Source organism: Misgurnus anguillicaudatus, chromosome 22, assembly GCF_027580225.2.
Source record: "Misgurnus anguillicaudatus chromosome 22, ASM2758022v2, whole genome shotgun sequence".
Taxonomy (NCBI): domain Eukaryota; kingdom Metazoa; phylum Chordata; class Actinopteri; order Cypriniformes; family Cobitidae; genus Misgurnus; species Misgurnus anguillicaudatus.
In genome coordinates this window covers 30,699,173-30,943,750 of record NC_073358.2, presented here as the reverse complement: position 1 = coordinate 30,943,750, position 244,578 = coordinate 30,699,173, and the positions used below count along the sequence as shown (strand labels likewise).

The 244,578-nt window shown below is 37.3% G+C and overlaps 3 protein-coding genes across 7 annotated transcripts; 1 reads left to right on the top strand and 2 right to left on the bottom strand.

The window, feature by feature from the left end:
• Positions 1-26,572: 26,572 nt before the first annotated feature.
• Positions 26,573-62,716, bottom strand: LOC129440325 (carboxyl-terminal PDZ ligand of neuronal nitric oxide synthase protein). The gene is made up of 11 exons (XM_055199599.2): positions 62,218-62,716; positions 60,410-60,481; positions 46,031-46,123; positions 45,364-45,422; positions 44,988-45,096; positions 44,457-44,610; positions 44,187-44,320; positions 40,587-40,742; positions 37,811-37,976; positions 36,659-36,950; positions 26,573-30,166 (listed from the first exon to the last, which is right to left on the bottom strand). Exons 1-11 carry the CDS (start codon positions 62,326-62,328, stop codon positions 29,653-29,655), a joined length of 1,860 nt encoding a protein of 619 aa, XP_055055574.2. The 5' UTR covers positions 62,329-62,716; the 3' UTR covers positions 26,573-29,652.
• A 1,683-nt stretch (positions 62,717-64,399) lies between these two features.
• Positions 64,400-102,852, top strand: ttll11 (tubulin tyrosine ligase-like family, member 11). The gene is made up of 9 exons (XM_055199601.2): positions 64,400-65,692; positions 70,260-70,359; positions 72,147-72,280; positions 76,161-76,736; positions 79,401-79,496; positions 79,718-79,833; positions 88,790-89,026; positions 90,058-90,164; positions 101,419-102,852. The coding sequence occupies exons 1-9, from the start codon at positions 65,192-65,194 to the stop codon at positions 101,718-101,720; spliced, it is 2,169 nt and encodes a 722-aa protein (XP_055055576.2). The 5' UTR covers positions 64,400-65,191; the 3' UTR covers positions 101,721-102,852.
• A 1,361-nt stretch (positions 102,853-104,213) lies between these two features.
• dab2ipb (DAB2 interacting protein b) lies at positions 104,214-223,018 on the bottom strand. Of its 5 annotated transcripts, none has more exons than XM_055199608.2 (16): positions 222,836-223,018; positions 190,239-190,348; positions 184,888-185,006; positions 154,987-155,140; positions 153,141-153,239; positions 149,010-149,564; positions 133,066-133,210; positions 128,856-129,000; positions 126,752-126,988; positions 126,226-126,427; positions 123,359-123,537; positions 120,554-121,430; positions 116,605-116,727; positions 113,761-113,963; positions 112,527-112,614; positions 104,214-108,359 (listed from the first exon to the last, which is right to left on the bottom strand). In XM_055199608.2, exons 2-16 carry the CDS (start codon positions 190,311-190,313, stop codon positions 108,192-108,194), a joined length of 3,369 nt encoding a protein of 1,122 aa, XP_055055583.2. In that variant the 5' UTR covers positions 190,314-190,348; positions 222,836-223,018; the 3' UTR covers positions 104,214-108,191. The 5 variants fall into 5 exon arrangements, with proteins under 5 accessions (XP_055055583.2, XP_055055580.2, XP_055055584.2 ...); XM_055199605.2 differs by lacking the exon at positions 222,836-223,018 and adding an exon at positions 204,449-204,918; XM_055199609.2 differs by lacking the exons at positions 184,888-185,006; positions 190,239-190,348; positions 222,836-223,018 and adding an exon at positions 176,801-176,999.
• Positions 223,019-244,578: the final 21,560 nt, after the last annotated feature.

Below are 244,578 nucleotides of genomic sequence, written 5' to 3'. Positions count from 1 at the left end.
ATGGCACAGCTGCGTGAGCGACGTGGCGAATGAGGATTGGACGAGCCACGCTAAAGAGAGGGATATAAACGGAGAGAGTAGGAGTTACTTGGTGAAGTTTGATCGTGTTGGATATATGTGTCACACGGTGATGATCTTTTCGGGGGCGGAACCAAAAATAGGAGAGGTTGGTTCCGCCCGGAAGTGTTCCCGCTGGACGGAAGAGTAGAAACACCGGAACTTCCGGTAAACACCGCAGGACAAAATCAAGCTGATTAAACGCAGGTGTGTCTTATTAAACACAGCGGTTGGGGATTGAAGGATACGAAGAAAGAGAGGAGTATAAAGGATCGTCTAAAACACAGAGTGTTGTTGTTGCTGGTTTGACTCGTTCGCTGTTGTCATTTGGGCTGAGCTGGCGTGGCTGTGTGGGGACAAGCAAGCCGTAGCAGTGTTGAAGACGACAGATCCGGACACAGAAATAGCTGGGAAACGGCAGGCAAATTGCTGGGACTGAAACGAAGCAGAAGGAGAAGCAGAGTTAGAGTGAATGGTCACCTCATATGAAGAATTTAGGAACTAACGGACCTATTGTGTAATACTGTTATCAGGAAGGAAAATTGCGTCGTTGTATTACTGGAATTACTTACCTGTAGCGGACAGAATTGTACAGTGACTGTGAGTATGCAGTATTTTATGTGCCATACTGTGTGTTAACTCGTTCTGACTGTGTTGCAAGACTCCAGAAAAAGGAGCGGCGGCCCTGCCACGGAGCAGAGTGGTGGGAGAGCCGGAGGAAGACGAGTTTGGGCTGTTACAGCAACATGGAAGCCACTGGCCCGCACTTGACAACGCCTAGCGGGCTCCGGTGGAGTTGAGGAAGACGGGGGCGACCTAAGTGTTCACATCGAGTGCTGTGGGTGAGTCTGTGTTTTGCTGTGGAAATACACTTTGAAGTGGTGCAGTGTGGTGCTGTGTTTGTATTGTCAGTAACCCTGCCTCTACCAGTGGAGAGAGAAATCTGAATACTGTACCTGAGAGTTCACAGCCTGTATGGAAAGAGAGAGAGAACCTGAATACCTTGCCTGAACAGTACTTACTGTACGACATCCAAAGCTGGAGAGGTGAGAGTAAACGCCAGTGGTTTGTTAACCGATCTTCTGTGTCCTAGCCAGCCGCCTGTGGAGAGAGAAACTCGAAACACTGTGCCTGAGAGTCAACAGCCTGCAAAGAGAGAGAAAACCTGAATACCTTACCGAACAGTACTCACTGTACGACATCCAAAGCTGGAGAGGTGAGAGTAAACGCCAGTGGTTATTAACCAACCTTCTGTATCCTTGTCAGCAGCCTGTGGAGAGAGAGAAACCCGGAAACCTTACCTGAGAGTCAACAGTCTGTAAGGAGAAGGAACCTGGATCCTTACCTGAACAGTACTTATCTCAGTAGCCTGTAAGGAGAGAGAAAACCGAGTGTCTTACCTGAGAGCTAACAGCATCTAGCAGTCTGTAAGGAGAGGAAATACGGTACAGGCACTCAGAAGGAAGGTATTGTGTGAGTTGATCCAACAAAGAACTTACCTTGTGTTTACTCTGCCCTCAGGAGGAACGAGGAGCGCCACGGGAAGTCCTTATAAACAGGAGGTGGGCCGTGGACGAAGGAGCTCCGCCCGGCCCTTGCCCTGTTGTCTCCTGGCCCCGCAGAGAAGGCTTATCCCCTCCAACGTTCCTGGCCCCGTAGCATTCCCCCTGAGGGCGAAAAGCGAGACTTTTTTTAGATTCCCTTTCCCCATTCCCGACCAGTTTTTAAATAATTTAAATAAAGCTTATTGTTTTAAAGTACTTATCTCTTGTTGTTTGGTCATTGGGGTGCTTTGGGACCTCCTCGAGGTGGAACTTGGGAAGGAGCGAGACGCACACAGTCTGTGGTCCGCCCGACCTGTGACATGCACGCCTCCTTAAAGTTGGCCAGAGAGGAAAGCTACTTTAACATGTTAAGTTAAATATACCGGTATACTGCAAATTCGTTTGACTCTGTGGACCCTGTACCGGGTCCAGAATTATCTTATTTTGACTTAATATAAAATATTCCTTTAATTTTTAATGGTCTGTCATGGACCCAGTACCACATATGAGATACTGTTTGAAAGCTTAGACTCTGTACTTTCTGCAGATATGCATCACTTTGAGATATGTTTCACTGTAAGAAAGTTAGTTACACTTAATTTACACTATCACCCCCCCCCCCATATTTTTAATATCATTTAATATTCACATATTTCATATTTTTCAAGTATGACAAACATGGGCAAGTCTTATATCAAATGAAAGCTCTCACTCTCAGCAATAAGGCAGTGTTATTTTTGTCCTATTATTATCACATATCCAACAATCGTCAAATGAATAATGATGTAAAAAATCGTCTTTTGTAAACATATGGGAAACTTGAGTGTGAACTGCCTCAGATAGCACAGATAGCCACAAATGATACACCATCTTTTCTCTTAGGTCCTACTCTAAAAAATGAGTCAATTCACAGCATTTTCTTTGGTTGTGTGCATGAATAATCCCTTGCTATTTATCATATGTGCAAAACAAAAAATTTATATTTATATGAAAAATTTATTTTTGCACACTTCAGTAAAATGAGAATAACTTTTGAATGCGACATGCTAAAGAGTTCATTCTTTTTTTGGGTGTTTACTGTCTGCTGCTAGAGCACCCAGAACCAGAGTTATACACTATCAAAGACAGTATTTACAACATAAAAAGAGAAAATTTGGTGTTTTATCATATGAAAAACCACATAAATAACAATATTTGTCACAAACAGCAGCTTTTTATGTAACTTCATTTCTGCAAAATGATATAAAGATATTGCATTTATTCCACTGTATGTGGTTATGGTAGCACTTCAAATGTTTTTAGGCAGAAATTGTACTCCATAAGCGTATTATTCCTCCCATCAGTTGGAGTAAAATAACTTTTGCATTTATTATGATAGAGAAAAAAATTCATTTTTCCTCTGTAAGCTGGCAATGGCTGGAATCAAACAAAACTGTCTGCAGGTTTCGTTACCACTCAGGGCCAGAGTTATACACTTTTAAATACAATAGAAAAAATACAATAGAAAAAAGACATCAAAAAGCGCCTATTTATTTTTGTGTTTATTAGAGGACTGACATCACATACAACCATGTTGAGCACTTTTAACAGTGTTTTATGTAATGTCAAAGGGTTTCCTGTAAAATGATACCAAACTTTTGTATGTGCACCTCTGCTTGTGGGAATGAGAAGCTTTTGAAATTGGGTAGGCCAAATCCAGGCGAAAATCCTCAAAATAGCCTCAGAGTGTAAGAGGAATACAAAATAAAATTATTTAGTTGTAGTATTTCACTGTTAGTCATGTTATTATTTATTTTAAAAATAAAAACTGAGTTTGTTGTGTGTGTGTGTCGTGTGTGTGTGTGTGTGTCTGAGGCGCCATCCAAACGAGTGTGTATGTAGCAAGTCAGTAAATGTAAGAAGCATGTGATTTGAGGCTGAGCTCTAATTGGCTGGTATCAGATCTGCCTTGGGGTGCAGCACTGTGCGTCCCAAACCCTTCTGAAAAAAAAACAGCATAGACAAGCATAATTCCAATGCTGGTCCATGCTGGTTTGAGGCTGGTTCAGCTGGTGGTCACTATTATCCACCAGGTGGCACTCTTCCACAACTTATAAAACCCAGAAATATCGCCCTAAAGCAAATAGCTGTATGTCCTTGTATGTTTTGAGGATCGCTCTAAATCTGATCTCTATCAAAAGACCTTCACAAAAATGGAATTATCTCAGTTTTTTGTGCACAAATTTGTGTTTTTGAAGAAACCTATCAAAATTTGAGAGGTGATACAAAGAGAACTAATGAAGAAAATAACAGACCCTCTGCTTTCAAGAAAAAAAAAAATATATATATATATATATATATATATATATATATATATATATATATATATATATTATATATATATATATATATATATATATATATTTTTTTTTTTTTTTTTTTTGCTTGAAAGCAGAGTGTCTGTTCTTTTATTTGATATATTGTATGTTTATATATTTAAAGAAGGACATTTTCTGGAAGGCATTACAGTTTTTTCCAATTGCTAACACACATGAAATGAACAGCACAACTATTTAAACTGACACACAGAGAGCAACACCTCTTCTCAAGTCTCCAAAAGTCTAAACACATTTTCTGCTTTACACACATTTTGCAATTCACAATGGCACTTTTTAAACGCACTGAACACGGTTCTCTGCACAAGACACAACAATCTGACATAAACTCACATGTTTGCCTTTTCAAAACACTACCATTCAAAATGACACTACACGAGCTAAATGGCCAATATATGTGCCACCAGCCCAAACACCTGAATGGTTAATTGTTAACACTTCAATCAGGATGTAAGCACTAGAAAAGACCACAGTAACGTCATTGGCCACAGAGCCATTATAGATGTTCCTGGCTAACGTTGTGGGAACATCACAATGTGTGCTGCCATCTCCAATATGGATGGTGTCCTCCACCGTCATGCCAACCTTGGACCATACAACACAGCCCATATTCTCACATTTCTAGAAAGACTCCACAACATTCTCATACCATCAGAGTATATGAATGATGTAGACCAAAGAAACCGATATGTTGTAGTATGGCACAACGTGAGCTTTCATCGTGTAGCTCCAGTCCAAAACTGGTTTGCTGACTACCAAACATTTATCGTGCAATACCTCCCCCCATACTTGCCATTTTTGAACCCCATAGAAGAGTTATATGGAAGGTATCTGACCAGCAGCCTTTTGTGCGCATGCCTCTTTTGCAGACTATGGAAGAGACATATGATGAGATTGATTTTGGTGCAATTTAGGGATGGATAAGGCGCTCAAGGTGCTTCTTCCCTTGATGTCTGGCAAGGGAATATATTGCCTGTGATGTGGACGAGGCGTTATGACTTGTTTGGTGAAAAAATAATAATTCAACAGCATGTGTGTGTATCTGCAAATATTTTTGTGCATGTGAACAATCTAATACATATTTTAGTATTATGGCAAAGCATACTAAAGAAAAGTGCACTTTTCATTATGCCCAACTGTGTGTAGTTGGTTAGACAAAAATCTGGTAATATGAATGAAGTGTGTTCCAATTTGTGTCAAAGTTTGATTTTGATAATGTTATATGTAGTTTCGGTTGGAGTGCTTCATTTTGCAGGATATATGTGGTATTTTGCTATTTGGGTGTGTGGTTTTGTAAATTGTGTTATGTTTTTTGATAAAACCAGACTAGTTTGCAAAATTGTGTGTTAGCAATTGGAAAAAAATGTAAACTTTTGTGAAAATCATGAAAAAAGCTTGCGCTTGACAGTAACTTTTTTAAAAACGCCAGCCAGGAAAGCGTTACAAAAGCACCCACGAGAATACCACAGTATTTAGGAGGACTTTAAGAACCGTGCAGAATGAGCTGTTGGACTGTATGTTGTCTGTTGTGAGGGGAAACGTGCCTGTGCTATTGCTATTGAAGAAAAAAGAAAAATACTGGAGTATGATTAGGCAACTTTAGTGTGTGTGTGTGTGTGTGTGTGTGTGTGTGTGTGTGTGCGTGCGTGCGTGCGTGCGTGCGTGCGTGCGTGCGTGTGTGTGCGTGCGTGTGCGTGCGTGCGTGCGTGCATGTGCGTGTGTGTTGATATATTTAATACTTACTAAGATCACGTCAAAGATTGAAATCAATGTGCAACCAGTGAGTTAAATTAAACGTTATGCTCCAAATTGAGCCTGGATTTTGCAGGCAGGTCACAAATAGACCTACTGTATATTTGTTGTTTTTGACCTCTGAAACCTTTAAAATCCCCATGAAATCAAATTTAAACTTTTTTCCTTTTAGTATAAATAGGCTGCATTAGTTTTAAAAAAATTAAATGCTGACAAAATTCACATGCAGATGATATAAGCATTCAAAACTTCCATTTTGGCACATGTGCTAAAAAAGTCTACATTTTTTATGATGTCATCCTACACTTCCGCTACTCACCACATCAAAAAATGCTGCGTGTTCCACTTCTGTGGGCTTTTAATAATCATGATACAAAAACATACTATCTTAAATATTGTTCAAGTCAAGTAAACAGCAATGAACTTGACACTGAACTAGACTGTGACAATGTGAGACTGTGGAGGTTTTTGTTTTGCTAGTTATATCATATGGATTACCAGGTACACAGAGAGTTTAAATCATTCCAGGGTATAATCTTTTTTTTCCTCTACACGAATAAAACTCTTTGTGGAGTTTATTTAACTCGTACGTGTACACAGACATTCAACATTTGCATTCTGACAAAATCCTATAGCCTTCCAGAAGACTTCCAGTAGCCTATACTCTTGCCTGGCTCCATACGACCCCCACTGACTTTTAGATTGGTACAACAAGATTAAATCGAATTGATTCAAATCATGTTGTCTTTACAATGTGTGCGGGGTGCTGCTGATATATATATATATATAGACAGGAAATATATACCAAAAAAAACATTTTCAGGACTAAATATCTTCTTAAGGCATTGTGGGTTATTAGTCTGACCACTCTTGGCACTAAACACATCTTAAGAGTTTTTGAGCAGAATAAAGTAAAACGACTAATTTCTTTAAAATTAGAAATTATGATTTAATTTTATTTAGGTTTAAAGACCCTGCAGTTTCCTGCTATTGCTGAAGTGGAAGGGGAGTTTACCCTAAAAACTTGACCCATCAGTTTAAATTTGTATACAGTTTTTAATACTATATGCACATTTCCAGTATTTTCTGGATGTATTCTATTAAAAATACTGAGAAACAATTATATATAATCATTATAACATTGCAAACACAATATATATGTACTGTATATACATACACACACCCTGTTGTAATGTTTACACTGTCATTATCAAACAGTATGTAATTAGTTTGTCCCTCTAATTTGTCTAATAAATGTTTAATTACAATATTATGCATACACTTGTTTTGTTTATCAGTAGTAACTGAAAGTTCTGTATTAATTTAATATAATACAATACATTACAATATAATATAAATTATGTATTTTCTTAATAATAGTCATTTTGAATTTACTCATTTTTAGTGGTTTTGGCCTGTTAGGCTGCTTTAAAATTTTGTTTATATCTAGTTTTTTAGATAAACGTATTTTATTTTAATTATTTACCAAAATCATAAGGTGACTGTAAAATGTTTTATTAATAGATAAAAAGTAGATAATAATGAAAAGTCTTTAGAGCAAGGGGCATGTAAAGTTTTACATTTTTTTAATCATGGAGTCAGGATTTTTAAGTTTATGTGATCAGCAGTGTTTAATTTTAGATATGAAAACATTTCATACCATTTTATTTAGCATGACCACAAAAGCAACAGCTGTGTGACGGAAGCAAGAGTCAACCACAGAGATGTTTTGTGGTAAAAAGTAGTCAGCTTAAAAGCTTCATAGAAACAAAACAATTGCAAGGTTTTTGTTTAGAACAGTGAAAACATTACCAAATAAACAGACACCTGATCTAAATATTCGACACAACAAATTTTTGCTGAATTTTATGAAGTCACTGCCACAACTACATGAAATTCTGCAAAAATCGCAAAGAGAAAAAAATAGTAAATGTTCCATCTCTGATTCTATCCTATGCATTACCAACACCTATAGCCCCACTAGAGCAGCTGCAATGTTTCTCACCAGTAGAACAGGAAGAGCTAAATAAAATTATTGCCACACCTAAAATTACAACATGTTTATCCCCATACCAACCAAACTAAATAGCTGCTACATTCTTAGAAAGGATGTGTTGATTAAAAAAAAGTGTTATGCTTTTAATACATTATGTGTAATTTTAACACATTATGTAGCCTGGTGCAACCAGACTATCGTACATTCATTTCATTTGTACAGAGAGTCTGGCCACGCTCCATTGCAAAGCGTTACTTCCGTTAAGGAGGGTCCTCTGTTGAAGTTTAAAACTATTGAATCTGCCCAGAGTCACTCTGAATCTGCCATAACCAATCGCTAACGTTTGGTTGTGACGTATGTCACTCAGTCTGGCACACGACCTCAACGTCTGCGTTCTTAGCCACTCCCCTCTGTTTGCTGATTGGACCTGCAGATTTTTGCCGGAGAAAACGAAACTCTACACAGCAGTCCCAGGCGTTGTTCTGAAGTGAAATGAAAATTAAGCGGAAGAACGTAGGAGGGCGGAGCCAGGCTACACATTATGTGTCATTTTGTGCTAATTTTGTGTTAAAAAAAACACATATTGTGTTACGATTTTTAACAATCACTTTGCTACTATTTTCAGAACCTTGATGTCATCTTTCACAACTCTAGACACAAAACTCACAACCAATTATCAAAATGCAGATTTCTCAAACTCTAACCCTTTTTGCAATTGCTTGGATACAATACACATAAAACTTCATTCATCATTCAACAAAAATCACCTGTTCAGTATGACACAACTGTCACAGGTCGGAGCGGACCCAGATGTTGCGAGTCACGCCCCTTCCTAATTTCCACCTCGAGGATGTTATGAAATGAGGGAGGAAGCAAATGCAAGTAAAGATGTTTATTGAAAACAGAGTGATTTGATAAATGATGACAGCTGAGCGGGTGACACAGGCATGAGAGGTGGCCAGCGTGGAGACAGATGAATCCGGTCGGTGATAATCCAAATATAAATCCAAACACGAACACAACACGAGAGCATGATCACAGCAGACTGGAACACACAGCACGAGACCTCACTGACATCCACAAACGATCCGACAAAGTACATGAGAACTGGGTGAGTATATATAGGTGAGTGAATGAGCTGCAGCTGGAGCGAGTTAATGACAATCAGGTGCGCTGGAGGTAAGTGCCAAACACGCCCACTACACACAGACACATACACAACACAGCCATGTGAATCAGGAAGGAAACAATGCATTCATAAACCGTGACAGAGGAGGTCCCAAGAGCACCCCAATGACCAGACACACGAGAGTAGTCAAATATGATTAAAACAAACTTTATTTAAATTATTTAAAAAGATGATTCGGGAACGGGGAGAGGGGAATCTAAAATGAACTTTTGTTTCTCAACAGGAGGGGATTGGGCCTAAAGGATCTGGACGTCGTCTCGTAAGCAGGGGTTAAATTGGGATTTGTTATGTGGGGGGGGCTCTGCGGGGAGGGTACTTTGAGGGGTAACATGTTTAATACTGATAACAGCAAAGCCACTGGTGTGTTTCAATGAAATTCGGACCTCTGATAGGATTTGATTAGTTTCAACTTTAAATCTGTGCCAGAGGTTGACCCCAAATATTTTATAAAGAGCGTCTGAATTGTAAATGATGCAAATCTATGAGTTGTGTCATTATGCGCAATTGATCAAACTTTGAAGGAAGTTAAAAGAATCAACCTCCTTGAATTATTCTATATGCATAGGCTACCCAAAAAGACTCAATTAACAAGAAAAGGTACAACACACAGTACTGTATCATCAACATGTCTTAGAAATTAGCAGTAGAGATTCCCTATGCTGGTCAGCAGCTAAAACAATCATATAGTAAGGTTTGATTTGTGTAATCAAAATACATAAATGTATTAAACTATACAATGAGTTATATGCAGTGTTATCCAGTAAACATACTGTAATTAGATGAGTGACATACATACTTTAGTCCTTAACACGTTTCTAGTCTTCTATTAAGTTTCCTCGACGTGGGCACCATTATTACCTCTCTCTCTTTCTCTCTCTCACTCTCTCTCTCTCTCTCTCTCTCTCTCTCTCTCTCTCTCTCTCTCTCTCTCTCTCTCTCTCTCTCTCTCTCTCTCTCTCTCTCTCTCTCTCTCTCTCTCGTCTCTACAATGTCAAATGATCCTGTGTGAAAGCGTTCTTGAGTTTTTTCGCTTGAGTTGCATAACTTGCGCGACGACGCGTTTAAAAGGAAAAGCGCGTTTTCGCGGCAATTGCGCTGCCCAATTTGCGTCATTTGCATCGCCCCGTGCGAGGACGCGTCTGATTGTGTCTAACTAGCACAAATCGTTGAATTTGCATTGGTGAGTATGCCCCATAATGAATGGAAACACCTTATTCCCTTCGCGTCAGTGCACACGCACCAGCGCAGCGAGTGCACACTCACAAGCGCATTGGGTACACTGGCAAGAGCAGAGCGAGACCTTCAGCCTATGTGCCGGAGCTTAGCCCCGGACGGCCCCGGCCCAATTTAAACCCTGCTGGTAAGTATCCACAGGGAGGGGCTCCTTCGTCTCACGCAGAACTCCCTCCAATTTCCTGACTGATCTTAGATCCTCTCTTGTAGACTTGATTTCACGTGGTGCCCTTCGCTTCTCCTGAAGGCAACAGAGAACACGCGATGAGTAAAAGGTGAGATGGAGAGGGATACCTTATTCCTCTATGTGTCATTTCCTCCAAATTCTCTGCACAGGGCACCTGAACAGTTCCTCCACTCCAATGGGTTTCCAGATGGGTACACACACTAGTTCCTGAGGGCACAGGTAAGTAACAGAGGTAAGTGAAGGTTTAACTGGGTTCACAGAGAGGCGGGTCGTCGTGGGTAAGCGAAAGCGTGTCCAGAACGGGTGGCCGCAGCCAGGCCGTATTCAAGGTAAGTAGCCCTTAAGACATGCTAGCAGGTAGGTATTAACCAGGCGACTGGATCTTCACTCTGGGCGTACAACGGCGTATTCGAGGTAAGTAGTGTTCAGCTGGTACAGTCAGGTAAGTATTTAGCAAGGTAACTGGGTCTTCACACTGGGCGTACACTGGCAATTTCAAGGTAAGGAACTTTTAGTTCGTGTAAACAGGTAGGTATTTAGCGAGGTGACTGAATCTTGACACTAGACATACACTGACGTATTCGAGACGAATAGCTTTTAACTCGTGCAAACAGGTAGGTATTCAACGGAAGGCTGGAACTTCACACTGGGCTTACAGGGCTTATTCGAGGTAATTCGTTTTTAGCTCGTGCATACAGGTAGGTATTCAACAGAAGGCTGAAACTTCACACTGGGCTTACAGGGCTTGTTCGAGGTAAATAACGTTTGGCTCATGCATACAGGTAAGGATTCAACAGAAGACTGGAACTTCACACTGGGCTTACAGGGCTTATTCGAGGTAATAAGCTTTTACCTTGTGCATACCGGAAGGTATTCAAACAGGGTAACTGAATCCTTAGGTGGGACGACAGAGGATAACAAGCTCTAATTACTCCTTGGCAAAAGTGCAGACTCTAGCAGATAAATGGGGAAAACCATACATCACCTCTTGGCTTCGTTCAAGGGGGAAATGGGGCTGCAACTCCATGGGGTTGCTCGTTGGACCTGGTACAGCCGATGGTGTCACGATGACCAAGGCAGGTGGGTTGGCTACACCGATATGTACTGCTGGGCCGACTCGCCCGCTTCCCTTTCCTCTCTTCCAGCCAACAGGACAGAGATCTAGATAGGGGCAGACAGCTGGAATCGCTCCACAATACAGTAAATATACACAACAGGCTGTTTTCTTCTATGATGGTTGAAATGCTTCCCTCGAATAAATGGTTTTCCCCACAGTATCCACACAGTACCTTAACTGGCATTCACACTTCGCCTCCTTCAGACTGGAACACGGGGGTCAGAGTTATACACGGGCAGTTATAGAATAGATGGTCACCACCAAGGCAGCATACGTTCTCTCCAACAGGAACTTTCTCTGCCTGGAGGGCGAGTACAGACAACAGGGACACGGCACAGCACTGCAAAAACTCGTCAAAGACAGACTAACCCACTGCACTATACACATTTTAGTGACTTTTAGGGTCGATACTCCACACCCGGTCGGGATTCGTCCTGGAGGAGTTTAAAGTCGCTAGCACGGTAAGTGATCCAAACTGAACGTGGTAGCCACAACAAGATAACATCCGTTTACCCCTGGACTTCGGCTCACCCACTCATCTCATCCTCCACGATGGGGCTGCTAACCACGCTGTTACACACTCCAGCAAAGATTTAGTCATCCATCTCCAGATATAAACAATGAACGTAAAGCAATCCGATGTACTCACAGTTTCCGTGATACTAATCTTCTCTCCTCTCCGTCTCTCTCCAGCTACTCACAGATACCCGGAAGTGTTGTCGTTATTCCGCCTTGGTGTCGTTCTCCCATGAAGCCTTCATACAACAAACAACGGGTAAGTATGCTTTCTCCCAAAATTTCGTCTTTTCAAACTATCTCAATCATCCCGTTCGCTTAGCGAATTCACAAGATGCCTTTGTTTGCTTCGCCCTGTTCCAGTGCCCAAACACTCGTGGCGCTCCTTGAAAAGCAACAACGACTACTTCCTGTATCCTCAATGCCCTCTTTATACTCCTCTCAGCGTCCGAATTGCCCAATCTGCGATCATCACATTATTCGACACACCTGTTGTTGATATCTCTTACTTTAGGAGTTTCCAGAAGTGACGGGTGTTTGCACATTTCGGTCCGGGCGGAACTTCTTCCCTCACCTTTGGTTCCACCCTCGAAGTCACTCCGTGACACAACTTAACATCAAAGTACTACTATTTCAAAGGCAATTCACACATTGCATTTCAAATAAGTGTCTATTCATTTCCTTACAATGATTGAACTGATACAACTGCTCAAAATGCTAAGTAACTGTTGCATTACACTTAACAGTTGTATGGAAACAGACAAACAATCTTCCATGTTGACTAAAAATCATGAAAGTTTCAAGATAACGAGATTCATTGTCACCAATAAGCATGGAGCATGAACAAATTATCACTGCACTGCATAGATGCAGGCCCTTGTAATTGCTTGTCCAATTCTGCCAACTCATTACTGATGACTAAGTCCACATTGTGGAATGGTGTTGTGATTGTACTGTATTGTTTTGCATCAATTATTACAAACTTGGTGATTCCACTGTGTCTGTAGTATTCACTCAGTACTTTTACAGAGATGCATTTACTGCACATGTAGTACCATAATGAAACCTGTATCACCAATTTTTGTTCTACAATATAATGATTGTACGAACAATGATACAGTGAACTTGTGTGTGGGTGATCTATAGTTATGTTATAATGGTATTTCACTGTAAATTTGTGTTTTGAACCAATGATTTTGCAAGTGCAAGATTTCTTTAAAGATGGGAATGCACAATGCAATGTTTTGAACATTAGACAGCCTGTGTTACAAGTGATAACTGTTTTGAGTTTTGTATCTAGAGTTGTGAAAATGACATCAAAGTTCTGAAAACAGTAGCAAAGTGACTGTAATAGAGTACCTGTTATAATAGAGCCTCTTCTTATTAACTCCTCACTCACTTTAAGGCAGTGGTCTCCAACATGGTGCCCGAACGGAGTCTATGAGTTGCCCGCCAAAGCGCATTCTACTAATAGCCTCAAATGTAATATTTATTAATTACATATTTTTATTTGTTGCACTTTAAGGCCAATTCACACTGATTCAACAAATGTCAACAAACCCATTTGGCAGTTGTTGGATCCTGATTATTCTTTGGACGCCTCGGACAGGTATCTTACGTGGACCACCTGATTGTGGTTGGTTTATGGTGAAGTGATGCTCTTTCCATTTCCGGATAATGGCCCCCACAGTGCTCACAGGAACATTCAGCATTCTGGAAATGAACCTATAACCATTTCCATCAACTGCTTTTCAGCGATAAGATTACGAAGATCTTGAGAGAGATCTTTGCTTTTACCCATTATGAAGTCTTTCCTGTGTGCATCCTGGTAAATGAGAAGCCTTTATAGGCCATCAATTAGGACTGAAGCAGCTGATATCAATTAGTACTGATAGGGGGCAGGGTTTCTCTCTCAATACTGACAGATTTCTGGTGATCTCCTGGCTTTCTATGCCATTTTGCACCTTGTTTTCGTTATGTGTTCAATACTTATTCCCTGTGTCATTTCACTTTATTTATTATGACTCAACTTGTATACATAAATGTTCTGATTCTTTGTATGAATTCAATATTTGGCTTGATGGCTACATCTGGTGGAAATTTGCTGTTAAAAATGCTGATGTGTAAAATACTTATTTTTCAAGCTGTATGTGAGCTCATTGTGATTTCAAAATGTTGAGAAGGTTAAAAGGAGGCAATACAACACAAAGGGGGCATTCTACTTCCTATATCCCAATAGGAAAAGGTGGAATATGGAGGATCACAGTGGCGTCACACCATTCTCATACCGTGATAATCACAGCGTGGACTATATGTGAATTCAGAATGTTGAGTTCATGGTATGAGTGCACAATGAGTGTGCCATGACCTCACATCGTGACCATAGTATGAGCGCACAGTGAGTGGGGCGTTACCTCATACTGTGACCTTAATATATGAGCACACAGTGAGTGTCGCAGTGTGGTTACACTTTTAGATCACTGTGTCTTATGCCAATTATGCGTTAAAGGTGTAGCGGAAGAGTTTCCCGAATTATTTAAAAGAACCGCCCCTCCATATTTTTTTTAAAAATGCACACGCAACACTCTCCCTCCTCCCGAGAGGGAACGCCTGTTAAACGCGTGCACGAGACAGAGAGAGAGCATGCAGGAGCTCGGTTCTTCTCTTTGCTTTGTTTACAAGTTGCTGTCGGCATGTGTACCGTGTCTGTGCGGTACGTGACTTGTGCCAGGGCTAGCATAGCTAATTATAGCTTACATCAACTTTTACTAGCAGTGATTTTAAATGGATTTCTCCAAATAGCATGACAAAATGTACCTTTTCAGTAGAAACTTCGCGTGGGAAGCCCAACCTGTCCTTTTAGCTCACGCCAGCAGCCAGCGTGTGAAATAGTCTCCCATAAACACTCTGGTCTTGTTTCTTTCTTTATAGTCCTTTCTCTTCTTGTCATACAATTCGTAGACACTTTTTCTCTTGCGACCCTCAGACATTTTGAAAAAACACAGTGAGAACGCGACCTTCAATGAATGGTTGAAACCGTAGCACAATACACATACAGTCTTGTTCAAAATAATAGCAGTACAATGTGACTAACCAGAATTATCAAGGTTTTTAGTATATTTTTTATTGCTACGTGGCAAACAAGTTACCAGTAGGTTCAGTAGATTCTCAGAAAACAAACAAGACCCAGCATTCATGATATGCACGCTCTTAAGGCTGTGCAATTGGGAAATTAGTTCAAAGGGTTTTGTTCAAAAAAATAGCCGTGTATACCTTTGACTGTACAAACTAAAAACAATTTTGTAAAAAAATTTTTTTTTTCTGGGATTTAGCAATCCTGTGAATCACTAAACTAATATTTAGTTGTATGACCACAGTTTTTTAAAACTGCTTGACATCTGTGTGGCATGGAGTCAACCAACTTGTGGCACCTCTCAGCTGTTATTCCACTCCATGATTCTTTAACAACATTTAACAGTTCATTCACATTTCTTGGTTTTGCTTCAGAAACAGCATTTTTGATATCACCCCACAAGTTCTCAATTGGATTAAGGTCTGGAGATTGGGCTGGCCACTCCATAACATTAATTTTGTTGGTTTGGAACTAAGACTTTGCCCGTTTACTAGTGTGTTTTGGGTCATTGTCTTGTTGAAACAACCATTTTAAGGGCATGTCCTCTTCAGCATAGGGCAACATGACCTCTTCAAGTATTTTAACATATGCAAACTGATCCATGATCCCTGGTATGCGATAAATAGGCCCAACACCATAGTAGGAGAAACATGCCCATATCATGATGCTTGCACCTCCATGCTTCACTGTCTTCACTGTGTACTGTGGCTTGAATTCAGAGTTTGGGGGTCGTCTCACAAACTGCCTGTGGCCCTTGGACCCAAAAAGAAAAATTTTACTCTCATCAAGACAAAAAAATGTTCCTCTATTTCTCTTTAGGCCAGTTGATGTGTTCTTTGGCAAATTGTAACCTCTTCTGCACATGCCTTTTCTTTAACAGAGGGACTTTGCGGGGGATTCTTGAAAATAGATTAGCTTCACACAGACGTCTTCTAACTGTCACAGTACTTACAGGTAACTCCAGACTGTCTTTGATCATCCTGGAGGTGATCATTGGCTGAGCCTTTGCCATTCTGGTTATTCTTCTATCCATTTTGATGGTTGTCTTCCGTTTTCTTCCACGTCTCTCTGGTTTTGCTCTCCATTTTAAGGCATTGGAGATCATTTTAGCTGAACAGCCTATCATTTTTTGCACCTCTTTATAGGTTTTCCCCTCTCCAATCAACTTTTTAATCAAAGTACGCTGTTTTTCTGAACAATGTCTTGAACGACCCATTTTCCTCAGCTTTCAAATGCATGTTCAACAAGTGTTGGCTTCATCCTTAAATAGGGGCCACCTGATTCACACCTGTTTCTTCACAAAATTGATGACCTCAGTGATTGAATGCCACACTGCTGTTTTTTTGAACATACCCCTTTCAACTAATTCAACTAATTGCCCAATTGCACAGCCTTAAGAGCGTGCGTGTCGTGAATGTTGGGTCTCATTTGTTTTCTGGGAGTCTGCTGAACCTACTGGTGGCTTGTTTGCCACGTGGCAATGGAGGATGTACTGGGAACCTTGGTTGTTCTGGTTGGTCACATTGTGCTGCTGTTATTTTGAACAAGACTGTACACGTGAAAGTGCGCATGTGCAGAAAGCGAGGCGAGCACGTACAACGGTTATACGTCAACATATAATCAGAATGATTGACATCTGGGATGACCAATAACAGAGGTGAGCCACCCGGAAAACTAAAATCTTCCGCTAAACCTTTAATAAATTGATAACACGTGGGGTCATGTAAACGGGTGAAAAGTTTTCTTTTATCGGGGAAAGCCCATACATGGCGTAAGCAAAAACTGATCGGCAGAGGTAGTTTTTTGCTCATTACCCCTATTTGTCATGGCATGTAAACACCTTAACCGGCTTTCTCATGGTTTTGTCCATGTGCGCATGTCTCCGTACTATTATGTTCTATAGGTGGTGATGTCACTCTCTGCGAGAAACCTGACAAATCTCCAAGTCCCATGTGAACGCAGTTGTCTGCATAGCCGGTTTATTGATTTGCATGTGAACGCATGAAAACAGTTTTTGATAATAAGCAGATTTTTAATAGTTATCCGCTTATTCTGTGCATGTAAACGCACTCATTGTGACAACATTATGAGCATCTTGTGAGCTGATGGTGACTTCACTGAGAGATCAAATTGTTGTCTGGGTCAGAGAGATGGAGTTGGTGAAGTAGTTTATTTTAATCTTTAAATGTGCATCATGAGTTTACCATTATAATCCAACTATGCCTTATGTGTTAGGAGTTTTAAAAGCCATCTGTGTGGATTTAAGAACAGATGTGTGTATTCATGTCGGGCACAAAGGGAATAGCCCAGGGTCAAATAGGTCATTGGAAGGAGACACTGGTCTGAGGTCTGTCATGTGGTTCTTCCTATCACAAATCCTATATTGTTTTAAGCATATGGAGGGGAGGGAACAAAGACCTATATATTTACCAAGCCCTGGCTCAGAGGGTTAGACTGGTTTTGGAGGATCCTCCCAGGACTTCACTCTGGTTCTGGGGGGATTCACCAGGGCAGGCTCGGCTTCTTATTTGACCGGAAAATAAAAGTCTATCTCTTGAAATCAAAATCTAAGACTGAAGATTGTTTCATTTGAGGAAAAGGAAAACCACAACATTGGTTGTGCTGGTCGTTGCTTAATAACAGCTGTTATTATGTGCTTAATAACAGGCTTAAGCAGTCACGTCACACGTCACAAAAAATAAGTAAACAGTGTTCCAGTGTGATGTGAGCTAGGATCCTTTTCAGTGCCCTGACCTGTGTACACCATATACTGATTCACGACCTTGGGAGTTAGGGAGCTGATTGAGACAACTTATGTTTCATTTGTGTTAATGTAAATAAAAGGGACAACACAAGTTGTGTTGTATATGAATATTGCTGTTCCAATAATAACACAGATTTGTTAGTAATGTACAACACATTTAATGTGTCATCCCTCAACTAATGTCTTGTTTTAAATACATCTATTTTTAGAGTGTCGCCTACAATTGTGTAGCTCCTCCTTAGAGGTTCTTTACATACACATAAACACACACGCAACAGCTCTGTAGACCATAACTGCAAACAGGCAACAACATCTCCTCTGATTACAGGTAAAATAAATTCCTGTTTTTTCTTAGCTGCTTCTCACAATACGTGCCATTTCAAAGCAGCAAATGCAAAAAGTGCATGATTAAAAAAATAGAATAGCCTGCTCTGAACATGTATTTAATTCCATTTGTATATATATATATATATATATACAATTTTTTTTTCCAACAATTGACAGAAAGTTGTATTACAGTAACAAAAAATTTGATAAATGTATTTGTGTCCATGGCACGACATCCAGCTTTATTTCATGCCTTGAGCATGAATGTCTTTGTCGTGTCACTCGCACAAATTTCTATAAAGAATTTTTTGAGTCGTGGCACAACTTTCTTTTTCGTGTCATTTTATGTATTGTTTTCTCATTTGTTTTTCGATTTTAAATCATTGTCGCTTGGGGTTGGGGTTAGATTTGGGGTTTGGGTTAGGATGTATTTTATGTATTGGTTTCTACAGGTTCTTGGCTGGAGTTGGGGTTTGGCTTAGGATGTCTAAACATGTAACAGGAAGTGATTCTAACCCTAACCCCAAGCGATAATGGTAAGAAAATAGAAAAAACAATGAGAAAACAATACATAAAATGAAACGAAAAAGAAAGTCATGCAGGGGACAAATAAACGATTTATAGACATTCGTGCTCAAGGCACAAAAAAGTTTAATCTCGTGCCATGACCACAAATACATTAATCACATTTTTCGTGACTACAACACAACTTATATAAAGCATCTAATCAACCCTAAAGTAAATGAGAAGCTACTGCTAATTTCTCATAACATTTTTCATAATTGTTTAACTTTATAAGCACATGTTTAAAATGCTTTTTCATTCTACTTGTCTGATCTATATGTATATTTCTTGTTGAAGATTTATAGAACATTGTGATCATGCCTGTAAAATCCAGGAATTTTATGTAGAAGACAGTAAATCACAAAAAAAGATTTAAGCTGGGTCTTCACAGCCTGTCTCTTATGCTTTATTACAGCTGAAATCCACAAACATTGCTTAAATGACCAGCCAGGTGATCTCAACTGACAATGGTACAGTTCTTATCCAAATAAATCCACAGATAGGTCAAGACAATGCTGAACAACAGGATGAGAAAGCAACTAATCACAATACACTTTTTATGAGGTTTCTTGAAGTACAACTAAAGACATTGGGGGTAATGTATTTTTTAGTACCTCTCTGGACATATTGCGTCTCATTCACTAAGCATGCGTGCATGAGATGTGCGTATGGATGTTTTTACCAACAAATTGTGATTCAACAAAAACTTCAGCAAAAATACTAGAAAACCTAAAATCACTTCTACGCAATTATCTCGTACACTTAATGTTTATAATAATGTTAGTATATAAAATTTACATGATTATATTTTATATTATAATCTTTTCTGTATTATTATTATTATACATGATCTATATTATCATTATATACATTATATTATACATTATTATAGCCTACCTATTTTTTCTACACATATAAAGAAGATGTAATGACGTAATGACAAATCTTCATGCTTTCCTTCCTTCCCGCTTAATCTTTATATGAAAGCGTCTGCTTAAATTGGCGGCCTATGATGTTTTTCGAGGGCGCTCGATGCGAAGTTTGTCACAACATGTATGTAGCCCCTCATGTGTGTGGTTCGTAATTTCAAAATATGTGTTCTGCACATCGAGTGACATCACGTGTCTTGTCAAAATAAGTGCTTGCTGCAGACGCGTCTAAAGGGTTTATGATAAAAGAGACGCTCATGTTTGCCAGATACTCGCATAATCTCATGCGTAATCAGAGTTTACTGTTAAGGGAGTGTCTTGCGTGTATTTTGTGAACATGAATGTAAATGTAATGAGAAGTCCAAACGTTAATCACTTGATCTCCTTTCTGTTTTATTTTAGATACAGAAACACGTCTCTGTCATATTAATTAAATGTCATATTTGGTAACGCATCCACTTCTTTAATGTTACTCTGGTGGACACACAGCACTGGATTCCTCCAGCGACAGCAATACCTCCCAAATAAAAAATGCAAAGCAAACGGAACTTTACCGATAATAAATATGATCATGGATTTCTGTTTGAGCTCTTTTGCTTCTATGACCGTTCTAAAATTTTAAATTTTGTGGACCAGTGCTGCACAAAACCCAGCTGGTTTGAGTATGCTTTATAAGAACAAATTCCTGTGCGTACGCACGTGTCGTGAATTAGGCGGAACGTTTTTGTTAGAAGTTTAAGTGTGCATATAAATACGAAAAACGTACGCAATTATTGGTGAATGAGACCCAATGTTTGTGTACATAAACCTAAATTATGAATATGTCTTGATATATTGTCATATGTTACACTGAAAAAAATAATACGCTGGATTTACTAATATATATATATATATATATATACATATATATATATATATATTGCATCATTTTTGCATCCACATTTTAAAGGAAGTTTTACATGGAATTTTAAGCAATTGCAAATTTTTAAGTAGGTTTTACATGGAATTTTAAGCAGTTTAAGCTTTATTTGGTAACACTTTATAATAAATGCACACAATGAAGAATTAGTAAAGCATTAGTTAAGCATTACAAAACAGTCAATTCTTCATTTATTAAACATTAATAGACATTAGTAAGTAGTTTATCAATGCTTTATTCTTGATTTATAAGCATATATATAATGTGTTTAATAATTGTCTTTTCATACTTTATTAATGATCAATTCATCATTTCTAAAATAAGTATTACATTATTTACAGATCAGTTATTAAGATGTTGTCAGTGGTTCATAAGATCATTTAGGAAGTGTAAATAAGTGATTAATAAACTATTTAAACATTCATTAACACATTTTATTATTTAGACGTTTAGTAATAAGTTAGTCAGTGTGTTAATAAATGCTTCATTAACACATATTCCTACTGTAATTATGATTAATTCAGGTAGTTATAAAACATTTAGAAGTGGTCAGTTAACTATTTTTGTGAGCTCATCTAAAGTGAGGACTATTTATGCTTTGTAAAGCTTTTATAAAGGAGATTTAAAGTCTGAGTTATCTTTTAAAAAGGAAACAAACACAACACAGAGTAATACAGAACATAAAACATATTACTTCAAGATGCAACAATTAAACAATTAAAAAAAAGTATTTTACAGTATTTACAAAATAGAAAAATACAAAACACTAAAGTATTTTGATACAAAATTTTCATTAACCCTATCAAATACAAATGACAAAATATTATTTTGTATTTTAAATACGTGTTTGAAATACATGTATCAAAAATACTGTCCATCCCTGCCCCTACCGTTAATTAGAGTTTGTTGACAAACAGTTGCAAAGTTATTTATAGTTAGTAGAAATATAGAATGTCTGAAGTAGACTATCAAAATTTAGTGTAACCATTAAGGGTAATCTATTTTTCTTTTACAGACTGTCCAGATAATGATTGGTGAGGTGTTTTTCTTTTTTGGTTTTGGGCTCACTACCACTGAACGAATCAATAAAAGAATGTTTTACATAACTAACAGTGGCATAGCCCGCTGGGGATCCCTCATTGTAAGTTTTTTTATTTGCTTAATTACTTCTATATCACTTTAATAATCATTTCCATCATTATTTTCTTTAAAATGTTCTATTGTTCATTTTCAGTACATCGCTGCTGGTTCTCTGTCTGTTGTTGCGGAAAATAAACTCCATCCCTATTTGGTGTGTGTAGTGCCTATGTTAAAACATTTTAACTCTGCATTTGTCAGGTTATTTCTGATACATTCACACAATATTGTTTATGGCCCTGGCCATACCACTGGTTTAAGATGACTGTTTCAATCATCTTCAGATAAATAAGAGAAGAATAAGAAAACTTTGTGCACTGACATGTTTAAGTTTGAAACTAGCACTTACTGTTGCACAAGACTTTACTCTTCTTTGGGTGTTCAGCTATATGTGCACTCCAGATGTTTGACATTTATACTGCATCATGTTAAGGATTTTATCACATAAATGCATTTATCTCCCTGTATTGAAGGTGAAAGCTTCGCTTGGAATGAACGTTTTCAGTGCCGTAACTGCAGGGATAGCCATTATTTTATCATCTGTAGATTTAGCAGGATCACATCTCATTTCAGAAATGAAGGTATTTTTAATTTAAATGTAATATTTTAAATCATTTTAATAGCATATAATAGTATTTTTTTTATCAAGTAATAGCACAAATGACTAAGAATAAAGTTCTCATTCTTTGCACAAAACATAATTGATTTAAGTTTTTTATTTAATTCAGTAGCATTCAGACATTTTTAAGTGTAGCTTTAGGCATCTTAAGTTTTCAGGGACACTTAATAGCTTGATTCTAAATATAAAGTTGTAAATAATGTCTAATTTAATATAATGTATAAAAACTCACTACACTGTAAAAAAAACTTTGCTGCCTTAAATTTTTTTTGAATCAACTCGGATTTGCAAGTCATGTCAACAGAAATTAGTTGTCACAACTTATAAAATATAGTTGAGAAAAGTCAACTTAAATTTATAAGTTATAACAACTCACCTGTAGTTATAACAACTCATCTGTAGTCAAGATAAATAAGAGTAAGTTGAAAGTACTTGTAAATCCGAGATTCAACAAAAAATTTTAAGGCAGCAAAGTATTTTTTACAGTGTAAATACAGTGGATGGTGTATATTTTGTGGATCTGTATATCTGTGTATAAATGAGATGTTGAATCTTTAATAGTGGCCCACAGGAACAGTGCTGGTGTTCTCCATCCTCCAGTTAATCATCTCTATCTGCATCTCGGCTTTTGCCTACACAACCACCTTCACAAACCATACAGTGGTCAATGTTTCATTTAACCAGGTAAATTGTTTAGTAGTTGAGGTGTAATAGCATATGCAGAGTAGTTGATATGCAATTGTATGCAGAGGGACAGGAAGTTTGATCCTAACAAACAATATTTTAAATAACATAAACCTCTCTATTAAAGTCAAGCTTTTCAGAGAAAGAAATAGGTAACGATTTAGATTATATATAAAATGTGTTCGTGTTTTGTGTGTAAAAAATTCTGCATTTTTAATACAATTTACTTTTCTCTATACCACTGTTTTCACTGTCCTAAAAACGGGCTGATGTCTTTCTTGTTCTGTGAAGTCCCTCCTTCAGAAATACGTAACGAGTTCTGACTGTGTAGCTAGTTAAGTGTGTTGTAATATCCGATATCCAGGAAGTAGAGAGCTGCAGTCCAAACTGGACGTTCTCTTTCGTCCTTGAAAAGTGAATTTTGTTAAAGAAAATATATTGCTTGGTATTGATTTTTAGGCTTAGAAAACTCAATTTCTGTCAAGAAGAAACATTTTACTTATGGCTTATATTTATGTTTTAATAATGCAGAACATCCAAATTTATGAGACTCCATGAACTCAACATCTGAGTCCTCAGTGGGAAAGAAGACCAACAAAAAGAAGCCCAGTAGCAAAAATAACAAAACATTTGCAACTTTATTGTCATGTATTTTTATTTGAAATGAAAAGTTTATATGTTTTGACTTAAAAGAAGTTTATTTTTAAATAAGTTGTTTTTAAAATTAAGCTCACAGAGTCAAGATTCTGTATATTTATTGTATTTATGGCTGGAGCACAAATTTAGTGTACATAAAATTATATTTTCACTTTTTACACATTTTTATTGCATTTCTAGCCAGAAATTAGTATTGTTGTTTTCATACATCAGATTAGTTTTCACAAAGGCTATTTGTAACAGAATTCCATTTTGCTGCCTATAAAGTGTGTCTGAATGCTTTTCCCTGAGCTGCCTTGCCTCATGAGGCAATAAGTCAGCTGCCTAAGCTTTCAGACGCAGCCAGAAACTTAAGTTAAAAGTATTTAAGTGGATGTACGTGAAAGTCTGATTAAAAAAGGAAGTCCTTTCATAATAAATGTCTCTTGTCACAGATCCCTGAGGCTACACTTTAAATTACGGCCCACAAATGTTACAGTTACTCCATAACTGAACCAATAGGGTTTATTTTCACAGTAATTACAGAGAAATTTCTTTTTAAACATAGATAAACAAGTTAAATTAGCTGCACTATTGCTATTAAAAGCATATCAGTTATACAACATTTATACCACATACTTGTTGAATGCTTTATTCTGATTGGTTGAGAAATGTTCCACGGGTGTTGATTATTTTTCTGTAAAGTGCACACTTAACCTTAAAATATCTTAAAATAGCCACCAATGTTTGTGGTAACAATGTGTGATTGGCCTGAATACCTCTGACGTCAGCCAGAAATGTGACTCATTTATAAAGCGTTTTTACGCACAGATTTGATCTTAGACCGTGCATACGCTCAAATCCACTCAAACGCTCAGATTTATAAAACTTGTCTTTGACGTGGTAAAGTACTTACCTCCACGTCAGGTTCCGACTTGACGTACGCACGTTTCCTTGTGGCAATATTGCAGTACTGCAGGTAGGCATATTCGAAACTTTTTGTTTTGTACCTTTTGTGGTCAACATACAGAGATTTTTTTTCATTTGTTTTGGAGTTGTCCTTATTAAAAAAAAATATTGGTTAGATTTGTGCTCTTTTGTTAGAATTCATATATTTTGCTTAAGACTTTGTTTGGAAAATATTTAATTAGTTTTTTTCTCTTATGATATCTTATTACATAAGAAATATTATTTGATTAATGTGTTACTTTTGTTTGCAACGTTTATTATAAATAAATGTAAATATGGTGATTATAAACCATTATTCCGTATTTTTTATTAGAAGTTAAGCAATAGGCTACCTAAAATCTTTTAATAATTTGATAAACTAGAAAGCTGCTAAATGTATTAATGTATGTCAGCATTTCCATGTTTTTATTTAATTCTTTTTCTCTTTCATCCCCTGGCTAATGTAAAAAAGTGTTGAATATGTTTGATAAAAAATAAATAAATATTCGAAACTTTTACAGCGTCAACATCATCTGTCTAAGAGCTGACACATTACAGACAATGTTTTAATAGTGCGCCGTGACGTTCTCAACTACATTTCAGAGTTGTTTGAATTACAGAAATCTGTTTAGAATTATCTTAATGAACTAATGCAACAAGGACGAAGCAGGTAAACTGCGCTGTTTGTTTATTCAGAATAGAAACCTAAAAACATGCAACAATGATGCACACAGAAAATGAACAAGGAAAGGCATACTACTCCAAAATAATTTAACTAGATTTTAGAATATATTTTAAAACTAAATATGTTGGCCTATTTTGATATTTTAAAATGTAGGCCTATTCTAATGCAAAAAGATGGCGCCCAAGCTATATGTTCATGAAACGATTTTCTAGTTTTCTAGTATTTAAAAATATAACAAAATTGGTTCGTGGTGTTTAACGCACACGTAAATGTTACAGAACATGTGCTTTATTGAATGAAAGTAAAACCGATCGAATTTAATGATTAAAACGACGTGAAAGGAACTAAATTGTGAAACCTTGATTATCCTACAACAAGGGACATGCGACATTTAAGAGTGATGGGTATTTCAAAAATTAATATAAATTATTCCCATGCATCGATTTTAATGTTAAACATCTGTAAATCCAAATGAATCCATATGGAATATATTCCGACAGTTTAAGATACGATCTTTGAATTTTAAAGTCGAAAATATCTTATATTAACACCGCCGCGCAGGAGGCATGGCAAACTGAAACAAAACAAAAGCCTACGTGTAAAATTATATTTAAATGAAACCCGTGAATTGAAAGAACCACTAATAATCGCCTTAACTTGAGTGATGTCAATAAAGTTTACATGTTAGAATTTAGAAATATTAAAAACTTAAGCAAACGACAACAAATATGTTTTCTTACCACTCGCAATTGTAGCAGTCAGAGAATTTGTCCTTTGAAAATGTAATATTTATATGCTAATGAATTAAATTAGGGGCGTTTAGAAGGCGGAGTTCTAAGAGCATTCAGCTGCGCACAATTTTAAGATCATTTGTGATTTATAAACCGCACATCTGAAAAAGAGGCGTACGCACGTTTTTTTGTGCGTAAGCTCCTTTTCTCTGAATCACACTTACGATCATTTCAGAAATGGTCTTAGATGAAATGTAGGACAGTTCATACGTCGCACTTTTATAAATGAGGCCCCATGTGTCACATGCAGTGCTAACAGGTGTTAACTTACAGGCTGTGAGTCCAAGCGGGAGGAATTAAAATAATGTTGGTCTTGTCTACGTTAACCAGCCCAGGAAGTAAACTGTTGCCTACAATCTGTGTGTTTGTTGTCCAAGAAAAGAGATTTACTTTGGAAACGATAACTCCCATCATTGTTTACTTTGGGGTTTGTACCTTTTGCATATCGTTAACATGAAATAATACACACTTACAGTTATAGTTGATCTTTAATAATAAATAAAAATATTTAAACAAATTGATTGTTTACAAGTTCTATCCTTGTGTCAAGAGATGCCCAAAGACCAATGTGTTGTGTATACACGGATTCAGTTGCAACAACATAAACAAACGGCTTTTGTGGCCCAAACTTAACTTCCAGTTGACTTCCACAAAGATTCAGAGTCCCTCTGGAGTAGATTATTTCTGATAACCAGCAAAAGTATCTCAATTCAAATCATTGCTAAAGCATATAAACTAATACACTGAGCTAATGTTACTGTGTAAAATGAATGTAACCTATATGTCAGCTACAGATCCTTAAATTCTTGCCAAGCTGCCAAACCTCTCATTGCTCAGCGGTAATTCATGCCCACTCTGTCCCCTCATCTGTAGAAAACCAAAACATTTCATTTGTGCCTGATGCTGCGAGCACCGGCAGTAGATGTAATGTTTCGGCGCGCACCATCAGGCGCTAAAGGAGATAATCTGAGTTTTTAAGATATTGAACAATTTTTGAGCATTTTACCTTTATTCAGAAAGGACAGAATGACTGGAGACTTGTTTAGAACTGGAGATTTTATGCAAAAAAGCTTGCATGCACTTAGAGGACTTTGCAGTGAAAGACAGCCAAATGTGTTAAAGGTTCCCTAAGCCAATTCACGCGTTTTAGACCATAAAACATTTTTTGTTACATACAGCAAACATCTCCTCACTATCTGCTTGCTTCCTGTCCACTGATCAAACTGTAAAAACGCGATCTCTGTAGACAGCCCAGCCTCCACAAACTGCAATAATAACAAACTGGCCAAACCTACACCAGAAACCATAACAAAGTGTTCTAACCAATAAACGCCAAGAAGGATTTGGGGGTTGGGTTTGGGCGCGTTCATGAAAGCACGGAAGGGAAGGGGAGGAGTTAACTACGCTCAATTTGTTTGAAAACACATTTTAAAAATCAACACACAGATTCGCTTAGAGAACCTTTAAATACCAGTGAAATTACTAAGTGACATTTGTGAAATAAGAAATTTTTAATTACTGACTAATAAACTTTGTACGGAGCCCCTAAGGGGACATGGAGCAAAAATTAAATAAAGTTTAGTTTCATGTGTGCACGCAAAACTAAACTTCTAAAAAATTCGGCACATGAAGGTTTCGCGTGAGCACATGAAGGTTTTGTGTAGGAACATGAAAGTTTCACGTGAGCACTAAACTTTAGATTTTTTTAACTCCAATGTCACCTTAGGGCTGGGTGCCTTTCATGGCCATTAAAGGAAAATTACTGAACCCTCAACAAAAGTCTGATTACAAAATGCATTTTTAAAAAACATGACACATTTATTTCTTATTTAAAGTAAGAAAATATGAAATGAATGAAAGTGGTTTAGATTAATGAGGGTACAGAAACTTGTCAGTTTTTCATCCATGTCCTTTATTGCCATAGTTCTTGCTGTTATATTTTAACAATAGAATTGCAAACACAATTTCTTTTTTCTATCTTTTTTTCTTCTCTTCTCTTTGCTTCACTTCCACCTCCCTTCTCCAGGTATCATAATCCAATATCAGCATGTGCTCACACCTGTTTCTTTCATTAGGACAAAAATACCCCTTTTTCATCCTCCATCCAATTTGCCTCTTTTAATTGTGTGTAATGTATTTTTAGCGCCATCTAGCAGTGCAACCAATCTCACTTTTTAAAACGCAATGAGCAGCTATGGTAGCTGCCACAGGACAAACATGTCATCGTCTGAGACAACTATAGGGACGAAACGCGCTCTGTAGAACAGTTTGTCCATTTAGGACTACTGTAGAAATATGGCGGCGACTTCCATGTAAGAGGACCCAACAATGTGTATTGATAAAAACGGCTCATTCTAAGGTAATAAAAACAATACAGTTCATTATGTAAGGTCTTTTACACCACTGATAATAAACTTATGTATATTATATTGCATTTCTGTGAAGAGATCCTTCTAAAAGTTACACAATGCACCTTTAATTGTTCAATTTGTCTCTAAACATTTGTTTGCTATGTCACTGTTGCCTGATCCACAGATATTTTTATGTCTCATCGGGAACAATGAGAAGCATCCATTCAATGGCAGACATTTCACAGCTTTAAAGGAAATTTAAGCATACTTAAATCCAATTAAATTAGTTTTTTAAGTATAGTGCGTTAAAGGAAATCTGGCCATCTGTACATTGTCTGTATATGTAGAGTAAAACAAATTGTCTGCCAGTGTAAACAATACGTTTTTTTCACCAAAATGGGCACGTTTTCTTAGATTTCTCTGTGTTTCTGAACCTTTTTTATTGTCCTACGCTCTTTCATGCTTACACTCCCATTTTCCATTCTGTTATTCTTCACCACATACTGTAACTGTTTTTCAACATTCAAAAAGTGAAACTGACATGACTGTCGAGAACGGGGTAACCCATACTCGAAATTTCACCTCTGCTTTTAAACCATCCCAGTGAGTATTGAACACATGCACGCACTGCAAATCATGAACACACCTACTAGGGAAAAGGTCCTTCGGGTTACAACCCCAAATCAAAGCCATGGCTCGAAAACATATTAAACAATAGAAATCCATCTGCATTACAGTAAACATCAGTGTAAACACTGGACATGAACTGGTAACAACACAACCATGAACAACCTAAAACAAACACACAGCTATAGCACAAACTAGAGCAGATCCTATAATCTTAGTGCAGGTAAATTCACTCCTTTCATTGCTTGCTTGAAGGCTAAAAAATAAAACCTATTCATTTTCAATCTAAAAAAATACACTCTATCCATTTGCCAATAATACTCTACTCTGTATTATACTAAATCTTTTTTTCAGCAAATTTTATAGATACAAATTCTTTAAGCGTATTGCAGATATTACCTTGATAGTATACAAAAGGTCAGTCCAGAGTCATTGGCCTAACCACTTACATGATTTAATATATATATAATAACAGTGTGAGGTTGTGGCTACTATCACATCAGGCCATGAAGGGACTTCAGTCATGAAATATTCTCTATGTTTCTATAACAAAACGTTTGCTTGGAGTTTCTCTAACTCCTGCATGGGGCGGCGGCAATGTTATAGGTGGAGTCCTCCAAAAGCTCATCTTCACTCAGGCTAATATGAAGACATGTTTCATTCAAGGGGGAAGAAAACCGAATTGTTTGCTCATAGCCGATGGGCGTGGCAGAATGAGGTGGAGTCACACTCTCTGCAGATAGATGATCCTCAGGGAGGCTGCTGCAGGTGCTGGATGTAGAGATTAAAACAGAGCTCTGGTCATCAGAAGGATCATCTCTGGACTGGTGGGATAGCAGGGATTTATCATTTGAGCGTACACCCGAATCTTCGCTAACTGAACATAATGCACTGTCGCCAGAGCACAGTGTGACGTCAGGGAAGGAGGAGCTACTGCTCACGTTTAGTGCATTCCCATTTATTTGAGTGGCCACAGTTGAAGATATTGAAGACTCTGTGTCTACACCCGGTGAGAGAGTCCTGTTTGAGCGCTTGCGGTTGAGGGGCTGGGGAGGAGGGTCCAGCTTAGGGATGATTTGTGTAAACCTGCAGACACAAAAGTTGGTTGGTTAATATGGTTGTTTTAAAGGGGACATATCATGAAAATCTGACTTTTTCCATGTTTAAGTGCTATAATTGGGTTGCCAGTGCTTCTATTAACCTAGAAAAGGTGAAAAAGAAAAACCCAGTAACTTAGTTTTGGTAAATCATTCTCTGCAAGCATGTGAATAGCATGGCTCCCCTTATGATGTCAGAAGGGGATAATGCCACCCCTTAATCTGCACTATCCAACCACGGCACTGCCATTTAGTGCAGAGGTCAACTTAATTGCATTTAAAAGGACACACCCACACAACTACAAAGTGGCAATTTTAACATGCTATAATAAATTATCTATATGGTATTTTGAGCTAAAACATCACATATGTATTCTGGGGACACCAAAGATTTATTTGACATCTTAAAAAAGTCTTGTAAAATGTATTGTACCACTGAAACGCAGAATGAAATGAGATGGTGAGAACTTAATGCACAATTATTTCAGAAATGCTCTGATTGGTCAAGCTGGCCCCTGTCACCCACTTAGAGCGTGTATTAAAAACGCTGCCTTTTCAGGAAGGGCACGGTAGCTTCTCAGCTGGAAACAATGGCATTCGTCCAACAAGCAGAACAATATTCACACACATTTCCCAGTAAGAGTCCCGCTAGGACCAATTTTGCCATCAGTATAATGTGCCAGCTAGTTTTGCTAACGCGACGGTGGACAGACACCCCTGTTCATGGCTTCGGATTATAGCAGGATTGGGTTACACAAGCATGCCATGGACAGGAGGTTTCAGATGTATGTTTTTATTTTGTAATTGTCTTATACACTATTCGAAAAAACGTACAAAAGGTCCCGAATATGTAACATTTAGGTACAGAAAGGTATACATTTGTAACCCAGATATACCTCTGAGGTGCTATTATGAACTCTTTAGGTGCAAAGCTGTATTTTTTAAAAGGGTACTGACCCAGTGACAGCTGGGGTACATATTTTGACATTTTTGTCTGACAGTGTCTATATTTCCGACACACAAATTGTTTTGCATAATTCCTCATGGTGTCCATGAGGTGCTCTCCATAATATCATATTTAAATATGACACTCATACAGTAAAGTAACACTGTTCTAGTCATTTTAGGTAACACCACTGCACTGTCCATTTGGCATGGTAATATAAATAAAAAAGCACAATTACAGTTATACTCACAGGAGGTTGGTAAAGCGGAGAGGAGACGAAAGAAAAAGATTAGATGATAAGAGAAAAGATGGGAAGAGATAAAATAATAAGGGATTTCAGGCAGATGAAGAGAGGCAAGGAAAAATCATGAGATGATAAAATCACAGAGAGAGATTGGGAGAGAGAAGAAGTAGAAGGCTGATATAGAAGAAAGTGGATTATCAGAAGGGGAGGCTCCTCACACGTGCACCTGAGCAGAGAAAGACAAAATAAATCTCTAATTTTTTACACACTCACACACATAAAAACTTTTTCACCCAAACATCTAAGATGTGTGTTATGATAAAATGTCCCACTGCAACACTGCATTATTATCATTGTATAATTCTGTCTATTGTATGGCAATACCCCACACAAAGCTTTGTTTAACTATATTTGTGAATCTCGAAGACTTCCATTCATTTTCTTTCATTTATCTATACAAAAAAGTCATATTAGTGAATTAAATGCTTGCTTGTGAAATCATTCAATTCAATTTTTTTTATATAGCACTTTTCACAATGGTTTCATTCATCCAAAGCAGCTTTACATTAATAAAAACAAGAGAAAACTGAAAAATCATAGGACAACAAAGTAGCAGAGTACAGCGGGTAAAATGAATCCATACTAGTAAGCGTTTCAGCTGGAATCATGGCTTAAATAAATAATCAGGGTTTACTATTAATGGCACATTTCTGTTTTCGACTAAGGATTTTCATAGTCGAATCTGATTCCTTAGATTCTGCCGTAGTCAACTGATAGTCGAACCTTTTTCTTTTTTTTAGGTAGCAGCTAGGGCTGTCGCGGTGAAGGAACTTAAATACAGAACAAAGCAGTGTCTAAAAGAAATTAAAATAAAGACAGTATTTATGCACCTGTACAGAAGGCAATGAATATTTATTTATGGCATTTTCAATAGTATATTAGTAGATAAATTAATGCATAAAGTATGAAAACTAATAAATCATTATTTTGGCTAAATTATGCTGGATAGATCCTTTTTAGTCAGAAAGATTTGTCATAATTTCAGAAATAGTTAAAATGAACTTACATTACAAAACAACTTAGATTATATCCGAGTGTTACTTGGTCAAAAATATGTAGAAATATAGCCTATGTGAGTAAAAAATTACAAAACATAAATGTTTAGCTCACGCGGACTGAGCGAAAAGCCGTTTATTAAGCGGACTCTCTGCAACATAGTGGACGTGCTGAAACAGTCGAGTCGCAGGTGATTTTTAATGTTTATAATGTTTCACGCAGATACTATTGATGAAAAACTTTCATATCTAAATGTCCAGGTAAGAGTCAAGTGTTCAGTCAGTTAATAATAAAGCCACCGGCGTTTTTGGCTGCAGCTTCCTCATCCATGGAGCAGACGCTGTATACAAAGGAAAAAACCTATAAAGGTTTTTATTTTAAGTGGTTTTAATGCTGGTAAGCAATCAGTTATATTATGGCGCTTTGTATTTGTGTTGATCAGTTAAATTAAAATAATTAAATTTACGCTACAGTTATTCTGTCATCTTAGTTTCACTTTTGCATAGTATTACATTTTGAATAGAAATGAACGAAAAACAAGTTACTCTCTTAACTCTTTCTATTTTGCCTTTATTGTACATATGATGTGAAAAACAAGAAGGGCATAGCTATACATGAATTTAATGTGAAAAGCGCTGTTGTTGCGGTTACTTGTCATCCATGCGGTTAAGCTTCTCAGTGCTGCTGCTCATTGGTTACATAACACTTCCCTACTATTCGACTATGAGATTCATAGTCGAATCAGACCTCTCCGAATCGAATCGTCGAATCCTCGACTATAAGAAGTCAGCCCTAATTTCTACAATAGCATTGCAACCAAAAATGAATGAAAATTAATGCTTTTTGCATGATGCAAAAAGAGAGATGCCCATTACATAAATCTAACAGCGCTTTTCCACTGCATGGTACAACTAGGCTCGGCACAACGGTGTTTCACCTTGGGTGTGCATTATTTTCTAATAATTCAATGGCCTGTCGTCAATTATTCCTTACATGATTTTTCCAGTTGGATGCCCCCAAAGTGTCCATAAACAGCAGTTTTGTCAGATTTAACTTACACACACACACACACACACACACCGATTTGTATGTCTTCGCGTCAGTAATCAATAAATGAATGGGGATTATTAGAGATCAATACAACCACATATAGTCTGAACAGTGACATTAAAACCATCAATGCAATGCATTCAACTCACTTACATCAACCCAAATAAACACAGACAGGTGCACAAACAAGCTCAAAGTTTTCAGACCCTGATAACACCCACAGAAAACTGAGTTGGTAGGCAGTGACAGTGCTGCATGAATCCTACATCAACAACAGAGACTAACCATGCAAATAATAAAGCAGCGCTCTGCCAGCTTCTGTAATGTGCAGTAAAAATAAAATACACCAGGGATCAGTTATGAAATTCAATACAGATGACAGACATTGTGCAGTTAAATTCTGCATTTTAGAGATGCTTTCATCAGATGCACACACATCACCATGGTTACGCACCTGGCCCGAAGTTAACATCCGGTCTGTGTTTGTTTATCAGCCTGGCGAGCATGGGTCACAGCGAGCAAAGAATTTAATGTTGTGTACATAATGTGTAATTTTAACACATTACAGGGCTCAACGAAAAAAAAAATTGTATACTGGCCCTGTGGCCCAGTCGGGACAGTGGTTCAGGTTTTTAACTTGCCCTGACAAAATTTTCACTGGCCCCAATAATAAAAAGTCAGTGTCACATATTTAAAAATAATAATTCAAAAGTCAAATATAATTGTTTACATATACAACAGACATGTTCCAATGAAAAAAGGCTCCTAACTTTTCTGCTTTACCAGTAAACTGACAGCAAACTGTGCAAAATATTTCATTGTTTCTTTCGTCGTGTTTTACCCAAGCAAATGTCTGCTTCCAAGATGTTAAATAATATACATTGATGAAAATATGAAGAGTTTGGTTCCAAAACGCAATAAACGCCATTCTTGAAAAAAATGAGTTACTGCCAAAATCAGTATTATATCAGGTCAGTAGTTAAAAGTAAATTCTTAATTTTACGCAAAATCCAATATCCGCCGTGTTATTCTGTCATCTTTTCTCCCTTTTTTCCCAAAATGCGATAAACGCCACTCCTCCTTTTTTACAGAACGCAATTAATCCATTCCTGAAATTACAGCCAACCAGTCACACAATGTAAACAAACAATGGGGGCGTGCTGAGTACACGGAGTCCTAGTTTTCCTCATCTACTTTGTACTTCGTAATCAACAAACAAAACAAAATTATACTTTAATTGCATTGCTAAACCTGTGATGGTTTATCTGTGACGGGAAAGAAACGTAAGCCATCAACATCTAATAATTTCCGCGAGAGGCACTCGGGTGCTTGTTCTCCTGACAGCATCAAGCTTCTCATGCTAAAACATTGACCCCAGAGGATCTAATGAAAACTTAACATTATTTTACTCAAAGTCAACAAAAATCGAGCAGGACCAAAACATTTTACAGCTGATCACTGTGAAAATGTAAAGAGACGACGTCAAGTATAACCGCAGCAATGACAGTGTTCTTAATATAACAAAGTAAGTGTTTTGGTTAATTCGATTAATGTTTATTTTTTAATCATTGTATACCACTAGTCAACTTAATAAATATAAAATGGTAAAGATGAATGCACATTTATATATTGATTTAATAGATTTATAGCATTTTGAAATAAAAAACTGTCATGGATTTATTGCATTTTGTTGAAAAAAGAATTCGATTTTATAATAAATCTTTGAAAATCAAGTTATGGATTTGATTTTTTTATGTTTTTATAACCTAAAGATGCTATGTGAAAGTTTGTAACAGAAAATAGTGGTTTTCATCTTGCCACACGTTTTTACCGAAATTTGTCAAAATGGATTTATTGCGTTTTGGAACAAACTATTCATATATTGTAGTGACTGAGGGTGAAGCACTGGCCCAATCGGGCAAGTGACAATACTTTTTACTGGCCCAAATGTCTTTCACGCTTGCCCCAGGCCACCAGCCAGTCCTTTATGTTGAGCCCTGCATAATGTGTCATTTTGTGTTGAGTTTGTGTTAAACTATAACACAAGTTGTGTTCAAAATAACACAAAATAATACAAAATGTGTTGCTTCAATAATAACACAGAGATGTGTGAATTTGGATTTCTGTTTTTAACACATTCGTTCTAAGAGTGTAACATTGTATATATTTAGTTTAATAGTTGATACTCTTTAGCTATGATTTGAACTAAGGCTATTTACTTGATATGCTTGTTATCAGATATAATCTACTCCAGAGGGAGTCGAAGAGTTTGGCCAATTTGTTTATGTTATTGCAGCTGAAACCATCTATACCAGGGGTCTCCAACCTTTTTGTGAGCAAGGGCTACCACAATGGATAAAACAATCTGGGGGGCTACTTTTTGATAGTCTACTTAAACTTTTTTGTTTTACTTGTTGACTTTATTTTATTTTTCTTGTTGATGTTTTATCGTCGTTTAAAATGTTTACATACATAAGAGAAGCCAAGCTTATATAAAAAATATGTAATAAATAAATCTTACAATTGAGACTATTATTAGGATGTGCCTGTGTGTAATGTGGATAGAGATCTTTTCTGAAATGCCAGAATGGAAGAGGATCGTTTTCATTTTTAACGCTGTGTTAAACTGAAAACACACTAATATAAACTTACTTTAGGTTGTGTGTATAAACAAATCTGTCAGAGAGAAATAAAAAGAGGCCACCAAACTCAAAATGGCTCTAATTAGGTGCGAAAATGAAAGTTTAATGTGTTCGAGCTATCCACAGGGACACCAGACATACTTGTGCAACCCTACAGAGTATAAAATTAAGTACGCACGCACACACACACACACACACACACACACACACTAATATCTCTTGCTTCCTTTGATTCTTCTGCTGGATCTGTGTGACACACTGTGTGATTATGTTGTTGAGATATTGGTGCTCAGACTTCAAATCAAACCAAAATGCAGGCTGTTATTATAAACCCTAACAGAAAGTGGTAAGCATTTATCAGAAGAGTCATCTTCTTTATGGCATTCGTAATTGTATTGTGTCATAAACTTTAACTGTTGAAATTACTTCAAAACAAGGAGAATAACAATAAAACTTTCTATACCAGAATAAACCAAGTTTCTCTGTATGCGTGTGTGTCTATTTTAAAAATGAAGTGCTAATGTCTAACAAGGATGCTGTTACCTCTCATCAAATGCTGTTGAATTTCGAGACTCCAGCTTAGCAACTTCTTTCCTTGCCGCTTCCAGTCTCTCTTCGCTTTTTGCATTCGCTGGCTTCCCATTGGTTGTGATGGCAGCTACACCACGGAGGTTGAGCAGATTGAGGTATGACTCGGCATACGAGGATGCAGGTGGGTTTACTGTCTGTCCTGTTGGAGTGGAGGTGATGGGCTGGTCTGAGCGAGGACTGTAGATGTTTTTGAGATTAAGAGAGAAAGAACGTGTGGGCAAACTCTTCCGTGGTGATTCTCCATCTAAAATGAGAAATTGAAATTTGAATTAAATGATTGGCCTTTCAGAGCTTACAGTAAGTAGGTTAGGTTTGATATAATATAGTGTCAGGTTCAGATGGTAATTTTCACTATTTGGTGAATGATTCATTTAAAGCAACACTATGTAGTTTCCATGTAAAAATGACTTACAGCTCCCCCATGTGGTTGAAAAGTGCAACAGTGCCTGGTATCAGACACTATTCTGTAGACAGGGGGAGGGGCGGGGCTGTGTGCTCTCCCCTCCACCGCCACTTTCAGAGTGTGCTTGTAGCAGCTAGGAGGCTGCTCAGGTTGCAGCAACAGTACAATTTATCCAGTTAAAAGTTGTTCTATCACTGAAATAATTTTAGAGACATTATTTAAAGGTAAAAAAAACTACATAGTGTTGCTTTAAGGAGGCTTCTGCTAACATTATATCAGGAACCAAAATATGTTGGCGACCAGCAATGTTGGTCTTTTTGTCATTGCTCAAGGTCAAAATAATCATACAGTAAGAAGCTTTATCACTTTTTTAATTCACTCATGTCCCAATACAGATCTTTAACCAATACACCACCACCATTCCACAAACTTATGACTAAACACACACACGCACGCACACACACATTGGATAACAGTCACAGTAAGTCTAGGCATAGAGCCCAGTGCTAATGAATCAATCCCAATAAACTCCTGCAATGCAAAAGATGACGTCTTTGTGTTTGCTATTCAGTTCTCTCTTTCTCTTTCCCAGTCATTGTCCTTTTAATGCAATAAGTTAAGCAGCATTAATGAATACCGAACACAGTGCAGGTTTCATAATAAGCTTTTAATTTTCAGGTGGATTTTGGGCTGTGTCTTACTCTGTGTGGTGTTGTTAAATCTGATCTCCAGCTGGCTGAGGTGTTTCATCAGCAGGGCTGTGTGCTGCAGTAAGTCACGGTTCTGTAGGAGCAGTTGGTGAGTTCTGGCCTGCGCCTCCATGCGGGCGGCCGTTTCTGCTGCCAGCTGATCCTTCAGGAGCTGCACCTAAAGTGGGCATGTAATCGATCAATGCAGACATTAATTAATCAATGCCAACCTTAATGAGACGAGGAGTACTGTTAGGAATACAAATCCCATATCAGGTTTAATGGATCCCGACAGTACAGACTTGATTATCCATCTACCAACCTTTGTTTATCAGAATCAGGATGTTTGCCACAAAGTCTGTGATTTTCTGGACTCTATATATCAGGGCTATTCAAATCTTACCCTGGAGGGCCGGAGCACTACAGAGTTTATTTCCAACCCTAATCAAACTTACTCACCCTGTGATTGTCTAGTGATCATGAAGACCTTGATTAGCTTGCTCAGGTGTGTTTGATCAGGGTTGGAGCTAAACTCTGCAGTGCTCTGGCCCTCCAGGGTAAGATTTGAATAGCCCTGCTATATATAGACGGTTTCAGCAGTAACAACATAAACAAGCGGCTGTCGCGGTCCGCAGTAACTTCCGGTAAACTCCGCTAATAATAAATAACAACAAAGTACTTTAAACGTAATTTATTTACAGTATATAACAAGCAAAACAACAACACATAGATTACCTAGGAAACCAAAACATTTGTTATTTTTGACGAGGCATTTGTTCAAGAGATCAGTTTAGCAACTAGTCAAAGCATTAAAAAAACGAAACCGGAAGTTAAGGTTCGGATCCAGACGATGAAACCGTCTATAGACTCATTTAATGTAAACCTCCCAGACATTTTAACTTTTTTTTGCCATTTAACAGAAAAGTTTCACACACAATATAGGGGTTATATCTAGACAGCATTAACATTAAATGGAAATTAAATTAAGAATTTTGTTTTATATGAAATATTCATGTGTCATTTATTTCTTTTAAGTATTCAATTTCTCCCAATTTAATGAGAAACCTCTAAGACAACGTTTATAGTTAATATTACTGAGAACCCCATTAAAGGGATAGTTCGGCCAAAAACGATATTAAACCCATGATTTACTCACCCCCAAGCTGTCCGAGTTGCTTATGTCCATCGTTTTTCAGACAAACACATTTTCGGATATTTTAGAAAATATTTTAGATCTTTCTGTTGATTAAATGTAATGTTACGGGGTCCAGCCATAGTCCACGACCTTCAAGTCCAAAAAAAGTGCGTCCATCCTTCACAAATTAAATCCAAACGGCTCCAGGATGATAAACAAATGTCTTCTGAGGGTAATCCGTGCGGTGTTGTTGTAGAAATATCCATATTTAATATTTTATTAACGTAATTAACTACCTTCCGGTAGCGCCGCCATCTTAGTCTCATCCGCATTCAGGATGAGAGCTTACGCAGCGTACAGCGGTTTCTCTGCTGCTGCTCTGTCCCCCCGCCCTCCAAATTTGTCATACGTCACTAAGAAAAGTGCGTACACTACGCTAATACTCTCTCCTGAGTCTAAGATCTAAAATATTTTCTAAAATATCCGAAAATGTGTTTGTCTGAAAAACGATGGACATATGCAACTTGGACAGCTTGGGGATGAGTAAATCATGGGTTTAATATCGTTTTTGGCCGAACTATACCTTTAAGTCACATATATGACAGAACAATCTGAGTTATAAAATAGGTATGGAGGGAATTTTGTGCCAGAATTATACAAACAAATCCAGCATTATGCAAACAAACTCAATCTGCTTTGCAAATGGAAAAATCGACAAACAGAAAACTCTTTACAACTAATAAAGGTAATTTGAGAGAAAATGCAGAGGTGTTACAAATATGTACTGTGTTTTGTGAATGTGAAGATGATTTTTTCACAAATGTGACCATGATTTTCTCACAAATGTAACCATTCTCACAAATGTGACCATGATTTTCTTACAAATGTGACTATGCAATCCAAAACAGCAGATGGCGCTGTTTCAACTTTTTCAGCCCTGAAGCCCTGAATTTTAACTTGCATATCACCCCTGACAGTGGCAGCAACTGAATAAAGACATTTCATTTGTCGGGCTACATTCTGTTAATCTCACTGATGCAAAGCGTTTTCTGTTTGTTTGTCGAAGTTTTCCCTTTTGCAAAGTTTGTTTGCAAAATGCTGGATTTGTTTGTATAATTCTGGCACAAAATTCGCTCCATAAAACGGGGGCTTGTGTATAAGTGTACGTCTATCTCATTTTCCTCACATTACTATTCAGCGGTGTGATTGTTGTACTGCATCACACATTATTTCTCTCTTCTCACACGAGATTATAATCAAAACATCATTTGATATATCTGATAGGCTACATCCCAAATGAGAACAAAAGAAATGTAATGAAGACGGAAATGACTGAACACATTAATGGAGATGGTGATTGCCTCCATCACCATTAGACTCTATCATCATTATAGAGATTGATGCAGGGTTTGGAATGCAAATGCTTTTTAAGTTTATTAGAAATAACTCTAAAAACATGTGCTTCTAAAATTTCAAGGAAATGTCAATACATCTGTATAGTAGGCTACTCTGGGAAAGGAGCTAATGATTCTGAAATAGGCAGAAAATAAAATACAACTGTAGATTGTTTCATAGAGCCTTAGCACCCCCTAGTGTTAAAAAGAGAACTACAATAAGCATTGTTGTACTATATGTGAGTTTCTCACATCTTACCTGAGCTACCGCGATCTGTGTTTGCTGTTGCTGCTGTAGCAATTGCTGTTGAAGTAACTGCAGATGGTGCTTGGTAGCTAATGGTGTGAGTGTAGGACAGCAAGAGTTGCTGTCAGATAATGTGTAGAGAGAAACACCCTCCAGATCTTGTAAAGACTGTAAGATGGAGAGAGAGAGAGAGAGAGAGAGAGAGAGAGAGAGAGAGAGAGAGAGAGAGAGAGAGAGAGAGAGAGAGAGAGAGAGAGAGAGAGAAAGAGAGAGAAAGAGAGAGAGAAAGAGAGAGAAAGAGAGAGAGAGAGAGAGAGATCAACAAGAAGCAACATCACAAAATTATAATATGAAATTGAAGACATTTTGATCATGAGGCAGCACAGAAAACCAAACTTAAAGGGATAGCTCACCCAAAAATGAAAAATCAGTCATCATTTTCTCACTCTCAAGTTATTTCAAACCTGTATACATTTCTTTGTTCTGCTGAACACAAAGGAAGATATTTTTAGCAATGTTGGTAACCAGTTTGTAACCGTAACAAAATTTTATACTATTCGTCCTACTATGGAAGTCAATGGTGCTCCAAAATTGCTTAATTGCAAACATTGCTCAAAATATATTCATTTGTGTTTTGCAGAACAAGACATTCAGGTCTGAAACAACTTGAGGGTGAGAAAATGTTGTCAGAATGTTCATTTTTAAGTTAACTATCCCTTTAATTATTTCTGTGCATTAATCCATTTTAACCACTAGATGGATCCCAATGTTTAAATTCCTAAGCCCACAAACCAGAGAAAGAAGATATGGTGAGAGTAGAGGTACAGTAGCAGATAGAACACTTAACTTTATCCATAAAAAAAGAAAATAAAATTGCAACTTGCCTTAAGGGACTTCTGGATTACACTGAATGCAGCAGTTATTTAACAACCATCTATTGCAAAAGTCAGATGTCCTTATTAATATGCTATTAAGTGTATGATGATGCTATCTAGCAGTGGTGCAAATTCAAAATATGTGTTCGAGTGTCAAACGTGTTGCTCATGTTTTCAAAATATGTGTTTGTTGCGTCATGTGCATCACGTTTAGTCAAAATAAGTGCCTTATGATAAATGATAAAAGAGACGCTCACATTCACAAAATACACACAAGACACTCACTTAACAGTTAACTCTGATTACACATGAGATTATGCGAGTATCTGGCAAACGCGAGCGTGAGTCTCTTTTATTATAAACCCTTTAGACGCGTCTACAGCAGGCATTTATTTTGAGAAGACACGTGATGCACACAGGTTCACTTGACGCGCAGAACACATACCGTATTTTGAAATTACGAACCACACACATGACGGGCTACATAAAAGTTGTGACGAACTTCACATCGTGCGCCCTCGAAAAAAGAAGTCACCGGCCGCCACTGCTATCTAGAGCAGTGAGTTTGCCAACACCAAGAATAGCTGGCAACTGTGGTAGCAGGTAAGAGAGCACAAATGCAACTGCTTATAAAAACAAAAGCATGCTGTGTTTTGGAAATGCAAAGTGTATTTCTTATGTTGCATGACAAAAGCTAACATTTGGTTTACATTATTTTACAAAAAATCTGCAACCATGGATGTTCTCATTCTGTCTTCGTTTCTACCCATCCTCCAGAGGTGTTTATGTGTCATGTCAGCAACAGAATAATGGAGCATCACTGGATCTTTGATGTTCAGTAGAGAAGGAACATATGCATACATTATGAATGTGTTTTTGCAAATTCACAACATGCAAATGTGAAATGCATTATGTTTGTTTTCAAGCCTTTTTGCACCCAGATTTTTTGTTTAAGCTTGAGCTGAATTATTTTGCTTACAACTCTCTCATATAGAGACCGCTAAACATATTTCTGCAGCCAAATCACCCAGACATTTAATGGCCAGATTTTTAAGTATCTGCAGCACTCCTTGACAAAATGTAAGTGCTTTTTACAAATGTGCCCACCCTGAGGTCTGATTTGTTGCCAGTACCTTGAAGTAGTGACAGGGCATTTCTAAACGGGGTGTATATTACAAAAACTCGATGGAGCCAGCCATGTAATGAAAAAAATGTAATGAGGATATTTGAAGAGTTTTGGTTCCAAATTGCGATAAACGCCATTTTTGACAAAACGAGTTACTGCCAGAATCAGTATTATATCAGGTCAGTATTTAAAAGTAAATTCTTAATTATACGCAAAATCCAATATCCGCTGGATTATTTTGTCATCTTTTCTCCCTTTTTTCCCAAAACGCGATAAACGCGACTCCTCCTTTTCTACAGAATGCAATAAATCCGCTCCACAAATTACAGCGCACCATTCCACGCAATGTAAACAAACAATGGCTGTGCGTTGAGTACACGGAATTTTCCTCATCTACTTTGTACTTCGTGATCAACAAACAAACAAAAACAAAATAATACTTTAATGGCATTGATAAACCTGTGATGGTTTTCTGTGACGGGAAAGAAACGCAAGCCATCAACATCTAATAATTTACGCGAGAGGCACTCGGGAGACGGGTGCATCAAGTTTCTGTCATGCTAACACATTGACCCCAGGGGATCTTATGAAAAACTTTACATAATTTTACTCAAAGTCAACGAAAATCGAGCAGGACCAAAAGCTGATCGCTGTAAAAAATGTTAAGCGACGATGTCAAGTATAACCGCTGCAATGACAGTGTACTTAATATGACAAAGTAAGTGTTTTGATTAATGCCATTAATGTTTTTTTTTTAGTCAGTGTGTACAACTGTTCAACTAAGTGAATATAAAATGGCAAAGATGAATGCACATTTATACATTGATTCAATAGATTTATAGCATTTTGAAAAAAAAAATTAGTTTTTATAATAAATCTTTAAAAATCAAGTTATGGATTTGAATTTTTTACGTTTACTATAACCTAAAGATGCTATGTGAAAGTTTGTAACAGAAAATAGTGGTTTTCATCTTGTCACTTTCTTGGTATAGAAAACACTTTTTCCCGAAATTTGTCAAAATGGATTTATTGCGTTTTGGAAGCAAACTCTTCATTTGTGGCAAGTTTTCTTAATTGTCATGAAAATACATGACAATTATATGACACAACTGCAAAATTGTAACAATTTAATGCAAAAAAGAAATAATATTTTGTCTCCTAAACTAGATTTTATTTCACTTTGTTTATGGGAGTTTCGTGAGATTTTGAAATAAAAAATCTAAAAATACAACCAATAATAGAACTCATATTTTTATCAGTTTACTTTAACTGATAAACATTTTGTGATATGTGCAATGTTTCATTTACAAGTGTGTTTCAAACTGTTCAAGAAAAGATAAGTGTATGATTTGTGTATTACTGGCAAATTCCACAGATACATCAAAAACCTCGCTCAGTGAGTATGCCTGATATTCTCACATCACACACAGTGAAGTGATTAAAGTCAAGGAAGGATGTTTAAACTGCTTGAGCAGCACTGAAGTGAACAGCCTGTGCAGCCCGCAGGGGTCACAGAGGAAGAAGACAAACAAGGTAAAAAATCGGAGATACTTTGCATGCACTACCTATTCTTTTGCAAAAAACAACACTCTACTTTAAAATGATTTTCACCTGGAGGGTTTGTCCAGTTTTCACCACGTTGAGCTCTGACAGGCTCTGAAGAATGTCATCCATAGCTTGCTCGCTGAGCTTCGTCGACTGCGACTCTGTTACATCATCACGTTCCATTCCTGTTATCTGTCGACCTATGACAACCGAATGCGACGCACCAGAAATTTGTATTGCAATATTGATTTAATTGGTGTGATATAGCACATAAATTATGATCGACTGTGATGACGACAGCTTTTATGCATTAATGCTCTAATGGCACAGTGTCACCTTCAGTGCTGGGCTCCTCTCCAGACTGATCGCTCTGGCCGTCTGCAGGGCCGTCTAGCTGCTCATCTGCATTCTGCTCAGCATGCTGCAGACTCAGCTTATGGCACACCTCAAACGCCTGGCCGACTGTCCGCACTATCCGCATGGCCTGACTCTGAAAGATAGGAGCAATTTAACCATGAAAATGTAGGCAGGCACATTTTAAATGTTCATAGAATAACTATGTTATAATTTCTATACTTACAAATTATATTAATAGCAGATCATTTTTTGTAAATAGTCTCATTTTCACGTCACAATAATATCAGTCACTCAATTGACTTTACATGTCTATGCAAAAAATTGAATTTAAATAATTTTGGTTATATGTAAATAAGTTACTAAGATTTTTTTCAACAACATGCCAGCTTCTATGGCTATGTTTATGGTCAGTGCCAGGTTTAGTTATTCAAAAAAAGATATTATAATCTTTAGTCTGGGCAGAGTGATATAGACAAAGAGGTGAAGATCTTATCAAGTGTTCTGCTCTACCTTCTTTTTGGACTTAAACACATTGCATCTGAATGAGTTGCTGGATCCATCACGTGCAATATAGCTAAAAATCTTCAGATCTTGGGAATCATGGGATACATAGAAGATCCTGAGAGGAAAGAGTAAAAATGTTCAAATGTAAGCTAAAATACATGTAAAGTGCATACATGAATTCACTACACATTAACCCATTATTTATTTATCTTGTTGAAATGTGCTTAGGGACCGAGTCAATGTTTAAACACTCATCCAAGTCATTACATCAGTTGTGCTGCCCATGTACTGTAAACTCATTAGACATTGTTCTAGTAATAATATCTAAACATACAACAACAACTCACATCATGAGAAGCACAACTGCAAACTGGTGTCTCACCTGTATATGGGGTCGTGCATAACCAGCATCTTACTCTCATCCCACGTCCACTCTTTCCTCTAAAGGTCAAACATCACCACAAAATCCAAATGAAATCCAGATACTCATTGTGCACATAGAAAAAACTATATTAAAATATATGTTAAAACTATACTAATGCAGGGCTGTGCAAAAGTCTTAGGCACCATGCCACAATTAGATTTGTTGTTTTTGCAATGTTATAGTGATCATATATAATTGTTTCTCAGTCCCTTTAATAGAATACATCCAGAAAATTCAAGAATTGTGTATAAAACTGTATAAAAATGTAAACTGATGTGTCAAGTTTTTAGGGTAAACTCCCATTCCACTTGAGCAATAGCAGGAAACTGCAGGATCTCTTAAACCTAAATCAAATTAAATCTTTTTACTTCATTCAGCTCAAAAACGCTAAAGATGTGTTTCGTGCCAAGAGAGGTCACACTAAACACAGATGATGCCTAAAGAAGACATTTAGTCCTGAACATAAATTTTTTTGTACATATTTCCTGTATTTTCTGTTTGTATATATAAAATAGATTGAAAAATAAATATGGATGGACATTAAAACGTCTGGTGGTGGTGGCCTAAGACTTTTGCACAGTACCTATATGTCAGAAGTGTAGAGGTGTTATTAGTTTACACGTGCCTTGGGCTTCTTGCGTAGGATCACTTTGACTCCATCTACTGAAACCACCAGGCTCACTTTCTTCTTTTTGATGCTTTTAGCCTTGAACTCGTACTGCAAAAATAAACCAGAGTAATTTAAATGCCTGGGGAGACATTTTCAAACACCAATGACACAACCACACAATTTCCTAATGAGATTCCCATGAAAGCACATGACAAGCACAATTTTATGATGCGTTAAGTAGTGTGCCCAGTTGTTCTCTTTAACACAGCTGAAATAGGAACAAAGACCATTGCAACTCAGGGAACCTATTAAACCTATTTCATTATAGCAAAATATTTACCCTACATGAGGGTACCCTACACTTGTTTGCTGGCATAGGTAGGAAGTGGCTTTATTACTTAGCTGGAGTGAGCAGGAAGGAGTTTATCATTTACACCTGGACATAAGCCAACACACTCACTTTGACCTTTACATCCATGTGACTCACTCTAATGCTTATTACACACCATACAACCAAAAATTATCTGCTTTAAAGGTGCAGTGTGTAATTTTTAGAAGGATCTCTTGACAGAAATGCAAAACAATATACAAAACTATATAATCAGGGGTGTATAAAGACCTTTCATAATGAACCTTTAGGTTTTTATTACCTTAAAATGAGACGTTTTTATCTACATATAGAGGGTCCCCTTACATGGAAGCCGCCATTTTGTGCCGCCATGTTTCTACAGAAGCCCTTAACGGACAAACTTTTTTTACGAAGCTGTCTCCGAAGATGACATGTTTGTCTGGTGGTGGCTACCGTAGCTTCTCTATGCATTTTAAAAGCGATGGGCAGGCAGATTTCACAACTATCTTTAGATGTCTTTAGTTGTCACAAAGCAATGGCTACAAATGTGCAGTGTGCACTAAGCACAACTCTGTTGTTTCTTCTCACTTCTGTAAGTCGTTTTGGATAAAAAATACTAGCGAAATGTCTGTAAAAATTAGTTTTTTTTTAAATTTAACTCGTATAAAGAACATTGTAGCAAATTCTTATATGACAGAAGAGTGTAGCTCTTTTCAAACAACCGCGCTGTTTAAAAAAAACATATTTTCAGGCATCAAGCACTTCTGATTAATAAGTTAAAAAATTAATAAGTTCTCAGACACTTCATTTTGCTAAAATTATAATGCAACAGAGCTACTTTATATGTATGCTTTGTGGTTTGGGAATTCCACAATGCACTGTGACAAGCACAGTAAACAGAGCAGTCTGCAGTTCAGCGCAGAATGATGAGAAATTACCTAATGTATACCTACAAATTACTGAAATGTATTGATGAAAATCACTGGATCTTTGTTTTTACTTGATATTTATGTGCTTTGTATGTTATTGTTTATTAAAGCATTCCCTAATAATTTAGCTAAATGTGTTAAAACCAATCAACACTATTTGTGTTGTGCACATGTAGCTGCCTTGAAAACTGTTCTTCAGAAATCTTTAATTTGTAATCGTAATTGACAAAACCCATTCTTACAGCTTGTGGCGGCACTCTGAATGAGTGACATTAAATCAGGTTCTTTAAAAGTTGGTGAGGTGGATATTAATAATTTTTATGAATACTCTGTCTTTTAATCATGTTATTGAATAATTGAAATCAATTCCTTAACTGAAACAGGGCTACACTTATTCGCCCACACATTCCGCAGATCTGTCATCTCTTCGAAGGAGAACAAGGATACAGTGGTAAAAATAAAACGACTTCATGATATGTACCACAGGAAAATGATATGACAGGTCCGTCCATGTGTACAGATGACAAACCCTTAGTGTGTGTGTGTGCAAAACCAAAAATACTGAAACTTCAAACTATCTTGTCATGGATAATTAGTCTCACTGCTCTCTATAGGCTGAAATACTTGTTTCACTTAGTGCACTCTTGTTAAAATGCTCCTCAATTTGTAAGGCCCATTGCATGGACCATTGCACTGCTTGCAAAGCATCATACTAAGGTGCATTTTGTTCTAAATCTGATCCTACATTTTTCATTTTGTAGATAATAAATTTAAGCGTGCTATATTTTTTGCCTTTTTGTAGACTTTTTAACCTTTCAAAATAACAGTAATCAGTCCTTCCAGAAAAACGCAGAGTTTTTTGTGATTGTTGCGGGCAAAAATCCTTGATCTTGCGGCACGTTTTCTTAAAAAATGCAATGGAATATGCTGGATATTTATGCAATTTTATTGCGATGAAATTGCGGGAACTGCAAAAATGCGGGGATTATGAAAACATGCAAGTCCTACATATATTTTGCATATATATATATGAAGAGTTTCATTGCAAAACGAGATAAATCCATTTTTTTTACATTTTTGTCAAAACATGTTTATTATTATGTTATCATGATATTATTTTGCTTTATGTTGCTACTTAGCTGTATTTTTTAAGTTATGAAGGTTTAAATCAAAACAAACCAACTGCAGTTGCATTGAAATTCATTGGAATGCACAACCAAAAAACGAGATTTCTGAACAATTAAAAAAAGGTGGTTATCTAGTTTTGCAACGAAACTCTTCATATATACACAAAAGATACAATAAAATGTCTAAAAGCATTACTGAATAAAATAGACTGACTTTATATCACTTAATCTGTAGCCATTTACATAAAAAATACTGTAACATAATTTAGATACTGGGTACTGTTTAAGATACTATTTTTGATTGATTTAATTTATTACTACAATAATTTACAGACAAATCCATTTAGCAAGAGTGTAACAGGCAATGTTCAACTTATTCTAGTTTTGTATGGATTTCATACCATAACCAGAACAGAATAAATAATTCAAATTCTTTAGAGAATTAAATGTCCTTTGACCAGAAGCATGCAGCCATTTCAAGACACAAAACATAAGGAAAACAGGAGTTGAGGGACATGACATACAAAATAGGGCTACCAGGCTATCCAACAAATGATCATTCAGCCTAACATCCAGTGGCGGCTCGTGACTGCTCATCCGAGGATGCGTTAATTCAAAATAAGTGTTCGGATTGTCACATGTGTGGTTACCTTTTCCAAAATATGTGTCCTGCGTGTCGAGAGATCCTGTGTGCATCACGTGTTTTGTCAAAATAAGTGCCTGCTGCACACACGTCAAAACCGTTTATGATAAAAGAAACGCTCACTTTCACGAAATACACAAAAGACACTTCCTTAACAGTAAACTCTTATTATACATGAGATTACGCGAGTATCTGGCAAACGCGAGCATCTCTTTTATCATAAACCCTTTAGACGCGTCTGCAGCAGGCACTTATTTTGGCATGACACGTGATGCAAACACGATCTCTCAAAGCGCAGAACACATATTTTGAAATTACGAACCACACGCGCTACATACGTGTTGTGACGAACTTCGCATCGTGCGTCCTCAAAAAAAGAAGTCACCAGTCGCCACTGCTAACATCACTTTATTACTGGACTCTAACCAGTAAAACACTTTATCGTAAAGCGTCTGTTTTTCGTGATCCTATTTTTCAAACTTTAGTTGGTGTGTAAGGTTGCTGTTGGAGCATAAATAATGCCTGCAAAATGATAAAGCTCAAAGTTCAATGTCAAGCGATATATTTTCTTTAACAGAATTCACTTTTCAAAGTCTACAGCGAACAGCCGGTTTGGACTGCAGCCCTCTACTTCCCAGATATATGGCATCAATATAAAAGTTTTTGACTAACCTCCGCCCACAGGAATACGGCAGTCGTCAGCTAAGCTAAGCTGCTGTCCAATCACAACACAACACAATAAACAAGCTACACAATCAGAACTCGTTACGCATTTCTGAAGGAGGGACTTCATAGGACAAGGAAGACATCAGCTGTTTTTAGGACAGTGAAAACAGCGGTATACAGATAAGTAAATTGTGTGAAAAATACTTTTTTTTTAAACGAAACATGAACACATGTTATATTGAGCAGCGTAAACACAATCAAAGCTTCAAAAACACAGTAAAAACGGGACCTTTAATATATGCTTTTCATATAGGCCTACGCTATTTATGTTCGTAATGTATGATGGTTTACACTTCCATGTCTCTTTGCACTTTCTTTAGTACTTGGATATGTCTTTTTAACATGTCTTTAAACAGCTCCTTACTGCATGGCATGACCTTCTGTAAAATTAGCAGGGAATCTCAGCATCCAAAGGTCACAGTTAATATTTATGGACCATGCCTGAAGGATGAGCTGTCAGAAAAAAATTGTCAATACAGGGCTCAACGCTGTAGAAGAGCAAGAAAAGATTTCAGTGATAAAATTATAAATCAAAAGTCAAATATAATTTCAGGTTCCAGGTACATTGGGATTAACTGTGCACAGAAATGAAGAACTCATAACAAAGGAATATTGTTGTAAGGAGATAACAAACAAAAATTAATAAAAAGTGTTGATATGTCTCTCCATGCGCTAAAAATTTTCTTCATTCTTACATCTCGCCATTAAGTTCAGTGGACCAGATAAAGGGTTATCATCAACACCAAGCATGCTATGTGCTGTCAGCTTTTCTCATGAGTTCATGAGGGTAGTTGCTTGTTCAACGAAAAAGGTTCCCGACTTGTCTGCTTTACCTGGAAACTGACGGCAAACTGTGCAAAACATCACATTGTTTCTTTTGTCATGTTTTACCCGTGTAAATCTCTGCTTCCAGGATGTTAAATAATTACGTTTTTGTTTGCCCTCTCAATGATGACCGCCGCCATCTTAACATCTCTTAACACAAAAAAACGCAACAGTGTCCACACACAACAACCAATAAGATAGGAGAAACCTCATAACATTGCTGAGAAGATAACGTTTGCAACGCTTAAAACGTGTCGTAATGGTAACATTGCATAAGAATACATACAGACTCTTACACTGGCACCAGGCCATCAGCAATCCCTTATGTTAAGCCCTGCAATAAATGGTCCCTAGCTGTCACCCGGGTGGTACTCTTTCAAAAAGTGCACCTTTAGAGTGTATTTTAGTACCTCAAAAGTACATATTGGTACAAAGTGTATATCTGTACCGAAATGGACCATATTAATAGGACCTTTTCAAAGGGGTACTGCTACACTGACAGCATGGGACCATTTTCTAACCATTTTTTTTCTGACAGTGTACTGTACATATACCAAGAATCTTGAATTTTCCTTTAAATACAAACTGGATTAAGCTTTTCACACAGTCCCATGTGTGTTTTAAAGCACTAAAGAAGATAACTGAAAAGTTGGATTTTGTCAAACTAGACCAATAATTTAGTATATCTGCACAAGTCATAACCACACACTCCATACCAGTCTAGCAGCTAGGACAAATTGCCAATTTATGACATTAATGCCTGAAGCCATTAAATATATATTAAAACCACATACTAGTGGCTTTAAGTATGCATGCATTACATTTTACACTGAACTTTGGGCTAAAACTAAATCTTTTTCATGATCGCAGTTCACCTTGCTCTGCTTTCTCTTGATTTTGACAGAGTTTCTTAAAAAGCAAAGAAGCCATATCAAACAAATGCTTCGCGTTTTGTGTCAGCATTTCTTACAGGACAAAGAGTCTATAACGCTGTTCAATAATGAAATTTTAATCCTGTATTGCTTGAGTGCAAAGTGCATTGAAATATTTAAGATTTGCTTGACGGCTTTTTTTATTCTGTGCATAAACATGATTGTAAAAGACTTGCAGTTTGAAGAAAAGAAAAACAGGATTATATTTTACACTCCAGAAGAGCTGAATACAGCTCCATCTGCTATAATCCCATCTTGCTCTTATTTCGAGTCCCAATTTCATCAAGAAACATCTGCATTGTGCTGTAACAAAAGCAGTCCTACTTGACACATTCCCCACATATGAGAGAATATAACTACAAGTGACACTGCCATTTATTTTTTAAGACCATTATCAGGACGTTTCACTTAACAACTCGATATTCCAGAAACACAAAAAACCTGGTTGAATAAATGTATATATGGGTGTGGTTTTGAATATAGTAGCCCTTTTCCTTAAACTCACATATTGATGTATCTTTAATCTTTGGGACCTTGAGTATTACATCCTTTTTTCTAAACTTTGTCTTTGTGGACTGTCGTCTTTGACTATAGGGACATGACAACAACTTCCATTAGACGTTGCCATTGGAAATGACCTTGACATTGCGGGTGACGCTGAGGGCGAGTTGGTCTCTCAAGCTTGTCTGACTTGATTGGGTTTCCGCTTGACTTCAGGCCAATGCAAAGTGTGTTTTATTTTAACAGAGTGTGTAGTTGAGGGGAGTTGAGTGAGTGAGTGAGTGTGTAAAAGATGGGAGGGAGGGAGAGAGAGAGAGAGAGAGAGAGAGAGAGAGAGAGCACTGAATTCACTTCTAGGCTCATTTCTTGGAAGCTGAGTTGGCATAGGGACGTGGGCCAATTACAAATCCATGGGTGGAACGTTACATCCTTAACTCAGCTTATCTGGTAGTGCTCCAATACTTTTTATATACCACTTTGATACACAAGTTTGTACATAGTGTAGGTTTGTCTACACTCGTGAGGGCCAATTTTTGGAAGCTGCTCTCATAGATATAATGAATTATATGTATATAAAAATACATTAACAAATTTTTTTTTGCTTTTAATCTACTGATGTCCACAGGACTATGGTAAGGAGGACAAAAAAGTAAATGAAAGAAATGTAACAATAACACACCACAGTTACACTCAACACACACACTTTGTAATGGTGAAGCTGATAAAGGTATATGTGCTTGACTGAGTAGTTGACAAAACTCGTGTACTGACAGGAACTCCCCAAGGTACCCACGTAACTACAACAACTTCAGCCATTAGTGTGTGTGTGTGTGTGTGTGTGATTGAGAGAGAGAGAGAGAGAGAGAGAGAGAGAGAGAGAGAGAGAGAGAGAGAGAGAGAGAGAGAGAGAAAGAGAGATTGGTCCACTGTGGTGAAAAATCTTCCCAAATATTAATATAAGTAATCATCTCATTCCGACATTTCACTTGTTGAGGTCTTTTAATATATATTTTGACTTTGATTTGCTTTTCAAAAACATTAGCACAATTACTTGACCTTGGGGGGGTTTAATGCTATTTCATGCATTCTGACTTGCATTCTAAACACAGTTAGAGGGTCCTATCATACACCCGGTGCAATGCAGCGCAAAGCGCGATGCAATTGTCTTTTGCTAGTTTTAACCCGACGCAATTATCCTTTTCACGTTTAGCACCACGTTGTTTAAATAACAAATGCATATGCGCCCAATGTTGCGCCCATGGGCGTTCTGGTCTGAAAACAAGTGTGTTCAGGCGCATTGTTGGCGTGTTGCTATTTTGAGGCAACTAAAATAGACTACGCCATTGGCCAACTAAAACCTAGTCTAAAGTCAATGGCGCAATACGTTTTTTTATTTATTTAATGAGCGCAATATGCGCCTATAAACGGGACGACAACGCGCGTTTGCTTATCACACACATGGATGCAGCACAAAAACCCTTTGAAATATGATGATTAAAATGTAAAAGATTATTATTGAGTCTCTTGTACATAAATGATATGTTGATATTATGAGACGTTAGAAGGCGTAAAGATATGGATATGGTGAAATAAAAAACATTTTTAAGTAGTGCTTTAAAAAAACATGTTGCTGTCCGAGTGCTGAAGGCTCTTCACATGTTTGTAAATTCTTTCTCTGTTGTTTGTTACAAATAAAGTATTTTTAGAGTACAAACCTTTTCCTGGATATTTGCAAATTATTTAATGAGATTACAATGATTATGTAGGATATCAATACATTTACAGCAATTAAAGCCTTCTATTTTTACTTCCATGCTGAAAGAAAACAGCTTTTAAAGGTTTTAATAAAAAAATAACAATTTCAATACAAATAAAAACAACACATTTTTAACATCAATCTTAAACTGGGGGTCTTCTACCTCCGCTTATTATTTTAGTTTACAAATTCAGCCATCTAAATAGGGATTAGGCATTTTAAAGGCGATGAGAGCTGAGAATCTCACTGGTTTATTGCACGTTACGCCCAAAACTCACCCAACATTACTCATTTTGAGAGTAGAAACAAGCCTTTGACAATTTTCCTGTCGTTAATTTAGCAAAAGTGAAATCGGACACGCCCTTTGATCATTCAAATAGGGCCCAAAGAGTTGGATTCCTCATGCTAAACATGGGCAAAGTTTCAAAGAACCATTTTGACGTATGAGTATTTCTGTGCCGAATGCACTTTGTCAGGGTTCTTTTCGTGAATTTATTTTTGACTACTGATTTTGTTACGTAACAGAATCACTGGAAGTACAGTGGAAGTCCATATATGGGCACTTCACCTGGAATAGCGCACGCACACACCAACCAAGAGCTGACACAAAATTGACCTTACCGAAGAAGTGTTTTTTTTTTGTTTGTGAGGAAAATTTAAGCTTGTTCACCTTCCCAAATAACTCAGCATTATGGGAACAATTGATAAAGTTTGGAGTTGTGCAAGTGTGTTTGTTTAACGCTGGATTTTGTTGAAATGGGGCGGTCCCAGTGATAAAACAACCGGTCATAAGTCGCAGGCGGTAAGTAAATACGCATAAAATGTGTTTTGTCTGCAATCAGCATGTAAGTGCATGTAATGTAAACAAAATGAACATTTAATGTATCGTAAGTTATCCAGAGATAGTGGGATAAAGTTTTGTGTACTTGTGACTCACGTCGCCCACGGTACGCCTCCAGCTGATCTGTCTTTTAAAAATCTGATAATTAAAGATTCTTAGGAGATATGGAGGATGCAATACTACGTACTCAAGATTAGCATGAGACTAGCTGAAACTTGAATGACAAGTGACTAATCGTAAGTAACCACATCGCTAGATGTTCCACCAGCATGGTTGCCTGTAACTGTACAGTGATTTCTGGGTTAGGAGCAGACTACATTTGTATCTTGCTGTAACTAAGTTTCTGGCCCCGATGGTGCAAAAACCTTTAGAAGAGTCAGGTGTCTTTACATTACGAGTATTTGTGTATGAAAAACAAGATTTTAAAATGAATCTCATCTCTTTGAACTTCATTACACCAAGTCTAATGTAGTAACCTCCAATAATCTAAACATATATTGACTTTTTTAAGACCAAACGGTAAATGAACCAGGCTATGTGTATAAACAACACAGTAACAGGTGTGCACAGTTCAAAAATGACTCAATGTTCAGTTTGTTTAATAAAGTGTGTTGTTTGAGTGTGTGTTTTTCAAGGACATGTGTTCACACAGACAGGCAACTTAAAAAACTGGGCCATTACGAGGGCACCATCTGTCCAATGCGAAGAACAAGCAGGAGTGTGTTTTAACAATGTCAACACTTCTGCGTCCATGTCATGTGTGCATTCATACTATATTTCAGATAGGGAATTCATTAGAGGAATTATGGGTTTACTATAATGGAAAAAAATATTGGAAATACTGCTAATGCCACATATTGTGCAACAATATATTGATTTTCTCATATTTGCTTTGTAAATCATTTTACTTAGAAACTGACGACCTATCTTACCATTGGAACTGAGGCAACTTTATTAGTTACAAAAATTTGACACATGAACACAAACACTTCTAAAGCTATTTTCAACTATTTACTCAAGTAATCATTGGTCATTTCAGATCGAAACGGTGAATAGGTTACTGTTAGGGTTAGAGTTTTGTGGATTCAATACACTACACCTGATTGATATGTTTGCTTTTATATACATTTAGGTAGATCTGCTTTATCGTAAGTATTAAAAATGCAATTTGTACATAGGAAGTATAAAAGTTTCTATTAATTTAGTACTATTTATAACTCATTGTTATATGCATGTTGTTATTATCATTAAAATTCCCCTAAATATATACATTCTGTCATCTATTACAGCCTATGTCATTTCTTACACACACACAAACATAAAGAGCAAAGGTCACCAGCCAAATGGCTTACTGTTAGATAAAGAAAATTGTGTGAGGAAGTGAACTAACAAGTACAGGAGACAAAACAAAAGAGATCTTCCTAAAGTGGAATAATCCCCCTTTTTCTCATATCCTAAGGCACTTTCTCAATGACAGAACAAACTGAAACGCACAAGATAATAGAGTTTGTGTAGAGCGCAGTGCACGTGTGTGTGTGTTTCTGTATGGGTGTGTCAGTGAGCGCAGGTGAAAGTTACACCAAGTGTGCCGTTAAAAATGGTCAGGTGGGCGGAGTTTGGCTGAACAGTGCAAGCAAGCTTGAAGTTTTAATACTCAGGACGTGTTTCAGCAGAGTCGGGGGGTTACCATGGTGACATGGGGGTACTGGTCTTGCATAACTGGTTGACACTGCTAGAAATAGTCCTGAGAAGTGAAAGAGAGTGTGAGAGAAAGAGATTGAATAAGAAAAGAATAAAAGGAGTAGAAGAGGGAAGAACCCTGCGGTGTGCCTGACTGAGCACTAAGACACAGTCACACAGGATTTCCTTTTTATCATAAAACGTTATCATAAAATAAATGTATATATGAAAAACAAAGAGATTAGAAATTATTTATTAAACTGGAAGATTCAAGACGGAAAGGAAATCTTGTGTAACTTAACAATAAATATATAAAAATATACATATATGATTATTACTGTTTCATCTTGTTTCAAATCTAAATCTTCAAATGTGATTTAATAAGAATTGTATAAAGCCTGTAATAGATAAGAGTTGATTTAGAGGGAGTAAGAGATAACAAGCTTACGGATGATAGTGCATGTAGGCCATTACGTTGCATCCGTCTCTTGCCCACCGCACAACAATGAAGCCTTTCATTCTCTCCATAGACCCATATCAAGCACCCCTCTGCCCCCGCAACACACCAACTACCCCCCAACCCAATCACCTCCTCTCCCTGTCGTCCTTGCTTTCCTTCATCTGATTTCTTCATCACATTCTCTCTGACTGATTTTGTAAGACTGCAGTTGGCATCGACACATGAAGACTTAATATCTTGCAGAGGCACGGTGTGTGATGTGTGTTTGTGATCAATTGTTTATTTATCAGTACATTGGGCACACGCAACTTTATTTTATGCATGTTAAGCACTTTTTGGGGAAATGGCTGAATTATAATATAATTGAAAGTTTGCTTAGTCCATATTTTTTAATCTGATCTTATAATTCTATTCATTTAAATATAGAAGGTACTAATTTCCAAATGTAAAAATGATACAAAGAAAAATATTTATTATTGTTTTTCATTATTATAATAATAATGCAAGAATGTGTTTTTAGAGCAGGGTGAGGATTAGTCTATAGTTCAACTTCATATGTAAATAATACAATTTACATCCTCATTAGAAATCTGTACATGAAAGGTACTGTAGTATAAAGAGGGGTCACTAGACATTGCCGTCTCATTTTATGTAAAATCAATATGCACTATAAGGGAAAATAACACACTTTATGTCTGCTTTCCCATCCTGTCATCAATGACATCCTGAAAAGCCGGCTAATCTTTTGCACAGGAAGTTATATAACTTCCTTATAGCTCACTTATGATAGAGACCTTATATATTATAATACATTACTAGGGGTGTCACGATTCTCCAAATCCTCGATTCAATGACATTTTCGATTCTAAGGTCACGAATCGATTCGATTCTCGATTTTTAAATTTTTTTTAAAGACAAAAAAAGATATGCCATTATTATTTATTATTATTATTTTTATTATAGTTTCACATTAACATGCACATTGCGTGCTTTACCTCGCATGGGGGTTTGTGGGCTTCACTTTACGCGTGAGGGCTTGTAGAGAGAGGATTCTTCTTGCACGCACATGGACTTAATGCGCACGTCTTGGACTCAGTCAGAGTCAGATCACTAGGTAGTAATCCTGTTTATGATATGCATTTCAAGGAGTTGTAGCAATACATCACTCGTGTTTAAAATATAAATCGGGTTTCGCTGGACCGATGTTTTTAAAGTCACTTTTGAGAGATTTATTTTCCCCCGCTTGGCAAGCCGACTGGGCGTGAAATGGGGGCGTGAAAGCATCGACGATTCCATTTTTTAATTCGAAGTTCGAGGTTGTGACTTAATTTCGATCGATTTTCGATTTAAAATCGAAATCGTGACACCTATACATTACTATACACTATACATTATTCACAAGGAGTTTACAAAGAGGCCATTACTACTTTCCAAGCCATAACATTATATAAATCTTTCAAAAGACACAGAAATAAACACACTGTATAGACTTTTGATAGTCTAATTCTACAAATCAGTTCCAGTGAGAAATAAAAATACAAAACGATTATGAAGTCTCAATAATGTTCAGTTACAGTATTCCCTTGTTGAGATCAATGGTGTTTCCCAAATAGAGGCGATTGAATTAAAGTAAAGGAAAAGGAAGGGGAAAAAGAAAACAAAAAAGAACATGTCTCCATTGACTAAGATGCACACTTGCAAAGGTCAAGAGACACCTTTGTGTTGTTTCCTTCATTGGAAGCAGATCAATGTTTAATTTTAGGTCTGACAACACAATTCCTAGGAGCCATTTTTTTAATACAGATGTGTAGCTGATGATTTGTAGGCACGATTCCAAAACTCTCAATCTGTAACAACTGTTCATTCAGACTGGCTACATGCTTATATCCAGCCTCATGCCATGTAAATGTTTCTCTATTTGAGAAACTATTTTAATCCACTATAAACTATTGCTATTTTTAACTATTACTTTGCAGTTTCAGCAGGTGCGCACATGCAGTGTATGCACACACTAAAATAAAAGCTGCTCAGTAGTACTCAATTGCCACTTAAAGCCTCATCCAATTGTTATGAAAGCTCATTTATTAAGATAAAGTAAGGAAAAGAGAAAGAGGGTCAGTACACATTATTTAATTTTGCTTTCAGTAGCAGTAGAACAGGATCAAACACAGCAGATCATACATAAATTCCAGACTTGTCTCTAAGGGAACTTTTTCTAAGGGAACTTCAGTAACCCAGATAATATCAGCAGTGAAAAACAAACAACCCAAAACAACTCCATCAGTCATATGATGATGAGTCGTATTATGACAGGCAAACCTCTCACTTTTCCAGCAGCTTTATATTCCTGCTCCTCAACTGATAGCATTTAGTGCCAAGGTTATGTGTTTGCTTCTATATGAAGAGTTCAAATGCAAAACACTCTAAGTGCATCTGACATGTTTTCTTGTAAATTAACATTTTTTATCAGGCTCTTTTGTTTATGTTCAGTTCTCTGTAATGGCTATGATAGGTTAATAGTCAGTAATTGAAATGCCTTATTCTCACAAATGTCACTTTAGTCATTTCATTCAAATTTGACTGTATTTTGCTGCAAAACCCTCTAAGTGCATGCAGGCGTAAACCAAGTTTCCCAATCTCTCTCCAGTCACTTTTTACTGTTCTTTCTAAATAAAGGGAAAAGGCTCAAATATTCAGTCAATATCCTAATACAGTCGATAAATCTCCTTTAACTAGGTAAAACATAAAAATGAAATCCAATGTATGCATGCCATCGTTCATCCAATACGTGGCGTTTAACGAATTCTGCCAACCAATCTGATTGGCCTGAGGCCAGATTTAAGCAGATTTGAAGGAAATTTGATGAATGTACATATACATACCGAGAGCATTTGGTCAATATCATGATCTCATTTTTGATGGAGGTGGCGTTTAGCAACTTTTGCATCTGAACTCTCCATATGCTGACAGGAGACAGGGAAAGCAGAGACTAATACAATCACGGAGTTACAAACTGAAACACTTTGATCTTTTGGTGGGCCTGTCACAAGCTCTAAAGGTAACAAGGCTCACAGCCTGCTCCATGTCTTCAAGTGACAAATCCAACTTAATTTGGCTCAGAAATGGCCTGTGGTTTGAACTATCAGATGCGGGTATACGGCAAGTACATACAGAAAAGTAGGAGACACAAAATAATGCCAGTCATCTCTAATATCCATTTGCTGATGGTCTTGCAGATATCACTCATGGGGAATAACAAGGCTTTCTGTGCACCAGTATAAACCGTGTGTGTGTGTGTGTGTGTGTGTGTGTGTGTGTGTGTGTGTGTGTGTGTGTGTGTGTGTGTGTGTGTGTGTGTGTGTGTGTGTGTGTGTGATATGCTGGGCGTTACAAATTTCAGGTACAATAATACCTTCAGGCTACACATCCTAAACAAAGCACACACACGCACAGTGGTAGACTCTGGTGATAAATATACGGCAGCTTTTCTGGCCAAGTATGTCCAAGCTAATGAATCTTACACTGCAAAAGCATGTCTGAGGAAACAGCTGCTGTGAGCCAATCAGGAGTGATTGCTCAGCACTCTCTGTGTCTGTCTGCGTGTGAAAGCGTCTGAGGAACTCACCCTGATTCTTCTCATAGCAGCGACGATCTCCATGCGACTGTTGGGTCTCGGGACATCCAGACTGCCCACATACTGCAAAAATAAACACAAGCTTGAATGTTATAACCAGCCACCCAAGTCTAAAATCAATAAGAGTCCAGACACAAACATACTTTCTGGGTAAAGTTACCTTTGCATTGGCAGGAAATTAGTATTTAAAACTCCCCTCAATTTTTAGCTAAAAAACAACAACAAACAGCCGACCTCTCATATTAGCATGATCACTATTACTCAACTGACATGTATAAATTCTGCCACTACCGGGCCATGTTTCATATTATAATCTTGTATCCTAAGACAAACACTGATCCCTACATAACATAAGCGTTAATTTTTTGATACTAAGATTTAAACATCGCCTGAAAGATGAATGAAAAAAGCTTTCTGTTGATGTATGGTTTGTTATGGTAGGACAATATTTGGCTGAAATACAACTATAATACAAAATCTTATACATTTTTAAATACATTACACAAAACTAAATACAAAATCTGGAATCTGAGTGTCAAAAAAAATCTAAATATTGAGAAATTGCTTTAAAGTTGTGCAAATGAAGTCCATGGCAGCACATATTACTAATGATGATAAATACATTTTTTTTATATATTTACTGTAGAAAATTTACTAAATATTTTCATGGAACATGATCTTTACTTAATATCCTTACAATTTTTGGCATAAAAATGCATTTAATGACCCATACAATGTATTGTTGGCTATTGCTGTAAATATACCAACCTACCCATGCGATTTATAACTGTGGTCCAGGGTCACATATTTTTAAATATGAGCAATAGTGTAAATAAGTGCCTGTAATAATCCTTACATCTTATTAGAAAAAAATGCAATAGATCAGCAACTTATACCACCAATTTGAGCTTTAAAGCAATACTATAAAAGTACAGTCAGAATGTGACTGTTCATCTGTATCAAGTAAAATTCCTGGAAGATAATCCTGCATCACAAATTGGAGCTAAAATTACCCTGCAGAAGGCTACTGAGTGCCTCAGAATACAAAGCTTTAGGTTTCCTGAGGCATTTGGCTATTTTAAAGACTTACAGATAAGCTCTTTGAGAAAACACCAGTGTTTATTACATTTTGACCATAATATGAATAAAATATGCAAGTGTGTCATATCATTTGGAGAATACATTGTTAAAAATAGACTGAGGACTTATCTGGGATTTTTATAAGATATGCTGGATTGTACAAATTACAGACACAACATAAATGTTTAGTATTCTAAACAAGACTTGGGTTTCTATTTTATAGCACTTATTACACAGGGTTGGTTTTTTATTTTATTTTTTGCATAAGAATTAAAGCTATTAACTATTTACAAAACCATATAGAAAGTTTTTTGGAATTTGTCAGGTGCTAGCCTAAACCTAGTGACAGCATTTTTGGCCGTAAGTAGCCTACCACTAATGATGTTAAAATGCTCCGGGATCCGAAATCCAAGTCAAATCTAACATTAAATACAAAGAGGTTTACAGACTTCTTGGTAAACTACTAACTTGCTCCAGCCATGAATGACATATAGGAAAGTTGAGACAAAGACAAAATAGTCGAAACTCTTTACATCTATTCAGATTAATTTCCATTTGTTTCCCACAGGCTGATGTGTGATATTGTCGCGATTCAAAACACGATCCTGAATCTGACGTGTAGCCTATACTCAGCGGTGCGACCTTTTATGCACAATATATTGCATAAAGTAACAGCAATAAAACTTAAATGTTTACAGTAATTATGATATGTGCTTTACCTTGGCTTGGAAGTGTATTCCGTGTTGATACGCTTCTTCGTTATGAAGCGGGACTCGTGAATCTGCAACATCGTCCACCAGGTTGTACCTGTTTCTCCCGTGCATTTTCATTGGGACCTGTCCGGATGCTCAGAGAGAGAGAAATGCTCTGCCAATTCCCAAGGGTCAAAACAACAGACAACTAGAGAGCGCTTTAGCCGTTTTAACCAGCCGAAAACGAGTCACGCGTACAGGGGAGATACAAAGCGACAGAGTCCATTATAGTGTGCGTCTACCAGCCCGGGAAAATCTCAATGAAATCACAAGGCGCTTCGCAGCACAAAAGAATTGGGTTGGGCGCCTCTTTTCCCCCTCTCAGCCATCAGCTGCGTTTATTATACAAGTATGACTACAGCTCAAGTGTCTCGCTGTGGAGAAGTTTATTAAAAGATCCGCAATGGCTGAATTCTGCACGTCTCTTTGCTGAGTTTGAAATCCAGCGCTAATGACGTTGTTTGTTTACACGCACTCGCTTGCCAATGCAATTCACATGGAGCAAAGTTCCGCTTGCTTTAGAAGCGATCGACCTTCAAGTCTTTGAACAACAGTTTTTAGCATAATAAAAGAAGACTTCCCTATAGTTCATAAACTGCAATAGAGAGGCAGTGCTTGAGATCAATACTAAAAACTCCAGAATAGAATGTATCCGTAGAGGGTTTTCAAACTTTGTAAGACAGGCTACCTTCTACATAACATATATTTTGCAGGTCTATATAATTGGCTACATTTAGGGATTTAAGCCTGAAAAAAACATTTTTTTCCTCTTTAGTTTTCTGGGGACCCCTTGGAACCTCCTGGAGCCCCCCTGAGGGTAAACCCTGGCTTAGAGGGTTTGACCTATTTTGAGCTCTGTTTACAGCTCACTGTAATATTTTCGTACAGTATTTTCAAATATTTTATCATATTTTTATCTCTTTGATAAATGTTTTCCAACACACAGTTGTGAGTTTAAATTTGCTATGTGGTGTTTCTATTTCTATAAGTCCTAATATTGACAAATACAATATTTTGATACTTTTAATTAGATTGTAACATCTAATTTTGATCTAATGGAAAACACAAATAGCCTGTGCACCTGTGCCTAAATTCCAAAAGTGTCCAAATAAAGGTTTGTCTTAAATGTATTTCACGATTCATGATGCTTGTTAAGTTGGTCCTGAGTTAAGTTGGCTAGTTGGGATAAACTTTAGAGGTTCTTCCCATCCCAATGAGCATATAGCGCCATCTAGCGATTTTTAGAGTAGGGTTTATTTTTTATTGAAAACAGTTGTGATCTATTTTAGTTGGTCGTCCTTGTGGCTTATTATAATAATTAAACCAGTCATGTTCTTCTATAAATATTCTTCTATAAACTGATATCCATAGGTGGGTGATGGTTTAAGTTTAAGGACAGGGGTATACAGTAGTTGGGTATGAAACAACTGATTTCTATAAGAAAACAAACGTGCAAATGAGTACGAGATCATCTTTATCAATTCTGACACAAGTGCGCCACCTACTGAATCATAGAGGCAATGAACATTACAGTTGATACTGTATCTCAAATATCTCAGGAAATATTTAACGTGCAAATGAGTACGAGATCATCTTTATCAATTCTGACACAAGTGCGCCACCTACTGATTCATAGAAGCAATGAACATTACAGTTGATACTGTATCTCAAATATCTCAGGAAATATTTTTTTCAAATCGCACATATGAAATCATTCAACTAGAATCATACAAATAATGTAAAAGAATCTGTTATGCAAAATAGAATGAGGCCTTTAAAATGACTAACGAACGGAATTAAAAATGAAAACGCACATTGATTCTCAACCTCCACAACAGCATAATCACTGTAATACCATTACCATTAAATGAAAAACAAATAAAATAATATAGAAACGTACATGAAAAAGTAATATTGTGCACTATTATTGACTATACGGTGAAAATACTATTTTTTAATGTGGGAAGTATAAAACAATTTCTAACATTCATGTTATGTTAGTCTTTTTTAAAACAACATAATAAAATTATGTATTATGCAAAAGTAAACATTTTACAAAATTATGCGAAAATATAGTCGTTTTTATTTTTTTGCTTCGCGTAATGCGTGTCCAGGGCAATATGTTGCTGTCTGGTACCTCGACGGCTTCCGTCAGTTGCGTTGTCAACAGCACCAAAACACCAGCAGGGCTGCATGCGCCGCGTCCGACAGCGAGTTTGACTTCTCTAATATTGCGGGTCCCATCAACTCATCTTTAGTCAAACATGTCTACGTTAACAAACGGCAGGTAACCTAAATGCGCATTATGTTTTGTTTTGTTTTGTTGATACGTTTTTAAAATCAGTGTACGTTTAAAATCACTGCGCGTAATATCAGCCCTATCTCTAGATCAGATGCTGCTTCACCGGCACTTTATAACTGATCGAGAGGCAATGCGGTTATAAATCCAGGCATGATCTGCTCCAATCTCCATAGATATTATGCGATATGTGTCATCAATTGAGAATTTTGTATTGAAGGATGGGATGAGTTCCGTATCTTTGCTGCTTTTAGTTATTATAAGCAGTTAGGCATGACATTTATTCCCTAATTTAATGCATTTAACTTTAGGACACTGGAGAGCTTTTCTGCCTGGAGCCACTCCTGTCCCGTTAGATTAGAGAGACATTTAGCACATTCATCGCTTAAAAGCATATTTATGATGTTTGGGTTATAATCATGGAGTCAACATCCTCGTGTCTCCACATTAGTTTATCTAGCTCCATGTTTGTCGGTACAGGCTGGTTTTATGCAGTATGCGCCTTTGTGCTTTTATTTGGAAAGCACCAGATGGTCCATGTTAGCTCTTCGTGCTAGTTGATTACCCTGTTATAATTCACCAATCTAAGATGACATAACAAACCATTCTAGTGTTAATGTTAGATAAATACACGATCACACTATGAGCGATTGTTACGAGAGAGTGAAAAGTGAGCTCCAGCAAATGAAGGCACCTGGAGATGAGGTGGAGACCGAGGCCGCGGAGGAGCAGCTGTCCCCGGCCTTACTGTCTTATGTTCCCGCTGATGTCCCCACTTCTCGGAGAGACATTTCCAAGAGTGGCATAAACGGGAGAAGTCGGAGTAAAAGCAGGAGCAAAGCGGACGGTAAACAAGTGTCGGATCTGAAGGCGGATAATTTACGAGAGAAAGCAACAAACCGTGTAAGCAATGAGCAAAACCTTCAGGTTAAGGGGACAGGAAAGATTTTAAGGAGTAAATGTGCTGCAAACGGTCACGTTGAGTCATGCCCTGGACAAACCGATGGAAAATGTGAGGATCATGGCAGAGAGGATGGAAGCAAAGTGGGCAAAAAGAGAAGAACTGTGACGGTGGACATATCTAAAGCGAAGACGTCCCTCGAAGCGCTTAAACTCAGCATCAGGGAACTGAAGTGGAAAGAGGTATGAATATCCAATGTGAAATGACATGGGGAAACTCTGACTTATTACACCAGCCATTTAGGCTTATAGTGGTGTACGCTGATTCTCAGTATGAATTTATGTTAACAGCTTGTTTTTTCTGCATCGACTTCATAATATATTAGTTTACAATACAGAATAACACACACCATCTACTGTACACTGTCATATTGTACCACTACAACATTTTGGAAAATACTGTCTGACAATTAGCACATTTTTTAAAGCAATACTCATAAGAAAACAATGTTCAATGATCAGAAAGTGTTAACTCTGGGCTTTAGTAGATGAAGAAGCACAATTAGCTGTATAGAACTTAAATGTAATCCAATGCCTTTATTTGTCCTAATACACTGTAAAAAAATCTTTGCTGACTTACACAACTCAAATTTATCATTTCAACTTACTATTTTTTATCTTGACTAGAGATGAGTTGTTATAGCTATAGATGAGTTGTTATAACTTATAAACTCAATTTTTTAAGTTGTAGCAACTCATCTCTTGTCAAGATAAATTATAATAAGTTGACATGCCTTGATTCAACAAAAAAATGAAGGTAGCAAAGTGTATTGTTATATCTTGGTATCATCGTAAACATAGGGGTGTGACGGATCACAAAACTCACGATTCGGATCACATTACGGTTTTTGAGACACGGATCGGATCATTTTTCGGATCAGCAAAAAAGGGGTGGGAAAAATCTAATAAGAACAAATAAAGAAATTACAAACACTTATAAAAAAGAACAAAGTTGCATATAAAGCAAGGTCTAAAATTAGAATTAGGTACAGAAATCGAATTCAATAAACAATAACACTGTCTTTACTGTATGAATTAAATATAATTATTATTATTTAGAGCTTCAGAAGTGATTATTCTTTGTCTTGGTTTGTTTGATTAACATTAATGACACAGACTTAACTAAGTTAATTGAGGTTACTCCCTCTTTAGGATAAACATGGACCTGGTTTCTGCCTGATCTATACATAAACATAAAACATAAACAAATGTTTTTATTTAAAAAAGAATATTGTGGAGATTAGGGATGATGGTATGATGCACAATCTTGATTTTTCATGGCCGATTTTTATACCGATTTTCTTAACAAGAAAATTGGCCGATTCCGATCCGATTTCCGTATTTTTTTTTCTTATCAAGCAACAAACAAGAAAGAACGTATACATGAACAATATGTTTATTTGGTTTTTAACAGGCTAAACTTGGTTTGGCTATTGAAAACGATAACTGTAACCATCTAAAATGAACAGCAGTAACTGTGCAGTAGGCTACATTCAATACAAACATAAGTGGTTAAATGAGACCATGACATCAGAGGAGCGCGAGAAAACCTTGAGACAGCTTTATGAACTTGACAGAGAACTTCCCTGCGCCTTGTCTATTAATTGTATATAGCAGGAAAAGTGATCAGTCTCTTAGAAATACAAGGTGTGAGTGTGTAAACTGACTGAAATGCGTGTATCTCACAGTGAGTGGGTAAGACTTGAGAGCCCTGCGAATGTACTGTTGTTTCTCCACGACAGACATTGCAGCTTGCAATCTTAACGTCCTGCGCACAGATTTTGAAATGCTTTTACACAAAAGACATGTTTGCGAATCATAAAAAGGTGGAGATCATTTTGTTTGTATGTGCCCTGTCAAGAACAGAAAGATTTTATCTTCCCTTGGTTTTTGAAATGCATCTCTCTGTGTGTGCACTTTTGAGTGCACTTAAACGCGCACACACACAGACGTAGGGCAAATTCCAAACGGGAGAAAAGAGATGCAGCACAAACTCGCCCCACATAAAAACATTACGTTGTTTTTCAGTGCTCTATTCACCAAATGTATTTTAATGGACTACAGTATGAGACACAGTAGCGCAACTCCCTCTATAGTTTACACATCAAGAGTTCTTCGAAGAGATCTTTGAAGAGCATAGGGATGTTCACATCTGACTGGAGCTGGACCAGGCTATTCATAAGCACATGCATCTGTGCATACAGAAAGCTGCTCACTTTAGCGGTTAAATTGTTTAAAATCACTTGAATGTTAACATTTGGAAGCCTTTGAAACACGTGCAAACGATAAACTTTCCCTATTTAAATTTGCGTATTAATCCGTGAATTGAATGCGAGACGAACCGTAGATCGTGATCCATACGGATCAACTGTGATCCGTTACACCACTGACCTTAACCCTCAAGATCCCATTTAGAACCACCATATGAGTAGACATGCAGTATAACTTTCACTGAGCCTTCTTTAATCCACAAGCATTTTCACAAAACTTAAAAAAAAAATTTTTTTTTGAAACAAAAAGAATCATACTCTTACATAGACCTAGAGTAATATTGATGGAAACCAACTACAATATGATTTTATAAAAATATTATTTGTGTTACAGCAATGAAAACACACACAGTTTTTGGTTTAAATATTTTAACAGACATTGACAGCCTTTAACCTTGTCCTTCAGCACAAGTTGAACAACACTCGCATATGGTTACACTTGACCAACCATGTAAAGTCAGTGGGCATTAAAAACGAAATGCTCATAAATATATTATTTATTGTCAAACTATCCCAGGCACAAACTGCTGTGGGGTGCGTGACACCTGGCAGGTTTGACATAGTGAACGACCCATCGAGTGAATGTCTTCACTCCTTTCTTCTCATCTCCACTGAAATATTATGAGCCTATGTAATTCAAAGCTGCCTTGTTAAAGGCTGGTTTCAAGTTTAAGTGTATCTATATCACCATTTATCCTGTCTGGCATACCAAAGGCTTTTTGAATGGCAGTACAGATAGGTGTTTCCACCCATGGTTGTTTCCACCCAAATGTTTCCAAAACTATCAGTCTTTTAAGTTTAGTGAGTAGAGTTAAATCTTGTTTTTTTTTTCAGTCTCGGTAATGCAATGCCCTTTTAATGTATTACTGCAACACCTATGTATTATTTTTCCATTTTAATCATTCACAAGTTCGCTTTAACATCAAATATAAAATAAAGCATATTTGGCGTGCTATCCAAGTGGAGAGCTGCGAGCTCAGAAAATTTGATCAAACCTCATTGCAATGTTTGTTTTTTGACAATTTCACATGCCCTATACCTAAACAATTCCAATTAACATTAAGATAAGGCTGAATGTGACTGGATTGAAAAGTGATGTCCTTAAGTCCTTATCCACTCATGGCAAATTTGAACGGAGGGGGGATCCCATGCATATTTAGTGTAACGACACTAAAAAGCTTGCTAAACTCTAAACTTTGTAGGACAGCAATTTCCAGCAATCAATATGCATTTTTGGAATCTTCGTGTCTCAGCTCAGCTGTAATCTCAGAGTTTAAAAGGAAAAAAAATTGTTGGCATGAAACATCTGAAATTAGAAAACTGATTAATTTAATCAGTACTGCATAAATTGCCAAGCATGCAATTTGTACAATTATCAGTAAATGTCTATTTTGTTTCTATTGACCAAATTTGATGAATCTAATACAGATATCAATATTTATCTAGGGTTGTACATTCAAATGTTTAATTATACACAGCCTCCAGCACAATGCAGGTGAAGGAAAACAATGTAAAAATACAGAATTTTTGTCAAATCAACATACACTAGTCAACCCGTTCTTGTCTTAGGACAATTTTGATGAACGTTTTTGATCCACTTCAAATGTTGACTAGTATATATATATTTTATGTAACTGTAACATAAAAAATTAAGTTAAACCATTTCAACTTGTTTTTATAAGTTATGTCAACTTATTACAGGTCAAAACTTAAAATATTTAGTTGAACTGACTTGCAAAACCATGCTGCATTTGTTTTTTACAGTGACGGAAACTAGAAAAAATGCATTGAAAAAGTACTACTTAAGGTTTAGTGCAGAAAATCACATGAGTAGTGCTGCATATTGTATGTCAGATTAAAGCAGCTGAAATGGTTTCATTTGCAATTGTTCATGTTTTTTTTTAACACATTTCTGTCATGTGCCAGGCACTTTATATAGTAACACTGCCTTACTGTCCATTAGTTTGTTAAACGGTGACATAATCCTCTCAAAATCCTGCTTAGCTACATAACCTGGGCTATACTCAGCATATTACACACATCACATGCTGATTAGTGCCCTTAATAATCTACCTCACACTCAATCCACACTGTAGGTGTCATGTATTAATACATTTTATTAAACTCATAATGGTGCTTTCAAAAATACCTTCAAGAACTTCCATGACAGATACTGATCTTGGCCATAATTTTTTTCTTTACATATTTCAACTCTGCCATTTTTGCAAATGTTATATATTTTTTAAAAAGTTTATTTGTTATTTAGAATCATTGATATTATAGCCCTCAGCCAAGATATTCATGTGAAAGTAAAAACTAGAAATTGCTTGTCAAATTATAGAGTCACAGGTTTTTTTTTTAATTTTGGTGTAGTTAATCATACTGTAAACGCATTGGTTGTTGAAACCTTGTCAAAAGCATGACATGTTTATTGTATTGTGATTGATATTCACTTTGCCTTTTTTCTTTTGATTCTGCAGTTTCCGATGGGTAGGCGGACAGCCTGTGATATCTACTGGCATGGTGTCTCTTTTCATGACACCGAAAACATAGTTTCTGGGCAGGTCAACAAGTTTCCAGGTAAACCTTACAAAATGTTGCACTTTTCTTGGTAACACGCCACATCTCACCAGTTAATCACAACCCATGATAAGCGGAAACCTTCTGGTCTCTCTCTTGAATCCAATATGGAAGTGACTTAAACTGCAATTCATCGACTGGCCAGTAGAGACAGGCTCCAACAGGGAGTCAATCCCATAGACCCCCTCATGTTGAAATTCCCAACTTTACATTCCCAAATCTTTACATCTTTGTACAAAAAAGTGGTCTGTATAGCTAATTTAACCTTCATGACACCTGTGTGGGAAGAGAATTTTTCTAACTCATCCATTTAAATTATATTAAGCCTTAAAGTTCTGCATAAATATGGGGGCGTGGCCACTTGAGTGCAAGCAAATTGCCACTGTTGTCCCTAACGTCGACCTAGCTGGCGTGGTTTCAGCAACCAGGCACCTCAGCTCCGCCCACGTCCCACCATTTTGTACTTTTTTTATCCGGGTGTGACGGGTGTTTGAAGCACACACAAGTTATGTCCGCTCCGCCCATTCAAGCATGCTCTTCCGAAAACTTTGTGTAACTTCACGGATACTACGTCCATTGTTTTATAAAATCTATGAGATTAAGGCATAGCCTTTGGTGTCATTCCACTATCTATTTAATATCATGGCAGGTTATGTGAATATATTTACTGTAAATCTTTTATTAAACTTGCTTAATTCTTCAGTTACAGAACTTAGACTTCTTTTGCAATTGTAACTACCCTTAGACATTTTAAATAGCAATAAGAACAAAATAGATTTATGTGTAATTCATTTTTACTTTCAAGGGTGAACTTCTTAATTATGGCTCTGGGTATTTAACCCGTTAATTGGCGCTGTCCCATGAGCGGGACACCTACATTTATTTCAATATTTTCTATGTAAATCTATCACGACAAACTATATATTGTTGGAAAGGTCTAAGAATGTTTTTTTCATATTTCAAAACCTTTTAGCAGTAATAATAATGCAGTAACTGTAATTTATTCATTTGTGACACAAGTATGCAGCAAACCAGCACAAACCTCAGTTTTTTGACAATTTTATGTATTAAAAGTAATATTATATTGCATTTTTATTTATTACAAATAAATGTAAACTGCTTTAAAAAAATGAATATTTTCACCTCCAGACACTTCCCTAAAAACCGTTGAAGTGTCTTCTTTTCTAGACCAAAAAAAGGCCAGAGTTACACTAATTTAAAGGTGTATATTACCTTTTCACCAACCCCCCACTCAAAAAGGGCTGCGCCAGTTAAAGGGTTAATATTATTTCCAAGAGGAATTAAACACTTTGAGGAAATATTTGCATTGATTTGCAAACAAATGTTTTTGGAAAAAGTTCAGGTAATTGTTAGTCTAGACTACATTGTTTACCTTTAAAGCAAGGTTATTAATCATTTATACTGTATCTGACCCTGTACATTTAAGCCGGTAAAGAGTCTTAAGTCCTGACTCATGGGTTGGATGTAACATTGCTGTCTTCATAGCTCTATTAACAGTTACTTGCACACAGACAGCCAGTACAAGCTGTGTGTGCGTGCGTGTGCATGCGTGCGTGTGTGTGTGTGTGTGTTTATTAAACTATTGGGGATTAAGAGGCCCAACATTGACTTTAATTTAATGAAACTGCTGGGAAAATCGAATATATTTTAATAGAATAATCCAAATAGAATGATATACTGTGTAGGTAGAACTTATTATCTGGGCCTTGGATCATTTCGCATTGATTGCTCATTCTTTCCTCATCTCCTGCCATGTTGTTGACCAGGAATGATAGAGATGCTGCGGAAGATCAATTTGAGCCGTGCGGTTCGTACCATGCAGGAACTGTTCCCAGAGGAGTACAACTTCTACCCACGCTCCTGGATACTGCCTGAGGAATATCAGCTTTTCTCCACACAGGTAAAATTAATGGGGAACTCTCAGCAACATAACAAAGACTACATGACATGGGAAACTTAAAGCTATACATTGGCAAGCAATTTAATGTCAATTTTATATATAAGTTGGAGGAAAAAATCTGGCGGCTGTTTAGTCTTCTATATTCCCACTAACAAAGAAAATTCTCGGGGGAAAACTCAGCCAGAATCAGTTTGACGCATGCGCGCACATGCAAAATAGTTTTTTGCATGAGAAGGCATTTAAGGAATAATGTATTCATTCACAGTAAACTTATTAGACAGATTTTTTTTACTACAGAAATAATTTCAGCGACATGAAATATTAAATTGCGATTTTTAAAAATATAACTTGTTCACATGTTTTCAGTGTGTGTATCAGTTCTTTTTGAACATTTCCGTCTCTTTTTAACAAAACCATGATAATATTGATAACCGTGATAACTTTGGTCACTATAATCATGATATGAAATTTCCATACCGTCCAATTCCTATTACACACACAGGCTTTCGTGCCAAAGATTATTAAATGTCACTCTTTAAGCAGTTCAATCAGTTCAATGCTTCTTTAAAATGACTTCTGTTCATAATATGTAAACATTTTCCTCACAGAGCAGTGGCCAACTCCGTTCACAGTGTTGTCATGTAGAGATTTCATAAGTTTGTCATTCAATGTCCTGGACAATAAGTAACAGCCCACACACGAAGAGGAAGGCAAAAAAAAAAAAAAACGCAGAACAAAATGCAAAATTTGTCTTGTGGATGTATAACAAACAGAACATACATATCTGTATGTGTGTATGTATGTAGGTACAGTAGGTAGGTGGTACAGTAGTTAGTAGGGTGGTCCTTATAATGAGTCACATTTTTTTCAACTCTCACCCCCTAAATGTGTTAGGATATAAATAAAAACACTATGCAAATTTTTGAATTGTTCCTAAAATATATAGAGGTTGCTCAAAGCCTTTGAATATTTCCAAAATCACATGTTTTTGCAAAAACTGTATCTTTTAAAAACGCACAACACACATAAAATTTGCTTTTTGGAGGGTAACTTTGTTCCAGTTATTTCAGTCGTTTTTGATCCGAGTAACCATATAGCAGACTTGCTTCGTGTTGCTTCAGCCATTGTCTCGGTGTATATTTTGTGCTTCATTCACATTGAAGCTTTCTTGCTTTGAAAGACATATCACAACTAAAACATGAGTTTTAATTGCATGGAGCATGGTCAAGTAAGTCCATTGTTGCCATAAGTATATATTATTAAACAAGTATACATGCAAGCAAAGGTATCACATAATACACAAATGTGTTAAACTTCAAAGGTCTTGAGCAACCTCTAAATATTAATTAAAATTGAAAAATATCTGCCTTTTTTATTTATTGATTTAAACATATTGGTGGGGTGAGAGCATGAACTTTTAAAAGTTGAAAAATAAGGATCACCCTAGTAGGTGGGTAGGAATTATGGATTGATAGATTTACATTAAGTCACACATGTCTTCTCTATTTTTCTAGGAAACAATTGCAGTAAAACTAGGCTAAGCAGTTTAGTGCGTGTCTGTTAATTGTGATTGACAAGTTGGTTGATTCAGAGACTTTGCAGTACAGGATTTGCATGTTCAAGCCCTTTAACAGATGGCAGTTTTCCCAGATTTAATCTTTAACTGGTAAATAAATTAAACCATTTGGCTAAATTTTCTAATTTGCTTTGTATTTATTTTTCTTAAAATCTTGTTTTTTTTACTTAATGTTTACATATACTGTACTGTAAAATTATACTTTTGTGTTTATCAGGAAAAACCTTTTTCTAAATTGTGTTTGTTACATTTTTTATGGAAGCTGCAGAGGGCAGCAGAGACCTGCTGGACATTTTCAGTTGAAAAATATGAGGCTTTTTCAACAGTTGTACACATTCACTAGAATGATAACATAACTTATTCTAAACTAAACTTAACACATTTATTAGACCACTTTATTAGTCTCAAAGATCATCCAGCATCATAAAGTGCTTTAATGCAGACTCCTTTCTGTTTTAAACAGGAGTTGAATGTCAAAACATCAAATTAAATCCTTGTTTTTATACCCAAATTGAGCCGGCACATTTAATGAATAAATTTAAGCACTGTATCTTTTTAAAAACAGTTTTCTTTGCCTGTTAAGAGAAGAGGCTTTTAATTGGTCTGTTTTGTTTTTGTGTTTCACCATTAAGACAACTTTATCATCAGTATAGTACAAGTAAAGTATAATGCATAGACAGCTGATTGTTAATGTATAAATAAGCTCTGACAGTGTGATCACAAGATGTTCAAATGTCACAAACACATTATTTGATTTAATCATTTGTAAATATAATGTCATATGTTATTAATTAAAATACATACATACATACATATATATATATATATATATATATATATATATATATGTCATATTCAAGAGCACCTATGGTCCTATAATACATATTAAAGGAATAGTCTACTCATTTTCAATATTATAATATGTTATTACCTTAACTAAGAATTGTTGATACATCCCTCTATCATCTGTGTGCGTGCACGTAAGCGCTGGAGCGCGCTGCGACACTTCAATAGCATTTAGCTTAGCCCCATCCACTCAATGGCACCATCCAGAGACAAAGCTAGAAGTGACCAAACACATCAACGTTTTTCCTATTTAAGACGAGTAGTTATACGAGCAAGTTTGGTGGTACAAAATAAAACGTAGTGCTTTTCTAAGCGGATTTAAAAGAGGAACCACATTCTACGGCGCAATAGCACCCTCGGGAGCACTTCGACTCGCCTGAAAAGTCCGCTCCCCTTCTCACTCTCATAATGGGAGAGGGAGGGTGTTACTGCGCCGAGTCGAAGTACTCCCAAAAGTGCTATTACGCCATAAAATATAGTTCCTCTTTTAAATCCGCTTAGAAAAGCGCTACGTTTTATTTTGTACCACCAAACTTGCTCTTATAACTACTCGTCTTAAATAGAAAAACGTTGATGTGTTTGGTCACTTCTAACTTTATCTCTGATTGGTACCATTGAATTAATTGGGATAAGCTAAATGCTATCGAAGCGTCGCAGTGCGCTCCAGCGCTTACGTGCACGCACACAGATGATAGAGGGATGTATCAACAATTCTTAGTTAAGGTAATAACATATTTTAATATTGAAAATGAGTAGACTATTCCTTTAATGATATGCAACAGGTACATACTCCAAAGTATACGATATTGACGCAAGTTTTCGTTTCCAACGTATATCTCTTTTCTTGGACTACAACCAACACACAGATTATAAACAAAAGTTTACTTCCTGGGATTGGTGATGTAGACAAGACCGACATTATCATAATTCCTCCCGCTTCGGACTCACAGCTTGTAAATTAACTTGTGTTAGCATTGCATTATGACCAAATCTTTCAAATATGGTAAGGAGTGTCCTTTTCCAGCTGACGTCAGAGGTATTCAGGCCAATCACAACGTACAGATTAGCTGGCCAATCAGGAACACAGCACTTTTCAAATCGAGTTTTGTACAAAATCAGTGCGTTTCAGGAAGAAAATGTGTGTTTTTTTACTATAAACCACGCAAACACATTGTATTATACCAAATACACAAAATAAAGTTTTTTTAGCAATGAAATATGTGCTCTTTAAACTGTACCTGTCAAAATGATTTGCAGCATCTGGGTTAACGTGTGTTCATAATTTTGAGCGGTAGTTATCTGAAAATAACGAACCTTAGAATGTCGCGACTGTATCAGAATTAAGCATTTTAGTGTGATGTGTAATAATGACACAAGTTTAAGCATTTTAGTGTGATGTGTAATAATGACACAAGTTTAAGATGTTACAATGTTTCTTTTGATTTCCCCCCCATCAAGGTTCGACTCCTGAAAGATAATGATTCCACCCTTAAACCCACCTTTATTGTGAAACCAGACAGCGGTTCCCAGGGCGACGGCATCTACCTCATCCGTGACCCTGCTGACCTTCGGGTTATCTCAGGTTCTCAGATCAAGCAAGCGGTCATTCAAGAATACATCCAGAAACCCCTTCTCATCGACAAACTGAAATTTGATATCCGCCTATATGTTCTGGTGCGTTCATTGGACCCTTTAGAAATCTACATCGCTAAAGAGGGTCTGTCCAGGTTCTGCACCGAACCCTACCAGGAGCCCTGCCAGAAAAACCTCAGTCATGTTTTTATGCACCTTACGAACTATTCCCTTAACGTGCACAGTGGCAATTTTGTCCATTCTGACAGCTGCAGCACAGGCAGTAAACGCACATTTTCCAGCATTCTGTATCGCCTGGCATCTAAAGGAGTTGACATCAAGAAGGTTTGGTCTGACATTATTGCTTTGGTTATCAAGACAGTAATTGCACTTGTGCCTGAACTGAAAGTTTATTACCAAGCGGATATACCACCGGGCAAACCAGGACCTACATGTTTTCAGGTATGTTTGCAAATAAATTCATATATTTGTAAGCATGTGGCCTTTTTGCATTTAGAAAGGCTACATGTCTATGATCAAACAAGTAAAAAGATCACTAATTGTATGCTGTTGGAAATCACTTGTATCTGTATAGATGTCTTTTCTTCAAAAACAAGCAGACACATAGGAGGGAGCATTTAACATTTGCCCTTAGAGCCAACAGTAAGCACGTACAAAATAAAAAGCTGAATGAACCTTGCGAATTGGTTGCAGGTGTTGTTTAAAGGAGAGACAATGTCAAAACCCTTCATAAAACAAACCTAAATCCCTTATTTCTCCATTCTTTTGGTCCCTTTTTTACAGAATATATAAAGTTTAAATTTGTTTATATCTCCTACGAGTGAATTTTGTGAACATTATGAGTACACCATAATATAATTGACTTAAAGACATAATATGTAGATTTTCACCACTAGAGGTCACAATAACAAAGGCAAACCTAACCGTGGGTTCACACCAAACGCGGTAGAGGCGGCAAAAACACGGTATTCACGCGTAGTTCAACACTTGAACATATTGAGTTTACTCTTCATTCGCGTGTGAAAGCCGTTCATGAAATTTTAGTCGTTCGAGACATTCCCGCGGAAAATTGCATCATGGGAGGGGCTTCTGCCACTCCGGTCGCTTCCTGTAATTACTTCACTATTAGAGCAAGCTGCTGTTTAGTTAACGTAGCGCGTTTTTCCTCCAAAGTTTAGATTTTTCAACCCACGCATTTCCTACGGCAACACTCAATTTGCGTCATTCGCGCAAACTTAACGCGCAAATGAGGCAAAATCACGTCTACCACACTACGCTAGACGCCTCATTCGTGCCACGAGACCCCCAGACACGCGTAAACGTGTCTTTACATTGACTTAACATTGAAATTACTCGTGCTTGACAGCATAATGGTGTTATGAAGGAGAGTGGAATGATGGATTTTTTGTTTTTACCATCCAGAGACATATGCAATTCGCTAATCATGTTCATGGATGAAGTAATGATTTTTTATGCTGTACGTTTGATCACATTATTTTATCATAATGTATTAGCTGCAAGGCACAACAGCTGCTTGTTAGGTGCCGTTTAATCGTCACTTCCGCATTTGTTCACTCGTGTTGCTTGAAACTAAGGAAAGCACAGATATTAAAGCAACACTATGTAGTTTTTTTACCTTTAAATAATGTCTCTAAAATTATTTCAGTGATGGAACAACTTTTAACTGGACAAATTGTACTGTTGCTGCAACCTGAGCAGCCTCTTAGCTGCTACAAGCACACTCTGAAAGTGGCGATGGAGGGTAGAGCACACAGCCCCGCCCCTCCCCCTGCCTGCAGAAGAGTGTCTGATACCAGACACTGTTGCGCTTTTCAACCACATGGAGGAGCTGTAAGTCATTTTTACATGGAAACTACATAGTGTTGCTTTAAGTCATTGAAAGGGCGACTATTACAAGGTAGACAAGGGACGAGCTGTTATTTAAAACAGGAATTTCTTTGGATTTACAAATCTTTGGGAACATTGTCATAATGTATGTTCACAACTGAATTAAATATATCACACTGTGCAAGTGTTTTTGGATATTTTGTTACAAAAATTTTACATATTTTGGCTTTCAAGATAAAACTAAGAGCCACTGAGATGCTTTCTTCAATGCATTGACGTATTTCCCACTTGAAGCAGGAAGTTATGGCGCGCCGTGATGAGTGGCCCTAACCTTTTTAAATAAACAATCGTGTTTCGTTTACCTCACATCCAGCAGTCTGATGAGAAGCTGAAGTACAGAATGATGTCAAGAAAATCATTGATTCTTATTGAATTTTTATTTAAAGGGGACAGAGAATGAAAAACCATTTTTACCTTGTCTTGGTTGAATAATGGTAGTCTACCCACATTCACAAACATACAAAAAGTGCTAAACATCTCAGTCTCATAGAAATGTCAGCCAGAAAACAGCCCAATCTGGAAAACTGATGCTTTTGACATCACAGGCATCTAACTGCCCCTCCACTTTAAAATAATTGGCTACATTTTTTTGAGTGGCAGCAAAGTCAGCCAATTAGTAATGAGATTGCAAGTTAAGCCAGTAGGGGGCATTACAGACCCAAACAAAAACATTTTTGTCTACATGTCACATCACAGAACAATGATAAATACTCCGTTCAATCATTCTATGTCACCTTTAAACTCTTAAGGGGATCGCACACCGGCCGCGCAGCTCAGCGCAGCTCAGCGCCGCGCAGCGCCGCGCCGTTCTAAAAAAATGTAACACATTGTTTTCTATGATATACGCACACCGGCGCCGCCAGGTGGCGCCTGTCCGCGCCGTCCAGCTGTGACTCAGGAAGTTGTTCTAATCCCTGTCGCGCCACAGAGCGCCACTCACATAGTTTAACATTAAATAACATCATAAGTGTCCCACATCATTAATGATTAACATTGGCTGCTAACGTATATTTTACATTTTGAAGCAGACGCTATCTGACGAAGCTCGCGCTATTTAATGTGCACTTCCGGTTTACAATACCTCCGAGTTCTCCTAGGCGCGACGCGGCACTGCGCGGCGCTGAGCTGCGCGGCCGGTGTGCGATCCCCTTTAATGCTAAGAGCCTCTTTAAAAAAGATGATGGGTCTCCATTTTAGATCTTGGGCTTTGACATCCTGCTGATGAAGAACTTGAAACCTTTTTTACTGGAGGTCAATGCAAATCCCAGCATGAGGATAGAACATGAACAAGAGGTAAGGTTGCCCATCTTCTATCAAACTATCAATGTGGTTTGAGTAAAAAATGCCCGAAAACATTTTTGAATGCCTTAGTTGTGTCATATTGTATCCAGTAAGTTACTGCTGTTCAGATCTTCTCATTGTGTTTATTTATGACTCTACTTGTGTTTAATCAGAGCAATGCTGGTATAAGCATCAGTCTGTTAGGATGTTGATTATTGACAGTGTTTTGGCAGGTGTCAGCTGGTGTGTTTGAATATGTACCGAGTCCAGTCGATGAAGAGGTGAAAGTAGGGGTGATTAGAGATACACTGCGACTCATGGATCCCGCTCAGAGGAAAGAACACATAACGTGAGTAACAGACAGTTTAAGACTTGTTGGAATAATGATGGTGCAATGTGTGTGTGTGCGTGTGTGTCAATAATGATCTGCCATCATAAGCCGGAAACATTTAATCCAGGAAATCCTCTGATGGAATTTCACACTTGTGTGGCCAGTATCCTTCATCTCTTTCCATCATGGAAATATGAACAGCCTCATGACATCATGACTTGATTTGTGTTTGATGTTGTCTATGTTGAACTGTCACTTTTTCTTATTATTGTACACAGTCTATGTAAGCCACATACTGTGTGCACTTACAGTTTATTTTCATGTACTAGATGTATGTAAACTGCGGGAGTATAAAAAGTGACAATCTAAGAAAGTTTTGCAGACTTCAGAGTTGTTATAAGTACTATGAAAGCCAAATTTAATTTTGGGATTCAAAAACTATTAATAAACAAATAAAAATCCCTGCACATAGTTCTTTACAGAACAGCACATAAATGCCAAGTTAATGTTTTTTTTATCTCATGTCCTACTTTGTCTCAATCTGAAAAACAAATCTGTAACTATGATGACTTTCTAAATAAACACACTGTTCAGAAACACCTCTCATATTATATTTTAAAGCTATAATGTCCTGAGAGTAAATGTCAGCAGTAATACTGACAGCAGTAGAAAGTCACTAAGGTTTTACTAGTGTTGTACAATGACAGCTTATTCCTCAAAGGTTACTGCTGTTATATTTGTGGTGCTTTGTTGTTGTCAATCATGTTTAAAAGCTGTATTTTTGGATCTTGCACATGATATTCTTTGGAGAATATGAACAAATTTCCCTGACGCAATTTTTATGTGTATCTTATTACATTATGTACAAGTATTTTAGCCATATATATTATGGGATGCGTGGTTCTGCGTCATAAGGTGCCTTGCTCAAGGATACCACAGTCACAACCTGCAGGCCGTGAGATGCACACCGGCGGTGTTCGGGTTACAAGCCTGACTCTCTAACCATTATGCCACAACTATCCGTGACATTGTGTTTTAACAGGGTGTCAATATATGCATGCTATACCCAAAACAGGAAAATAAAATAGCTTATATTTTACCTGAAATTGACAGTCAAAATTTTTTGTAAAGTTAAGCCGCTTAGCCCATTTTTTTTAATACCAGTTCTTGAAGGAGTTTTAAGATTTAGGGCCAGATTTAATATGTGCTTGCGCCAGCGCAAACCATCATTTTGTCATTAAATAACGACTGTTGGGAATTACTAAAGACACACAGTGGATAATTAGCGCTAAAAAAGGTGTGCACCTTTTTGCATATGCATTTCTTGGAGTTTCCCTTTCAGACCAAAATTTTTTCTAAATCATTTTAGATTATTTAAATGATTTACTAATGATTGCACGAATGATATAACTGATATTTGCGCCATTATTTAAAGGGATAGTTCACCCAAATATGAAAATAATGTAATTAATGACTCACCCTCATGTCGTTCTAAACTCGTAAGAATTCCGTTCATCAGTTTAAGATGTTTTATATTTAGTCCTTCCTGACCCTTCATTGAAAATCTATGTGTGGTATACTGTCCATGTCCAGAAAGTTAATAAAAACATCATCAAAGTAGTCCATGTGAAATCAGTGGGTCAGTTAGAATGTGTTGAAGCATCGAAAATACAACCCCAAAACAGAAAAAGTTGGGACACAGTGGAGATTGTGAGTGGGAAAGGAATGGAGTAATTTGCAGATCTCATAAACTTGTGTTTTGTTCACAGTAGTATATAGATAACATATCAAATGTTGAGGGTGAGATATTTTGGAATGTCGTGCCAAATATTGGCTCATTTGTGATTTGATGAGAGCTGCACATTCCAGGGGAGGTTGGGACGGGTGGCAATGGGAAGCCATAGAGGTTAGGTGTACATACAAGGAACAGCTGGAAGAGGACCAATGTTTAGGAATAGGACTGTTGTCCCATTTTTGTCTAAAACAGGCTTCTAGTTGCTCAACTGTCTTAGGTCTTCTTTGTCGCATCTTCCTCTTTATGATGCACCAAATGTTTTCTATGGGTGAAAGATCTGGACTGCAGGCTGACCACTTCAGTACTCAGATCCTTCTTCTACGCAGTCTTGACTTTGTAATTGATGCAGTATATGGTCTGGCATTGTCATGTTGGAAAATGCAAGGTCTTCCCTGAAAGAGACGACGTCTGAATGGGATCATATGTATCTAGAACTTGGATAAACCTTTCAGCATTGATGGTGCCTTTCCATATGTGTAAGCTGACCATGACACACGCACTCATGCAAACCCATACCATCAGAGATGCAGGCTTCTGAACTGAGCGCTAATAACAACTTGGGTTGTCATTGTCCTCTTTAGTCCGTATGAAATGGCATCCCAGTTTTTCAAAAAGAACTTCAAATTTTAATTCGTTGGACCACAGACCAGTTTCCCACTTTGCCAAAGTCCATTTTAAATGAGCCGTGCCCAGGGTAAAACGCCTGTGCTTCTGGATCATGTTTAGATATGGCTTCTTTTTTGACCTACAGGGTTTTAGCTGTCAACAGCGAATGACACGGTGGATTCTGTTCACTGACAATGTTTTCTGGAAGTATTCCTGAGTCCATGTTGTGATTTCCATTACAGTAGCATTCTTGTATGTGATGCAGTGCTGTCAAAGAGCCTGAAGATCACGGGCATCCGGTATGGTTTTCCAGTCTTGACCCTTACGCACAGAGATTGTTCCAGATTCTCTGAATCTTTGAATGGTATTATGCACTGCAGATGATGATAACTTCAATCTCATTGCAATTTTTCTCGGAGAAACTCAGAAAACTATTTTTCGCTGCAGCGTTGGGGGAATTGGTGATTCTCTGCCCATCTTGACCTCTTAGAGACACTGCCACTCTGAGAGGCTCTTTTTATACCCAATCATGTTGCCAATTGACCTAATAAGTTGCAAATTGGTCTTTCAACTGTTCCTTATATGCACATCTACATCCTCTGGCCTCTTATTGCTACCTGTCCCAACTTTTTTTGGAATGTGTAGCTCTCATGAAATCCAAAATGAGCCAATATTTGGCATGACATTTCAAAATATCTTACTTTCAACATTTGATATGTTATCTATATTCTACTGTGAATAAAATATAAGTTTATGAGATTTGTAAATTAGTCCATTCCTTTTTTACTCACAATTTCTACTGTGTCCCAACTTTTTCTGTTTTGGGGTTGTACATTTAGGTCCAAAAATAACAAAAAATACGACTTTATTTAGCATTGTCTTCTCTTTTGCTTCTGTTGTGAAGCGTATGCACGAGACGTGTTATCTGGTGCGCCCCAGCTGTGGTTTTTTGTTTTTTTTGTTTTTTTTGTGCCCCCGGTCTGAGGGAGACGCACGTAAGTTTGAAAAAAAAAACTTTGCAAACATGTCTGAGGACAACACACCATCCACGTCATGCAGTCACGTGATTTTAGTCTCGCGCATGCGCTTCACAAAAAATGCGGAAGAGAAGACGATGCGATGCTGAATAAAGTTGTAATTTTTTTATATTTTTGTGTATTGTATTTTATGTATAATGTGTTTTCGATGCTTCAACACATTCTTACTGACCGACTGATGTCACATGGACTACTTTGATGATGTTTTTATTAACTTTCTGGACATGGACAGTATACCACACATAGATTTTCAATGAAGGGTCAACAAGCTCTCGGACTAAATATAAAACATTTTAAACCGTGTTCTGAATATGAAAGGAGGTCTTAAGATTTTGGAATGACATGAGGGTAAGTCATTAATGACATTATTTTCATTTTTAGGTAACTAGCCCTTTAACACAGAGAAAAACAAACAAACATGTTTTAAATAATTTTTCACTTAAAATGGCTGCTTATTTTAGCTGATAAGAGGAGGCTTGGTAGAGACAATACAAGGCAGAGAATTTTTTTCCACACATAAGAGTTTATTTGTAGTGCCAGACGAACATATTATTAATAAAAAAATATTTTTTGCTTATTTTTTATTTGAGTCACAGGAGGAGAATTCATACATCAGGTGTTTCAAAACTTTTTGTAAACCTTCATATTTTGTCCTCCGGTTCTTTTCAGTGTATTTGGGCTTTGTTAGCTAGGATTTCACACCCCGAATTTTGATCTGCAATGTCCATGGTGCTGCACTCAAGCACATCAGGCTTTTGTAGATCACCCGCACCTCATCAGCTCTGCTTATTTGCCACCCTGAACTAATTTGTGCTGCTCTTAGATTGCGTTGGTCATTATGGAAATCAGCTGCTGCGCTTGTGTTGTTTAATTTGTGCCATTTAAGTAATAACCCGCAGATATTAAAACACTCCCATCGTTGCTTTTTTGGAATTGCGCTCTCACGCTAATTTGCTCCGTTTAGTAAACCTGGCCCTTAAGCGCTTTGATTATTTAAGATATTGCCCCTGTGCCATTCCAGTTTGTTTTTGACACTTTTTAAGCAAATGTTTTTGTCTTAGATTTGTCTAAGATAAGTCTTACCAACAACAGAAAAGGACCTTGAATTCATGAGATTAAAATCTCATAAACTTTATGTAGATGTGTGTCTATATTTAGCTGTATTATGCATGTAATAAAGGACTCTTGTAGTCTTTGTATAAACCTAATAGGTGTGTTTAAGTTGTGTCTCCGACATCAGCACTTTTGCCCTTTAACTCACAAGGGCAACAACCTTCAGGTCAGAAGCCAAGGCAGTACATCTGCTGTTACTTACTCTGCCACCGAATGCAATGCTTGGATTCCTGGCCATCTGGGCACAGTGCACGTACATGAGAACCAAATTTGCTTACTTGGTTTTGTGATTGGTAAATAATTGAAGAGCTCAGACGCAAAACCACCTAAGCGCGTCTGACATGTTTTCTTGTAAATGAGCATTTTTATCAGACTCTTAAATAAGGCATTCTGCCAACAAACCGCTATTTCTAAATGCCCTGAGGCTGGGATTAAGCAGATTTGATCGAAAGTATTTGATTAACGTATAGTAGTACTAGTATGTGCTAAGAGCGCTCAGTCATTTTTGCTCATCTAGAGGCTTTTGCATCTCAACTTCTGTTATTTTTCATTGTGCTGATGTGGGTGTAAACAAGTGCAAAATTGTAAGGCTTGTGCTTTGCGTTCTTCACTGTGTGACGAATACGTTTTTTAGGTTTTGTGGTTTGAAATTCAACTTGACGAATGTTCTTTGGTTGTGTGGTACTACAGTATATGGAGTTATCATAAGCTCAACCAACAAACTCCTTAGTGCTTTTTGAATATGACCTTTACTTTTCCCGATAACATTTTAAATGTCCTGTATAAAAACTAGCAGAGGTAGAGGAAAAGAAATATTTCTTTGCAAAGGACACTTGAACAAATTGATTCAGAATCCAGATGATATGGATGGGGAGGTGAGAGTGTGCTAGACACTGGGGAAATGGAGATAAAGGATGTTTGACTGAACTGCAGTGAGTTTAGCACAGGAGATCCTTTTGAATTGAAAGAGGAAGCTTTCTATCACTCTTAAATTACATTTCAAACAGCCTTTTTTCATCTGGTCACTTCATGAGTTGTCTCTGATCGGATAGCTATCTGATTTGTTAAAACCGCTCTATTTACATTTGGCGACATAATAGCACATTGCCAAAACGGATGTCAATCCGAGCTTCAGCTATCGCGCAAAATGCAAATACATTACTCTGTCTTAAAAACCGACAAAAGACGAAAGGTTGTTCTGTATGATGGGCAGGGGACACGTCTCTCCTTGCTCGGCATGAGCTGGTACGCGCAGTACAGAGCAGCAGGAGAGTAAAGCCTCATTTCGTAGTACTGGAAGTGCACATTAAATAGCGCAAGCTTAGTCAGATACTTCAAAATGCAAAATATACTTTAGCAGCCAATGTTAGTCGTTAATAATTTGGGACAAATATGATGTTATTTAATGTTAAACTATGCGAGTGACACGACAGGGATTAGAGCAACTTCCTAGTCGTAGCTGGGCGCCCCGGACAGGCAGGTGTGCGTATACTCATAGAAAACAATGTGTTTGATTTTTTTTTTTTAACCATGCGGCGCTGAGCTGCGTGTCCGGTGTGCGACCCCTTTAAGGGTGACCGGATGGGGTGTGTCCAGCCGTGTGACAAAGTTGAGAAAAGTGTAACTTTATGCAAATGATGAGCGGCTTTCTGTTGCGACTACCAATGAGAGCGAAGCAGTGGAGTTCACGTCATGGGATGATAAATAAATGCCGATATACACTAAAGCCCTATTCGGACGGGATTCGTTTTACAGGGTTAGATGGCGTAATGTAATTTTACCACAGGACGTCTGTCTGTAATATTAATGGTCAATTCAGACGGGATTAGAAATCTCAGTAAAACATACAGAAGTGGGAGGGGTAACTCGTTTGCGCAGCGCGTCACCTCCCGTCTTCACGTGCGCATTACCTTGCTTTCTGATATCAGATGTGCAAACAACATGACACAGACGAGGAAAACGCGAAACACTGTGTTTAATTTCAGTTTGGGGAGAACGTCAGTATCATAAACAGTTCCGTGCCTCTGAGAAGTAAATTTGATTTTTTTTTTTAGTTTGTGTCGTGTTATTCAGGAACTGACTTGTAACTGACTTGTTTTTCTGCCTAGAACGCAAGTAAATGCTTCTTTAAGCGCTTTTATGTTTAAAAGAAACCCGCAAATTAAAAGGAAATGACCCGATTTCCGTGGATATTTACAGCTGGTCTATTCGCACTGGATTAGTATTACCTGAGGTAATTTCTCCAGACCTTTTTTTACAGAAGGTAAAAGTCGCCGTAATCTTCACTGACACTGTCCATAATGATTACTGACATGGAGCATTCGGACGGGACTAAAATAACTGAGAAGCTCAGATAAAAATTGCTTGACCCCACCTCCCTATGTAAAACTAATCCCGTCCGAATAGTAGTTAATACTACCTGTAAGTACTTCAATCTCAAATCATTGTTAGTTTGAGTCATTTATAACATAATATAAGCATTTGATAAAGCAACACTCATCGTCAAACATAAATATTCTTTATCATCATGAAAATACCTGAAAAGGTTTGAAGAACAGCAATATAAATACATGCTTTTTCCTGGAGCTACGTGTGTAAATGGTGGTTCTTCTGCAGCCCATATTGACTTTCTGCAAAGCTTGCCCTTTTGGATGTAGCAGCATTTTACCATAATAGAGGGTATGCATGTGACATCACCTTCGGTGCATACTGAGTGGCAAAAGACAGAGCGTCAGCATTTGTGTACAGTGTGAGTTCAGCGAAAACACGGGGTAACGCGTCTAAATGAAAAAAAAAACTGTAATAGACTGTACTAACAGATTTAACAAGAATTCTGAGCTATCATTTTACAGACTGCCAATACTACTGGATTTAATATTTAAGTACATTAACGTACTTTTACTCAAGTAAAAGTACAAAATTTGTATGTAATTAGGTATTAAATACATTTTAATATCCAATATTAAAGAATACACCGTATGATTCTATGCTTTAGAATGTAGTGAAGTAAAATTTTTCCCAAGACAAACACCCTAACGGCGCATTCAGATGGGGCGTAAGCGTTGACGCTTCCCATTAACTTTTAATGGGTGAAGTCAAGCGTTGGCGAACTGAATTGTGGATCCGTCGGCGCCGCATCACTGCCGTTGCTCGCGGCAGAAGTTGAAAATTTCTCAACTTTTCAAGCGGCAACGCGAGCGTCAGCCAATCAGATTGCAAACAACCTTGGCAGAGCCAGCCAATTACGTTTATGGAAGACCGGAGCACGTGCTGCGGCCACTGTGATTGGCTGTTGTCCACGCTTCAGACAAGCCTTCCTTAAAGCGTTAACGCTTTCGCCCCGTGTGAATGCGCCGTAATAAAGCACAGATGCTTGAAAAATGTAACTAATGTAACAAAGTATTGTCCACCTCTGCTATCAAGTCCAAATTAATTCAATTTAAGCTGATAATAGTCAGTTTTACTGACATTTTCGCAGCAGCAGCAATGAAAACCTAGCCTGGTCCAACCAGACTCTCATACATTCATTTCATTTGTACAGAGAGTCTGGCCACGCTCCATTGGAAAGCGTTACTTCCGTTAAGGAGGGTCCTCTGTTGAAGTTTAAAACTATTGGATCTGCCCAGAGTCACTCAGGATCTGCCATAGCCAATCGCTAACGTGTGGTCGTGACGTATATCTTTAAAAATTAAGCGGAAGCACATAGGAGGGCGGAGCCAGGCTAATGAAAACCAGCCACGTTTGCCACTCAACGGGGCGTGGTCACGTGGAAAAGTGACTTCAGTGCATAACCTCTATTCATTGAGAAGCATAGCAAGCATCATCGGCCGATTTATCTGTCCATCCATACTTATCCAGTTTCGTCTGCGTCCCAGACCACCTCCTGAAGTGGTTTGAGTGATCGGATTTAAATCTGGTTCTTTTTACAATCGAATAGCAATCAGAGAAAACGCATGAAGTGACCAGATGTGAAAGGCTGAAAGACGCATCTTTGCTGGCATTCATATCTTAAATGCCAGTAAGCTATGAAATTGCAGTTTACGGCTGATTCTATTGCCCAGGCTTTGTTTTTTTCCAAAACTTGTATGCTGTGATTTTATTTAATATAAAGACAGTAGAAGAGGAGAAAGTTGAATTTCAACAGTTTACAGCATCTTAAAGCTATGACCTATGTACTCTATTCTGAGTCTTCTAAAGCCATACAATTGTGGTGTTAGGAACTCCTTCAGACTGCATGTCATATGGGTCACTTATATGGCCATTTAATGTAGTTCTGTTTGGAGCTTGACAGCCTCTGGTCACTATAATTGTTGTATGGCAAGAGCTGCAAAGCAATTCTTTATTTTCTAGTGAACTATTCCTCTAAGCACTTTAAAGTTTTGTGTGTGTCAAGCTGTCACTCAATTTCTCTCTATGCCATCAGGTCAAATATGGGTGCTGGTTCTCCGGAGGACGCTGTTGTTGTGGAGGCTGGAAGCGATGAGAAAGAAGGCCTGGCAGATTCACTTCCATCTTTGTGTTTAAAGCAAGTCTTCCCTAAATACACCAAGCAGTTTAATTATCTGAGGATAGTTGAACGCATCGCTGCCATTTTCCTGCGCTTTCTTGGTGTCAAAGGAAACATGAGATTGGGCCCGACCGGATTTCGCACCTTCATAAGGCAAGTCATTGGTTAAATGTCAATGCCAAGGTCATGGGTTTGATTCCCAGGAAACACAGAAACTGATTTTCAATTAAACACAAATAAATCACTGTAATTTCAATTTAATTTGAGTTTGATTGGCTGAATACACATGTTTGACATGTTTGTCCTGTGGCAGCTACCGTAGCTTCTCTATGCGTTTAAAAAGAGAGGGATGAGCTGTTGAGTAAGCCGTTGGTTGCAATTCACAATCTCAACACTAGGTGCCGCTAAAAATCTACATAGTGGGCCTTTAACTCTTTCCCCACCATTGACAAGTTAAAGCTTGTTAATTAAGAGAAAACGCTTCCCTGCCATGTTTATATGGCAATCCATATTTGCGATATTATCCAATAGGTGGCACTCTTACCCAACTTATAAAACACTGACGCATCTACTGATTACATATACAGTAAAAACTCGGTGCATGTTTTGATCATTGTTCTGAATCTTATCTAAAAAAAAAAAAATCCATGCAAAATGAAATAAATGCAATTATCTTAGCTTTTTGCTCAAAATGTTGTATTTTTGAAGAACCCTACCCATATTTTAGTGGCGATAAATAAAAAGAAAACAAATGAAGATAGGATGAAACTTGTTTGAAAGCAGGGGTCCGTTTATTTATATTGTATGTTTATATATTTAAATAAGAAAATTTTCTGGAAGTCATTAAAAACTCTGGCTCTGGCTTGCAACTTTAAAAGAAAAAATACACTGACGGGAAAAAAATAAAATTAAATAAAATTCAGCCACTCAAACTGGCTATTTCTGTACCTTAATGTTTTATTATCAACGATATCTTGCACTTGGATTCTTATTTAATCATAGACGGAAATCACTTTTTGTTTTAAGGCTTAAATTAGATTTGCATTTATTATTATGGCTCAATTCAGTTGACTTGATTTGCAACTTCCTCCAAATAGCCTCTTAGCTCAAGTACCTGTCAGAAAGCAATATTCACATTCTCACTAACTGTGTAAAATACAACACTAAGCATTTGTCTTTTACAGGAACTGCAAGCTGAGCAGCAGCAGCTTCTCAATGGCTTCGGTGGACATCCTGTACATCGACATCACTCGTCGCTGGGCTGGAACGCTCCCCGACTCCAGAGAAGCAGGCAAGCAGCCCACCAATCATAAAACAATTTACATCTTCACGCCCGGGGCCGACGCGCAATCAAAACCATGTTAAACATTCACTAATAAAAGACACATTTGCAGCTATTCGTCAGCGTATTTTCCACAGCACCAGATCATGAAGGAAGATAATTGACAAATAAATTCAGTTTGAGATTTGGTACTTGTAAATTGGAAAATAGATGACCAATCAACTAATGCCAGATAACCACAATTCTGACAGTCTGCCTTAGTCTGTCTTGGAAATGACTCTTGTAACTAGAGACATTTTGTGTGTGTGGGTGTGTGTGTGTGTGTGTGTGTGTGTGTGTGTGTGTGTGTGTGTGTGTGTGTGTGTGTGTGCGCGTCAAAGCTAATGTGCCCAGAAGTAATTTTTGGTTTTAAATGAGCACTGGTAATATTCCTTGTGATGGTGCATTAGGTTGGGGTCATGCTAGCATCATTTTCTCGGGGGAACGTATGAAATGAATAATGTATGACGCCGCTTGCTTCTGCTAATCAAAAAATGAAATGAATATGTACCCGAGTCTCTATCCGCCTAAATGACCGAAGCGAAATGCTGTGGGTTAAATTTTGTAATGTTTCGGAAGGTTGCATTGAATCTAGACACTTAGTTCTTTGCAGTGGGGAATAACATGGATACAGAACAATACAATGTGTTGAAAAGGAAACAATATGATTTTATATTTAGAAGTATTATAGAAGTGGGGGTCCAAAAATGTGATTGGGCTTTTTCTCTTGAGAAGGCAATGCTCTCTGCATTGGCATGATATTTTTCACGTTTGCTATTGCGAAATGCAGACCTGACCCAATACACTGTGTGGAATACTTTCATTTGAATTGATAATTCAATAGTTTTCTTAAAAGAAAACACCACCCTTTTTTATTAGGGCCTGAGTACCGAGGAGCAGGCCAGAATGGCCTTCACCAAAAGGTGCAAAGCCCTATTGTTTTTGCTCGGATTTATTTATTTTTTTACGTTAGTGGGCAATTTGAGGACCTTAACATACTCGAAAACTCTTGAAATTTGGCAGAGACGTCAGAGTCGTCTGCCATTAGGACCGGGCAAAACACCGGCTCTGTAGCGCCCCCTGTAATGCAAAAACAAACATTGGTGCACAGATTTTGCAAAAATGTACACACATGTACGAGAGTTGGTACGCATATAGATCTCATCGACCTGAACAAATTTCGCAATCAAACATTTTAGCTCTGCCCAACAGGAAGTCGGCCATTTTGGATTGTTTAAAAAATTCATGTGGTGAACTTTTAAATACTCCTCCTAGGGGATTTATAGGATTAACACCAAACGTGGTGATCATGATGTCGAGACATTGGACTTTCTAAATTGTGAAGGGATTTTTGATATCTCGAACGGTTCTGCCATGGCGAGGCAACAAATTCATGGCGAAATCAGAGAAACAGGAAGTGTCTAATATCTAAGGTAAAAATGTCTTTTTGTGATGACACGCGGGGTGTTTGTTCATCTGAAGATTCCAATCACATTGATGTGCCAATTGGGACTGCCCGGTATAGCGCCACCAACAGGTGCCAGGAAGTGTGTCAGTCACAAAGGTGGGTTTTTTTGACAGTTCCATGCGATGTTCTTTTAAATACTCCTCCTAGAATGTTTATGCGATTGACACCAAAAGTGGTCAACATGATGCCGAGACATTGTAGAAGATAAATTATGAAGGGATTTATGATATCTTGAACGTGGTTCCCATAGTAACCTGTCAAACTTTACATTCATTTTTAAGGCATATTTAAGCCTTACAGTTGCATGCGGTAAACTTTTAAATACTCCTCCTAAAGAATCAATGTGATTGACTCCTGAAGTGGTCAACATGATGCCGAGACATTGTAGATGCTAAATTGCGTAGGAATTTTTCTCGAACACTGTTCCCATGGCAATGCTCTTGGCGTGCTTAGATTAACTTTAAATTTGGCACACACATCACAGTTGGAGAGCTGTTAAGTGTTGACAAAGGACACACAAAGGCGTGTCTATTTTGTGGCTCACTAGCGCCCTCGTTTGTCTAAAATGTGGGGTTTGTTTTACCTACAGTACCCAAATGGGTCAGTAACAACATGAAAGAGTCCACTGATATTTACCCACTTGATGCTCTTGCTCACTGTGCACCGTTTTCTTGGAGACACCGTATAGCGATAAAAAGACGTGCGAGGGCCCGCTATCACTGCTTGCAGCTATATTATTTTATTATGTTCTTACCTTAACTTAGACAAATTAATACACCTGTCTTTTTTCAATGCGTGCACCTAATCTTTGTACAAGCACATTGTGAATGTGTTAGCATTTAGCCTAGCCACATTCATTCCTTAGGATCCAAACAGGGATGAATTTAGAAGCCACCAAACACTTCCATGATTTCCCTATTAAAAGACTGTTGTATGAGTAGTTACACCAGTAAATATTGTGGCACAAAATAAAAAGTGGGAATTTTTTAAGCGGATAAAAAATAACTACTTGTGTTAAAGTCTTAAAATAGGGAAACATGAAAGTGTTTGGTGGCTTCTGCATTCATCCCTGTTTGGATCCTAAGGAAAAATGGCGCTAAGCTAAATGCTAACACATTTACGACGCGCTGTACAAAGATTAAGTGCACGCATTGAAAAAAGATAGATAAGTATTAATTCAACAAGTTGAGATAAGAATATAGTAAAATATTGAAAAACAGTGTTTTTTTCCTTTAACACCTAAAGGGGGAAGTTCACCCATAAATGAAAATATTTTTACTGACCCTCAAGTAGTTCCAAACCTGTATAAGTTTCTTTGTTTTGCTGAACACAAAGGAAGATATTTGTCATTAAACAGGATGCAGGGGCACCATTGGCTCTCATAATAGGAAAGAATGTGTTAATGGGTTACACACATTGCTCAAAATATCTTCATTTGTGTTCAACAGAAAAAGAAATGTATACAGGTTTGTAACAACTTGAGGGTTAGTAAATAATGACAGAATTTTCAATTTTGGGTGAACTATCCCTTTAACTCAAGTTTTGGGCAGGATTGCTTATTGTTCCCATTCTACTGTATCTACCTTTTATAATGTACACGTGTACTCACATGACCATATTTCTGACCAGCACAGCACACAGCCTCAATTTTATAGATGTTTTTCTCAGTAAAGACTCATTAATGTTCACTGTATGCAGTTGGGTTGAGTGGTCTGCAACCACTTTGAGGTTTAAGCCCCCACCAGGTTTCTGGAATAACCCATTATATGAGTTGTTTATGGTTATGCAAAGCAAATTTTACTCCTTCTCTTTATTTTTAAATATACATTTTTCTCTTTAGTCTGAACTTTGCTGTCTGTGCTTCTCTACCTCAGTGCTCTTTTATTGACCTTGAAAGTCTGGTGATGATCTGAGATTGTTGATGAAGTCTTTAGCAGGAATATAAATATGCTGTAATTAAGTTTTCATTACCGTTAAGATGTGCCTAAGACAGTGTACTGTTCACTAACTAATACACAAACAAAGCCCCATTAATTAAACAAGCCGAACTGGCGTATGTGCAGCATATAGTTCTGATGAATCTCTAAGCCAACCAGCTTACAGCTCATAAATATTAAATATCAAACCTTTCATCCCCTTGCCATCATATTGTTTCAATGCAAATTTTATATATTTAAAGTCTTGTTAGGTGTCACGACCGGCTCACGCCGTGACAAATGAGGGAGGCAACGAAAACAATTTCTTTGCAAAGGGAATTTATTTAACAAAAATAAACTTCAAAACATTTTAAACAAGGATAAAACACTTAAGAGAATATAATCTTTTAAAATAAAACTATATAATTAACACAAGCACAAACGTCCAAAATAACTAAATTAATACATACCAAAATAAACAAAACGGAGACCGCAAAAATTAACCAAAAGCCAAAAGGGGTAACAGAACAAAGAGCACCCATTACAACATCACACAGGTTTAAATAGGAGTGAACAGGTGTTCCAAATTACAATACCTAACAAGGCCCATCCCACTGCCGGCTAAAGAGGGATGAACCCAAGGCACGTCACACATTCCCCCTTAAAATTGATGCATATACGCATCAAAATAATTACACAAACTAATCCCAAAAGTGAACACCCCAACCTCCTACCTAAATAGAAACTCTACCTTGGCCTCTCTAGTCTTCAGTGGCTTGCCGAGCTCGGGGCAACTTTAAACACTGAACTCAGCATCCTCAACAACCCCAAAACAAGGACTGCAGAGAGACACTGAAGTGTACCCCCACCCAGGATTACCACCCAAAACAAAAAACCCAAAACCCCCCACTAACTAAATTGGGATGTCCATAAATATTAATTAACATCAAGACTTTACAGAAATAACTCCCAAATACAATGATGTCATGGAGTCTTCCAAATTTCAGGATTCCGTCCCCATCACACTCCTCAACCTCGGGCCCTAGGATCAGAGATAGATTGGGAAGGAGAAAGAAAACAGGAAAACCACAGCATAACAATTCACATTATACCCGTGACAGAGCATCCGCAATCACGTTGTCAGTTCCCTTAATGTGTCTTATATCAAGGTGATATCCCTGCAGAAAGATACACCACCTCATGAGTCTCTGATTTGGATTCTGTAAAGAATGAAGAAATGTGAGAGGATTGTGATCGGTATATACCACCAAACGTTCTCCACAGGAACCCACATAAACATCAAAATGCTTCAGTGCCCAGATCAGAGCCAAAGCTTCTTTCTCTATCACAGAGTAATTCAGTTGGTAAGAATTAAACTTTTTGGAAAAGTACCCCACAACACAATCCACACCATCATCTGAGGTTTGGAGTAGGACCGATCCCGCTCCTACATTACTTGCGTCAACCTGTAATTTAAATGGCTTATCCAACTTGGGTGCAGCCAACACTGGGGACACAGTGAGGAGAGATTTAACATCCTCAAATGCTCTCTGACACACAGTGGACCAATCAAATTTGACCTTGTGTCGAAGGAGGTTGGTAAGTGGAGCCACCACCGTAGAAAAATTTGGACAAAATCCCCTATAAACACCCACCATCCCAAGGAATCTCATAAGCTCCTTTTTTGTGGTAGGGGTAGGGAACTGATCGATAGCAACCACTTTAGCACGGACCGGTTGGACGTGACCTTGGCCTACAACCTTTCCAAGATATGTAATAGTGGCCTTAGCAAATTCACATTTGCGCAAATTAACAGTAAGATTAGCATCAACCAACCGATCAAACAAAGCCCTAATCCGAATTAGATGTTCCGCCCAAGTATCACTACAGACGACTACATCGTCTAAGTATACAGCACACCCTTCTATGCCTCCAATAACTCTGTTCATTAGCCGTTGGAATGTTGCGGGAGCGTTCCTAAGACCAAAACTCATAACTTTATAGGAATATAATCCTGATGGAATTACAAATGCAGATATTTCTTGGGCTCTAGGTGTTAAAGGCACCTGCCAGTAGCCTTTTAGCAAATCAAATTTGCTAACATAGGTGGCAGATCCAACTTGATCGATGCAATCATCGATTCTCGGTAACGGAAACGAGTCAGGTTTAGTTAATGCATTCACCTTCCTATAATCTGTACAAAATCTATAAGAGCCATCGGCTTTATTAACCAGTATGCAAGGGGATGCCCAGCTTGAAAAAGACGGCTCTGCCAAACCATTTCTTAACAAATACTCAACCTCAGACTCTAACTTTCGCTTTTTGTCGAAGGGTACCCGGTAATATTGCTGACGCACCGGTTTGGCATCCCCCACATCAATATCATGTTGAAGGAGATTTGTCTGGGTGGGAGTATCTGGAAAAAGAGTCACATATTCATTTATTAAAGTAGTAATATCAGAACATTGGTCAACAGAGAGATGCTTTAACATCGACCCTAACTTTCCAAGGGTTTCTGTGTTATTTAAACAGCCTTGGGTCACCGACTCATCAATTTCCAGTTCCTCATCCACAAGAGGCACAGAAACAACATCAACTGAACATGCTTTTTTCTCTACTTCAGCAGAGAGTACTGGCTTCACTTGCAAACTCTTTAAGTTTTCAGAGGGTAAGACTAAATCTTTAACACCATCAGGTGCATAATAGGGTTTCAAAAGATTTACATGAGCCACACGAGTTTTCTTCCTCCTATCAGGAGTTTCAATCAAATAATTCAAATTTGAAATCTGTCGTAACACAGTATAAGGGCCTTGAAATTTTGCTTGAAAAGGGGATCCCACAACTGGAATCAAAGCCACTACCTGGTCACCTGGTTGAAAAACTCTGAGTTCTGCTCTTCGATCAAAAAGCCGTTTCATTTTATCTTGTGAACGCCCAAGGTTCACTTTAGCCTGTGCACAAGATTCATATAATCTCCTGCGAAAATCACTCACATAGTTCAACAAATTTTCTGGTGGATCAACACCCTTCAAATCCTCAGACAATAGTAACATCGGACTACGCACTGAATGCCCAAACACAAGTTCATTTGGACTAAACCCGGTGCTCTCTTGGGAAGCTTCCCTAGCAGCCATTAAAAGCCAGGGTAAACCATCTTCCCAGTCCGCCTTCATGTGTGTACAGAAAGATCTTAAAAGGGACTTCAGAGTTTGATGGAAGCGCTCTAGTGCCCCCTGACTTTGCGCATGGTAGGCGCTAGCTTTCTGATGTTTGATTTGCAGCTGCTGTAAAATTTGAGCAAATATCTTCGAAGTAAAATTTGATCCCTGATCTGTCTGAATGACTTTAGGGATTCCAAACAAAAAAATAAACTGTGTCAAAGCTTTTAACACAGTTTTTGCCGTAATGGAACGTAAAGGATAAGCAGCCGGAAACCTGGTTGTCTGACACATTACGGTAAGTAAATACTTACTACCAGCTCTAGACTTGGGCAATGGACCCACACAATCCACAACTAAATATTCAAATGGCTGATTCATCACTGGAATAGGATAGAGTGGCGCTGGTTTTAATGTCTGATTTGGTTTGCCAGTCAACTGACAAGTGTGGCAGGTTTTAATATATGCAGATATATCCCGCTTCAGCTTAGGCCAAAAAAATTTCTTAAAATTAATTGATAAGTCTTCTTGACCCCCAAATGTCCTGAGGAATCATGAGCAGTTTTCAATACAAGAGCACGGAATTGCCGTGGAACCACAACCTGAATAATTGGGTCTCCCACAAAGTCTTTACCATGAGGCACCCACTTTCTGACTAATACCTCCCCATCTAAAAAATACCCTGAAGGAGTATCCACTAGTACATTTAGAGGGAGAACTCTGTCAAATAGGTCCGCAAGGGATACATCTGCCTTTTGCTCCTTCACAAAATCACTACGAGATATTTTCAAAACTGATGGTACCTCAGCCAATGTTTTACCTTCTCTCTTAACTTCTGTCTCAGTTCCAGATAAGGACTTACTACCTGCCCGAGTTACAACAGAAGAAACAAACACATCTGGAAAACCTTGAGCATTTTCGTCTAATGTATCTGAATTTAGCGAAGGAGACACCACCAAAGCTGGTGGTTCATCTACCCACACTTTACTCCCAGCCAAATTGTTTCCCAGAATAATATCCACGCCTACCACTGGTAAACAGGGCCGTACTCCAAGTATTACCTCTCCTTGCACTAAATCAGAGACCATCATAACTTTGTGCAGAGGAACTGATACAACATTTAGTCCTATTCCCTTAATCAAAACATTAGTACCAGCGTATGAATCACTGGAAAAGGGCAGGACATTTTCAGAAATAAATGATTCTGTTGCCCCTGTGTCTCTAAGAATTTTAACTGATCTTCCTTCTTTAGAGCCAACTAATGAAACATAACCTTCTGTAACAAAAGGAGAAAAACCAGAATCCATAATTTCATCATTACCCACCTCTGTTAACTCAGAAGACGAGGAGATAGATGTTACTAATGCCACCGAATTTGCCCCTAAAGCTACATTTTTAGACTTTTTATTTTGGGTAGAATATTGAGCTTTAGTTTTTAGCACGGGACATTCATTTTTCCAATGGCCCTTAGCCTGACAGTAATTACACACATCTGATAATTCACCCTTACTAGATGGTCGTACATTTTTTCCCCTAGGAAAATTATCAGGATTATACCTATTCTTGTCATTTACGAACCAATCATGTTCCCGTCTTGTATCTCGAAACAGTTTTTGTCCAAATTGATTCTTGTGAATCAAAGTATATTCATCAGCTAGAACTGCTGCATCATAAGCAGTGCAGGCATTTCTTTCAGTCACAAAGGTAGCAATACGAGGTGGTACTGAATTTTTAAATTGTTCTAATACAACCAACTCTTTCAAATCATCAAAAGTCTTAATATCAGAGGAAGAACACCAGCGATTGAAATGAGTTTGAATTTCCTTTACAAACTCAACGTGTGTTTGTCTATCCGATTTTTGCCAATTCCTAAATCGCTGCCTATACGCCTCTGGCACTAATTCATAAACCCTTAGAACAGCTGACTTCACAGATTCATACCTTTCAGAATCCTCAGTACTCAACGAGGCAAAAACCTCCTGCGCTCTGCCAGTAAAAACGCATTGCAATAACAAAACCCGCTCTGAGTCTGCCCAACCTCTCGTATTAGCTATACGCTCAAATAAAGAGAAAAAGGTATCAATGTCTTTTTCTTCAAATTTTGGTACAAGTCTTAGATTGGTGACTACATCAAAGTCGAGACACGGATCATCCCCTTCCATAGAAAGTCTCTTAGCTGCTTTTGATAACTTACCCGCATTTATCAAATCCAACTTATAACGCTCTAGCTCTAACTTCTTTTGTTCAATATCATACCTTGCTTCCATCTTCTGTTTTTCGATTTTTTCCCTAGATTGCATTTCCAACAAAAGCAATTCTTTTTGTTGCTCAAAAGTTAGAGACATTGTACTACCTTCAAATATAGATGCGGTTTGATCCGATTTAAGGACGTTCTGTTCTACCAACGCAGATATCAAAATTGATTTTAAACTTTCCTTTAATCGTTTATCAGCAACAGAAAGACCAATATTATAATGGCTTGCTAGCGCTAACAATTGATCCTTCGAGTAATCATTTAACAAATCTTCAGACGGATTACGAATAAACTCTTCAATATTGGAAGTCATATTTACATTTCTGTTACCCCTTAAAAATTACCAAAACGAAACAATAACCACAATGTTACAAAAAATAAATGCTGATAAATGTCTATAGTATAAACATTCAATCAGGATTCAAATAATTTGTAACTTACCGTTCGTTGTAATTTAATAGCGGTATTGCGGCATAATTTCCACCAACATAGGCTAATAATAACTCAAGTCCTCAAAACTTCTAGTTATCTAGCTTTAAATTTAAGTAGTGCAAAACAATATTGTTATTCGAAGCCTCCTAAACAAACAAATCCCGCACGCCTTCAAACTCCAAATTCAAAGATAATGAAAGTCCGGTGTTCTTAATTATCGGTCGACGAGCCCCCATATTTGTCACGACCGGCTCACGCCGTGACAAATGAGGGAGGCAACGAAAACAATTTCTTTGCAAAGGGAATTTATTTAACAAAAATAAACTTCAAAACATTTTAAACAAGGATAAATCACTTAAGAGAATATAATCTTTTAAAATAAAACTATATAATTAACACAAGCACAAACGTCCAAAATAACTAAATTAATACATACCAAAATAAACAAAACGGAGACCGCAAAAATTAACCAAAAGCCAAAAGGGGTAACAGAACAAAGAGCACCCATTACAACATCACACAGGTTTAAATAGGAGTGAACAGGTGTTCCAAATTACAATACCTAACAAGGCCCATCCCACTGCCGGCTAAAGAGGGATGAACCCAAGGCACGTCACATAGGTTTGTTTTGGATTAATGTTATGGATAATAATAATGCTTGCTTTAGCTTTGTCAGTGTTGTTTATTTTTTTCGTTTTTAACTATTAGTATTAAACTAAGTATTAAAGGGGACATTTCACAAGACTTTAAGATGTCAAATAAATCTTTGGTGTCCTCAGAATACATATGTGAAGTTTTAGCTCAAAATACCATATAATTTATTATAGCATGTTAAAATTGCTACTTTGCAGGTGTGAGCAAAAATGTGCTGTTTTGGGTGTGTCCTTTAAAATGCAAATGAGCTGATATCTGTACTAAATGGCAGTGTCGTGGTTGGATAATGCAGATTAAGGGGTGGCATAATCCCCTTCTGACATCACAAGGGGAGCCAAATTTCAATGACCCCCTTTTTACATGCTTGCAGAGAATGATTTACCAAAACAAAGTTACTGGGTTGATCTTTTTCACATTTTCTAGCTTGATAGAAGCCTTGGGGACCCAATTATAGCACTTAAACATGGAAAAAATCTGATTCTCATAATATGTCCCCTTTAAATTTAGGCACATAACTAGTTTCACACTATTTGTGTTATGGACATGAACGATGCAATTTATGCATAAAGAGCACGCTTTTCACATTGCAGCACTTAAATGACATTTGTACAATCTAGGTTAAAGTCTCATAATCTAATTATGAGATTAAGAGCATCAACATTTGATTTTAATCATTGATTTCATTGTAATCTTTGACATGGTCTTACTTGGTCAGCATTAAAGATATCGAAGTATTATATTCACAGAATGTTTACATTACGAAGGACGATTTTATTTAAAAACATTAAAGGTGCGGTGTATAACTTTTAGAAAGATCTCAGAATTGCAGTATAATATACATAACTGTATTATTAGTGCTGTTTAAAGAACTTACACAATGAACTGTATTGTTTTTGTTAACTTAGAATGAGCCGTTTTTATCTACGTACACCACGGCCCACTTACATGGAAGTCGCCGTCATGTTTCTACGGTAGCCGACAAACTGTTTTACAGAGCGTGTTTTTCCATAGTGTTGTCTCGGACAACAACATGTTTGTCATGTGGCAGCTACCGTAGCTTCTCATTGGGTTTTGGAATTATAGTTGGTTGCAATTCGCAATCTCACCACTAGGTGCTGCTAAAAACACATTACACCTTTTTAAGCCCAACATTTGCTTAAAAAGCATCAAAAACAAAGTGCAATGGCGCTTTTTAGCATAGGGGCAATGCTTTAATATCTTAAATATCTTTAAAAAACACACATTACACTTTTAAATTGCAAAAATAAAAATACTTCAGCTGGGTTTTTCAGGAAGGGTCAAATTTGCAAAAATGTAACACCTCTCTTCATTTGTCTTACAGGGATGTGTCTTCAGGCATTTATTGAGGCCTTTTTCTACCTGGCTGCACGCAGGTTCAAGGCCTTACCTCTTCGGGAGCAGGTGAGCTCTTTGCTGGAGTTGTGTGAGGTGTCCCTCGAGGGGCAGGGCCACAGTGAGAAACCACGCCCTCAAAGATCACACGCACATGCTAACCTCACCTCCGCTCACTCATCAGCTCTACCCATGCTCAACTCCCCCGCGCTGATGCGCCGGCATCAAGACCATCTACGGCTACGCCATCATCCGTTGCAACTTTCTGCCAAGGGAAATGCAGACAACTGACAATCTTCAAATGAGTGTTTGGAAACTGTTAAAGGAAAAGTGGACTTTATTTAAATAAAGTGTGAAGTAAGAAACTGAATAGATGAACAGAATATTATAATATAAGTTACACGGTATGGACAACCCCTATTTTTTACTTTTTTAGGTTTGTGCAATAGTAAAGGGATAGTTCTCCCCTCAAAATGAAAATTCTGAAATCCTTTACTAACCCTCATGTTGTTGAAACCTGTATGACTTGAACACAAAAGAAGATACAGTATATAAAAATGATGGCAAGCACACAGTTGACGGCACCCATTGAGTATTTGTTAATCCTACTATGGAAGTGAATGGGTACCAACAACTGTGTGCTTACCATTATTTTATAGAATATCTTATTTTGTGTTCAACAGAATAAAAAAACTCATACAGGTTTAAAGCAATATGAGGGTGAGTAAACACCAGAATTTGAATTTCTCGGCTAACTGTCCCTTTAAAAGGCTTATAGATGGCTCCGATCAGCACATCTGATCATAACTTAAACATACAACACAGAAATGTAGACACTACACAGAAAAATAATGTAATGGATGATATGCCTGGTGGTGTGTGTTCAGTCACTTGATTTATTGCTAGGGAGTGTTTGGACAGAATTTGCATGAGCATGTGACTTATGTTGCATTGCTCATACATGCTTAACCTTCAGGTAACGCGAGTAGCATTTGTGTAAACCGAGTATCCCCCGAGAATATTACAGAGATGCTGAGATTTAGTGTTTCTTAAAGGTATAGGATATTGTTGTAATGCCACTCCACTTCAGAAAAGCAGCTAATTATCCAAAATGACCACTGAGATTTGAAAATGGTGTTTGGAAACCAGGATGACACCAAGTGCACTAAACATTTATAAATTTGTAAGATTTTATTTATGAAACATGTTGAGAGATTTGTTGTGTTTTTCACTTTGGTTTTGCCGGTGGAAATTGTGTCAGTGTAGGTAGAAATTATGAAAGAATTTAAACCAGACTTATCACAGGATAATTGTGTATTAGTTCATTACAAAATGTAACCTATATTTAATGCAACTACAGGCATCCACATATAAACTTTAGGAGGTTTGGGAGAGGTGTATGTTGAATAAAGAATGCATTGAAGATTTGTGTTGCTTTTTACTTTTTTTATCCACCTTTTTCTCGAAGGTTGAAGTGATGGGACGTATTTACTTTCCAGTCCGAGACTTCCGGTTCAATAGCCAGCCGATAGAAAACAGTGTAGTGGGAGCACGCATAAAACTACACCTGCCATGTATGAACCAGTGTGAGGATGAAATTAAGAAGTGGCTTGATATATGAAGATATATTCAATCATTTTGTGTTGTTGATCGGAGGTGACGGGTCTTCAATGCGCAAATATAAAAGCACAGAGACATACCAGTATCTTTACAATGGGAAAGTCAGTCGAGTGTTTGTACATGTATTTTACCAAGAATTTGTGTTTTTTATGGTTTAAAATGTCACAACTGTCCCTCTGGTGTAAGGTTTTTTTAAATGGCAATTTTTAATGGACTTGTTTATGGCGACACGTCGAGCTTCTCGCGGTCCGACACAGTCAGCACAGTAACTTAACACATTGTAAGTTATTTGAACAAACCATAATAAACATATTAAACTATTACATGTACTGAGTATTGTTTTTGTCTAATGAAAATATTATTACATCGCTTCTTGCACAGGTGGAGACATGAGCTTATGAAATTATTTGCTTACTTTTGAAAGTATTTGCTTTTTCATTTAAAACATAACAAAAGTACGCGCAAACTTATATCTATTATAAACATTATTTATATCAGTACACATATCTTATATATTCTGTACTGTAATCGCATTTTTGTAATAATATATAGTAGCATAATAAATAAATCAGCATATTTTTATCAACATAATATTAGTTGTTTTTAAACAATTATTGTATTTATTGTTTACTGGCAGTTCTATGAAAGGTTTTACTGATGGATGTGTGGATACAGATCATAGGTGCACGTGCGCCACATTCAGTTCTTGTGCTTGGATTATGGTTAAAACAAATGTTTTATAGAGATTTACTGCATTTGTATCAGCTATTATGGCAACCCCATAACTGCACAAATTATGTCGGTCTTCCTGGATTTCATAATAAACATTAAACAGCCAGTCAAAACGGCACACTTGTGTCCTTCACAATAGACTACCACTGGCTTTAATGGCTCACCGGAAGTCATAAACCGGAAAGCTCAAAGATGTCGGCGCCCACATTTACGTCAAGAAACTGGTGGATACTAGGGATTAAATATACATTAGTTTTTATGGTCTGACAAGGACTTAGTATTGTTACTATAGTTTGTAGTAGTTTAGTTAAGATACCCATAAAGTTGCATGTAACATCAGAATAGAGATCACAGAGAAATAAGCCAGATTTCATAATTTCAGAAGCACAATATTATTTCTCAGATTCAGTAATGAAGACAACACAGCAGGCATATGAAATAACTAAATAAAACTTTAATTATTCTAGTTGCAAATGTACATAAATTGCACAGCCACAATTGTATAGTCTTAACATGGACAAACGTCTCTGTACATTATTGTTCTTATAATTGCCCTAAAACAATGTTCAGCCAATACTTTAAACATACTTACAAAAATCTTTTCTACAAGGATTATAAAACATACAACATATTGTTTATTCATTGATAGCTTTGTATATCTTTTTATCTTTATATGATTTATTCCACATAGCTACTATTTCACATTGACTGCTGTAAAATAGATGAGCAAATAGTTTTTACAAGTTTTCTAAACTGAACAGAAGCCGGATAAAGACACGTTAGATGAAAACAACCGAGACGACAGCAAAATCGTTTTTTTATTCAATACTTTTTTGGACTTGCTAGTGGCTGAAGTGTAAATAGATATAAAGATTCTGCAAGGTCTCAGACCTCATTAATGAATGGAGATGAGCTGTATCTGTGGGGATGTGAGAAATAAATACTAGTTCCCTTTTTGGCAACCACACGCTATACCCAATTGAGTTTTATTGTTGATCAAATAAATATGAATGTATGCTGATTTATGTGCTGAAGCAATTGAAACTAACAGATCATAATTAAGGGCATGTGATTGGTTGAGGTATTTGACAGTCCAATCAATAGTTAGCAAATTCACATGGCAAGTCACTTTTGGCTACATATAATTTGGCCACAGTGTTATAAATCATCATAAAATGAGGGCTAGGATGTAAGAGAGTGGCTTATTTATGAGCTTGCTACTTTATGGAGGATGTAAACCTAAGGTGGACACAGAGGACTTCAGTCAGGAGAAAAAGTGCATAGTCCTCAGAGGCCTTTCAGAAGCAGCTTGTGCTTGTAAATCCTCCACCTACATTGGTGCCTTTCCGTCTGATACCACATTTCAGATATAAATCATACTGTACATATAAAAAATGTAACATTGTCATTCACTCTGGAGTCGCCTTAGGATTCGCTTATATAATCTTAAATTATATTCACATAACACTCCCGGAGAGCCCATATACAGAGGTCTCCTTAAAAATAGGCCTGTCAGAAAAAAATAACATTTCTATTTACATGTCCCAACTTACATATCTGTATATCTTTGCAACAAAATAAAGACCTATCGTGAATCTCTCTTCCACATAGACGAACAAAAATAAAAATCAAGTTCAGGGTAAAATTCAGTTCCTCAGTGCCGAGCATAATAAATGTTTTTTTAAAGAATACAAAAATATACAAACTCTAAATGCTGAAATGGCAAGTGTGCACGGGACTAATGAGGCAATGGATACACAAAAAAACTTTAAAAAAAGAGAGAACATTAAATGGGATGTGAGTGAGACCAACAAGCTTCACAGAGGGGAAAAATCACTGCAAAACTGTCTCCCAAACATTGTGGATAAAATAAATAAAGACAAAACTCTAAACCATGAAGCTAGAAAAGCTTAAACATTCAGCTTGCTTAGTCTGAACAGTCTGTGCGAATTCAGTCTTAGAATAATATAGTGGATCTGGATTAACATTACAATGCGAAATATTTGTCATTGAAAATTCTTCCTCCAAGCAACTGAGGTAAAACATTCTTAAAAGAGGGAAAATGTGTAGATGGAGAACGTAAAATATATTCTTTGTATGATCTATCTACCATCCTCATGATGTGCGTATAAATAGCACACAAGTTGTGCAATACATACGCCAAACTCCAATTTTGCGTGCTTGTGATACGTCAGTCCTTCCCATTCATGTTGTTATATGTATTGGTTTCTCAAAATGTTCTTTATTGTTAAAGGAACACGCCGACTTTTTGGGATTTAGTTTGATAAGTGCACACATACCCGTTTCATCTCCGTGCGTCCTACAACTCTGTCTGACGCACCCACCGGTAGCATAGCCCAGCACAAAGACCGGAAGCAAATGGCTCCAGCTAGCATACTGCTCCCAATAAGTCATAGATATATACACTAGATGTCGCCTTGGAACAGGGGTCTTGTCATAGGAAGTAGGTAGGTAACGCTGCTATCTCCGCCTGTACTTCGAATTCATGGACGATGCCGGACTTTTGTGCTGCGTATGGATGTTAGGCCTACTAGCACTATGCATTATAGTTAGAAAAAGTAGATTTTCATAATATCAAAACTTTTATTTTTTTCTGGACTCAATGCTAAATACATGTCTGACTGTTGGAACGAACCAAAAGAAAACCTAGAAAATTGCATTCATGACGATTTATGGTGATTTTATTTAGCTGATGCAGGGCTCCCCTGTTTCAAAATGGCAGCTCTATTTGACGCATTCGTTCCAATGAACTACCGTAGCCAAGGCGACGTCTAGTGTACTATTATCTATGCTAATAAGTGACAAAATAATGCCAACATTTTCCTATTTATATGTTTATATGATATGTATAGTCACATTGTGTACAAATAACAAGGTCATATGAGACACAGCCATCTTTTAACCGTATACATACTGGGAACTATATTCTGCAGTATGCTAGCTGGAGCCATCCAATTCCAGTCCCCGTGCCAAGCCAGGCCAGCGGTGGGTACATCAGCCAGAGCTACGGGACGCACGGAGATGAAAAGTGTATGTATGGACCCATCCAACTCTGGGGATACGGTGAACAAGCTAAAATCCCAAAAAGTCGGCGTGTTCCTTTAAACCAGTGCTTCTCCAATAGTGGGGCGGGACCCCCAGGGGGGGCTCGAAGCGACACCAGGGGGGGGCGCACGAGGCCCCCGGGAAAATACTTTTTCAGGAAGTGATTTTTTTTGCACCGTCACTTAAAGACATTACACCCCAATCACGCCGATAAGCCACTTGATTTTTTAATTAGTATTATGTATTGATTATATTTAATTTAATTTTTGTTTCAAATGGTCAAAAAATATTATACTTTATATAAGGATTGATTTTTTTATTTCAGGCAAATTGATGCATTTAAAGTCTTTTTTGTTACAGACTAAAAAACAATGTTATTCTTTGTTGTAAGTTGATCGATATTTATTTTTTTGTTTTCTTTTTGTGTTATCTCAATGTTAATAAGGATACAATGTTTTGCAGATGTGTAATTTTATAGACAAATTATACGGAGAGTTGGGGGGGGCGCGAAATGTTTACTTCTTCTTAGGGGGGGCGTGACAGAAAATAATTGAGAAGCACTGCTTTAAACCATTGTCGCTTGGGGTTGAGGTTCAATTTGGGATTTGAGTTAGGATGTCATTATATGTAACAGAAAGTTTTTCTAACCCCAAGCGACAATGGTAAAAAAAAATAGAAAAGCAATTGCGCAACTTTTCACACAGCGTATTATTTATACGCGCATCATGAAAATGGGTTGGATCTATATACTACATCATAATATTTTATCTTTACTGAAAAAAATTTGAGCAAGAATGTTCAGAGCCATTCATTTTTAAGGCTTCTCATGATGGAGATACAAAGTGCACTGTAGGGACAAATTGGCAGAAATAGAAACAGGAAGTGTCCTAATCGGAGAGTTGCTCATTCTTTAGTTTCAGCCAGGTTTCCAATGAAGAAACCATTATAAATAAACGCAACACACACAATCAAGGTTTTTCAAAGGACGTATAGAGAACACCTATTTTGTAGCAAGTAAAGATATTTTAGGAGGAAACTGCAGGCTAGAAGGCCTTAGTATACCACAGTTTTTAAAAGTTAGCTGCTGTGATTCATAAATGAATGTATAGTGGTGTGTCCTAAAATGAAGTAGTGTCAACAGTTGGACTCAGTTAACCAGCTGTTAAAGGTTGACGTGTCCTGTATCTGTCCACTCGTAAAGCCTCTCCTGGATTGCTTCCCGCAAAATATCTACACACTTGCCTATGTCCTCTTACTTCATTCTGTCCTCTCTCTCTCTTTCTCTCTCTGTGTGTGTGTGCATGTGTGTGTGTGTGCATGTTTCACGCTCTCATTAGGATGTATTCAGCAGTTGGAGCTGTTACGAAACTCTCCGTTCTCTGTGATTTGAAGTTTGGTGGGGTTGGTGGGAGAGATCCCGTTGCGCGTCTGCATGCTGTAACGCTCCTTCAGCTGCGACAGGGCGCTCATTAGCCTCGCGTTAGCCGCATCCAGAGATGCTATTCGTTTCTCCTGCAGGGAAAGAAAAATAGCTCAAAATTGCTGACCTTGTACAAACCGTAAAATCTAAACCAGCTTTCAAAACTCTCAATGATTTTTGTGACTAATTGGATGACAGAGCCAAGGATAGAAAATATTAAAAATAATACAGAGTGAAGATATTGTGGTTCTCCAGGGCGGCAGTATTCAGAAAAAAAAGTACATACGCTTTCACTGGGGCAGTACTCTTTAAAAAGGTCCTAAAATTTTGGTACAGATATACTAACGCTATCTAACAAGAATTCGTACATATTTTACGAGTTGGCTATATCAATATATACGACCAAATTCCTAAGTTTTGGTATGATTTGCCTTGACCCCTCTGACGTTGGGGTTAGGGTTTCGTTGTTTTTTTTCATGAAAATGTTACAGTTTTGCACTATTAACTTCATATGAATTTATTTGAATTAGCCAACTCGTAAAATATGTAACATTTCTCGTGAGATCAGGCTGAATATACTGTACATACAGTACATTTAGAAGAGGGGAAGTTTTAAGGGGGTGAGGGGGGTGTAAAGCTATTTCATGCATTCTGACATATTGACACCATTTAAGAGTTGCATTCCTCATACTAAACATAGTCAAAGTGTCAAAAAAGCAGTTGGACGTATGAGGAGTATTTCTGTGCCGAATGCCAGGGTTCGTACAAGTTTTGGAAAGGTTTTTTTTTCGAACATGAAATATTCATACATAACAATCTCGCTTTATTTCTTTTATGGGCAATTTCAGTGCATGAAGTACAGTGGAAGTCCTTATATGGACACTATAACCAGAATAGGGCACGCACACACCAACCAAAAGCAGTGTGTTGTTGTTTGTGAGAGAAATTTAAGCTCGTTCGGCTTCCCAAAGATCCCAGCCTTATGGAAACAAATCTGTCTTTTATACATCCAATAAAACTAAAGACTCTTCGGATATATTAAGGATTTAATACTACTCTATATGTACTAAAGATTAACATAAAATAAGTAGAAACAGTGTGTGTTATGTAAGCTTTAAGGTGATGGTTTGTTTTCATATAAACATCTGCACATGTGTCTCCAGATAATTAACATACTTGAGTTCTGTAAATAATTACGAGCTCATATTTTTTAATGCATTTTCAAAAGGGAATGTTTAATCATTCACATGTGTATTAGAGTTATCTTCTCTCCAAGCCGACGTTTATGACTGACTGCGCAATCGGATTGGCCGATTGTAACTGTATCAGTTCCACTGTTGATCTGAGTCTGCACCAGACTGTTATATAATATATTTTTAATTGTTTACTATAAATATTTAATATCACTGCAAGGTTGTGAAGCGAGCATGTATGTTTTCCACTCACTACTGTGACAGTAAATCTGTTTTGATTGAGTCGATGTGTCAGGGTTTATTCTATTTATAATTCTTTTTATACTTATATAATCGTAAATCAGTAATATAACTTAGAAGATGGTTGGAAAGAATTAATATGGCTGTAATGATCTGGCCTGGGGTTTATATCTATGACTATATCATATCTGTGATGATACTCCTGCCAATACACATTGTTTTAGTGTAATTGATCATTTATCTCTTATATGAAAAGAAATCGTAGTTTTCTTGGAAACCAAGATGCAAACATTTGGCAAGTGGATCTCAAACTGGTTGTGCGGGCCCCCTTGGAGGGTGTGATATGGGGTCCCAGTTTTATGACATTTTACAAAATACATAGATTTTTAATTAATTATTTTTAATAAAACTAACCAACAGCACTACACAAGGGGCATGATGAAATTTTGGCCAGAATTTACATTTACCAGAAAACAATGCTGGTCTAAACCACAAATTACATTAAATACAAACAATAACTCCGCAGAGAGCCACAGAGAGATTTTATTTTATTACTACACAGCTTCATCTCATTTAAAATGTATATTAACCCTTCGCTGAATTCACACCGTCTTGTCAAGACAAGTATTCTAAGGTCTATTTTGTTGCTTAGGGAGTATTAGACAGGAATATTGGCATTAGAGTTGGCCTGGTTGATGTAATTTTAATCACCAGGGCTGATATTCACAGATACATTATAGTATTTTGTATAGTACAACACAAAATTTAATCAGCAACCCACAGGACCAAATCCCGAACTTAATGAATGCATAAGGAAACCCAAAGCCACAGGAATTTCCTCATACAGCTATCACAGTGGGACATTGGATATTAGCATTAATAATAATAAATGATGTTAGTTTTGCAAGGTAATCTTACATTTTTTCATAAAGCATTAAATTCATAAATACTGCAGGGGGGGTTTCCTGACAGAATGGAGGGTGGTTTGAGAGATTATGATAAAAATGTGGAAAAAAGGCGAATGTAGATAAACTTATTAACACAGTTTAAGAGTTTTGCACATGTTAAACAAATGCAAAGTGTCAAAAAAGCTGACGTTTCAGGGTAAGCCATACATATCACTTCTTTTTATAGCCATTTTCCCCAGAAAAGCCCGCCCATGCCAATCAGCGGGAGGGTGAGAACGCTAAGGACGCTAAGTTACAGGCATCACTTCGCGTGACAGCTTTGTTTTATATCAAACTCAACAATGGCACTAAAGAAGAAGTGTGTTTTTGGATGTAAGGAGAAGAAAGACAGCATTATGGAAACAATGGATATAGTTTGTTTATCCGGGTTAGCAGAAGAGTTTTGCTTGTGTGTTTGTTTAAAGCTCACGTAACACACGCTGTTAATGCATTTCTGATGTTAATCATAGAGTAGTATTACATCCTTCATATCTCCGAAGAGTCCCCAGCCCAATCAGATCCGCAAAAGAAAGATCAGCTTCACCATTCTTTCCGATAACGAAAAAAAATTAAGAAGGATGAGTTACTACCGTGGGAGGAGCGAGTACGAGTCATGCAACACTATACAACACTTATAACTTATGATTCACTACATGTTTGTGTCATTTATATAATATGCACGTGCCTATTTCTAACATAAGACAGAAGTGTTACTTACCACATGCAACTCATGACCCAGTTGGGACTTTCAATGAAATCCAGCATGACAAACACACACGCAAAACTCCACTGCTACACAGATAACAAACTATATCCATTGTTTCCATAAGGCCGTCTTTCCTCTCCCCACATCCAAAAACCCACCTCCTCATCCGTGCCACTGCTGAGTTTTGAAACCAAACAAAGCTGTCGTATGATGTGATGTTGTTAAGTTCTAGCTTCTCCTGCTGATTGATGGGTGGGCAGGGCTTTCCGGGGGAAGTGCCCACAAAAAGAAGTAATACGTATAGTAACACATGAAATGTCAGCTGGACCCATAATCGAAAAAAAAAACTTTCTAAAACTTGAATGAACCCTGGCGAAGTGCATTCGGCACAGAAATACTTTGTTACACGCCCAACTGCTTTTTTGACACTTTGCCTAAGTTAAGCACGAGGAAACAACTCTATAACTGTTAATAAGTCAGAATGCATGAAATACCATTGAACCACCCCTTTAATACTGGATTTTATTGAAAAATCCCAACCGGGTCATGAGTTGCATGTGGCAAGCAAGACCCCCGTCTTATGTTGGAAATAGGTGCGTAGGTACATATTATATAAATGACACGAACATGTAGTGAATCATAAGTTATCCAGTCAGTGTTGCATAAAGCGTTGACTGGTGACTCGCTCCTCCTGCAGCTCTTAACTCCTCCTTCCGAATTATCTGAAAGAATGGGTAAAACTAAATTGTCTTTTTTTTTTTAATCTGATAAGACTCTTCAGAGATATGAAGGATGTAATACTACTCTATAAGTACTCCAGATTAACATCAGAAACAGCATGTGTTATATCCTTTATTATATAAAGGAACAGTATGAACGATAACAGGAAATGACTGGTATGGGGTGGGATTGGGGAATAATGCAAACCAGACTCAAACTTGCAATGTCTTAAACAAAATTAATTTAAAAATAAAGTAAACAATAGGATGATTTAATTTATAATAGGATGCGAATATTATTTTACCTAAACTGAGGTTGAATATCATAAAATAGAATAACTGTAATTAAATTATAGCACTACTGTACTTAAAACCTGAAGTAAATATTTTGTCAACACTTGTATTTCGGTGTTCATGACAACTGCAGCTTCTATAGACACATGCACACTCATACCTGAGCATCAATGATCTTCTGTTTGGAGTCAACCACTGCCTGCATGTCAGCATGATCTTTCTTGAGCTCTTCCTCCACAGACATCAACCTGCATCAACACACAACATCAACAGACACTCAGTCCACGCTTGTTATATCCTTCCTTTCTACCTTTGATCCTGTGCTCGGGGCCATAAATAACTGCCCCATAACATCAGTCTTGGAGGAAAACAGTTCTTGGTAAACGTTGCCTTGAGGAAAGCAAAAAGTCTTTGAAGAGCCTTCTCAGATTGCCACTAATGCACTAGCAGCTGAGGGAAGACCTACACTCGGACCTACACATTTGTGAGGGGCATTTCAGTGCAAAAACTGCATTATTAAACTACACTATTTATGTAACTAGGTGTTAAAGAAGTATTTTATTCAAGTCATGCTTAAAGTAGATTAAATGCAATTAATTTATGATGCAATTAATGCTAACTATTAAAGCTGGTGGTTTTCATATGTGACCTTGCCCTGTGTAAACCCAGTTAAAGTATTTTTTGTGATTTTCTATATAAAGTCATCCTAATATAACAGTCTGTAAAAATATAACCTTGATTTCTTAAATACTGAGTAAGGGCATGTCAAACTTTGATGCCCTGGATTTTACAGACAGGGCCACATATATCTAGATATACAGTGTATGTTTGAAATATTAATGTGTAGTGTAGATGACCACACTTTCCTACATTATATAAAATATGCCACAATTCCATGTAAATTGGACACGTGCTTATTCATCAGGTGGTAAACATACTGTGCATCCAGATACATTCTGTGCATATATTCAGACACGTGTGCATTTTAAAGAGCTGTTTCAGGTATTTAGATTGCAGTGGAGTGATACTATACAAATCACTGAACACCGAATCCTCCATAACCAGACATTCGTAACCCACCCGCAAGACTGGGAACTGCAGCGTGCAAATTGCGCTCAACACAGATTTTGTGGGCATATTTCCTCTGTTACCTGATTTGCATAATTCCTTTAGCAAACCAGGCGTTTAAACAGCACAGTAAGCAATGCATGCACATAAACAGCATTTTCAGGAAAACTAAGTCTTAGTGATTTTCTTTCTTTGTGTCCTGCTTCATTTTATCTTTTCTCACCAGCCCCAGTGGCTTCCTTCAAGTATATTCTTAAAGAAAGCTGTTTTAGTAATGACACCCACTTTTGGATGAGCGATTACTTTAAAACAAAACCATCTCCCACCTGCTGATTATGCCCTTCATCTGCAAGTCTTTGTCTTCCTGTTGCCGTCTAAGCCTCTCCTCTGACTCCTCCAGCCGGGTCTGGTACTCCAGTAGCATCTTCTGCGCCTGGTCCTCCTGTCCCTTCAGCCGGGCTTCATACTCCTCCAGCCTCTGAACCGATATGCGTAGTCTGTCCTGCAGCATGCTAATCTCAGCCTGATACTGAAACACAGATGCAGACATTTATCTTTTTGTTTTTCTTGTGACATCTTAATCCATATACAGAAAAAAAATTACATTTTGCCATTTGTCAAAAATTGTCTGTGAATCCAGGCTAAAGTCTCATAATCAAATTATTAGATAGGAGAAAAGAAGTTTGATCTCAATCATTGATTTCACATTGATTTCAATCTTTGACATGGTCTTAGTCAATATTATATTAATCAGGTTGTGTTTTCACAGAATGTTCTTTACATTGTGTAATATGATTTTATATAGAAAACAGTAAATCACAAAAAATGACTCAAGTTTGGTTTTTACAGGCAGGTTCACGTATGACTAAAGACATTTGATTTGAAATGTAATTTCAGTGTGGCTCCACTTGTGCACTTGCTCCCAGTAAGTGATTTCGCTTGGGGCTTAAAAACGAATAAACTGTTACATTTATATTGCACTTTAGAGAGACAGAGAGTGAGCCAATCTCTTAAACATCACCATTGTGCAGCATCCAGCTGGTTGCCAGTCCTCCAGAACAGTGGTTCTCAATTCCAGGCCTCTGTACCCCTCTCCCAGATCATTCCAGACGTCTCCATAAAAACACCTGATTCAATTCATCAGCTTGTTAGTGTGTTAATTAAGGATCCTGATGAGTAAAATCAGGTGTTTCATATAAGGAGACATCTTAAATATGCTGGAAGGGGGGTCCCGAGGACCGGAATTGAGAACCACTGCTCCAGCATATTCCAGTCAAGAGGAGATGTTGCCCATTTCTCTACAGTATATGGGGACGACTGCCATGACAAATAGAGGACAACAGACAAATTAAACCCCTAACTCTTTCCCCACCTAGTTAACTTGTCAATTTAGAGAAAACGCTTCCCTGCCAATGACGTGTATTTCTGGCTTTCCGCAACTTATAAAACCCAGAAGTATCGCCCTAGGACAAACTGCTCTATGTCCATGTAAGTTTTGAGTATCGCCTACATCTGATTTCTATCAAGTCCTTCACAAAAAGCAAATAATCTCAGGTTTTTTCTCAAAATTTTGTGTTTTTGTAGACCCCCTATCCATATTTGAGGGGTTATAAAAAGAAAACGAATGAAGCAGAGGGTCTCTTTTATTTGATATACTGTATGTTGAAATATTTTAAGAAGAACATTTTCTGGAAGGCATTAAACGTTTGTGAAAATCATGAAAAATGCTGGCGCTGGCTGGCAACTTTTTTTTTAAAATGCTGGCGGGGAAAGAGTTAATGAACACAGAGTCAAAAGTTTCTTTATTTCTTTCTTTTTACGCCATTCCTGCATCTGTAGCTATATTCATGGCGAGAACTTGTTAGTCCATACTAGTGCTAGTCCATAATTCGATAACGGTAATTTTATCGATATAAATTTCCCTGATAAACCGATAATGACAGTTCAATAAGTTATCGATAACTTTTACACACCGTGCGTAGCGCTGCGCAAGCACTTACAGATGCCGCACATGGTCTTCGTTTACAATCACGTGTCGGTTAAACTTGAAGGAGTGGAGTAAGGTGAGGCAAGTTATTAATTTGGGCCCCTTTGGTTTCCGTTATGCGGATAATGCAGACAGAATCACTCAATCCAAATGCGCGGAAACATTTTCCTTTTTTGTGTAATGTTGGACGCGCAGACAGGTTTTGTCAAAGCCTGGAACACGCCAGACAAAATAGGTACTGTACTTTCTTTCAGTGTCCGCCTTGTGCTTGCACACGTCCGCATAGCTTTAAAAGTATATTTACAGAACATTCACAAATTCAGGAAAGCTGAGGAGAAACAGCAGATTCACCACTGCAGTGAAGATAAGTGCTTGTATGTTTGCGACTGACACTCTTGACATTTACTTATCAGCACGTATAGCTCGTATATGAATAACAAACGCATGATCACTGAACTAAGTTTTATTTCTTGTTTAAGTGAACATAAACAGCTGGATGTTTATCAGTATATTAAAACTTAAAGCAGTCTGTCTTGGGTCTTAAAGTGACAGTAGCCTGCTGCTTTCTGTGTCAGAAAAGTATATTTTTACACATATATTTCCATTTATTAATACAGATGCCTGAAAAGTATAACAAGATTTTAGTATTTGTCATGTTCTGAATAAAAAGTAGTTTAAAATCTTAATTAACTGTTTTTTACTATTTTCATTCAGGAGCAAAAATCTGACAGGAATAAAGATTTGTCATTCAACTGATATGGAAAACATTTTCATGATTAGCTCTTTTAACTGGTAGGTGGGACTAGAGCAGCCATATTGACCGTTGCAAACTCCCCCATTCATAGCAGTGACGCATCTTGTTAATAATAAATATCTTTAGTGGAACCTAAAGTTGACACAACAAGCTACCCAAACTTCAGATCGCTCACTTAAAGTACACACTAAACGTTACATGTGGGATATGAGGAAGTATCTTAACTTATGAAAATGACACAGTTAACCTTTAAGTCTACATGCAGAAGCACCCAACACCGACTGAAATAAATGACTGTGCACTGAGACGAAGAGAATCCTGTCGTTGGTAAATAACAGCATGATTCACTTCACCGTTCAAAGTGTTTTGTACAGTATAAGCCTAATATTCATCTTATGTATATGTGGGGGTGTATGGGGGGTTAGTTACCTTCTCAGCTTGCGTTTGCTCATCTCTGCAAAGCTCTGTCTCAGACTCCTGCTCTATATATGGCACATTCATCAACCAGGCAGCGGTACGGTCCAATGCACTGGGGTTCACAGGGGACGGGGCCTGTGGGACACACACACAAAAACACACACGCGCATGAATAAACCAAAGATAAGACAGACGTAAACACAGAAATAAGTAATTCCAGGAGCGCCGCATGCCCAACAGGCAATATAAACATTTGGAAACAGGCCTGATAACTTTCAGCATGACGTAAGGCAGGTTAAATACGCATGGATGACATATTAGCATGATTATACATTAGTTATGATGTACGAGGGGGATCTTAGGTGTGGCTTTTTCTTTCACATGCAAAATGTGATGTACATGGAAATTAGCTTGTGTAAAATATTTATGATGAAATCATACAGTGCAAATGCTGTAGCATTAAGATAGACAGGAAAACTCAATAAAGTGAAACAAGAAAAAATTTACTTGCCAGTGAGGTAAGAAAATATTTATATAAAACGTCTCGTTCTGGTTCTTCATTTTGATTGGTTGAAACGCTTTCTAAGCCGTGATAAAATACCCCGTTAGCCCCACGGTTTAGACCATTACATAAGTATCACTGCGCCACTGTTGCTGCATACTGATTTATGAAAATAAACACCACAGTCTTTAATCATATTTTTTATTTGTCTACAACTGCACAATTAATGGCGATGTCCAGATAAATGTCAATAAATATTGTTGAGTCATCTCTTCAATAAAGAGAAAACGTTCCCTGAGGAGTTTCTACCTTAAATTTATATCTCCGCTATTATCCACTAGATGGGGATCTTACCCAACTTAAACACTGACGCATTCACTTAACACTGAAAACACCACATAAGTTTTGATCAGGCTCAGAATCTCATCGCTTACAAAAGTTCTTCACAAAAATGGAATTATCTCAGCATTTAGCAGAAAATTTGAGAGGCGATAAGAGAACAAATGAAGGTAGGATGAAACGTTTTTTTTTTCTGTTTGTTTGTTTGTTTGAAAGCGGAGGGTCTGTTCTTTCATTTGATATTTTGTGTTTATTTAAAGAAGATAATTTTTCTCTAACGCATTAATAAACTAAAACTGGGTGGCAACTTAAAAAAAATGCTGACAGGGAATGAGATAAGCATGCTTCCAAGCATATTTGATCATCACTTCAACAGTTGCACGATATAAATGTTAATGTATAAATTAGATGAATGTTGATTTATGAAAATAAACATCACTGTTTTTCATTGTGTCTTTGCTGCGTCTGTGTTGCTTGACCACCGCGCTCTGTTGCAGCCACACTTGATTCTGAGGAAACTACTTTGTTTGGCGGAAGAGTAATATTTGTACTAATATAATTACAACTTATTTGTGTTTTATTTTATGAAATCCTGCTATTCATATGAAGTAACCGTTTTATAAAAGTAATAAGCCCTCTGAAGCAGTGATGTTACAGTGCATTTTATAACAGCTAAGGGGAGGCACTCCGCTTCGTGTCGTGCCTTACAACGCCCCTTAGCTGTTATAAAATCCACTGGTAACCCACTGCTTCTTGGGGCCTATTGCTTTCATTTACTTAAATTTCTTTCTGGTTAAAGTCACAAGACAAAATACTGATAAATACATGTTTTGCACTGAACACATGTATGGGATACTATGAGGAAGTTGTCACATAGGCTGTCAAAAGGTCCAATGTTCATTTATTCGAATTAAGTGCTTTTATATGTTGGTATCAAACACCTAGTTAAAAAATATTTTAACCAAACCTTGATTTTAAAATAAACCATGCTTATTTCTTATAGCTTTTTGGTACAAAACTGAGCACAATAAAACCATATGATGGCGCTTTTACATTGCATATTATCCCACAGTTTGTTTTCGTGTGGGTCAGCTTACTTTTGGGAGCTTTTCCACTGGGTGCAGTACATAAAACCAATACTTTTTTTAGTACCACCTCGGTCGGGGTTCCAAGCGACCCGAGCTGATACCAAAAGTGATGCGAAAAAACACTGTAGATCACTGATTGGTCTGAAAGAATCGTCACTATCAGCGTCATCGCTATAATGTAAAAGATTAGCTTTACCTTCTTTCGAGTAAACCTGTTGTCATCTGTGCTTTGCTGTAAGTTCCCAAACTCCCTTTTAGCAATGAAAGACATCTACAGGTTGTGAATCAGCAACTCCATAACAGTTTTTTCCAGACTTGCAGATTGTGGCGGCACAATTGCGATGTGCACGTCCGCATATATGCTTAAATGCAACTTAAATGAGGCTCAGCGAAGCGCGTCGACTAACGCCACAGGTTTTGGTACAGAAACTGTCATGTAAGACAGACGCAGTGATAAACGCGATGTGCAAACATCTATTTGTGGTGGCCTATTTTAATTTTGTGGCGGACTGAGAAATAAATAAATGTATGGAAACCTATAACGACGCTCTCACTTGTATGATGTCACAGCAGTAGGCAGTATAACGACACGCATTTAATCCCTCCTATTCCTAAGTGTTACTAATAGGGATGCACGATATATCGGCCGACATATCGTTATCGGCCGATAACTGCTTATTTTTAATATTATCGGTTATCGGTCTGATAGCAAAATTAGGTCGATAAATGAAAGCCGATAAATGATGGATTATTTTGGTTTGTTGAACCACTTCACTTGCTCATTGCTGGCCATGTGGAGTTTTGATTGGTGCTTTCTGTGACATAGCCGAAGATGACACGTGTTGCGGGCTTAAGAAAAGTATGCTAGTCTAGCGCAAAGACAAGATGTCCGCGGTCTGGGAGCCTATATATATATATATCGGTTATCGGCCCCCAAATATAAAGAGTTATCGGTATCGGCCAAAATTTCCATATCGGTGCATCCCTAGTTACTAAACTCGATGGAAAAGCAAACCAAGCCAACTTGACCCGACCTTACCCAAACCAAACCGTGGGGTACTATGCAATGGAAAAGCACCATTAGTATGCTTTCAGGCAAGAGTCAACTACTGTATGTAATGCTGGCAGGTTTAAACTGAAAGGCTGACTACTTAACCTCTATTCTCAAAACATTTGGTCATCTCAAATTTTAATTGGGGCAAGTTGTAACATTAGTTAACTAACTGCAATATTTGTTGGAAATATGGCATGTGTGAGAACATGCCACACTATTGTTACACTTGCATGTGAACTGCATCTCTTCTTTTCTGGGCAATATTATAAAAAGTTGGAAACATTTTTGCAGCTAATATATTCCTATACGAGAATTGATTTTTAAAAATAAATGTTAATTGGACTACAAAATTTGACAAACCCTGGTGACCCCTATTTTTTATTTTAAATATATTTTTTATATATATTCCAGTGCAATAAGCTGTTGAAGGAAGATGCTCATCGCTTTGTTTAGACACAATTTAAATTATTCCAGTACTAACTATTCACTGGCAGCATAAATGTATTCCTTTCATCAGCAGAGAATAAACAGAGAGGTGTTTTCTGTATTAAGTATGTGGGCCATTGCGCCAGACGATCGGCTGCCTCAAGGTTTTCATCAATCACTTGAAGCAATCAATCAATTCCCAGGAGAGAGAGCAATGCATTGTGGATATGGGAAATGCCCTTCCTGTCCGCTTCATTGTCAAACTGGAAAGAAAAATGACTGCCAGGGGCAACAGTCAATATCTGGGGGTTGATGATTGCTAGCCTGCTAAACCCACCGATTCTAATTAAAACCAATAACTCAGACCTACCACAAGATATATTAGCATTACTAGGTTAAGGTTTGATAAAGATACCTGCAAAAAATACGCACAAAAATACCTGCCATGATACCCTTACACAACTACGATCTCTGCTAGCACTGTATTCATGTATATACTTTTAACCCCAGAACACATTTATTTCATATACTGTAATAAAACGTAACACGCACTTGTTTATGCTGGGCACGATGCTTTGTTTCCGGACTGTCGCCTTTAGATGAGGAACTCTGTTGCCGAAGCCGAGCACCGCTTCCGGGCCAGTCGGGTGACGATGACATCATAGTATTATTAGTAGGCCGTGGATAGGGGGTGGAGTTCAACAGATTGGGCGGAGTACGTCCTCGGGGTGCAGTTTGTGTTGGAGGTGGTGGCTGGTCGATACGCCGCTGAGGACCAGCGGCACTTTGCCGTGGTACCGTAGGCTGGTTACCGTCAGTCAGCGATAGCTGTCTCCTTGAGAAATCTCCAGAACGTCTCACAAACTCCTCCCCCATACCACCAAGCTGGGTAAGGAAGGTATGCTTGGTTCCTCCAAAACCTTCTTCATTGTTGCTATGGGAACTGACGGAGCTGTGACATTCAGACCCCGAATCGCCACTTGCTGTCCCCCGGGGTGATACAGGCAACCCTGCTGCCATCTGGTATACTGGATTCTGAAATGACAGTGGGGCTAGGAGCTGCGTAGGCCTGCCTGGTGCCCCTTCTGCTCCTGTGGTATTAAGAGTGTGTCCTGGCCTGTGAAGAGTGGGACCTCCAGTGACATTTCCTTGAGGAGTCCGTGCGTTCCAAGGAACCATGGTACCTTCACCTAAACCTTCTGAAGTTATCCCAGCCGATATGGCAATGGGTTCTAATGCCCTGGCTGCTTCCTGGAGATCTACCATGGAGAGACTCTTGCCACCATTGGCTAAGCCCAGTTCGGGTTCGTTGGCTTCTGAGTAGCTGGAGCTGCGGGCAGGGGAGCCCTGAAGGCCAGATGACCGTGTGACGAAGAACAGGTCTTTATTTTCAGGGGTTGGGGAAGGGAGACGGGTGAAGTCCACCGGGCTAGTAAAAATAAAGAGATGGAGAACAGAAAAGTTTTAATACACAACCAATAACATAAATCAATAGCATCAGATTGAACTAATGCTTTATGGACTTTCACTGAGCTTGCTGCAATGCATTCTGGGATTGCATTCTTTTGAGAGCCTTTGCCCAAGCATGATGGGTTTTTCATATCAATCTTTCTCAAACACAAATAATAGTCATGCTGGACAGTTCCAGATGGGTATTAACCATCAAGTCGAAGCAGCAGACCGAATGCATGATCTTCTTCCAACCAAACTGTGTTTATTGCCTGGATATCAGCATAAAAAAACCTTGCTAATTTATTTCATTATAATCGCAGCCCAGACAACCACCCCTGCAATCTGCTTTCTCTTCACAGCCTCCCTCACTTTTGATCCCCCATATATTTGTGTGTGTGTGTGTGTGTGTGTGTGTGTGTGAGAGAGAGAGAGAGCTTCAATTAAAGGCATCTCATTCTCTCTCACTTTCATAAATGTCAGTAGGGAATTAGCAGAGAGGCAGAAAGATAAAGATGAGCCTTTCACTTTAAAGGAGCAGTCTGCTGGATAAATTAAGGGCACACACTTAAGAGCAAAGACTCGGGGCAAGAAGAGAAGGACTGTCTTTATTGCTGAAACTGACAGATAACATAAAGAAAGAGTATGTAAGAAATATAACAATGTAACTGTACTTCAATACTGCACTGAATCATTCCTATTAGTAATATAGGACCTGGCTTATTGAAGCTGATTGGTTCATTTGTAAACCTACTTTTTCTAACATTTATGCATTTGGCAGACTCTTTTATCCAATGCATTTAATCTATAAATTCATATTTATCATTCTTGCCTTTCTAAAGCAATGATCTCCCATTTGACCGACATGATCCACCATATCACCATAGGGTTAAAGGATTAGTCAATTTTCTTTAAAAAAAATCCAGATAATTTACTCACCACCATGTCATCCAAAATGTTGATGTCTTTCTTTGTTCAGTCGAGAAGACATTATGTTTTTTGAGAAAAACATTCCAGGATTTTTCTCATTTTAATGGACTTTTATGGAACCCAACACTTAACAGTTTTAATGCAGTTTAAAATTGCAGTTTCAAAGGACTATAAACGATCTCAAACGAGGCATAAGGGTCTTATCTAGTGAAACGATTGTCATCTTTTGGCAAGAAAACTAAAAATATGCACTTTTAAAGAACAACTTCTCGTCTTCCTACAGTCGTGTAAATCGCCAGCGCGACCTCACGTAATACATCATCACGTCAAGAGGTCACGGATGACGTATGCAAAACTACGCCCCAGTGTTTACAAGTGTGGAGAAATAGGACCTTTCATGTTGTTGTATGTGGAATGATATGAATTAATGTCTTTGTGTCAGTTTATTGTTTAAAATGGTCTGCAAATGTGTGTTTTATATCGTGACCTTTTGACGTCATTATGCACCTACGCGAGGTCGCGCTGGTGCGTCAAACAGTCGGAGGAAGGCGAGAAGTTTTGGTTCAAAAGTGCATATTCTTATTGCGTATTTTTCTTGCCAAAAATGACAATCATTTCACTAGATAAGACCCTTATGCCTCATTTGGGATCATTTAGAGTCCATTGAAATTGCAATTTTAAACTGCATTAAAACTGTTAAGTGTTGGGGTCCATTAAAGTCCATTAAAATGAGAAAAATCCTGGAATGTTTTCCTCAAAAAACATAATTTCTTGTTGACTGAACAAAGAAAGACATCAACATTTTGGATGGCGTGGTGGTGAGTGGATGATCTGGATTTTTTTTAGAGAAAATGGACTAATCCTTTAGTAATTTAAACATAACTAATACTTATTATTTTATTATTTTCTTCAAATTATTTTAAATTGACAACAAACAAAAATAGCATTCAAGAAAATGATGGCACATTTATGGCTTACCCCGGTAGGTCACTGTCAATAGACATCTTTTGTAATCCAGTGGAGATGCTACATCCCGGGCCGGGAGGGGAGGGACCGCGATCAGTAGAAGCACCCATCTGTACGTTTGGTGGGTTTGTTAACGCTGCATGAACATCTCTTAGTATCCTGGGTAATGGACCAAGCTTGGACGCAGCACTCTGAGAACAAACAAAGAAGATCCCATTGAACCCACATTATCCAATTAAAACCTTAACTGTATATGTATTTAGGACACCCAGTAGCCCCCTGGGTGGACAAAGAGACGTGGAAATCAATGGCCGCCTGCAAAAACATGGTCAATCACTCAAAATGTAAAAATCTTAACTTATTATTGCATTAAGTGAATGACGGACCTTGAGTTCCATAGTGCACAATACACCAGGCGGATTGATCAGTGGTCATTTTGAGGTCACTGGCATAGGCTGACAAGCTTGATCGATTAACAGAGGCCTGAAATCCTCCTCTGGCGTTATGTGATGAATGTGATGTGTTACTGTATGTGTTATATAAGGAATTTAGTGAGATGTGTGATATGAATAGATACTTGGGAGTCAACTTTTGTTTCAAAGCATTTAATAATGAAAAAGATTAGACACACGTAAAAGCTTGACTCACATTTTCAAGGCACAAGTGAGCACTGCATTTGAGATGTGATGTTCCTACTGTGCTAAAGCAAAATTTTGCAATACTTTTATTTCGGTGTGAACAGTCTGTTCAAACTCAAACAGCTATATTTAGCTTTTGAGAGGAAGAGGGTGAGACGATTTTTCTTTCGAAAATATGTCTACATAAAGATATAAATAAACACATTGTGAACTCATCTCATGAGGTCTGAACAATACGGAAAGCAAAAACTGGAGGATTTTTTAAAGCCTGGATGTTGCAGCCTGAGGACAATTTCTAACATCCGTCCACCTACTCTAAAAATGCGGACAGAAAATTGGAGCATTATTTGAAAACCTGCATACTGCGGCATGAAGTGCCTTGTCGCACCGCTGTCCTAAATTGACTCAAAATCTGATGTGTCAGGTACATACAGGTAGGCTTGTCTGTAGACACCTGAACATCCATATGCACTTGTTAAATATTTTATTTTAAACCATGGGACTTAATATGGTCCCCTTATGTTGCTACTGTAGAACAGCTTCAGCTCTTTTGGAACGGCTTTCTGCTAGATGAACATGGTTGTTGAGATCTGTTCCCATTTAAACATAAGAAAATCAGTGAGGTTAGGCACTGACATTGGTAGTCTGGTTAACAGCCAGCGCTAGCTTTCATACCGAAGGTGTTCAATGATTTATTCATGGATATTCAATGGATTTGTTCACCAGGGCCACTTTAAAAGTCACTTAGCTCTACAATGTCAGAAAAATTTGTTCAAAATATGTACCCCAGCTGTACCCTTTCAAAAAGTACAGCTTTGTACCCTAAAGAGTCCATATTAATACTTCAGAGATACATATCAGTATCATAAAAATACATATCTTTACTTAAATGGTACATAGTAAGACTTTCTTTAAAATGGTATTGCTAGGGTACATATTTTCACCATTACCAAGAGTGTACCAGTAATCAGTCTCTAAGAAGACTGAATAACTGTGTGCTTGATTGATAATGGGTGTAGCTAAAATTAAAAAAATTGCTAGGCTTCATACCGTGAGATATAAAACATACTGTACGTCTGGTCATGTTATTTAATGTTTCTTTGCATACAACAGGGTTCCCACACCTTAGTTAAATTCAAATTCAATGACATTTCAAAGACTTTCCAGGTTCAATACCTTCAAATTCAAGGACTAAATGTGGGGACAAGGTCAAGCAAGGTTACATCGTGTTACCTTTTAAGATGCATTGTTACAGTTCTCTTTCGAGGGAACTCGCGCTGCATCACTGCTGTAACACGTTGGGGACGCCTCCAGGGGTAAGTGCGTCTGAATGTGTATATCAAATTCAGCCAATGGTGAGGCTTAATGAAGTATATCGCTATGTGAAATATTGCCAACGGCGGCATTACAGGGACGCAGGAAGTATAGCAAGGGAGACACAGCGTCTTGTTCCCTTATCAGGGAACAACAGTTACATACGTTACCCGAGACGTTTTCAAGTGTCAAACACAACTATGCAAAAAAGCATTTTGGTATGAATCAACATTTGCATACAAAATATATAAGCATGTTAAAGGGCCCATGGCATACAGAGGTTAGCATTGCTACTTTGTAGGTGTGAGCAAAAAATAGGTCATTGAAATTTGGCCCTCTTTATGATGTCATAAGGAGCTCTTATTATAGTAATACCGCTCCCTTAATGTGCACTATCCAACCACATCACTGCTATTTAGTGCAAAGAGAAAGGGAGAGACAAGAAGGACTTGACAACACAATTGAGTTTCAATTACAACAAACCACCATCATTGTGATCAGTGTTTGCATTTCATCCGCTCATTTGCATTTTAAAGGACACACCCAAAACGACACATTTTTACAAAGTAGCAATGCTAGCCTTTGTATGCCATGGACCCTTTAGCAGTTTAGCACGTGTGCTTAAAAAGTCTATAATTTTTATGATATTATCCTACACTACACAGGGAATAATTTGGATTTTTTTCCCAGAAAACTTCTTGCATAAAATAAATTCAAGCACTTTCTATGACCTGTATCTATGTATGTATATTTTTAAAAACTTCCCAGGGCTTTGAATTTTTTCCCCCAGATTCACAAAGTTTCAAGGACCCGTGGGAACCCTGATACGAATTAAGAAGCACCTAAAATGGCATCTTCGTGAAAATCTGTTATAGCTATAAAAACAAAAATCCCAAAAGGGCCCAACAGCAGCATAAAGAAACCAACCTGGTCCATTTGGGAAACCACCTCAGATAGAAGGGAGTGCAGGGTGGAGAGCTCACGGCCCAGGTCAATGTACCCCTCAAAGCCTGCCGTATTTGAGATGGTCTCTGGGTTAGAGATCTCCAGCAGGAAACGCTGCATGTTGGTCCACTCCTGCTCCAGAAACTGATTCATAAAGGACATGTATTCCTCTTTGTTACCAAACCTGACAGAAAGAGAGAGATAGCAAGAAAAAACTTGTTGACAAGTAAAATAAACTTTTACACATTGTTTTGTGTTATGCTACATTATGTGTTATTTTAATGCATTATGTGATGATTTTGTGTTCAAATAAATAAAAGGAACATCTAAATGTGTTAAAACAACACAAGATGTGTTAAATAATAACACAGAGATGTGTCTAGATATGCAATAAGCGTAGGAATAGAAAACATGTAAATAAAATAACTTCCTTCACACCCAGACGCTCTCTCTAATCTCCCATCCAAGTACAAACACTTTATTTACAAAATAAAAAATAAATTCTTACTTGGTGAAGTTTGCAAGGTTTTGTGTAACTTTGGCAATAAGGGTGAGTGTGCGAGCAGTTCGGTCATCTGGGTATTCCTGCGTTAAGTTGAACAGTGAAGGCGACATGATAGCCGGACAGAGAAATCGCAAAAACAAAGAAGCGCTGATAAGCCGCTCACTGATGTCCGGTCGCCCCCGGTTACCACATTCCTGTCTCCAGGATGCAAAAACCTCCTTAAGTTCCCGTGGAAACACACTGTTGAGGTCAACACAGGGATGGGACAAATGAAGGCCGCTCCATTATGCTCTGTATAATATAATACAGTTGAGTTTTGCACAGTGCAGAACAGTTAATGGACTCGCTAACAGTGGCAGCTTGTGACTGCTCTTCTGAGGGGTGCAAATTCAAAATATGTGTTTGGAGTGTCATGTGTGTTGCTTGTGTTTACAAAATATGAGTTTGTTGAACCATCATGTGAACCATGTGCATCACGTGTTTTGTCAAAATAAGCGCCTGCTGCACACGCGTCAAAACCGTTTATGATAAAAGAGACGCTCACGTTCACAAAATACACACAAGGCACTCCCTTAACAGTTAACTCTGATTACGCATGAGATTATGCGAGTATCTGGCAAAAGCAAGCGTCTCTTTTTTCATAAACCCTTTAGAGGCGTCTGCAGCAGGCACTTATTTTGACAAGACACATGATTCACATAGGTTAACTCGACGCACCGAACACATATTTTGAAATTACGAACCACACACATAATGGGCTACATACATGTTGTGACGAACTTCACATCATGCGCCCTCGAAAAAAGAACTCACTGGCGCCACTGCTCACTAACCAAAAAAAAAGTAATTATGAAGTCCAAAATGAGACTTTTGTTTAAACCTGCTGGTTTCAAAACCCTATAACACGTGTGGCGTTCCCAGTCCAAAATGAACCAAAGATGCCTTACAAATCAATTGCTGTGCTATGCTATCACCAAATACTGGACTCAATCCTCCTGACAACCTGTTTCTTTTTCAGTTAGGACTGGATTTGCATTTCTCACTTAAACTAATCAAACATAGGCCTAATTAATACAAGCCTATCTCACTTTTTTTGTAAAAAGGGCATCATTTCATAAGTTTTTGATTGAAAAGGTCAAGTGCATAAGATCAGATCAATGATGCCTACAATAAACCAGTTCAAAAAAGAAATACAAAGCCAGTTCTAAATGAAACAAACCAAGGTGACAAACAGATTGAAGACAATATTTGGTTATATTTTTGCATAAAGAGTGATTTATAAGCTATTCACAGTAGGCCACTCATTTTTGATTGGGAACAATCTATATAGCACCTTTGAAGAACCATACGAGGGTCATATTGCACCACATATGGTTTTACATAGCACAATATGGTTCTACACAGGTACTTCATCAGTGCCATATGGCACTTAAAATGGTACCTCTATAATTACGAGCCAAGAACCACTTTTAGTGCTATTTAGCACCGTTTATTTTTAGAGCAGGGCTCCAGACTAACTTTTTTTCACTGGGAGCACAGTGGCCCCCAACTGAAAATTTTAGGGGCGCAACCAGAAAATTTAGGGGCACACACTGTAACTAAACATGCTAACCAAATAATCACATTTCTACAAATTTTCACTGTATTACTAATAAATACTTTGATGGTAGATGCAGAAAGTACAATCTGCTGTTTCAAATTCAGTGTCACATTACAAAAAAAGGTCAAATTTAATGGTCAAGCATGTGCGACTGGATGTAAAATTCAGGGGCACACTCTCAAATTTTGGTGGCAAAATGCCACCATTTGGTGGCAGTCTGGAGCCCTGTAGAGTATTTCACAAATGTTTCTAAAAAATAACTATTGTGTGTCTATTCAAGATTTAGAGGAGATCTCAACAATATCACAAAACCCAGATGTGCTGAGATTTGCCAAGATACTAAAGTCAAAGTTTTATTATGCAATATGTACTGAGATTTTTCTCAATAAATGTATATTGAAAATTGTCTCGTTTGTTTCTATTATCAGTTCTTGACATTTTAAGAGAACCTCCCAGCAATCACATGTATCTTCTGTAAATGGATCATTGTATAGTAGTTAGGGTTACCGGTAAGATTCGATGATCTTGCAGAAGGCCAGCTCACAACACATTCTGAGGTTGCTCTGATGTTCTTGTAGATCACTAGATGAACATTTCGATGCGTCCACCTCACAGTTCTCATCAGACTCATACAGAGCCTTTATAAACTCCCCTATACAGTGGAAAACAAAATAAACTTTTACCTGAATCTGTTTGTCATAACATATGGTACACCAAACGGTATTTTTTCTGAAAATCCAAAAAACAACAACAACAACAACAGTGTCGGTTGATTAATGTTGGCACGGATCTGCATGCGGCACAAGATCGTTTTTCCTCCTAAATGTCATTTCAACAGAAATTGGGCTGTTTACAATCTTTCATACAATCGAACAGAAACGCTGTTATTAGCAGTAATGAACATCATCAACCCTCAAAGGTCCTCTCTTCCAGAACCCATCTAATCCCTTTCCATTATAAAGTGACCACTGAATGCAACTTCTCTAGTGGTCTATCCTACAACTAATGAGTGAATCCGAGTTGGGAATATACAACAAACTTCTTTTCGATCCCAAACAAACAGCACAGTCAGATCGCTCTCCACAGAGACCCCACAGAGAAGGTACCGGTCGATCCCCCCTCCCCAGTTGTGCATGAAAGGTTTGGTGAAAATCAAACTATTGTAGCGTAAAACCCGTAGACGTCCAACTGATCCATTATGAAGTGCATTGTATTGCTGTTGGAGAGTAACCAGATGCTCAGTGGCCACCTTATTAGTTCTGCATGTACAAACAGATACAATGTGGCCACAGATCAATTTATACAATTAGTTTTGGTTCTCTAATTTGATTGGACAGGCACTGTGCTGATATGTAATACTGTATAACAATACTGGGGCGCTGTTCGTAAGTTAAAATAAAATAACTCCATCTAAAATGTTAGTAATTATCTTTCCTTTTATCAAAAATTAAAATTGCACACGCAATCGTGCTACAGCTGGGTTGTTTTTAATCCATGCTGGGTAAATATTGGACACATAAGCACTATTTGGATGGGATTAGTTTTCCAATTGACATTTGAGATTCAACGTGTCCCCCACGACGTCTGTGATTTTATGTACCGATTCGGACGAGATTAAAATTCTGAGGCTATTCCAGAGATGGGAGTGTCTGTTTCGTGCATTTGGCCGTTGCAGAAGATCACATGCTCTGTATACGCGTGTTTGTAAGGTTTGATATTTTGCTTTAAATGTAAAATTATTACAGAACATGTCATTTATTAATTTAACTTTAACAAATCAAAAGAACTTATACAAATCCTACTAAAGTAGCCTACGTATTTTAAATAACTGGCTGCTTATGATAAACCCAAAGAAATGAAGAAATAATGAATAATAACAATTTATTATCTTTATTAATTATTACCATTCCGGAGTTAAACAAAATAAGGTTGAGTTTACCTTATACTGATATTACAGTGTTTAGTCTTAACAGTGTTTGATATTCAGCTCGTCTTGATTTAATTATTTTATTTCGCCGAATGAAAAAAAAATATCTGAATGAATGGGACTCAGAAAGTACAATATATGCGCGTTAGTAAGACCTTACAGCAGATCACGTTGGCCAAAACATTAAAGGATTAGTCCATTTTCTTAAAAAAATCCAGATAATTTACTCCAAAATGTTGATGATGAGAAGTTGTGGTTTAAAAGTGCATATTTTTTATTTTTCTTGTCAAAAAGGACAATTGTTTCACTAGATAAGACCCTTATGCCTCGTTTGGGATTGTTTATATTCCTTTGAAACTCCGTTGAGGGAAACTGTTGAGTGTTGAGTTGGGTGTTAGGTGTTGGGCTCTATTAAAGTCCATTAAAATGAGAAAAATCCCGCAATGCTTTCCTCAAAAAACACAACTTCCTCTCGACTGAACAAAGAAAGACACCAACACCCTGGACGACATGGTGGTGAGTAAAATATCTGGATTTTTTTTAAGAAAATGGACTAATCCTTTTTAAAGAACCGCGTTTTCAAAAGATATTGCGGGCAAACAGACATTTGCATCCGGATGGGATTAAATTTCTCAGAGGACCTCCGAGTTCGGCGAAAAACAGTAGGTAAATTGCTCTGGAATTCTTACGGAGGTCGTCAGAGAAAAACACAGACATGGCCGATTTTCTCAGAGGTCCCCCTGTAAAACTAATCCCGTCCGAATAGGGCTATAGGGGGAGTTTGGGGGGCACTGCCCCCCAGACCAGAGCCAATTATGGTATAAACTGAGCAATTAAAGATATAGAAATATGAGATTTCAGATTTGATTTGTCTAATCTTAATATTTTAATGTGGAAAAATAGTTTTAATTCATTTATATTATATTAAAAAAAAACATGAAGCCACTTTCAGTATTGCAGTAGCCTTGTATGTGAGTAAGTGCCTCCAAGCACAAATGCGAAACTCCACTTATTACCCCGGGGAGGTAGCCTGCTTGGGCTTAATTTAGCATCTTCTCCTAGACGTTACATTAGTAATACGCTCGTTCATAATGTCGAGTCATAGCCTCAGCAAATTTGACAGCTTATGCTATTGTGTATTATGTTGTGCTATCTGTCATTTTTCTGTGCTTTTACTGCTTCTATTAATGTAAAGCTGCTTTGAAACAATTGAGTATTGTGAAAAGCGCTATATAAATAAAATTGAATTGAATTGAATTGAATTATAATAGGACAGAACAAACTACTGGGTTAATAAAATACCCAATACTGGCTTGTTTCAGCCCAACTGCTGGGTTATTACAAGATGATCTTACGGAAGGTCGTGTTATACTCACAAAAAATTTGATGAATTTATTTTTGTCCATGGCACAAAATTTAGCTTTTTCCATGCCTTGAACATGAATGTCTTATTCGTGTCACTTGCACGAATTTCTATAAATAGTTTTTCATTTTTCGTTTCATTTTATGTATCGTGTTCTTATATTTTTTCTATTTTGAAATCCTTGGGGTTGGGGTTAGATTTGGGGTTAGGATGTACTTTTATGTTCTGGTTTCTACATGTTTTTTTTCCGCTTTTAAAACTATTCTCGCCTGGAGTTGAGGTTAGAGTTGGGGTTTGGGTTAGGATGTCTAAAAATGTAACAGAAAGTGATTCTAACCCCCAAGCGACAATGGTAAGAAAATAAAAAAAAAACTATGAAAAAGCAATACATAAAATGACACGAAAAAGAAAATCGTGACACAAAAAACTATTTATAGAAATTTGTGACACGACAAAGACATTCATGCTCAAGGCACGAAAAAAAAGAATTTTATTTCAATGAATCAAATTCTTCATGACTATAACACAACTTTCCTTGAGATCAGTCTGGGTATTCCAACCGAAAATTGGGTAACAACAACCCAGCATTGGGAATTTTTTTGCCTCATTTGTTCCTCATTGTTCCTTATGGTTTGGTTAGTCAGACAGCACTGTAACTATTTTTAACTTGATATATGACACTTGTGTCACAAAATGCTGAGAAAACAGACGCAATGTAACAAAGACATCCGGCTGATGTGTGTGTGTGCTGTATGTAATCCAACAACCCCCTACTTTAGTATCTGTCAAATACTTGAGCAGACAAATTATTACCATCACATATATGCAGTTTATGTAACCATGATGATTCATTGTCTCTTTGGTGTACTTTCCCTCCACATATATTTTTAAGGATCTTAAGGAGTGAGCTGATAAAAAATTCAGAAGTGCTTCACAAGTCACATTTATCTAAAAAATAACAATTATACATTATTCAGTAGCACCGAATAGGTTTTTAATGCAAATCTGAGTAGAGCGATATAGACGCCTCTCGTGTATTCACACGCGGAGTCACACATACAGCTATTAGGTTACAATATTTATATGCAGTGTGAAATTTTTATTGGATGTATTTTTGTTTTGCAGACGGCCCACTAGACAGTTGCACATTTCTAAAATGGTGATGTATTAATACACAGAGGCCTTATTTATAGTGGCATGCAGAGAGCCAAAAGCAAATGAAGACAGATGTGTGTTTATGTGCAGCTATTTAATCTTATCTAAAAGGCCTATGAGGAATTTAGCATACAGATCTCCATGAGTATTGTTTCCAAGTGTGAGTTCTGTACAGAATGTTTGTGCTGATATCCGTTTGGACTCCTAATTCAGATTTTGTAGTCTTGCCCAGTAACACGAACGAAATAAGATGAAACAGAGCAGGATCTTACCCAATGCATCCTGCAGGTACTTCTGTCCAACCAGTTTGAGGTACTCCTCAATAGCTTTAGTGCCCAGTGTGTTCTCTCTGAAGATAAGGTGCTCGTTTTCGCCGCACCGATCCACCTCCGACATCATCAGGTCCGTCAGGAAGTCCTACATCACAGACAAGCAAAGAGAAGGAAACGTGTTGGAGTGTGATGATGTGGAGGCTGTAAATAGTAATAAGAAATAAAATGGGCAGGACGAATAGACAGACTGCATGGAGCGTTCTGTCATTGTAATTGAAGCCGTTTGGTTGACAATGTCTGTCATGATATGAAAGGCAAGAGAAAGCGAAGGACAGATGGCAGTAAAAAGCTTCTTCGATCAAAGCTGACTGGCAGGAAGCCAATCACGACTCAGCAAATGGGAGATATGGACACAAAAATCCAGTCTGCTTACTTTTGACGCGTGCACACTTACACACAAACATACTGTACAGTATTTGTAGCATCCCAAACAGACCCGGCGCCAGACACAAATTCACGGACGGGCATTTCATTTTTTAGGGGGGGCACAAATGAGAGCAACGTCACTGCAATGCATAATATCATTAGTTATGCATTAAGTGGACAAAAAAGCGAGGAAGAACTAACATACCTCTGCATTAACGCAATACGGAGAAGTCGTAAAGTTTGGACCTAGCTTACTGAAGCAATCTAAACGCAAATAAAACACGTCGCAGGGCTCGACATCAACGCTTGTCCGGTTAATATCAGAGACAAGTGGATTTTTTAAAAGGCCAAGTGAAAGAGAATTTTACTTACTCGACCGAAGTAGCTAAGCCTAGTCTGATTAAAAACGCCAATAACAATAACCAAAACAGGATAATGATTCTGCATCCTTTAATCAATGGCGACCGAAAGTGCATAATGTAAAAACGCAAAGTTAAACAAATAAGCACAGCAAACACAAAGTGTGTTAACAAAGTGGGTTAAACATACTGCGGTAAAAATGTGGATTTTTTAATAACATGATACAGTTAAGCAGCATCACATCACGGTTGAAAATGTGACAGATTTAATGACAGTTCACTACAAGTAATTAATATTAAGCCACTTACATTTTAGACGCAATGTTGACTGTTTTTGTTGTTTCAGCAGTGAAAATAGTGAAAGATAACAGCAGAACCATAACGTGTCAGTCTCACTGCAGGCAGCACTCAATCGTGTCTTAACATTAAGCGGTGGCCCGCTTAGCAAACAACCAAACATCCGCGCTCACTACTGACAAACCAATCAAATTCGTTTAAAATATATATTTTTTTAAATCAGACCAAACACATTTTTATTTTTATTCATGAGTTATATATGTACAAAACAATAACTTTTAATTAATAACAGTGGCCTATTGATAAAAAACATGGAGCTGGTGAACAGGTGAAGGGAGACCGCAGGTTCGTCCAGGGCGGGGACTAGTGACTCACAGGGCGGGCCCGGCCCCCTAAAGCCCGCCCATGGCGCCGGGACTGATCCCAAATAAGATTCTGTTGGTGTGTGGATTTGTGTGTGTTGTCTATCTCAGACTCATTTGTCATGTTTGGCATCATGTCTGGTACAGAAAATTTAAAGTCGCAATGAACTAAAAAATTGTCATTTGTTTTGGAATGTTTGTGATATTTTTTACAAATGACTTATTTGAGTTTCATTATTACTATTATTATTATTTTTTAATTCATGTGCCCTCATAATCTTTAATCAAAAATGTGAATCTTTTTCCCCGGCCTATGGAGTTTTTTCCTGTCAAATGTCGAGAGCGCATAATTGTAGCCCAAAAGTACATTAATATAATGATCAAGCAACAAGTGGAAAGTGGAAAACAAACAAACATAAAAAAGTAAAGTAAAAAAGGTCATGCCGGTGGTAAATGACAACAATTTAAAGTAACAAAAAGCTTCTTAGGTCTTTCTTGCTTTTTTGTTCTTGATTTTGTCTAATGTAATACCATATTTATTGTTTAATTACTTTTATAAAATGCTAATAATTTGGCTTAGCTTTCGTCCATTTTGTCACATGAATGTGATATTTTCCAAGTAAAATAAAAAGTTGTCTTACTTTTGGAATCAACAATGTCCTGCACAAAGAAAAATACTACATCATACAGTTTAATTTGAATACATATTTCAAACAACCTAGAAATGAAGTTAGACACATCCACCCAAAACATTGTTGAATATATGCAAAAAAAGCTTACTTGAAGCGAAGAGGAGAAATTCGCGATTGCACTGAACACTGTTTAGGTGCAGGCACATTCTCTGAGCAAACCCAGACAAAATTCTTACTGTGGGTTTACACCAAACGCGAAGCGTGCAAATCGCATCGCATTGCTCGCTCTAGATTACTCACGAGATTTAACTTCATGTCATGTGAATTTTTCGCTCGAGTTGAATATTTTCAACTTAGGCGAAGATGTGTTTGAGGCGAATAGCGGGTGTTTTCACGGCAAACGCGCCGCCCATATCGCGTCATTCTCATCGCCCCACACGAGGACGCGTCTGATCACGTCTTGGCATTCGCGTCTTGGCATTCGCGTCTTATCTAGCGAACGATTGTCATTTTTGACAAGAAAAATAAAAAATATCCAGGTTTAAACCACAACTTCTCGTCTAGATCCAGTCGTGATGCGTCAGCGTGACCCCACGCAATACGCCATGACGTCAAGAGGTCACAGAGGACGAACGCGAAACTCCGCCATAGTGTTTACAAGTGTGTTGAAAGAGGACCGTTTCTACGTTGTTGTATGTCAACTGATACTAATTAATGTCTTTGTGTCAGTTAATTGTTTACAATGGTCCGCCAATGTGCGTTTTATATACGTAACACGTGACCATCCCTACGTCACCACGCATTTACGTTAGGTTGCGCTGGACCGGACCTAGACGAAAAGTTGTGGTTTAAAAGACCATATTTTTTATTTTTCTTGTCAAAAATGACAATCATTTGAAACTCTGTTGAAAAAAACTGTTAAGTGTTGAGTTAAGTATTAAATGTTGGGCTCTATTAAAGTCCATTAAAATGAGAAAAATCCTGCAATGTTTTCCTCAAAAAACATTATTTCTTCTCAACTGGTCAAAGAAAGACATCAACATTTTGGATGACATGGTGGTGAGTAAATTATCTGGATTTTTCTTTTAAGAAAATGGACTATTCCTTTAAGTCTCATAATCTAAATATGAGATCAAAGTTTGATTTCAATCATTGATTTTAATTTGATTTCAATCTTTGACATGATCTTACTCAATAATTTATCAAGGTTATATTTTCACAGACTGTTCTTTTATAACAGTAAATCACAAAAAAACGACCCGCTAAGAAATGACACATGTAATAACTATGTAAACCTGAAATTTCATGCCAAAAAAAGATTATTAGAGAAATCATAAAGCAAGTATGCAACCCTTCAATTGTAATTTCATGTTACCTGCACTAATGGTGTGTGTATGGGCGTATGTGCAAAATGAGTTGAATTAAAATAAAAACATGACACAATAATAATAATGTTATGTTATACATGAAAAACCCAGCAGCTTGTTGGTCACCTTGGGCTTGGGTCAGGCACCAGACCTCCAGACAGGAAACATCTGTTCCTGGTGAATGTGGACAAATGCTTGGCCACCAGTGTTTAGCAACTACACCACAGAGTATTGCTTTCAAATTCACTCAGTAAGAATATTTCAGATTAAAGAAAGCAAAAAGTGTTGACTCTAGATAATACAAAGATGTCAAAACCGTGTTTGGGATTGGGATACAGAAGAAAGGGAGTGATGAATAGTGCGGATGTAGTGTGACCTCAGAGTTTAAAGCTCCCATATGAGCTCAGATGCAGGGAACAGTGAGCACAGTAATTGTAAACAAATTATTTTCCCATCATGCTTTGATTTCAACCCTGACTAGGCCTTTTTTGCCTGTTTTTTATTTCTGGTTCCTCTGACTATTCAACAGTATATATTGTATATAGAAAATGTATATGCCAAAGGCTGTTAAATATTGAGATCATTTGTTCAGTTATCAAACAGCCCATGAGCTGATTCCAGATCAGAACTAAGATGTTTTATAGAAAAAAAGCCTCAGGACAAAGATACAAGATATCTCATAAGCCTTGCGTTACTCCATTTACACATAGAGTCTAAGCACTATTAAGAAGAGGCCAAGAAAATTCTCCATTACTGTCACGGTTAATCAGTGAGACCATTCCTCACCCTTAATCAGAACGAGACAAGAGAGAGAGAGAGAGATACAAGGAAGTGATATAGACGAGACATAGAGAGAGAAAGGCTTAAAAGCACAGTCAGACATAATACAAAACTAAAATAGAAAAGAAAAGCAGAAACATAAAGCAGGTGAGTATAAATAGCTGGATAGGAGGAAGAAAAACAAGTAGCATGTAGGAGAAATAAGAGGATGGAGGGATTAAAAAAAGATAAAATCCCTCCGGTCTCTGCATTCCCTGGAAGCAAAAACTAATAAAGAAGGAGCCATCTGACCGAGACAGCAATGTGTGCCTTGCTGAGAGAAGGTGTGTGTTAATGTGGGCCTTTTAAAGCCATTCTTTGTGCATGACATCTATGGGCAGTGAATGCCTGTGTGTGTGTCGAGACAGCTGAATGTTATTCACTATCAAAGAGCCTTAAATAAAACTAAAGGTCACTTAGCAGACCACAGTATGAATTATGCGCGCACACACACGGCCTCATTAACTTACAGACTAAGATGATGACTCATTCAGTTCTGTTAAGATATTCTGGGGAACTAAGAGACAATGTCTATACGTCTCTATCTATCTAATGTAAGGGCTGAGAGAGAGAGAGAAGTAGGGTTTGGAATCGAATTTCAATTCAAATTCTGGAATCGGATCCATAAGAAAGTATTCCAGTTAACAATTATTGACTGCACAGTCACAAAATTTTCACGTCATCTGCAAAGTTTGCAGAACGGTCCGCTCAAATACTAAAAGTCAGTTCGCACGATGGACGGTGGTGGAAGGTGCTCTAAAGTGTGGCTCCATTTACCTAAATTAGAAAAAGACAAAGCTAAGTGTAATTATTGTGACAAAATATTATGTTGCGAGATGGGTGTCACATTTCTTAAGACTTTTTTAAGATGTCAAATAAACTTTGGTGTCCCCAGAGTACATATGTGAAGTTTTAGCTCAAAATACCATATAGATAATTTATTACAGCATATTAAAATTGCCACTTTGTAGGTCTGTGCAAAAATGTGCCGTTTTGGATGTGTCATAATGAGCTGATCTCTGCACTAAATGGCAGTAGCTTGGTTGAATAGTGAAGATTAAGGGGCAGTATTATCCCCTTCTGACATCACCAGGGGAGCCAAATTTCAATGTCCCATTTTTTTTCACATGCTTGTGGAGCAGGGGTCTTCAATGTTTTTTGGGTCGGGGACCCCTTAGATGAGAGAGGCATGGAGCAGGGACCCCCTGATACAAAATGTGTAAAACAGATATTTAAGTAAGCAGTAAGGTACAAGAGGCTGCCTTTTCGTATTAGGCACAGCGCAAAGTGGAGTAAAGTACAACTATTGACCAATCAGAATCAAGGACTGTAAAGTACTTGTAAAGTTTACTTTTAAAGTAAAATCTATAAAGTAGATTTAGTTTTTATATTAATATAATAATAATAATATATTATTTTAAGCCGTATTTGCAGTGTAATATATTTTGATTTTACTTTTATTTTCATTTTAATTGGGCAAGGGCTTTCAGTTTATAAAGATGACTGATCATGGTGAATGGCACAAAGACTGTCTATTCTGGTGGGGATAGAGGTTGTGCTACTTTATAATTAAGAGGTTAGTTGCCTTTCTCGTGTATCATCATTGTCACCAGTTTGAGTAACGCAGGTTTATTTTCTGCAGAGCATCATATCCGACTCAGGAGAACAACATGCAACGAGTCAGAGCGCATCTCTTTGGGGCAACTTTTTGAGAGGCGGATTTCAACCTGACTATGAATCTTGCAGCATCAAGGCGCGCGTTTCATTAATTTTTAAATGCGAGCGAGAGTTTTGTCACAGCTTATAATGCAGATGCGGTGTGGGGCAATTTGCCTGTTGAATTAGCGCTTTAAATCTGAACAGCCGTCCAAGTTCAGAAATATAGATGAGACAACATGTCGCACTGATTTTAAAATAACATTCTGAAAGAAAGACACATATGCCTATAAGATTTACCTGTTTTATGATGCTTTTTCTGCGCTACTGCTGCTTCCAGAGTGGACATTTATAATCTTCAGATATTTTATTTTGGTCCGCTGGCTAAACTGTACGCGCGCCTTCAAGCCTATGCAGCCACACACATGCACAACTTAAAGGGGACATGTAACGTTTTGTACAAATATTTTACGTTTTAAGCAAAAAATAGCTTGTGGTTAAACATCATTTGATGGACCCCCTGCAGTTCGTCACAAACCCCCTGGGGCCCGTGGACCACCGGTTGAAGACCCATGTTGTGGAGAATGGTTTACCAAAACCCACAGTTAAGTTACTGGGTTGATCTTTTTCACATTTTCTAGGTTAACAAAAGCATTAGGGACCCAATTATAGCACTTAAACATGTAAAAAAAAGTCAGATTTGTATGGTATGTCCCCTTTAAAGAATTCTTCATATCTATGGACAAATTCATCATTTCCATTGGAAATTTCAACATTTCTGTCCATTAATCATTTCTTATGCTGCACTGACACTGTATGTTTGACGTGACTCAATTCCATTTTTTTCTCTCGTGTGGCACAGATTGGATATGACCCACGAACGCGTAAGCAGGAAAAAAAAACTCATAGATTACGATATTCTCAAATCAGTTTCAGGCGTCATTCATATGTGGAAAATGGAAATAAATCGAATGTGAATCAGATACATGCATTCACGCCCACAATGTACTGTAAGTGAACAGATCGGATATTTCCAAGTCGTACGACATTGGCAAATGATGTCAACTCAAATGGATACCACCCATGATCACATGACTCTTAGCAGCACAATGGAGGATGATGCCTCCACGTAGTGCTGAAGTTTCATGTGTTGTTACAGAATTAAAGCCAGTGGATTCACTGAAAAAAATGATTCATTGAATTTAATCAATTTTTTTAAGGTAAGTGGTTGCAATCAATTTATTTAAGCTACATTTAAAGAAAAGTTTTATATTTTATTTTACTTTACTAATCTTTTTTGTTTAAATGTAGCTTAAATAAATTGATTGCAACCACTTACCTTAAAAAAATTGATTAAATTCAATGAATAACTTTTTTCAGTGTTGATTCTCTTAAATAAATATTAACATTGTATAATAATTTTATTTTATAATTTGCATTTATTTTATAATTAATGCAAAATTAGCCACACCTTAAAATACATACGAATTACCATGAGATAGCGTTATGATATCAGAAACAATCGCTTTTAAAAGATTGTGTCAGCGGGGCCTAAAAAAAATCTAATACAGGCAACAAATCGGAATTGGGCATTACAATTTGCAGTGTAAATCCAGTCTTTCTTTCTAACGCAGTGGTTTTTAAACGGGGGGCTGCAAGATGGTGCGAAGGGGGCCCAGCTTTTTTGACATTTTATCAAATCAAACAATTTATCATAAATTCTGTGTAATTATAATAATTCTTTGAGGCTACCAACCAACACAACTACAATTTATAATTTAATGTTTCATTCAAATTAGAAATTGTTTTATGTCATATATTTTTATTTAGGGGGTAGGAAGGGGATGCTTTCTACACCTAGGGTGCTGCATGCTTAAAGGAGCATTTCACCCGTATTAACATTAATCTTTTTTGAAAGTGTGTCATATTTGTAGTTGAAATGTACATACATTTAGAATTTGGTGCCTAATTGACAGAGAAAAGGGGTGTTTGTAGTCTCACCCCCTCAACAAAGATATTGAACTTTCAATGATGCAAAATGATGATTTTTACATAATTGAAAGAAGGAAGTGCAACACTGAAATCCATATTTCTCCTGTCTCAGCGGCAACTGAGGAAATGATGCATGACCATTCAAAAACATGACTGGGGTTCTACCTATACAAAGCTTAATGCAAATGGGTGAAGTGTCCCTTTAAAAGTGGTTTGAGAACCACTGTTCCAAAGAACAATTTCTAAATGATCTCTAGATATATTTGAGTAATATATGTACCCCTCCCTATACAACTATATTTTCTCTTTCACACGCACTCAAAATCAGAACTCAATACTTTCAGACACACAAAAACATGAACTACTGAAAAACATACATTTTTTATTCCATGTGTATGTGCGATTCTCAATACATCTCTCTTTTGATCTAAAGCCAAGCTGTAAGCTGAAACGATAGTTGTTATCTGGCTCCTTCTCAAAAAATAGAGGTCAAAGGTGCTATTTAGCAGACAGACAGCGAGAGAGAGAGAGAGACAGAGAGAGAGAGAGAGAGAGAGAGAGAGAGAGAGAGAGAGAGAGAGAGAGCGAGAGAGCGAAAGAGAGACACAGAGAGAGAGAGAGTGAGAAATAGAGAGAGCATATTCTGTACTGTATGTGCATAAGAATAAATCTAGTATCACAGTATTCACCATCTCTCTATCTACCCACACTTGATAACCTTGAGTTTCTCTTCTGTTGCACCTATGCAGATATGCATACACACTATGCCTCTGTCTGTGAACTCTTCAACCAGTGAAATGTAGAAAGTCTCAGCTAATATAATGCTGGGCTGCAGGGCGACTTTACACAGCATGCTTTCTCAGATAAGACGCTTCAAAGATCACTTAGCAATGGATGTCCTCAACATTTACTTATGCTTGCTCATCAGTGTGCATTTTCAACTTTAGTATTATTAACACAAATAAAGCATGTTAGGCTTTGCCTATTCTTTCTCATGAGTGTGGTAATAAACCAGCTACTGTAGGACGAAGCATGCAGACACACCAGAACACCCCAATGGTGTTTATATTACAGTAGCTGTGCTTTCTTGTATTGTCAATATCAGCATATTACAGTATATTGTAAAATCTGGATATCATACGCCTATAATCATACATGTCACATATCTTCTGAAATGCACATACTCATAGTGACACACTATAATCAATCACTACATGACATCACATTGACATCATATCACCTATCAGATTAATACTTTGACTAACCTCAAAGAGCTTGAGATACAGGAAAAGTGTTAAAGTGTGCACGTGGAGAGAGCGCTGAAGTGGATGTCAGATCCACAGCACTCCTGTAATAGCTGTCAGGGCAATGTGCTGTTTCAGTCTAGAAATGACATCCTTTCAGAGCCAGCCTGCCTTAAAGTGCAGCCAAGCGAGATGGAGGGGGAAACGGCAGAGCGTGAGTCTAAGACAAGATAAGGAGATACAGCCGTGATGGAAAACGGGGGAGAGGCGGGATGGGGAAAAAAGCGAGAAACAAGAAAGTGTGACGGATGAGAAGAGGAAAGATACGTGTGCTGAAGGAAAATGGCAAATAATGACTATCGCCTTGTGTTCGTAATAGGAAGTTAATGAAGGAAGATACAAGTTCAGCTTCATCTAGAAAGCTTTTGGTTGCTTCACTACAATCAAATGTATACATCAATTTGCAATGCTAGTTTATAAGAACAAACATAGCTCAGGATGCATAAAAATGTGTTTAGTTATGCTTTAACTTCTCTAAATTCAGTGAATTACCAATACTTTTTGAGTGGTTCCTTATTGGTGATGATTTACAGGAAATAATTGAGGAGATCAGATGCAAAACCCTCTAAGCATGTTTTCTTGTAAATAAGCATTTTTATCATGCTCTTATATTTTGGTTGAGTAATTTCACTTTAATGTCAATGAAAAGGTTATAAGTCAGTGATTAAAATGCCTTATTTGCATCTTACATTAGGCATTTTATTAGTTTTTAACAGAATTACCTGACTTTATCGGCAAAACCCTCTAAGTGCATGCAAAAATATCCACTACAGAAAATCTCAAGTCTCTCTTCACTGTCCTTTCAGAAAAAGGTAAAAGGCTCAAAAATATAGTCAATATCCTAATATATTCAGTAAACCTCCTGAATGGCCTTACACAGAATTAATTGGATTTAAAGTAAAAACTATTTAATAGACATATAATGTGTGCTGAGAGCATTTGGTGGCATTTAGAGGCTTTTGCATCTGAACTCCTCAAATGGAGATTCCTGTGGCATATTCAATTTGTATGTAAGCCAGCAATCCTTGATCCAGTGTAATATTGTGTATCAATAAGACACAGAATACACTGATATTAAATATAATTTATTATAATTCTGACTACGATTGTATACATTGCATACATTAAAAATTATATTCCTGGTTTTAATGCAGTGGGAACTGTATCAAATGAGAGACAGAGCGAGAGATTTCTTCCAATTGTGTTGCATTTCATCTTCTACAAATGTTCTTCAAAATATCTTCAAATTATTTTGGCAGTGTAAAAAAAGCCTAAATGATGTACCATGATGTAAAACACTCACATCAAACTGAAGCAGGTGATAAATGAGTGTTATATGTCCTCTTGGGTTTGTTTTTCCTTTGGGAAATCTTTTCAGTAACACTTTACTAGAAGGGGTGTTCATAAGACTGACATGACACATTCATAAACATGACATGGCACGTGCTATGAACATGAAGGAGATTTTAAGGACGTTATGACAACTGTCATTAAGTGTTATTTGTTTAATTATGTCATTTTTAATGCAAAGATGACAGCGTTTGAGATGGCATTAAGCAATACATCATACATCATAACTTGTCATGACAACTTTTTGTGATACAAATTGAATTTGTCTTTAAAACGTCATTATGTGTTAATACTCTGTCATATAGTTTTATAACAGCGTCATGAAAATTTTTCTTGACCTCAACTACAGTGGTACAAATATAATTTGTTATTGAACAGTTTTATAACAGCGTCATGAATATTTTTCTTGACCTCAACTGCAGTGTTACAAATATAATTTGTCATTAAAATGTCATTAAGTTTTAATACTGTTAATATGTTAATAGTTTTATAACATCTTCTTGAATATTCTTCAGTTTATAAATTCCCACCATGTGTTTAACAAATAAAATAAATAATTTAATATCATAATAATAATATTAATAATTAAAATTGATAAAATTATATTTTATTGCATTTGGAGACCAATTCACCTAAAATTAAATGAAAACAGTACAATAATGGGTTAAGCCATGCAGTGTTAGGTCCATATCCCTGCAAAGTTAATTACATTAAATTAAATTGATTAAATGTTTTGTTATTTTTTCTTCTATGTCAGAAAATTTCAGAACGGTCTGTGTGAGGAAGAACAAGTTGTGTTAGTTATAGTCAGTTTTTTATGTATTGTGCACATACATAAAGTTAAGTATAATCTTTTGACGTGTCTGTTGCTTTTTTTAAGGTATTTAAAATAGTTTGACATAGTTTTAACACTTAATTACATTTAAACTACAGTTTAATGTAATTTTAATCCATAAAGCTAGGTAGTTTCTTAAGTTTGATAATTGCTATGTCATGTTTATGACAGATTTATGTCAAGTTGTCATAACAAAGACAATTCAAACAATGCCATCTTTGCATCAAAAATGTCATAAACAAATGACCCTTAATGAGAGTTGTCATAAATGTGCATAAAACCTCCTTCATGTTTATGACAAGTGTCATGTCATGATTATGAAGGTGTCATGTCAGTCTTATGAACACCCCTTCAAGTAAAGTGTTACCATCTTGTCTCTTTATTTCACATAGACTGGGCCGGTCTCAGGATCAGTTTATAATAAGCCATGGGAATATAGCAACTGTCTTGCTACTTTTGAAAGCCCTGTGCGATCATTAAAATAAAACTTTAGGAGAGCAACAGTGTCAAGATTCCTTGGGATAATCCATCCAGTAAATCAGCCACAGCAAACTTTGTTTGGCTGTTGAACTAACCATGTCCAGACTTTCAGAGGGAACACAAACAGACAAGCTCTATTTTGCACACAGGCAAGAGCGCTTTATCTTCATTTGAACCTAATTTAGTCCAATTTTATTTCGGTTTGTCAGATTATATGTCTGTCAGAGACAGACAACAAAGCCGCCGAAGCAGAACTAAGAACTCCCAAAATGCATTCCATATATCTGCTTTAAATGCTCCTAACATGACTAAACTGAGTGATTTAATCACAGAGGATATACACTTAAAGGAGAGAGACATGCTGTTAGAAAATTGAAGCGTTAAATTGAGTCTGCTTTCCACGGATGTAACACTCAACTATCTGCTCAGAAAAAAATCACAAAAAAAAAGAAATCTGATAGTCTAAGCTAATCGATTGTTTTGTGAGAGCCCTCTGTACTGAAGTGCATACGATGTAAAGCTTTTAGCAAACCAGTGCCAGGTGAAGGTGGCTCGTTGCCAAATTCTGAGTAAATGCTCTGCGTAAAATCCATACTGTAAGATGTCTGTTCGAATAAAATAAAAAGGTATATAAATCTAATATTGGTGTGCTTTACATTCTGTGCAAATAAACTTTATCTGTCTTACAATGGATATGAACACGAATGATCAGCTTCTATTTAATCCACTAGTTGTGATCCCATGTAAAAACAATTATATTCTTTAAAAAGTTAGTAACACTTTACAAAAAGGTTAACATGCATTTAGGAATGAGTAATACAGATTATAAGCATATATCCATTTTTGTTAATGTTGTAGTACAGGTCATTATGTTCTTAGCGCAAGCATGGTGGATATTACAGATGTCCTTGTAACAAATGACCTTGAACATCTTGATTCGATTGGTGTTACGGTTTTCACAGGCCATTTCTTTCAGGTCTTCTTTAAAAAGAACAGCAATTAAGGGGAGGCAATTAACAGCATCAGGTCTACAAGAAACAGTGGATGTGGGGCAGAAAGTATATGAGAGGTGCAACTGGCCATTTTGTGGACCAGTGACTATATCTAATGACACTTACAGTACATTAAACTGTCTGTTCAAGCAACATGAAAATAATATAAAAATGGAATACATATTCAAAGGGTATTTTAGGCATTTTAAAATGATTTAAAAATGCAGTAACACTTATTATTACCTATATAAAGTCTTTAATTAATAACAAATAACATATTTTATTAAAGGGCACCTATTGTCAGATTCACGATTTTTCATTTCCTTTGGTGTGTAAGTGTTAGCACAGTCTATCGCACAACAGCCTTTTCCAATTTAAGTGCGTTTTTCCTGTGTTTTCGCCGATTTCACACTGTACACAAATGCTGCCCCTCTGTCTTTTGCCACTCAGTGGGCGTAACTGCAGGCGCTTTCGCCGAAGGTGACATCATGTGCATACCCTCTATTATAATACTTGGCTAATAAATGTTATTTTTTCTCCCAAATTATTTAGTATTCTAGAATCCTGCATTATACTGCATTATAAGAGCTTATAGGAGCTTTAATAGCAATCGAAGACATCCCTCTGAAAGCTGAAATGATGCCAACAAAAATGACCTCTGCTGAAGCTGAATACCTTATTTATGTAACAATTAATTTCAGATTTGCACTGACAACATAACAGCCATAGGAAGACCACCCCGATAGTAAAAGCCTACTTCATGCATCATTTAATTGATTCTTCACAGACAGGGCAAATGGCACCCGGGGAACAATTTGGTGGCAGACTGCAATTTGTTGGATTAAAAATATTGTAAAGCACCAAGAAAAGGTAACATTCTGAGATTTGGCTATTGAAATGACCCTTATGCCTGGACCCTAATTAAAAGCAAAGTGGTAGATTCACGCATGGCTTCTCTGATTGTAGTCCTCACTATAGGTTATGGTAATGAGAACATTAGCGAAGAAAAGTTAGGATAAAATGTAATCAGGAAGAGTGCCTTTGGTCTATCCTGTTCTTTCTTAAAGAGGAAAATGGCAGAGACATTACTGGAGTCTAAACACGCTCCTCACTAAATACCATACATCTACCAGAGGCTTATTCACCTCCATCTAAGGTCATTTTGCTTTTGTGTTTATATCATACGGTGAGTAACTGCAAACAGATCATTTACAACAACCAAGGATCTGCCAATCAGATCCAGACAAAAGCTAAAGCAGCCAATGGATATAAGAAGAGCACTTTTAATCCCTCCCTTGTAGTATTTAAAGAGGAAGATTTGCTATTTTGCTCTTTGGAAGGCTGTGGGAACCACAAGGAGTAATCCCTTCAAAATACTTCTTAGCATGAGAATCTGACACTCATAAATACAGAGATTCAGATGTATGCAATTCAAACTACACAATGTCTTTGTTAAACTGGACAGCAAGGAATAACGCTACAACAGAGATACTGAAATATCCAGGAATTGCATAAATTGACAAGGGCCTGAATACATAACATATATTTTTTCATGTTTATAATCAAAACTGTAATATATTCTAGTAATTTTTATCTGTCATTTCTAATAGACTTCAATTCTTTGCTCTGTGATATTTTTAGCTCGTCTGTAAATAAGTGAGTGTGCATTTGTTTGATGTAATGAATCAGTATGTTTTACCTGCTCACAGGCATCATGTAAAAACAATATTTAGGCATAAAATATTGATTCTTTAGATGTGAATATAAATACAGCATTTGTCAGGAAAAAATACATATTTTCTCCCACCCTATAACATAACGCATAAATAATGTGTATCAAAAATGCATGCAACTCTCTAAACAAACAATTAGCAGATTAATTTGTTGAATATTAAACCACATACATTATTTAAATAAAATATTCATTTTCGTTCACAGGAAGTAGTGCGATTAATGCAGCTGCAGTACTAATGAGTCAGACCTATAGAGTCTCTGTAGGCCTTCATGAGTCAAAGGACATCTATTTATGTGTCAGCGTTTTCCAGAGAAATGCACACACGTTTGTTCAAACAATGTCACTGCGGACAGAAATATGAACAGTATGTGTGCAAGTGGACAAATGCTGAGTTAGATCAAGTCTGCTACCTTGGAGTTGATGTGTACCGGTGGTTAAAGGTCTGGGCGTGTAACCAAAAGTCACAATGGATGCAGAATTGAACCCCGTAAGGGGTGATCCATAAACTGAAACAAGGCAAACAATGTGCCCTTAAAGGAAAACACCATGTTCTTACCTAAAGTTAGACAAAATAATACATACCAATCTTTTTTAATGCGTGCACTTTTAATCTTTGTACAGCGTTTCGTAAATGTGTTAGCATTTAGCCTAGCCCCATTCTATGGCTCCAAACTAAAGTTTTATTTTGTGCCACCATACTTACTCGTGTAACTACTCATATAACAGTTTTTAAATATGGAAAACATGTAAGTGTTTGGTGGCTTATAAATTCATCCCTGTTTGGAGCCATAGGAATGAATGGGGCTAGGCTAAATGCTAACACATTCACAAGGCGCTGTACAAAGATTAAAAGTGCACACATTGAAAAAAGATAGGTATGTATTAATTTGTCTAAGTTGAGGTAAGAATAGTAAAATATTGCAAAACGGTGGTGTTTTCCTTTAAACAAGACATATAGAGCAAGGTCACTCCAGTACAGTATCTCTTCTGTATAAAAGCATCTATTCTCTTATAATATAATACAATATTATACAGGATATTACATATAATTATCAATAACATTATTTAATTGTCCTTTATTAAAATGTTTCACTTGTAATTGTACGTTGCCAATTTCTAATTATTGTAATAGTTTGCCAAAAAAATGGGAGTCTGAGGAAACATGTACTGCTAAAAAAGTCAAACTTGTTAAAAGCATATGCCAAATGAAGTCACCTTTCCTATTTATGTTTAACACAGCAAAGTCTTTACAAATACCCCCTCACAACATTCCTGCATCCCTGGTTGGAACTCACTGTACCATACTAAATGACCAAACCAAGCAGACTTTTACATTACCTTTGCTTTCCCGGTACTCTGCAGGATATGCACTAAAGCGCAGGCCATTTCCTCTTTGTTCTTGACACTGATGGCGGGCTCCAGCACAGAGCACAGCAGCATGTAGTTGTTGGTTGTGTACTCGGCAAACTCTTTATAGAGTTCCATAGGCAGGATGTTCATGCTCTGATATCGTGCTTTGATGCGGATCATGGGTCCTGGTGCTTTTCCTTTACCCGGATTGGGCTGGCTTACCGGGTACCATTTTTCAACCAGCTGCCTGCTTGTGACGCCGACCACCGGAATGCTCACCAATCCCACGTAGTTATTTTTGTCCTTTTTCTTTTTTTTGTCTGAATCCCTATACAGGTGCACGGTGATGTTTTGGACGGCAGGGAGGTTATTGAACTCAAAATGTTCACCCCAAAACACATTATCTGTCTTGAGTTTGCATGTCGTACGGGCGTACAGGCCGTCGTCCAGGCAGAGTTCGCAGAAGTACTTTTTCTTGGCCGGAAGGTCCTTCGATTCGATGATCCAAAGCCGGAGTGTGTTCTCTACCCGTCTGCTGTTGTCCTGGAGACGAAAAGCACAGTGAGGTCAGCGGACTCAGGGGATAGGATGCCATAGCAGTAAAAGATGATTATCGTGGGAGCGTGACATCTAACAGGGTCAGTGATTTAGAGATGGTGAGCTATTCAATTCAGTGATTAAATACTCTCTGTTTCAGATCACCCATCCTTGGCTAGAAATTAAAAGGCCCTTTATTTTAGATCGCTTTCCCATAAAGATAGCAGGGAGGTGCTGTAAATATACCATGACATCATTGAGCAGTTAATGTCGACTCCTATCTTTTTTTTATAGAAAATTGAGTCTTTCCAGTGTGAAGTCATGTGGTTTAATATAAGTAAGAGGGACGGAAATAAAATTGACCTGTAATATGCTACAGTTTGTGTTGGACTTATAATATAGGTTAATTTATAGAAATCCCTCTGTCCTTTTATAACTTAAAAGGCAATGGAGGATAAGATCAGAATGTCATCGTTATTTCTGAGGCCACAGAGCATTTGTGAATCGCTGAACTGAATAGACTTAAACGTATCTGATGAACTGCTCTATAACAGTAGTTGTTTATTCACATACATACTTAGTATGTGCAAAAGTCTTAGGCCACCATGCATGCAATGTTATAGTTATCATATATAATTCTTTCTCAGTCTCTTTATTAGAATACATCCAGAAAATACAGGAAATGTGTATGTAGTATTAAAACCTGTATAAAAATGTAAACTGAAGTGTCAAGTTTTTAGGGTAAACTCTCTTCCACTTGAGCAATAGCAGGAAACTGCAGGATCTCTTAAACCTAAATCAAATTAAACCCTAATTTCTAATTTTAAAGAATTTAGTCTTTTTATATAATTCTGCTTAAAAACGCTCAAGATGTGTTTAGTGCCAAGAGAGGTCACACTAAAGACCAACGATCCCCAAAGAAGACATTTAGTCCTGAAAATTTCCTGTTTTTCTGTTTGTATCTTAATAAAAAAGATTGAAAAATAAATATGGATGGATATTAAAACTTCTAAAACAACAAATTTGGTGGTGGTAGCCTAAGACTTTTGCACAGAACTGTATATATCAGTGATTATTCAGTATTCACATTTACTTAATTAGGCGGTAAAACTACTATTTCAAACATATTGGTTTAGTTTATTCCTTTAAAAACAGAATTTTATGCATCCAATCTCAATGAACAAAAAAGCTATGTAGAAAACCACATTTTAGCACATAAATATTAATTTGTATATAGACGGTTTCATCGGGCGCACGTGATACATGTCTGGATCCGAACCTTACTTCCGGTTTCGTTTTTTTAAATGGTCTGACTAGTTGCTAAACTGATCTCTTGAACAAATGCGTCGTCGAAAATAACAAATGTATTGGTTTCCTAGGTAATCTGTGTTTTTTTTTTTTGCTTGTTATATAAATAAACTACGTTTAAAGAACTTTGTTGTTATTTATTCTTAGCGGAGTTTACCGGAAGTTACGTGCGGACCGCGACAGCCGCTAGTTTATGTTGTTACTGCTGAAACGGTCTATAGTTTAATTTATGAACACTCCTGACATATAAGCCCTATTACAAAATTCAAATGTTCACATTTTTGTGTGCATCAGATAGTAAACAAAATATTAATGCATGCTTATCGAACTATTAATTTTGCAGAGCAGTCACAAGAAATCACATAACTATAGTCACGTAATTTTTTTATTCTTTTTCATGATACTCTCACGAATTTCTGAGTTTTTTCGTGATCGTATCACGAATTTCTGTTTGTGTCATTGTCACGTATTGGTTACTCAACTGTTTTGTCCTATTTTCTTACCATTTTTGCTTCGAGGGTTAGATTTACATAAAATGACATCCTTACCCAAACCCAACTCTAACCCTAACGCCAGGCGACAATGTTTTAAAATGTAAAAATTATTTTTAAAAAATCTGAAAAAATAGTAAACCACTACTTAAATTGACATCCTAATGCAACCACCAAATCTAACCCTAAATCGAAGCGAAAATGGTTTAAAAATAGGAAAAAGCAGTTGAGGAACCAATACGTGACAATGACACATAAACAGAAATTTGTGATACGATCACAAAAAAGCAGTATCACGAAAAATAATCAAAAAATTACGTGACTATAAGTACATCCTTTTGTGAGACTGGGTAGCAATTTTGACACACAAGCTACCCAAATGTTATGCAAAATCAGGTGCAATGCATCTAATTTGTCGGACAAAGTCTTCATGAATGCTTTTTGTGATATGCTTCTACAATATACATCTGGTTTATTGCTGAAAATCCATCTTGTTGAGCAAGTCCAGATCAAAAATTCCCAGTACAGTGCGCAGTCAAGATCGAGACAAAGCTCAGTTATGCTAATTTGAAAACCACGCCCAACGGGGGGGGGGGGGGGGGAACAATCCAACCGCCTCCTTTCACACAGTATTGCGAGAGGCTGCCTCCTTGTCATTTCTGGCTTATAAAAACAGAATAATGCCTAAAAGCTGCTGTGTGACAGAGTGTACAGCTAACAAGCCCCCGAAAAAACCCTGAAATATATTTTTATAAGCTGTCAACCTCAAAAAACAAGTTTTTAAAGACACAAAAAGTGGATCACCGATTACGTTTTCCTCCAGTAGGCGTAGTTCTAATAATAGTAGTACTATGAAAAGTTGCCTGTGTCCACTTTTGTATCTTTAAATGCTTGTTTTTTGGGGTCGACAGCTTATTTCTGTTTTTTTTTTTTGGCTTGTTAGTGGTACATCCTGTCACACGACAGCTTTTAGGCATTATTCTGTTTTGTGTTATAAGGTTATGACGCGTTGCACTCTGTCTCTATGCTTCAAAAACGATCTTCAGAAACTTATGGGTGACATCACAGATACTACGTCCATCATTTTTTCCATTCTATGGTACGGATTCATACCAGTGCTTTGGTGCTGGTAGATATTCCCACACTAATAAACATCAGCTAAAGCGACTGACGTTACAAAAGCAGATATTGAGGTGCTTCGTTGCGAGCCCTCATCACAGATAATGAACTAATTAGGCAAACAGAAATAAGCCTCTGTTGCATCAGCTAATTCTTGAACTATCATCTTCACACTGCTACAGAATCAACATCTGTCAGGAAGCATCATCTGTTTACAGCTAAGCTTTCTAAAGCATGTCTGTGGCGCTCACCTCACAAACCCACCGAGTAATTAAAATGTACGACCGAACGCCGGGGAGACATTAAGCGCATCTCTAGGCAAGCTGTTACGAAAGCAAATATAACTTGAAGCTTGTGCTTGATTTTTTCCATCTAATTAATCATTAATTTGCTTAATCATTTATTGGTGAAATGAGCTGTTGTTATTTCGGTCGTGCTCTAAGCACCCATATGTTTTGAAGTTTGGAGTCTCAGCTGTGCTTATATCAAAGAGGGAAAATTTGAGTAGGAGAAACATGCCCTAAATTTCATCACTCCTACGGATACAGAAACATTTTTGATTATGTGCCTGTTTCGCATCAAATTGCATTTCTTTAGTAATTAATCAGAGGATATTAGCTCATGCGGGTATATACTAGGCTTTTTTCTTCAAAGTCAAGCTTACCTTATTAGGGTGGATAGCTCGCCGCAGATTTTCCATCCATTTGTCTCTCTCTGCGGCCGAACGACAAGAAAAACACTTGCTACCTGTGGAGGTGCTCACCTGGAGAAAAAGCCAATAAATGTCAGTGTACTGCAGGAGGCGTCTGAATTGCTTTTAATGGAAGTGAATCGCAAAATATTTCAACTGCTATGCATCACTGTATGTACTGTAATCTCATATTTTTGGTAATTGTTATGGGGCAAAACAAACAAAAAAAACACAAAGTAGGACTTTGAATTCTCCAACAGATACATTTTTATGTTACATTGTTTTGTATTGCATTGTTTTATATTATATAATAAGCAAAATAGTATTACTCGAATGTAGGGCTGCACGATTTGGGTAATTTTTCCCATTGCGGTTATTCATGCTAATATTGCGATGTGCGATTGCGATTATAATAAATGGTATCATGAGTCAACTTGATGGGTTTTAAGGAAAATCCACACACAGTTTAGTGATAATGCTAAAATGTGTATTTGTAAAACTAGAAATGTTTTCGTATTGCCACGTGATGTAGCAACTGCTTAGTGTCAGTAATCCTAAATCCAAAATACTGCCATACAACAGACGTAGAGGTTTTTTTTAGCTACCAGATCACTGTCAACCTCTCCATCCATCTTCGCTCTGGTATCTCCGCGCTGCGCACACACAAGTGACGACGCACACCACACACGTGCATGCCACACATGCACTGCCTTTTTTGTTTGTTTTTCTTTCTTTTTTTAAACAGAAAGAAAAATCATCAAACTGTTATCAGAAAGTTGGTGTTAACAAGTCCACACATGGATTTATTTAATATAATTGCAACATTTTGCTGTCATATAATTGCACAGGCTGACATTGCGATTGCGATGCGATTAATTGTGCAGCACTACTCGAATGTGTGATTCTCGTGAAATTAGACTTATTAGGTGTCATGAAACATTTGGTAAAAAATGTAAATGCAAAGTAAGAGTCAAAATAAGAAGCATACAGTTACAAACATCTCTTCATGTACTATTTTGCACATGATTTTAAATAACATCATGAAAACCAATTTTGTTGTTATTTCTACATTTAAGGGGAAATTTTTCATTACCGCAACGTGTCTATGACTGGATTTGGGTTTTTTGACATGAAAATATTTATAATTAAAAAATCTAAAAAATTAAAAGCTTCAGTGCATGTTATACTATATACATTTACAGTAAAGAAACATGTGGTATTTGGTGATCATTGGTAAATGTAGAGAAAATAATAAGGAATATAAATGTGTCCAATACCAATTTTCTCATCCTCCGCAACAATTTTTAATCATTGTTTAAGCCCTCAAGAAACTATCATTAAAAAAAATAGTTGTAAGGGACATAATTGACTGTGACACTCAAGATGGCTACCATGTAAGCAGTTTTTATTTTTTCTCTCCAGATAAAAGTTGAAATTTTGTTTGTCATAGTACGAGTCAACTTTTTACTTCTCATTACCGAAACATGAGTTTGTAAAACCATATATTTAATGTTATATCATGTTGCGGTTATGATAATTTTTGATAATGATAATCTAAAAAATGTAAATAATTCTATAGGAAATATTTTTTAAATCCTCTAAAAATAATGGTTATAGCAAGTTCAGACCTTAATCTTATAAGTGCAAAAAAAAAATTGGCTTCAAGAGCTTTTTAAAAATTTTGATGCTGGACACCTTCTAAATCTGGATTTCGTGAAAATCGCACAAATGCATGCACTCCAGTTAAGAGTTTCCTTAGTAACGTATTTTGTCTCCATCATGTTGTACTGTATGTTTGTTTATGTGCGTGTCTGTGTACCTCAAAGCAGTAATCCTGCCCGAGGATGGAGCTGTGCACTGGTTTAATGATGACCTCCTCCTCCATGCTGAGGTCCAGAGCTTCTACTGCACTGCTGGGACTGAGCAAAGACTCGTGAGAGCGTGACTCCTTCAGCCTGGGCATCAGATGAGACCTGAGACACAAAAAACAACAAATGGTCACACATACCATACACACTCAAGTTATTTCAATGCACACCTATACGAGTATTCATACACAGTAAGTACTGAACATTACTATCACTTATCAATGAAAGCGTTATGAATTTATGAAAACTCCCTGGAAAGCAGATAGTTGCTGGTGTAATATGAGGACACACTTTCTGGTTTCTAGAGAGCTTCAGATATGCTGAGACAACAGAGGCTGTAGGCGCATTAAACAAAAATAAAGTGCACAGCAGGATCTCTAGGGTCAGAATATAATATACTTTAATATACAATATACTCTATAATGACAAAAGCAATAACCGGATGCCTTCCTAACTTGGTAAGTCTTTGAATGTAGAGGTCAGGCACCAACCAATTTCACAATTTTATATAACCAAGCATAAAAATATTGCGGACATTGTACATAGACTTTATCATGTAATGTTTGTGCCTATACTCTATTTAATGCACATAGTGACTGATTCCTTGTTAATACACATATGAATGAATTGTTCATGTACATGTATGCGTTGGATAATCATCTGTTTACATGCACTAATCACTATAGGTGTCATTAACTTAGCCATCGGTTAATATTACAGAAACGCACAGAAACTGATAAGCGCTACTGACAAGATAATAAGTGACTTCTTCAAACAGCTAATTATCTCCTAATAATCTCAAATGGAGTTTGGAAAATCACTGCTATGCATTTCAGTATGAGTTAAGTTACAAAGATGAAAAGCAAGAGGTAATGCATAAGAACATAAATGACCGTGTGAAGAATAAAGCCATTTCAAATGCCAATAGCAGTCTTGTCACATCAATTCAACACGTTCTGCATCCATAATAAACAGTGATGGGGAGACAGCAAGCGTATCATTGGAAAATCCAACATGTTTACAAGCTGTAATTAAAGTGGGAGATCTCATCTGGGATGATCTGTGTTGGTTTGTACCGATGTTAATTAGTGTTTGCTGCACAGCAGATCTGATCTGGGAACAGTTCCACTACTAAGTCACATGCGAAAAGGTTAGAAAGTTCACCTTCAGATCTTCAGTCGCATGTAGACATGATATTAAATGTGCAAATGTAAAAACGTCCATCTTGGAAGCATTTGAGACGCACCTCAGGAGGAAACATACCGTATGTAAGCAAGGGAATAGGGCACATGAATCGGGAATAGGACACATGAATAGAGAAAATCACGCAAAAATTGCTTATAGCATTGGAAAATCGATGGATATATGTGACCATGTGTATGAAAAGTGCATGCACAATATAACAGCAGTTTGCTCAGTAAAAACAGTAAATGGGGTGAGCAAATTTTCAAAGTACGGTACTTACCGTAACCAGACACTGAGAATGATGCAGGATATAAACTGTATTAATCTACTTCATATAAATCCATTATGTTCCAGAGAGAAAAATAAATCTGCTATGCTTTATCTCCTTAAAATAAATTATCCACTGTTGTCTATAACCCTGAATATTTTATATACTTCCCTTCCCCCTCTGTTGTTTTTGTTACCTTGTTTCTACCAGTCTCTCTCTCTCTCTCTCTCTCTCTCTCTCTCTCTCTCTCCCTCTCTCTCTCAAAGATCTTTAGCATATACCCATGAGACAAGCCTTGTCTCCTAACCACTGAAGCTTCAGAGAGCGAAATGTGTGTGTACCAACCAAACTGGTTAATATCTGATTGGCTGAGGTGAACTAAAACGGTTTATTTCTGATTGGTTGTGGCGAAGCAGAGGAGTGGAAGAGCAATTGGAGCAAAGGGACTTGTGGGATTGATCCATGCTTGATGCCCCATATGAGAGATGCAGTAGCAAGCTAGTGCTCGAAATGACAGGTTGAGTTTCCAGAATAGGGAAAAACCAACGTCAGTTTTCTTGACCGGCAGAACTTTGACAAGATGACACTGAAGGGAAGAATTGGGAATAGCTGTCAAGAACAAGCTTGAGCAAAGGAACGTTATGAAGGGAGAGGAAAAACTAACATGAAACAGTGAACGTGTTAGGGAGAGGTTCATCTGAGCAATTGTCAATCACTTAGTTACTGGATATGAAATTAGATCAAAAGAATGTTCTCTTTAGCTTTCAAGAGATTAGATTAAAAGTGAAAGTTTTCTTAAGAAGAACTTTATCAAGTTCATAAAGATTTATTCTTGTTCTTTCATAAAGCTCTTACTTGGCCAGCAAGTTTGAGAGGAGCTGAATCGCCATGGAAACAAAGAGAGAATAAATAGTCCACTGCTTTCCATGAGTTTCTCCAAAGCCCCTTTTTCTTCTCAAGGGAACGTCCAAAGAAATATCAGTGTGCTATTTGACCTTTCTGTGCAACATGAGATAATGATTCAACCATTATTGACCCATGCACATGAAGGTCTATGCAAATTACGTAGAACTACAGGACTTACAAAATAGGCTATTTGATGAAAAATCGATACTCCTCTGTAACTTCCTGTTGTTTCCCATTACCCGTTCCCCTGACCACAAAAGTAAAAGGTAGACTAGGCGCCATATTAAATTTCATGCAAATGAAAATAAGGCTGTAAGGGACAGAAATGGAGATCTTTGGTATTAAACAAATGAAGAGCTCAGATACAAAAGCAGCTAAATGTCACCTCCATCAAAAATGAGCTAATCACATTAACTGAATGCTCTCGACACATACTATACGTTCATCAAATACTTTCGCATCAAATCTGCCTTATTCCGCCATTAGGCCATCCAGAAATAGAGTTTTGAAATCATGCAAGACGCACTTGGCAGGTTTTGCATCTGTGCTCTTCAAATGTCTTTTGTTGCAAAACCCTCTAAGTACTTGAAAAAATCTCCACTTCTAAAAATAGTCTCCAGTCAGACTTTACTGTCCTCTCTGAATAAAGGTAAAGGGCTCAAAAATTTGGTCAATATCCTTATATATTTGGTAAACCTCCTTTAAAGGTGCAGTGTGTAAATTTTAGCGGCATCTAGTGGTGAGGTTGCGAATTGCAACCAACGGCATAGTCCACTGCTCACCCCTTGCTTTTGAAACGCATAGAGAAGCTACAGTAGCCGCCACCGGACAAACATGCCATCGTCAGAGACAACTTAGTAAAAAAAATTGTCCATTAAGGTCTTCTGTAGGATAATGGCGGCACAAAATGGCGACTTCCATGTAAGGGGACCCTCGGTGTATGTAGATAAAAACATCTCATTATAAGGTAATAAACACATAACGGTTCATTATGAAAGGTCTTTATACACCACTGATAATATATAATATAGCATTTCTGTCAAAAGATCCTTCAAAAATTTACACACTGCACCTTTAAATGGGTAAAAAAATGGGTAAAATTTAGTTTTGCGTGCGCACGTGAAACTATTGCGTGCGCACATGAAACTATTGCGTGCGCACGTGAAACTATTGCGTGCGCATGTGAAACTACTGCAATTAGTAAAAAAATTATGCACATGAAGGTTTCGCGTGAACACATAAAAAGTTTCACGTGAGCACATGAAACTTAACTTTAGATTTTTTTTACTCCAATGTCACCTTAGGGGCTCGGTACATCTGTGCACTAAGAGGACTTTGCTGAAAAAATGGCATGGCGTTTACCAAATTCTGCCAACAAAAATATTAGTAATGCGGGTTTAGTTAAATCATGTCTGCATGCATGTGTGCAATACATGAAATCTTAATCTTAAATCGTACTTTATAAGGACACCCAAAAATAAGCAGTTTCCAGTGGGCAAATCAGAGCTCAAAGAAAGGTGCATTCTGGAAATTACAGGTGAGGCCAAGCAAGAAAAAGGACTTGTTCAGACAACGCAGAGGTGTACCCTTGAAGGAATGTGTGTGTGTTTTCTTGTAGCTGTGTCTGATTAAAAACCATTTCGAGTGAAAACTATAAAGCATATGTACGCAGTACCCAAACACATGCAAACACACTTACCTACCCACCCGTCGCGTGTCTCTAGAAGGTTAACCGCCACATCGGTCTAGCAGAACGAGTGTTAATGTCAGCATTGAAGGCGATGAACGACACAGTATGAATGATAATACATTCCCACCAACTGCATTCACGGCGTGTGTCAAAGAAAGACTGTATTTTAGCCTGTTAGTATAATGTTAATGTGCTCGCCGATGCGGTGTGCATGGGTAATGGCATGTGCTACAAGCTCTTTCATGTCAGTGCATTTCCAAGCAAGGATAGTGAGCATGTTTGTGTATGTGTGTGAATTTGGGACGGCGAGGTATTTACATAAATACTGAACTGTGAACAGCACACCCCCAATATATTTACTGACATGCACATTCTGCCTGTTGCAAAGCAACTTATGCATTTGTCCTTGAATCCCAAATGTATGTGCCATGTTTTCCCTCTATTTCTTTTATTTTTTTCAGAACCCTCCCCTGCTTCTCCCCCATGCACACACTTCCAGTCTTCACAGGGCTCTGGATCTGTGTCTCTGGAAATATTTTAGACATTGCACCAGACACTAGTCACACTCCATCCCTCCATTCTGTTCGTCTTTTCCACTCAGACCCATTCTTTTCACTGGAGGACAAAAATAAAGCGATGAAATGAGCCAAACATGCTCCAGTGAGATGCTTGAAAATAAACATGAAAAGACGAGTGCTGTGATGCCATTAGGATGTCAATCTGGCTATGAGATTGCAAGTGGCTCTCTTAAATTCAGTGACGGTGTGAAAGAATAAGAAAGAGGAAAGATGTTTTTGAATGCTCTATAAATCAAGTTTTAAACCGGCACAAGTAGAGAGACATTAACATCCTAAAGCAGGGAATGCAGCTGAAATGGTTGCAAATGCAAAAAATAATGATGTGCAACAATAGCTATGTTTAAAAAAAGGAGGCAGCTGCCATCTAAGACAGAATATAAACTGTCATAAGCTACAAAAATAACCGATTTGGAAGGTTTAGCATAGGAAGCAATAAATAAAGTAATGAGTTACCTTCAGGGCAGGAAAGATAAAATGTCTAAACTTTGGATCAGTTTTCTCATCAGATGCACACCTATGCCTTTAAATGCTGCATATGTGAGCAGCTCAATAGGTTTTTGAACACAACTATTAATATTTGCCATTGCTGACTTATGGTACATACATTTTTTGCATCTTTATGCAATTTCATCAGATTTCATTCAGTTAAATGCGGGGTGCATGATCTCTGAAAGCCAATGTTGACATTTGAAATCACCTAAACAAACACGCCCCTACCCCAATAGAATCTGGACCTTCTTTTGATAGGCCCGCCACACACAAAGCCTACGCAACCCAGTGTTTTGGTTGTCGGCCCGACTCCCTTTTCCAAAGTGTTTTTTAGGGGCTGTCCACACGGAGACGCGTATCACTGTATACGTATAAATTTGTTATCGTATTGCCGTTTCATCCACACGGATCCGGCGTTTTGGGAGACTGAATCTGAAACCGACACCCTTGCGGTTTCGTCTGTACAGCCAATCCGTATATTTTGTGAAGCGAAAACGTCATCACATCACGTGTCGGAAGCGTCACACGTAACAGCAACAACAATAACAGCGGACTACGTGATTGTGTTCGTGCTACAGAAGCTACTAAAGCCTACTAGCTTTGTTACAGCAAAATCTATTGCTTCTGTGCAATTGTGGTGACCAACAAGCGATAATGGACAACACCATACGTTGGTTATGCGCATGCTCAAAGTCTTCTTCTCCGTGTTTAGTGTATATCTGTGGCAGAATTACAGCGCCCCATACTGGTCCGGCATATATACTACACCGCTTTCAGTCTGTTTCAGTGGTTTCGTGTTTACGGATTATTTTTTTAGAGCAAGGAAAAAAAATGATCGGATAGGGAATGCACCGGCTTCGTGTGGACATAGCCTTAATCATGCACCCCCCCTTTAAATAAATCAGTGGAGTTCATTTCAATGCTTTCTATACACATTTACACATCTTTCTTTAGTGTGCCTTCACATGCCAAAATATCAAATACAGCATGACCAGGTAATTTTAATTTCTAAATATTTCATATTAACGGTCAGTGGCTTTTTAGTCATTACTTGAAGGTGTAGACAGCTCCTGTCTTTTCGAATACAGTCTGTGAGTTTCATCTGCAAACCATCCCGGGTAATGTTACAGCATTTCTCTCAGTCAGTCCATGATACATCGCAAAGTACAGAAAGTGCCGACTATCCAATTAAAATCTGCGTCAAAGTCAGGGAGTGAAATATAGCAACCCGTGGCAAAACAACAAACATCTGCTGCAATGAGGTCACCCAGCAATAACAGGCTTAAAAATCAATATGTAACTTTTGATATAAGAAAAAGCTAGAGAGAGAAGCAGACATGCTTAACTTTTGCTGTCATGTTTTTAAAAAAAAAAAAAAAAGATTAATAGCCCATTACAACAGATGGGAATTTGTTGTCATATTACCATTGAGAGTAAAAAAGTTTTGATCAAAAGCCTGACCAGCCTTGTCAGATTGTACTGTAATGAAGTGTACACATATCAGAAGATGAAATTAGACAATTAATCATACAGTATCAGAGACTGTTTGAGATACAACGCTGCTCAGTATACCATACTATACTATACGAACACATAAAACAGCCTCATCTCACAGGAATTCAAACATATTTTACGAGTTGGCTAATTCGTATGAATTTGTACAAAGTGAATAGCACAAAAACGTATGTAACCCTACCTCTAACCCCAAGGTCACAGGGGTAAAAGCATGAACATGTACTAAAACATACAAATGTAGTCGTACGAATTACAAATTGCTCAAGCTTGATCCAACTATGAAGCCTAGTTGATCCTTCACTGAAGGCAGGTTTAGACAGATCTGTGTCAAGAAAATCCACTAAGACCCATCTCTAATTTAAAGTATGTTAGTGAAGTTTCTTGAAGTAGTCTTGAATTTAAAAAGGTTCAGCAGAACATGAAATATGTTTAAAAAAAATAACGTGTGTGTTTTTAACCCAAGCCCATTTCCATCCATCAATAAATGCTTCATCTCTTCCCTTACTGTCACAGTGACCTTAGCAAGAGCAGAACAACCTATTACAAAATACAAGAGTTCACAAAGCAAGCTGACCTTGACCACCAACATGAGAGAAACAGGAGGAGAAAGAAAAACAGGAAGATGTGCTGGGACATGCACACAGGCCACCAAAGGTCTACATACACTGTTTGACACACACAATTCAGCCCTTTTAGAGCGCACATCACAGTCTCTTTTCAAATGCATGGAGAGTGGGTGTGTGGAGCTCACACAGAAAAGAAACGTTAAGGTCACAGACGCGCAAACACATTAAGCGTGGTGGCTGGAAATCAAAATGTCACTTTACAGACACACATACACATCACTGTACGAAGACACATAACTGATGGGCATGTGTGGGTACTGATAACTGTGATAATGCAGTAGTTACTAATACTAACCAGTTAAGCCTATAACACGAATGCATGGATGTATACATAAATACAATATTTTTCAAGTACAGCATTGGACTACGGAGTATAAGTCGCATCAATCAAAAATGTGTCATGAATACAAAAAAACATATATAAGTCACAATGGATTACACGTTGCATTTATTTAGAATTTATTTCACAAAATCCAAGTCGAAGAACAGACATTTAATCTGGAAAGGCAAGTTATTCAATTAAACAATAGCACACAGAACAGCAGGCTGAATAGATGTCCGTACATTAACGTAACATTATCAGTTATTAATCACGATACACAATAGCATACAGAACATACCTGGAAGGCTGAATAGGCTAAATGAAGAGAACAAGCCAATGAGCATCAAGTTCACAGGCTCGTCATTCCACATCACTGAATTCATTGAATTACATAAATACAGGAGCAGCATATAGCGGACTCTAACGGCTGTAGATGGTGTTGTCTCTTGGTTCATATATGTCTAAATTAATTCATACTTACTTACAAGTCGCGCCTGACTATAAGTTGCAGTACCAGCCAAACTATGAAAAAAGTGCGTACCAGAAAAATATGATATGCTGTTTACATTATTATTTACAGCCATAGTTGGAATATAATAGCAAACTTATTCTTTATCATTAAAAAATCATAAAATTTGGACATCTGTAATTTGATTTTTTTAAAGATTATTTTTACTATTAAAAGGATAATTAATAAAACATTTTGTCATTATTTTCTCATCAACATGTATGAATTTTTTTTTTCTGATGAACACAAAATAAGAAATTTTGATAAATGATGTAAACACACAGCTCATTGTATCCACTGACTTTCATAGTAAGAAAATAATATTATGAAAGTATTGTGACAAATGATGAAGAAAATATTTTCATAAATGATGGTAAGCACACAGCTAATTGTAACCATTGACTTATAGTCAATGAAATTCAATGGGTACCGTCAATATCTTCTTCATCATTTATCACAATACTTCCATAATATTTGTTTTCCTGCTATGGAAGTCTATGTTTAAAATCAGCTGTGTGCTTACCATCATTTATCTTCTTTTGTGTTCATCAGAAAAAAATAAATATATACAGGTTTAGAACAGCATAAGGATGAGAAAATGATTAACTGTGAACTATCCCTTTAAATGCACACAATTCTTTTCTTTTTTTCTTTTTTACAAAATTTTACATTCTGATTATCATTCTATCATGTCCAAAAAACGTAACCCTCGTTCCCTGAAGGAGGGAACGGTGACCAACTGAAAGGGAACATATTATTGTCAAAAAAAAATGTACTGAACATATTCATCTAGGAAAAGATGAGCTAAATGTATAACAAGTAACTTCTCTGATTCTGCTTGCCTATAAAGAATGCACGTCACATTTTATTAATTAATCACAAAGTGAATTAATGTAGTATACACTGAAAAAAATGATTCATTGAATTTAATCAATTTTTTTAAGGTAAGTGGTTGCAATCAATTTATTTAAGCTACATTTAAACAAAAGTTTTATATTTTATTTTACGTTACTAATCTTTTTTGTTTAAATGTAGCTTAAATAAATTGATTGCAACCACTTACCTTAAAAAAATTGATTAAATTCAATGAATCATTTTTTTCAGTGTATGATTAATTGATCAGTCTGAAGGTTCAGTGTCATGGCTGCACTCTCATTTCGATAGAGCACGCAGATAAATGTACCTTTGGTGCCTGGGTTTGGCTCTACTCTTGAATGGTCCGCAACTATGAAAAGGTAAGTGTCTCCATAGCAACTAGCCGACAGGTTCAATTTTAGCCCTAAAAAACAGCAGCCCACAATGATCGGAGTGAAGCAGTTGCAATCATCACATTTACTAAAGATGAAAAAGAACATTTGATAATCTAACCCATGTATTTATGTCATCTAATAGGGACATCAATTGTTTTGTGCCACACCTGTACTGTACCTAACTATCTTTCTCTCTCTCTCTGTCCCTGTCTGTGTTATATGTTTACAGCTTGCAAGGATTCATAAAGCAAGGGCTAAATCAGATAAAGGCGCCTTGTGTAACTTTTAGAATGATATGACAGAAATGCAATATAATGTACATAACTATATTTTCAGTGGTGTATAAAGACCTTACAAAATAAACTGTATTGTTTTTATTACTTTAAAATTAGCCATTTTTATCTATACATACACCGCAGGTTTCTGCAGTAGCTCTAAATGGATAAACTTCTACAAAGCGTTGGTTGCAATTCACATAATTCAAATTCAATTAGCTAAAAATATACACACTGGACCTTTAACAGTTGAACATTTACCTCTAAGCTTATGTGAAAGTGCACATTTGTGGAATATACAGAAAAGGACAGCAGTTTCCAAGTTGCAAATTAAACCCCAACGTGTTGATCTTGTATCACCCCGAAGGGGGTTATTTTTGTGATACCAACATTATCCCACTTATTACATGGCCGCATAAATACATAATTGGACACGAAATATTGATTCAAAATATTTTGGCATAAGAAAAGAGACATCAAGTGGTGAAGATGACTCGCAGTACCCAGAAGTAATTCTTGAAATTTTTAATATGATGTATGTGACCTATAAACAGTTTATAAAGCCACACTTCTCTTATTCCTGCTTTATAGTATGTGCTAGAAAAAAAACTAAATACATTCTTTCTTAAAATCCCTCAGAGCTTAAACAATAAAACAGGCAAGCAAAGATAATTATGATCCGGCCATCAAAAGCAAAGTTGAAACGACAATAATAAAGGACGAACAGTGTCACTTACTCTTACAGTGAATGAGAGGCAACTCCGCTCCATCAGTCGACTTCATGAAGTCGAGCAAACCTAATAATGTTTGCGAATTGCTCCGATTTAGATCTGAATTCACACTTCATTGAGTGTTTAGGGAATTCTGTGCAATCTCTGGCCTCCGTACCTCTCCATTAGATAGGAAACTTCCCATGGGATAGCTGATAACACACCTCCTCAGTCACACGCCCCATTTAAACAGATAGCGCTCCCATTAACAGCACTAAACTTAATAGCACTTCAACTTTCTGTTTACTTAATTTTACTCCAGTGCAACATCTCATTTGATCTTCCATTTAGCTGATGCAGATAAAATCTGTTATTAACAGGGAGTTCAGGTTGTTGTCTCCCAACTAATTAAATTGGATAACAATCTTTTAAACTTTATAAACACTTTATCATTGCAGTATGGGCTAATACATGCTAAAATAAAATATATGTAAGCTAAACAATTACATGCTAATGACCTGTATGTAGCCTATATGTGGCAATAACTAAGGCACGTCCACGTGAGCGTGCATGTTTGGACAAGTACATTCTTTCACATACGCTAACCAAACACACAAATGTTATCTTCTGCATTGCACAGTGGACTTCACACACCACGCAAGGGATGTTTATATGATTACAAAATTATAATGCAGTTTATCTTATCACTTTGTACTTCATAAAAAAGTGAAGTGCAGAAAAAGTTAACTATTGCTTCATCCCTACTAAAAAAGACATGCCAGATAAACTAAGATATGCGGAACAAGAGAAAACCAAATAATGTTTAAGGGAGTCATAAGGTCACTCCGACGTCTACTACAGGGCTAGACCCTCAGATAAGCAACCAGAGGAAGTATTTTTACTCTGATCAAGTACATTTTTTAAGTATCTTTACTTGATTAGAGTGTTTTTCTATGGAAATCTTTTCATTCATTCAAAAGCATGGTATCATACATTTTTATTTAACTACATTTAATTCAATTTAATTTAATACTTACATTAATAATTACATTTAAAAAATTATGTAAAACTAAGAAAGTACTAAATTTTTATTGCATTTAAGTATTAAATGTAAAACAACAACTTGTATTTATGAAATGTAGTGTATATTAAAAAAATACGATATTATGCTTTAGAATGCACTATATGTGAAAGTATGCTTTCCAAAGAAAACGCTAATAAAGTAGATATACTTGAAAGATGACTGAAGTAGTAAGTAAAAATACTACACTACTGTCCACCTCTATACTAGTGGTTCTCAAACTGGGGGCCGTGAGATGGTGCCAGGGGGGCCCCAGTTTTATGACATTTTATAAAATATTAATTTATCATGAATTTTGTGTAATTAAACCTAAAAAAAAAATACCAACAGCACTATGTTGTATAATTTAAAGGGGCCATGGCACAATACTTTTTTAAGATGTCAAATAAATCTTTGGTGTCCCCAGAGCACATATGTGAAGTTTTAGCTCAAAATACCATATAGATAATTTGTTATTGCATGTTAAAATTGCCACTTTGTAGGTGTGTGCAAAAATGTGCCGTTTTGGGTGTGTCCTTTAAAATGCAAATACGCTGATAAAATTCAAAACACTGATCACAATGCTGGTGGTTTGTTGCAATGAAAACTCAATTGTGCTTTTCTTTGCACTAAATGGCAGTGCTGTGGTTGGATAGTGCAGATTAAGGGGCGGTATTATTATAATAAGAGCTCCTTATGACATCATAAGGAGAGCCAAATTTCAACTACCTATTTTTTCATTAGCTTGTAGAGAATGGTTTATCAAAATTAAGTTACTGGGTTGATCTTTTTCACATTTTCTAGGTTGATAGAAGCACTGGGGACCCAATCATAGCACTTAAACATGGAAAAAGTCAGATTTTCATGCCATGGCCCCTTTAATATGTTTTGTGTAATTAAAATTGTAAGTTTTAAAACAGTTTTTTGGCATAACATTTCTTTGGGGGGCCGCAAAGGAATGTGCCGTACACAAGGGGGGCCACAAGCTGAAAAAGTTTGAGAACCACTAAGCAACATCATGCATTTGCGCGTATATACTAACAACACATACAGATCTGAACGGAATCTACAATCACCTATAATTACACTGGCCCATAGCCGGTATGCAATATCCCTTGGGGGTTGTTTGGCAAAAAAGGGGATGGGGCGGTGGACAGTGGACAGTGCTCAGGGAGGAGACTGAAGGCGGAGACTGTGTATTTGTGACATCACGATTTTACGGAAGTAAAAAAGAAGCGTTTTACTTCACAGCTACTTCAAGCAGGCTGTGTGCATTTGACTGTTAAATGACTGTTTTGAAATTTATATGGTACTTACATAGCCCCTAGACCTCAGTTATCATGAAAAGCCAAAAAATTATGTGACCTTTAAAATAAATTATTTCAAAATATACTGCATGTCAGATTGCCCTAACATTTTTTCCAGACCTTAAATGACACGGTGCTAAAAACTCACATTTGCACAATTTATTTTAATAGCATTTTGATGGATGAAATTCTGCTCTCATGCAAGCACTTTCCACACGCAGTCTCCTCACACCTAAAATTCCCACTTGGGCCAAATGGACAATTTCACAGTTATATCATGGCAGAGAAACACGGGTGACGGATGCCAGCCTCTCCATATGCATATGAAAAGGAAATAAAGATGCAGTCAGTGCCAAGATAGTAAACATGGAGTGAAGGATGCTGGGAAATTCAACACAATGACAGAGTGAGGTAAGACGTGTCATTCTCAAGAGAAATTGGCTAAATGTGCTAAACAGTAAACAAATTAGCCTTGGCCTGAACAAATCCTCTATGAATAAGGCAATGCCACACAAACGCCTTTGTCTTATCACAAGCAAACAGTCGAGCCCTGGGTGTTTATTGGGCATTCAGTTAAAGGCTAACCAAAGGTTGTTTTGGACTGGGCACTTCCTTGTTTTAAAAATGCATGCAGTATGCAAAAAGCACACACTCATTGACATGCAAAGCTAAATAAAATTAGAAAACATAAATCAATCACAGTGAATACTGCAATAATTCTTAATTATTCACAGAAAAAATACCATTGAATTAAATTAATTTAAAGTTGTTGCTTGATATTTGGTATCATGTGAACAATTTAAATGAGTGTGCATGTAAATATGATGGTACTGTATGGCGTGTCTGATCAAAGGTTCTAAAGAAGCAATTAGTTTCTTTTATCTGAAACATTTTATTTTTAACACTTATCTTCTATAGACCAAAACAAGACATGCACAAACATGCAGCCTTGAATAGGAAACATTCCAGGCAGGTGCTTTCATGCCCGTAAAAAATAAAGAGAAGAAAGAGAGAGAGAAAGAAACAGAGACAGATGTGATGAGGTTGAGGCATGAAGTCTTCACTGACCTTCAACAAGAAGCAGACTTATTCAGAGGACAGAGATGACACAGATGTGTATTTTTATAAATCCTTCTTTTCTATATGAAGATAGACTCCTTTAGATCCCATATACAGAGATCCATAAACTAATACGTCCACAGTGCCTGCTCATTTATTGGTTTGTGTCACTATAATAATACCAGAAAAAATGTGCCATCATACGCCAATGAAACCCATCAAACTGATTAAAAGAGAAAGTAGGAATTGAATAACATGCATCATTTCTCTGTCTTTGTCTCCTCTTTTTCTCAATTCATCATGTGAGTGATTTAAGAATTGCATAACCACAGCAGGCCACCCTGCCCAAGCCAACCCATTAACTGTGCTGTCCATCCATCTATTCAACTCTCTCATCCCCACTCCCCCTCCCTCTTCCATCCATCACCTCTATCTACCCGCCTGAAAAGCAGCTTACCCGCACAGTAACCCAATAGAGAGGATAACATGAGAAGGCATACATCCACTCACACGTGCCTGTACACACGCCTAGGCAGACTGAAAATCTGCATACTGTACAGTACAGCCTGTCGCAGTCAAATACATCTACTCCCTGAGGTGTAAGTGATTGGATTATTGATGAATTGAAGTGAATTTTCAATTGAAGGCTGCCTATTTGTGCCACAGTCTCCTGTAACTGTCCTGTAGAGAAAAGCTTTTCTCAACAACTCACAGCACACACATATTTTATTCATGTGGCCACTTAAAGGGGCAAAACATAATATAAATACAATCTGCTAGTTACTGTCAAAAAAGTATATTGTAGTTGCACTTGTGCGTCTGCAACAAAGCAACGTAATATGGTTGAATTGTGTGCATCTATGAACAAGATTGTGGTTAAATCTGATGTAGCTACAACAAGCTGCTGGTATTCTCCACAAATAGGCACTACCTTTGGTAATCCTATGGATGTTATAAAATGCAATTTAACAAAAATTAACAGTATTAATGTAGATTTAAAAAATACAAATCTTTCACAAAAATATGGTTCTAAATTTTACTAAAAACTTTCCACATTTGGCACATTTTTTTTACTAAAAAATGTGCCAAAACTTTCTTCAGTTAAACAAAGATAAAACTGAAGTAATTGCGTTTGGAAACAAAGATGAAGTTCTCAAGGTGAATGCATACCTTGACGCTAGGGGTCAAACAACTAAAAATCAAGTCAGGAATCTTGGTGTGATTCTGGAGTCTGACCTTAGTTTCAGCAGTCATGTCAAAGCAATAACTAAATCAGCATACTATCATCTCAAAAATATCGCAAGAATTAGATGCTTTGTTTCCAGACAAGACTTAGAGAAACTTGTGCATGCTTTTATCACCAGCAGGGTGGATTATTGTAATGGCCTCCTCACTGGCCTTCCCAAAAAGACCATTAGACAGCTCCAGCTCATTCAGAACGCTGCTGCCAGGATTCTGAGCAGAACCAGAAAATATGAACATATCACACCAGTCCTCAGGTCTCTACACTGGCTACCAGTTACATTTAGGATTGATTTTAAAGTATTATTAATGGTATATAAATCACTCATTGGACTAGGACCTCAATACATTGCTGATATGCTCATTGAATACAAACCTATCAGATCACTCAGATCATTAGGATCACATCAGCTAGAAATACCAAGGGTTCACTCAAAGCAAGGAGAGTCAGCTTTTAGCTATTATGCCAGTCGCAGCTGGAACCAGCTTCCAGAAGAGATCAGATGTGCTCCAACAGTAGCCACATTCAAATCCAGACTCAAAACACATCTGTTTAGCTATGCATTTACTGAATGAGCACTATGCTGCGTCCGAACTGATTGCACTATATTATATATGCACTATTTTAATTATTTTCTATTTCTCTTGTTTTTATTCTTATTTTTAACTGTTTTATACTTTTATTCCTGTTTTATTCTTTTTCACACATTTAAACAGTTTTTATTAAAATCACCTTTATTTTCTTTTAATTGATATTTCAAATTCATGTATCTTTGATTTTTGTTTTCTCATTTCTATGTAAAGCACTTTGAATGACCTTTGTGTATGAAATGTGCTATACAAATAAACTTTGCCTTGCCTTGCCTTGCCTTGCCTAAAATGGTTTATATATACAAAATGTGTGATAAGACACTTCTACTTTATTAAAGAAATTAATATATCCTGGCAAATTGAGTGAAATGAGCAAATTTTCAAAAAATGAGTTGCTTAATTTTATATTTATATCTTTATTAAACAACCTACAAAAGTATGTATGATTTGTTGGACAGCGCTACATCTGTTTGAAGTCAAGGGTAAATTTGAAGAAAACTTGAAAAAAATTAACGTCAGTCCAAGTAAAATGGTTTAGCTGTCTTATCGTTCTTAATAACTCTTAATAACATCAATCTGGTCCTGCACTTTATCTTTCTTAATAAAACTTTTAACATCAAACAACTTCACTGTATTTTCCCAAAACGTCAGATGCACGTTAGCAAGGTGGGGGCATTAGGGGCAGTACCCCCCCCAGATGACACAGCATGCCCCCCTAATCCTATGGTCATACTTATTATTTAAGACAAAAATACTGATGTAAACTTGATAATTTTCATTACGTATGAGCTTGCGCTATTGCTCTCTCTCTCTCTCTCTCGGTCATTGAACGCTCTCTTCAGCAGTATTTAACTGCAGTAAAGGATCGGATTACAACGGTGACTTGGAAAAAAGCATCATCAAAATTTAAACCAGACAATTTAACACATTATTACATTAAACATAATGATATAAAATATAATAATATGAAACAAAGTTATATTTATAATAAAACATCCCTAAAATATTTCCTGCTTTCCTTTCTTAGACTCACCTCATTATTTATTCAAATACAGCCAATGGCAAGTCTCCAGCAGTATTGCCTTTTAATACGTTTATATTTTGTTTTAGATGTCCTGTTTATTAAAATGAAGAGTTTGTTTGTAGTATGGTACATAGTAGATATAGATGATATAAGATGGTTTTTATGGGGTATGCTGTAAGGTTTATATATCACTCGTTATTCCTTCCGCGCAGCTGTGCATTGTAAGCATTGTAAGTCTTAAAGGATTAGTAAATTTTTTTTAAAAAAAATCCAGATAATTTACTCAGCACCATGTCATCAAAAATGTTGATGTCGAGAAGAAATTATGTTTTTTGAGGAAAACATTCCAGGATTTTTCTCATTTTAATAAACTATAATGGACCCCAATACTTAACGTAGTTAAGTTTTAATGTAGTTCAAAATTGCACTTTCAAAGGACTCTAAACGATCTTAGGGCGCACTCACACTATCCAAACCAAACCGCGCTCGGGCGCGTTTGACCCCCAAAGCCTGGTTTGTTTGACAAGTGTGATCGCTCTGTTCCGCGCCCGGGCGCGGATTGGTTAATCGCGCCACGGCCGTGTTGCAGAGGTGGGCCGGAGCGCGGTTCACTTGGGCTCAGGCGCGGAAGGCTGTGGTGTGAGCGCATTCGCGCCTGAGCGCGATTCAAAAGGTGAAGACGTCAGCTGCGCGACCACTCACCTTCATCTGCCGCCGTAAAAACCTTTTGATGCGCGCAGCAGGGTTACGTGAATGTCCGAGCTGCGCACGTGACAGATCAACTAAGCAATATGATGACATGTGAGAAGGCTGTCTGTAATCGCGCACCAAACGACTCCGAATAAAAAAAACACAGACTTATCATTACGGTGGGTTCCAGTGTTAAGAGAGAGCTTTACTTCCTGCTTTTTTCAAAACAATCGCATTTTAATGACGAAAGCGCGCCCGGACTCGGATCGATAAAAAGTACAGTGTGAGTGCGTGCACCTGGGGGAGTAGGGAGGGGTGACAAACGCGCTGGGGCATGGTTTGGTTTGGTTTGGATAATGTGAGTGCGCCCTTAAACGAGGCATAAGGGTCTAGCGAAACAATTGTCATTTTTGGCAAGAAAAAGAAAAAATATGCACTTTTAAACCACAACTTCTCATCTTCTTCCAGTCCTGTGACACGCCAGCACGACCTCACGTAATATGTCATCACGTCAAGAGGTCACGGATGACGTATCGAAACTACGTCCCAGTGTTTACAAGTGTGTAGAAAGAGGACCGTTCCAACGTTGTTGTATGTCAAATGATACTAATTTCGACAACCCTCTATGCTTAGCTTTAGGCGAGTACACTTTAACTTAATATGCTGCAGATCATGTTTGTTTAATTGCTACAATGTAAATTTTTATTATTATTGCGTTGTTGGTGGAACAGAAGACAACGTGTATAGGCGTGAGGGTATGTGTTTTGTTGTCATTGTATGTCAATGTTCTGGTGACAGCCCTGGCGCAAGTGCTTCCGATGGTTGTCCATCCTTTGAAATTAAAATTTAGGAAGATGCGGCTCTCAGAAAATAAACAAAATAAATATAATTACTATTCAGAGCATTAGGATCCCTAGACGACGGCTCAATATACTTATTTTTATAAAAACCTCAAATTCTACCAAAATCAAAATGTATCACTTCTTTTGCCTGAAACTTAAAATTAGACTGTGTACATTCCAACTCATTTCGACAGCACGGGTCACCTTTTTCTTAACCAAAAGACCTGTTTCATACCCTATTTGTTTTATCCAGCAGACATTTCTTATCTGTCACATAGGAAAGAATCCCTGCCTGGCTCCAATTTAAGCTAAAACATGCTGGAGATTTTCTTGCACAAAGAAAAACAACATAGTGAAGATAAATACGTTCACATGTCGGATGATTTTAAACAAAATCCAGCCATTGCAAATGGTGTAATGTTGACTCTCTTTCTGTTCAGTTCCTTTCATCCTTAATTCATTATTTTCTTTTTGTGATGTTGTTGTTTGTCTTCGATGGCCTCCTTTGCTCCAGCCTCACACGACAGGAATAACTTTTCTAAAACGTCTTGATAAAATTCCTCCTTATTTATCTCGAGGCGTAACACTAACAAATATGGTAGCATTCCATTTTAAGCGTGTCCTACATGCAACCCAGATCAGTCAAAATAGACATGCTTTCTATGGCACCATCTTAGCCTGTCGTCTCTCTGTCTCTTTGGCTGGCCTCCCATATTGGAAGATTGTGGGCCTTCGTATTGATCCGACTCTTTGGGACAACATCTGTCTCTCTGTGGATTCTGTGTCTCTCACTTTCTGTCCAGTTTCGCCAAAGTCTTCACCTCTTTATCCAAACATACAGAACATGTCAAAATTATGGTAAACATGACCTGCTATCCTCTGAAGACATCACCTTACCATTTTCCTGATGTTCCAGGAGACTTAAGACGTCGACACGCCTCAACAGTGCACAACAAATCAATATAAGAGAAAGATTGGTCATGACAGTGCAATTACAGAGAGTCTCGAAGAAAAAGAGAGAGAGAGATGACCTGCAGAGTCTATTTCAAGTTTCAAAAACATTTTATAGTATAGTACTATTGTTTTTTTAATGCCTTATTTATCCTCCAATCACACATAACAGCTCCATTTCAAAATTCCAGTAATGCTGCGGAGATGTGGACCAACAGCTGGTACTGAGGAGATAATCTCTCCTCATCCCTTCCTCTATTTTCACACCATTCTTCTCCACAGTATCTCTAAATTTCCTCATCTTCTCAGTTTAGAGGTGTTGATAAAATCATTTTGGGTTTCCTTGCACGTTCCCTTTTTTAGTAAAGGGACCTTTGATAATACAAGACTGAGCTTTTACTGTACATTATAGAGCCAAGCCTCTGCAATTTGTTGCTAGAACAATTGATAGATCTTATTCACTGGCATTTATCCTATGTATTTATATACACTGTAGATACGTTCGTCAGGTAACCTTATAATGTTCTTCATGCAAATGAAGTGAAAGCGACATATTTCTCAAGTATAGAACACATACTTGAAATGTGACCTCTAACCCATCCCTGTGAGTGGTGTACACACACACACCCAGAGCAGAGGGCAGCTATTCCCACAGCGCCCAGGAAGCAAATGGGGTTAAGGCGCCTTGTTCAAGGGCACCTCAGTCGCAACTTGCCGGCCATGAGACTTGAACCAGCAACTCTCCAGTTTCAGACCAACTTTCTAACCACTAGACTACAACTGCCCCAAGCTGGTTCTTGTTTACATTGTTTACACTATTAAAAAAAGGTCCTTAAAGGGAAACTTTTTTTGAAAATATGCTCATTTTCCAGCTCATTTGATTTTTACAGTTTTGCAATCCATTCAGACGATCTCCGGGTCTGGCGGTACCATTTTTAGCATAGCTTAGCATAATCCATTGAATCTGATTAGACCATTAGCATCACGCTCAAAAATACGTAACTAATACGTTTCAATATTTCTCCTTTATAAAATGATATTACGCAGTGCCCGAAAATAGTCCCCTGCTATTGAAAGTTACCAAGGGGACTATTTTCAAGCACTGCGTAATACCATTGCGCCTGCTGCAGCCATGTTACGGCAGCAAAGTCCTTGATTATTATGCCAGAATGAGAGTATATAGCCATATCGATCTAGAAAATCGCAACTTTTAATTTTCTGTCGGTTTTCGTCCACGATGTAACTACAGAAGAGTCAAGTTTTAAATAGGAGAAATATTGAATCTCTTTAGTTATTTTTGTGCGATGCTAATGGTCTAATCAGATTCAATGGATTATGCTAAGCTATGCTAAAAGTGCTAGCGCCAGACCCGGAGATCAGCTGAATGGATTCCAAAACGGTAAAAATCAAATGTTTAACTTAAGGGGAGCTGGAAAATGAGCATTTTTTTTAAAACAGAAACGTTCTTCAGATGTTAAAGGTTCTTAAAGGGATAGTTCACAAAAAAAAGAAAATAATTGTTGTTACAAACCCGTATACATTTTTGTTCTGATGAATCGTTCAAATTCTTAGACCCCATTTACTTCCATAGTATTATTTTCTCACTATGGAAGTGAATGGGGCCCACGAACGGTTTGGTATAAACATTCCTCAAAATATTTTCCTTTGTGTTCATCAGAACAAACAAATTTATATGGGTTTGTAACAACATTGGAGTGAGTAATTGATGATAGAATTTTCATTTTTGGGTGAACTATCCCTTTAATGGAACAATTGAGCCAAAAACTGTTTTTCTATGGCACCATGAAGTAAATGTTATTTAATATGACAGTAAACAAAGATTTCCCAGACTTTTCTGACCAATGAATCTTCATGACCTTTCCAGTAATTTGTGATTTGCTGCTGAATCATTCAGACCATTTGTAAACCAATTCTTGGAAAATCACTGGCTCAAATAAATCATTTAAAATTTTGCGCCATATAAGCTGTAGAAAATTGCTATATATTTTCTAGTACGTATAAGGGTTTTCAGTGTTTGAATTTAGTTATTCAGAAAATCAAGTTTCAAATTAATAAATCCAATGAGGGAGATGAGTCTGTGCTATGTATGTGTGTGTGATTCAATGTTATGAATGAGAGCAGCTGTGCAACTAAAATGTAATTACAGACGGGAAACATGTACACACACATTCATACGCAAACTGACAGCTTGCGAAAAGTTCATAACCCCAAGCCATCTATGGCAGGTAAAAGCCAAACAACCAACCAAAGAAATCAACAACGAACAGACTGCAATGAACAGGCAACATCCTTCAGTAAATGACTTTACTTATCAAGCAACAAGAGAGCTGTATAAATACACCCTTCAAAAAGAAAGGAGCTTTACTTACAAAAACACACACACAGGCAGATGTGTGTGACTCCAAATGACAATGGCATCATAATTTAACCACATAAGTCCAATGACCCAGAACATCTAATGTGACCAACATCCCCCATCTCTCGCACAAACACAGACTGGAACACATAGACGTTCAGACCACAGCATGTTAATATAAGAGTGTACATATCAGGCATGCAGTTTGCACAGTCACATACATTACCAATAGAGTAACATACACTAAAAACATTCAAAGCAAATAAAAGAGGCAGATCATGTCAACAGCTGAGCTCTCACCAGTCATCATGTGAATTCAGTGTGCAGCAGTCGAACCCTGGAGAGAATGAGGGAGGAGATGGGATGCAATCTGCTGGGCGTCTCTCATTTTTCTCTTTCACGCCACTGAATGTTTCCCTCGCTCCGGTTTTCTCTCTCTCTCACGCTCGCCCAGTGAACTGAGCAGCCCAACGGCTGCCGGTTCTTTTCTGGGAAGGGCGGAGCGGAGGAAACTCTCTCTCTCTCTTTCTGTCTCCCATTCATGCTCTCTTTCTTTTTTCCCTCCCCCCATACAATCTTTTTTTCTCTCTCTACTGCCCCCTTGTGCTCTTATCTTCTCTTTTCTTACATGTTTTCCACTGTCCTATTTCCTCTCTTTCCTACCCACCATCCACATTTGCATGCCTGCTACATAGTATTTCAAAAGCAGTATGTTAAATAAGTTGGATATCTAAACAGTATTTGTGATACAATCCCCGGATGACCTACTGCACCTGCTGAGATTCTGAGTCGTGTGCCACCATGGGTGGAGACTTTGCTATCCCATCAGGCCAAATGGGCTCAGGAGATGAGGGAAACTTGTGACTCAGCGACTGTTAGCTATTGGTAAAAAGAAAGCTGTTTATTTTGGCTGATGTTAGTTAGCATGTTTTGGGCAAAATGGCAGAGGAATCTGTGTTTTATTTGAATATGCGAAAAATGCATAGAAAAACAAAAAGGTCACAGGTAATATTACAGTGTGTGATTTTTATACTCCAAACACACCAATGCACCATGCACACAACATTCGGTAACACTTTACTTGAAGGGTTGTTCATAAGACTGACATGACACATTCATAATCATGACATGACACGTGCTATGAACATGAAGGAGATTTTATGCACATTTATGACAACTGTCATTAAGTGTCATTCGTTCAATTATGCCATTTTTAATGCAAAGATGACATTGTTTGAGATGTCTTTGTTATGACAACTTGACATTAACCAATATATCATAACTTGTCATGACAATTTGACATTACCAAGACAACATATCTGACCACCTTTTACAGTATTACAGTAAATGGATTTGTCGTTAAAATGTCATATACTCAATAGTTAAATAGTTTTATAACAGCATCATGAATATTCTTCAATTTTTTTGTTTGTTTCCTCCATGATAAAATCAATCATTTAATAATAATTAATAATACTAATTAAAATTGCTAAAATCATATTTTATTGCATTTGGAGACCGAATCACCTAAAATTAAATGAAATCAGTATAATAATGGATTAAGCCATGCACCGTTGGGTCCATATAACTGGAAAAACAGGTTATTACATGAATTTAATGTCAGAAAAATTTAGAACTCTCTGTGTGAGGAAGAACAAGCTTTGTTAGTTGTCAGTTTTGTTATGTATTGTGCACATACATAAACGTAAGTATAATATTTTGACGTGTCTGTTGCATTTTGTTAAGGTATTTAAAATTATTTGACAATATTAACTCTTAATGACATTTAAATGACAGTTTCAAGCATGCCGCACAAGCCCTGAAAAGTGAAGCCAAAACGTCTCGATCGCCCCCCATTGTCTGGTCCCTGTATAGGTCATAAACCCCGCCTCCCCATGTTATTCAATGGGACTTGAGACTAAAAAATTTAATTACACTTCAATTATCTTTTTTCCGAAGCTGGTTTCTGTCATTTACTGTAGTGTTGATCACGCTGATGTAAATTCAAATGTTTGTTTTTAAAAAAAAGTTTGTGTTTAGTTGGTTATTTAATGATATAAAAACGGTGGTGTCACGTCATGATTGACAGCTGTGATATAGTGTGATATGCGCGTTCTGCGAGAGCGGGGTCTTGATTTCGCGGCTTTACGTCCTGTTCACTACTGCGCAGGACTGGTCCCGAAATCGCTTCTGCGCAGACTCAAGACCCAAGATGTCAGCGCCATATCGGGACACTGACGGCTTCACTTTTCACCAATGGAAGAGAGCGAACAGGGGTCTTTCATCTTTTTTAAAGTCTATGGACAGTTTAATGTAACGTTAACCCATAAAGCTAGGTAGTTTCTTAAGTTTGATCATTATTCTGCTATGTCATGTTTATGACAGATTTATGACAAGTTATGATGTATTGGTTTATGTCAAGTCATAACAAAGACATTTCTAACAATGTCATCTTTGCATAAAAAATGACATAACTGAACAAATGACACTTAATGATCGTTGTCATAAATGTGCATAAGATCTCCTTCATGTTCATAACACGTGTCATGTCATGATTATGAAGGTGTCATGTCAGTCTATTTAAAACCCCTTCAAGTAAATTGTTACCCAACATTTTATCTTTAAGATGCCAACTATTCAAAGTCAGACATCACTTATGACCACTACTGTATTGGAATGAAAGTCTCTTTCTCATACATACTTCCTCTTTCAGGGTTTGTGTGTAGATGGTTTTACTCTGTGCCGGTCTATTGTTTAGCTGCACATTCAGGAACAGGTGGTGATGTTTTTGCAGGCACTCCAGTTTCATTGTTCAAGGTTGATTTATTAACAGAAAACTCTTTAAAAAACTTAACCAAGTTACTGTAATAGTTCCAAATGGTGTAAATTTAAGCATTAAGTGAACATAGTCAAGTAGTCAAAAAAAAGTGTGATGCCACCTGCCCTAATTCCAAACTCTTTCCATACTGTCTCCACCCCTGCTTTCATCCAGTGATGTAGATGCACATAATAGTAATAATTAATAAACAACTATAAATATAACAAGTAGGCTACTGTAATAAACAGCTAACATATTTTAATACAAAAAAAAAAACTAGACATGCATAGAAATATGAATGTCATAAACATATCTTTGTTAGTCAGATGGCTGCCTTTCATCTCAGATCAGCACAAACAGATGGCTGTGACAGAAAACACAACGTATAATCAACCAAAACATATTTTCCCTATGCTAAATAAAATTGCTATTTTCAGATCGATCTCTGTCAACACCCACCTCCCAACTTACAAAAATCATTGTGGAGATGATCTAAGTGACCTGACTTAAGTAACAGCTCAGACAATTAAATATACAAAGCATAAATAATAGAGTTGGGTCAGAGTCCGCCTTTGTCGAGTACGAGTCAAGACCAAGCCCTTAAACATCAAGTCCGAGTCCAAGTCCGAGTCCAAAAGGGTCCGAGTTGGACTCAAGTCCGAGTTCAAGTCGAGTCCTCCCGAGTCCAGAAAGTAATTAAATTGAAAAAAGATACAAAATTTGTATTGTAAATTGTTACTTTCTATTGATACTTTAACCTTTCAACCCATTAAAACAATGGCAATGTAAAAATGTTTGCAACTGGTCATTGCCATTGAACATTTTTATTTTATGTCAACTAGTTTCCTATCAAAAATGATTTCCAAGAAAAGAAAGGGATATAGAGGTATCTTCTTTTTACCAGATGTCTTGCAAATAAATTCTCTATGATTTTCGTAAGCAAAACAATTTATTGCTGACTTTGAGGACATCGTGCTAGCCACGCATTGATGTGTGTGATGTGTGTGTTTGTCTGCACGTACATTGCGACTGGCTGCTGCCTGCCAGTGTGTTGCAGTAAAATAACAGGAGGGGAGACAGTGAGACATTATTTAATTTCTCATCTCAAGTTTATGCTGGTTTTATTGTTACACATAACGTGGACTCGACTGTACTCGGGATATTTTCCGAGTCCAAAATGTCCAAGTCCGTGTCAAGTCCGAGTACAAATTCACCCGAGTGCGTGACAAGTCCGAGTTCATTGAAAATTGGACTCGAGTCGAGTCCAGGTTCGAGTACCCCAACTCTAATAAATAAAACCATAAGGCATATTTTAAAATACTGCATGGGCTTTAAAACAAAAAAATACAGAAATTCTGCTGCTTTTACCCTGACATATGTACAGTATGTTTGCTAACACACAACATAAGGTTTCTTTCAAAACTTATGATTTGATTTTCTTGAAAGATTCAAACTAGTCATGTTTTTACTGTATGCTATTTCATTTCTAAGCAAACATGTAAATAAAAGAGAGCTCATTGTTATTGAATTGATCAGTTTTTCAGATTGAACTTAACATCACATCACAAAGCAGGTAACTACTGACATAAAGCATCAGCAGTAAAAATCCATATTGTTCTATAAAGCGTTTTATAAAAGTGTATTACATGCAGTTCATGTAATGGATTATAAATGAGCGAGCACAGATTTTGTTGTCCAAACAGAGCCAGCAGCTCTTCGAGGCCTTATTAAAATCACTCACTAAAAAATATATTACGTTTGACAGTTTGATTAAAAGTTGCTGCCGCGCAATCTTTAAACCTCACTGTTTTCTCAGAAATTAGTACTGTTTTTATCAAATGCAATTTACTGAGCAATAAAACAACGGTGAGATATTTAAATTTCAAATATGACCGTTTCCTTGACAACATCACCTTTATTCTTGCTCGTGAGGGAGAGAGAAAAAATGTGCGAGAGACAAATAAAAGAGGTAAAATGTTCAAATAGTTTTAATTTGGATTTGACCTTGACAAATCATGAAAATCTGAGCTGTAGCAGTATAATATTAAATAAAGTGCCAGTCTACAGACTTTATTCAAGTCTTTGACAAAGTGTCTCTGAATGTATTTGTAGGCTGTCCACAGTACATTTATTAGATAGATCATCAATTTGCAATCCCAGTTTACAAACGATTACTGATAATTCTTATCTGATTTACATTTCACTGGTTTATTGGTAAATAGATCAGCTTGTGGCTGGCATCGTGTTTCCAAAGTCTCTATGTGCCATCTGTGCCAAGAGTACAGACAAACAGTACAAACTAAACCATTTAATGATGGATGAACATTGGAGAGAAAAACACAAAAAAGAGATGGAGAAACACTGTGCATCAAAATGTTGATGTAAGGCTGTACATTGACATTACTAAATGATGTAGAGATAAAGGTGCACTCCCATGCAAGTGAATGAGACGTACAAATGTACCCATTCTTATATACTGCACACACACACAAATCAACATTTGTCAAAAATAACTAGTACTAAAGTACTCAAGGCACTTAGACAGAGATATACAAATACAGATCATATATCTGCCTAAAAAAGTAACGTTTAATTTACGTGCTTTTAAAAGCAGAGTTGTTCTCTATTCAGACCTCTTGACTCTTTCTAATAGATTCTGCAATCAGACTCTATGGTAGCACAAAATGCAGGGTCATTTTCAAACAAGAGAGAGAGAGAGAGAGAGAGAGAGAGAGAGAGAGACAGAGAGAGAGAGAGAGAGAGAGAGAGAGAGAGAGAGAGAGAGAGAGAGAGAGAGAGCACATAAAAAATCTCCACTCACATCAGCTGGAGAATCGGACACCAACCTTTAACAAAAATCCATTTTACCCCACAGAAGTCGAGAGTATTCATGCCCTAACAGTTTAAATACAACCAGCCATGCTTTCCTCCGACCAAATACAGACAATTACTACACTTAATCCTATAAAATGAGATGCTTTTGGGATTAGCAGCATCCGCACATATAATCTCATTTGGGTAAAGAACGGATGAGCAGCTCAGGCCGTGGGTTTTGGATAGCAGCCAAAGCTAATACTGCTGATAAAAGGTAAGATAGTTGTTACTAAAGCATCCTAAACCGTATGAATGCCAATTCTTTTCAATGGATGTTAGTCAAAGATTTATTTAGCCACCTTTGGACTGTGACGATAGAAATATGCTGAAAAATCTCAAAACCACATTCTTGAATTTTAATGTTTTCAAGCTGCTCCAACGTGATTGATCAGGTGGGCTACCAGCTGGTAAGGTTGGGTCAACCTGGTAGGAGCTGATTGTTAAAACATAGCTTTAACTAGTAATCCAGGTCGAAATAAACGGAAAATGTGCCCCCTAACAAAACTGCAAGTGTGAAACGCTGCTTTACCCGTGGTTAAAAGTGGAGTTTAAAAGAAGATAACCCAGCGTTAAGCACAGCATGAAAAACCCTTAAGTGTATGAAACTTATGGTAAAATAAAGAACAACACAAGCAGACATTTGCATGGAAATGAGCAAATGCTGAAGAGCAGGGCACAGCTGCAGTCTGTTTAAAAAGAGGATATTTATGGAATAAGGAAAAAGAAGGATGCATGAACGAGCATCTCAAGAGAAAGAGGCAGATGACAGATTGGACTTGCAAAGCCCTGACTGTTTTCACTGACAAGAGAAGAATGTCAAAAGTGACCTCAATAACCAGTCTGCCAAACACACACACACACTTCACACATTCACTATGGACATAAGAAAATGTGTAGGGGTGCGCGGGGCAAAAACTAAGGCGGGGTTAGTTGTAACACGGACTGTTTAGATTGTTGCACAAGGTTGAGCGTTTTGTTTTTCCGGTATTTTTTCATGCTGCCAAAAGATGATCTCCCACAAATTATTGGGAATGTATAATGTTTTTCCAGAGAGTTATTGATAACGAGTGTTTTGGTGGCATATAACTTAAGTAAATTGTTTCATCATGGTTTTTTTAGGTTTCTAAGTTGGGTGTGTAAGATACAAAACCCAATGCTATGTCATATGAATCAGTGTCTTGTTGACTAACACATAGCATCGTTTTGAAATATGTCTGCAGCTCTTAGCAACTTTTTTGGTGGGCTTGAACATATTTTCACCCAGCGGGGTTAGTTGTGACGCTGTGTTACAACTAACCCCTCAGCACTTACGATAAAAACCGCTAACGTTAGCGTAATTCTTGCAGTTGTTTTAAATAGGCTATACACGAATGATTGCTGGCTGCCAACAAAATAAATGTGCCTGTCTTATCAAAAATCGTGTGTCAAATTTATTTTTCTTCATATATTTAATATTGATTGAATAAGGTCACGTCAAAGATTGAAATCATAATGAAATGAATGGCTAAAATCTGATTTTGATGCACATTATCTCAGAATTTGATTTTGAAACTGTAGTATGGTTATTACAGACTGGGTCACATATAAAAAAAAAATGTCATAATTGTGCTGCTTTTTTCTCACATATTTAGACATTTGTATCCATTTATAATTGAAGTATTGTTAGAAAAGGGCCGGATGAATAAATACAGTGTGGATATCTGTCTATTATAGACAGATATATAAAGAATATCCACATTAAGTATATAGACAAAATAGTATTGAAATATTTGCCTGCAAACGTATTTTTTAGCAAGTGTTACAACTAAACCCCTGCCTGTTACAATTAACCCCACCTATGTGGTAACGTTTGCACTTCTGTCATGTTTGGTGTAATTTTCCAAGAATGATAAGTACTAAAAACAAACTTCAAATGTTCATTTGTAGCAGAAATGTGTGTGTTGCTTGTGTAAAAATATAATTAATCAAACTCAAATATTTTTTGAATGATTGAGCCAAAACCAAAAAGCGTTGTTGTGCTCCGCTCTACCCTATGTGGAGCTATATTTTAATACTGAGCATATCACATTTAAAGGCATGCAAACACATCTACTGAGTCCTATTCAACTTTGATACATCTTGAATCGCATCCAGTAAACTTTTAGTAAAGTGGATCAAAACCAATTATTTGTTTTTCACAGGGTCCATATACTTTTAAGGTCGGCCCTACTGATTTGAAGACTATTCTCATAATGCTAAAATTATTGCAAATCAAAGTAACTAAAATACTTTCTCCCATTTTGGAGAGCAAAAGCAATGAAGGCCACCTGACTGACATGTAAATCAACCAATCACTGCTTAGGCTTTATTTCCAGACAGACTCTTAAATAACACAAAACACAAGTCTCCCAGAAATCCTGTTGGATGTAACCAATCTGATCAACTTTAAAACTCCTGAAGCATTTCCAGTTTTGTGAGCCTTTTGCATCAGCCGTTCAGCCAGCGGTCAGATTTGTAGACTGATATCCCCAAAAACTGTAAACAATCTGTCTCAATGATTTTACAAAAATGTTGCAGCAACATTGAATCAACCAATAGTATGAGCTTGGTGCAGGACTATTTGTTTGTCTGACCAAACCCCCTTGTGTCTGATTGGTGACACTGGTGGTACAGCTGCTTTAGATTGGAGCATGAAGAAAATTAGCCGTGGTTTTACCTGTCGTTGTCCACAGGTCTGAAGCCTGGCAGAATGTGTCTGAAACTGCTGTTCCTGTCCAGTTTAGGCTGACTTTTAGTCCGCTTTATTGAGCCTTTTAACCTGCGGCTCAGAAACCCCTAATGAGAGAATGATAGAGAGAGATATACAATATAGAGAGAAGAAGAGAGAGAGAGGGAGAAGGAGAAATAGAGGTCAAAATAATCACATGCAGTGAAAATCTTCTTGTCTCTTACTTATTTCATATCTTTCACCACCATTCATTCACTCGCTAAATCTACCACTGTATACACCCTCTTTTTGTGAAAGCACCTGTCACATTTTGCGGCTCAAGGCACAACTTCCTTTAGGCAGCTGTTACCATGGAGACAGCAGGTTGGCATCAAGGACATTGGGAAAGGGAGGCAATACGTGAGAAAAAGTAAAAAAGATGGAGAAGAAAAGACAGAAGGCGATAAAGACAGAGATTCAAGGACATGGAAAGTGTGGTCTTTATCCTCATTGTCAAGCTGTAGAGCATATTGAAAAATTACACTTTCCTTAAAAAATGAAATGTGTGTGTGTGTGTGCTGATGCTAAATTCAAATGGCATCACATTAAAAGGGGGCTCTCGGTAGTTGTTAGTGTGTTGCTAGGATGTTCTGAAGCGTGTTGCTATGCAGATTGCTGTGGTGTTAATGCATCTGGATGGACTTTAGTACATTCTTAAGTAGTGTTGGGCGATATGCCCCATTTTTAGATGGTCCTATCGTCAGCATATGAGATTGCCGATATATGATAGTATCGGGGGGATGGGCAATAGTGTACTGATTTATTTATTTGTTAATTTGTTACTTATTTATGACAAGTCACTTGATTGGTGGACAAAAAAAGAAGGGCAACACTGTCACGACCGCAACCTTCTTAAAACTGATGTTATTAATCCGAGCGCGTCGTTAAAGCCCAGGCCACGGAGCGGGAACAACACGCTCGCTGGTTTTAAACCCCTGTGCGCCTAACAACCTATCCAGTGCAAGGAAATGATTGAACAAGCTCATGTCACTCATATTACAAGCTCAGGTGCGAGGAAGAGTCCGGGCCATGCACATTACAAGTTCTGGTGCTAGAAGGAGTACATGCCGAACGCGTTCTGGTGCGAGAAAGAGTCCAAGACGCATGCATAACAAGTTCAGGTGTGTGCGAGAAGGAATCCGCGCATCTTACAAGCTCAAAGTGAAGCCCACAAACATTTGCATGTGAGGAAAAGCATGCAATGCGCATGATAATGTGAAACTATGATGATAATAATAATAACAACTATCGGCAACTATCGTCATAAATGCCCGCTATCAGCATGTATATGTCCGACAATCGTCGATAAGCGAAACTATCGTCTATCGGCAAAACTATTCCTAAGCGGTTGCTTTCTGTAAATCAGATGAGCCCGTTCCCAAATTTCTTTTAGTACTTAGCAATAAGAGTTTTTAAAAAAATGCACTAACCACTAACCAGGAAAGAATGCAGGAAGAAAGCAAATTGATAGAGACACAAAGAGAAAGACACGAGTAAGAGAGTAGGGCTGCATAACATAGAATCGCAACTAATCGTTTTCAGAATAAAAGTTTTGTTTTCATCATATATATGTGTGTATTGTGTATAATAATAATTATGTACAGATGCAAGTATATATTTAATAAATATTTGCATGTGTATACTTATTTTTATATTTATATATAATTTATATTATATATAAATATGAATACTTAATATATAAAAAAATTATTTTCCTAAAATTATATGTGTGTATTTATGTATACAAATTATTATTATACACAATGCACATACATGATGTAAACCAAATTAGTTTGCTAATGATTAGTTGCGATTAGTTGTTATGCAGCTCTATAAGAGAGGATCTAAACACAATTGTTTCTAAACACATTATAAATGTTAGAAATATATTGCGGAAACACATCACAAAGACTGCAAACTGTGTAGTCAGGATTATTTGGGCGGGGCTAAAACGGTGGCTCAATGACACACTTGAGCCACCGAGCATGGCCCCGGCCCTAACACAATCGTAAGCATTCATTCAGGTAGATGATTTTGAAAGCTGAGAGAGCGACTTTATTATTCCAACGAGTGACGTGGTTTTAGCATGACAGCAGACACACACCCATTGTTTGGAAGCAGAAAATCGTCCAAGATTTCCGACTTATTTTCTTAACATGGCGGTTTATTCAAATGTATTCATCATTCAAATTTGTCTGGGTGGTAAATACAGTAACACATTTTTTTGTGGTGGTGTGACAAACTGAGAACACATTTAATATTGGACTTTAAAAAGCAAAAGAGAGGTAAGGTATCAGAAATCAGGCAGTAGCACAAGTTTCTGACAAAAGAGTGTTAGTAAACAAACAGAAGTAGACCCCCCCTCCACACCAATTAACACATCTACATATTCTACATAATTAACGCTCCCTGTTGATTACTATTCACAATATATGCAAATGATCACACACAGACATCTCTTAATCACAGAGCAATCAGTCAGTGTATTTCTGTGCACCCTTCACTTGTGCTGAACGTAAAGGAAATTAAATGAAATCAGCGGAGGACCGAAAGAGACAGTGATACAAGCCCACCTAAAGATAAACAAGAGAATTGTGCTGCAGGTCTGAAAGTGTGGTGATGCAAAGGGAACAGACAGTATCTTTTTTAGTCAGGATGTACAGGTTAATAAGCGACTATTGAGCAGGTCTGTCCAATAAAGGTCATGGATTCTGATATCTTATGTCCTTGACCATAGGAATGTCCTGCTTTTACAAATTTGGTCAAAACAGAAAACCATTATACTCTATGGGGCGGTTTCCCGGACCAGGATTAGCTTAATCCAGGACTAGGCCTTAGTTTAATTAGTAAACATGACTAGTTTTAATAAACATGCCTTACTAAAAACATTACCTGTGTGCATTTTGAGGTAAAACAAAGGGCACTGATGGATTTTAAGATATGTCAATGCAAGTTGTTTTCAGTTTGGAGAGCTCTTAAAAGTATTTAAGTCTAGGACTAGTCTAATCCCTGTCCAGGAAACTGCCCCTATATCATAATATTAAAACTGACAATCTAAAATTACTGACAAAGTAAAATAAACATAAGCCACTTAAATATTTATTGTGTGAAAAAACTATTTAAACACAAATGATGATATACATTATGTTCCTCAAAAGTTGTTTAAAGACAAAATTATGAGATTGAGGGGCAGCTTCGCCGACAGGGTTTAGACAAAGATACCTAATATTAACAAGATGTGTATTGATATGAACAAGGCAGATCGCAACGATCAGAATGGCCACTTTAGTCCCGCCTCCCAGTAAAAAGAACCAATCATCAATCGAAATCCTCTGCTAGAGGGACTTTGCAGACGCGAAGCATCGCCAGGTCTTGTTTGTTTTGTTATAACAAGACCTGAAGACGTTGCAGATGTGGCGCTGGAGTGACGCGATTTCCTTAAAAGGACTTTAGATTAATCTAGGACACGGGCTTAGTTATATTTGGTCTACGATAAGCCCTTAAGAAAAATCATGGAAATATCACTGATGAACTGAATATTTTATTGTCCAGTCATGCTGCAAATTTGTCAAATTATGCAAAAACCGTGATGAGATATTTTGCAAAATTATGGTAAAAATTTAAAGATCTGCTTTAATTACATTGACATCTATCTATGAATTAAAAAATAATAATAAGAAGAAATGTGATAAAGAAGACATTTGATTGTTTCATTCAGAAAGATTTCTGTGCTTTAAAATTGGTATTTGTGTAAGTTTTATTTTTATTCATTGTATTTTTTTAGTTTGTATGGCTGAGACCTTGGCCAGGTCTCACTTGTAAAAGAGATCACCGATCTCAGTGGGACTTTCTATAAATAAAGGTCACATAAAATAAAAACATAAAACCAGTGAAGATTATACAATGGAAGATTTAAGATGATGGATGATGGTTGAAATTATATTTGTTTTTGATGGGTCAGGGACAGATATTCCCATACATTCTTATTTGCCTAACATGAAATTCCATTAATAAATGTCTTGCTGAAAAACCAAGGTCAGTCAATACATCAACGTATGACTAATGGTCTAAACCAGAGATTAGTCAAGCAGAGTAAATAGGAGACCAGAAAGAAGAAGAAACAGATAAATAAATGCAGGACAAAGAAAACTGAAGAAATAGCTAAATGTTAGCAAAATGTACATGCAATTCTGCGCACATGCAGTGTTGTCAAGGCAGCACTGGACTGTCAGTCACTTTGCCAAGGGAGATCCAAAGCATATATAAGAAAATAAATCACCTACACCCTTCAAAGAGCTCACGCGAAGGGCTCTGCCCTATGAATAGAGTAGGATATGGATGCTCACTTCCGTTTGGAAAATGTCCCTAGTGTGCTCTGACTGGACAGTTCAAGACTTCAGACACTCAACCTGCACCAAGATCTAATAAACTTCATTATATCTGCATTCTCCTTTATGTTAAGAAATAGCAAGCACATGCCAAAGCCTACACACACTGCTGCAGTCACATCTGGTATCTTACTGTATGTGAAGCTGAATTACATATAGAGGGATTTAAACTACTGAATACCTGCTGTTGATTTCTAATAATTCACTTCCTGTAACGGCACATAATGTGAGCGTCAGTTGAAACGATTGCTAACAGGTTGTCTTTGAATTGCAATACTTTTTCATCAGCCACACAACAAATCTTACATTAACACATACAATAATTGCAACTTCATACCGACTACAGTGAGCATGGACGGTTAGTAATCCTTCCCTGATGCCCATCAATAAAAATCTGCTTTTTGCAGTACATGTATGTGAGCCTGGTTTGCTCATTTCATTGTATATTTGTGTAAAATGCTGGTGTAGTGTTGTGTAATATTCTGGTGTAGTGTTATAAAGTCCAAACTCTGTTTGAAGTTTTTTTTTTTTAAAGCTAATGAATCAATTCTTAATTAAAGGCCTCAATGCAGTACTTTAAAGATTAGGGTCTAAGCATGTGGTTTTGAGATAGATCACATCTTGAATTTCAAGTGTGTGGCTGAACTGAACTTGACTTGGGTTAAATGTGACTACACGTTTTAATTTAAAAAACTGCAATAGAGTTCAAGTTTATAGCATGCAGGAAATTAGCATTTGAGGAAATGTATTAAAAATAAGGAAGTTATTGGCACTAGTAAGCTTTTAATACGGAAGATCTTAAAAAGAAGTAACATAGAGATTTGCAGTACACATCTGGAACACAGACTATACTTTTAATCACATCAACATGCTCTTGCATATGACAAAACACATATATAATACAGTACTCACTGTGACCCTGAAGGGTGTGGCAGCAGCAGAGGGCTCCATTGTGGGTGGCGCTTTTTCAGGGGCGGAGCCTGGCATGCTCCGTCTCCGCCCTGTCCTCTCAGGAGGAGAGTTGTGAAACAGAGAGACAGACTATTTTTTACTGGCCAGTGTGTGACATGTAAGACTTGCTCAGCATGTAATCAGATCACAAAAGTCACAGAAACCATCATGGCAACACCCTCATAGTGAATGATCTTCCACTGTCACACTCTGAAAGCTGTCTGTCAAAGGCCTCATAATAGTTCATTCATAAAATCATCAACCTTATATATCACTGTGGCATCAGCATGCAGAGCTCCTACTTTCAATGTTCCCCACTGACCTTCAGGGGTACTCAGACATTGGGGAAAATGAAACCAGACTCACTGTTTTATTCAATCAGTGTCTTAGGATAAGAACACAGATCTGGAAACAGATTGTGTTAAGTGCTTCACTCTGATCTTACTAGCATGCACCGAGTACAAATATTTTTCCCATGCCGTTTCACCCAATTTCCCACATTTCGTCCATCTGGTATTTTCCTTGGATTTTTAGATTACAAATATTACATTAAAGGTAAAGTTGGTAAACGAAGAATTATCAACTTCCATCAAATAAGGAAAATGTATGCCGTGTATTATGACTGGTCAGCATTTCTTCAAATTTTTCACCATTTTAATCCTGTTTTAGCATTTTTGCATAGTCCTGTATGAGGAATTATTTCACATTTATCTTTAAAAGTCCAAGCTTTCCATGTCTGGGGCAGTCATGGCCTAATGGTAAGCGAGTTGGACTTGCAACCCGAAGGCTGCTTGTTGGACCCTCATTGCTGGCAGGAAACGACTGTGGTGCCCCTGAGAAAGGCATTTATCCTAAATTATTCCCTGGGCTCTGCAGTGATAGCCGTCCACTGTTCTGGGTGTGTGTGTGTTTACGACTTGCAGTGAGTGCTTACTTCCCACTGTATGGGGTAAATGCAGAGGATGAATTTTGAGTATTACACTGAACAATCATTTCACTATATAGTCACTCATTAAAATTGAGGTCATAAACACATCATGCGTTATAAAGTATACAATTTTTAAAAAAAAGTTATTTATCATGTCATGCTGTAGGACATTGGATATAAGGGTTCATTTGTTTTGCTGCTATTGCATATTTTCTGTTGAGGCATCAATAGAATTTGTATGCAGAGACATCGTAGAGCATGACTTTGTAAATGGTCTTCAAAATAATACACTTCAAATAAGTAAATGAGGTGAAATAAAAAATTCTTGATAAAAATCCCCTCAGCAGCAGATTATTAAACTTTAATCAAGCCAACCAGTTTCCATCAGACCCAATGATGATCTGTAATGAGAATTTAACAGTCAGGAGCCATGAAGCTTGATCTAATGTTCTTCTCTCTCTTTCTCTTTCTTTCAGAGTGACGGTATGCATGTTAAAGATATATAATGTTAAGGGACAAGCACAAAAAAGGGACGTGCTCAAAATCTCCCTATGCTGAAAATCACAAAACAGTTTTATTGTTGTCTATATGGTGTTTTTTTAAGACAAATTCAACACATTGCTGAGTATTTTCTCCATAAAATGTGAGTTTTCCAAAAGATTAACGTGGTTTGAAATAACCTTTTTCCCAGTAACCAATCATATCATCACAATTAAATGGGTTTTAGCCATACATATTATGTATGGATGCTGCATAGACAGCAGCACCACTGCTTCAGCTTTACTTCTCTGTTGCTAACATGTACAGTGTGAATGCATTAAAGAGCAACTATTACATTGCTAAAAACAACATTATTTTGTGTATTTGGTGTAATGCAATGTGTTTGTGTGGTTTATGTTTCAAAAAACACATTATTTTCCACATACTGTACATTATTGTTGCTCCTCTATGCTCTGCCTCCCTAAAACATGCTGATTTTATACAAAGCTCATAATTAAGAAAAGCACAGGAGGTACGTTTACATGCAACCAAATAATCCGTTTGTAATCGTATTGATGGCTCAATTGTATTGACAAGCCTTCATGTAAACACCTTAATCAATACGATTGAGGACGATCGGATGCAAATTTGGATCGTATTGAAGGGGGTGGTGTACTCCGATCTGTGAACCGATCCGCAGGAGAAAAGTACGCATGTAAACGCGGGAATCGTAGTATTTTCTCAATCCGATGAAAAAATACATTGTGGACATGCGCAGAACATTTATGCTCAAGTTCACGTTTATATTAAACTCTTATATCACATGATTCTCGTCACAAAAAAAACGCAATAGCAAGGCAGGTGCATCATTAGGTAAGGTTACTGGGGTCACGCAATGTACATTCTGCCGCGTTTATGTGTACTTTTAAAACATTAGGCTACTTAAAGCAATAAAATAGCGTTGTGACTTTTGAAAAGTGTGTTTTCAACACCTATATCTGAAAACTTCTAAGAACAACTTTCTCCAACTCCACTTTGACTTTAATCCAGCGATAATGCGTGAACTTGACGAGAAATGCTTTCCGCAGCGAGGCTTTGCCAAGTCCTTATTTTGAGTTTAGATTTGGGCTACTGTTTAAACTTCCACCAGTTTTTTTTTTTTTTGTGTGTGTTAAAGATGAAACTATTTCGTTCATTAGTTATTGGTATTTGGGCTGTGAATAGTTATTGGGTTGCTTTTGGGCATTGTTTTGAATGTCCATTTGGGATGGTTCTGATATGCAAATCTGGCAACCCTGGCTGTGCGCTTGCGCAGACGTTCGGTTCGGATTCTATAGAATGTATATGTAAACGAACATTTTAATCAGATTGAAATGTTTAGGGTGCATGTAAACTGTATCGTCTTTACATTCAATCGTATTAAATTCAATTGGATTGACAAAATTTTGTGCATATAAACATAGCCAGTGTCCTCCGATTAGCCAACTAACCAGTACGTTGTGATTGGCCTGAATACCTCTGTCGTCAGCAGGAAATATGACGCTCCTTTCTGTATTTGGAAAATCAGCTCCCAATGCAATACCGAGAGGAGTTAATATCGTCTTTTCTACCTCATAAATACGAGCCGAATCTGATCCAGAAAATGCAGATGACAAAGCTGAATGCTGATCGATCAACTTTACCAGCGCAGCTTAAGAAGAACATAACAGATTGGTAAGGTAAGGATACTTAAACATAAAACCATGTCTGCAGAAACAACAAGTGCTACTCTATACTGCTCAAAAGTATGAAAACATAGGCTCCTCACATGCTGTAAGTCAGAAGCGGGCGCAATAATGATAATGACGGAAGTAAACTGTTGCCTACAAAATCCGTGTGTTTGTTGTAGTCCAAGAAAAGAGATTTAAGTTGGAGACGATAACTTGCGTCAGCGTTTACTTTGAGATTTGTACTTTTTCGTATCGTTAACATGTACTAATACACACTTACACACCAAAGGACATGTAAAATCATGAATCAGATAATAAGTGGTCTTTAACCTGGAAACCGTAAATGAAAAAAATGTGCGAATTAGTAGAGACAGGGACTAATTTGCAGATTTATAGATTGTATGAAAAATGACGAAAGGGTGTCGGAGTTACATAAGCATGAAAAAACTTTTACATCCTGTGTGCTACAATAATGCTCAAAGATGAGTTTTTTAGATATAAAATTATCAACCACGGGGGGACTTTAATATTGACATCAAAGTACAGTGTCCTTGTGTAGCTTTTTATGTGTGTGGCTGTAGATGCATGTGAGAATCAGTGTGTTTTCATTTAGATCTTCCCTCAGGAGAAGACAGTTCAACAAGTGTCAACCACCACTAAGACAGAATAAAAAAAGGCACAAACAAAGTTATAAACACACACTCGTATTTGTTTATGGGTAAGACTTATTAGAGATAATAAACTTCATCCCTAAAGCTGCATGTCACATTGTTTGGATGTAGAATTATTTAGTGTTTATAAACAGAACTGCTTAAAAAGTTTTTATTAACTCTTTCACCGCCATTGATGAGATATCTCGTCAATTAAGAGAAAACGCTTCTCCGGCAATGACGAGATTTTCTGTCTTTCTGCAATACCGCTATTACGCTGGTGGTGAAAGAGTTAACATAACAGATTAATGTATTCATACTATTGCATACTACTATTTTTTATCGAAAGAATCTGATGTGGCACTACAGCATGGTTTCAAACAGATGAGACACTGATAAAGAGCCAATGCTATCATGTTTGCTGTAGAATATATTTTGTTGCCTAAACATAGAAACAGTGCACAAATGTAACCTCTGCAGAAGTGAACACCACCCACACAAACACCTGCATATCTGTCTCACTCTCCTTGAGCTTTAACATGTGTTTTCATTAGACCCGGCTGTCCTCGGCGACACCATGATTGACAGATACCTTCCCAGCGGTCATAAAAGACAATCGCCTACCTCAACTGTTCCCATAGCAACCACATCTCAAACCTTTAGAGAATTTAGCCAGTCTCAGAATAATCTCTTACAGAAACAAGGCCAACTGTCAGCACACGCAGAGGGTCACAAAACACACTTCCTGAGCTGTGGGCTTGGACATAATGCTTCCAGGTCTTCCTGTAGAGGACATTCCTGAGTGGAATGAGGTTACAGAACCATGAGGATCTAATATGTAGACTTAAGAGTTTGGTGCATTCAAATTAACAAAACCTTATGCATTAATAACCTTATTATTAATAACATATACTATTCATATTTAAGGAAACGAAACGTTTTCATCCCTTTAACTTCACATTTAAAGAAAAGATATCATTTAATATCACAAAACATTTGCATATGCAAAGAGTGTGTATGTGTGTGTGCATTGTTCAATGGTTCCCTTTTCTAATCAAACATTCCCTGCACCTGCTCCTAAAGCTCACAATGCTTGAATGACTTGCCATGCAAAACTGAAAGAGCACACAAAACACCACAAAAATACACAAACAGGTACACAAACAAACAAGAGAAAGATGTCTACCTGTCAACATTCTGTAAAGGACAAACATTTCTATTAGACAGTAAGACAACATTGATAAACTCACATTCAGTGCATGGCTGTCAGGAGGGTGTTTACCATCCTCTGCACCTATTATTTACTCCATGGCAGGCCTGCAAATGTATTTGATTTCATTTTGTCCAGCTTTTTTAGTATTTGTAATGACCATTAATCACGCAACAGGGTGCAGTGAATTACCGCCAGTAGAAATGAAAATTCTGTAATGACTGAAACGACTTCTCACAGAATAAAGCAGCCTATTGAATTAAAATGAACGTATTGTAGGGCTTTTTATCAGCCGCTGATTAAATTGTATAAAGTCATATTCCTATAAGCAAGTTATTTAGATAAACCTACCTTCACAATTGGTGATTGGGGACAATTGGTCATAGACGCAGCACTTCACCATCTCTGCGTTTGTGTATAGCTTTTATAAACCAGGTGGTTGAATGGGCGGGTTTAATACTTATTTGACTATGGCTTGACTGTCACACAACATTGTATACAACAGCACAGAAGGGAGGTTTCATCCGTTCAAATAAATGCTTTCTCTTGTTGTTTACGATAAGACCAAGGACATGCATTAAGAAAGTACAATATTTTATTCATGTGGTTTATAGATGAGTCAACAGTGGTAATGAAATGAGTCAGAGATAACGCAAGATGCTCAATTATGATTTGTATCTTTTTTCCGTATTGTTGTGTTTCGGCAGGCTCTGACGCAACCTATGAAATAATACAATATATCAAGTGCAGCTTGAAAAGGCTTTGATAAAATAACTGTAGCTATTTCAGGCCATTTGTAATTTGATATACACTACTGATCAAAAGTTTATGGTCACTTACTTATTCTTCATTAATTTTTTTCCACATTTCATAATAATAATAAACTCATATAGGCTAACGAATGTCACAAATGTAACTAAAAATTTTGTTTGTTATGATATCAAAATGATCAAAAGTGATGATAAAAAAGCGCATGAACTGAAATTGAAAAATAATCTAAACTTTGATGTATTTTAGGATATTCACTATAATAACAAACTGTCACAAAGAAATAAATGTACAAAAGTTGTGACTGAGGCCGCAGTACCATTTCAAAAAGTACACCTTTGTACCTAAAGGTTCCATATTAGTACCTCAAAGGTACATATTGGTACTTAAATATTGGTATCTGTGCCTAAATGGTACATATTAGGATCTTTTTAGGGAAACTGTCACAGTGACAGCGTTTGTAGCTTTATTTCTGACAGGGCACTTTGCCTAGAAATGACTGAGATCTTACTCTAGGATGCTTTTTAGAAAGTATTGAAGAAGTTCCTGGGCACTTTTTGTCTGTTTTCTTTATTATGCGATCGAATCCAAGTCATTAATTTCATAAAATGACATTTTGGTTGTGTTATGACAGAAATTAACTCTTGACAAATGTACATGTATCTACGTTAAACTAATTTAAAACAATTAAGTATATGCCTTGATAAAGGAACAAATTGAAACACTGCGAATTTTAAATTCATAAAAGCGTTTTACAAATACACACGGCAACACCAAACTTGCAGAGCAGAATAGAACCAATATCTCTTCCTAATTAGTCTAAAAAAAGCAAAACCAGTTTTAAAACAGTGATCTGACATCCTACTAATGCTTAAGCACTGCGTTCCAAGTGGAGTACATGAGGGCCACAGTTATGGGCCACAGATATTGATGACATTGAACCCATCACAGGACAGCACTCAGACAGTTAGCCAATCAAATTACAGAAAAACAAAAGAAAAACTATAGCATATTGTAAAAATCGCACAAGAACATACTGTACGATTCAATTTGGACCTTAAAAAATAGATTGAAAGTTGAAAGTTATCAGAAACTGCAGATAGAGGACATAATTCATGGACTGTGCCATTGTGTGCGAGAAGAAATTATGTTTTTTGAGGAAAACATTGCAGGATTTTTCTAATTTTAATGGACTTTAATAGAACCCAACATTTAATACTTAACTCAACACTTAACAGTTTTTTTTCAGCGGAGTTTCGGGGGACTGTGAACAATCCCAGACGGGGCATGGGGGTCTTGTCTGGCGGGGCGATTGTCATTTTTGACAGGAAAAATAGAAAATATGTACTTTTAAACCACAACTTTTTGTCTAGGTCCGGTCCAGCGCGACCTAACGTAAATGCGTAGTGATGTAGGGAGGTCACGTGTTACATATATAAAACGCACATTTGCGGACCATTTTAAACAATAAACTGACACAAAGCCATTAATAAGTATCAGTTGACATACAGCAACGTAGGAACGGTCCTCTTTCTCAACACTTGTAAACACTGGGGCGGAGTTTCGCGTTCGTCCTCTTTGACCTCTTGACGTCATGACGTATTGCGTGGGGTCAGCTGGCGCATCACGACGGGATCTAGACGAGAAGTTGTGCTTTAAAAGTGTATATTTGTTATTTTTATTGTCAAAAATGACAATCGTTTCGCTACATAAGACCCTTATGCCTCGTTTGGGATTGTTTATAGTCCTTTGAAACTCTGTTGAAAAAAACTGTTAAGTGTTGAGTTAAGTATTAAATGTTGGGCTCTATTAAAGTCCATTAAAATTAGAAAAATCTTGCAATGTTTTCCTCAAAAAACATAATTTCTTCTCAACTGAACAAAGAAAGAGATCAACATTTTGGATGACATGGTGGTGAGTAAATTATCTGGATTTTTCTTTTAAGAAAATTTACTAATCCTTTAACGGACACATTCCTCTACAAAGCACATTTCATCCCTACGTTGTCTCAAATGTTGACATGTTTGTCCTATGGCAGCTACCGTAGCTTCTTATTGCGTTTCGAAATTGAGGTTGGTTGCAATTCACAATCTCACCAGTAGATGTCGCTTAAAAACCCACATTACACCTTTCAATTATTATTATCATGCACTTTTTGCAAATGTTAAGTTGCTCACGCTACTTGTTTTCATGTTTCTGGCACCTCATTCACTTTTTATTGTCTTGTTTCGTTCATATTGTGGCTGCAAGTTCTTTAAACTTTGGCAATATTGTACACAACGAAAATGATGCCAAAGCTTTGCTGACTTTGACTGTGAGAGAGATTGTGCGGGTATGTGTGTGCGTGTAAAGTGTGTTTTTGGAAAAGAAAAGGAAGTTGGTGTTTTTGCACATTGGGGTTGAAGAAAACTCAGACATTCCAGAACACACAGCACACACAAACACACACAGTCTTCAAATATCAAGTATTTGAAAGCAAATCATAGACAATACTGCACACATATACAGTTCATTTCAGTCTCTTCTTTAGTTTTACATCTTTAGGCTTTTTCATGTCTGTTAAATCACTGTTACCTCTGTTGTCCTTCACCTTGCTTGTTCTGTTCATTTCCTGTCTCTCATGTCTTAGTCACTGTCTCTTTCCTATTGCTCTTTCTTCCTTTCTTTCTTCTTCCATTTTTATTGTTTTTATTTTCTACTTTCCATGCTGATCTACATGTATTGTTGCTACAGTTTTGGATCATGTTTATTTGAACTGTCCACAATCCCTTTTAACAACTAGTATACAATAGTATACAATCTCTGCACAAATCCTATAAAAATGACCCATTTTTATCAGATCATCTTTTGAAATAAACCTAGCACAATAGTACATTTATATTTACCCCAGTTTCCATTATGAGATGATATACTTCCCTACTACATTCAGCTGTATTTCCTCAATTTTCTGCACTAAGTATGATAAACTGGACAACAATAGACCAAAAATGTGGTGAGGGCATAGGACATGAATCATATCGAAGACATAGAGCATCTGTCCACATCACAAAAAAACAATATTATACTAGACAATATTAGTATAATACAAATGCTGGTGTCCCTGCCACTTTAACCAATAAGCCTTCTTTAGTCAACCAGCAGTAACAAAAAGAAATGCTGATAGATTATTTGTTGCTGGTATACTAGCTAGACCAACAACACATCAACATAAACCAGCTTGGACCAACACAGAAATTCATGCTTGTATAGGCTGGTCTTTTTTGGCAGAAAAACATTTACCCTTTTCATTTATAAGCATGGTACAGAAAAACAGAATAAAAATGCCCCATGGCTTAAAAAAATCAGATCATATTAGCTATATATAGTTTATGATGGTAGGGACCCCCACAAATAATTTACTTATAGCAAGGAACCCCGTTTCTAAAATATGTATATATGGTGTAGTGCAGGGTATACGCAGGTATACGGAGTATACGCAGGTATACGGAGTATACCCACCTCTTTATTTGATGGCATGGGGTATACCCACTTCTACTGGGAGCATACATTAAGAGTATACCCACTTCTACTGGGGGCATAAATTTAGAGTATACCCACTTCTCCAGACACCACTACACCACTGTATATATCCATCTTCTTTTTTATAAAGAAACATTTAAATTGAGAACTTTTGGGGGGACCCGAACCTTCTGAGGCACCCCAGTTCGAAACCCCCAACAGCTTTTTAGATACTGTATCCACAAAATTATGTGAAGAAGAAAGGGTTCGAATGAAATCACCTCTCCCACATGTGCAACCTGGCTTAACATATCAAGTGATGTTCCAAGTGAGACTCTTAAAACACTTCCCTAGCATACATACATCTTGGTTTTAATGTACTGTGTGAAACCAGTCTCAGATCAGTAGTACAGGACAACCTCCATCATAATCGTCTGACATAGCATTCCTATGAGATAATGTTGAGTAAACATGTGAAATCCACAGCTGCAAGCAACTGTCAGTCACAGCTAAGCTCACCCACTAATCATGATCCCATGCGTTGCCTAATCTGACATAGAAACCATAGCATGGCGAAAAAACATCGACTGTGGGAGAGCTGGGGTTGTACTGTCCACGGGACAGCGGACAGCACAAACTCACACAGCTGTGTCAGTATGTGTGTTACAGGTTGTCCCTTTAGCAGCTGGTACAATGGTGATGTAATGTTGTTTTATCAGATATGAACAGACAAGGGTGAGGGAGGAAGGAAGGCAGAGCTAGAAAGAGAGAGAGAGACAAACACAGTCCTTAAACACTCTTGACATACAACTCTAAATAAATAGACTACAGTTTGCCCTTTATGTTTGTTCTTAATGTGTGCCCTTATGTGCGTTTGTCCCTTGTGTGGGTCTGTGTTATTGGTTGTGTAACAGGGTTGAGCTCAGGTGAGCTCATAGAGGAGTTAGTTTCCTGACTGAGTACGCTTGCAGTATTTGAATATTCAGATTCAAAGTGTTGTCATCTTCTGTCATGTTCAAGCTAGTTAGATAAGCAGTTTCCTGAACCCAAACAAGTGCTGCAGATAACAAGGCTCATAATTCTGTTTAAAAATATAACCAATGATATTTATTCTCGTACCACTTAAAATGAGAATCAACCAGTGTACTGTATAAATCCCTTTTTATTGACAGAAGTGGACTAGCAAATGACAAACACAAATAACTTTAAACTAATATTGTAATACTTTTGAGCTCAGTATTCTGTGAAAATTGTATAATATATCCAATGTGTAAGTGGTCCAGAAGATCAATTCTTGATATTCTCTTTGAGCAAATACTGTGTTTCAGAAAAATGACTGTTCTGCAAAAAGGTAAAAACAGATTTGCAAATGTACAGTATATGGCACCCCTTCCAGCAAAAAAAACAAAAATTGGATCACTCATACAAAAAGATTAAAATAACACTACAATCCAACTTTATGTTATGATGCACTCCAAAAAATGCTGGAGTCTACCGTTGGGTCAAAAGGGTCAAACCCACCCGTTGAGTTAAATTAATCCAGAATTTTTTTTATTTCACCCAACAATGAGTTCACACAACACAGAATTTGGGGTTAAAACAACAGCCTATGATAAATTAAAAACCAATGGGTAGGTTCATCTCTTTTTTGACCCAATGCTGGGTCCCTTAAAGGGGACAGTTCACAAGACTTTTTTAAGATGTAAAATAAATCTTTGGTGTCCCAAGAGTACATTTGTAAAGTTTTATCTCAAAATATTGTATAGATAATTAATTATAGCATGTTAAAATTGACACTTTGTTGATGTGAGCAAAAATGTGCTGTTTTTAGGTGTGTCCTTTAAATGCAAATGAGCTGATCTCTGCAATAAATGGCAGTGCAGTGGAATGGTTGGATATATTGGAGCCAAATTTCAATGACCTATTTTTAAACATGCTTGCAGAAAATGTTTAACCAAAACTAAGTTACTGGGTTGATCTTTTTCACATTTTCTATGTGGATAGAAGCACTGGGGACCCAATTATAGCACTTAAACATAGAAAAAGTCAGATTTTCATGATATTTCCTATTTAACTGAGGGGTTTTTAAACTTTGGGTCGGGACTCACTTGTGGGTCGCACAGTGAGATAAGATGGGTCGTGCAAAGCTGTTGTGAAAGACACAAAAAAAGTTAACTCCAACTTAGGACTAGTAATGACATTGATTTTGATATGATATACCATAAGGTATTTTGACATTGCAAATGACTTTACATTTCATTAAAAAATGACAAGGAAAATTAAAACTAGGTAAGGATTTGTCATGTCATGTTCATGCCTTTTATTTTAAAGTTCTTGTTTGATGTTCATGTCCTTTATTTTGAAATCTTTTCTTGCCATGTTGTCTCTTGTTTCCCTATTCCCTGATGTGTAATGTTCCCATTGGTTCCCTGTCCCTATATAAGCCCTCATGTTATCATTGTCTTTTGTTGGTTATTGTTAATAAATAGTAGTTGCCATGTCTGTTTTCTTGTCTTGTCATGCCATGTCAAGTCTCAGACCCTTGTTTATGCTTCTTTGTTTTATTAAACGTACTTGCGGCAATTAGATCCTGCCTTCATTTCATGCTTTGGACTACACCGTACCATTACCATAGACCCTTTTACAGCCCACGTGATCAAATAGCCTGTGCACGCATTTTGACAACAGAAGTAGTGTTGTTTCTCATTGTTTATTAAAGTTTATTAAAACGGTTTCCCAGCATCAAAATGTCTGGTTGTTGTGTCTGGCTGCACTAATATAATATACGTATATATGTATCTGGCAACTTTATATTTGGTCATCTGCTAACATCTTCTATCCACTCCACGATAGTAAACGAGTCTGGTAGCTTTGTTAAAAAAGTTGTTAAGTCAACTTTTTAAAATAACTAAAAAAAGTCTGTGTTGCTTCACTGCTGATTCTTTGCGTACTTCTGTTGCCAAACTGCGTGCGCATATGTTGCCACGTCATCATTGTGTACAAACAGTAAAACAGTCAATTATAAAAGAGAGAAAAGTGTGTTTCCTCATATTTACATTAAAAAATATGTTGGTGGGTCCCGAGATAGATATATTTAATGGGCCGTAAAATGAAAAATGAATGGGCAGTTCACATTTCGCGGCTAAAACCTTCCAACGCGCTTTCTGACATGGCATTCAACTTGCTACGGCATCGGGGGGAAAACAGAGCGCGTCGAACCATGTGTGTGTCGCTCTTTATTTGAGTGTGCTTGAAATGCGTCTAAAATAAAAATAACGTATTGCGTGCACAAAATACGGAAAATGAGAACCGCCCCTTAGGAACCCCTTACGCATGTGTCCTAGTCTCTTCTCAACACAAACACTGGACTTAGCTGGAATAATATGTATAGTTATTATTTAAAACAAGAGCAGTAAACCAAGACATAATCCTATAATACGCAGCTCAACAGTTATTTCACACTCATACCAATAAAAACGTGAAATCCTCTATAACTACTATATCACTCCACAATAAAACTTCCGGATTTGGTCTCTTGCTGTCAAACAAACATTACTAAAACAGTGAACCTCACAAATACTTGCACAGACACACACAGATAAATTCATTCAAACACTTACAGTAGTTCTGAGCAAATACTGTTCATACACTATTCAGTGAACTGACAGCAGCATCCAAAAAATCCCATTATCAACCGAGCAAAAAAACACTTTCTCAATATACAGAGCAAACACATCACATAAAACATCTATTGTAATCCATATGCTGTCCGTGTGGCCTATAATCACTGCTTCTGACTGTCACCTTGAAGCTCAAACAGCAGTGCCATTATAAAGGTCCATCACAAACCACCACATATCCAACAAGAATCGATTCTCTGAGTGATTGAATTGAGTTTGAATGAGTTGAAGACCCAAATCGACCCTATGTGTAATGAATCCAGATAGCCGTAGCCTGGACGAGAATTTGAAAGAGTCATTCACAGCCGTCACATCTGAAATTACTTAAAGCAAAGAGAAAGTGGGGGTGTGAGATCAGATACTTTGGAGGATCCTGCTTGACTGGTTTGGACAATTGGGTAAGAGTGTGTTTGATGTGTTAGGTTTGATACTTGGGCCCGGTCACCTGTTTCATTGTTCAACTGTAAAGTTATAACTGATAACAACACAGGAGCAAACTCCGCCCACTCCGAGTGAGGGCTTTTATGACTGTGCGGTCTGGTCAGGGTAATAGTTATGTGTTAAATCTGACACAAATGTGAAAGAATGACTAAGCTTTGCGTAGATAACCTGAATGATGTAACTAAATAAACAAGATTGGAAAAAAGGAAGAGTGACGAAAAATGCTGAACTAGAAATATCCTCATTTATACCACAACACAGGCTATAATAGCTGTATAATAAATGACAGCTCTGAGCAGCTCTTCTCTCTCTTTAAAACATATACACAAACACCCCAGCAAACACTAATTTATGTAAAACACATGAATAAGATAATGAGGAACTGTCAGCATGCAGTTTTCAGGATCCAAAAAGAAGTGCAAATTAAAGACAGTTAAATGAAGCACTTCTGAGATCAGGCAACTATTATTCCCGTTCAGAGTTTGAATAATGTGACTTTTCTACAGAAGTAAAGTACAGTACTTGAAAAGTGCCGCTATAAACAATGCAGTGATAACTATGTTTATGACAATGCAAGGCAGTTATACACTGATAGAAGGGCTATTATAATGCTTCACTACTGTGGTAGCACAACATTAATGGCACAGTAGTGTAACATACTGCACCTAAGCGTGACAAACATAATACTTATGACTATGTTAACAGAATGCATTGTTCCATTTATTAACTAAACAATACCAAAACTATGTTCAGGGTGAGAGGGGATATTTCAGGAACAATGCAATAAGGTTATAACGTCATGTTTACCCCTATTGTTTGTAGATCTGCTTCTACTCCTGGAGCGACTGCGTTGTCTCTGTAGTCTCGTTCGACCCAGGAGTCTGTAGTAATATCCTGGTCTCCCAGAACCTTTCCGCGTAACACCTGACATTGCTCCGAGCACGCTCCTGTCAGACAGACACACACGCCTCAAACCACGGCTCCACTTATCCAAAAGACGCACACGCAGACACGCACTTCTGTGTGATTATCTTATAGCCACCAAAACTTTAAAGATCCCTTCTGTGTGGAAAAGCAACAGTTGTGCAGTGACATCCAAAAAAATCAGAGGAAATCCATTCCAGCACTCAAGTCCTGGAGCTAGGAAAAGTCTAACTGTTGGAAGGAAAGTTTGTCTTCCCTATCTCTCTCTCTCTCTCTCTCTCTCTCTCTCTCTCTCTCTCTCTCTCACTTACTTTTGCCCAGTTGCTTGATTTCTCACTTGGGGGAGCTCAACAGGCTCTCCAGTGCCACATGCTCTCTCTCTCTCTCTCATACACACACACAGCAGTGGGAAGGCAGAGGTATTCCATTGAACATGAGAGAGACACAAGACAAAGTTTGCATGTGAGGTTTGTGTGAAAACCAGGACTGTCTCTGGAAAAGGCGGAGTGTGTGATGGGTTAATCCTATAAAACCTATTATGTGTTGTATGCAGACAATGATACTCATTTTTTGCATCAATATGGTTACATTTTTTGCATTGTGTACATTCGTAGTCACGTAAATTTTTGATTCTTTTTTTGTGATATTATTATGAATTTCTGGATTTTTTCGTGATCGTATAATGAATCTTTTCCTATTTTTCCCTATTTTTTTTTAAACCATTGTCGCTTTGGTTTAGGGTTAGATTTGGTGCTTGCATTGGAATGTCACTTTATGTATTGGTTTATACAAATTTTTTCTGATTTATTTTTTATATGTCGCCTGGCGTTAGGGTTAGAGTTGGGTTGGGATGTCATTTTATCTAAATCTAACCCTAAACCGAAGCGACAATGGTAAGAAAATAGGACAAAACAGTTCAGTAACCAATACGTGATAATCACACGAAAACAGGAATTCGTTATACGATCAAGAAAAAACGAGGAAATTCGTGATAATATCACGAAAAAATAATCAAAAATTTACGTGACTATATAACAAAATTTTGTGAGACTGGGCTGTATATTCATATGACTTTGTATAACTTCCGTTATTTTATTTACCATGTTGTAACTACTTTCAATACTTTCAGTCACATAATAAATCTGTGTTAGTTCTCATACTTTATAGAAAACACGAGAATGAGAAAATAAATGTTACAATGTAAGAAACTGCAAAATGTCCTGAAAAAATTAGGATTTTTCAAAACCTAATTTCTTAATGTGACACGTTGTGGTATATTATTGTAAACGAAATTACGTACCTATAGTCACGTAATTTTTTGATTATTTTTCGTGATACTGTCACAAATTTCCGAGTTTTTTCGTGATCGTATCTCGAATTTCTGTTTATGTGTCACTGTCACGTATTGGTTACTCAACTGTTTTGTCCTATTTTCTTACCATTTTGGCTTCGGTTTAGGGTTAGATTTACATAACGCCAGGCAACAATGTTTTAAAATTTTGAAAGTATAAAAAATAAATCTGAAAAAAAATAGTATAAACGAATACTTAAAGTGACATCATAATGCAAACACCAATTCGAACCCTAAACCGAAGTGAAAATGGTTTGAAAATAGGAAAAAGCAGTTGAGTAACCAATACGTGACAATGACACATAAACAGAAATTCGTGATACCATCACGAAAAAACACGTAAATTTGTGACCGTATCACGAAAAAGAATAAAAAAATTACGTGACTATAGGTACAAATTTTTGTGGCTTATTACACATTATTACTGCAAAATTATGCATATCACAGTCTTAAGATATATTTAAAAATAACTAATGATAGAGTACATCAAACATTTACGTTTCCTCGAAAATCTATATAATCCTTATTTAATGACTGTGGTTAAAAAAATACTTTCTTAATTTGAACTTTAATATAAATCAGAATTAGATATCAAGAGTCAAATATTATGACAAGCTTAAATTTAATCCACAATACATGCATTCCTCAGAGGCAGTTATTTGAACCATATACTGTAGATACGTTAAGATGAATTCAACTAACTCAACTTTAAACTCTATAGGCCACCCTAAACAAACATATGGGGAACATTTGTTGGCTAAAAACATTTTTTACATGCATAACTCACATTACAATCCACACTAAACCAACCAGTTCAATCCAGACACAGGAGGAATGTTCAAAAACAGTCCAGGTGTAAAGCAAAACCAAACTTGTCAGTGAGATAAAAGACTTGGCCAGAGGCCGGATGTTTGAAACCTGTCCAGATGACATTCCAGAATTGTGCCAGTGTTTTATCAGTCTGCCTGTACATTGTCAGGCCTCTTTCACTAGGGTAAATGGATTTGATTATATGATGATGACACAGTTAGTTTCAAAGATAAGTGGAAATAGAGACACGCACTTCAATCCAGTAACATTTGGTGCTCCGCTCCAGGTTTAAATAAATGCCAGTTCAGGTTTTAGGCATTTATCCCCATAAGAGGCCCAAACTAGCTTTACTAAGACATGGTTCTCATCAGCCAATCAGGACTAGAGGGCTGGGGGTTCGGGTCAAGCAGCTGGAATACAGCAGAACAGATGGACACAAAGATGCGCGCACACACACGTACAAATGACTTACAGGCATCACCTTACTTTTATATACAGTATTCAACATATACAGTATATGATATCATATAGACAGTATAAAGTACCAATTACTAAACATTTTAAAAAGACCTAGCATACCTAAAATAATCATCTCCATACCTATAAGCACAATGCAACACACACCACAGCACCCGTTGATGTGTCTGTGAGTATCAACCTCCTTGGATACACAGAAATTCAACTCTTCTAACAATCTGCCTATTGTTATCCATTCAGCCATCCTTCTTTCAAATCATTCCCTGTCCAACCTCTTTCTGTCAAACTGCTAAACCTATCCAGGTGACAACAAAACCTTAACTGGCCATAAACCAGTCAAACTGTAAATTTACACAAAATACTTAAATATATAACGGCAGTGTTTTTTTAAATCACTGCCGGATTTCCTTCCCGTGTCCCTGCAGAGCAACAAAAATACAGCATATAAGACATAACCGCAATAACACACATACTGTAGTTTCACTGTTCCTCGCTTAAACAGTGTAAGAGAGCTGTTTGCCTGGGGTCGCACTAGGGGGCAAACTCTGAATCGAGGTCATTTCCTGTTCTCATGATTTTTCTAGACACTCCGGACTCATGGGGGTTCACCACAGTTTAGCGTTGTGTGCATGAGCTTAAATGCGATGGACATTGGAGAAGCATTGCATGCTCAATCTTGCCTTTCCAGATCGCAAAACTACAATGGCACACATACACAGACAGATTAATACGCAAGAGTTTCAAATGTTATCTCCAGGAACAGAGCATTGGTCTATGCTATTATAGAGCTCAACACACCTTTGATCCTATGTCCTATTCTTTTAAAATCCTTTTCTGGTTTGCGCTATTATATTTCATTTCAATGAATGATTGTGTGCATGTCTGTTTGAGGGAGATACTTTGTCTTTTCATAAAAGTATGAAGTTTTAGTTCGGTGTGATTGGTGTTTTAGCTATCTGACCTTATCTGCGCTGCATGTGAAGAGTATCAGAAGATCTACTTCACTAAAGAAAAACTAAATAAGAGTAAAAAGATAGTAGGTGAGGAGAAGATAAATCTGTGCTAAAAAAAGATTTGTCATTTATCTTTCTAAGTTTCTATTGACAGTCTGTTTCAGCCACACACTCACTCTCTCTCTTTGAATGGCCTTTACAAAAGCTGCAAAAGGAACGAAAGGACACAACATCATTTATAAGTTCCAAAAGGAGGACACTTTTAGATAAAGTAGAGAAAAGAGAAGATAAAGCTTTAAACTTTAAAGGTGCACTGTGTGACTTTTAGGAGGATCACATAAATTAAATATAATATACATAACTATATCTTCAGTGCTTTATAAAGACCTTACATAATGAACTGTATTGTTTTATTGCCTTAGAATAAGCCGTTTTTATTTACATACACTGTGTCTCCTTACAAGGAAGTCACCAGTTTGCACCTCCATGTTTCTACAGTAGACCTAAATGGACAAACTGCAACAAATGAGATGTTTCGTCACTTCAATGTCCAATGCTGCGTTTACACCAGCCGCAGTAGAGGCGTCAAGCGCGAGTGATTTCAATGTTAAGTCAATGTAAAGACGCGTTGACGCGCGTCTGGCGGTGCAAATGAGGCGTTTATTTTGCGTGAATGGCGTGAATAGAGTGTTGCCGTGGCAAACACACAAGTTAAAAAATTTGAACTTTGCCACGTTAACCAATCAGGAGCTTGGTCTAGTAGTGACATGATTACAGAAAGCGAGCGGAGTCACAGAAGCCCCTCCCATGACGCGAATTTCCGCGTGAATGTCTCGACTAGAATTTCACATGCAGCTTTCACGCACAAATGAAGTGAGTATACTCAAAGTGTTCAAGCGGCAAACTAGATGTGGTAGACGACTCAAACGCGGCTGGTTTGAACCCACAGTAAGTGCATATGACATATTTTCTTGTAAATTATGACAATGAAAATGTTATTAGTCAGTAACTCAGATCCCTTATTTTCGCAAATGTCCCTTTAGTCACTCCATTGGTCTTTTGCTGCAAAACCCAATAATTGGCTATAATTTGGCTAAAACCTCCTAAAACCTGTAAAAAACATTGCAAATGATGAAAGTTAGAATGTAAAATTTAGAGAAACTGAACCACACATTAGGGGGCGCTGTGATTCATAGGACTGCCACAAATGGGTTGTATTCAGGTTCAAGCACTCACAAGTGACAAAAGTTTGATTGTGACCCACGGATGCCGTAGAGGACTTTGCTAAAAATTCCTGTGGAGTTAAACGGATTATGCCAACAATTTCTGAATGGCCTGAGGTTAGGAATATGCAAATGTGAACCAAATGTATTTGATGATCATATAATATGTGCCGAGACAAAAGCGATATTATTATCTCGTGTTTGACGGAGGTGGCGTTTAGCGACTTTTGTATGACCTCCTCATATAGACTAAGTACCAAACACACGCCAGCTATATTAAGAAATATCACTGTAACCATACAAAAGAAAGATCACTCTTTATTGTTTCAATTTTCTCCTGCAACATTGTGATAAAATGGAAACTCAAGTGTGTCTTCTAAAAATAACCCAAACATCTCACATACGTCTTCACTAGTTTTGCAGAAGAGATCTTAATGTCAGAAACTGAGCTCAGATTTGACAGATCTGCAATCAAGTATCATTTCTTATCTTGTGAAATGTATCCAAAACCAAAATTGTTATCTTGCATTTAATTTATATACTTAAGAGTCTCTTGTCTCATTTGCATTTGTTTCAAGTTTCTCCTAACAACTTTTGAAAAATAATGGATTTTCACATCTGTCAATGGCATCTAATCTTTCAATGATATTACATTTTTTTGAGCTGCTTACAGTATAGTATCAAGTAAACTGGAAATCGAGCAAAGCTGGCTATTTTGTTTATGTGTGAAATAATGTTATGGATACACAGTTTCACTAAAACTAGGGACGAGTTGTTAAAACTTATAAAATATATTTAATGATAAAACTTAATTTTATAAATTAGCAACTCATCTCAATTTTATTAAAGGAATAGTCTACTCATTTTCAATATTAAAATATGTCACTACCCCAACCAAGAACCGTTGACACATCCCTCCACCATCCGCGCGCGCGCACGCAAGCGCCGGAGCGCGCTGCGACGCCTCGACAGCATTTAGATCGAGGGGCAACCTTCCGATCTCTCTAATGAAGCCAACACGGAAGTGACTTAAACTGCAATTCATCGACTGGCCGCTTGAGGCTGGCTTCAAAAGGGAGTCAATTCCCATAGACTCCCATGTTAAAAATGGCCAACTTTACAGTAGAAAATAATATGTTTACAGCCTGGTACAAAAAGTGTTTTTGGCCTATATAGCTAATTTTGCCCTTCATGACAACTGTGAGGGGGGTGAATTTTTTTGTAACTCACCCGTTTAGATTATATTAAGCCTTAAACTTCTGCATAATTAAGGGCGTGGCCGCTTGAGTGTCGGTTGAACAGCCACTGCTGTCACTAGACTCGCGCTAGGCGGGCGTGGTTTCACCTCAGCTTCACCCATGTCCCGCCTTTTTACCCATTTTCGGTTTTCCGCGAGTAATTCGCGGGGACGCGCGGCCAAGATGGCGACGGCAGGCAACGCCTACTTTAAGCTTCAAAAGCGATCTTCACAAACCAATGGGTGACGTCACGGACACTACGTCCATATTTTTTTACGGTCTATGATTTAGATTAACCCCATTCATTCAATTGTACCATTTAGAGATAAAGTTAGAAGTGACCAAACACATCAACGTTTTTCCTATTTAAGACGAATAGTTATACAAGCAAGTTTGGTGGTACAAAATAAAACGTAGCGCTTTTCTAAGCGGATTTAAAAGAGGAACTATATTTTATGGCGTAATAGCACTTTTGGGAGTACTTCGACTCGACTGAAAAGTCCGCTCCCCTTCTTACTCTCATAATGGGAGAGGGAGGGTGTTACTGCGCCGAGTCGAAGTACTCCCAAAAGTGCTATTACGCCATAAAACATAGTTCCTCTTTTAAATCCGCCTAGAAAAGCGCCACGTTTTACTCTGCACCACCAAACTTGCTTGTATAACTATTCGTCTTAAATTAGTTGCTTTGAAAAGTAGTACTTTTATTGTAACAGTTGTTTAATAATAAATAACTATAAGCAGTTGCTTGACAGGTTCCCTAGCTGATAACTTTCTGAATCACATATTCACCATCTGTTTTCCATGGTTGTCAAACTCCACGGCTGGCAAATGCATGCTTTTGAAGCTTAAGCACTTACTGTATGCCTAAGGCTGTTTGCAACATGCTTAAAAAGCATTTAATAAATGTTATTTTACAATAACAATCATTATCGTGAACCAGTTGGTAACAAATGATTATAATGCTATCATGATATCTGTTTGGTTTTTTCATTTTATTAATTACATTTTAATTTGTGACATATTAATTATAAATGTAGGCTATATAATTGCAAGTATGACTTTTCATATAGCACTAACCAACAAACTGTGAAAGAGAAAAAAACACATACTATACACATAAGCACACACAGCGAGACTGAATCCGAGGAACAGGGACAAACAGAACTGAACTGATGGAAAACCACATAAAACACATAAAAGAAAAAGGGAAGTTTAAAGAGAGAAACAAGGGGACAATGAGAGGGTGAGAAATTGAAGAGAATGGTGTGCTTTAAGATCAGTCTTATTTCAACCTACTCAACTTCAAGAGCACTCTTTTCCATTACAAGTAGCATAAAACTGTGTATCTGCACACTTATGACCGCCGCAATAGAAAGCTCTGAAGAAAGAACAAAGGTTGACTAAGGGGCGGTGGAGAGGTATGGATAACATATAATTCATGTCCACTTCAAAGAAAACAGAGAAAATTAGTGAAGACAGGATGGATGAACGCCTGATGGGGATTGTAAAGGTCTCCTTACATGGCTTTCTGCTTGCCCATATTGAACACACATATAATGGTCTAAGAGATTCAAGGGTTTCTTAGTCAGAAATTATTTTAAACTATGATATAACATTGGTTTGATATGGCTTTTCTAGTTTTGAAGCAGTGACAATAAATGCAGAGCACTGAATTAAACCATTAGAGAAGAGTTTATTGATTTCTCCACTGTGCCTGCAGTGCCATCTTCTGGAGACAAAAAGCATCAAAGCAAAAACAGATATGTAGTCCTGGCTTAAGCTAAGCCTGGTCTGTGAAACTGGCCGCAGCACAAACGCACTGTCTCGGCACAATCTCAAATACAGGCATTCATGTGTTTCAATAAAATGTAAGTAAAACATAAATACTTGTGACATTCTTTTACATTTAAGTGCATGTGTTTGTGCATGTGCACGATGATCTGGTTAACAAGTTGCAGATATCCTAAATAATTTATTAGCAAGATATCTTCTTTTCATTTACTCTTGGTTTGTATAAAACACTCAAATACCAGGCTTGTGCACAATTCAGAATTTCAGAATTGGCGTCCATTCAATTCATGAATTGGAATTTGAATTGAATTGACTCCGCCCCACAGGAAGTTCAATTTGAATTGGAATGACAGGAACTGGAATTTAATTCATGGCAATTCAAATAAATTCCACAGTCACACAACAGAAAGAATCTCACATACCTTCAGTGTTAGGCAAGTTACTTCGGAAAATTTTTGCCAACCATTTAAAATACTTAGTAAAGTAAAGCATTCTGAAAAATAAAGTCATGTTCCATCGTGTTCCACAAAATTACAATTACAAAAAAATCAAACTTAATTATTTGTTATGTGACTAAAGTTTTTAACATTAATTGCTGGGGGACCACATTTCCTGTTAATGTAATCTGTACAAGTAGTTCAAACTAATATATTTATAGAATATGTAATGCAATCATATCTGACATATACTGAAAGCTTCACTTTTAACACTTCACTTACTGTATAATATGTATATGAATTTCTTTGAATTTCTATTAAATTGCAATTCTGCTTCCTTTAATTCAAATTCAAATTGTAATTCTAGATCCTGTTTTTGACATCAATTCAAATTAAATTCAAATTCAAGAATTGAATTGGAATTTAGGAGTCATTCTCAATTCAATTCTGAATTGTGCACAAGCCTGTCAAATACACCCTTCATTCCTAGGCTTGCAAACCAATTTTCATATAATACATTTTAAAAAACTGCTGGTTTGTTCCAATTAATGGTTGGGGCAAATGTGGACAAACCCAAACAGTTAAAATTACCCCTTTCTAGGTTATTTTTAACCCAACAGTTGGGTTTGTCTATATTTGACCCAACAATGAATTCAAACAACACAGAATTTAGTGTGTATTGCAGATGTGGGACCAACTCATTGTTTTGCAAGTCACAAGTCTTTAGTCTTTTCATTCAAGTCCCGAGTCAAGACAGGGAAGTTCAAGTCGAATTGCAAGTCATCAACTTTAAGCTTTAAAGGGATAGTTCGGCCAAAAACGATATTAAACCCATGATTTACTCACCCCCAAGCTGTCCGAGTTACATATGTCCATCGTTTTTCAGACAAACACATTTTCGGATATTTTAGAAAATATTTTAGATATTTCTGTTCATTAAATGTAATGTTGCGGGGTCCAGGAATAGTCCACGACCTTCAAGTCCAAAAAAGTGCGTCCATCCTTCACAAATTAAATCCAAACGGCTCCAGGATGATAAACAAAGGTCTTCTGTGGGTAATCCGTGAGGTGTTGTTGTAGAAATATCCATATTTAAAATGTTATTAACTTTATAAACTAGCTTCCGGTAGCGCCGCCATTTTGGAGTGATGCGCATTCAGGATGAGAGCTTACGCAGCGTACAGAGTTTCTCTGCTGCTGCTCTGTCCCCCCGCCCTCCGAATTTGTCATACGTCACTAAGAAAAGTGCGTACACTACGCTAATCCTCTCTCCTGAGTCTAAGATGGCGGCGCTACCGGAAGCTAGTTTATAAAGTTAATAACATTTTAAATATGGATATTTCTACAACAACACCACACGGATTACCCACAGAAGACCTTTGTTTATCATCCTGGAGCCGTTTGGATTTAATTTGTGAAGGATGGACGTACTTTTTTGGACTTGAAGGTCGTGGACTATTCCTGGACCCCGCAACATTACATTTAATGAACAGAAATATCTAAAATATTTTCTAAAATATCCGAAAATGTGTTTGTCTGAAAAACGATGGACATATGCAACTCGGACAGCTTGGGGGTGAGTAAATCATGGGTTTAATATCGTTTTTGGCCGAACTATCCCTTTAAGTCTTAATATAGTCTAAATATTCAATATTTAGATTCTCAAATATATGTAAATAAATGTTGAATGTTGTATATTAAATGTTAAGTTTACAATTTGCAGCTGTTGCTAAATGTAGGGGCAATGCACTGCAGATTGGACTTACAAGACTTGAATTCATTTGTTTATCCCGAAAGAAATGAAAGTGACATGAAAAAGTGGGAAAATTTATTATACTTAATAGTTACATCAAATTCTTAGCTGTCTAATTTGTAAGGATTTATCTAATAATAATTTTTTATTTTTTAATTCTGGCAGAAGGTTGAACTATGCGCTCATAAGGCAGAGTCTGTAAGCGGTTACGGTTGGGGCGTAATCAATGTGACATCACATTGATAGGGGATCCTCAACAGCCTGTTTTTGTTGTGGTTTAAAGGAGATTACACAAAGAAGAAAATTTGTATAATAACAGGATGTTTCTGCACACACATTGGCGACTGATTTTCTTCTAGAAACATTTAAAAGGTTTAAGATTAACTTTAGTCCTGTTGCACCATAACTTAAACTCAGATTTAAATCTCAATTATGGATTGATTAATAGAGGTTTAAATAAAATGAAATGCACATGCAATTAAAATATGTGACTGACTGAACAAAACAGTAGAGGTCTGACAAAAACAGGCCTGTCAGGAGCAGAGATGTCAAGTACAACAAGTCAAGTGCACACTGCAGGGACCCGTCTAAAGTGAAAAGGACCCTAATCTGATTATAAAGTCTGATTATAGAGTCACAGGGCTCAAGTCCAAGTCAAGTCTCGAGTCATTACTGTCAAAGTCTAAATCGAGTCTCAAGTCTTCTTAAATTATGTCGAGTCATCAAATTCAGGACTCGAGTCCGAGTCAAGAGGCAAGTCATGTGACTCGAGTCCACATCCTTGGTGTATTGTCATAAAGAAAGTCAGATATTGACCCACGACATTAGCACAATCCTGACTGAACTGACTAAAATAAAAGACAATAAATACATTGTATGTGGATGTGAAACAAAAATAATATGCACACCAGTGAAGCAAATCAGCTACAGTGCACAATATTAAAATTTGATTGACATGCTTGAAAATGACATCAATAACCTTTTCAGTCAATGCTGTCTACATTTTGGTGCATATATTTTTGGGCAATAGTCCCCTGTGAAGTATATAAGTGCAGTTAAAACAAAGGACATATAGAGGACGAATAGCAGCTCAAAAGGGGCACTTCTGAGCACCTTACAATCCTCATAGACATGTGCAAGTGAAGGTCATGGAATTGCACACATCAAGTGAGCCATTTGAGACAGGACCAACATCAACAATCTGCAGAAGACAAATGACCATTTATGACAGCAGCATTTCATTGCATACTGATGTTTTACTTTAGTTTAGTCCCTTATAAAAGAAAATACACAGTATAACTATATATTTGGGATTAATAGATAGACTCCATCACTTTCATTACATCTTTTTCCATACAATGACAGCTAATGATGATTTTAGGTAGTTTACTAAATTTACCTGTACATAATATACAGTGACATGTAGCAAGATATATTTGAGGCACACTCTTTTAAAAATGTTGAAATATGTAATAGTTTGTCATGATTAGGTTAGAATTGACATGCAAAATATTGAAGTAAACTCACGTGTACACCTGTACACGGGACTGCACCAGCTTCATATCAGAACAATAATAGCTTTTGTATATGTTGGCAACTCACACTTTTCAAAAACAAAACATATGTGTGCAATTTCTAAACAAATATTATGACGAAATAATACAAAAAACTACAATGTATTTAACTTTAGAAAAGTGTTAGAGATTATATATATATATATATATATATATATATATATATATATATATATATATATATATATATATGAGATATATAAATATGATAAATATGAATTTAATTATACACATCGAGCTACAGTCCACATTTTCCAAATGTAAACACACACACACACACACACACACACACACACACACACACACACACACACACACAAACACCCACTACACTACAGCCTTTAGTCAGTATGTTTGAAGTTTTAATGACTTATCTTTTCTGCACAGAGAGAATCAAACGCCTCTTTTATGTTATTTTTCTACCGTCTTCTCTTTATGGATAATGACATCGGGAGATTTTTTTATTTTTTTTTGGTAATCATTTAATAATGCCTATGCAACTGTTATGCAACATGGAAACAACCCTGCACACATCCTCACATATACATGCTCACATACTCTCATGTACCTGCATATATGCACATGTATCTCACATATGCACATGTACCTGCAGTAAACACATGCGCACAAACAATGCACAAAACACAAACATATTCTTAAAGCACTGATTAAATTATGGTAATTTAAAGAAACTATATAAAAATAGAAATATGCAGGCCAAGCGTTGAGATGTGAGGTTGCTACTGTATGCTACTGCTACTGTAGTGTATATCTGCCATATAAGATAAAATTTGAACAAATTCCAATCAATGTCATTCCTGACATCATTGAAAGTTAACTGGTATAGACACGTTTGTGCTTTTATCATGCTGTCTATCTGCAAGAATCGAATGGCAGTAAGCATTTTACATTAATGTGTATAAATATGACCTAAACATTACGAATGCACTTGAAAATGTTGTGTTGTAAATTAAATTATGTAATTAGAAATTATATGCAATAACATTTATGCATTTGTCAGAAACCTTTATCCATAGTGACTTTCGGTGCATTCAAGGTATACATTTTATCCAGAGGCAAACACTACTTGAGTATTTTAAGTACATTTTCCTTTATCAGAGTGTTTGTCTTGGGAAAAAATTACTAAAGCATAGAATCATACTGTGTATTCCTTTTATATTGCATATTAAAATTGATTTAATACCTAATTACATAAAAATTGTGTACTTTTACTTTCTTGAGAAATGTACTTAAATAAATATAAATCAAAAACTCGAAATTATGAAATGTAGTGGAGTAAAAATTATGATAATATGCGTTGGAATGTATGTTTTTCAAAGAAAAACACTGATAAAATATGAATACTTCAAAATGTACTTTTATGTAGAAAGTAAAAATACTAAAGAAGTGTCCGCCTCTGATTTTATCACTATTAGTGTAGTGAACCCATGACCTGTGTGCCATTAAAGTAATGCCCAACCAAATTGAGCTTACAGCTTATAACCAGCACATCACATGAGTCAATGATTTATCTCAGACAATATAAAACACTTGATCACAGTGAGGAAATAACAAGACTAAGACGAGAGAGAGCGAGAAACAGGCAGACAGAAAAGGTAAACAAATATGAGCCTTGCCTTGTACACAACTCTGACAACACGTATTATAAGACTTTATTATCAAAAATCAATCAATAGTATGATAACTTGATAATAGTCCAATACCGTGCATTATTTTTATAGCATTATTTCTACTGACAAAAATAACTTTCAAATTATTTAATTTCTCACTTTCTTTTTGTCTCTTTGTCTTTTCACACAAAACACTTCAGAACTACCTGCTTGTTTATATTAAAAGTGTGCCTTTATATAACCCAGTGACAGAAAGTGTATGATGTGTATCATAGACAATAGGATGAGTTTATATAAATATTCACATGTGGTTTCAAACCCAGTTTCATTACTGGAAATGCAAATGTTTAGTACTGTTCAGCCTGCATAAATATTTCACCTTGATGTATTTTGTGCATATTTCTGTATGCCTGTTTTGGGTGTGGGTGTCAGTGCTCAAAGGCACAAGTGGAAATGATACACATTTTTTACTTTCCTGTTGTGACCTCACACATTTTGTTTGGGTATGCTGTAAAATGTAAAGAATGTAAGCATATATAGTGTATATATACTTCTAAAAGCACCAAGCTTGTCCCTGGTGCTTTTAGAAGTACATAAATGTGTGTGCGTGAATATGTGTGTTTGGATGTTGAACTTGATGCTATGAAGAAGTAACATTCTTTGAGGAACAACAGATGAAATTGTCTCGCCCAAACATTGTCTGTGCCCTGATAAGTCATTATTGAGTCAGAAACGTGTTGAGGGATAAATGTGTTCGTGGAGGAGAATGAAGCTAAGCATGAGTGTCTTTTCCTGTTTTGTTCAAGGAAAAACACACTGGACATTGTGTGTCCCTGCGTGTGTGGATGTTGGGGACCGGGGTCAAAGTGTCAAGCACAAGTCACTAACAGCATGACGCATCAGAGCGTTCCTCAGCTTCCCTCACTCGTGTGCCGTTACCATGACAACTGCAAACCATTTACACTTGGGCTGCTGGGGGAACTTTGTAGAAAGTCCCTAGTTTTTGTTAAAACTAGTTTTTTTTAATTGTTTTCTGACAATGAACATTTGGAAATAAGATGGCGTGTCATGTGATTTGTTTAAAATATCACAATGTGGGATGTGTATGTGTGACCCACGTCACAATCACTGACCTTTCATAATAGCTCTATGTTAAGTGTGCTTCATTAATAGATTCTGTTTGACCGGTTATGAAAAGATCATATGACCGAGTGATGGACTGTAATGCAGGGAGAACAATTAACAGCCTGTTTTACACAAAGACACACACACACACACACACAGATCTACTACTTGCCATTTCCAGTTACATCTAAAATGAGCAGAATCAAGATCTGATTATGAAGAATCATTTGCCAACAATAAAAATGCAAGTCTTCTTCACACATTAGAGCAAACAGGTCCAACTTACAAATTACAACCCACAAGGCCACTGGGGAGAACGGGATGACCCTACTTTATTACTGATACTTTCCTGGGTGAGATAAGACTTGAGCAAAGGGAGAAAGATAATATTACATCATTTTTACAGGAGTATAACGAGATAGTCTTGTGGTAGGTTATCTTTTAATCATAAAATGTGTCCTGGGATAACTTTATTAAAGGTGCCAAAGAATGCATTCAAATAATATATTAAATTGTTCTACATAGAAGGTATGGGGCTTTTTAAGTGCAAAATAATGATCCAGAGATGGTTTTACATGTCTATTTACAACCCTAGGATTTGTCTTTAGGATAAAATCCTCTATTATTACTTTATTTGAAAGGGTCATGAATAATAATGTTGAGCTCTGCTCTAATTGGCTCTTTCTCAGAGCAGTTCAGTTCAGTAGCTCTGTGTGTGTGAACAGACCTTATGTTTGAGCCTGTATTAGGGGCTGTCCACACGGAGACGCATATCACTGTATATGTATAAATTTGTTATCGTATTGCTGTTTCGTCCACACAGATCCGGTGTTTTGAGAGAGTGAAACCGGTATTTTTTTAAACCGGGTCCTAAAGTGGATAAATCTGAAATCGACACCCTTGCGGTTTCGTGTCTACAGCCAATCCGTATATTTTGTGAAGCGAAAACGTCATCACATCACGTGTCGGAAGCGTCACACGTAACAGCAACAACAATAACGGCGGACTACGTGATTGTGTTCATGCTATACAGAAGCTACTAAAGCCTACTAGCTTTATTACAGCAAAATCTATTGCTTCTATGCAATTGTGGTGAGCAACAAGCGATAATGGACAACATCATACGTTGGTTATGCGCATGCTCAAAGTCTTCTTCTTCGTGTATAGTGTATATCTGTGGCAGAATTACAGCGCCCCATACTGGTCCGGCATATATACTACACCGCTTTTAGTCAGTTTCAGTGGTTTCGTGTTTACGGATTATTTTTTTAGAACAAGGAAAAGGGATAGGGAATGCACCGGCTTCGTGTGGACAAAGCCTTAGACGAAGATACAGAAGTTGAGGAATAATCTATTGTTTGGATATTGTTAATAGACATTTCTGAATGTAAGTTTGTGGTTTTTCTGTGTGGACCTGCAAAATATAACTGTAACGTCAATAGTTAAGCTTAAGCCTAAACGCTAGCATATAGCATTAACTAGAATATAGCGCCAACTCAGCATTCACAACTTTGTTTTTAGCATTGTAACAACATTGCACCTAATTTAATGTGTAATCTAAAGAGCATCTATTGTCCGATTCATGTTTTTACATTTCCTTTGGTGTGTAAGAGTATTCGTACATGTTAACGATATGCAAAAGGTACAAACCCCAAAGTAAATGATGTGAAAGTTATCGTCTCCAACGTAAATCTCTTTTCTTGTACTACAACAAACACACGGATTGGAGGCAACAGTTTACTTCCTGGGACTGACATTATCACATTTCCTCCCGCTTGAACTCAGCCTGTAAGTTAACTCCTGTTAGCATTGCACTGTGAGCAAATCTTTCAAACATGCTAAGGAGCGTCACATTTCCGACTAACGTCAGAGGTATTCAGGTCAATCACAACGTAAAGATTAGCTGGCCAATCAGGGACACAGATCTTTTCAAATCCGTGCGTTTCAGGAAGAGAAACGCACAAACCATGCAAACACATTGTATTGTATTATACCAAATACACAAAATAACGTTGTTTTTAGCAATGAAATAGGTGCACTTTAATGTTGGGGCATGCATCTCGACTGTAACGTCACAGTTTGAATTATGTTGAGATAAGAAACAATCAGCCGGAGAAAAAAATGAAGCGAGCGCACAGAAGTTAAACTAGCCATGATCACAACGATGCTCCATGCCAAACACACACCTGGACTTTTTAATGTCATGCGAGAAGAGGCTGGCTGCAAATGCAAAAATGGCATCCATTTTTAATAAACTAATTAAAATGTAATCTTAAATTCTGGCAAGAAACTGTAAGATGTAAATAGTACCTGACTGTCGTTACACTCTGAATGCCTGCAACACTGATCATTATTGACTGGCTAAGGCGCTACACACTAGCCAAGTTGACTGCTGTGTGTTTTCTAATGGAAGGTTGCAATCTCCATAACATAAGCATGCCATAGATCTAATATGGAGTTGACGATGGGAAAAGTGCCCGTTGTGTGCTTCTTGGACAACAAACGATGTGTCAACGACTCGAAAAATAACAATTGATGATTATGAAACTTTTATTTTGACATGTCATGGATAGATATATGATGAGAAACATTCGCTATTGGGAGAAATGAGAGAGTGTGTGTGTGGACTATAACAGGTGAGAAATGCAGTTAACATTCCACAGGTATAGTCCCTAAACCTAGAGTGTGTATATAATGTTATAACTAATGTGTGAGAACTAATAAAGACCACTTTTGTGGATTGAAATAAGAATGTCTACTCTTTCTTTTGTAGGCAAGTAATATTTTATTAATATTTAAAAGTGACTGACCATGCATATTGTTATAGCTGGGACAGTATCACACATTCTCTCAGTTTTTCTTCTGTCTGTCTCTTTTGATTCATTCTGGTATGACAGGGTAAAACTAAAAATTGCTGTTCGACAACTGTGAGTCATGTCTGATATTAAGTTCACAGGATGCAATCAAGTCAAAGAATTCTGCAACACAACAATACTTCAATCAGATTCATTTGCATTCCCAAAAAGTTCCTGGGCAGCACAGAGCCCCCAGTGCAGTGACCCCGGCTAATCCCTGAGCTCTACAGGCCCATTTCCTTCCCTTCAGCTGCAGACTCACTCCCGGCTCCTGCCCCAGGCTATTAATAGAGCAACAATGATCCGTGAATACAGTACAGCATGGAGCGCCCGCAACCATGGACATGAATTTGGAATTGGAACTTAAGACTGAGAGGGGAATTAAAGATGTGTATGATCGCTCCCTTCTTGTCACACACATGTGGATTTGGAAAAACATCAAAATGTTGGGCGTTCACTACTTAGTTCCAGTTTTAGAGAAAGTATAAGTATAGAAATATAGAAAGCATCTATGTATGTATGCACACTGTAATGTGAACATACAGTACAGATACACTGACACCTGATAGGCCAACTTAAAGAAAATTGCTGTTTGATTCAGAGCTGTGGATGGTTTAAAACTGAATTTGGTTTCTTAGACTGACAGGCTGTCCAGCTGCACATTTATAAAGTCTGAAGTAGAATAAACTTTCTATACTGACCAAACAACCATGTTTAAAAGCATACAATTCTGTATCAATGGAAAAAATATAGGAGATGGTGCTTAATAATAGATTTCTAGATAGAGATGACATACGGCATGGCTAAAATTCCCTCTTCGCTGCCTATGTTTACAGTGAGTGAAAACATAAGCGTTGAAGAAACTTCAGGTCAACTATAAAAGTTAACAATAATAACAAAAAGTACAAAAGCAACTTTCATAGAGCTCTAAAAGATCTGGGAAGTTTTCACCTGGCCACATACACACACACAGACACACACACAAGTACACACACACCCACACTGTCAGTGATCTACCAACACCAGCAGAAGAGTGAAAATCAATCCCTTACCTCTTAACACTGAATAAAACACTTCACACCACTTTTAAAGCGCATGGCGAGCCAACATGTCCAGTATAAGTCCAGTTACATCCAAACTCTCTTCCCCCCTTTTTCTTCTACACACTCTCCTTTCCTCCCTTTGTAGCGGGAGAAGTAGTTTTGTGTGTGTGTGTGTACTCGTGTGTGAGAGAGTGAGAGTATAAGCGCTAGACTCCGGCAGGGGCATTGACTGCAAACAGAGTTCAGACCCTCCCCTTTACACAAAATCTGAGCCATGGTAGCAAAGAGAGAGAAAGAGAGAAAGAGAGGAATGTGATAGGGAATATGTGTGGGAGACAGATTTATCGTTTCTTCTTTGTGAACAAAAAAAAAGAAGTTCTGTTTTACTCTTTCATGAGATAAAAACCTTTCTTGTAAAACTTTCCCCGTGAACTTTTATTAGACATTGAGTTATTACGTAAGACTGTGTACAAACACGTCTGTTTGAAAGAGGATTCGTATTTCCCTTTCCTGCCGCTCAGTCTATAGACGACACATACGCATGCACGTGTGTACCCTCGGCTGTGTAAGGGAATGCTGTTGTTCATTGCCGCCCTCAGGGCAGAGTAAAGGCGGGGTCAAGAGCAGGGAAAGCAAAATTCCAGACGGACATTGGACCAATCAGAAATCGCGTTGTGGTTGAGAAGGCAAAGACATCAGGATTGGGTTCTGGTATGGCCAAGAAACCGAAACAGAACACAAAGAGCTGAACTTCAGCTGATGTTTCATTATAAACTTATAAGAAACCAATAGGTGGAAGGAATTAGACAACACTGTGTCCGTGTATGATGTAATGGGGGAAAACCTGCAGGGATGTACTTATAAATTTAACATGGGGTTGGATATAAAAGTTCTGGCCATTGAAAATCCTTAGTTTGTTGATATGAGGAATAGGGTGCCTTTAAAGTTTTGTGCTTTCCTTATCATGCCTCTCATATTTACTGACTAGAAGAAATAATAACAACAACTGAAGCATCTTCATCACTTACCCTTCCTCCATTAACAGACAGGATTTTTTCAAAAAAGTAAATAACATTTTTAACACAGTTAAAGGACAAGTTCGGTATTTTACACTTAAAGCCCTGTTTTCAGATTGTTTATGATGAAATAGAACGGTTTTGACTGAAATTTGGACATATGATGCTGGCCTGAGAATTTTCGGGTGTTTGTTGTATCACCTTCCACCTCTACAATGTGTGTAGGTGCACAGGAACAATCCTTCCTAAAATGCATTAAACTTTCGTTTACAAAGACGTGAAACCCACCGAGTGGTCAGGGGTGTTCACTGATATGTTCACACAAAAATCGCTGCAAAAGATGCTTTTCAACAGGTTTGATCGTAGTTTTTGTACAACTCCATTGACTTGTATTAGATGTGCTGTGAGGTATTACTCCGCGCCGTTTGTATTCTTGCAATTGGAAAAGGTGGATTATCGCCACCAACTGGACTGGAGTGTCTATTATTCAAGCTCTCAACGGAAGAATGTACAGGTATGAGGTGTTTAGAAAAATAGGTCCACAAGTTTACAACGAATGCTAAAACACCTGTTGGAAAGCATCTTTTGCAGCGATTTTTGTGTGACATATCAGTGAACACCCCTGACCACTCGGTGAGTTTAACGTCTTTGTAAACAAAAGTTTAATGCATTTTAGGAAGGATTGTTCCTGTGCACCTATACCGCCATTATAGAGGTGGGAGGTGAAACAACAAACACCCGAAAATTCTCGGCGCAGCCGCATATGTCAAAATTTCAGTCCAAACTGTTCTATTTCACCACAAACAATCCGAAAACAGGGCTTCAAGTGCAAAACACCGAACCTGTCCCTTAAAACTGACCAAAATGATTTTAATTTCCTTACTTTTAAATATTTTTTTTATGTTCTGCAGGCAGATATTTCTCTATAATCAGTTTTAAACTGTAAGCATGGCAACCACAATCTCCTACAGACTGAAGCTGTGCTACTTTCTTCTCACATATTTAAAAACTTCCAATGAATTATTTATATGCTAACAATGTTTCTTACTGAGCATCCACGTCATACTTCCATTCAGTTGCCTTCTGTTCATCAGTGCTAACAAGCTGTGTCCTCATCACCAATAATCACCCCTTTCCTCTGGATCTTAAGCTTTTCATGTTTTGCTGTCAGGCTGAGAGCCGCATGCTGAGTAAACCGTGTATAAACCTCTAATCATGCCTCTAATCACCCTGAAGTTAATGCATGTGAAGTTAATGAACATCTCATCATTGCCAGCTACCACAGACAAAGTTAACCCTACCTGATGTATACTGGCAACCTTTCAAAACCTTCCCTTATCCAGTTATTGAATTTCTTCTAGATTGCCAAACGTTAACAGAGCTGCTTACACTGTAGTTCAGAAAGCCAATTAAAATTCTCACAATTCCCTTGTTTATCGCAAGCTGTGTTAAATCTCTCTCCTCTTTATCAACAACAAAGTAATTTGACCAAAGCAACAACACACTTATTTCAAAGCTTTTAGGAGAAACAGTGTGTGCTGCTTGCATGTGTGTGTATCAGCAGTGAATCGTCAGGGCCCTCTAGGCCCTCAGAGAGGGTTATTTTCAACCCAGTACTGATTTAAAAAAGGACAAGTCGAGCCTTTAGGTTAAATTAACCCAGAACATGTTTATATTTGACCCCAAAATGGGTTAAAACAACCCAGCATAAGCTAAATTACAACCCAACATGCTGTGTTTGTAAATTTATGACACAATGCCGGGTTGAAAAAACCCAACATATTTTAGAGTGTAAATATTGTTAAATTTACATTTCAAAACTTTAAATATTATGTTGAATACATGTCAGCCAGAATTGACCTATGGCTAAGCCACGCCCTCAAACGCAATGAGCCAATCACAGTGCGCATTGCAACCCATTACACTCGGACATTCTTTCCTTCTACGTCCATTGAAAGTGATATTGCAGTTTTAATTTGTTTTAATTTGTTTTTTCTTGTCATTTTAAGTTTCACATGGTAAAACGATGTGCATGGGGTACATGCAACTCCAAAACTAGGGGCTTTATCTTATACCCGGTGCAATGCACGACGCAAGTGTCTTTTGCTAGTTTCCACCCTGCACAATGATCATTTTCACGTTTAGCGCCACGTTGTTTAAATAGCAAATGCCTTTGCACCCCCTTTTGCGCCCATGGGCGTTCTGGTCTGAAAACGAGGTGTGTTCAAGTGCATTGTTGGCGCGTTGCTATTTTGAGGCAACTAAAATAGACTACGCCATTGACCAACAAAAACCTGGTCTAAAGTCTAAAGTCAATGCCGCAATATGTTTTTTGTTAAAGAGCTCATTAGTAATATGCGCCTATAAACAGGACGACAACGCAGGTTTGCTTATCAAATACATGAATGCGCAGCAGCACAAAAAATTATAATATGAAAGATTAAAGGATTGAATGTAAAAAATTATCATTAAGTCTCTTGGACATAAACGTGGACCGATTATGATACGTTAGAAGACGTAAAGAGCTGCTTCACCTGTAGCCTGATAAGTAAATAAATGCTTTGCTTTAAACAAATGCATCTGTTTTTACTTTTTTTTTTTAATGCTACCTCACGGATTTATTGTATATGATGACTTAGTACCTGTGGATATGGTGAGATGAGAAACATTTTTAAGTAATGCTTAAAAAAAACATGACGCTGTTCAAGTTCTGACTTATCTCAACCGAGATAAGTGTATGATTAATCCAGATAAAGTTATGCGGTAGACCACAACACCAACTAAACATGGATAAATTAAACAAGGATGTCTACATCTGTTTTAAGTGAAGTCATCAACATATTTGAACGTTATCTTTAACATCTCTGACATAGTCTAACATTAGAAAATGTTAACGTTAGCTTCTAGCTGCGTTGTAAATCATGTCACTTAGCTTCATTAACGTATCTGTAAATTACCAAGATAACAAATGTTATTTGTAATAGCAATGTTGTGCTGAATGATTCATGTAAATACTGTAGCACCTACTAACGGAGAGGTAACTTACTCTTGGTAAAGATGGTAAAAAGGCTTGACTTGGAAACGTATGCTGAAGGTTTAATCTCAACAATAACTTATCAACAATAAAATTATTAATGTAACCCTCCAATGCTCCAATAGGCTTGCCGCGATAGTCGGTGAAACGGTGATAACCGGTGCTTCAGCCTCTCACCGGTTAAATCACTTGCCCACCGCGACACCGTTCACCGTCGTTTTGATATTTTCGTGTAATTAATTCATTTAGTTTCGTTAGAGAGAGCAAACACTAAGAACTGAATGTGTCTGCTGACTGAATTTACCGGAACTGAACGCGCGTCACGTCACAGAGCAGCAGGTGTCAGATTTCATTTATTTCTGTCAGAGTTTGCGAGGCGAGCTGACTGATGATGACAGAATCCGCGTGCTTACTCATTTTTGTTATACATATATGATGTTTAATATTAGCGAGATTGTTTTGTTGTTGTGTTTTTCATAAAGAAAAATAATAAACCCATCATTCAAGCAGCGCTTTTATGGAGAAGTAGCCGGTTGCTCTGCTTGGGACTTGCGGGTTATGTGAGAATTACCTGCACACATTGACTCAAGCACTTAATTAAACCAGCTGTTGCACTGGCATTGCACGCAAATTCATACGCGATTTAACGCAGCTTACGCAAGCGCTGCATTTAAACAGTTGCGTAATTCAAAAGTGAAAGTAAAATGTGCACGTCTGCATGCGCATTTATAAGCCCCTCCCACCCGGTGATACCGGGATCACCGAGTTTGTGACGCGCCGATTAACCGGTGGAAAAATAACGTAACCGCGGCAACCCTATGCTCCAATAGTTATGGCCCTTTTGGTAACTTGATATATAGTCTTTCTGTCCCCAGAAATCATCACCTCCTGTGAAATGACTCCTACTGTGACAGCTGCCATAGCGCCTATCACCAAATGTTGATTGTTTGTCCGAGTGAGTGGAGGGGGCATGGCTTAGCCATAGCTCAACTGGTGTGTTTGACTTCTTGGCAATGGCACATGACATCAAAAAACTGAAATAGTGATTTGAAAGCATACAATTTAGAGGCGGATCATACAGAGAGCATTTGTGGCAGTGCGAGGCACCTTTTTTTAATTGTGTTATATGGGCAATAAGAGTCCATTTAAAACGCCTGAGTGCCTGAAGTTAAAAAAAGGTAACTCTGACGTAAAAGTGCCAAACGTCATTCGTGTTTTCCCATTTTGCAATCAAATGATGGGAGATGCGACAGAAGTGGTTTGGAATAACTGCATGTTTGTGCACCTCTCAACCTCGATCAAGGACAGATCAAGCATCCTCTTTTTAAAGTGCACCTATTTCATTGCTAAAAAACTATTTTATTTTGTATATTTGATATAATACAATGTGTTCGCATGGTCTATGGTTAAAGGTCACGTTCTTTCTGATCCCATTTTTTAAACCCTAGTTAGTGTGTAATGTTGCTATAATAGCATAAATAATACCTGTAAAATGATAAAGCTCAAAGTTCACTGCAGGCGATATTTTTTTTTTTGACAGAATTCGCCTTTCAAAGCCTACAGCAAACGGCCGGTTTGGACTACAGCCCTCTACTTCCTGCTTTAATGACGTCAGTAAAACAGTTTTTTTGACTAACCTCCACCCACAGGAATACGTCAGTCGCCAGCTAAGCTAACGGCAAGCTAAGCTGCTATCGAATCACAACACACCAAACAAGCCACATCAACAGGCCCAGGAAGTAAACTGTTCCCTGTTTGTTGTAGTCCAAAAAAATAGATTTTTTTGGAAACAATAACTCGCGTCATCGTTTACTTTGACGTTTGTACCTTTTGCATATCGTTAAAAAATGCAGTGTTTAAAATGCGTTTGGTGTGATTCGCCACTAATCTTGTGTTACTTCATATACACGCTGATTTGTTTGTGCAGTCTCACATGAAATTGACAACACTCAGAGTGACTGACAATAGTAAATCAATGGGAGATTAAAGGCGGAGTCCACGATGTTTGAAAAACGCTTTGGAAAAGGAGACGGGCCGACTACCAAAACACACTTATAGCCAATCAGCACAGCAGTAAGGAGCGTGTCTACTAACCAACATCCTTGCCCGGTTGCGTATGTGTGGGGCGGGTCTATCAACAGAAGGTCCAGATTCTATTGGGGTAGGGGCGTGTTTGTTTAGGTGATTTCAAATATCAACATTGGCTTTCAAACATCGTGGACTCCGCCTTTAATTTCAAGTGACAGAAAATCAGACCAATCATATTGTTCCTCTAAATGGGTGGGCTCTGTTTTTGCAAATTTTATCACTAACTTAAGTTCCGGCAGCTGTGGGGATCATCAGTCTACCAACTTGATCTAACAGGAATTTGTAAATATTTCTCAAGGTTGATCAGTTGTATGATTTTGTATGCAGTGAATTATACAAAAAATATGATTAGAAAAAGCAACTAGATAGTAAAGTTTGAAGACAAACTTTAAGTTGGCTTGAGAAAGCCTGGCCTGAAAGTTTATGAAGCAAACATAAGGTAGCATGATTTAGCATGAAGCTAGCATGATTTTACATGAAGTTAGCATGATTTAACATGAAGCTAGCATGATAATTTAACATCAAGCTAGCATGATTTAGCAAAAAGCTAGCACAATTTAGCTAGCATGATTTAACATGAAGCTAACAAGATGTAACATGAAGTTAGCATGATGTTAGCATGATTAGCATGATGCTAGCATTATTAGCATGAAGCTAGCATGATGTTAACATGATTAACATAAAGCTAACATGATGTTAGCATGATTAGCAAGAAGATAGCATGATATTAGCATGAAGTTAGCATGATGCTAGCATGAAGTTAGCATGATGCTAGCATGATTAGCATGAAGCTAGCATGATGTTAACATGATTAACATGAAGCTAACATGAATTAGCATGAAGTTAGCATGATGCTAACATGAATTAGCATGAAGTTACAATGATGTTAACATGAATTAGCATGAAGATAGAATGATGCTTACATGAATTAGCATGAAGTTAGCATGATGCTAACATGAATTAACATGAAGCTAACATGATGCTAACATGAATTAGCATGAAGCTAGCATGATGCTAACATGAATTAGCATGAAGCTAACATGATGCTAATACGAATTAGCATGAAGCTAACATGATTTTAACATGAAGCTAACATGAATTAGCATGAAGCTAACATGATGCTAACATGAATTAGCATGAAGCTAGCATGATGCTAACATGAATTAGCATGATGCTAACATGATTTAGCATCATGGTAGCATGATGCTAATATGAATTAGCATATAGCTAACATGATGCTAACATGAATTAGCATGAAGCTAGCATGATGCTAATACGAATTAGCATGAAGCTAGCATGATGCTAATATGAATTAGCATGAAGCTAGCATGATGCTAATATGAATTAGCATGAAGCTAGCATGATGCTAATACGAATTAGCATGAAGCTAGCATGATGCTAATACGAATTAGCATGAAGCTAGCATGATGCTAATACGAATTAGCATGAAGCTAGCATGATGTTAACATGAATTAGCATGAAGCTAGCATGATGCTAACATGAATTAGCATGAAGCTAACATGAATTGGCATGAAGCTAGCATGATGCTAACATGAATTGGCATGAAGCTAACATGATGCTAACATGAATTAGCATGAAGCTAGCATGATGCTAATACGAATTAGCATGAAGCTAACATGATGTTAACATGAAGCTAACATGAATTAGCATGAAGCTAACATGATGCTAACATGAATTAGCATGAAGCTAGCATGATGCTAACATGAATTAGCATGAAGCTAGCATGATGCTAACATGAATTAGCATGAAGCTAGCATGATGCTAACATGAATTAGCATGAAGCTAACATGATGCTAACATGAATTAGCATGAAGCTAACATGATGCTAACATGATTTAGCATGATGCTAGCATGATGCTAATATGAATTAGCATATAGCTAGCATGATGCTAACATGAATTAGCATGAAGCTAGCATGATGCTAATACGAATTAGCATGAAGCTAGCATGATGCTAATACGAATTAGCATGAAGCTAGCATGACGCTAATACGAATTAGCATGAAGCTAGCATGATGCTAACACGAATTAGCATGAAGTTAGCATGATGCTAACATGAATTAGCATGAAGCTAGCATGATGCTAACACGAATTAGCATGAAGCTAGCATGATTCTAACATGAATTAGCATGAAGCTAGCATGATGCTAACATTGTTTAGCATGAAGCTAGCATGATGCTAACATGAATTAGCATGAAGCTAGCATGATTTAACATGAAGTTAGCAAGATTTATTATAAAATTAGCATAAAGCTAGCATGAAACTAGCATGAAGCTAGCATGACTTGGCATGAAGCTAACATGACCCAAAGACCCAACCCCCATGTCTCTATGATGTTCATATCCAGAGATATAAGGCTTTGTTTATTATGTTGCTAGGGTGCTCATATTTGGTTGCTAGGGGCGTGGCTTAATACCTCGATAAGAATCCTCAGAGACTGATTGGATGCCTGAGTAAAATAAGCCCACACCTATGTCTCTATGACACTCTGGTGCAAAGATATCCATCTGGGCTTTTTATAATGGTAGTCTATGAGAGATGTTGCTAGGGTACCCAAAATTGTTGCTAGGGGCGTGGCTTAATAGCTCTGGGACGATCCTAAGAGACTGATTTGATGACTGAGTAAAATGAGCCCACCCCCATGTCTCCACGACACTCTAAAGTGAAGATATTCCATCTGGGACGCTTTTATTCCCTTATATGGGCATGTTTCCTGCCCCATTATAAGTCAATGGGAAATTTTGGGGGCCTCTTACACCCCAGGGGTACAGCTTACACCCCATTGTGAGGTATGTTCTGACACAGCCTGCCAGCTTTTTCAAATGTGGAAGTGCACACGTTCTTTCTTTCACAAGCCAACTTAATAATGAAGCGCTGCCATTAACTCCACCCCAATTCCCAACGTCATTGACGTGAAAGTAGATTGTGCTAAAACTTAAAATAGTTTTGAATTGCCATGAGACAAAAACAGAAACAGAAAAACATTTTTACTAATTCCAAAATCACTTTTCAACATGGATGCTACACAAAAGCAATATGAAACACACATCACTGACTGTACCATTCTTTCTATCCAGAGTCTTTCATTGGAAACTGTGCTCTAATACAATAGTAGGAATTAGGGGTGGGCGATAAACCGGTAGACATAATTAACCGGTAGAAATTTGTCAACCGATAGAGATTTTGGACTATCGTCTCTATCAAGGTTACGCCTACGTCACGCTCATGACGCGTGGTTAAGGAAATGTAACGTTTGTACACGTATTTAAGCACCGCAGTTTTAAAACTAATTATTTTAAGCCATTGAAACACAAACAGATCTATATGCGTGCCCTCTTTCTGTGTCTGAGGAGCGCGCAAGAAACGCAACCGCTGCTCTTTTTCTGTCTGTGAGGAGCACGCAAGTCGCGCAACCGCTGCTCATTAAGCTCGTGACCATTTTTCCCGCTTTATTGGCCTTAAATACATATATGCGTCAAAATTCCCGTCTTTGCAAGTATCATCATAAACACGACCATTTAAGGCTCAAGAGAAAGTTACTTAAACAGTTTAAAAAGAAAGCGCATGTGTAACAGTGTATTGGATTCGGTCTTAAAGGGGAAAGGGAAGTTACCTAATTTTGCTCCTGTCTGTCACTCGTGTTTATCAAATTAAATCACTTTTCAACCATAAATAAAAAATATATACACACATACATAATTATTTATTATCATTCCTTTATCATTGATTGTTTATCTTTGGAAAGCTTGAGTTTTGTTTGTTTTTATCTTCCTTTTATGCTTGTATAAGGTTTTTGTGAGAATTATGAACATTTCTATGGTATTAAAGATTTTAATAACAGAAAAACCTTATTAAACCATAAAAACTCTACCGTGATACATACCGTTATCATGATATAAAACGAATCCTATCGTGATAGAAGATTTTGGTCATATCGCCCACCCCTAGTAGGAATGCAGGTTTTTGAGAAGCCTTTGGCCGCCTCTGCCCTGAGGAAGAATGTTAACAGCTGTCACCACAGAGACAAAGCCCTCCCTGTGTGTGACCTATGGGAGGTGTGGGATGAGCCTGGGTGAGAAAGGCCAGTCGTCCTCACAAGTGCCTGTTTTGGAAAAGTCCATCCGCAAACTGAAAAATGGCAGAGCACCTGCATTCCTGCCTTGAAGTGCACAAGTGTAACATTACGGTGTCTGAAAAAGATGCCTCTCTTTAACACCTGGGAGAAGAAAAGAGGAACAGCCCTCATCTGGCTGAAAAAAAGAATGGAGACCCTCTTTAAATAGTTGCCACATTCTGCTCCAAAAGCTTAAGATACATTTTTGACGTGCTCATGTGGTGTAAAACAGAAGAAAGGCATCCCACACTGGATCTAAGGACAATTGTTACCATATAGAGAGTAGAGCCAGTGCCTCCTTCTTCAACACTACACACTCCTGACCCTGCCAACATGTGATATGTTGCCCAGATTTAGAATATCAAAAGTGTCTAAAGGTGGTAGATCCTTTTCCTACTTAGCCCCTAAGCTCTGGAATGATTTGCCACCTGATGTCCGAGAATCAGACACAATCGATCACTTTAAGTCTAAACTTAAGACTTTTCTCTTTAATAAAGCATTCACATAATTCGTCTGGGTAATATACTAATGTTGCAATAGCTAGCTTGTCTGGAACCGAGCAGATATTAAACCACAACACTGTGTGACACTTGCATTACATGCGAACGCCCCCTACGCTAATAGGATTTTGTTTCTCTCTCCCTGTCTCGCTCTCGATCCTGAGGACAATGAAACAAACAGACCCAGTTCCGGCTGCCGTGAAGGTCAACACACCACTGATCTACTGGTCTTCCTTCAACGTGATGCCCAGCCAATGCCTGACCAACGACCACCGACAGAACCCATTTAATCTCCTTATCCGTTTATATATATAATGGAATTTTTTATAGATAGACTAAAAATACGGGAGAAATATGGGAAATTATTTAAACGGATGATGGCGGGAAAGAGTAGTAAAATTCGGGAGAATCCCAGCAAAAAACGGGAGGGTTGACAGGTATGCTTTTAAGCTAAACAGGAACTTTAATTTCACACTTTGTTAAAAAACACTTTTACAAATCTTCATTGATAGTGAAAGTTTTAAACACAGCATCTACATCAACTCAATATATTCAACATTAAACAAACAAGAAAGGAAAGGAGGCCAGTTAAAAGATGGATTACAGTTTGTGTTTCCGCGGTTAGCAAAAGCTCCTCATGCTCCTCAAAAGCATGTTTCTTTCACCAGCCTCCAAATCAACACTTGCTCCTTTCAGCAGTGTTTATAGGGCTGAACAAAAGCATCCTCGCAGGCCTTTGTTCTCAACGTGTACGACGGATTGGATTGGAATTTCTAGAGTCCCTTGCAGCCATTCTATTTTTGAAAACATGCACACAAAGCTACAAAGATCGGCATGTAAAACGGCATGGTACAAAGACAGATGCGCAGCCATGTAAACAAACACAGAAAAATAAATCTGGAGATCCAAATGTTTATAATAGCTGCAACTTTGTATAAAGTCTCCTGCTTTACTTGTCATACTAAGATCAACTTTTGAATTACGTTTTGAAGGAAATATACATCTTTTCCTTTAATATATGAGTGCATGCCCTACGTACTCTCATGTCTCTTCTCTTTCACAGAGACACAGCAGGGTTCCATCACTAACAAACAAACCACAATCCTAAAAGTGCTCAGATTACAGAATGTATCCCTAGTCCCAGACTAAAACGCATATTTGAGCTGACTTAATTTAAAAACACTGTGCCATTAGCCTCTTTCACACAATAATTCTGGTAAATTACCATGAATTCACTAGAATGAATTTACCAGTAAATACAAAAATGTGCTGTTCACACATGCAGTGACTTTCCGTCTTTTTGCCAGTAAGACATTATTCACACATCAGTATCAAAATACTGGTAAACTCGGAGAGAAAGCGGAAGTTACCTGTGGCACGCGGCTGCGAGCTCCGTGTTGTATTTATACTAGGGCTGTCAAAATTAACGCGTTAATAACGCGTTAACGCAAATTCATTTTAACGCCACTAATTTTTTTAACGGAGATTAACGCAACGCGCAATTTCTGTTTGACCCTTGGTCCAGCCCATAGTTGAATGAACAGAAACGCAGACAAATGTGACTCTCTCTAAATGAGTAAAAGGTTTTCATAGAAATAAGAACATTAAGCAAATCGCCTACCAAATCCAATGCTCTAAATGCTCGTTGGACATCTGATATGATCTTTATTTATACGTCTGAGAGGTCTAACGTTACCGTCCTCCTAATGCTTAATCTAATACAAAAATGCGTCTCAATTCATTTTGGTTTCGCTTTTATGCATGACTTAGAAAATAGACTGCAGGACTTGCTTGATGTTAAAAGAGTCATTAAGAGAGATAAAGTTCGGTACCTGATTAATGTTAAAGAGTTATTAAGAGCGACAAGACTCAAAAGCGATCCCCTCACGCTGACTGACTGATATGTGAAGCGCGTGCACACAGACGCGCGAGTGCGCGACCCGGATATATAGACATCTACACAAAATTACAGTTTTAAAAATATCTGTTTTGATAAGAATTCACGCAGGTAGGCTCTATAATCTGTTATGTTTTAAGTAAATGTTTGGTTAACTGTTGGGTAAAACTATCTGATGTGTAACATTATATTAGATCACTTAGATTTTAAGCAGTCTGTCTCAATGTCAATCAAACAAAAGGAAAAAAAGTTGAACATACATTGATGATGTTTTTGCTTTGTGTGTGCTAAATCTATTAGTTTTACCAGTGATTTTAAGGTATTGATGTGGTAATATAATGTATGGATGTGGAAATTTTTGTGGTAATTTGACTCTTTCAACTTCAAACACGTGTAGTTCTGTCATATTTTGTTATATTTCAACAAATCAGGCATTGTTCTATATTTTAATAGAGAATGTCAAAATATGAACAACTATTTTTTAAAAATTTGCTAATTCCGACTCAACTTGCCTGCACAGGTCACAAATGATGCAGCAGCAAACAAAAATGGAGAAAGAAAAATCTTCCGAAAGGAAAATTCATATACAAAACAATGGCTGGTGATTCTGTTAAATTGTAAACAGGCTGTTGTTAACATACATTTGCATAACGCATCTATATATGTATATGATTAGAATATTAAAAACCTGAAAAGTGTTAAATTAGGGTAAATTTAGAATGGATAAAAATGTGCGATTAATTTGCGATTAATCGCAGTTAACTCATGAAATCATGCGATTAATCTAGATTAATTTTTTTAATCTATTGACAGCCCTAATTTATACACAAAGGCGGGTTATGACTTAATATCGTGGGTCCGTATTTTGTTGTTTTCACATCTGTGGCAAACGGTCGCGAAGTTGCTCATGAACAAACAACATTGCGTCAGGCGATGCCAAACGGAACCTTCACCGAGGTTGTACTAAGGACGTCGGCAATTTGGCAAATAGATGGTAAGCTGTTTTAAACAACTTTAAAGAAATGTGGATGTTAACTTCAGTTGTGCTCGACTTTTAAGCAGCATGGGTGTGGAAACGAACGTAAACAGTGCAGGGGGTAAACGCGTCATCTGTTTAAAAACGTTCTGATTGGCCCGATCTGTCAGCACGGTCTGACGTCGTCCGTTCTAAATGCCGGTAATCCTATATTTTTCATTCACACATGGCGCTTACCAGTAAATTACTGGTAATCTTACAACCTCTCTTACTGGTAAATTGGGAGCACTGATTTACCGGAAAGGTTCTGTTCACACATGACATGTTAACTGCAATTTACCAGTAAATTACCAGGAAAGACTGTATGTGTGAAACGGACTATTGTCTCAAGATGCAAACCAGTATTGTTTTTGTAAGTACAGTTTGTAAATTCTAAATCCTGTTGAATTTAACTCTTCTCCTTTATGATATATCTCCTTTATGCTTTATAGTTTATAAAACTAAACAGATTTTCCATTTAATATCTGAAATAAGGCAGATGCTCTGAAGAATTATGGCATTGTGGTATCAAACAATAGCTGAGCTATTAACTGCAGTGTTATTTTATAAATCCTTGAAGACATAAAAACATGCTGAACTCTAAATCTTGAAAATTCCTTAAATAATCCCATATTTCTTCCAGATTGTTATTCTAAACTGATATATTGGATGTTTCGTATATTTGAGAAGTGTATCATTCATTATAAATGTGTTTTAATTATTTTGGAGCTGCTGCATCAACATCCCTGCAATCTGATCCACTATTTGATTCTTTCATGGAGTTCTCATTCTTCAGAAATGAATGCTGCTTTGCATAAATGGAAGGTTGCCCAGACTGAGATTAGATTTGTTTTTGAGGAGGAATGTGATATACTGCCACATTCAAGCAGAGAAGTGTTGATTAAACCTCTCCTTTTCTCTCCCTCTCCGTCTCTCTCCTAGCTTATTACTAAGCAACATATCCAAAGTTTTTTTTTCCACACAGATTTTTGAGCTAGATCTTAAACACTTGGAATACTAATGCATGTAGTGGAGCACATGCAAACACACACACATACGCGTGCCAGGATGCATACACAACACACATAGGCATAATTATAGACATATGGACACATAAAAATAACTCTGTAAGTTTGTTTTAAATACCGGCATACTTGGCACAGACATAAAGACGTTGCTGCTGGACAACCAGATGGTGGCAAAGTTTTCCCAAGAGTCTTAACAGAGCTTATTAAGGCCCTAGAGAGAGCTGAATGACCGAACATCAAACTTTATCTCTTACTGTTCTCTTGGGTTTTAGTGACGATGCCCCTTTGAGCGACTCCAGAGAAAAGTGTCATAAACAAGAAAATATATTATAAAGATAATATCATCTTGCAAGATATTCCATTTGATGAGTATGTGCGCACACACAGAAGCATGGTTTTAGGTCTAATAATAAGAAAGATCTCAAACCAGACAGCATGTAGCTCTCACAAGCCATCAGTGACTCAAAGAGAGAGAGAGAGAATGACTAAGACATATTCTCTTGTTTATGACTTTTTAAAGCTATAGTAGTAATTCTCCAACTTGCTCCACTTTCCTCTTCTCCTTTCTTCACAGAGACAGAAAAAGTAAAGTAGGATAAAAAACATCCAGACCTATTTTCATCGAAATATGAGGATGTCCGTATTGTACCTCACCACATATGTCCCTTTTTCTCCCCAAACATCTTCAACTGCGTTTTACAATCCATGTCTACAAACTTTAAATTATATTCCTGAAAGCTGTCAAATTTGCCCTTTAGAAGATCTTTTCTGGGAAACTTCAGAACAAAAATACTCATGACTCATCTTGGACTACAGAGACTTTCGTCCAGTCAAACACTCTTTATACTGGAAATAAAGACCCTCCCCCTGAAAGCACTTGCAATGACATCAAATTATGGTTTATGGTGGTTATGTAACTAATGCATATTAGCATATTACTATTGTAAAAAAAGGAAATATATCAAAATCAAGCAAACAGATTGTCAAGCAAATTCATTAAGTTTTTAACTAATTTATGCCATAGTGTATCAAGCCCAAATGCTCCCTTGGGGAATTTTTTATAATGAAGCCAATTAAACATAATTGCTCAGGCAGGTTCACGGTGGTGTTTGCTCATTAACATCCTGAAAACCAAACTGCTGCTTTTAAAATGTTTTAGGATTTAACCATTTGGCATAAAAAATACTAAACGGCATGTCTATCTGGTAATAGATGGTTTCATCGGGCGCATGTGCGTTTATGCGATTACACGTCTGGTCGGAACTTTACTTCCAGTTTCTGTTTCTTTAATGGTCTGACTTAGGGCTGGGCGGTATGACGGTATATTCCGTTACCGCGGAATAAAATGTCAGACGTAACAGATTTTTCTATTCCGTCTATTCCGCGGAATGCAAATAAGTGGGCGTGGCTAACTCTGCCCTCCAGCATGTTAGACTGAGTGTGACGGAGAAACACGTAAAATAGTTCACTTGTAAAAAATGAACGAGTTATTTGTGTAATTTTTATAATAAGTGCCAGTGAATCCACCGCGGGTCACGCAGCGAGACTCTTGTTTTGCTCGCTCTTGCGCTCTCTCTCTCGCGCGCTCTCTCTCTCTCTCCTCATGCAGCAGCCGGCCGGTCTCTCGCGTGCAGAGGTCTCTCTAGGCAAGCGCAAGGAGCTGCGACGCCAAATAAAGAGTTCTTCTCGCCCATAATCTTAATAGTTGTAAAGTTTTCTGAACTTTAAGAAAGCTAAGACAAAACTCGCGTTTATATCAGTGACACGTGCGCTGCTGGAGCGATGTAGTTTGACGCGCCATTTGCTTATACAAACATATTTGATCGGAAAGACGAGAAAGAGATGCAAATGTTAAGGTCTAATAAAAAGTAAAGGGCGTCAAGACCTTAAAGCTCCCGTTCTGTCTGTGATTTTGAAGCTTTGATTGTGTTTATAGTGGGCAATATAACATGTGTTCATGTTTCACGTGTAAAAAAACGCTGCATTTTTCACACAATTTACTTATCTTTATAGCGCTGTTTTCACTGTCCTCAAAACAGGCTGATGTCTTCCTTGTTATGTGAAGTCCCTCCTTCAGAAATATGTATCGAGTTCTGATTGTGTAGTTTGTTTAGTGTGCTGTGATTCGATAGCAGCTTAGCTTAGCAGAGCCGTTTGAGACAAAGCTGGTGACTGATGTATTCCTGTGGTTGGAGTTTAGTCAACGAACTGTTTTACTGACGTCATTAAAGCAGGAAATAGAGGGCTGTAGTCCAAACCGACTGTTCGTTGTAGGCTTTTAAAGAGGAATTCTATTGAAGAAAATATATCGCCTGGCAGTGAAATTTGAGCTTTATCATTTTACAGGAATTATTTATGCTATTATAGCAACATTACACACTAACTAGGGTTTAAAAAATGGTATCAGGAAGAACATGACCTTTAAAACAAACTTTATGATCATCGCATCATAGCACATGTCACATTTATAATATCTAGAGCTTCTTCTCTCGTATTTATCCTGTCTGTAGGGTTTTGCATATATTTATACCTGTTAATTTGACATATTGCATACGTTCAAATTATGCATACATACAAAATACAATGAAGCCATACTATAGCTTCAATAGTCTATAAAATTAATAACTCAATTATAAACAAGATTCTGTCTTATCAAGACTTATCTGTTCTTATCTTCTGGGCATTTTCACTTTAACATTATTAACTTTAAATTGCTCATATTTTAAAACTGTGGTGAGCATTTAGTTAAAAGCTATAGTGAGTGGTGTATTTCTGTACATTTTTATCATCAAAAAACAATATAAACTGAAAAACATGTATACCGTGAAATATTCCGTTCCGTGAAATAAAATGACTCATTCCGTGAAATAGATTTTTGGTCATTCCGCCCACCCCTAGTCTGACTAGTTGCTAAAATGAACTCTTGAATAAATACCTCATCGAAAATAACAAATGTTTTGATTTCCTAGGTCAGTGCTTCCCAATCCTGGTCCTCGCGGCCCCCCTCCCAGAAGGTTTTAGATGTCTCCTTATTCCTTCCAAAATGGTAAACATGTCTCCCTAACAAGCTGATGAGTTAAATCAGGTGTGTTAATTAAGGAGACATCTAAAACTTTCTGGGAGGGGGGGGGCTCGAGGACCAGGATTGGGAAGCACTGTCCTAGGTAATCTACGTGTTGTTTATTTTGCTTGTTATATAAATAAACTACTTTAAAAGGACTTTGTTGTTATTTATTCTTAGTGGAGTTTACCGGAAGTTACGTGTGTTCCACGAAAGCTGCTTGTTTATGTTGTTACTGCTGAAACTGTCTATAGATTTGGGCTTATAACCAAAAGGTCACCGGTTCGAGTCTCACAGGTGGCATGTTGAGGTGTCCATAAGCACGACTGTGATTTGAGATTTCCTTGACAGAAATGTTGATCCAGAAACACATCTTACTTGCTCTACACTTCCTGTAGCTCAGTTGGTAGAGTATTGCATTATCAACACAAAAGGTCATAGGGCAGACATATAAAATGTATACCCTGAATGCACTGTAAATTGTTATGGATGAAAGTGTCTACTTCAACTATAACTTGATATAGGCACACAACTGCACTGTGAGAAAGGATTTGTTGGTTCAACTTAAAAAAGTTACATGATTGCCTAAAATTGTGAGTAAATTCAACTTAAAAATTGAGTAAACATTATTGTGTCAACTAATATTTTTAAGTTTAGAAAACCAGGTAACTGTTTAAATTGAACCAACTTTTTTATAGAGTGTTACTGATTAGAAAAGGCAAGAATAAAGGACAAATAATAGAAAGTAAATGCTGTTCTTCAGTCAGAGTTTCCATTTGTTTACAATATGCAATGAATTTACAGTGATCTCTGTACAGCTCAATGCTCATGGTGTCAATGACCCTCACATGAGTGGTAATTCAATAAAACTACTACTGTATGTAGGGCATACATGAAAATGACAAAAACTCTATTGTAAAGTGATATAAATCAGCCATTATGATAGATTCAGCCTGATCTCAGAGGAATTCGGATATATTTTTGAGTTGGCCAATTTGTATGAATTTGTAGGAAGTGAATTGTACAAATATGTATGATTATCATAAAGAAAACAATAATGAAACCCTACCCCCAATGTCAAAGGAGCGAAAGCAAATCATGCAAAAAGGAAGAGTGTGGAAGCACTAATTAATACAAATTTGCCACCTGGTAAAATACTCACAAGTTGCTATAATGCATTGGATAGACTGCATAACGCCCCCTTTTACAGTAGGCAGCAATGACTTACATATGCACACCTGACACTGCACGTGCATTGAAATGAAAATAATAGACAACGTATTGTACCTGTACTGGCCAATGAGCTACACCATATGGCAGAAAGCTTTTCTGGGTATATATGAGTATATCACGAATACCATGTACTGTATACAATGGAGTTAAAGAACAAGCCCCTGTACAGTAGGTTAATACTCAGATAAGCATGGAATTAGCACTCTGCTAAAATGTGCATGTAAATGAACAGAGATAAGTGGTGGCAGAGGAGTCAAGTTACCAAATGATGTCTGTCATTTTCACAAGCCCTTTTGATCACTCCCTTATCTTTAATTACAATCTCATCCTCTCATCTACACCAGAGGAGGTTCTTCTCCACTTCATCTGCACATGACTGAAGATATCCCAAATGCCAGACAGGAGTCCAGAACAACTTTTATAAAATGCTTCTTTCATTTACTCCTATAATTGGTTTTGATTGTTTTTGGATGTAAACCCTGACTGAATTTGCTTACATACATTCATTTATTCACAAAAATATACACCAGTGGCGGCTGCTCTTCCAAGGGGCGCAAATTCAAAATATGTGTTTGGGGTGCCATGTGTGTTGGTCGTGTTTTGTCAAAATAAGTGTCTGCTGCACACGCGTCAAAACCGTTTATAATAAAAGAGACGTGATGCACATAGCTTCACTCGACATGCAGAACACATATTTTGAAATTATGAACCACACACATTATGGGCTACATACATGTTGTGACAAACTTCGCATAGAGCGCCCTCGAAAAAAGAAGTCACTGCCCTCAACTGATATACACGTCTCTCTCTCTCTCTCTCTCTCTCTCTCTCTCTCTCTCTCTCTGTCTCTCTCTCTCTCTCTCTCTCATTCCATAATGAACTGAAGAACCAAAGCTTCATTCATTTCATTTAAAATAAAAAATGCTCATTGTGACTTTCTTTATGGGCCCCTCATAACGTTCTTGAATGTGAAAGGCATTAAATGAACACCAGTTGTGTTGAGTTAAATCAATATTTTCTTTAGGTTAAATTAACAAAATATGTCTCTTAAAGTATTTTACAAAACGCTGAATAAAGTCGGATTTGACTACTATGCAAATCTGGTTTGTCTAATATGCAAATGAATTGAAATGTTTTATATTCCAATAGCTTTTGAATTTGTTCTTTTTTAAAGTGTACACATTTGTAGTAACATATTTTTTGTGGCAGAGGAGATTGGTGAAGCATGTACTCTGTCAGGGCAGGACAGCTCTACTGTGTCATTTGGGGCTATTCTGGGATATTTTAGGGTTTGGCTTAAGTGTAAGACAGATGTTGAGCTCAACTACTGTGTAACGAATCTGACTTCCTTTAGCATGCATGACTTTTCTTCGTTCTGTTTGTATGCATGTATGTTTGTCATTCCCACCCTATCTGTATTCTCCCTTTATAATCCCTCTATCTCTCTCTGTCCAGTTATCGGCCCAGTTGGACCCTGGACGTCAAATTTCCCTGAAATATTTTAGCGGTTGACTCATTCAGCTAACCACATTCTTCCTGACAAAAACTCGAATGTTTCTCCCTGTAAAACAGAGTCCTGCATTCTACTCTCTGTGCATACAGACAACAGAAAAATACTTTTTTAGTTTATCATTACATAAAGATAAGGCTCTTATCTAAGGTTAAAGAAGGCTCTTACAGAATAGATTGAAATGTGTGAATGAAAAGTAAAGAAAAAGAGAAAGTGAGAGACTGAAAGAGAGAGACTGACTGCGACATTGTTTGTCACCTTTGCTGTAGTAATTCACACATGCACACTTTTCTCCACAAAATAAAAATCAATCAAATCAGCAGCAAGAAACACAAACTTGTTACAGATCGACAGACAGAAAAAAATACAAGAAAGAAGAACAGTATTCAACTACCTGTTTAAACACTTCTCCACACATTAACGTGTTAACTTTTGGCACGTTAAGATCATTGTAAAGAGACGCATGCATCTCTTAGTCTAGTCATAGTCATATTTTGACTAACAGCAAGATGACTGGTCAGCATTGCGGTTAAATTTGACAAAGAGCCAGTTTGCATTTTATGATCAGGTTGTCTGTCCAAAAATAATAAATATAGATTACTTTACAGACATAACTCAAAAACAAAAAATACAAGTCTACTCATGGTAACTTAAAGTATTGCTACTTAGTGCATCAAACATCTGAATAACACTTGATGCCTCGAACCTGACAAACATCAGCCAATTAAGGGCTTATTTCTTTCTTAAAATAAACCTTTGAATAAGCACCTACAAAAACTTGATGCCTCTAACCTGGCAAACTTTTGCATATCATGTGATTATTTCTTTCTCGAAATACAAAACTCAAATTTTAAGCACAACTTAATTTTTAGGTGGACAGATTAAAAATAACTAATTCAAATTTTATAAAATAAAAAAAACTAGGTTCTTATTCACAACTTGGAGTTTGCACATTCACAGGTGCTTTTCAGTTTTGTTCACAAAACAAATTGCAAGCAGTGAAAGAACTGTGGGTGTGCCGTCTGAGACTAATTTACATTAAACTCATGTGTCCCCCTTTACAGCAACTTAAGCAATAAATCTCCTGTGCTGAGACCCAAAACAAGCATCTTTCATTCCTCTTCCTGCTGCTCTATCCGTTATTACTTACCAGACTGACCCTCCGATTCAGGGCTTGTCTCAGACTCCATAACCTCACAGATGCTGAACTGCTGTCCAACAACTGAAAAACAGTGC

Excerpts from the sequence above, each read along its gene's own strand:
- LOC129440325 (XM_055199599.2), bottom strand. The coding sequence starts at position 62,328 with ATGAAAATGCACGGGAGAAACAGGTACAACCTGGTGGACGATGTTGCA. Across the intron at positions 40,743-44,186 it reads AAACTGGACAAACCCTCCAG|TCTTTACAAGATCTGGAGGG; the intron begins GTGAAAATCATT and ends TCCATCTTACAG. Across the intron at positions 30,167-36,658 it reads TCAACAGCATTTGATGAGAG|GTTTACACAAATCATCCCTA; the intron begins GTAACAGCATCC and ends TTGTGTCTGCAG.
- ttll11 (XM_055199601.2), top strand. The coding sequence starts at position 65,192 with ATGAGCGATTGTTACGAGAGAGTGAAAAGTGAGCTCCAGCAAATGAAG. Across the intron at positions 76,737-79,400 it reads CAGGACCTACATGTTTTCAG|ATCTTGGGCTTTGACATCCT; the intron begins GTATGTTTGCAA and ends TCTCCATTTTAG. Across the intron at positions 90,165-101,418 it reads CCCCGACTCCAGAGAAGCAG|GGATGTGTCTTCAGGCATTT; the intron begins GCAAGCAGCCCA and ends TTTGTCTTACAG.
- dab2ipb (XM_055199605.2), bottom strand. The coding sequence starts at position 204,572 with ATGTCAGGTGTTACGCGGAAAGGTTCTGGGAGACCAGGATATTACTAC. Across the intron at positions 129,001-133,065 it reads GTACCTGCAGGATGCATTGG|GGGAGTTTATAAAGGCTCTG; the intron begins GTAAGATCCTGC and ends TCCACTGTATAG. Across the intron at positions 108,360-112,526 it reads AGAAGATCATTGATGCTCAG|GAGAAACGAATAGCATCTCT; the intron begins GTATGAGTGTGC and ends CTTTCCCTGCAG.